This window comes from Bufo gargarizans, chromosome 5, assembly GCF_014858855.1.
Source record: "Bufo gargarizans isolate SCDJY-AF-19 chromosome 5, ASM1485885v1, whole genome shotgun sequence".
NCBI classification, from domain to species: domain Eukaryota; kingdom Metazoa; phylum Chordata; class Amphibia; order Anura; family Bufonidae; genus Bufo; species Bufo gargarizans.
This window is the reverse complement of record NC_058084.1, coordinates 235,444,975-235,733,332: the sequence shown is the minus strand read 5'-3', so window position 1 is coordinate 235,733,332 and position 288,358 is coordinate 235,444,975. Positions and strand designations below refer to the sequence as shown.

General features: G+C 45.1%; 2 long non-coding RNA genes across 2 annotated transcripts; both read left to right on the top strand.

Moving 5' to 3' along the window:
- The first annotated feature begins 63,629 nt into the window (after nt 1–63,629).
- Nucleotides 63,630–67,878, top strand: LOC122939100. The gene is made up of 3 exons (XR_006390089.1): nt 63,630–63,688; nt 64,255–64,325; nt 67,832–67,878. It is a non-coding gene; the product is annotated as an uncharacterized LOC122939100 (long non-coding RNA).
- Nucleotides 67,879–70,558: 2,680 nt separating this feature from the next.
- LOC122939642 lies at nt 70,559–199,360 on the top strand. The gene is made up of 3 exons (XR_006390131.1): nt 70,559–70,611; nt 184,073–184,165; nt 199,125–199,360. It is a non-coding gene; the product is annotated as an uncharacterized LOC122939642 (long non-coding RNA).
- The last annotated feature ends 88,998 nt before the right edge of the window (nt 199,361–288,358 follow it).

Below are 288,358 nucleotides of genomic sequence, written 5' to 3'. Positions count from 1 at the left end.
AAGGGGCTTCTCTGGGTGTTCCTGGTAAAACATAGCAATTAACCTGGAAGCATGCATCCTGGACATAGGTACCCAGGACCTCTCCTCAGGTCCAAAACCTTTCCAATGGACCAGGTATTCAAAGGAATTTCAAACCTATCTAACATCAATGATCCTAGAGATGATGAATTCCTCCTAGCCCTCAACCTCCACAGGTCGGGGAGGTTTCTTAGAAGGAACCACGGGTGACACATCTCTTGAGTAACGATTTATGAAACGCATCATGAATCTGAAGGGAGTCGGGTAGTTTCACTCTAAAAGACACCGGGTTAATAACCTCAGTAATATCATATGGCCCTATGAAACGCCGAGAGAATTTCCTGGAACAATGTTTCAAAGAAAGATTCTTGGTCGACAACCACACTTTATTGCCAACTACAAAATCTATTCCCTTGGAACGTTTCTTATTGGCCTGTTTACGCTGAATCCCCTGGGCCGCAGGAATCTGCCTACGGGTTAAGTGAGGACATGGTGGGATTAGAGCTAAAACGAGGATGAAAACCACCATTACAAAAAAAAGGAGATACCCCCATGGACGAATTAACCCGATTGTTGATGGCAAACTCTGCCAATGGGGGGTATCTCACCCATAAAAGCTTAGTCTCTGGATGGAAGGCAGATGAGAAGGACAAAAAGCTCTCCAGAACCTAGAAACAAACTGAACACCCCTATCAGAGATGATATTTTCAGGAACACCATGCAGGCATACCACATGTTCAATAAACAAGGATGCTAAGGTTTTCGCATCAAGGGGCTTACTTAAATGAACAAAACGCACCATCTTGCTAAAACGCTCGACCACTACCCAAACCACTGACCTCCCCTTGGAGGGCGGCAGGTCAGAAATAAAATCCATGAAAATGTGTGACCATGGCCTACAGGGAATGGGTAGAGGTCGCAGTTCACCAGAGGGAGGTGTCCTTGGGGTCTTAGATCTAGCACATACTTCACAAGCCAAAACGTAAGATTGCACATCCCTAGACAAAGTGGGCCACCAGAAAGACCTCAACAGCAACTCCTTAGTAGCAGCGATGCCTGGATGACCACACAGAACAGAGTCATGACACTCACCCAAAAGTCGAAAACTAAAATGCCCAGGAACGAACAACTTATCTGGAGGTGTCTGTGGAAGGAGAAAGTTGCTGAGCCCGTTGGATCTCTGAGAAAAGGTCAGAGGATATTGCTGCCACAATGATGCTTGACGGCCAGATTGGTTCGGGAGGGGTGTCAGGAGGCTGGACGGCATTAAAACTTCGAGACAAGGCATCTGCTTTCATATTTTTACTTCCTGGTCTGAAAGTAACAGAGAAGTTAAAACTTAAAACGTGTGAAGCAGAGGGCCCACCTGGCTTGCCTAGGATTGAGGCGTTTGGCTGCCTCAAGAAACACTAAATTCTTATGATCCGTGAGAACAGTAACACAGTGTTTGGCCCCTTCTAAAAACTGTGAGGTATACTTTAGGTGAGTCAGGTTATTATATGTTTAGTTAGAGCTCAGTCGGGCAGGTGTTTGTTTTGTATTATGTTTTGTTTTTGCTGAGGTGCCAAATAAAAGCAATGTTTGGACCTTAAAACTTGGTGTCCGTGAAGACGTGTGTGGATGCAACCCCCGAAAAAGAGCTAACCCCCCACAGTAGGTAGGACAAATAATTAAGATGTTGAATCTATGTTAGGGATCAGTTATTAACTGCTAATTTAGTAACTTTTTGGTGTATTAAAGCACATATATACTGTTGAGAAACACACATTTTTGTACTAGTCGTTGTCTCTCTCTTGCCTTTTTGAGAAATTTGGACTGAATTTCTAAGCTGAGCTGGATGGGCAGATGTCTTTTCTCAGCCCTATAAAACTATGTCAGAACCAATTCGCTTATCCTTAGTCACGATGAATATGAACACTCAAATCAGTAAACTGAGATATACCGAGGTTCAGTCCTAACCGGACTGTGGCCTTCTTCTGGCACATAAGGATTTAGCAGAGTTAAACCACACACTTCGTAAGTTATCACATCTAACGAAGGGTTGTACTTTCATGAGGATAGACTATACAATCTAAATGTAATAATCTCATACAATGCGGGGGAGCACAAAATTACCAGGTTTAGGGCATAAAGATATCTACCACCTCATTTATAAAGTGTAAGGGACTAAAAGATAAACAATCATAAAGAGGCTGCATCAAACTTGCTTATCCAAGGTCTGCAATAAGGAATAAGGCCCAAAAATGTCCTCAGTGCATTCATGTTTCTGGGCAAAGGGGTGTCCTCCACAGCCTTCTTGCGTTCAGGGGTGAAAGGAAGGTAACAGTAACATAGTAACCTAGTACATAAGGCCGAAAAAAGACATTTGTCCATCCAGTTCGGCCTGTTATCCTGCAAGTTGATCCAGAGGAAGGCAAAAAAAAAAACCTGTGAGGTAGAAGCCAGTTTTCCCCACTTTAGGGGAATAAAAAATTCCTTCCCGACTCCAATCAGGCAATCAGAATAACTCCCCGGATCAACGACCCCTCTCTAGTAGCTATAGCCTGTAATATTATTACGCTCCAGAAATACATCCAGGCCCCTCTTGAATTCCTTTATTGTACTCACCATCACCACCTCCTCAGGCAGAGAGTTCCATAGTCTCACTGCTCTTACCGTAAAGAATCCTTTTCTATGTTTGTGTACAAACCTTCTTTCCTCCAGACGCAGAGGATGTCCCCTCGTCACAGCCACAGTCCTGGGGATAAATAGCTGATGGGATAGATCTCTGTACTACCCCTGATATATTTATACATATTAATTAGATCTCCCCTCATAATGCAGCAAAACTGACGTATCATTTTTTTCCCACTTCTTTACCGTGCATCCATGATCAGCTAAATAGGACAGGAATGTCATGGCTGCAGTAAACATACTGGGCGAGTTCTGGGCTCCCTGCAGCAGTACAACCCAGGTATCCTGTTTACCCTCATGTGTGAAGGCAAACAACTACCAACTGTCTAAATGTAGTGGTACTGAAAAGAAAAAATGTATTAAATCAATAACAGTGGAGGGGGTAGGGGTAGTGGGAACCTGAGCCAACAAGGTGTGTGTACTGGTCACAATGGGGCTTTTACAAACTGTGGCTTCATTGACAGCATGTATGTCATGTACCATCTGGTATTGGGTGTGTTTGCCCTTCTCACTTTTCCTTTTTCACAGGGTACAAAAGAGTGTTAGAAGAGGTTATCTCCTTGATAACCTCCGCTTTTGAAAAAAGGTCTCGGACTGTTTGAGATATGGCATCTGACTGTGCCATACTCAAGAGATACTGCATCTTCCTGGGGAGTGGGGAGCCAGGTTTCATCTCCACTTCCACAGGAGGAACTGGGAGCTTGCCAACATCAGTGGGTCCCACAAGCAGTGCTTCCTTCTCTTTCTGTGGGGAGTACTGACACAAACATGGACCATGGTATTTTATCACTAACGGCCAACAAACAAAGTTCCTGGTAGTTAAGGGCACCTGTGAGCTTCACAGCGCCATCCTCTTGGTATGAGTTGCTGGCACGCACTTTTGCAAACAAGTCTGCACCCAGGAGGCAACAGGGGGAGATATCACTGACCAGCAACCGGGCAAGCACTTCTTGGATAAGGGCAAATATAATACGGATGGGTTCTGTGGGGAGTGTACTATTTTCCCATCCACTTCTACCCAAGGACTGGTGTTCTTGGAGATTAAGTCAGGGGAGGACATATTTGCTGTGCACAACTGTCTTGGCTGCTCCAGTATTAATGTCTACACCTTTCATTAGCTTTCTGATGTCCTTCACTGCCTGTCTACATTCTTTCTTCCTTACTACTTCTGCAGCCCATTTCCATCCCAAACCCCTCCTTCTGTGAGTTTAGCAGATGGGCAGGACCCCCACTTGACCTGGAGTCCTGGACATCTGCACCAACCACAACAAATTGTTAGGAATTGAGATGAAGTTGCCTCCAAGTGCTGACTTAATCCTAGTAAAGGAAACAAAAACATTTGAAGTTAAGGCATTTCATCTAATTAAACAATACTACAGTAATACCTAATTATAGGTATATGTGTATACTTCATTTACTGAGTTCAGTACTCTATGTAGTGCTACTTAGATCTATGTGTATTTTCTTGTGCTTGTAGCCGTATCAGGAAAAATACCAGTAACTAAGAAGGCTGCCGGGCAGGTAGTTCCCTCAGTTAAGATGGCAGTTAAGACTTTAGCGACAACACCACCTCCCGTCCCAGAGGCCACCCAGCTTTTGACCGGCTCCACAAAATTCGGCCCCTCATAGACCACTTCAACCAGAAATGTGCAGATTTGTATACCCCTGAGCAAAACATCTGCGTAGACGAGTCCCTAATACATTTTACCGGGTGCCTTGGCTTCAAACAATACATCCCAAGCAAGCGCGCCCAGTATGTTCTAGAAACAAATTCCTGAAGAGGGCCACACTTGTGTAGAAATTCTCCACATAAAGATGGTACCCCTTGTCAAATAAAGGTGACACCAAGTCCCAGACTGTCTTCCCACTGCTCCCCAGGTAGTCAGGACAACCGACCGGCTCCAGGGTCTGATCTTTTCCCTCATAGATCCGAAATTTGTGGGTATAGCCTGTGGCCCTTTCACAGAGCTTATACAAGTTAGCGGAAAATTATGTCTCGGCAAAAAGACAACTTTTCCCATTTTATTTTACAAAGTTGGCATTTGACCAAGATATTTATCTCACCCAGCATGGGTATATGTAAAATGACACCCCAAAACACATTCCCCAACTTCTCATGAGTACGGCGATACCACATGTGTGACACTTTTTGCAGCCTAGGTGGGCAAAGGGGCCCACATTCCAAAGAGCACCTTTCGGATTTCACAGGCCATTTTTTACAGATTTTGATTTCAAACTACTTTGCACGCATTTGGGCCCCTAAAAATCCAGGGCAGTATAACTACCCCACAAGTGACCCCATTTTGGAAAGAAGACACCCCAAGGTATTTCATGATGGGCATAGTGAGTTTGTGGAAGTTTTTATTATTTTTTGTCACAAGTTAGTGGAATATGAGACTTTGTAAGGGGAAAAAAAAATAAAAATCATCATTTTCCGCTAACTTGTGACAAAAAATAAAAAGTTCTATGAACTCACCATGCCCATCAGCAAATACCTTGGGGTGTCTACTTTCCGAAATGGGGTCATTTGTGGGGGTTTTATACTGTCTGGGCATTGTAGAACCTCAGGAAACATGACAGGTGCTCAGAAAGTCAGAGCTGCTTCAAAAAGCGGAAATTCACATTTTTGTACCATAGTTTGTAAATGTTATAACTTTTACCCAAACCATTTTTTTTTTACCCAAACATTATTTTTTTATCAAAGACATGTAGAACAATAAATTTAGCAAAAAATGTATATATGGATGTCGTTTTTTTTTTTTTTAAATGCCCTCCAGTAGAAATAATTCTCCTTATAATGTAACAGTTAAAAAAATACCCCCTTGTAATGCCCCCAGTTGAGCTAATGTCCCCATAGTGCCCCCATAATGTGCCAGTATAAAATGCCCCAGTAGATCCCCTCAGTGTCCCCCTTAATTTGCAAGTATAAAATACGCCTTCTTAGTGCCCCCCGTAGATGACCCCATAGTACTCCTCTCCCCCTTCCCCATAGTGCCCACCATAATGTGTCACAGTATACATTTCTACTGTACAGAGCCCCCATATAAAATACCTGTAATGACCGGTGTCACGCACAGGGAGGAAAACAGTGAAAGCCCTGCCTAAGGGAGATGGAAAGGTGGTGACCCCTAACTCACCTTGCGGCTGGCACCTGACTGCCCTGACGTCCCTAGACGGGTTCCTCACCCGTGCGGCGATCATATGCCTAAACCCTGGCTTTCCCTGAAATGAGCCCTAGATAGTGAACGGGCCGGTGGGATCGCTAGTCCTCACCACTGCACTAAGAGGGAAACACCAGGGAGAGGACAGACAAACACAGACAAACACAAACACCCAGGTGGACGACAACAACTGTCCACAAAGGTCCAACAGGGATCCGGAGGGTAGCGTTCTGAATCAACAGTCAGAGAACGCAGCAACACAGCTCCAGTGGGTCAGGATAGATGTCCAGGCAGGAAGCTCTATCTCTGGCAACCAGAGAAGTGTGAGAGAGGAATATAAGGAGGTTTGGGAGTGCTGGACAAGGAACAGCTGAGGAGAAGGAGCTACGGATCCCTGAGTGAGCCAAAAGGGTTTGCAAAGCAAACCCAGAAAGCTACCATAAGGAAAACAGCCCTATCTTAAATAGAGCGTGCAGCCAACCGCTGCGACTTCCTGACCCCGGGTATAACGGAGTCAGGCGTGGTTCTCGATACCCTCGTGACAGTACCCCCCTCTCTACGAGGGGCCTCCGGACACTCAGGACCAGGTCTCTCAGGATGAGAGGCATGAAAAACCCGAACTAACCTGTCGGCGTTTACCTCAGACGCAGGAACCCACATTCTTTCCTCGGGACCGTAACCTCTCCAATGCACCAGATATTGAAGAGAGCGGCGGACCCGACGAGAATTAACAATTTTGGATATCTGAAATTCCAGATTACCATCCACGACAACAGGAGGGGGTGGCAGCGGTGATGGTTCTAGAGGTGGAACATATTTTTTGAGTAACGACTTATGAAAAACATTATGAATTTTAAAAGTCTGAGGTAACTCCAGGCGAAAAGCCACGGGGTTGATGATGGCTACAATTTTGTAAGGGCCAATAAACCTAGGACCCAGTTTCCAAGAGGGAACCTTCAATTTAATATTCCTAGTAGACAACCACACAGTCATTCACTCCTAGGTCCGGACCTGGCGACCGTCTCTTATCAGCCATGCATTTGTATTTACCTCCCATATTTTTCAAGTTAGCTTGCACCTTCTGCCATACCGATGAAAGAGATGATGAAAAACGTTCCTCTTCGGGAACCCCAGAAGACCCCCCCTCTTTGAAAGTACAGAATTGGGGATGAAAACCATATGCACCAAGAAATGGTGACTTGCCAGTGGATTCCTGACGACGATTATTTATGGCAAACTCAGCTAACGGTAAATATGATGACCACAACTCTTGGTTTTCAGACACAAAACATCATAGATATGTCTCAAGGTTTTGGTTGGTTCGCTCAGTCTGTTCATTCGACTGAGGATGGAAAGCTGAGGAAAAGGACAAGTGTACCCCCAAACGGGAACAAAAAGCTTTCCAAAATTTAGAAATAAACTGGGTACCCCAATCCGAAACAACATCGGAGGGGACCCCGTGAAGCTTCACGATTTCACTGACGAATACCTGAGCAAGAGTCTTAGCATTAGGTAGTGCGGGTAACGCAATGAAGTGTACCATTTTGCTAAACCTGTCCACTACTACAAAAATCACTGTTTTACCCGCAGACAAAGGTAAGTCAGTGATAAAATCCATTGACAGATGTGTCCACGGTCTATTGGGAATGACGAGTGGTACTAGAGACCCTGCAGGACGTGTATGTGAAACTTTTGTGCGCGCACAGGTAGAACAAGAAGACACAAAATCCAATACATCCTGACGCAACCTTGGCCACCAAAAACGACGAGACAATAGCTCCAAGGTTGCTTTACTACCCGGGTGCCCAGCAAGTGCCGAATTATGATGTTCCTTTAATAATTCGAAACGTAGGTTCAACGGTACAAACAATTTCTCTGAGAGGCAAGAGATCGGGGCGTCCCCCTGGGCCTCTAACACCTTCCCCTCCAAAACAGAGTGTACCGCAGAGACAACCACTCCTCTTTGTAGAATGGGCACCGGATCACTCACATTACCCCCTCCAGGGAAACAATGAGATAGTGCATCAGCCTTGGTGTTCTTTGCCCCAGGACGATAGGTAATAACAAAGTTAAACCTGGTAAAAAATAGCGACCACCTAGCCCGTCTAGGGGTGAGACGCTTAGCTGATTCGAGGTACAGGAGATTTTTGTGGTCCGTAATCACAGTGACGGGATGGACTGCCCCCTCTAAGAAGTGGCGCCACTCCTCAAACGCAAGTTTAATAGCTAATAGTTCCCTATTGCCAATATCGTAGTTCTTTTCTGCTGCAGATAGTTTTTTAGAAAAGAAAGCACAAGGACGCCATTTGCCAGTAGACGGACCCTGAGACAGCACCGCCCCCACTCCCACCTCTGACGCATCGACTTCAACAATAAAAGGCTGAGAGACATCAGGTTGGACTAGTACAGGTGCTGAGGTAAACCTCTCTTTTAGAGAGGAAAAAGCAACTTTAGCGGCGTCAGACCATTTAGAAAAATCAGTCCCCTTCCTAGTCATGTCAGTAAGCGGTTTTACAATAAGTGAATAATTTTTAATGAATTTCCTATAGAAATCCGCGAAGCCCAAGAACCGTTGTAGTGCTTTGAGGTTCTCAGGAAGATCCCAATCTAAAATTGCCTGGACCTTCCTAGGATCCATACGGAAACCTGAAGCAGATAAAAAATAACCCAGGAATTGTATTTCCTGAACGGCGAAGACACATTTTTCAATCTTAGCATATAATTCATTCGTCCGTAGGACCTGCAGTACTTGTCTGACATGCTCCTCATGTGTTCTCAGATCAGACGAATAAATTAAAATATCATCTAGGTATATTACATGGGTATATTACAACCTGCCGATTAGATGACTAAAAATGTCATTAACGAAATGTTGAAAGACGGCAGGAGCATTGGTCAGACCGAAAGGCATAACTAGATTTTCATAATGCCCCTCAGGGGTGTTAAACGCTGTCTTCCACTCATACCCCTCCTTAATACGAATCAGATTGTAGGTCCCCCTAAGATCAAGTTTGGAGAACCACCTAGCACCCGCAATCTGATTAAACAGGTCAGGAATGAGAGGAAGAGGGTATGGGTCTCGGATGGTTATCCGATTTAATTCAGGAAAATCTAAGCAAGGACGCAGGCCCCCATCTTTCTTTTTAACGAAGAAAAACCCTGCAGCCACGGGTGAAGAAGAGGGCCTGATGTGTCCCTTAGCCAAGCTCTCGGAGATATAATCTTTCATGGCTTGTCTCTCTGGACCTGAAAGATTATATAACCTGGTCTTGGGTAATTTTGCGCCGGGAATAAGGTTAACCGGGCAATCATAAGGACGATGAGGTGGTAACTTCGGACAACCCTTTTCAGAAAAAACATCCTCAAAATCCGAAATAAATGTAGGTAGGGTAGTTATGGAGGCAACTAAGCAATTGCTATTTAAGCAATTTTCTCTGCACTGCTCACTCCACTCCAAAATCTCCCTGGCCTGCCAATCCACTACTGGATTGTGCGCTACCAACCAGGGAAGACCCAGCACCACCGGAGTGGGAAGCCCCTCCAGAACATAACCTGAAAGCATCTCATTATGGTGGTGCCCTACCCGAAGGTGTATATTATGAACAATGTGGGTGAGGTTTCTCTGAGACAGGGGAGCAGAATCAATAGCAAATATGGGAATGGGTCTCTGTAACGTACAGAGAGACAAACCCAAAGTGCGGGCAAAATGGGCATCTATCAAATTTACCCCTGCTCCACTGTCTAGAAAGAAAGAAATAGTCTCCGTCTTATCACCAAAAACAATAACCGCTGGCAACACAAATTGCGATGTACGTATGGAGGAGACGTATACCCCCCGGCTGACATCCTCCACACAGCCTGGGGTTAGTAGTTTTTCCGACGGTCTTTTGTTTCTGAGGAAAGAAGGACAGACATTAATGAAATGACCCCTCTCCCCACAAAAAAAACAAACCCCACGCCTACGGCGAGCCTCAGGAGGACGGACCTGACGAGTAGTTCCTCCTAGCTGCATAGGCTCGTCTAAGTCCGTACAGACTAACTGCTGCTTGAGAGGAGTTACCAATTTCTCCGGTTCTTTCAACCTGTCCCTAAGGCGTCTCTCTATACGGATAGAAAGGGACATAACCGCATCAAGGGAAAAGGGGGTCTCATATAATGCAAGCGCATCCTTAACCCTTTCGGATAACCCAGAGCAGAACTGACTCCTGAGAGCCGGGTCGTTCCATTGGGTATCCGTAGCCCACCTACGGAATTCAGAGCAATACTCCTCTACCGGCCGTTCTCCTTGTAAGAGTCTCCGTAATCTTGATTCAGCCAGTGCTACTCGGTCAGGGTCGTCATATATGAGACCCAAGGCCCCGAAAAACTCATCCACTTACCGAACAGCCTAGGAATCAGTAGGTAAAGAGAACGCCCAGGACTGCAGGTCCCCCTGCAGCAGGGAAATAACAACCCCCACCCGCTGATCTTCATTACCAGAGGAGTGAGGGCGCAGTTTAAAATATAACTTACAGGCCTCACGGAATGCCAAAGACTTGTCCCTTCCCCCAGAAAATCTGTCAGGGAGAGGGACCTTGGGTTCCGCAACAACCTGGTTACCAGTAGCAACCGCTGGGCTTGCGGTCAGTTGTAATTGCTGCTGTTGCTGGAGGACCGACGCCTTCAATCCTACCACCTCCAAAGACAGGCCATGAAATTGTTTGGACAGAGCAGCAATTTGATCCATACTGGATTCTAAGTAGGTAAAAAAAAATATATATATAAATATATATATATATATATATTTTTTTTTTTAAACCTACACAAAATAAGGGCCAGAGATAATGTAATGACCGGTGTCACGCACAGGGAGGAAAACAGGGAAAGCCCTGCCTAAGGGAGAGGTAAAGGTGGTGACCCCTAACTCACCTTGCGGCTGGCACCTGACTGCCCTGACGTCCCTAGACGGGTTCCTCACCCGTGCGGCGATCACGTGCCTAAAAACTGGTTTTCCCTGAAATGAGCCCTAGATAGATCGCTAGTCCTCACCACTGCACTAAGAGGGAAACACCAGGGAGAGGACAGACAAACACAGACAAACACAAACACCCAGGTGGACGACAACAACTGTCCACAAAGGTCCAACAGGGATCCGGAGGGTAGCGTTCTGAATCAACAGTCAGAGAACGCAGCAACACAGCTCCAGTGGGTCAGGATAGATGTCCAGGCAGGAAGCTCTATCTCTGGCAACCAGAGAAGTGTGAGAGAGGAATATAAGGAGGTTTGGAAGTGCTGGACAAGGAACAGCTGAGGAGAAGGAGCTACGGATCCCTGAGTGAGCCAAAAGGGTTTGCAAAGCAAACCCAGAAAGCTACCATAAGGAAAACAGCCCTATCTTAAATAGAGCGTGCAGCCAACCGCTGCGACTTCCTGACCCCGGGTATAACGGAGTCAGGCGTGGTTCTCGATACCCTCGTGACAATACCCCTTCTTTTTGTCCTCAGTAGATGCTCCTATAGTGCCCCCAATAATGTGCCAGTAACAAGAGCAACCCCCCCAATCATGTGCCAGTAATAAGAGCCCCCCATAATGTGCCAGTAATAACAGCCCCCCATCATGTGCCAGTAATAAGAGCCCCCCATAATGTGCCAGTAATAACAGCCCCCCAATCATGTGCCAGTAATAAGAACCCCCATCATGTGCCAGTAATAAGAGCCCCCCATAATGTGCCAGTAATAAGAGCCCCCCATCATGTGCCAGTAATAACAGCCCCCCAATGTGCCAGTAATAACAGCCCCCCAATGTGCCAGTAATAACAGCCCCCCAATGTGCCAGTAATAACAGCCCCCCAATGTGCCAGTAATAACAGCCCCCCGTCATGTGCCAGTAATTACAGCCCCCGTCATGTGCCAGTAATTACAGCCCCCCATCATGTGCCAGTAATTACAGCCCCTCCATCATGTACCAGTAATAACAGCCTCCCCATCATGTGCCAGTAATAACAGCCCCCCAATGTGCCAGTAAAAGTATTGCATATATTTTAAAAAAAACAAAAAACAACACATACTTACCTCAGTGTCAGCGATGCGATGCAGGCCTCTTCCGGCCTGTGTTCCTCGCTGTACGGCTTAGGCGGCGCAATGACGTCATCGCACCGCCTGCGCCGGCCTCTGTAAGGCTGCAGGCACTAGGCCAGCAGCCTATCAGAGGAAGGGAAAGGGACGGCGATACGATGACTATGTAGATGAGTGCTTCCACAATGGAAGCGTTCATCTCCCTGTGCCCCCCCACCCACCTCCGCCGCCCCCTACGGCGCCCCCTGGATCCGCCAGTGGCTGTGTCGGCCACCGGGCGCCTCTTTGCCATGGTGCCCTGTGCAGCCGCACAGCTTGCACACCCCTAAGGCTGGCCCTGAGTGCTTGGAGGGGGAGACTCATGCCAGTCTGCATTAGGGACCAGAAGAAGATGCTGAAATGGGGACGCTGAGCCACAGACCATGGGTGACTAGCCCTGTGACCAAGGAGCCACCCGGACTACTCAGCTACAGATCGTGGGCCTCCAGCATTGGACCAGGGTATCAGCCTTCTGAGAGAGAGAGGGACAGCTAGTTCAGGCCTTTCCTCTGCATTAAACCCTTCTTCTACCAGGGAGGAGACTGGAGAAGCCAGCTCTATGCTTTGCCTGTATTGTTTTGCACCTGTAAAGAAGCACCCTGATTAACTGCAAACCCTGACTCTCTGGACTTATTTCCCATTGGGGAGTACCACCCCTTACCATCCCTTCCTGAGACCAGCAACACATGGTGACAGCTTGACGGTGTCCAGGGGACTCAGTGTAGCACTGGGTCACCCAAAACTTGGCCACTGCATATACAAGGGCCAGACCCTTCACCTGAATGCCGGTACCTATGCAACGCAGTCAATACTGCACATGGTCCTGGATTCGGAAGCAAGGAGCGTGGTCATAGATTGTAACTCTAGGTGCAATAATACTTTATGGCCCATTAAAAAGAAGGACAGCCCCAATGCATGGAGACGTACCATAGACCTATGGGTTCTTAAAGAGGTTCTCCGGTCCCAAAATCGAAATTCTTTTTATGTGCTCCAAACACCCCCACCATCCATACATATGCCCCAATACCTGTTTTTCATATCTGAGCTTTCCTTCCCCTCTGGAAGGCATTAGATTATCCTGGCAGATCTGTTTAGTGTCTCACCTTCTTGTTTTGTTGAATGCATAACTTTATTGATAGACAAGCCTGGCTGCACTGCACTGCACAGTGACGAGTCACAGGCTGGACACGCCTCCCTCACTGCTCTGCCTTCAGCAGCTACTCCCTCGATAACTCCTGTGTCCATGTTACTAAAGCCAAACATGAATCTACTTCTCACTCAGTGTCTAAATCTCACCACAGCCCACAGGCTCTTCCCTCACCATCTCCAGAGTGTTATAAACAGCAAGTATCAGCAAGCACATGAAATCACATCTGTATCTAATCCTATAATGTATGTGTGCCTGGTACACACTTCAGCAGGCAATATTGCACACAACAGGATGTGCATCTAATCCCGTCTTCTATGATATAGCCTGCTGAGCTGTGTATCTAATCCCATTTTGTATGATACTGTCATGGTCTTACCTTCTTGCTGTTTTCCTTCGTTTGACATGTGCTGGCGGCCATCTTGGTTTCTGGGTTTCTTGTAGCCTCCCACCCTGCGGCTTCTCCTTCCCACTGGGAGGAGCTGGATGCCTAGCTCATATATATAGGAGGTCTGTGGCTTCAGTTCCTTGCTTGGTCCTCCTGTGTTCACATGCTTCTAAGACTGCTGCTGCTTCTGGTTCCTGATCCTGGCTTCGTCTGACTACCCTGCTGGTTCCTGATCCAGGCTTCGTCTGACTACCCTGCTGGTTCCTGATCCAGGCTTCGTCTGACTACCTTTCTGGTTCCTGACCTCTGGCTTCGCAAGACCCTGCTTCGGTTTAGCCATCCGTTTGGACTTTTGCCTTACAGCTTGATTTTCAATAAAGCCTTCTTATTTCCACTTATCTCTTGTTGTACGTCCGGTTCATGGTTCCATGACATTAGGACCAAGCCATGAATTCTGACGGTACAGGGCCATCCTCGCTACCTACGCTGGTTGCCAGACTTGATCAGCAGGATCACCTGTTGGGTCGGTTCGCTGTGGCGTTGCAAACCCTGCTTGAACGCACGGCTCATTTAGCTTCCGTTGCCGATGGGTCGGTTGTCGCTCCTGGGCCCGCTCCTACTGCCGCTCCGGTTGTTGCGCCAGAGTCTACCCCGACACCTGTTGCTGCGCCTGCGGTGTTTCGGGGTATGACCGGTTCTGCCCCCCTTCCACAGCGCTTTGGGGGAGAGCCAACTCAGTGCCGAGGTTTCCTTAACCAGGTGGGCATTTATTTCGAGTTGCTGCCACATGCCTTTCCTACTGAGAGATCAAAGGTGGGCTTCTTGATCTCGCTGCTCTCGGACAAGGCCTTGGCCTGGGCCAGCCCTTTATGGGAGAACAACAATCCGGTGGTTGCCGAGTTTTCCGGTTTTGTTGCTTCTCTTCGGAAGGTATTCGATGTGCCGGCTCGTGCTGCCTCTGCTGCGAAGCTCCTTATGTCCATCAGACAGGGTTCACGATCCGTAGCTGAATACGCCATTGAGTTTCGTACCCTGGCAGCAGAGGTGGGCTGGAATAATGAGGCTCTGGTCGCTGCTTTCTCTCATGGTCTCTCGGATGCCTTGAAGGATGAGGTTGCAGCTAAGGACCTACCAGTGGAGCTCGAGTCTCTTATTTCTTTCCTGATTTTGATTGACACCAGACTCAGGGAGAGACCTTCCTTTAAGGAGAGCCTGCGGAGGCCTTCTAACAGATTGGCGCCTACGTTTGCTGTCCCACAAGTGCCTCCCTCTCCTCCCACGCCTCCTGGGGATGACTTGTCTGGGGGTGAACCCATGCAGCTGGGGTTTGCTCGCCTGTCCGAGGGGGAGAGGGCACTCCGGAGACGCGAGGGCCGATGCATGTACTGTGGTCTCGGTGGGCATTTTCGGTTGGCATGCCCGAACCGTCCGGGAAACGCTCGCACCTGAGATCCTGTCGGGGGCAGATCTTGGGTGGAGTCTCCTCGTCCCCGGTTTCCCGTGTTGACAAACCACTGATTACTGTTGTCCTCTCCTGGGTCGGGGGCTTGGTGACGACCCAGGCGTTGGTGGACTCTGGTGCTGGTGGTTTGTTCATTGATAGTGTGTTCGCTGCCGCCAATTCCATTCCTCTGCAGCCTCGAGGTTCCCCACTGGCTCTTGAGGCGATAGACGGCAGACCCCTTCTGCCGCCACACGTGACTCATGAGACCCTTCCAGTGGGGATGGCCATTGGTGCCGTTCACAGAGAGTCGGTCTGTTTTCAGGTTATTTCGTCTCCACACTACTCGGTGGTCTTGGGGTACCCCTGGCTCCAGAAGCATAATCCGACTTTCGATTGGAGATCGGCCGAGATCCTCTCGTGGTCACCGCAGTGTGGGGCTAGTTGCATCCATGGGTCTGTCAAGTTGCTGTGTACTTCCTCGGACTCTCTGTTGCCTCCTGAATACGAGGAGTACCAGGATGTATTCGATAAGGTGCGTGCGGTTGCCCTACCTCCGCACCGCCCATACGATTGTGCCATAGAGTTACAATCTGGTGCCGTTCCTCCTCGTGGCAAAGTCTATCCACTGTCGGTAGCGGAGAATGAGGCCATGGAGGAGTACGTGAGGGAGGCGCTTTCATGCGGACACATTCGCAAATCCTCGTCCCCGGCAGGGGCTGGATTTTTCTTTGTGAAAAAGAAGGGCGGTGAGTTGAGGCCTTGCATCGATTACAGGGGTCTCAATCGCATCACGATCAAGAACGCTTACCCGATACCCTTGATTTCCGAACTGTTCGATCGCCTCAAAGGGGCCACGGTCTTTACCAAACTCGACCTGAGGGTGGCATATAACCTGGTAAGGATCAAGGCAGGCGATGAGTGGAAGACCGCGTTTAACACCAGGACCGGTCATTATGAATCCTTGGTTATGCCCTTTGGGTTGTGCAATGCGCCCGCAGTCTTCCAGGAATTCATCAACGATGTTTTCCGTGACCTGTTACAGCAGTGTGTGGTGGTCTATTTGGATGACATCTTGGTATATTCTGAATCCATGGAGGCCCACATTCTGGATGTCAGACGAGTGTTGCAACGGTTACGAGAGAACAAGCTGTTCGGTAAGCTTGAGAAATGCGAATTTCACCGATCCCAGGTAACCTTCTTAGGTTACATCATTTCCGCTGAGGGGTTCTCCATGGATCCTGAGAAGGTTTCGGCTGTCTTACAGTGGCCCCAGCCCAGTGGTCTTCGTGCCCTGCAGCGCTTTTTGGGCTTCACCAATTATAATCGGAAGTTCATCAGGGACTTTTCCATGCTAGCCAAGCCTCTCACGGATCTGACCAGGAAGGGCAGTAATCCCCAGGTCTGGCCGCTCGAGGCCATCCGAGCTTTTGAGGCTCTAAAGTCCGCCTTTGTGTCGGCTCCGATTCTGTCGCATCCCAACCCTGGGTTGCCTTTTGTCCTCGAGGTGGACGCGTCTGAGACGGGAGTAGGCGCCCTTCTGTCTCAGCGTAGAACACCAGAGGGTCCTCTGCTTCCTTGTGGGTTTTACTCCCGGAAACTGTCTTCCGCGGAGTGCAACTATCAGATTGGTGACAGGGAGTTATTGGCCATCGTGCAGGCCCTTAAAGAATGGAGGCACTTGCTCAAGGGCTCGGTGGTTCCGGTTCTCATCCTGACGGACCACAAGAATCTGACCTACCTCTCTGAGGCCAAGAGATTGACACCACGTCAGGCCAGATGGGCTCTGTTCTTGTCACGTTTTAATTACGTGGTCTCCTACCTACCCGGTTCCAAGAACATCAGAGCGGATGCCTTATCACGGCAGTACTCCGAGCTGTCCGGGGAGGAGTCGATTCCGACTTCGGTCATACCTCCGAATCAGATCCTGGCCGCCATTCGCACCAGCCTGACCTCTCCCCTGGGTGAGCAGATTTTGGCGGCTCAATCTGGTGCTCCCTCTGGGAGACCCAACGGCAGATGTTTTGTGCCTGAGGAATTGCGCACTCGGTTGTTGCGAACCTACCATAACTCCAAGGCCGCGGGGCATCCTGGAAAGAATCAGCTGTCCAGGGCAGTTTCACGTCTGTTCTGGTGGCCTTCTCTACGTTCCGACATCGCCGCATATGTAGCGGCATGCTCCGTTTGTGCCCAGAGTAAGTCCCCTCGGCACCGTCCGTTGGGCCTTTTGCAACCCATAGCCACCGGGGAGCGTCCATGGTCACACCTGGGGATGGATTTCATTGTGGACCTCCCTGCATCCCGAGGCCATACGGTCATTCTCATGATTGTGGATCGGTTTTCCAAAATGTGCCACTGTGTTCCTCTCAAGAAGTTACCCTCTGCACAAGAGTTGGCCACGATTTTTGCCAGGGAGGTCTTCCGGTTGCACGGTTTGCCCAAGGAGATTGTGTCGGATCGGGGGAGTCAGTTTGTGTCCAGGTTCTGGCGCTCCTTTTGCTCCCAGTTGGGGATTCATCTCTCTTTCTCCTCGGCCTACCACCCTCAGTCCAATGGGGCCGCAGAACGATCCAATCAGGCCTTGGAGCAATTCCTTCGTTGCTATGTCTCCGATCACCAAGACAATTGGGTTGACCTCCTGCCTTGGGCTGAGTTTGCCAGGAACACGGCGGTGAACTCTTCCTCTGGGACGTCTCCCTTCATGGCCAATTATGGGTTCCAACCTGCCGTGTTACCGGAGGTATTCTCTCCCCAGGATATTCCGGCTGTGGAGGATCACCTTTCCGTCCTACGTGCTTCTTGGGTACAGATCCAGAGGTCCCTTGAGGTCTCTGCGCAGCGCCAGAGACTCCAGGCTGATCGCAGACGAGCGCCCGCTCCTTCCTACCAGGTCGGAGACCGCGTATGGTTGTCCACCCGCAACCTCAACCTTCGAGTGCCCACTCCCAAGCTGGCGCCTCGCTTTGTTGGTCCCTTCCGAGTGCTTCGCAGGGTAAACCCGGTAGCCTATGCCCTTGCGCTTCCTCCTGGCATGCGGATCTCCAACGTGTTTCATGTCTCCCTGTTGAAGCCACTGGTGTGTAATCGTTTCACTTCCTCGGTTCCTCGGCCTCGTCCGGTCCAAGTGGGCAATCGTGAGGAGTATGAGGTGAGCAATATCCTGGACTCACGCCTGGTCTGCGGTCGGGTGCAGTTTTTGGTCCATTGGCGTGGTTATGGTCCAGAGGAGCGTTCCTGGGTTCCCTCCGCAGATGTCCATGCTCCTGCCTTGCTCCGAGCCTTCCACGCACGCTTCCCTCAGAAACCGTTCTTTACTCCGCGGAGGAGGGGCCCTTGAGGGGGAGGTACTGTCATGGTCTTACCTTCTTGCTGTTCTCCTTCGTTTGACATGTGCTGGCGGCCATCTTGGTTTCTGGGTTTCTTGTAGCCTCCCACCCTGCGGCTTCTCCTTCCCACTGGGAGGAGCTGGATGCCTAGCTCATATATATAGGAGGTCTGTGGCTTCAGTTCCTTGCTTGGTCCTCCTGTGTTCACATGCTTCTAAGACTGCTGCTGCTTCTGGTTCCTGATCCTGGCTTCGTTTGACTACCCTGCTGGTTCCTGATCCAGGCTTCGTCTGACTACCCTGCTGGTTCCTGATCCAGGCTTCGTCTGACTACCCTTCTGGTTCCTGACCTCTGGCTTCGCAAGACCCTGCTTCGGTTTAGCCATCCGTTTGGACTTTTGCCTTACAGCTTGATTTTCAATAAAGCCTTCTTTTTTTTTTTTTTTAAAACATCTCTTTATTGAAGTGGAAGGAACCATACAATACGTACATCAGCTGCTTGACAGACATGATATAAAACATTATCTGCGGATTTTACAGACAGGTAACATTACATAGTTCCCCACTCATTTTTAAATTTTTCCACCAATAAAGTCACTCCACCCTCCCCCCTCCCCACCCCAATCCTCCTCCCCCCTCTCAACTCCCCTCCCCCCTCTCAACTCCCCTCCCCCCTCTCAACCCCACCCAACCCAGAAACACTAGTCCGGTCGCTGAATACCATTCCACGTAATGCTCTTCACGTCATGAGTCAGTAGGTCCCCCAAGACACCTTATATCTCCAGCTTCCCCAATCTGTTTGCAAGTTGCCTTTAAGGTACCATTCGGTCAACTTGAATGGGGCCATCAGCTCTCCTATCTCGCCAGCAGACAAAAACTCCTCTACAAAAACCTTCCATTTCTTGATGAATTTCCCCACCAGTTGTTCTTTGTCTTGCTCCACCTCCAGCCTTTCCAAATAGAGGACACTCTTCATCACCCCTACCACTTCGTCCCATGACGGGACTTCCGCCCCCAACCAGTGCCGCAATAGCGATTTTTTCACTGACATCAACAGAAGATGTATCCCTCCCTTGTTCACCACCGCCCCCAAGTCTTCCTCCTGATTCTTTGGTATATAGTGAAAGACACATTGTTGGGGTGTCAATCCCACTTTCTCCCCCCAGACCCTTTCTATTGTTGCTATTGCTTGCTGCCACAGTGGTTGTATTTTTGGACACTCCCAGATAGCATGCAGCAGTCCCGCCTTAGGGAGATCACATTTAGGACATTTCCATAAGTAATGGGCGGGTGCATCTCGATATGATAAATTAAAGGCATATGTCGCCCTGTGCATAAGTCTTAGTTGCGTTTCTCTCCACTGCTCATTGTATGTTGCCCGCCGTACCAATTCGAGACCCTCCCTCATTTTCTTTCCCAGGTTTTGGTCTGACAGCTCCCTCTCCCACGGCTTATATGCCCCTTTAACTAGGCCTATCGTCTGGATATTGTGGAGCTTTTGGTGGAGATCAGATAGGGACATGGGAGAGCCATTCCCACCTAGCAAAGCTGCAAACCATGCCAGCCTGTCAGAGTCACCCAATGTGTTCGCCTGCGCTTTGCAATAGCTTTTGACTTGCTGATAGGGGAGATAATGTGCGTCCTGAAGGGAATACTTTTCCTTCACCTGCTCCCATGACAGCCACAGAAGACTGTCACTCTGTAGTAGGTCACCTAGCCTCATAATGTTTTTGTTTCTCCATACCTGGAACAAGCTATTCTCCCTGCCTTGGGGAAATGCCGGCAGCGACCACAGCGGTAGCCTAGGGGACACATAATAGGGGAGACCGTAGATCTTTCTGATTGCCTTCCACGCCATTATGGTGTCCTTTAATAAAACCGCCCCTTTAATTGAAGCCGGAATATCTCTTAGCTTGGAATATAGTAGGGCTTCTAAATCCTCCCCCCCAGCCAATTCCTTTTCAAATGATAGCGCAGAGTAGTGGCCTGTTCCCCACACCCAATCTCGTATATATGCCTAAACAAAGACGCCAGGTTATAATGGCGTATGTGTGGAAGCTGCAACCCCCCTTCATATTTTAACATCGTCAGTTTCGCATAGGCAATGCGTGGTCTTTTAGCTTTCCAGAGGAAGCGGTTAAAGGCTCTCTGCATCCTCGTGACGTCTGTGTGCTTTAGCAATAGTGGGATTGTTTGGAGCGGATAAAGCAACTTCGGAAAGCTTATCATTTTAATCAAATGTGCTCTACCACATAGAGACAGGGGCAGATCTTGCCATTTGTCCAATTCCCTCTCTATTTTCGAGAAGAGAGGGGGATAGTTCAGCGCATATATTGAGCTCGGGGTGCGTCCTATCTTAATACCCAAATAAGTCAGATAATCCTTTCGTATCTCCACCCCTATTTCCACCTCACTCCCCCGATGTGGTCTATGCCCCAAAAACAGAAGCTGGCTCTTGTCCACATTGATCTTATACCCCGTCACCTTCCCATAAGCAACCAGCGCTTCTAGTATCCCGCCCAGTTGTCGCTCGGGAGCTCCCAGGTATAGCATGATGTCATCTGCAAAGCAACTTATTTTTTACTCACTACTGCCTATTTTGATCCCTTCAAAGATGTCTGATCTCAGTAGCCATCTTGCCAGGGGCTCCATTGCCAAGTTAAAGAGCAGCGGAGATAAGGGGCATCCCTGGCGCGTCTGACAGCTGGCTTGACGGAACTCTTAGCCCGCCAGCTTTTACCATACCAGCTGGTGGAGTCTGAGGCCTTCAAAAAATGTGTCGCTATTGGTACACCACAGTGGAAGGTACCCGGATGAATTTTTTTTTCTAATAAGGCAATCCCAAACCTCTACTCGGTGATTGAAAAGGAAGTCATGGCATCTCTGGCATACAGTGTTGGGGCAAGGGTCCATCTGACCACTGATACCTGGTCTGCAAAGCACGGTCAGGGCAGATATATCACCTACACTGCGCATTGGGTCAACCTGCTGACGGCTGCCAAGCATGGAATGCGTGGCTCTGCAGCGGAGTTGGTGACACCGCCACGACTTGCAGGCAGGCCTATTGCCACCTCCTCTACTCCTCTTACTCCATCCTCTTCCATAACCTCCTCGGCTGAGTCCTCTTCTGCTGTGGCATCTGGCTGCACATCAACTGAACCCCCCCAGCTCCCCAAGGGCTACTCCACATCTCGGATACGACAGTGTCACGCTGTCTTGGGGTTGACTTGCCTGAAAGCAGAGAGCCATACCGCACCAGAACTCCTGTCCGCCCTAAACGCACAGGTGGATCAGTGGCTGACCCCACACCAACTGGAGATCGGCAAAGTGGTGTGTGACAATGGAAGCAATTTGTTGGCGGCATTGAATTTGGGCAAGTTGTCACATGTGCCGTGCATGGCACATGTGTTGAATCTCATTGTACAATGCTTTGCGTCTAAGTACCCATGCTTACAGGACGTCCTCAAGCAGGCCAGGAAGGTGTGTGGCCATTTCAGGCGTTCCTACACAGCTATGGCGCACTTTGCAGACATTCAGCGCCGAAACAACATGCCAGTGAGGCGCTTGATTTGCGACAGCCCGACACGTTGGAATTCAACACTCCTAATGTTTGACCGCCTGCTCCAACAAGAAAAAGCCGTCAACGAGTATTTGTATGACCGGGGTGCTAGGACAGCCTCTGCGGAGCTGGGATTTTTTTCGCCATGTTACTGGACGCTCATACGCAATACCTGTAGGCTCATGCGTCCTTTTGAGGAGGTGACAAACCTAGTCAGTCGCACCGAAGGCACCATCAGCGACCTCATCCCATTTGTTTTCTTCCTGGAGCGTGCCCTGCGAAGAGTGCTGGATCAGGCTGTAGATGAGCGTGAAGAGGAAGAGTTGTGGTCACCATCACATCCTGTATAGATGTCTTTCTCAAACAGACCACCACCGAAATTGCTAAGATCATCCCTACTAGAACTAGGTCTAATTGTAATAGTAAGGAGAGACGGGCAATGAGGGAGCTATCCGTGGACGCGACCATTGTGATCAAACCCTCCGGCAAAGGGGGTAATGTGGTTGTCCTGGATGTCTCCGCATATCGTGCTATGTGCCTCACATTACTAAATGATAAGCTAAGCTATGAGACACTTCCATCTGACCCTACACCTAGACTCCAGCAAGAACTGCTGGATATTTTGACCAAAGCCAAGGGGGATGGCCTCATCAGCAGCAACGAACTCGAGTTTCTTCTCCCAACACATCCGGTCATGGCAACTTTTTATTGTTTGCCCAAGGTCCACAAGGGGACAGTACCCCTCAAAGGGCGGCCAATCGTCTCAGGGGTGGGCAGCCTGCCACAGAATAGCGGGGTGTATGTTGACCGCATACTTGGCCCTTTTGTGCAATCTCTCCCATCTTATGTCAGAGACACGGGGGACCTTCTCTCTAAACTGGAGAACATCAATCTGGAACCCAGCTGGTTTCTAGCATCGATTGATGTCGAGGCACTGTATTCCTCAATCCTCCATGACAAAGGCCTCACTGCCACAGCATACTTCCTGAAGGCAAGGGGACTCCAGTTTGCTGCTCACAACAATCTAGTTCTCCAACTATTGAACTTTGTTCTGACCAGCAACTGTTTTCTCTTTGACGGCCGTGTATACCACCAGCTCAGGGGCACTGCGATGGGCAGTTCTTGCGCACCATCTTACGCTAATTTGCTCCTGGGCTGGTGGGAAGAGACCATAGTTTTTGGTGAAACACCGAGCTGGTATACGGACTATATCGTCCTCTGGGCCCGCTACATAGATGACATTTTTGTCCTGTGGAGCGGGCCGGAGGACGAATTCAGGAGGCTGGTGAATGAACTTAACAGCAACTCCATCAACCTCCGATTTACGTCAGAGATTGTGCATAACAACTTGCCTTTTTTAGACATCTGCATCTCGAGAGACACCATGGGGGGTCTACAGACCACCATTTTCCGCAAGGAAACATCCACCAACTCACTTCTTCGGTGGGACAGTTGCCACCCCGTACCACTGAAACGTGGGATCCCAGTTGGCCAATATCTGAGACTCAAACGCAATTGTTCTGAACCCCGGGAATTTATACGACAGGCAAACGAGCTCAGACAGCGCTTCCGGGCACGGGGTTACCCGGATAATACGCTGAGAAAGGCCTACCAAAGGGCCCGTCAGGAGACGCGTACCACCCTCCTCCATCCCACGGTGGGTTCCACAACTAGCCCACAACAAAAGAAGTTACGTATCATCGGTACATTCGATTCAGCCGCTAGAGAAATCAAGGAGATTCTGGCACGCAATTGGGACACTCTCCTGATGGATCCAGATTTGACCACTGTTGTAGGCCCTTATCCATCAGTGACCTTCAGGAGAGGGACCAATCTGAGGGACAAATTTGTACATAGCCATTACAATCCTCCTAAAAAGAAGACGTGGCTGGACCAACCGGTGAATGGCTGTTTCAAATGCGGTAGATGTAGCTTTTGCAAATATGTCACCCAGGACAAAGTGGTTACAGTTGGCCCTGCATACCCAGACCACCGTATACAGGATTTCATCAATTGCCGCACCGCAGGCGTGGTTTACCTCCTCACCTGTGAGTGAGGCATTAGGTATGTTGGTAAGACCCGTAGGGAACTACGGGTACGCATAGGAGAGCATCTAGGCGACTTCCGCAACAATAGGGACACCCCAGTAGCAAGGCATATCCAATCCGCCCACGACGGGAGTTCATCGGGGATTAGGTTTATAGGACTGGAGGTGATCAAGAAGCCACCACGTGGAGGAAACTGGGATAGGAGAATTCTCCAGAGGGAGTGTTGGTGGATCTTCAGGTTGAGGACCACCAACCCCCTTGGTCTTAATGACCAGTTGCAATTCGGTTGTTTTCTGTGATTGCTTCAATATCCCTCTCCCCTCCACCAACCTCCGTGACGGATTCTTGATATTCCTGTTGTTCCTTGCTAATTGTATTTTTTGCAATCTCGACATTTTCTGCATTTTTGCAATTTCAGCAATGTCTGCAATTTTTTGCAATATTCCAGTTGCAGTTGTGGCCTCATGACCCCTAAGTTTTACTTCAATCACCATATATTAAGGGCCATCTGGTCATGGGACCATAGTATACTTTGCGGATCTCACAACGATATCCCCTGATGCAACTGGTTGCTTATGTTTTAAAATTATGTATGGTTCGTTGGGTTATGTCTCTAAGTGGCCATTACACTCCATCTGGGCCCATCCACCTATGTGGGCATCATTCAGATGTTACCACTCGCTAATGAAATAAATTAATTAGATATTGTCTTATTGCCTAAATTGGCAATCACACCTTGCCTAGGCCTAGGGGGCGGCCTGTCATTTAATGCCCCTCTTTGAGGTCCCATGGTGTGGGTGACCCCCTTATCACCAACATAGGTGTAGTAGTAGGAGTTATCTATACCTATCGAGTGACTCCTCCCACCGCCGCTATCCTCATCCCTGCAGCCGATGCCGCGCCCCATATGCGATGACGCATTCGGACAATGACGTCCATTACAGCGTCACTGGATCTGCGCAGCAGCCGGACTGCCCACTGAACTATTGCGCATGCGCCGGGACGGAGGCGGATCGTTGCGTCACCTAGCGCTCAATGTAGTCTGACTAGCGCTCAATGTAGCGCTGACAGACGCTGATACAGAAGCGGTCAGTCCACCTGCACTACCGCTCCACATGGCATTCGCCATACGCGCTCCATGTTGAAAACTGTAAGTTAACTCTTAAACTCTTTTGCCATATCTGCAATGGTTGTTGCTAGACACAGGTTCTTAATGGATTGTATATACGTATATTTTTCCTAGGTATCTGGACTGCTTTGGACTATACCAGTCCAATTAGGTCTGCGCAACCCACAGGGCTACCCCTGTTAACACCTCCTTCCAACCTAGATATTCACTACCTTGGGCTGAGAGCGCTGTCTCTTATGCCTTATGCCTTATGAACAAAACTGTGAGTAAATCTATGATCCACGTGACATAGCTATACAGATTAATGTCAGGTTTGATACTTGAATGGATTTTTCTTTGTCATTTTTGCTGTTCACAGGTGTCTGGGCTGATTTGGACCACACCGGTCGAGTCAGGTTTTTTAACCAATAGGCCCTATAGATCTAGTTATAACATCGTAAGGTGGTAGGAGTTGGGATACCATCCTCCACTCTTTGACCCCTGTCCCCTGAAGAGTTAAGGGGTCTATTTGTAGTAAAGTGGAGGCACCCTCTATACTTTTTTTTTTTTTTTTTTAGATCATACGTTGCTGCGTCTTTATTCCAGTATTCACATGACATGTAAAACCTAGTGAACTTAACCTCCCATCAGATCGACATGTTTCGAACCTCCTGGTTCTTTTTTTTTTTACCCATGTTTTTTTTTTTTTTTATAAATATATTTTATTAGTTTATAATGCAAAAATTCATATCCATATTACAGTTATAATATTATAAAATTCTACAGTCCGTGAAATTTGTAATTTGCAACATGATTAAGAACAATTATTTCATACAAGTATCCATGCTTATGGAGACAACAAGAATACAAATGGAGATCTCTCTTGCTGGGGGAAATGCGGGATACGTCCGTCATCCACAGCCTAATAAGGCAAAACAAACACACAAAACATCCCACTTGACATATTGTTGTCTATACAGGGGAAAAAAGGTCAGGGGCCCGCAGCCCGGGCGGCCTCCGGGGAGCGAGCACGTGCCCCGCGCTCTCTCCCCCGATCATGGGCAAGAAATTGACAGGATTGACAGCCATATCACCATTCATCCGATACTCACATTAACCGTACGTAGCGGGCCTACTGCAATCTTTGATCGCAAGCATTTCATAAAGCAAGTTTGGGGGTCCAGCAGTCTTCTATCGCAGTGGAAAAGAAAACTCTTACATATTTTGCTGCCTCATCCCCATGTAGTTAGTTTAGGAGTTTAATGCCCGACTTAACCGTACCACACATATATCCACCTTAGTGTCTCACATATAAAGGGACTCAACTTGAGTATCACTCGGTGATCACCGGCATTTAGGGAAGATGTAAACATGAGCACTACCTAAAACCGGCTCTGTCCCGCTGAGAAAACACCTCTTGGTGCCCATACAACGTGTGTCATATCACTGCCTGAAATCGAGCCGCATGTCTGACAGAGAGAGCCGCGTCCCAGGGCACACCCAGTCGCTGGGCTGCCCAATATCCCGGGCTCCGGGTCCCCACCCATAACCGGCACGGTAGTGTGGTTCAATTAAAAATTTTAATCGTAGTTTAATGCCGGAAGGTACCGCCATCCCCCAGCATTCCTAGAGATACTCCAGTACCCAAATGCAGCTTCACCTCCTTAACTATTTATGATTCATATAGAAGGGGCCGGACTAATAGGATCATCCCCAGCCCATCCCACCAAACCCCCCCCCCCCCCCCCCACCTTGCAGGGAAAAAATAAATAAAATAAAAAATATAAAAATAAAAATAACCCAAATTAATTATTTAGGCTTGTCCCAGTCTGCCCACAATTTGCCCCACTTTAGATAGGATCCTCTTTGTTTATACAAAATCCTCTCATAACTTTTCACTTTCTCAACCAAGCTTAACCAGTGGTTGCAGTCTGGAGCAGAAGAGCAAAACCATAATCTGGAAATGAGAAGCCTGGCCAAAAACATTACCTTGATCAATAGTTGGCGTTTTATAGGCTGGTAATTAACCTCTGATAAATCTCCCAGGACCCATATCCTGGGGGACAAAGGGACAACAATATTGAGTTTACGAGCCAAATTAATTTGGACCGATCTCCAATAGCTGCTCACCATTGGGCAGTCCCAAAACAAATGTAAATGATCTGCCTCGGAATCGCCACAGCGTGGGCAGTCAGAGGAGGCTCTAAGTCCTCTCCTATATAACCACCTAGGTGTCACATATATTTTGTGCAAAATATTAAATTGTACAACAGTGTGATTAAAGTTGTGTGAAACGGATTTTAAGCTTTCCCCTATATTCTCCCAATCTGGGGGACCCATCTCTAAAAGTACAGAAGACCAGGATCTTTGTCCTGGAGAAAGAACACCCAAAAAAAATTCTTGCATTAAGTGTCTATAACAATGTGATATTTTAATTCTCGTGACAGTTTTTTTACAGAATAAATCATGTAAGAATTGCACCCTCTATACTTTGATATATTCCCGTAATAACGAAACGCGTAGGGACGGGACGGGACCCTATATACATATATCATACCCATTTCCCCCATCTCACTCTGGCAGCCCTTATTATCATCAGGACCTTATTGTTGTCCCCTTAGGGCTACCTAGGGCGACTTAATAGGGTTAGGTTCCGGACGTGGCCACCCCTTGCGGGGACAGGACCCCGTGTTAGGAGGATACCATAGGGACTTATAGGCCAAGTAGGGCACTAACAGGGATAGACTCTCCCCTGTAGCCCCTTGGAACCCTGGTATCACAGACAAGAGGACGTGTCTCACAACACAAGCAGCTCCTCCACCTCCCGTGCACTGGAGTATATCTGTCCTGACTGGCACTCCCGGTAAGATCTACCCTTCATTTTGCCTTATGGCATCATTTTAGGTCTACGGCACCCGCCAAAGACCTCAATTTTGTGTTTAACTGGTGGTCAGCTCTGACTGAGGGACCTACCTTGTGGGGACTCACCCACGTGAGCCCCACACTGTTGTCTGTGTTGTTTCGTCTAGTAGGGGCTTGTTTTCCCAAGTCTGGGATCTTAATTAATCCTAATAAACCTTAGTTTTTTAATACGTTACTGCCCCTCATCTCTATTCACTTATTGTGGTCACCATCACCACCAGAAACAGCCTTGTCATCATCACTTGCCGGACCTGCGGCGACGCTGCAAGAGGAGTATGAGGAAGAGGAGTCAGAGGAGGAATGTGGCTTTGAGGAGGAGGAAGACCAACCACAGCAGGCATCCCAGGGTGCTTGTTGTTGTCACCTATCTGGGACCCGTGGTCTTGTACATGGCTGGGGGGAAGAACAGAACATCAATGACATCAGTGAGGAGGAGGAACGGGAAATGAGTAGCTCAGCATCCAACCTTGTGCAAATGGGGTCTTTCATGCTGTCATGTCTGTTGAGGGACCCTCGTATAAAAAGGATGAAGGAGAACGACCTGTACTGGGTGGCCACGCTACTAGACCCCCGGTATAAGCAGAAAGTGGCGGAAATGTTACCAAATTACCGGAAGTCAGAATGGATGCAGCAGTTCAAAACCAAACTATAAAACATATGCTTTACACAGCTTATAAGGGGGATGTCACAGCACAACGGGAATCTAACTGGGGAAGAGGTCAAAGTAATCCTTCTCCTACCACGACCACGGTGGCAAGGACAGGACGCTTTACAGATGTGTTTTTGATGGAGGACATGCAGAGCTTTTTCAGTCCTACACATCGCCACAGCCCTTCGGGATCCAGCCTTAGAGAACGACTCGACCGACAGGTGGCAGACTACCTCGCCTTAACTGCAGATATCGACACTCTGAGGAGCGATGAACCCCTTGACTACTGGGTGTGCAGGCTTGACCTGTGGCCTGAGATATCCCAGTTTGTGATAGAACTTCTGGCCTGCCCCGCTTCAAGTGTCCTGTCAGAAAGGACCTTCAGTGCAGCAGGAGGCATTGTCACTGACAAAAGAAGTCGCAAAAAAGTGTTGATTACCTCACCTTCATTAAAATGAATGAGGCATGGATCCCGAAGGGACTGACAGTATGGGATACGTTTAACTAACAAAAGGCCTGACATTCCTTGGCCTCAAAATGTCCCCACGCTGCTGTATTTAATGTCTGCATACCGGATGACTTTCGTTAATTCTCCGCCACCAACTAGGGTTCAAGCCGCAATGTTTTAGTCACCTTTCTGCTTTGAAAACATCAATTTTTACGGCCGCTGCTACAACAGCGGCTGCAACAATAACATTGTTTGTCAGGCATGTGTACATGCCTAATTTTTCTGGCCTTTGGTGCTGCACTGTGGCTGCAAAAACAAAACAAAAAAAAGGCACATACAAGTGTCAATTCCCCTTTCGTGATCGTTACCTTGTTGTGGTGAAGGGGCTTGCGTATCACAAGGAAGCGATCATCACCTCTATGAGTGTGTTGGCAATGTTACCACACCCCAGATGATAAGGCCGTTGCTTCATTATGATCAGACCAAAAGCGATCGGGACGGCTGGATGTTTTTTCATAGAAAAAACTTTTAAAAATTTTTTATTTTTTTTTTAGGTTGTATGGGTGGGTTTTTAATACATAAAATAAAAAAATCATAATAAAGTTTCTTAATAGTTTATTAGAAATAATGCAGACAATTTAAAAAATCCCCAACAATTCCAATACAAATCAAGTACAAAGCTCAGAACTAAATTATTCCAGGATGTCGTAATGGTTTGTTAATTCGACAATGGTTAATCAATTCGACACACGTCCCTGGATAGGGGACGTAACAGGGATTAAACTGATAGGAATAGGACTAGTTAAGACACCACTCATATAGGGTCAGGGTGTCACAGCACATTGCTCCGTGCACGCGTAGTGCCCCAACTTGGGACTAAGAGGACTGACCAAGCTGCTTTTTTCATCTCCCGGTTCCTAAAATCAATTCAGTTGGGTGTATCAGAGTTTGGTCTGTCACTGTGAAGGCAGTCGAAGATACCCGGCCTAATTTTTTTTTTTACCAAAAGGCAATGCCACCCTGATATGGGACGTAACAGGGATTAAACTGATGAGAATAGTACTACAGAAAATACCATTCATATCGAGTGTGACAGTAAAACGCACGGCGCAGATGCTGTGACCGTGGCGTGGATTCAAACAAAGGGGAGGCAGCCAGCAATTTTTTAACAGTCTCCCCGTTCGAAAAATCTATTTAATAAATGGACCCCAGATTGGGGATGTAACAGGGATTATACTGATGAGAAGAGAGAACTACAGGAAATACCACTCATATCGGGTGGGACAGTAAATAGCACTGCGCAGACGCAGTGACCGTGGCGTGGATTCAAACAAAGGGGAGGAAGCCAGCGTTTTTTTAACCATCTCCCCATTCGAAAAGTCAATTCAATTCACCTTTCTGGGACCCTTGGTGTTGTACGTGGCTGGGTGGAGGAAGAAACCTTCAATGACATCAACGGGACATGGCTAGCTTGGTATCCAACCTTGTGCAGATGGGAAGTTTGCGGTTGGGCAAATGGACTGTTTGTGGTGGTTTGCGGTGCATTAAAAGGGGAGTTTGGTCTGTCAATGTCTGTAAAGCGGGCGTAACCCTTACACTACCTGATCGATACAACATCATACCTGATCGTATACACACACTGGATGTTTTAAACCACGTTGTTAAAAAAAAAAAAAAAATTGGATTGTTAGGTGATTTATGCCCTTTATGGATTAAAATCCAACTCTGCGTCAACTATGTAATTTTCCATGGGAGTTTTGCCATGGATCCCTCTCTGGCATGCCACAGTCCAGGTGTTAGTCCCCTTGAAACAACTTTTCCATCACTATTGTGGCCAGAAAGAGTCCCTGTGGGTTTTATAATTCACCTGCCCATTGAAGTCAATGGTGGTTCACCCGGTTCGCCCGTTCGCGAACATTTTCGAAAATCCGCGTTCACTGTTCGCGAACGGAAAATTTTATGTTCGCGACATCTCTAATCTTGGGTAGGGTATGATTTTTGCGGGATGAGATGACGGTTTTATTGGCACTATTTTGGTGTGCATATGACTTTTTGATCGCTTGCTATTACACTTTTTGTGAAGTAAGGTGACAAAAAATTGCTTTTTGACAGCGTTTTTTATTTTTATTTTTTACGGGGGGTTACGTCATGTGATATTTTTATAGAGCAGGTTATTACAGACGCGGAGATACCTAATATGTATACTTTTTTTTATTTATGTAAGTTTTACACAATTTATTTCATTTTTGAAACAAAAAAATCAAGTTTTTGTGTCTCCATATTCTGAGAGCCATAGTTTTTTTCAATTTTGGGGCGATTATCTTAGGTAGGGTCTCATGTTTTGCGGGATGAGGTGACGGTTTGATTGGTACTATTTTGGCGTACATACGACTTTTTTGATCACTTTTATTACCTTTTTTGGGAAGTAAGTTGGGCTAAATTTAAATTTCATCATAGTTTTTTTATGGCGTTCACCGTTCGGGTAAAGTAACATGACCGTTTTATAGATCAGGTCGTTATGGACGCGGTGATATATAACATGTGTAGGGAATTTAATTTTTTTCATTTTTAATCAGTGATAAATGTGTTTTTAGATTTAAACTTTTTTTTTACTTCTTTTTTTGACCCAGACCCACTTGGTTATTGAAGATCCAGTGGGTCTGATGTATATACGCTATATAGTGTACTGTACTGTATTTTACTTACACTTTGTCTGAACAGATCTATGCCTTTAGCACAGATCTGTTCAGCACCATGGACAGCAGGATGCCTGAGAAGGCGTCCTGTTGCCATGGGAACCTTCCCCGTCTGCCACAACTTTGCAGATGGGGAAGGGTAAGGAGGGGATCTGTATGGGAGCTGTCTGGGGGCTCTCTCCCTCTCCCATCGGGGACTGCAAAGGTACAGCAGCACCCGATGGGAGAGGGAGCCCCCTCTTACTGTTAACCTTTTCCATACCGCGGTCCGTACGGACCGCGGTATGGAAAGGGTTAAACGGCTGACATCGCATCACAGATGTCAGCCGTTTATACCCGGGTGTCAGCAATGTGCTGACACCCTGGTATACCCACTGGCCACCAACGATTATTCAAGGGGAGGCGCACCACCCGCACCGCCCGCAACCCTCCCACCGGGATAAAATCACTCAGAGGTGCAGGGATAAAGATATATTTTAGGAATACTAAAGTTTCTGATCCCCGATCAGAAACTGCAGAAAGCGCAGCAAACCGCCGGTCTGAATTGACCTGTGGTTTGCTGCGATCGCCGACATGGGGGGGTCACAGGACCTCCCCGCGCATTTAGCCTAGGTGCCTGCTCAATGATTTGAGCAGGCACCGGGTTCCGATCACCGCCAGCTGCACGGCAATGATCGAAAATACACAGGGCGTACATGTACGTTATTTTAAATTAATTAAATGCTCAAAAAATGTTTTGTCTCACTCTTATTTCTTCTTGTTGCATGTTGAAGCTCTACTTGGAACCTTGTTAAGATCCAACAATGTAAAATAAGAATTTTTGCCATTTTTCAAGTGGTCTTAAATTTTTTATCAGGACTGTATGAAGATGGTTGGGGAAAATGGGAACCTTGGCGAGTGCCGTTTGTAATGTTAAAATGTGGGGAAAGGATTCCATTGACCCACACCCTTGCATGAGGGGCAGAGTACAGGGACAGCACTGCCCCAACAAACCTTGGATGGAAACCAAACTTGTATAGGGTGGCCTCCATGAACCTCCAGTCTACTCTATGAAATGCATTTTCTGCATCTGTACCCAATAGAGTGAGGCTGCTATTGGTGCGTAGAGCATGTTGGATTAACATCTGTATTCTGAAAGTGCTGACCCTGCACTCTCGTCCCCTAACAAATCCTGACTACTCTGGAGAGACAAAGTCATGTAGGAAGGGAGCAATTCTGTGCGCCAATAATTTGGCCCATAATTTAGTGTCTGTGTTCAAGAGGGAGATAGGTCTGTAGTTGGAAGTAGTTGGAAGTTCAGGGTCTTTATTTGGTTTTGGAAGGACCACAATATCTTCCTCCAACGCCTGTTTAGCAGGAAGAGACCCTTCCAGTAGAGAGTTAAAATAGGACATCAGATGTGGACCTAATACTGGAAAAAAAAAATTGTAGTACATAATCGGTAGACCATCAGGACCGTGACTTTTTCCCGAAGGTGTTAAGTATTTTTTGTACTTCCTGAAGGGTGATAGGAGAGATAAGGAATTCACTATTCTCTTGTGATAACTCTGGTAAATTAAGAGTCAGCAAAAACTTTTTGGTGAGGTCAAGTCTGTCCTGTATGGTTACTGGGGGCTCATCTGCACGGATGTTATATAAAGAAGCATAATATTAGTTGAAAATCTTGGCTATGTTATGAGCGTCAGTCGCTAAATCACCTTTGTCATTCAGCATTTTTGATATGTAGGACTGTTCATTTCGCTTTTTAACAAGAGCAGACATCATCCTGTTCCCTTTATTCCCATGAGCATATTGTTTATACCTTACCTTTGCATACGCTTTAGCTGCTTTTATATTTAATAAGGCTTTCAGATCCGCTCTGAGAACTAGCTTGCTGATTTTTATAAGTGCATTGGAGATATTCAGGAGATGCACAGGAGGTAATCTGGAGGTGGATACAATCTAAACAAGGAAGATTTGTTTGTTTAAAAATGTTCCCCTCTTTAAAATGGCAGATCTGGTTCTGTGCAGGTATTGTTGTGCTTTTATTTCATTTTCCACTCTTCAGAGGTTTGGATGCTGTCTGATCGGTAGACAGCTCTCCATAATGCAGCAGGAAATTGCATTTATGAAATCTGAGTTTTGTAAATCAAATGTTAAACAAACTCAGGCTGAGAACGCTGCAATGCCATTGCCACAGAGCCCCCCTAGAAATGGAAGATGGGTTACAGCAGGTTCTGATAGTCTGATAGTTGTTGATAGAAGACATGTCCCACAGTCTGTGGCTCTCCATAATTCATTTGCAACACTTTCAGAGTGCAAGAGCAACATGGAGGAAAGCTCAAGCACAGTGGGTGAGAAACAATCATCTCACATGCCTAAAGTATGCAAGACTGCAGCCAAAGACAAAAAGGAGAAGGTGAGGACTAATAGTAAGCAGCTGTTGGTGGGCGATTCCATCATAAGAGGTGTGAAGTTTGAGGAAAATGGTGTTGTGAGATGTCTCCCTGGTGCTACCGCTAGCAGGGATAGACAACGTATCCTTAATATTGTTAGGCAAGCAAAGCAGGAAAGGGAGGTGGATGTCATTGTCCATCTTGGGACAAATTATCTGGCTTGCAATGAGGTTTCAAAGGTGAAGGAAGCTTTTCACACACTAGGAAATGATATACGAGAGGTTGCATCAACTGTTTCATTCTCTGCAGTTTTGCCTGTGCATAACCTTCAGCATTACAGGAAGATGCGCATTAAGGAATTCAATGTATGGATTGGTGAATGGTGTCTGAACCAAGGGTTTGGCTTTGTGTTTCATGTTAGCTCTCATTGGAATGGAAAAGAACTGTACAAGAAAGATGGTTTGCATCTTTCTCTCAAGGGAACGAATGTCCTCAGTGAACAGTTCAAAGTATTTGCTAAGGAGCATTTAAACTAGGAAGGGGGGCATAAGAGTGACAATCCAGCAGTCCGACTGCCCCCCAGAACAATGCCAGAAGATGCCAGTTGCACATAGGTTAAGAAATGACAAGTTCAGAGTCTTGTCTACAAATGCTCGCAGTTTAGGGAATAGGATCAATGAACTTGAGGCTATAATGGCATCTGAGAATATACATTTAGTGGCTGTTACTGAGACGTGGTTCAATGGAAGTAATGACTGGGAAATAACAATACCAGGGTTCTCTCTATATAGGAAAGACAGAGAAGGCAAGAAGGGGGGTGGGGGGTGGCCCTGTATATGAAATAAAGCATACAATCTAATTTAATACAAGTTAGCGAGACCAATTTAGAGTCAGTTTGGGTTACCTTGCAGCTTGATAATCATAAGATAACTCGTGTAGGTGTGATATATAGACCACCTAGCCAAGTCAAAGAATTAGATGATCTACTAGTTGAGGAAATAGCTAAAATGGCATTGAAGGGGGAAGTTATCATTATGGAAGACTTTAATCTTCCTGATGTAAACTGGAAAACCAAAATAGCTAGTTCTGCCAGGAGTACAGATATTCTAAATTCCCTACTGGGATTATCTCTACAGCAAGTAGTTGAGGAGCCAACCCGGAAGGAGGCCATTTTAGATTTAGTATTCACAAATGGGAATTTGGTATCTGATATTACTGTAGGGGAAAGCTTGGGATCTAGTGATCACCAGTCAGTGTGGTTTACTATAAGTACAATGACTGATTCACACCACACAAAAACAAAAGTTTTGGATTTTAGAAAAATTGACTTTTCCAAAATAAGGGTATACGAGTCCCTATAAACTTGGTACAGTTTCAATGGAGTCCAGGAGAAATGGGACTACTTAAAAGTGGCACTATTGAAGGCAACAGAAAATTGCATTAGGCTTGTCAGTAAAAGCAAAAAAAGGAAGAGACCACTGTGGTACTCAGCAGAAGTGGCTAAAATCATTAAAAACAAAAAGATAGCATTTAGTAATTATAAAAAAAAAAAATGAGGATGACAGCAAATTTATAAGATTAGGCCAAGAGAGGCCAAACAAGTTATAAGAGCTTCTAAAGCGCAGGCAGAAGAGAAATTAGCTCAGTCAGTGAAAAAAGGCGATAAGACATTTTTCAGATACTTAAATGAAAAAAGGAAACTAAAATAAGGAATTGCCAAATTAAAAACAAAAGAAGGAAGGTATATGGAAGAAGATAAAGAACTAGCTGACTACCTCAATTAATACTTCTGTTCAGTTTTTACAAAGGAAAATGAAGGAAAAGGACCTCAGTTAGGAAGGAAGACTATTGAATCTGTTTGATGCATGTGTCTTTACAGAGGAAGAGGTTCTAAGTCAGCTGTCTAAAATTAATACGAATAAGTCACAGGGGCCTGATGGGATACACCCAAAGCTATTAAAAGAGCTCAGCGGTGAACTAGCAAAACCATTAACAGATTTATTTAACCAATCATTGGTAACAGGAGTCGTCCCAGAAGATTGGAAATTAGCAAATGTTGTGCCCATTCACGAGAAAGGTAGTAGGGAGGAATCGGGCAACTATAGGCCAGTAAGCATGACATCAATATTGGGGAAATTAATGTAAACCATACTCAAGGAAAGGATTGTGGAACATCTAAAATCCCATGGATTGAAAGATGAAAAACAGCATGGGTTTACTTCATGGAGATCATGTCAAACTAATCTTATTGATTTTTTTGATTGAGTGACTAAAATAATAGATGGCGGAGGTGCAGTAGACATAGCTTATCTAGACTTTAGTAAGGCTTTTGATACTGTCCCACATAGAAGGCTTATCAATAAATTAGAGTATTTGGGCTTGGACTCCCATATTGTTGAATGGATTAGGCAGTGGCTGAGGGACAGACAACAGAGGGTTGTAGTCAATTGAGTATATTCAGACCATGGTCTTCTATGCTTAGTTTAGATTTTTTATTGTAGTGAAAGGTCCTCTTTAAAGGTAGGCAGACGATGTCATAGAGCAGCAGGAAATGCTAGCAGAATGCTTAGGTGTATAGGGAGAGGCATTACCAGTAGAAAGAGGGCGGTGCTCATGCTGCTCTACAGAGCACCAGTGAGACATCATTAGGAGTATTGTGCTCAGTACTGGAGACCATATCTCCAGAAAGATATTGATACTTTGGAGAGAGTTCAGAGAAGAGCTACTAAACTAGTACATGGATTGCAGGATAAAACTTACCAGGAAAGATTAAAGGACCTTAACATGTATAGCTTGGAAGAAAGATGAGACAGAGGGGATATGATAGAAACGTTTAAATACATAAATGGAATCAACAAGGTAAAAGAGTAGAGAATATTAAAAATAAGAAAAACTGCTACAAGAGGACATCGTTTTTAATTAGAGGGGCAAAGGTTTAAAAGTAATATCAGGAAATATAACTTTACAGAGAGAGTAGTGGATGCATGGAATAGCCTTCCTGCATAAGTGGTAGCTGCAAATACAGTGAAGGAGTTTAAGCATGCATGGGATGGGCCTAATGGTTCTTATCTGCCGACACATTCTATGTTTCTATGTTTCTATCTAATTCCTTAACTGCTAGTTTATGGGCCTGTTCTAATTTGGCTATTTAGGACAATAAAGAAGATAGGCGTGCTTCTCACGTTTTATTTAAGTGGGAACCTAAGGCTATGAATTCACTCCGTATGACTGATTTATGAGCTTCCCAAATAGAAGCCGGGGAAGCGTCAGATATGGTATTAAGTGTAAAGTAATTTATAAATTTTGTCTGTATTAGATTGAGTATCTAGGAGTGTAGAATTAAGTGTCCCAATCCATTCCCTACCAGAAACATCCAGAAGAGCTAGGGAGAGGGACACAGGGGCATGGTCTGATACTGTAATAACATGGACTTCCGCTTTTTGTACATGTATTAACAGTTTGTCAGTGTCACCGCCAGTTCTGTGAGAGAGCCTGACAGACGTTCTCTACCTCTTGTATGACCTTCTTTGTTTTAGTTTCACTTTGTCATCTCCTTTCCTTCTGCCAGGTGTCACTTATTTAGACTAATTGTCTTCCTTTATATTCCCTCCCATACTGCCTCACTTTGCGGTTTATACTACTTCCTGGATGAAGTGTTCGGAGGCTGCTGCTGCTGTTTGCTCAGATAAGTCTTTTCGTTTATTGTGCTTTCTTGCTGGCTTGATTCTAGGTGACCCTGACTCCGTCCGTATTAAGTGCAGGGAGCCGGTGGTCGTGTCCCCTCACTATTATAGGGTTTTCAGGTGTCACACAGTCTTAGGTACGTGGGCATGCAATCGTCTACCATTGAGACCCTTGCATGTGCATAGCAGTCAGGGAGAGCTCTTAGGGTTTTTTAGGGCTCACCTATATGCTCCTTAGTTTGTGATCAAGCCAGTCGGTTGTTTGTTTATAAGTTCCAGCTATCTGCAAATTCATCGGTGACATTATAAACCGCCAAAACCGTCATGGATCTGGTTTCAGCCTTGATTGACCGCATGCAAGGTCTTTCGCTGGAGGTAGCAGATCTCCCTAAAAATGTGTCTCAGTTTCAGGTGACCGGTTCTGCTGGCGTTCATGGAGTTTGTTCCGAGCCTAAGATCTCGCTTCCGGATATGTTCTCCGGGGGTAGTGAGAATTTAGAGAGGCTTGCAAACTCCATTTTCGCCTATTTCCCCATTCCTCTGGTAATGAGGAGCAGAGGGTGGGGATCATCATCTCGCTGCTCAGGGACAACGCTCAGTCTTGGGCTATTTCGCTGCCAGTGGGGGCACGGCCCCTCTGATCAGTGGATGAATTTTTTGTAGCCCTGGGGCAGATATATGATGACCCAGATCAAATTGCTCTGGCTGAATCTAAACTGTGTCTTTTATGCCAGGGTAAACAGTCCGCAGAGATATATTGTTCTAAATTTCAGAGATGGGCAGCTGATACTGGTTGGAATGAATTAATTAAGGAGAGAAAAAAAGAAATGAATCGCACATCCACTGCTAATGCTATGATCTCATCCCTGCGTTCCTGCAGGAGACAGCACTAAATAGCGCATGTGTACCACCTCCAAGCTACATGCTAAATGAGGCATTTGTGTACATTTTGATCAAAAGGCAATAAGCCCACTCACCACGCTGTCACGGAAGGTGTACAGGAAACTAGAAGACACAAAATGAATATCCGACTCTGGATCCAAAACTAAGGAACAAAAGGGAGAGCCCTGCATCAGACCTGGCTCTCTCCCTGACTGCTCAGCCTATGCGAAAATCCCAATGGTAGATGATCGCATATCCTCGCACCTCGACTGTATAACACCTGAACACCCTATAATAGTGAGGGGACATGGCCACCAGCTCCCTACACTTGATACGGAGGGAGTCAGGGTCACCTGGGATCCAGCAAACAGAAAAACACAAATGAATGAACAAAACTTATCTGTAGAAGACTCAGAAGTAGGATCAGCATGCACACACTCCAGGAATATAAACCGCAAAGTGAAGCAGTCTGGGAAGGGATTTAGAGGGATGCAATCAGTGCAACTACATGACAGCTGAGAGAGGCTAACGAGATGAGAAAATGAAAGAAAAACAAAAGGAAGCTCAAGGAGGAGGTTCTGAAAGGCATCTGTCAGAGCTTCTCAGATGTCTGGTGGTGACACACGCTAAGGTTGCCTCTGAGTGGGTCCTAACCTAAAATTGGCGCGGCGCTACACGGCGACCACCTGCGCTGTGGGGCCACCCCAGCCGGCGACGGGACCCAGTGGTCAAACAGCACCCCTGCTGCTTGACCATGCCATACCTAGCTCTGGGCCCCACCAACCAGCCAGAAAAACAGCACAGTGGCCCCCATGCAGCACCGCACCATGTGAACAGTTGTCAAAGCTCACCTGCTCTGAAGCTCACAGGAACTCCAACTGAGAGCATGATAGGCTAATTTAACCCCTACTACTAGGCTAATTAAAATCACCTGGCTAGTGGAAGGAGTGCAGATGCAGGGACAGAATTCTATGTATTAAATAAGGAGTGATGCTGCACTCCAAAGTCAATTTTGCCATGGTCTTTTGGAAAGATTGAAAGATGCATTTGCTTTTCTTGAGAGACCAACATCGTTAGAGTCTGCCATGTCTCTAGCTGTTCGTATTGACAGGCATCTTAGAGAGAGAGTGGAGACTACTCTTTACTGTCATATTTAGCCCAAGGACAGTGCGACTGTCTCATTCAGTGCGCAGGGGTCTCAGTCTGTCTCAATCCCCTCTGAGGAGGAGGCCATGCAGCTGGGTTTGCTTGCCTCTGATAGTAGAGGATTCAGCTCTCAGAGGAGGGTTTGTTTTTGTTGTGGGCGTATAAATCATTTGGCTAATGTTTGCTAATGTTTGCCCCTCTAGGAGATTCATGGAGTTTTTTGAGGGTAATAAAAAAAAAAGACTTTCCATTTGCTACTATTGGCAAGGTTGATGCGGAAATTGAAGGTTTGCCGTTGGCTTGTAGTTCCCATTTTCTCCTACCTGCCAGGGTGGCGCTAGACAGCAAGATTTTTCTAGATAGTGGAGCAGCTGTCAATCTCATTGATAATTAATTTGCAACAATGCATGGTTGCCAGGTGTGCAATTTGGAAAAGTATATTTCTAACAAGACTGTGCCATCTTTTCTCTCAGAATTTTCTGATGTGTTTTCCGAGAGTGGTGTCCAGGAGTTGCCCCCTCACCAGGAGTACAACTGCCCTATTAATCTCATCCCAGGCACCAAGCTGGAAAAATCACGATTATACAATCTCTCCCAACCTGAAAGAGTCGCTATGCGTACTTATATCTCTGAGAGAGTGAGAAAGGTACACATCTGACCCTCAAAGTCACCTGTTGCTGCTATTTATTTATTTTTGTTAAGAAAAAAGATGCTTCTTTAAGACCTTGTCTGGATTTCAGGGAGCTGAACCGTATCACGATTCGTGACCCATATCCGCTTCCTCTGATCCCGGACCTGTTTAACCAGATTGTTGGGGCTAAAGTTTTTTCTAAGTTGGATTTAAGAGGGGCATACAACCTAGACAGGGTCAGAGAAGGGGACGATTGGAAGACGGCCTTCAATACCCCTGAGGGTCATTTTGAGAATTTGGTTATGCCCTTTGGTTTAAAGAATGCTCCGGCCATCTTCCAACATTTTGTGAACAGCATTTTTTATCATTTAATGGGGAAAATTGTACTGGTGTATCTAGATGACACTAAGATTTTTTTCTCCTGATTTCAAGACTCATCGGGACCACCTATGTCAGGTCTTGCTGATTCTGCGGGAGAATAAATTGTACACTAAACTGGAGAAATGTGTGTTTGCGGTTCCGGAGATTCAATTTCTTGGTTTTCTTCTCTCCGCTTCTGGTTTTCGGATGGACCCTGAGAAGGTCCGCACTGTGCTTGATTGGGAGCTTCCTGAGAATCAGAAGGCACTGATGTGGTTTTGGGGTTTTGCCAATTATTACAGAGTTCATTTTGATTTATTCCTCTGTTGTTAAGCCACTCACTGATATGACTAAAAAAGGGTGGATTTTTCCTCGTGGTCGGTAGATGCGCTTAAAGCCTTTTCTAGTATTAAAGAGTGTTTTGCTTCCGCTCCCATTTTGGTACAATCTGATGTCTCTCTACCTTTTATTGTTGAGGTGGATGCTTCTGAGGTGGGTGTGGGTGCGGTCTTATCTCAGGGTCCCTCTCCTGCCAAATGGCAACAGTGTGCCTTTTTCTCAAGGAAACTCTCCTCTGCAGAGAGAAATTACGATGTGGGAGATAGGGAGTTGTTGGCCATCAAATTAGCTTTTGAGAAATGGCGCCATTGGTTAGAGGGAGCCAGACACCCTATTACCGTGTTTACCGACCATAAGAATCTGGTCTACCTGGAATCGGACAAGTGTCTGAACCCGAGACAGGCCAGATGGTCTTTGTTCTAGGTTTAATTTTGTTGTTTCGTTCCGCCCAGGAGTTAAAAATGTGACTTTGTTTTCTGGGAGGGGGGAACTTTGAAGACCCGGGTCCCATTTTGGCTAAAGGGGTGGTTATCTCTGCTCTTTATCCTGATTTGGAGGCAGAGGTTCGGGCAGCCCAGGCAGAGGCTCCTGAACTTTGTCCTCCTGGGAGGTTGTTTGTGCCTCTCACTTTACGACACAAGGTTTTTAAGGAGCACCACGATACTGTCGTTGTTGGGCAGTATCTGAAGCTCACAGTTGTTGGGAAGTAGAGCCACAGTGGATCTCATTGCTCTAAGAGTCTGGTGGCCGGCTCTTCGTAAGACGGTTGAGGGTTTTGTGGCAGCCTGCGAGACCTGCGCTCGTGCCAAGGTCCCTCATTCACGCCCATCGGGTTCTCTCCTCCCGTTACCCATTCCTTCCCGTCTTTGGACGCATCTGTCCATGGACTTCATTACGGACCTGCCTCGTTCTTCGGGGAAGACTGTGATTCTGGTGGTAGTGGACCTTTTTAGCAAAATGCGCATTCCATTCCCTTTCCTGGGTTACCCAATGCTAAGACGCTGGCGCAAGCGTTTGTTGATCACATTGTTAAATTGCATGGCATTCCTTCAGACAACGTTTCTGATAGGGGCACGCAATTTGTTTCCAGATTCTGGAAGGCCTTCTGTTCTCGCTTGGGGGTTCGGTTGTCGTTCTCTTCTGCATTTCACCCGCAGTCGAATGGTCAGACCGAACGCATCAATCAGAATCTGGAGACATATCTGCGCTGTTTTGTGGCAGAGAATCAGGAGTATTGGTATTATTTTTTGTCACTTGCTGAGTTTGCTTTAAATAACCGTCGCCAGGAGTCCACTGATAAGTTACCATTTTTTGGTGCATATGGGTTTCATCCACAGTTTTGGACATTCTCTGGAGAAGGGTCTTCTGGTTTACCCGATGTGGAGAGATTTTCCTCGTCTTTGTTATTTATTTGGCAAAATATTCAGGGTAATCTGAAGAGGATGAGTGAGAGATATTAGTGTGTGGCGGATAAGAGACGTGTGCCTGGTCTGGACCTGAATGTGGGTGATCTGGTGTGGTTGTCTACAAAAATATCAAACTGAAGGTTCCCTCCTGGAAGTTGGGTCCTAAAGTTTATTGGGTCTTACAAGATGTCCGTCATCAATCCCATTGCCTTCCTTCTTGATCTTCCTCAGACTTGGAAGAGCCATAATGTTTTTCACAGGTCCCTATTAAAACCTTATGTCCAACCCACTGTACCCTCCTCTTTGCCTCATCCTATGATTTTTGTTGATGGCAATCTTGAATCTCAGGTCTCTAGGATTGTGGATTCTCGCATTATCCGCGGTTCTCTTCAGGACCTCGTTCATTGGGAGGGTTATGGTCCTGAGGAAAGGATGTGGGTCCCAGTGGTGGACATTAAGGCCATTCGTCTCATCGGGGCTTTCCATAGGTCTCATCCTGAGAAGGTGGGCTCTGAGTGTCTGGAGTCCACCCGTAGAGGGAGGGGTACTGTCACCGCCAGTTCTGTGAGAAGGTCTGACAGACGTTCTTGTCTACCTCTTGTATGACATTGTTTGTTTTGGTTTCACTTTGTCATCTCCTTTCTTTCTGCCAGGTGTCACTTCTTTAGACTAATCGTCTTCCTTTATATTCCCCACCCATACTGCCTCACTTTGCAGTTTATACTACTTCCTGGATGAATAGTTCACTGTTGGAGGCTGCTGCTGCTGTTTGCTCAGATAAGTCTTTTCCTTTATTGTGTTTCCTTGCTGTCTTGATTCTAGGTGACCCTGACTCCGTCCCTATTAAGTGCAGGGAGCCGGTGGTCATGTCCCCTCACTATTATAGGGTTTTCAGGTGTCACACAGTCTTAGGTACAGTACAGACCAAAAGTTTGAACACACCTTCGCATTCAAAAGGTTTTCTTTATTTTCATGACTATGGAAATTATAGATTCACACTGAAGGCATCAGCAACTATGAATTAATACATGTGGAATTATATACATAACAAAAAAGTGTGAAACAACTGAAAATATGTCACATTCTAGGTTCTTCAAAGTAGCCATCTTTTGCTTTGATTACTGCTTTGCACACTCTTGGCATTCTCTTGATGATCTTCAAGAGGTAGTCACATGAAATGGTCTTCCAACAGTCTTGAAGGAGTTCCCAGAGATGCTTAGCACTTGTTGGCCCTTTTGCCTTCACTCTGCGGTCCAGCTCACCCCAAACCATCTCGATTGGGTTCAGGTCCGGTGACTGTGGAGGCCAGGTCATCTAGCGCAGCACCCCATCACTCTCCTTCATGGTCAAATAGCCCTTACACAGCCTGGAGGTGTGTTTGGGGTCATTGTCCTGTTGAAAAATAAATTATGGTCCAACTAAACGCAAACCGGATGGAATAGCATGCCGCTGCAAGATGCTGTGGTAGCCATGCTGGCTCAGTATGCCTTCAATTTTGAATAAATCCCCAACAGTGTCACCAGCAAAGCACCCCCACACCCTTATACCTCCTCCTTCATGCTTCACGGTGGAAACCAGGCATGTAGAGTCCATGCGTTCACCTTTTCTGCGTCACACAAAGACACAGTGGTTGGAACTAAAGATCTCAAATTTTGACTCATCAGACCAAAGCACAGATTTCCACTGGTCTAATGTCCATTCCTTGTGTTCTTTAGCCCAAACAAGTCTCTCCTGCTTGTTGCCTGTCCTAAGCAGTGGTTTCCTCGCAGATATTCTACCATGAAGGCCTGATTCACACAGTCTCCTCTTAACAGTTAGATGTGTCTGCTGCTAGAACTCTGTGTGGTATTGTCCTGGTCTCTAATTAAAGCTGCTGTTAACCTGCGATTTCTGAGGCTGGTGACTCGGATGAACTTATCCTCCGCACCAGAGGTGACTCTTGGTCTTCCTTTCCTGGGGCGGTCCGCATGTGAGCCAGTTTCTTTGTAGCGCTTGATGGTTTTTGTGACTGCACTTGGGGACACTTTCAAAGTTTTCCCAATTTTTCGTACTGCCTGACCTTCATTTCTTAACCCCTTAAGGACTCAGCCCTATTTCACCTTAACCCCTTAAGGACATAGGACGTACCGGTACGCCCTATTTCCCGAGTCCTTAAGGACCAAGGACGTACCGGTACGTCCTGACTTTAAAATCGGCATTCCGGCGCTGCAGGGGTTAATTTGAACAGGATGCCGGCTGAAATCATTCAGCCGGCATCCTGTTAAAACGCCAGGGGGGGTCATGTGACCCCCCCGTGTCGGCGATCGCAGCAAACCGCAGGTCAATTCAGACCTGCGGTTTGCTGCGCTTTTTGCAGTTTCTGATCCCCGCGGTCCCTGACCGCGGGGATCAGAAACTTTAGAGTGTCTAAAATCAATATAGTACACCCCCCCCTGCACCCCTGCATGATTTGATGGCAGCGGGTGGTGCAGGGGGGGTGTCGCAGGCGGTGGGGGCGTTGCGGGAGGCGGGCGGTGCGGCAGGCGGGATCACGATCCCCCGCCCGCCTCCCATTGAATAATCGTTGGTGTACAGTGGGTATACCAGGGTGCCAGCACATTGCTGGCACCCTGGTATAAACGGCTGACATCGTTGATGCGATGTCGGCCGTTTAACCCTTTCCATACAGCGGTCCGTACGGACCGCTGTATGGAAAAGGTTAACAGTAAAAGGGAGCTCCCTCCCTCTCCGATCGGGGGGCTGCTGTGCCTTTGCAGCCCCCCGATGGGAGAGGGAGAGAGCCCCCAGACAGCCCCCCCAGAGCCCCGTCCTTACCCTTCCCCGTCTGCGCAGTTCTGACCATAACTGAGCAGACGGGGAAGGTTCCCATGACAACAGGACGCCTGCTCAGGCGTCCTGCTGTCCATGGTGCTGAACAGATCTATGCTGAAAGCATAGATCTGTTCAGTGTAAGTAAAATACAGTTACAGATACCTATATAGGTTCTGTACTGTATTTTACAGACATCAGACCCACTGGATCTTCAAGAACCAAGTGGGTCTGGGTCAAAAAAAAAAAAAAAAAGTGAAAAAAGTTAAGATAAAAAAAAAAATCATTTATCACTGAATAAAAATTAAAAAAAATAAAATAAACTACACATATTAGGTATCGCCGCGTCCGTAACGACCTGATCTATAAAACGGTCATGTTACTTTCCCCGCACAGTGAACGCCATAAAAATAAAAAAATAAAAACTATGAGAAAATTGAAATTTTGCCCACCTTACTTCCCAAAAAAGGTAATAAAAGTGATCAAAAAAGTCGCATGTACGCCAAAATAGTACCAATCAAACCGTCATCTCATCCCGCAAAAAATTTGACCCTACTCAAGATAATCGCCCAAAAACTGAAAAAACTATGGCTCTTAGACTATGGAAACACTAAAACATCATTTTTTTTGTTTCAAAAATAAAATCATTGTGTAAAACCTACATAAATAAAAATAAAGTATACATATTAGGTATTGCCGCGTCCGTATCGACCGGCTCTATATAAATATCATATGACCTAACCCCTCAGGTGACCACCATAAAAAATAAAAATAATAAATTGTGCAAAAAAAGCAATTTTTTGCCATCTTACGTCACAAAAAGTGTAATAGCAAGCGATCAAAAAGTCATATGCACCCCAAAATAGTGCCAATCAAACTGTCATCTCATCCCGCAAAAAATTAGACCCTACTCAAGATAATCGCCCAAAAACTGAAAAAACTATGGCTCTCAGACTATGGAGACACTAAACAATTTTTTGGTTTTAAAAATGAAGTTATTGTATAAAACTTACATAAATAAAAAAAATTGTATACATATTAGGTATCGCTGCGTCCGTGACAACCTGCTCTATAAAATTACCACGTGATCTAACCTGTCAGATGAATGTTGTAAATAACAAAAAAAAAACGTGCCAAAAAAGCTATTTCTTGTTACCTTGCCGCACAAAAAGTGTAATATAGAGCAACCAAAAATCATATCTACCCTGAACTAGTACCAACAATACTGCCACCCTATTCCGTACTTTCTAAAATGGGGTCACTTTTTTGGAGTTTCTACTCTAGGGGTGCATCAGGGGGGCTTCAAATAGGACATGGTGTCAAAAAAACCAGTCCAGCAAAATCTGCCTTCCAAAAACCGTATGGCATTCCTTTCCTTCTGCTCCCTGCCGTGTGCCCGTACAGCGGTCTACAACCACATATGAGGTGTTTCTGTAAACTACAGAATCAGGGCCATAAATAATGAGTTTTGTTTGGCTGTTAACCCTTGCTTTGTAACTGGAAAAAAAATATTAAAATGGAAAATCTGCCAAAAAAGTTAAATTTTGAAATTGTATCTCTATTTTCCATTAAATCTCGTGCAACACCTAAAGGGTTAACAAAGTTTGTAAAATCAGTTTGAATACCTTGAGGGGTGTAGTTTCTTAGATGGGGTAACTTTTATGGAGTTTCTACTCTAGGGGTGCATCAGGGGGCTTCAAATGGGACATGGTGTCAAAAAACCAGTCCAGCAAAATCTGCCTTCCAAAAACCGTATGGCATTCCTTTCCTTCTGCGCCCTGCCGTGTGCCCGTACAGCGGTCTACAGCCACATATGAGGTGTTTCTGTAAACTACAGAATCAGGGCCATAAATAATGAGTTTTGTTTGGCTGTTAACCCTTGCTTTGTAACTGGAAAAAAAATATTAAAATGGAAAATCTGCCCAAAAAGTGAAATTTTGAAATTGTATCTCTATTTTCCATTAAATCTTGTGCAACACCTAAAGGGTTAACAAAGTTTGTAAAATCAGTTTGAATACCTTGAGGGGTGTAGTTTCTTAGATGGGGTAACTTTTATGGAGTTTCTACTCTAGGGGTGCATCAGGGGGCTTCAAATGGGACATGGTGTCAAAAAACCAGTCCAGCAAAATCTGCCTTCCAAAAACCGTATGGCATTCCTTTCCTTCTGCGCCCTGCCGTGTGCCCGTACAGCGGTCTACAGCCACATATGAGGTGTTTCTGTAAACTACAGAATCAGGGCCATAAATAATGAGTTTTGTTTGGCTGTTAACCCTTGCTTTGTAACTGGAAAAAAAATATTAAAATGGAAAATCTGCCCAAAAAGTGAAATTTTGAAATTGTATCTCTATTTTCCATTAAATCTTGTGCAACACCTAAAGGGTTAACAAAGTTTGTAAAATCAGTTTTGAATACCTTGAGGGGTGTAGTTTCTTAGATGGGGTCACTTTTATGGAGTTTCTACTCTAGGGGTGCATCAGGGGGCTTCAAATGGGACATGGTGTCAAAAAAACTGTCCAGCAAAATCTGGCTTCCAAAAACCATACAGCGTACCTTTCACTCTACGCCCCGCTGTGTGGCCGTACAGTAGTTTACGGCCACATATGGGGTGTTTCTGTAAACGGCAGAGTCAGGGCAATAAAGATACAGTCTTGTTTGGCTGTTAACCCTTGCTTTGTTAGTGGAAAAAATGGGTTAAAATTGAAAATTAGGCAAAAAAATGAAATTCTCAAATTTCATCCCCATTTGCCAATAACTCTTGTGCAACACCTAAAGGGTTAACGAAGTTTGTAAAATCAGTTTTGAATACCTTGAGGGGTGTAGTTTCTTAGATGGGGTCACTTTTATGGAGTTTCTACTCCAGGGGTGCTTTAGGGGGCTTCAAATGGGACATGGTGTCAAAAAAACTGTCCAGCAAAATCTGGCTTCCAAAAACCATCCGGCGCACCTTTCACTCTACGCCCCGCTGTGTGGCCGTACAGTAGTTTACGGCCACATATGGGGTGTTTCTGTAAACGGCAGAGTCAGGGCAATAAAGATACAGTCTTTTTTGGCTGTTAACCCTTGCTTTGTTAGTGGAAAAAATGGGTTAAAATTGAAAATTAGGCAAAAAAATGAAATTCTCAAATTTCATCCCCATTTGCCAATAACTCTTGTGCAACACCTAAAGGGTTAACAGAGTTTGTAAAATCAGTTTTGAATACCTTGAGGGGTGTAGTTTATAGAATGGGGTCATTTTTGGGCGGTTTCTATTATGTAAGCCTTGCAAAGTGACTTCAGAGCTGTAGTGGTCCCTAAAAATTGGGTTTTTGTAAATTTCTGAAAAATTTCAAGATTTGCTTCTAAACTTCTAAGCCTTGTAACATCCCCAAAAAATAAAATATCATTCCCAAAATAATTCAAACATGAAGTAGACATATGGGGAATGTAAAGTCATCACAATTTTTGGGGGTATTACTATGTATTACAGAAGTAGAGAAACTGAAACTTTGAAATTTGCTAATTTTTCCAAATTTTTGGTAAATTAGGTATTTTATTATGCAAAAAAATTAATTTTTTTGACTTTATTTTACCAGTGTCATGAAGTACAATATGTGACGAAAAAACAATCTCAGAATGGCCTGTATAAGTAAAAGCGTTTTAAAGTTATCAGCACTTAAAGTGACACTGGTCAGATTTGCAAAAAATGGCCTGGTCCTTAAGGTGAAAATGAGCCTGGTCCTTAAGGGGTTAAGGACTTGGCCATTTTTTGCAAATCTGACTAGTGTCACTTTAAGTGCTGATAACTTTAAAACACTTTGACTTATCCAGGCCATTCTGTTTTTTCGTCATATATTGTACTTCATGACACTGGTAAAATGAAGTAAAAATGTTTTATTTGTTTGCATAATAAAATACCTAATTTACCAAAAATTTTGAAAAATTAGCAAATTTCAAAGTTTCAGTTTCTCTACTTCTGTAATACATAGTAATACCCCCAAAAATTGTGATGACTGTTGTGCCTTTTCATAGGTAAATACATTGATATCCAATTCATTTTAGTCAAGATGAATGTTCATTGCCTTTAAGAGCCATGCTCGACTATAGTTACAATTTTGTATGTCTTGAGTAAGCCAAAGTAAGTTCGCACAAAGGTTCCACTCTTTAGTGTTATTCTTCTCATGAATGTACCAGTCTGAGAAGAATCCTCCTTGTCTACTATTAAATTTATGACGGGAGATATAGATAAGCTCTATGCAGCTGGTGAGAATTACCTATACAATTTGGTATTTATTAATGAAGCAAAATATATAATATGTATGTATTCATTTAATGAGCCTTAGTCCTTAGCATAAGACAATCCGTAGAACATATAATATATATTATACTGTTATATGTTATGAAGACAACATTTATCCAGTATATTATATATATTTCTCATTAGGAGAATCTTTGTCTCTAAAAGAGTGTCTGTGAAGATGTGTGTTTTGTAACAATTATTCACCTCTTTGGTATGACAGGAGGTACTGATATCTCTGTGAGAAAACAAGGCCATTGAAGTTATTTATGATCAATAAATCAACAGTGTAAGAAACATTCAGAGAGACACCTAGAGGTCTGTCTCTAATTGCTACAAGTGTCAGAATTATCCCCTATAGCTTTGAATTAAAGCTTTTAAGGTCAAAATGTATAGAATATGTTTTATTCAGACTTACATAAGTTAACCCTTTATACTATGATGTAAATAGCTTACACAGCAGTGCCACTTAGGTATGAGTAGGTGACATTACAACAGTAGCAAAAGTGCATTCTGGGTAAGGTTATAATGTCACATTTTTATCAATGGTCATGCCCATCCGACAATGATTGGAAAGTTCCAAACTAGGAAGGTGTGTCTAACTGATAAGTTTGTGATCATAAACCATACACAGGAGAGAGACACACACACAAGAAAGAGGAGAAAGAGGAAAGAGAAGTTAAGCTCTTTAGAGGGGTCTATCAAGGTGAAAGCCATGGTGAGATGTGCTATGATGGACCACCCAGCTTTCCTAGGAGCAGAAGTGAGATTTCTACTAGGACTTGGTAAGAGACACAGAAAATGATATTACATTTTTTAAGACTAATTTAATAGTGTGGGTTAAATTATACCATCTAGATTGGCGAATAAATAAATAATTAAATTAATTGATCATCTCCATATTAAGATGTAGTATTAGGATATTGTGAGGCTTCATTCTACCTGCAGAAGAATCAAGACTCATAATCTAGCAAAGCATTAAATAATTGCTTATGTATGTATATATATATATATATATATATATATATCGATAGAACATCGCCAAGCTAAATGATGGATTCCGACAGGAAAAACTTGTTTCAAGTTCTTCCCAATTAAGATATGATCTAGCAATGATCCTAGATCCCTATTATTTGTCTTAATGGTCTTACCAAAGTTATATGTGTGAAAATAGTCCAGGATGAGGCGGAAGGATACAGTTATCTCTTCTAAGTTATATCCTTGTTTGGATTTGCCCATGCCTGAAGTCATGTGATGTGTAGTTGGTTAGGGGGGGTGGAATGTATTTAGCATTCCATATTGATGTATAGGATTAGACATGCCCAGCTTGATATCATGAGGTTTTCTCTGAACAGAAGTGATGTATATAACTTATGTTCATACTTTGATATCCTAACCTAATAATAGCTATATATATTCATTTGCATATATAATTGTGTTTATTTACTTATATATGTTTATAACCTTGTAACCAATAAATCTGCATATTTTTATAAAACCTGTGTATTATTGTATAATGCAGAACTACATGTTTATCATTAACGTCATTTCACGTCAAAAAGAACTTATTTATCTGAGGAAATAGTCGGACCCAGATGTGAATTGTATCAATTAGGTTGTCTACAATTCACCGGGTCATGATTTTAAGAATTTATGACAAATTTTATATATTAAATTTTTTTATGATGAATTATTTTTATGACCATAATTAATAATTCTTAATTGAATTATTACCCCCCCGACATGACTTAACATTCCCCATATGTCTACTTCATGTTTGAATTATTTTGAGAATGATATTACATTTTTTGGGGATGTTACAAGGCTTAGAAGTTTAGAAGCAAATCTTGAAATTTTTGAGAAATTTACAAAAACCCAATTTTTAGGGACCACTACAGGTCTGAAGTCACTTTGCGAGGCTTACATAATAGAAACCGCCCATTCTATAAACTACACCTCTCAAGGTATTCAAAACTGATTTTTACAAACTTCGTTAACCCTTTAGGTGTTGCACAAGAGTTGTTGGCAAATGGGGATAAAATTTGAGAATTTCATTTTTTTGCCTAATTTTCCATTTTAACCCATTATTTCCACTAACAAAGCAAGGGTTAACAGCCAATCAAGACTGTATCTTTATTGCCCTGATTCTGCCGTTTACAGAAAGACCCCATATGTGGCCGTAAACTACTGTACGGGCACACAGTAGGCGTAGAGGGAAAGGTGCGCCGTATGGTTTTTGGAAGCCAGATTTTGCTGGACAGTTTTTTTGACACCATGTCCCATTTGAAGCCCCCTGATGCACCCCTAGAGTAGAAACTCCAGTGACCCCATCTAAGAAACAACACCCCTCAAGGTATTCAAAACTGATTTTACAAACTTTGTTAACCGTTTAGGTGTTGCACAAGATTTAATGGAAAATAGAGATACAATTTCAAAATTTTACTTTTTGGGCAGATTTTCCATTTCAATATTTTTTTTCCAGTTACAAAGCAAGGGTTAACAGCCAAACAAAACTCAATATTTATGGCCCTGATTCTGTAGTTTACAGAAACACCCCATATGTGGTCGTAAACTGCTGTATGGGCACACGGCAGGGCGCAGAAGGAAAGGAAATGCCATACGGTTTTTGGAAGGCAGATTTTGCTGGACTGGTTTTTTGACACCATGCCCCATTTGAAGCCCCCCTGATGCACCCCTAGAGTAGAAACTCCAAAAAAGTGACCCCATTTTAGAAACTACGGAATAGGGTGGCAGTATTGTTGGTACTAGTTTAGGGTACATATGATTTTTGGTTGCTCTATATTACACTTTTTGTGCGGCAAGGTAACAAGTAATAGCTTTTTTGGTACGTTTTTTTTTATTTACAACATTCATCTGACAGGTAAGATCATGTGGTAATTTTATAGAGCAGGTTGTCACTGACGCGGCAATACCTAATATGTATACAATTTTTTTTATTTATGTAAGTTTTATACAATGACTTCATTTTTAAAACCAAAATGATGTCTTAGTGTCTCCATAGTCTAAGAGCCATAGTTTTTTCATTTTTTGGGCGATTATCTTGAGTAGGGTCTCATTTTTTGCGGGATGAGATGACTGTTTGATTGGCACTATTTTGGGGTGCATATGACTTTTTGATCGCTTGCTATTACTTTTTTGTGACGTAAGATGACAAAAAATTGCTTTTTTTACACCGTTTTTTTTATTTTTATTTTGTTGCGGTGGTCACCTGATGGGTTAGGTCATGTGATATTTTTATAGAGCCAGTCGATACAGACGCGACAATACCTAATATGTATACTTTTTTATTTATGTAAGTTTTACACAATGATTTCATTTTTGAAAAAAAAAAATCATGTTTTAGTGTTTCCATAGTCTAAGAGCCATAGTTTTTTCAGTTTTTGGGCAATTATCTTGGGTAGGGTATGATTTTTGCGGGATGAGATGACGGTTTGATTGGTACTATTTTGGCGTACATGCAACTTTTTTGATCACTTTTATTACCTTTTTTGGGAACTAAGGTGGGCAAAATTTCAATTTTCTCATAGTTTAATTTTTTTTATTTTTATGGCGTTCACCATGCGTGGAAAGTAACATGACCGTTTTATAGATCAGGTCGTTATGGACGCGGCGATACCTAATTTTTTTTATTTTTTTATTCAGTGATAGATGTTTTTTTTTATCTTAACTTTTTTCACTTTTTTTTACATTTTTTTGACCCAGATCCACTTGGTTCTTGAAGATCCAGTGGGTTTAATACAGTACAGTACAGTATATATGGTACTGTACTGTATTTTACTTAAACTTTGTCTGAACAGATCTATGCCTTTAGCATAGATCTGTTCAGCACCATGGACAGCAGGATGCCTGAGAAGGCATCCTGTTGCCATGGGAACCTTCCCCATCTGCTCAGTAGTGGCCAGAACTGCGCAGACGGGGAAGGGTAAGGACGGGGGCTCCCTACTTCTGTCACCCCATCCTGTCTGGGGGCTGCAAAGGCACAGCAGCCCCCCGATAGGAGCGGGAGGGAGCCCCTTGACCCTGGCAGTTAACCTTTGCCATACCGTGGTCCGCACGGACCGCGGTTTTGAAAGGGTTAAACGGCTGACATCTGCACAGATGTCAGCCGTTTATACCAGAGTGTCATGTGCTGACACTCTGGTATAACCACTGTACACCAACGAATTTTCAAGGGGAGGACGGGCGGGGGACCGCCTGCCTCCCCGCCCGCCTCCCGCAACGCCCGCACCGCCTGCAAAACCCCCCCTGCACCACCCGCCGGCATAAAATCATGCAGGGGTGCAGGGGGTGCAAAATCTTTATTTTAGGCACACTAAAGTTTCTGATCCCCGCGGTAAACTGCAGAAAGCGCAGCAAAACGCTGGTCTGAATTGACCTGCGGTTTGCTGCGCTCTACATGACCCCCCCTGGCATTGTGACAGGATGCCGGCTGAATGATTTCAGCCGGTATCCTGTTCGGATTAACCCCCGGGGCGCCGCAGTCACTATTTAAACTTAGGACGTATCGGTACGCCCTGAGTCCTTAAGGACTTGGGAAATAGGGCGTACTGGTACGCCCTAAGTCCTTAAGGGGTTAAAGTAATGATGGTCACTCGTTTTTCTTTACTTAGCAGCTTTTTTCTTGCCGTAATACAAATTCTAACAGTCTATTCAGTAGGATTATCAGCTGTGTATCCACCTGACTTCTCCACAATGCAACTCCATTTATAAGGCAAGAAATCCCACTTATTAAACCTGACAGGGCACACCTGTGAAGTGAAAACCATTTCAGGTGACTACCTCTTGAAGCTCATCAAGAGAATGCCAAGAGTGTGCAAAGCGGTAATCAAAGCAAAAGGAGGCTATTTTGAAGAACCTAGAATATGACATATTTTCAGTTGTTTCACACTTTTTTGTTATGTATATAATTCCACATGTGTTAATTCATAGTTTTGATGCCTTCAGTGTGAATCTACAATTTTCATAGTCATGAAAATAAAGAAAACTCTTTGAATGAGAAGGTGTGTCCAAACTTTTGGTCTGTACTGTACGTGGGCATGCAATCGTCTAGCATTGAGACCCTTGCATTTGCATAGCAGTCAGGGATAGCTCTTAGGGTTTTTTAGGGCTCACCTATGTGCTCCTTAGTTTGGGATCAAGCCAGTCGGTCGTTTGTTTATAAGTTCCAGCTATCTGCAAATTCATCCATGACCATCAGATATGAGCAAATAATCAAGACGCTGATAGGACTTATGCGGGTGAGAGTAAAAGGAATAATCCCTTCTATCTACGTGCAAGGCTCTCCAAGCGTCACAGAGACCCATACCTTGAATTCTGCGATGTATTCCCTTTAGCGCCTTAGAAGAGATTGCACACCTGCGAGTGGATGAGGCCATCTTAGGAGCGCGCGAGGCCTGCTTCTGCGTCTATCTTCTCCATATCCTTCTGGAGCGAGGGATCGCCCAAAGATGCCGCCGTGCTTCCCAGGGAGTTTTTAGGTTGTATTGTAACCATCCCGGTAGGTTAGTGTGCTTAGATAGGGCTATATAGAGGCTTGTTAGCGGGAGTGCTACTAACGAGCTTCCACCATCCAGCGCGTTCAGGCGCACCCCTACATATTGAATATTAATATTTGAAAATGGATGTACAAACTTATTTTTCTTTTTTTTTTTTTTTTTAGATTCCTTTCTACCGGAAACTCATTTGCTTCATTGCATTTTGAGTTTCTCTTTGGGATCTCAACAATCTCTGGGATTGTCTGTCATACCTGCAAAGTGATTTGGCAGTGTCTCAGAGAAGCGGTGATGCCCACCTCCAAGGCGGGAGATTGGCTTTGTATCGCCGAGGGATTTCACCAATCTGCATTGAGGCACTGGATGGTAAGCACAACCGTGTAAAGAAGCCGCCACACTCAGGGTCCCAGTACTTTAATTACAAGCAATATTTTTCTGTAGTGCTGATGGCCTTGGCTGACAGTAACTACAAGTTTGTAATTGTTTATATCAGGGCCTATGGGGACACTTCAGACACCCGCATCTTTAGTACTTCCAGAATGGGTCAATGGCTTCAGACAAACCAGTTTGCCCTGCCAGAGCCCAGAAGACTACCTGGATCTGCAGGTCTGCTGGCTCCATTTGTGATTGTGGCAGACTAAGGATTTGCATTGTTACCCCACATGATGCGGCCCTTCCCTTGACACGATCTGATTGACCGGAAGCGCATCTTGAACTGTCGATTGACTCGCGCCCATCGGTATGTGGAGTGCACTTTCAGAATACTGTCCACTAAGTGGAGAGTATTCATGTCTTCCATACAGATGAATCCGGACAATGCCACCCTGGTGATACAGGCTTGTGTACTGCTACACAAGTTCACCAGGATTCACAATGCCTCCACAGATGCAGATTTGGGCCTAAATATGACTTCTTCTGTCAGTTTAGACCTGAGCCGGCCTGGACACCCTAAAAACGGCTGGACTAGCAGTTCGGGAACTCTATGCCGACTACTTCTGCAGCCCTGAGGGGGCATTGTCATGGCAGTTGGATGCCATCCATGGAAGTCGTGAATTTCAGCTGGAATATGGTTTAAATTTTAAAATAAAATTGTATTTCTTAGTTTAGTTAGATCCCCTGTTGTTAGTTTAGATTAGTGACTCGCAAGAGGATGAGGACCCCTGACGTGGGCTTGCGGGCTGAGGTATTTTGTAAAATCAATTTTTTTTTTAAATAAATTGGTGTAAACACCTTCAAATACCAAATTTTTTAATTACGTCTTATAATAATTATTTCATCATTTTAATATTAATGTAAATTTGTGTATTCCCTCACAGCTAAACACAAACATGTCCCATTTTTATAATTAACCCCTTCCCAACTGCAATCCATTTATATATGTGATATTTGTACATGCCCCATGCAGCTACCACGTGTATAAACGTCAAGCCAGCTCTTTAATCCAAGCGCTGCAAAGCACTTGGATTAAAGCTTCTGCCCCTGTCCTGCTGCTGTCACGGACAACATACAGTTCAGTAATGCCGGCAAGGGACCAATCAGAGTGGTCCCTTGCCAGCAATCGATCCGATTGGTTAGTCTATGCAGACTAACCAATCGGATCGCGGCAGTGAAAAAATGCCGGTTTCAGGCTCTGATCTGCTCTCTGCTCCTGAAGCAGTTTCCCCCGCTCATCTCCATAGTCATGCAGCGCCTGCCCTGATGCGATCCGCCTCCTCCCCGCCCCATACATTTATCCTGCCCCCATTTGTGCTGCCTCAGCCTCCCTCAATGTTGGCCGTACCCCCCCCTTTCCAGCGCTGCCCCCAATGCAGTTCCCCTGCTGTGTGTGAGGGCGGCGGTTCCACTCGTGAGTCGCCGCTATCAGCAGAGAGTGTCAGCTCTATGCTGACACTCTGCTGTGACCCCATAGATGCTGCGGTAGCGGCATCCATGGGGTTAATAGGGGGAGGGGGCTCCCTCTCTCCACCATCGGGGCTGCCGTGATGCAAAAGCGTCCAGTGTTGCTACCTACAGGGCATCTGATAGTATTATACTTTGCAATGCTGGTACAGCCATCAGTCCAACTGGATCTTCAAGATCCAAGAGGGACTTGATAAAAAAAGTGAAAATAATAAAAGTAAAAATAAATAAATAAAAATGTAAAATTAAAAAAATAAATTGCCTTTTCCTATAATAATGGAAAAAAAACAACACATATTAGGTATCACCGCGTCCGTAACAACCGTCTCTATAAATACCACATGATAGACCCGTCCGATAAACACCATAAAAAAATAAAAATAAAAACTGCGTAAAGAAAGCAATTTTTGTCACCTTACATCACAAAAAGTGCAACACCGAGCGATCAAAAAGGTGTATATCAACAAAATGGTACCAATAAAACCGTCACCTCATCCCACAAAAAATGAGACCTTACATAAGAAAATTAAAAAATTAAAAAACTATAGTTCTTAGAACATTGAGACACTAAAACACAATTTTTTTTATTTCAAATATGCTATTATTGTGTTAAAGTGAAATAGAAAAGTGTACATATTAGGTATCGCCACATCCGTAATAACCTGCTTGATAAAAATATCACATGACCTAACCCCTCAGGTGAACACCGTAAAAAAAAAATATGCCAAAAACAGCAATTTTTGTCACCTTACATCACAAAAAGTGCAACAGCAAGCGATTAAAAAGGCTTATGACCCCCAAAATAGTACCAATCAAACAGTCACCTCATCCCACAAAAAATGATACTCTATTTAAGACAATCGCCCAAAAAATAAAAAAAGCTGTGACTCTCAGACTATGGAGAAACTAAAACATAAATTTTTTTGTTTCAGAAATGCTATTATTGTGTAAAACTTAAATAAATAAGAAAAAGTATACATATTAGGTATTGCCACTTCCGTAATGATCTGCTCTATAAAACTGTCACATGACCTAGCCCCTCAGATAAACGCTGTAAAAATAAATAAAAACTGTTCCAAAACCTTGCCCCATAAAGTGTAATAATGAATGATCAAATCCTATGTACCCAAAAATGGTACCAATAAAAACTTCAACTCTGTCTGCAAAACCCGAGCCCCTGCACAAGACAATCGGCAGAAAAATAAAAAACATATGGCGTTCAGAAAATGGACACACAAAAACATAATTTCTTTTTCAAAAATGCTTTATTATGTAAAACTGAAACAAACAAACAAAGTAGACATATTTGATATCATTGCGTCCGTAACAACCTTCTCTATAAAAATAGTACATGATCTACCCTATCAGATGAATCTTGTAAAAAAAAAAAAAAAACTGTGCCAAAACAGCCATTTTTCAGTTACCTTGCCTCACAAAAAACTTAATATAGACCAATTAAAATCATATGTACCCAAAATAAGACCCATAAAAATGGCACCTTATCCCCTAGTTTCCAGAATAGGGTAACTTTTGGGGAGTTTCTACTGTATGGGTGCATCAGGGGGGCATTAAATGGGACATGGCATCTAAAACCAGTCCAGCAAAATCTGCATTCCAAAAACCATACTGCGTTCCTTTCCTTCTGTGCCCTGCCGTGCGCCCTTACATCAGTTTACGACCACATGTGGGGTGTTTCTGTAAACGGCAGAATCAGGGTAATAAATATTGAGTTTTGTTTGGCTGTTAACCCTCAATGTGTTAAAGAAAAAAATGTAATAAAATGGAAAATCTGCCAAAAAAGTGAAATTTAGAAATTTCATCTCCACTTTCTGTTTTAGAAGCATAGAAATTGAAATTTTGAAAATTGTGAATTTTTCTACATTTTTTTTGTAAATTTGGGATTTTTTCATAAATAAAGGTAAAATATATTGACTCAGATTTATGACTATCATGAAGTACAATATGCCACGAGAAAATAATCTCAAAATGGCTTGGATTGGATAAATAAAAGTGTTCTAAAGCAATTACCACATAAAGTGACGCATGTCAGATTTGTCAATTTTGACCTGGACACTGGGGCATCAATGACCCTTGGTCATGAATAGGTTAAATATAGGATATGTCTGTGTTAAGCTCTGAACTAGGACAACACCAGACGTATCAGGCCCGCAATTCAACAAAAATAAACTTAAACTCAGAAAAGTTAATTATATAAAATCAGTTTTTAAGCCGAATGCACGTCTGAGTAACATGGACCGTGAGATACAGGCCTTAATTTCTTCTGAGTGCAGGAGCGCACAAGTTCCTGTGCATGAGGCCTAATACAGGGAGTGCAGAATTATAAGGCAAATGAGTATTTTGACCACATCATCCTCTTTATGCATGTTGTCTTACTCCAAGCTGTATAGGCTTGAAAGCCTACTACCAATTAAGCATATTAGGTGATGTGCATCTCTGTAATGAGAAGGGGTGTGGTCTAATGACATCAACACCCTATATCAGGTGTGCATAATTATTAGGCAACTTCCTTTCCTTTGGCAAAATGGGTCAAAAGAAGGACTTGACAGGCTCAGAAAAGTCAAAAATAGTGAGATATCTTGCAGAGGGATGCAGCACTCTTAAAATTGCAAAGCTTCTGAAGCGTGATCATCGAACAATCAAGCGTTTCATTCAAAATAGTCAACAGGGTCGCAAGAAGCGTGTGGAAAAACCAAGGCGCAAAATAACTGCCCATGAACTGAGAAAAGTCAAGCGTGCAGCTGCCAAGATGCCACTTGCCACCAGTTTGGCCATATTTCAGAGCTGCAACATCACTGGAGTGCCCAAAAGCACAAGGTGTGCAATACTCAGAGACATGGCCAAGGTAAGAAAGGCTGAAAGACGACCACCACTGAACAAGACACACAAGCTGAAACGTCAAGACTGGGCCAAGAAATATCTCAAGACTGATTTTTCAAAGGTTTTATGGACTGATGAAATGAGAGTGAGTCTTGATGGGCCAGATGGATGGGCCCGTGGCTGGATTGGTAAAGGGCAGAGAGCTCCAGTCCGACTCAGACGCCAGCAAGGTGGAGGTGGAGTACTGGTTTGGGCTGGTATCATCAAAGATGAGCTTGTGGGGCCTTTTCGGGTTGAGGATGGAGTCAAGCTCAACTCCCAGTCCTACTGCCAGTTTCTGGAAGACACCTTCTTCAAGCAGTGGTACAGGAAGAAGTCTGCATCCTTCAAGAAAAACATGATTTTCATGCAGGACAATGCTCCATCACACGCGTCCAAGTACTCCACAGCGTGGCTGGCAAGAAAGGGTATAAAAGAAGAAAAACTAATGACATAGCCTCCTTGTTCACCTGATCTGAACCCCATTGAGAACCTGTGGTCCATCATCAAATGTGAGATTTACAAGGAGGGAAAACAGTACACCTCTCTGAACAGTGTCTGGGAGGCTGTGGTTGCTGCTGCACGCAATGTTGATGGTGAACAGATCAAAACACAGACAGAATCCATGGATGGCAGGCTTTTGAGTGTCCTTGCAAAGAAAGGTGGCTATATTGGTCACTGATTTGTTTTTGTTTTGTTTTTGAATGTCAGAAATGTATATTTGTGAATGTTGAGATGTTATATTGGTTTCACTGGTAAAAAAAAAAAATTGAAATGGGTATATATTTGTTTTTTGTTACGTTACCTAATAATTATACACAGTAATAGTCACCTGCACACACAGATATCCCCCTAAAATAGCTAAAACTAAAAACAAACTAAAAACTACTTCCAAAAATATTCAGCTTTGATATTAATGAGTTTTTGGGTTCATTGAGAACATGGTTGTTGTTCAATAATAAAATTAATCCTCAAAAATACAACTTGCCTAATAATTCTGCACTCCCTGTATACTCGTATAGATCATATCAACCAATGACGCCGTGCGCTCTTGCACTCAGCAGGAATCCAGGCCGGTATCTCACAGTCCGTGTTACTCAGACGTGTGCATTTGGCAGACAGTCCCCATTGATGCTCTCCCTTGCCATGCACTTGATCATGCATAGAAATGGCTCTTTATGTTAAAAAAAATCACACTGTCGGGCAGATGCTTCTGGCAAGCAGTGTGTTTGGTGACACACTGCTCTCATGGGCCGGCTTCAGTACTGCCATAGCCTTTTTAGCTAGGTCAGTGCTAAAGCCCACACATTAGTGCTGGTGATGTAAAAAAAAAAAACACTACTTGCCATAAGCAACTGCCCGTGATTTTTTAAAATAAAGAGCCATTTCCATGCGCAATCAAGCTGCCAGGGTGAAAATATGGGAGGACTGCCTGGGTGAAAATATGGTTATGTCCGGGTTCAGCTATGAACCTAAAATCTAAAAGGGCAGAGTACATGATAACTTCTACTGTTTAATCAAGCTCAATGCTGCTTAAAAAATTTGAAGTCATTATGTAACGTATCATCAGAGAGATGAATCTCTGTTGTGTGGCCGTTCCGTGTATTTTGGACCACAATTTGCTGTCCCCAATGCACGGGCAACGTCCGTGCTGTGACTGGGATGGATCCAGACCCATTCAACTTGAATGGGTCCGTGATCCGTCCAGAATGCAAATAAATATAATTTTTTCAAAATTTTTGCGGTGCAGAGGCACATGCAGAAACTCGGTAGTGCTTATGAGGGTTTCCAAACCGTGCTTCTGTTTCGCAAAGTACTGCATCTTCCAGATGTGGACCCATTCAAAAGAATGGGTCCGCATCTGTGATACAGGGTGCACACGGCCGGTGCATGCATATTGTGGACCCGCTGTTTTCGGGCCACAGTCATATGCATGTGTCCTTTATTATTATTGAAAAAAAATGTATCTTTTTCTAAATAATAATGATCTAAATAGATAATAGGTCATCAGTATTAAAAACATTTTTTTTTTTACATTTTTGAATAGATTAAAAACAGACGCAATAGTAACAATAGAACAATGTTTTATTTTAACAACAAAAAATATTGTAAATCAAATAATTCCCTTGAAAAAGGACCAGGGGTGTGAAATATTGGGGGTTCCGGTCTGGTAATACGGGAAGGAGGGATGATAAAGTTTAGTATTTTGTCCCTGTACTTCTCCAAAAAGTGAAGCACTTCTTGTGACCCTAGAGGAACGGCAAACTCATCAATAACCATGGCCAATGCAGAAAGGCACCGTGTTTGCCGTTCTTCTGGCACACGATGCAAGGAAGGGGCAAGCCCTTTTAAAGCCGCTTCTTCCTTGGAGTCAGACCGATTCTGATTTAGATATTCCATTACCATCATATCTACCTGCCCTCAAAGATCTAAACTGCAATAGGTTATAACTCTACGGCCTCGTCTGCCAGAAGAACGGCAAATGGGTGCAGCTGCTGCTTCATGGCTGTGTTCAGGATTTGGCTGGATTGCTTCAGTATTCGCCTGGACCACTTCAGGATTTTCCTGGACAACTTCAGGATTCGCCAGGACCACTTCAGGAATTACATCCCTCTCCTGCTAAGGCTGCTGAATTAAAGTTAGTGAAGATTCCGCAATGGCCTCAGGGTGTTCCCCTCTAGTATTTCTGTGGACAGTAGTGGTCTCTCATCCATACTGGAAGGTTCTTGGGAATCTGCATTTTCAGATAAATTATCCACTGTTCTGTAACATAAATGTTATTATTAAATTATTTTATATAACAATTTATTAAAAGAGCACCTTCCACCAGTTTGTACTCAATAAATGCGGCACCTCATGTAGTACAGTCAATATGGTGCACATGAAGTTTCACCAAATATCCAGTCTGCAGGTGTGCAATAGGGTCATACCAATACAAAAACAGGAGCTGCAGCAATGAGCACTTGTTAAATGTAGTTCCATATATTCATAAGCTGTTAACAGAGAGTCAGGACATGCTAAATAAACTTCTTCAAATGTGCTATTAGATAACTGAAGAAAGTTTTAACAGACAGAGTCTTTACAGTGGACTCATCCAGGAAGTCCCCTGTGTATTCTGCTACTTGGTTTAGTCTCCTCAGTGCAGACTAGTGATGGGAAGTTTGGATCTTTCAGCTGAATCGGTTCATTTGAATCAGCTCATTCAAATGAACCGATTCATGAATCGGATCTTCGGTTCACTTCCTGAGCCGGCAGAAGCAAGTGAACTGAAGATCAATGCGCAGGCTCAGCTCATCGAATCTTCGGTTCACTTGCTGAGTCGGCTCTCAAGTGAACCGAAGGTCAGGAGGGACTGGCTCCTGGCAAACACAGCTCTGCTGCAGTGGAGCAGACTGTGATGATGTCATACGCTCCAATTCACAAAATAGAATAAATCATCACTCAAAATAGAATTTAAGCAAATATCTTTATTTATTTAGTTGGGTAATTAAAGGCCGCAATGCTTATTACTTAAACCAATTAATTATAATCTGGTTAATCCAATTTATTCTCAAATATAATTAAGTAAATATTTAAACCAATAAACCATAAAAAACTCAGTCCACTCAGAGAGTGACTTAACCCCCGTCAATAAGCAAAGCGACAAAATGAATAGGGAAGGGAGGGAGGGATCTTGAAAAATACTTACGTGAATGAGCCAAAATCGTTATTTTCTGTTCTTTTATAGGTTCCCAGACTGGCAGTTAAAGTGATCTCCAATCAAATTTGAAGATATCAGCGCAAGCACCCACAGCATCTGGGTTAACCCATTCTTCACATAGGTAAGTAATATATATAATCAAACATATTAACTGTAATGTTAGGTGCCATGTCATCATGGCTCACCACACTGAATTTATCAGTATGGTTCGCTCCATGATGTCATACGCTCCAATTCACAAAATAGAATAAATCATCACTCAAAATAGAATTTAAGCAAATATCTTTATTTATTTAGTTGGGTAATTAAAGGCCGCAATGCTTATTACTTAAACCAATTAATTATAATCTGGTTAATCCAATTTATTCTCAAATATAATTAAGTAAATATTTAAACCAATAAACCATAAAAAACTCAGTCCACTCAGAGAGTGACTTAACCCCACAACGCCATATAAAAACAAGTGGCCCAATAAACATTGCAAGCCTTTAATAAAAACCATTATCAATTATGTTCTGCAAATCTGAAATGAATATATCACATCCAATATCAGAAAGCTGATCATCTTTTTCTTGGTAAAGTCCTCTAACGAATCCTTCTAATTCAACATGTCTGTAATTGCCATGACCAATTTCTTTCAAATAAATCTCCATTTTTTTTATTAATTATTTTCCTAATTGTTTCCAGAAAGGATAACTCAGAATTGAACCAAGAAAATTTTGGGATGATGTCAGAAAATACGAGTACAACACCATCAAGTAAGTAGCATATTTTACATAACAATTCTTTTAATTCATAAATTAACAAATGCGTTTTGATTTTTCCCAAATCAAACGAGCCAATATGTAAAATAAACAGGTCAGGTTTCGACATTTTTGAATATATAAGGCTGACTTTCTTGAAGATATCCGAAATTTTAAGGTCAGCAAAGGAAAACCAGTTTATGGAAAATTCTGCTGAATAACCTAAATTAACAGTAGAATGTCTAAAAGCAGATCTTCTCTCAGCCAATTGAATCAGTTCATCCCCAAAAATCCATACAACTTTTGAAGGTCCTAAAATCAATAAACAACAAGGTTAGGCCGAATATAACGTTTATAGCAATTGGACCTCCATCTACCAACACGTTTAATAACAGAACTATCTAAACCCAATTGCTCTGCAAAGGTTGCAGCACCTATACGAAATGAATGTGCTGAAAGTTTATAATTTACGTAACCTAAATCATTTAGACATTTATGAAATACAAAATTGAATTGAAATTTAGACAAATGGGAACCATCAGTGTGGTTAAATAAAGCATTGGAGTCAGGTTTCCTTACCTGAAACCATCTAGTAATATTAACAACTGGACAAATAGATTTAATCGGATAACTCCTCAAAGACAACCAAACTCCTTTACTAAATTGGTCAGTCTTGGATTTTTTGATATAAATCTTTAGAATATCACTATCCAAAATTATGTCTGTCATCAATAATGGGGGATTTGAGCAGGGCCGGCGCTACCCATAAGCAGAGTAGGCCACCGCGTAGAGCGCACTCTGCCTGGGGGCGCCGGCGCTCTGGAGTCCGAATCCCGACTAGCCGCCACCACGCCCCCTACTTGTGATCCATCTAAGTAACATCTTCCTCTGATTCCCGACTAGCCACCGCCCGCGCCACGCCCCCTACTTGTGATCCAAATCTGACATCATTCATCTGCGGCTTCTTGACTCCTCCTGTACTTGCCGGCCGGATCAAGGATGTCCTGGGATGTGCGCCTGCGCGGGCATGAGTTTTTTTTCAGTCACTTCGGCGCAAAATCACGCGAGACCGGAGGTCACGGGTCTCGTGCCGATACTCATGATCGTATCTTATCCAACGTCATATCCGGGGGACAACAGGAAGTGACGTGACGACTCAGGGTATTGAAATATTACGGGGTAGGGAAATATCACTACAGGATCATCAGCGTCAGCGAGCGACACAAGTACGTACGGGGGGTTGTTTGGCGGCAATTTCAAATTACATAATGGGCATTGTGCACTGTGGGGGCAGTATTACTTAGTGTAGGCACTGGGGGGAAAATTACATAATGGGCATTGTGCACTGTGGGGGCAGTATTACTAAGTGTGGGCACTGGGGGGTAAATTACATAATGGGCATTGTGCACTGTGGGGGCAGTATTACTTAGTGGGGGCAAATTACATAATGGGCATTGTGCACTGTGGGGGCAGTATTACTTAGTGGGGGCACTGGGGGGGCAAATACATAATGGAGGGCAGTGTGGGGGTCTGACTGGGCGGAGTCAAGGGGCGGGGTCAAGGGGGCGGCAAAATTTGCTTTCGCCTAGGGTGGCAAAAATCCTTGCACCAGCCCTGGATTTGAGATTTTATTGTCTGCAGCAATCTCGCTTAATCTTAGAGCAGCAAAGAAAGCTACAGAAAATGCTGCAGAAAATAAATTGGTTTCATATTCCGAAGAACAAACTGATACTAAATTACAAATGACCTTTTGTAACAATTCAATAGATAAAGGTCTGGTCTTAACATTGGGGACTGACTTTCTTTTGATACCTTTAATCATTTGTTTAATGATAAAATTATTCAGAATAGAGCTTTCGCCTTTTAATTTAAAGAAAAAAGAAATGCCCGATAATTTTTTAGAAATAGAATCGGCTTGTAAACCGTTGTTGTAAAGATATATAATAAATTTGATAAAATACCCTAAATTAAAATCAATATAAGAAATTTTTTGAGATATGCAGAAAAGCTTCCAATCCAACCATGCGGCAGAATATGCTGCCCATGTATTCTTGGCTAATGAACCAAAAATAAGTTCATTAGTTAATCCTCTGATATCTCCCAAAGATGAGTTGGACAAGGAATTCCCATTCGGGAAGCTCGAGGTGTCATTAAGAAGAATTCCTTGAAGCGCTGTCGGGACAAATAATCAGCAATATAATTAGTTTTCCCAGAAATAAATCTAGCTTTTATCCAAATGTTAAATTTTAGACATTGCAAAACTATCTTACGCAATAATGAAGAAACTAACGGAGACTTTGAAGTTAAACAGTTTATGGAAAAAACTACTCCCATATTGTCCGACCTTAGCAGAATTCTCTTATTCTGAAACTCTGTGGACCAAATTGTTAGAGAAACTAGAACTGGAAATAATTCTAGAAAAACCAAATTTTTTGAGTACTTGTTATTAGTAATCCAATTTAAAGGCCAACGTTCGGCAGACCAAAAGTTGTCAAAATAAGCACCATATCCAATAGCACCAGACGCATCTGTATAAAGAGACAAGGTGTCTGAGCCAACAAACTCTTCCTGCCAAATGGTGTGACCGTTAAATTCAATAAAAAATTGCAACCAAACTGAAATGTCATCCTTTAGTTGTTTGGTGATGCGAATATGGGATCGAGGTGAGGACTTACCTGATGTGGCAGCATACAATCTTTTAGAAAAGACCCTTCCCATGGGAATCACACGAGAAATAAAATTAAGAGAACCTAAAAGAGACTGAAGTTGTTTAAGAGTAATTTTTTCTTTTCCGGATATGCGAGTTAATTGTTGAACTGTATTCTGGATTTTTTCCATTGGTATGCTAAATTCCATTGTTACTGTATTTATATCTATGCCCAAAAACTTGAGATTCGTAGTAGGATAGACAGTTTTATCTACAGCTAATGGAATGCTGAAATATTTAGCTATACCAATGAATGTATTCAGAAGATTCATACAATCATCCGAATCTTCACGACCTATAAATAAAAAGTCATCGAGATAGTGTAGTAAAAATCCACTACCTGAGTGAATATCAATAACCCAGTGTAGAAAAGTTGAAAACGCCTCAAAATAAAAGCAAGATAGGGTCAATCCCATGGGAAGGGCCATATCATAAAAGAATTTATCAAGAAAATAAAAACCCAAAGAATTATAACCGATGGGGTTTATAGGTAGTAGTCTGAAAGCAGATTTAATGTCAGCTTTGGCAAGAAGAGAATTGCGGCCTGCTTTTTGTAAAAAAGACAAAGCTTGATCAAATGAGAAGTATTTCACACTGGCTTTATTTTTTTCTATCTCATCGTTTAAGGAACTGAATTTAGGATAAGATAAATTGTGAATAAGACGAAAAGAATTTGGTTCTTTTTTAGGAACTAAAGCTAAAGGAGATATACGAAAATTCAAGAAGGGGGGAGAATCAAAGGGACCAGCAATCCTACCTGCCAAAATTTCTGATTCAATTTTTTCCTTAACAATGTCAATATTATGTTTTACAGATAACGCATTTTCAACTAGAATGCAACCTGGACCCACAAATTCAGGTATGAAAAACCCATTGGTAAAACTGTCAATTAATAAATTAGCCATCTGAATGTTTGGGTAATGACCTAGCCACTGAATTATTCTTGGCAAATTCAGCGGAGTCACCTTGTTTAAATGATTGAATTTCCTTGTTAGAAGTTGGGAAGTGAATACCTTGTTTTTTAAAACATTTTGAGGCTGAATGAGAACCGGCACAGAAAGAACACTCGTGTCTATATTTGCAATTATGTTGCCATCTGCAATGTGACTCGTTAAATGCGAAACAGATACCTTTTTTGACGTTAATGAAATTGGGTTGACGAAAAAGATTGTTTTTGTTAGGGAGCATTAAATTCAACCAAAGCCCGACATCTTTACTACCCCAATTTAGATTCGGATATACTGCAAGTTTCTGACGAAAGGATTCGTCATACAGACACCAACCCATTCCGCCAAAATTTCTATATGCCTCCAAAATAGTATCTGCATGGTAAAATAAACCAGTACAAAGACTAGGAAATTTTTCACCCAAAACCGCTGCGTATATATTAAATGCTTGCAGCCAGTTAAAAAAGGATTTCTGGTGTAATTTTCTCTTTTCTTCAGAATCTGATTTTTTGTCTTTCAATAATTCACTTTTTAAATTCTCACTAGATGAAGGAAGAAGAGAAAAAATTTCAACATATTCTTTTCTCCAAATTTTTTCTTTCACGCTCAAGGGTAAATGAAACCCTAATGGAGAAATTTGACACACCAGAACTTCTTTAACAGATGTCTCCTTTATACCTGAGTTAAATTCAAGCTCAGGAATTACTGCCATTTCAGAGTTAATATTGGACATTTTAGGTACATTAGTGGACGGTTGAATGGTTGAATTAGCAGCAGTCAGACTATTAAGGGTATTAACTTGACTGACATCTGCTAATCCAGACCAAACATTTTTTGGTGATTCATCCTTTTTAGAAAGGTAAAGTAAAAATTCATCAAACAACTGAATCTTCAATTTAGAAGAATCAATGTCAGGTGAATTAATCTCTTGATTAATAGTGCCCTGCGGTTTGCAGTCACTTAAAAAGTTATAATTCAGCTCACCAGAAGCAGATGATGTAGGAGGATGATCAACTGTTGAAGCAGGTGATGGCTCCTGAGTGACAGTTGAATGCTGTTGAAAATGACGCCGTTGAATTTTCCTGCTGGCTCGGCTTGAAGATAAGTTGGTTTTCTTGGTCCTAGAAGGAGGCGCATATTGTGAAGGGGAATATGCCCTCTTGTCTCTCCGCTGACGTTTTTTAATCGGCGAGCGGGTCTCCGGTTTTTCGCGCATGCGCATAAAATTATCGCAGGGAGGATCGATCAGTTCAGCGCTCGCGCCAGGTACTGCGCAGCAGACGGGATTAGAAGATAAAAGAAGCTCTTCTTGCTGGTCCGGTCCTTGCTGTAAGCACTTCCTCAGCCATTCTTCTCCCCCTTGGCTCTCTGCTCTGAAAATAAGTTGTTTCAACAGATCTTCCATGACACAGATGAACGCAGGTCTGTATCTTGAAAAATACTTACGTGAATGAGCCAAAATCGTTATTTTCTGTTCTTTTATAGGTTCCCAGACTGGCAGTTAAAGTGATCTCCAATCAAATTTGAAGATATCAGCGCAAGCACCCACAGCATCTGGGTTAACCCATTCTTCACATAGGTAAGTAATATATATAATCAAACATATTAACTGTAATGTTAGGTGCCATGTCATCATGGCTCACCACACTGAATTTATCAGTATGGTTCGCTCCATAATTGTCTGAGAGTTTTAGTTAAAAGAATCACCGAGTCCCTACCAGACTTCCTGCTCTACTACAGCATGTAGCAGAGCTGTGTGTGTACAGGGTGCATGTAGCAGTGTAGCATGATGCTACACTGCTGCATGCACCCTGTACACACACAGCTCTGCTACATGCTAGATTAATGCCCCCCCTTCCCCCCGGACGGACGGACTTACAGGGAGCCGCAGAGCAGGGAGCCTGGCAGGGACTCGGTGACTCACGGCTCTTTTAACTCAAAAGAATCAAATGAGTCTCTGACTCATTCGATTCTTTTAACTAATAGACTCAGACGATTCCTTGCGACTCCCCCTGTGCTGTGGTAGGCAGTGCTGGCTGCCTCTGATTGGTTGGAGGGCGGGGAGGGGCGGGGCTAGCGTCCCCTGGAGGCTCCTATTTCACTGCCTGCTGCTGCTTCTATGCTGATCTGACTGAGCCGTTTCATTCGGATCGGCTCAGTCAGAGGAACCGACTCTTCCGGATCAGTGAACTGAATCGGTTCAAAAGAACGATTCGTTCATGATCCGGACATCACTAGTGCAGACATTAGCTGTGAAGGAGGTAGGATCTCTAAAGCTAAGGTTCATTTATCTGTTGTAAAAAGTTATGATATATACCCATAATAGTTCTGTAGAATATAAAGAGGTGACTGTATGTTTTTTTTTAGCAGCCTTTAAACCCTGCAGCACATGCTGGGCTGAGTAGATGATGTAGAGTTAGAGAGCCATGTGCTCTTCCTAAGATGGCTGTAAGACATGCTGTATTCCAGGTCACCCTGCTGCAATATCTTTGTAAATGATTTTCTCTTGTTTATTTTTCTGTATGCTTTGTTATATCCTGTAACACGTATGTGGGAATGTAATATAATGACTGCCTGTTATGATATAGGTGGGCTGGTGACCTGGCTATATACCAGATAGTGGCAGTGTTTCCCTGTTGTATTACAGGTATGTTGCTGTTATCTTCATATACTTGTTCAATGTAAAATCCACTATACAATCACTGTTTTATAATATATTTGGAGGGCAGACATTAGCTGTGAAGGAGGTGGGCTGGTGGCCTGGCTGTATAACAGATAGTGGCAGTGTTTCCCTGTTGTATTACAGGCCCCAGCCAAGTGCACTCCACCTCAATAAAGATTTAACCCACAGAAGACCTGAGTGTCATCCCTTAGAGTCCACATAGAGTTAATGCCTGGAGGAGCTGGTGACCGAGTGAGTGCGAAAGCTGGAGGTGTCGCAGATGGTGTAAGAAAAAGGGGGTTACACTCACACTGTAGCACATATCGCTTATATTTTTCATGGTATGCTCCTCCGTAGCACCGCTGTAACCCCCATTCTGTTTAGGCGCCTTGTATGCTAATTACTAACATCGGAACAGAGAGGAGGAGACATACGTTTTATTTACTGGGTGTTTCTTCTATCTGGCTGTGGCACAGTCCAATCACAGTGGAGCACATCACAGCCAGGGAGAAGGTGAGCTGTTTTTCTCAATGTCTGTGACGCGCTCCGCTGTTGTTGGACAGCGCCACAACCAGATAGAAGAAACACAGGCGGAGAAAAGTTGATGTCTTCTTCCCGGTGTTATGATGCTATTAATTAGCATACAGGGTACATAAACAGAATGAGGGGCACAGCGGCACAACAGAGCAGCATATAAAAAAAATTAGCGATATGACATCTAGGTTACATGGGCTACAGTGTGAGGTACCGCTTTTATTAATTATAAACTAGTGAAAACTCCACTATACTAAAAATATAAAACAAAAATGACTTACCTTCTTAAATCCATAATAGGTTTTAGAAACTGCAGGTGACAATTTTACATGTAGAGTTTTTACTTTTTGCCTCCGTCACCGCTCCTGTGTTTCAGGTTTAATTCCCTCTAGAATTGGTCCCAGCAAGTATTCTAACATTTCTTGACTTGATGTACTATAAAGAAAATAATGGAAAAATAAATTTACATTTTTTTAATTTTTTCTTTTTTGTAAAACTGGCCTTCCATGCTGCTGAGTGCAGCAGCGCACAGCGTCATAGCAACCAATTACACCGTGCACGCCTGCACTCCAGAGCACGGCAGGCTAGGAGACTGTGCTCCATGGATGTGAGTATGAAGCAATAAAAAATACCCTAATAAATATTTTTATAAAATTATGTACTCACAGATTTTTTTTTTCTTTGAAACTGAGGCGGAGGTCCATGTGGTTTTAAGCAACTCTTTTGCTATTTCCTCCCATGATCTATCCTTACTTTTCCGGTCATGATAAACTTTAGGTCTTGTGTGCCACAATGCTGGCCGCTCCTGGATGAGAATTATTAGCTTTTCCACATCATTTTGGTATCACTTTCAGATTCAGTCTCCCTTCTGGCCACTTCTCCACAGCTCTCCCTGGTGCCGCTGAAGGTCACATGGGGCAGAATCTTTTTTTTCTATTTCCTGTGGATGACATTTGGTACCTTTCTGCATTGACTTCAATGGGGCCACGGACCGCAATTTGCAGGCAAAAGTAGGACATGCTCTACTTTTTTTGCGGATCCGCATAACAGAACGGAACGGAATTGTGGATGCGGACAGCATACTGAATGCTGTCCGCATCTTTTGAGGTCCCATTGAAATTAATGGGCCCGCATGTATTCCGCAATTTTGCGGAACGGATGCTGATAAAAAATTGCGGACGTGTGAATGGACCCTCCTCTTTCTTCCACGGGTTAGATTTAGGCAGCAATTATTAGGTTATGCCCAGAGAACCCCTTTAATAAGTACACCCCCATGTCTGCCCCAGTTGTGGCCCCGATTCCTGACATAGTGGAGAGAATAAGCAACAAAAGTCGCATATTCTCAACCATTGAGTGGGGGTTTTCTCTATAGAACTGACTGAGAGATGTAGGTACAAGTTTGCTTTCACTTTGGGGAACAAGCAGTACTCCCCCAGGGGTTTCACAGGAGTCCTAAATATTTCCATCAGGCATCAGTGGCCGTACAAAGTGTCTATTCACAGCTAGAATGTCTGTTGCAATATGTAGATGATCTACTCCTTCACATAGAGACCATGGAAGCACATTTGGTTCTGTTGAGGGAATTGTTGGGACCACTAACCCAAACTAGATCAAACCCCCTCTATGAACCTTTCCTAAAGAACTGGACAGAACTCCAGGAAGAGGCTTTTTCAACTCTAGCATCCCCGCATCCTGAGGGGGAAATGGGCGTTCAAGCTCATGCAGGGACATGCAGTCTATATCACCACTCCAGCTACAAAAGATAGGATCTGAGTATAGACCTTTGGCATACTTCTCCAGGCTTCTTTCAACAGTGGAAAGGGGTTTTGATGAATGTGCCAAACAAAGCCATACACTATGCGGTCAAAGCGACTGAGCATATTTTAGGTTTCAGGCCCCTCACAGTGCAGACTCCACATTCCCCATTGGCAATCTTGCTTCGTCGATCATGGGTCTGAGCGAACTGATTCTGACAGTGAGTCATAAAGCCGAGTATGTCATATCCTAGTCGTTGAATATGATAGGGAGAGACTGAACATGACTGTGGCCAATCCACACAAAACAGTGCTCCTCAATTGTTGAAGACAACCATCCATTCAGATCACAGAATCATCTTTGTTAATTGCTCTCGGTTTTGTTTGGATGGAAACTATACGACAGGATTAGCACTGATTGATGAGACCACAGTTACCCAGACACATGTCACGTTCCCAGATCCAGTCAGCACAGCGGGCAGAGCCAGAGGCTGTCAAGAAGCTCTTCTCCTTCAGCCCCCAGGGAATCATACTATACACTACTCACAAAAAGTTACAGATATTTGGCTTGTGGGTGAAATTTCAGGGTGAACCTAAAATGCACTTTACAAGTTAACTTAATGTGACCTTCTCTAAACTTTTGAATGCACATGTCCAACTGTTCAATGTTTCAGTACTTTTTGCACAACTTGAGGTTCTCTAACAATCAGCTTAACAGCAAAACTCACAACAGGTGTTTAATCCATGAATCGTCCAACAAATGTCCTGGTTCAATTAGAATTAGGTATTTAACCTCTTACGGACACAGGGCGTACAGGTATGATACTTGATGTCCGAGTACTTAAGGACACAGGGCAAACATGCCGCGTGGTGGTGATAGGTACAGAGTGCCTCCTGAAATCATTCAGCAGGCACTCTGTGACAATGCTGAGGGGGGTCCTGTGACCCCTCCCCCGTATCGGCGATCGCAGCAAACCGCAGGTCAATTCAGACCTGCGGTTTGCTGCGTTTCCGGGTCATTCGGGTCTCAAATGACCCAAAAACCCGGAATAGAATGGTGATCGGTGGTGTGATAATACACCACTAATCCCCATCCTTAGATCTTTAAAGGTGGCGGAGACATCACCTCTCAATATCGCATCCTATTGGTGAAGCCGCTGTAACTACAGGCGATTTACCCCTATTTGCCACAAGTAAAAGTGAATCACCTGGTTAATACGTGCTGCGTCTGCAAAACCCTTGCAGTTAGTGGCAATCCGCCTGTAATTTGCGGATCAGCAGCGATGTGGACAGGCGTCCTGACTCATGATTTGGAGATGTCTTAAAAAGAAGCGTTCTGGAAATTTTTTTATCTAAATTTAAGAAAAAATAATAACAATAAGGAAAGCCTGAACACTGCAGCCGCTCTGGGGGTCCTAGGTGACCCTTCTTGATGATTCTGTAGCAGTCATGTGTCGTCCTTGTACCCTCACTTTTTCAGATCACAGAAAACCCCTTTAGTGTCCATCTATATGAGATGTTTAACGCCTCAGATGAACACAGTCAAAAAATTAAATAAAAACAGTGTAAAAAAAGCTATTTTTTTGTCATCTTACATCCCAAAAAGTGTAATAGCAAAAAGTCATAAGCACCCCAAATTAGTTTCATCCAGCAAAAAATGAACCCCTACCTAAGATAATCTGCCCAAATTTTTTTTAAAAATGACTCTCAGACTATGGAGATACTAAAATGTTTTTATTTTATCTTATTTTAGACATATTAGGTATTGCAGTGTCCTTAAGAATCTTCTCTATAAAAATAACACATGACCTCAGATTAATACAGTCAAAAAATTAAATAAAAACAGTGCCAAAACAGCAATTTTTTTTAAAAAATTCCATTTTAATCCATTTTTTCCCATTAACAAAGCAAGGGTTAACAGTCAAACAAAACTCTATATTTATTGCCCTGATTCTGTAGTTTACAGAAACACGTGGTCGTATGTGGTCGTAAAATGCTGTATGGCCAAACGGCAGGGCGCACAAGGAAAGGAGTGCCATATGGTTTTTGGAAGGCAGATTTTGCTGGACTGGTTTATTTACACCATGTCCCATTTGAAGCCCTCCTGATGCACCCCTAGAGTAGAAACTCCCAAAAAGTGACCCAATTTTGGAAACTACACCCCTCAAGGTATTCAAAACTGATTTTACAAACTTTGTTAACCCTTTAGGCCTCTTTCACACAAGCGTGTCCGGATGCGTAGCGGCAAACCCGCGCAAGTAGGTACCCAATTGCAGTCAGTTTTGACTGCGATTGCGTTCCGTTGTTCTGTTTTTATTGCAAAGGATGCAATGTGTTTTGTACGCGTGTGATAAAAAACTGAATGTTGGTACCCAGACTCGAACTTCTTCACAGAAGTTCAGGTTTGGGTTCAAGGTTGTGTAGATTGTATTATTTCCCCTTATAACATGGTTATAAGGGAAAATAATAGCATTCTGAATACAGAATGCATAGTACAATAGGGCTGGAGGGGTTAAAAAAAAACCATAATAATAATTTAACTCACCTTAATCCACTTGTTCGCGCAGCTGGCATCTCTTCTGTCTCTTTCTTTGAGGAATAGGATCTTTGATGACGTCACTGTGCTCATCACATGGCCCATCACATGATCTTTTGCCATGGTGATGGATCATGTGAAGGACCATGTGATGAGTGTAGTGACGTCATCAAAGGTCCTATTCCTCAAAGAAGAAGACAGAAGAGATGCCGGCTGCACAAACAAGTGGATTAAGGTGAGTTAATTTTTTTCATTTTTTTAACCCCTCCAGCCCTATTGTACTATACATTCTGTATTCAGAATGCTATTATTTTCCCTTATAACTCCCATCCCTATCATCTCCTAGCAGCCGTGCGTGAAAATCGCACCGCATCTGCACTTGCTTGCGGATGCTTGCGATTTTCACGCAACCCCATTCACTTCTATGGGGCCTGCATTGCGTGAAAAATGCACAATATAGAACATGCTGCGATTTTCACGTAACGCAAAAGTGATGCGTGAAAATCACCGCTCATGTGCACAGCCCCATAGAAATGAATTGGTCCAGATTCAGTGCAGGTGCAATGCGTTCGCCTCACGCATTGCACCCACGCGGAAATCTAGCCCGTGTGAAAGAGGCCTTAGGTGTTCCACAAGAGTTATTGGCAAATGGAGATGACATTTCAGAATTTAAATTTTTTGTAACCTTGCCTCACAAAAATGTAATATAGAGCAACCAAAAATAATATGTACCCTAAAAATAGTCCCAACAAAACTGCCACCTTATCCGTAGTTTCCAAAATGGGGCCACGTGTTTTGAGTTTCTACTCTAGGGGTGCCTCAGGGGGGCTTCAAATGGGACATGGTGTAAATAAACCAGTCCAGCAAAATCTGCCTTCCAGAAACCATATGGTGTGCCTTTCCTTCTGCGCCCTGCCGTGTGCCCGAACAGTAGTTTACTACCACATATGGGGTGTTTCTATAAACTACAGAATTAGGGCAATAAATATTAAGTTGTGTTTGGCTGTTAACCCTTGCTTTGTTACTGGAAAAAATGGATTAAAATGGAAATTTTGCCAAAAAATAGAAATTTTGCCAAAAAATAGAAATTTTGAAATTTCATCTCCATTTGCCAATAACTCTTGTGGAACACCTCAAGGGTTAACAAAGTTTGTAAACTCAGTTTTGAATACCTTGAGGGTTGTAGTTTCTAAAATGGGGTCATTTTTGGGTGATTTCTGTAACAGATGGACCATTTTATATTATTTTATGTTCGGCTGTCTGTACACCCGCCCCTTCCCCTTTTTCCTGTTCCATTGTTTCCCAAGATCAGGGCAGTGTCCCAGAGGGTGACACTGCCAGACCTGTTTATACTAGCTGTAGTGTCCCCCCTCAACCTCCCATCAGCCCTTGCTATTGTTTGAACCTACCTTTCCTTGTATTATCATAATCTATTCACTCCATTGTATTTAAATGACGCTGTTGAGGTTTGAAACCTTGTGTGCCATGCCTAGTAAAGTCAGTTGACTCCAAAACTGTGTGTCATCCAGTTACTGGGGAAATTGTCTCTTGGATATTGACCTGCTTCTTCAGCTACAAGTGAAGATATTGATGGTATGTATTGGAGCTCTGCAACAGTTTCTATTATGTAAGCCTCACAAAGTGACTTCAGACCTGAACTGGTCCTTAAAAAGTGGGTTTTGGAAAATTTCTGAAAAATTTCAAGATTTGCTTCTAAACTTCTAAGGCTTGTAACGTCCCCAAAAAAATAAAATGGCATTCCCAAAGTGATACAAACATGAAGTAGGCATATGGGGAATGTAAATTAATAACAATTTTTGGAGGTATTACTATGTATTATAGAAGTAGAGAAATTGAAACTTGGAAATTTGCTAATTTTGCAAAATTTTTGGTACATTTGGTCTTTCTTTTTATAAATAAAAATGTTTTTTTTTACTCCGTTTTACCAGTGTCATGAAATTACAATATGTGACGGAAAAAAATCTCAGAATGGCCTGGATAAGTAAAAGCGTTTTAAAGTTATTCACACATAAAGTGACAATGGTCAGATTTGCAAAAAATGGCCTGGTCCTTAAGGTAAAAATGAGCCTGGTCCTTAAGGGGTTAAACAGTCCTCATAATGATTTTGACATCATGAGATCAAGACGACACCTAACAATTGATCAACAAAAAGTGTAATACCAAGAGATCAAAAAGTTGCATGCACTCCAAAATTGTACCAATCAAACCGTCATCTCATCCCACAAAATATGAGACCCAACCTAAGACAATCACCGGAAAATAAAAAAAATGGCTCTCAGAACATGGCAGCACAAAAACAAGATTTTATGCTATTCAAAAATGCTTTTACTGTGTACACCTTAAAAAAATAATAGACACATTGGGTATTGCCGTGTCCATAACAACCTGCTATATAAAAATATCACATCATATACCCTCTCAGGTGAATGCTGTAATGCTGTAAAAAAATAAAAACTGTGCTAAAACAGCCTTTTTTGTCACCTTGCCTCACAAAAAGTGAAATCAAAAAAGTTATCAAAAAGTCATATGTACCTGTAATGACCGGCGTCACGCAAAGGGAGGGAAAAGGGAAGGCCCTGCCCAAGGGAGAGGGAAAGGTGGCGACCCCTGACTCACCTTGCGGCTGGCACCTGACTGCCCTGACGTCCCTAGACGGGTTCCTCACCCGTACGCCGATCACGTGCCTAAACCCTGGCTTTCCCTAAGATGAGCCCTAGGTAGTGAACGGGGAGGTGGGATCACTAGTCCGCACCACTGACACTAAGAGGAAAACACCAAGGAGAGGACAGGCAATACAGACAAACATATAATCCCAGGTGGGCGACAACAGCAGACCACAAAGGCCCAGCAGGGATCCGGAGGGTAACGTTCTGGAACAACAACCAGGGAACGCAGCAACACAGCTCCAGTGGGTCAGTATAGAAGTCCAGGCAGGAAGCTCTATATCTGGCAACCAGAGAAGTGGGAGAGGGGAATATAAGGAGGTTGGGAGTGCTGGACAAGGAACAGCTGAGGAGAAGGAGCTACGGATCCCTGAGTGAGCCAAAAAGGGTTGCAAAGCAAACCCAGAAAGCTACCATAAATAAACAGCCCTATCTTTCTACAACCGCTGCGATTTCCTGACCCCGGTTATAACGGAGTCAGGCGTGGTTCTTGACACCCTCGTGACAGTACCCCCTCTCTACGAGGGGCCTCCGGACACTCAGGACCAGGTCTCTCAGGATGAGAGGCATGAAAAGCCCGAACTAGCCTGTCGGCGTTTACAAAACGGCCACAAAAATGAGACCCTACCTAAGACAATCAACAGAAAAATATAAAAATATATGGCTCTTAGATGTCGCAGTTTCTCCCGTGATAGGGGTCAGAAGATCTAAGAGACTGGCTGCACATGATTTGATCTGACAGCCTCTTTTTTTCACTTGTTTCTTAGTTGTTGCTGGTTATGACCACACCTCTTGTCTCAGTTGTAGCTTAAGTGGTCATTCCAACTCCTCTATTTAGTCTGGTCTCACCCATCATGCTATGCGGTTGATAGCTCCTTTCTGGTTGTGGAAGTGCTGGTGTTTGGTTCTCCTCGGAGTTCTCTTCAAATACAAAATGGTGCCCAAAAACAATTCTATTAAAATCTGCCTCCAAGGGGGTGGAGCTAGCGCCGGAAGGGAATGGTCGCAAGCACCTGAGCTCCGCTACACAGACTCATTCTCTACCTAGCTTACGCCAGCAAACCCGACTGAAGATGGTGAAAATAGGAAACCCCAAACCAGGGGACACCACCCGCCATCAAAAGAACCCGACTGATGAAGGAGAAATTGTCATGGTCTTACCTTCTCACTGTTCTCCTTCGTTTGACATGTGCTGGCGGCCATCTTGGTTTCTGGGTTTCTTGTAGCCTCCCACCCTGCGGCTCCTCCTTCCCACTGGGAGGAGCTGGATGCCTAGCTCATATATATAGAAGGTCTGTGGCTTCAGTTCCTTGCTTGGTCCTCCTGTGTGCACATGCTTCAAAGACTGCTGCTGCTTCTGGTTCCTGATCCTGGCCTCGTCTGACTACCCCGTTGGTTCCCGATCCTGGCTTCGTCTGACTACCCCGTTGGTTCCTGATCCTGGCTACGTCTGACTACCCTCCTGGTTCCTGACCTCCGTCTACGCAAGACCCTGCTTCGGTTTAGCCATCCGTTTGGACTTTAGCTACGGCTTGATTTTCAATAAAGCCTTCTTATTCCACCTATCTCTGTTGTACGTCTGGTTCATGGTTCCATGACATTAGGACCAAGCAACGAATTCTGACGGTACAGGGCCATCCTCGCTACCTACGCTGGTTGCCAGACTTGATCAGCAGGATCACCTGTTGGGTCGGTTCGCTGTGGCGTTACAAACCCTGCTTGAACGCACGGCTCATTTAGCTTCCGTTGCCGATGGGTCGGTTGTCGCTCCTGGGCCCGCTCCTACTGCCGCTCCGGTTGTTGCGCCAGAGTCTACCCCGACACCTGTTGCTGCACCTGCGGTGTTTCGGGGTATGACCGGTTCTGCCCCCCTTCCACAGCGCTTTGGGGGAGAGCCAACTCAGTGCCGAGGTTTCCTTAACCAGGTGGCCATTTATTTCGAGTTGCTGCCACATGCCTTTCCTACTGAGAGATCAAAGGTGGGCTTCTTGATCTCGCTGCTCTCGGACAAGGCCTTGGCCTGGGCCAGCCCTTTATGGGAGAACAACAATCCGGTGGTTGCCGAGTTTTCCGGTTTTGTTGCTTCTCTTCGGAAGGTATTCGATGTGCCGGCTCGTGCTGCCTCTGCTGCGAAGCTCCTTATGTCCATCAGACAGGGTTCACGATCCGTAGCTGAATACGCCATTGAGTTTCGTACCCTGGCAGCAGAGGTGGGCTGGAATAATGAGGCTCTGGTCGCTGCTTTCTCTCATGGTCTCTCGGATGCCTTGAAGGATGAGATTGCAGCCAAGGACCTACCAGTGGAGCTCGAGTCCCTTATTTCTTTCCTGATTTTGATTGACACCAGACTCAGGGAGAGACCTTCCTTTAAGGAGAGCCTGCGGAGGCCTTCTAACAGATTGGCGCCTACGTTTGCTGTCCCACCCGTGCCTCCCTCTCCTCCCACGCCTCCTGGGGATGACTGGTCTGGGGGTCAACCCATGCAGCTGGGGGTTGCTCGCCTGTCCGAGGGGGAGAGGGTACTCCGGAGACGCGAGGGCCGATGCATGTACTGTGGTCTCGGTGGGCATTTTCGGTTGGCATGCCCGAACCGTCCGGGAAACGCTCGCACCTGAGATCCTGTCGGGGGCAGATCTTGGGTGGAGTCTCCTCGTCCCCGGTTTCCCGTGTTGACAAACCACTGATTACTGTTGTCCTCTCCTGGGTCGGGGGCTCGGTGACGACCCAGGCGTTGGTGGACTCTGGTGCTGGTGGCTTGTTCATTGATAGTGTGTTCGCCGCCGCCAATTCCATTCCTCTGCAGCCTCGAGGTTCCCCACTGGCTCTTGAGGCGATAGACGGCAGACCCCTTCTGCCGCCACACGTGACTCAGGAGACCCTTCCAGTGGGGATGGCCATTGGTGCCGTTCACAGAGAGTCGGTCTGTCTCCAGGTTATTTCGTCTCCACACTACTCGGTGGTCTTGGGGTACCCCTGGCTCCAGAAGCATAATCCGACTTTCGATTGGAGATCGGCCGAGATCCTCTCGTGGTCACCGCAGTGTGGGGCTAGTTGCATCCATGGGCCTGTCAAGTTGCTGTGTACTTCCTCGGACTCTCTGTTGCCTCCTGAATACGAGGAGTACCGGGATGTATTCGATAAGGTGCGCGCGGTTGCCCTACCTCTGCACCGCCCATACGATTGTGCCATAGAGTTACAATCTGGTGCCGTTCCTCCTCGTGGCAAAGTCTATCCACTGTCGGTAGCGGAGAATGAGGCCATGGAGGAGTACGTGAGGGAGGCGCTTTCACGCGGACACATTCGCAAATCCTCGTCCCCGGCAGGGGCTGGATTTTTCTTTGTGAAAAAAAAGGGCGGTGAGTTGAGGCCTTGCATCGACTACAGGGGTCTCAATCGCATCACGATCAAGAACGCTTACCCGATACCCTTGATTTCCGAGCTGTTCGATCGCCTCAAAGGGGCCACGGTCTTTACCAAACTCGACCTGAGGGCGGCATATAACCTGGTAAGGATCAAGGCGGGCGATGAGTGGAAGACCGCGTTTAACACCAGGACCGGTCATTATGAATCCTTGGTTATGCCCTTTGGGTTGTGCAATGCGCCCGCAGTCTTCCAGGAATTCATCAACGATGTTTTCCGTGACCTGTTGCAGCAGTGTGTGGTGGTCTATTTGGATGACATCTTGGTATATTCTGCATCCATGGAGGCCCACATTCTGGATGTCAGACGAGTGTTGCAACGCTTACGAGAGAACAAGCTGTTCGGTAAGCTTGAGAAATGCGAATTTCACCGATCCCAGGTAACCTTCTTAGGTTACATCATTTCCGCTGAGGGGTTCTCCATGGATCCTGAGAAGGTTTCGGCTGTCTTACAGTGGCCCCAGCCCAGTGGGCTTCGTGCCCTGCAGCGCTTTTTGGGCTTCGCCAATATTATCGGAAGTTCATCAGGGACTTTTCCATGCTAGCCAAGCCTCTCACGGATCTGACCAGGAAGGGCAGTAATCCTCAGGTCTGGTCACTCGAGGCCATCCGAGCTTTTGAGGCTCTAAAGTCCGCCTTTGTGTCGGCTCCGATTCTGTCGCATCCCAACCCTGGGTTGCCTTTTGTCCTCGAGGTGGACGCGTCTGAGACGGGAGTAGGCGCCCTCCTGTCTCAGCGTAGAACACCAGAGGGTCCTCTGCTTCCTTGTGGGTTTTACTCCCGGAAACTGTCTTCCGCGGAGTGCAACTATCAGATTGGTGACAGGGAGTTATTGGCCATCGTGCAGGCCCTTAAAGAATGGAGGCACTTGCTCGAGGGCTCGGTGGTTCCGGTTCTCATCCTGACGGACCACAAGAATCTGACCTACCTCTCTGAGGCCAAGAGATTGACACCACGTCAGGCCAGATGGGCTCTGTTCTTGTCACGTTTTAATTACGTGGTCTCCTACCTACCCGGCTCCAAGAACATCAGAGCGGATGCCTTATCACGGCAGTACTCCGAGCTGTCCGGGGAGGAGTCGATTCCGACTACGGTCATACCCCCGAATCAGATCCTGGCTGCTATTCGCACCAGCCTGACCTCTCCTCTGGGTGAGCAGATTTTGGCGGCTCAATCTGGTGCTCCCTCTGGGAGACCCAACGGCAGATGTTTTGTGCCTGAGGAGTTGCGCACTCGGTTGTTGCGAACCTACCATAACTCCAAGGCCGCGGGGCACCCTGGAAAGAATCAGCTGTCCTGGGCGGTTTCACGTCTGTTCTGGTGGCCTTCTCTACGTTCCGACATCGCTGCATATGTAGCGGCATGCTCCGTTTGTGCCCAGAGTAAGTCCCCTCGGCACCTTCCGTTGGGCCTTTTGCAACCCATAGCCACCGGGGAGCGTCCATGGTCACACCTGGGGATGGATTTCATTGTGGACCTTCCTGCATCCCGAGGCCATACGGTCATTCTCATGATTGTGGATCGGTTTTCCAAAATGTGCCACTGTGTTCCTCTCAAGAAGTTACCCTCTGCACAAGAGTTGGCCTCGATTTTTGCCAGGGAGGTCTTCCGGTTGCACGGTTTGCCCAAGGAGATTGTGTCGGATCGGGGGAGTCAGTTTGTGTCCAGGTTCTGGCGCGCCTTTTGCTCCCAGTTGGGGATTCATCTCTCTTTCTCCTCGGCCTACCACCCTCAGTCCAATGGGGCCGCAGAACGATCCAATCAGGCCTTGGAGCAATTCCTTCGTTGCTATGTCTCCGATCACCAAGACAATTGGGTTGACCTCCTGCCTTGGGCTGAGTTTGCCAGGAACACGGCGGTGAACTCTTCCTCTGGGACGTCTCCCTTCATGGCCAATTATGGGTTCCAACCTGCCGTGTTACCGAAGGTATTCTCTCCCCAGGATACTCCGGCTGTGGAGGATCACCTTTCCGTCCTACGTACTTCTTGGGTACAGATCCAGAGGTCCCTTGAGGTCTCTGCGCAACGCCAGAGACTCCAGGCTAATCGCAGACGAGCGCCCGCTCCTTCCTACCAGGTCGGAGACCGTGTATGGTTGTCCACCCGCAACCTCAACCTTCGAGTGCCTACTCCCAAGCTGGCGCCTCGCTTTGTTGGTCCCTTCCGAGTGCTTCACAGGGTAAACCCGGTAGCCTATGCCCTTGCGCTTCCTCCTGGCATGCGGATCTCCAACGTGTTTCATGTCTCCCTGTTGAAGCCATTGGTGTGTAATCGTTTCACTTCCTCGGTTCCTCGGCCCCGTCCGGTCCAAGTGGGCAATCGTGAGGAATATGAGGTGAGCAATATCCTGGACTCACGCCTGGTCCGCGGTCGGTTGCAGTTTTTGGTCCATTGGCGTGGTTATGGTCCAGAGGAGCGTTCCTGGGTTCCCTCCACAGATGTCCATGCTCCTGCGTTGCTCCGAGCCTTCCACGCACGCTTCCCTCTGAAACCGTTCCTTACTCCGCGGAGGAGGGGCCCTTGAGGGGGAGGTACTGTCATGGTCTTACCTTCTCACTGTTCTCCTTCGTTTGACATGTGCTGGCGGCCATCTTGGTTTCTGGGTTTCTTGTAGCCTCCCACCCTGCGGCTCCTCCTTCCCACTGGGAGGAGCTGGATGCCTAGCTCATATATATAGAAGGTCTGTGGCTTCAGTTCCTTGCTTGGTCCTCCTGTGTGCACATGCTTCAAAGACTGCTGCTGCTTCTGGTTCCTGATCCTGGCCTCGTCTGACTACCCCGTTGGTTCCCGATCCTGGCTTCGTCTGACTACCCCGTTGGTTCCTGATCCTGGCTACGTCTGACTACCCTCCTGGTTCCTGACCTCCGTCTACGCAAGACCCTGCTTCGGTTTAGCCATCCGTTTGGACTTTAGCTACGGCTTGATTTTCAATAAAGCCTTCTTATTCCACCTATCTCTGTTGTACGTCTGGTTCATGGTTCCATGACAGAAATGGAGAAATTCATCAGGAAATCCGCAGCAATATGCACTGCCAAAGACTCGAAGATGGTGCTCGCATCACAAATCGAGGCTTCCATGAGCGAACATGAGGCCTCAGAAGGTGAGAATGATATGGAAGAGACAAGGGAATCACAGAGCCTCCCGATCTCAAGGAAATTCCTTAAAAAGGCTTTATCCAAAGCACTAGAGCATGTGGCCCACAAATTAGCCTCCCTCCGCCAACATGTGAGACATATTGGGGGCAGAGTGGAGATGCTGGAATCCACACAAGCTGCCATGCAAGACTGGCAAGCAGCGGCATCCTTCAGCCTGCAGAAATGCCAAGATCACCTCAACGCGGTCCATACAACTTTGGAGGACCAGGAGAATCGCAGAAGGAGAAACAACTTCCAATTCTGTGGAGTTCCAGAATCCATCCTCGCCTCTGAGGTACCGACAGCGATTCAATACATTTGTGCAGCCCTTTTAGGTCCAGAATACCCGTTGCAAATTATTTTAGAAATAGCTCACCGAGCTTTGTGTCCTCAGACAAATCCATCAGACCCCCCTAGGGACATAATATGTTGCTTCCTTAATTTCCAAGCTAAATAAGCTGTTCTTTCTAAGTCCCGCAACTCCTCCGCAGTTATGTACCAAGGTGCGGCTTTATCCAAAGCACTAGAGCATGTGGCCCACAAATTAGCCTCCCTCCGCCAACATGTGAGACATATTGGGGGCAGAGTGGAGATGCTGGAATCCACACAAGCTGCCATGCAAGACTGGCAAGCAGCGGCATCCTTCAGCCTGCAGAAATGCCAAGATCACCTCAACGCGGTCCATACAACTTTGGAGGACCAGGAGAATCGCAGAAGGAGAAACAACTTCCAATTCTGTGGAGTTCCAGAATCCATCCTCGCCTCTGAGGTACCGACAGCGATTCAATACATTTGTGCAGCCCTTTTAGGTCCAGAATACCCGTTGCAAATTATTTTAGAAATAGCTCACCGAGCTTTGTGTCCTCAGACAAATCCATCAGACCCCCCTAGGGACATAATATGTTGCTTCCTTAATTTCCAAGCTAAATAAGCTGTTCTTTCTAAGTCCCGCAACTCCTCCGCAGTTATGTACCAAGGTGCAACTATCAACATCTATCAAGATCTAGCACCATCACTCTAAAGAAAGGCCTCTGACGGACTGGTTCAGAAACAAAAATTTACCTTACCGCTGGACCTTTCCATTCGGTCTCACCTTTGCCTTTAAAGGTCGCAGACACAATGTCCATTCCCATGTAGACCTAGTCCAGCTGTTCGACCACCTAGAGATACAGCTTATGAAGATCGAGAACTGGAACTTCATACAAGATCTAACTTCTCTCCCTGTAAATCTGAGAGGTGGGTTGTCCCATATACACAGCCCATTTTACCCTTGCGTCACCGAGTTCCAAGCCATATTGTTTTACCTGTTAGGGTTTCAGACCTGTCGGGTACCTGGGTGCTGGGTCAGTCAAGCTTTGCCGGTTGACCTGGCTTTCAGGTCCTAAATCTACCTGGTAGAGACACAGTTTACCAATAGTTGTATTCTAATCTACCCCTCCTACAATGTTTAGACATAATTACTGTCATTTTGATTGCCTCACTCATGTTGATTGTCTTGTCTTGTTTGTTTAAAGGTCACTAGAGCAAGTTCTGGAGAGAGGCAAGCTGTATCGATTCTGGTCCATGACGTCTTATTTTCAACTTAGGTCAGTTGTGCTTCCTACTCTGTTTTTTACACCACTCCATGATCATCCAGCTACACTAGCTTTGCGCTGTCTCCCTAAACATTTCCAATGGCTGATCATCCAGACGTTATTGTCTACACTTTTTATTCCTCAGCCGACAATTCATACCAACTATCTGTGCATTACAAAAAATCATATCCAGTTATGTGCAGAGGCAGACATGGGCTCTTTCCTTTTATCGGACCACGCCCCAATCTATCTATCCTTAACAGCACCTAAAACTAGAACATATAATAAACCCTGGCGCTTGAACAAATGTTTGTTGGGGAACGTCTTCAGCTACTACTTGACGAGTACTTCGCCCTTAATAACACGCCCAACGTTTCTCCTCAGACACTCTGGGATGCCCACAAAGCCTTCGTTAGGGGTCACTGCATCAGTTTAAGCTCCCATATTAAAGGGGAAAGAGATAAACAATTAGCTCTCCTTCACAATAAGATAAGGCACCTAAAGGGTTTACATAAACGCTCATTACAACAGACACATTTAACGGAACTTAGAGATCTTAGAACTACCCTTAAAAACATAATATATACGGCTCCGGCAAAGTTTTACCTGCATTCCCAACAAAAAAGCTTCACGCATGGTAACAAAGCATTGAAATTTATGACTCAAAGGGTCAAGAAAAGGAAACTGGACTACGTAAATAAACTCAGAGACATTTCAGGCTCCCTGACTTATGTCCTCATCCAAATCGCGACTCAATTTAGGAACTTCTACGAAGCTCTCTATAATATTGACTCCCCACGACATGTTTACCAATGACAAACAATTCAACTTGCCAATTAGTTCCTTCTTAGAAGGTCTAGCACTCCCAAACCTGTCAGATGATCACAGAACACTATTTCAATCCCCCTTTACAGGAGGAACTTTCAGAAGTTATTGGACATTCCCCCTAAGGGAAAAGTCCAGGCACTGATGGCCTCCAAACCGCCTATTATTCATAATTCCATAGCACCCTGATCCCATACTTACTCCCTGTCTATAACACATCTCTACTTAACAAACCCCTTTCGACGGACATGACAAAAGCCCACACTGATGCGGAGAATTCCTTTGATAGAGTTGGTCTTTCATGAAACAGGTCCTCTCATCCCAAAACTTCCCAAGCGCTTTTCTTTATGCTATTGACGCCATGTACCTCAATGCCTCCACCTCTATCTCAGTCAACAGCACATTATCGACCCCTTTTCATATTAGAAACGGTATTAGACAGGGGTGCCCCCTGTTTCTTTCTTTTGTTCTAACCCTGGAACCCCTTCTGCAGGCTATTAGACAAGATACAGAAATTAAAGGTATTACACTGGGTGATCAGGAACATAAAACAGCTGCTTTTGCAGACCATTCACTAGTTATGATTAGCAAACCAGAATTAGCTCTCCCCTGGATTTACCAGCACCTAGAAAATTATGGCCTCCACTCTATTTTCAAGGTTAATCACAATAATTCACTAGTCATAAGCTCCTGTCTACCTGTAACTACTAAAAACCACTTAGCTCAAATATCCCCTTTCAACTGGTCAGCCCCACACCTGATGTATTTAGGGGTAAAGACAGGGCCGGACTGGCCCACCGGGATACCGGGAAATTTCCCGGTAGGCCGCCGGCCCTGGGGCCGCTTTAAGATGTGTCTGCACCTTTTCGGAGGCCGGCAGGCCGAATCTGAAAGCTCTGTAGTGGGAGCGGCACTGCTCCCTCCGACCACCTGGTGTCACTGTGAGCAGCAGCCCGTGATCCTCCTGGCTGGCTGTCCTGTGTGTGTCTGCCCCTCTCTGACTTCCTGCAAGTGGCCTCACCTCTAGATTCAATATGCCGGGCCCAGGCCGCAGACCGGAAGCAGAGCCCGACCCCTGTGTCTGCCGCCCGCCGTCATGACCGATGCAAACAGCCCTGAGAGGACTTGAGGAGCCGCAAATACTGGGGGTAAGAAGGGGCCAGGCTGTGCCTACATGTGACTGTGCAGGCTGTCAGGGTTATGTAGTGTATATTATTTACATACAGTCCTATACATTTTAAGACTGTATGTACACTAATATACACTACATAACCCTGACAGCCTGCACAGTCACATGTGGGCACATCCCTGGCATCCAATATACCGTATTTTTCGCCGTATAAGACGCACCTTTATCCCCCCAAAAGTGGGGGGTAAATAGCAGTGCGTCTTATACGGCGAATGCAGCTTATTTTGCGATTTGCGAATTTGCGTGCGAATTTCCGCACTAATTTTTGCGCAATTTTTTTGCGCAAATTTTTTGCGGAGTACTTACAACTACAAACGCTCGCCGAGAGGAGGCAGGCTCGGAGGACTGGCGCTGGCAGTGTGTGAGTCATACGTCACGCGCCTGCGCCGCCCACTTTATGAATGAAGCAGGCGGCGTGGGTGCATGACGTATGACTCACGCTGCCAGCGCCTGTCCTCCTGGCCTGCCTCCTCCCTCCTCTCGGCGAGCGCTTGTAGTTGTAATTACTCCGCTCATTATGCGATTATGCACAAAACTATTTTCTATTAGACATACGATTATACAGTGAGCGGGGCCCGTGTAGTAGAATAGTCACTGCACGGGCCCCGCTGTCATTATAAAACCAGATGCCGGCCCCCAGCCCTGTATTGAGGGTCATTCACTGCAGGGACACTTATGGAGGGGATCTGTGGATGACACATAGCATAAGATGCTATATATGTGTCATCCACAGATCCCCCCCATAACTGTCATACACAGAGACCCCAATAAGAGCCACCCACAGATCCCCCATAAGTGTCACCCACAGATCCCCCATAAGCGTCACCCACAGACCCCCCATAAGCATCACCCACAGATCTCACTTGGAGATGTCAGGGGCAGAGCTCCTGGAGACATGACGTATCCTCATCCACACACTCTTCTGTGCGATTCCTCTTCTCTGTCACATGAAGCCACATATTCTTCTCCAAAGTACAAGCCCTCCTCAGTCAATCTGATTCCCTGCCCTCTGTGGAGGCACCATGCCCAGCAGGTCCTTTGTACAGCACAGTGACACCAGGTTACACACCAAGATGTTCTCCACTCCCAGCCCCTGACAACCTGTGTGACAACCTTTCACAAAGTGCTACCTCCAGCCAGAGCCCTGCTGTCAACTGCCCCAATCTCCTTGCTGTGATGTATAAAGAAGCATGTGAGGGCCACAGAGTGCCCATGGAGCCCACATCCTAGAAGCGGATCTGCCCAGCCGATGCCACTCCTGGAGAGTCCCTTGCTGCTCTCTGTACAGGAGGGGACAGTGATCACACAGCTCTCTGCATCCAGCAGGCAAGACAAGTGATCACAGCTCCCAGCAGTCTACTGTGCCTTCCTACATAGAAGCCTGGAGGTCACTTCCAGGCAGCTGAAACTCCATGCATGATGGACAGAGTGGCTGTGAGAAGCTTGGAGCCCACCACCTCCAGGCAGCTGCACTTCAACAACTTTTCCAGGAGAACCCAGCAACTCTGTGACATCAGGAAGGGGTTGCCAGTCACTCACTTGTCCCTGTGCAGCCTGCAGCTCCAGTCCTTCTCATGGTGCTGCTGCTGATGACATACATTCAAGGGGGACAGAAGGGGAAGGGGGTGAGGAAGAGGAGGACAGAGGGGGAAGGCCAGGTACTTACAGGAGGACTATATCTGAGTATAAATTAAAGGGGTTGTTCGGGTTCAGAGCTGAACCCGGACATCCCTCCATTTTCACCCAGGCAGGGCTTTTGACTTGAGCATCGGAGCAGTTCATGCTCCGATGCTCTCCTTTGCCCTGCGCTAAATCGCGCAGGGCAAAGGCATTTTTTGAAGATCTGGTGACGTGCCGGGGCTCTCCATGGGGCTGCCAGGAACCCCGGTGACGTCAACGGCACTGATGGCTGGGATTTAGCGCTGCCCTAGCCAGTAAAACGGTAATATGAACAATGGGGTTCTACAAAAGAGCTATTGTGGGGCAAAGTTCATATTCGTGTTTACACACGTGTTTTAAAATGAATGCTTTCCCCTTTTATAAACAAGTAAATAATGACGCAACGTTGTGGGGCTGGTGTGCAACTTTTTCCAGGGCTGGTTTTTATCCCCAGTCCGGCCCTGGGTAAAGATCAGTGCGGATCCCTCTCAGTTGTTTTCCCTGAACTACACTCCCCTATTGGTGGACATTACAAAGACACTCAATAACTTAGATTTACCCATACTCTCATGGTTTGGCAGGACATCTTAGCTTCATTAATCCTCCCCAACTTAACTTACCTACAACAAGTTCTCCCTATCCCGGTTCCCCTGCTATTTTACACCAAGGTGAGATCTGTATTCAGTTCCTATATATGGAACAATAAGAAAGCCTGCATCTCATACAAAATGTTGAACAGAGCAAAGAAATGGGGCAGTATAGGAACTATACGGCAAGGTGATTCTTATATGAAGCGTAATTGATTGAGAGCCCCGCCACACAAATCATGGGTTTCCATAGAACAAGTACACCTGGGTTCCACCTTTAGGGCCTACCTACTAGGCCACAAGTTAGTTCAACCTTTACCTCCAATCGCCTCCCCTTTAATGAAAGCAACTATTTCCGCTTGGAAATGGCTTTGAGACACTCAACGCTTAATACCATTTCCCTCTCAAACACTACAAGTCAGAGACACAATAAACGTTGCCCCTAGAGCCCTGACAGACAGTGTAAACGGCAGCCATAAAAATTCTACAATCCCACTGAGAGACCTTTTTGGCGATTCTCACCTGATTTTCATAGCAGACTTGAGGGTTAAATTGAACTACCAGCACCCTAACCCTACCCCCCTGTATTTTTTTACGTACTTACCTTCAACAAAATGTCAAACCACAAGACCTTTCCCGACCACAAGTCTGGATGGAAAGTCTAATTGGCAATGCTCAGGCCCCAACTAGAATAATCTCCCAACTATATAATAGACTACGGACTCCAGACACCCACTTCACTCCAGCGTTTGTTAGACTTTGGGAGAAAGACTTGAACCGGTTATTCTCCACACGGGAACTAGACAACATTTTGATTTCCCCTCACAAGACATATAGATGCATTAGAATACAGGAGAACAGTTATAAAGTGGTAGCCAGATTGTATAAGACAACAGATAAATACTGCCTATACTCTGCGTCTGCCTCTGACACATGCTGGAGATGTTCCAAAACTAGAGGCTCCTTCCTACATATATGGTGGGATTGCCCTCCTTTACTCGATTGGTGGAAGCAGATTTTCGGCCTATGTAACCAAATCTGCGGGGCCTCGCTGCACCCTCTACCCGAGATTGCTCTCTTGAACCTTTACCCTACATCTTGTAGGATCCCCAATCTTGGCCTATTCAGACAGTTGGTTAACGCGGCTAGATTTCTGATTCTCCATCACTGACTTTCTACATATATTCCCTCTATTGAGCAATGGATCGCTAAAGTTGATCAGATTTACAGACTTGAGGAAATTTCCTTCTGGGAAATAAGATGAATCCACAAGTTCAACGCTATCTGGTTTGCCTTCAAGAACCACAGGGGCTTTGGGAAGTGATGACATTTTGTGGTTAACATCCTCCACTTTAGCTATATTAGCTGCCTTCCCTCAAACAAACAAACTAGTCCTGACTAAGCTGACTCTCTCTGGAAAAAATCCAGAACTTTCCTCAATAGAACATAATGACTTATATGCATCTTGCGACCTACCTGGTTCATACTTTTTGTTAGCTTGTACACCTGCTTTTATATAATAAAGCTTTTGAGACTCAAAAAAATAAAATAAAAATCTGCCTCCAAATACCATATGGTGCTCCTTTCCTTCTGACCACTGCCATGTGCTCCTACAGCAGTTTACCACCATATATTTCTGTAAACTTCAGAATCAGAGTAATGTATATTGAGGTTTATTTTGCTGTTAACCCTTGCTGTGTTGCAAGAAAAAAATGATTAATATAAAAAAATCTACAAAAAAATGATAATTTCCAAATGTTCTTGAAAATGTGAAAAAATGCTTCTAAAAATCTAAGCACTCTAACGTCCTAAAAAATTAAATGACATTTACAAAATGATGCCAACATAAAGTAGACATATGGAAAATGTAAGGTACTAACTATTTTGTGAGGTATAACTCTCTGCCATAAAATAAGAGAAATTCATACTTAGAAAATAGTGAATTTTTCAAAATTTTCTAATTTTGGGATTTTTTTTATAAATAAAGGTAAAACATACTGACTCAAATTTGTCACTAACATGAAGTACAATGTGTCACGAGAAAACAATCTCAAAACGGCTTGGATAGGAAAAGGCTTTCCAAAGTTATTACCACAACAAATGACACATGTCAGATTTGCAAAAATCGGCCTGGGATTCAAGGTGAAAAGTGGCTCGGTACTAAAAGGATTTAATCATTAGTATTAGATGTCTTGTTTTGTTATTAAATTAGGATATAGATTTTCTATCTATGGATGGTCTGGGCACTACTTTTGTTCCTATTGTGAACTAAGTGTGCATTAATATGTAGGAACAGAATCTGATTCCTCTTAGGCTTTCTATTGTATACAGCATTTTAACTTTTCATTAGTGGCTTTAATAAACATTGTTATATTTCTGGACATATTTTTAGGTTTGTGACTTTTTGTTTAGTCCTTCTTTTGTACCTTATACTTTCTGACTGTTTGCATGCACTAATAGTTTTGCACTCCTTTGTATTTATCTGTTTGCCACCTCTCTTGGTTTTCATGCCCTGAAGGGCAGCCCTCGACCTACAGAAATGGCCCTTTTTAAAATGTAGTGGCTAATTTATCAAGACTGGTGTGTGTTGCACCGTTCTTCATATGGCCTGCACTTCCCTTGTCATAAATGATATGCCTCCTCCAGCAGTCAGTGTGTCAGTCTGAAATCTACGGCAGCTCGTAGCAACATGACTCTTTATACATGGCAGGTCAGAGTACAAAAGCACAATGAAACATTACTGTATATTAAAGGGGCTGTGCCATGAAAAATATTCTACATTCAATAAAATGTATCTGTATAGCACCACTTGTTGTTTATCCTTTTTCCTTATTTCTCCATCCACCTCACCGAGGTGGTTGGACGCACTCAGTTTAAATCATCAACTGTGTGGGTGGAAATTCACGGTGGGAAAGCAAATTGTAAAATACTAATAGGAGTTTTTTTTATAAGCCACCACAGAAAATCTAAGGGAAATAGATAAGGTGGTAAATGATAATGAGGTCATTATTATGGGGTACTTTAACTACCCATATATATCCTTTTCCGACTGGTACAAGACCCAACTAGAGGGATGAGCAATGGACTTAGTACTAACCAATAGACCTGACAGAACAACAGATGTGCAGGTTGGTGGACACCAGGGAAATAGTTACCATAATATAATAAACTTCCAATTCTCATTCAAAAGAGTGTTTTTTCAGTGAGGCACAAGAAGAGAGTTCGAAAAAGCTAAATTTAACGAGTTTAGAGAGATTATTAGTGTCACTAACTGGGACAATGTTAGGGGCGTGGTCTGCCGGGCATAGAGTGAGGACGTGCGCTAAATGCGCTCCCCTGCCATCCTGAGGATATCCTGCTATATTCCTGCTTAAACAACACCCTGAAAGGTTGTATCAGCTGTGTAGGGCACTGTAGAGTCACCCGGTGAGGCATTTCGGGCGCTTGGCGGTGTCCCAGAAGCTCCAGTGGCCAGATTGGAGGAAGACTGCTCCTTACCTAGTACGGCGAGCGGCCATCTTGGAAAGGGAGAAGGTGAGCTGACGAGCACAGCGCTAACACAGAGAAGACCCGACATCTTACCGGCTGAAAGCAGGAATACGGATGCAAGAACCTGGGTCACTTCGGTGGTGGCAAGTCACAAACACTTCTGCTGAGCAGCTGGAGAATCACTTGTGGGGGAAAACATTTCTCTCCCTTCATCACCTCTCAGCACGTGGCGGCATATAAGTAAGGGGAAGGAAAATTACCCCTGAAGAGGTAGGAGGGTGAGGGGGCTTTACATAGTTGCCCTTGGTGGGTGGTGAAGCAAGGGGTCTGGAGCCCAGTCAGCACATTGGGCACCCCACTGTGATATAGGCTGAGAAGCCGCAACAGAGATCCGCCTATGAAGGCAATCTGCATTAAGGGGAACCCTAGATAGACTTTAGAAAGGTCACGGCACTCTCGAACTTCAATCCAAAAATCTGTGTTTTATTACACAAAAAAATTCAGCAACGTTTCAACATACAAGTCTTTCTCAAGCTACATAAGGTTTACAAATGAATCCCAAAACATATATAGGGGTATACATCAATACAAATTAATCAGGGGGTTGTACTCCAGAAAGGTCAAGCCCTCCCCCTGTAGATTCACCCAATTGTGAAATGCAATGACTATATTCAATTAATGCAACAATAAAACAGCTGTGTATTACCATGTGTGCAAGTAGAGATCTCATCCTGCATTGGACCTGTGTTGAGCAGCGTATTCCGTTTGTCCCTGCGCATGAGCGAGTTGTCAGGACGAGAATCCCGTAGGTCACGTGTCCGGATTTGCGATCACATGATCGGGAGTTCAGGAACTAGCATGGCGCCCTCGACCACATGACGCGTCATGTGATTGGGCTTCCGGCTAGTATCCTGGCAACCACAGGTCCTGCATCCACAATACTATGCTATGCACGGACCTGTTAAACTATCAATGAGCTCCAAGCTTGAAACTTAACCAGATATACAGAGGCACAATGACGGTCTAGAATATATATATATACACAGCCATAAATGTTTACCCATGACCAGCGACGCAGGAACCTGTCCATTGCAGAAATCCACGTAGAATATAGTATTGCTTAAACCAATGGTTATGTCCCCAGCTGGATTATGGCCTGGCTAAAAGGTGTAGCACACCGCTGATGATTACAAGGACCCCTTTCTACACTGTAGAAGCTGCACCAAATACACAGATGGAGACATTTTGGAGGGATTTCAACAGTTAGAACCGAACAATGGCAATTAGGGTAGGCTGAATCCTATATCCACAGACAGTGGGCATCCCGCTGCACAATCCCCAAAGGTTTCCACCAACGGGATGTGCCGAGGGAACGCCCCTTGAAATATACTGGCACTGGGAATACTAGGGCCACAGCCATCTCCAGCCCCGGTCAAAAGGAGATGACAGATGCCAGCCCTTGCCTGGTCTGAGCCCAACTACAGTAGTAGAGGACCCCTACCCTGCTTACCCCCATCTTGTCCTATAAGTGACTGGGAAAAAGAACCAGTCATACTCTGTATGACTAACCCCCTATGTCAACACCCCTCTGTCTAGATCCGTATGGGTTGTGCAGCTCCTCAGGGAGAGAGGGTCAAAAATTGGCCAAAACTGCCCACTTTTGATATAACTCAAACCTAGAGCATATATCCAGCACAGGGAATCAAAACCCAACATACAATTAGTATGGATAAATGCTGATGTTGAATTTCACATGGTAGCCGGATCTATAAGTGATAAAGAGAAGAGAATAAGTGACTACCACGATATTACATCGGATACTACAACTTAATCTATATAAAAACACCCCAATACCCCACCCAATGCGGCGATTTAGAAAAGGGAGCCCACCTTGAACTCCCGATTGAGACCCTTTGGTTCAATAGTGTCCAGTTCAAAGATCCATCTGAGTTCTAATCGTTTCAGTAGTCGTTCCCGTTCACCCCCTCTCTGTAGTGGGGGAATACCGTCAATGACCCTGAACCTCAGCTGCGCAACATTATGCCTACACCTATAGAAGTGCGCTGGAACTGGGAGTTCACACTCCATGTCCCCCGACTGACTCTGCATCTTTGTAAACAGTTTCCGGATGGAATACCTATGCTGGTTGATCCTCAACTTGCAGGCCTGCATGTTCTCACCCACGTAGATGAGACCACACTGGCACTGCAGTGTATAGATTATGTAGTTGGAGGAACATGTGTAGAAGCCCCCAATCTCATACTTCCTTCCAGTATGGGGATGAAAAAAAGTTTCGCCCTTCAGCAGGTTGTTGCAGTTGCAACAATTGAGGTAGGGATAACAGCCCTTCTTGGAGATGCGTGACTTGTCAGGCCTCTGTAAGAAGGAGTGTACTAATTTATCCGCCAAGTTTTTGGACCTCCTATAGGACATAAGCGGTTGTGCCTGGAATTCCAAAATGTCTGGAAAAGATTGTGTTAGAATCTGCCAATTGCGTCTAAGCGTGCCTGCTATCTGTTTACTCATGACTGAGTGGGTAGAGACAAAAGGTAACCTCCTACTGTCAGACTTTGTGCTGGCCGTGGTCAGCAACTGTGCTCGTGTCTGTTGTCTGACTTTATCAAGATGTCTCTTGACCAACTTCCTTGGATATTGCCTGGCTACAAGTTTGGAACTTGTCACCTGCAGTCTATTGTCCACAACACCTGCGCATGCGCAGGGACAAGCGGAAGACGCCGCTCAACACAGGTCCAATGCAGGATGAGATCTCTAATTGCACACATGGTATGCTTTGTTTTAATGGTAATACACAGCTGTTTTATTGTTGTATTAATTGAATATAGTCATTGCATTTCACTATTGGGTAAATCTACAGGGGGAGGGCTTGACCTTTCTGGAGTACAACCCCCTGATTAATTTGTATTGATGTATACCCCTATATATGTTTTGGGATTCACTTGTAAACCTTATGTAGCTTGAGAAAGACTTGTATGTCGAAACGTTGCTGAATTTTTTGGTGTAATAAAACACAGATTTTTGGATTGAAGTTCGAGAGTGCCGTGACCTTTCTAAAGTCTATCTACGTTTTTGGGGGGTCCCTGAGGCCGGGACCTGACGCCAGGACCACCGCCGCCAGTTGTGAATTGCTTTCAAGTAAGTGGTGCTGTCCTACTCCATTTTTTTGTTAAGGGGAACCCTGCCACCTGAAACTGCTTCACAAATAAGGATAAAGGACTGTATTGTTGTCTATACCCCCTCCTATGGTGTGACCATCACTGGTGACTGCTGCAATGTTGTATTTGAAGCTTATAGTGTCACTGATTATACCCCCTCCCCAGTAATTGTGAACATCAGAAGCCACTTATCAAACTCACTTATGGGCCGCAAAACCGTGCCATCTGCAAGCTCTACACCAGCAAAAGAAGTAGTAGATAATATGGATTTGAACCAGAGTGGCGCTGTGAGTGCTGAGCTCCAAACTGACAAGATAATGACTGCTATAGCTGCATGTCAGACGGCTCTAACAACAAAAATTGATCACTTACAGAGAGACATTAATTGTCTATGACATGATATGGATAAAATAAGGGACCGCACTAAGGAGGTTGAACGCCGCCTGGGTGATGTGGAGGACTCTGCAAACACCACGTCTGAAACAACCAGAAACCTGCAACAACAGGTGAAAATCCTGCTTGCCAGAGTAGAGGATGCGGAAAACCATAATAGAAGAAATAATGTGAGAATCCTGAGATTACCCGAATGGGTGGAAGGTTCCGCCCCAGAGGCATATGCTGAGCAATTGATTCGCACAATATTGTGCCCTATTGAGTTGTCATCCAGTTTTGTGGTGGAGAGAGCCCACAGGATCCCTACAAGACCACTACCATCAGGGGCTGCTCCTAGACCCTTCATAATGAAAATATTAAACTACAGAGATCGGGACGCTATACTGGCAGCTGCCAGACAAAAGAAAGACATTTAAATTGAAAATGCGAAGTTATCCTTCTACCCTGATTTTACAGCAGAGGTTCAGAAACAACAGTGACATTTTTCAAATGTCAGGGCACTTCTTCGCAAGCTGGGAATCAAGTACGCAATGATATACCCGTCCAAATTGAGAATCCAAGATGGAGACAGAGACAGATTTTCCAAACTCCGGAGGGAGCGGCTGACTGGATTGATCAACAACGTCCGAGATGAAGAGAAGGAATATGGGATTGCAGAGAGTTGTTACAAGTGTCCTACTCTCCTAATGGGGTTCTGATTATACTAATCTGGACCTGCGGAGCACCTCAGTTGCTGCTGAACAGATATGATTCTTCACGCAGATAGCAGGATAGCCTAGTAATGCTATAAAGTATTGTTTCTGACAGGGGTTAATCTCAGTTCAGAGTTACATTTCTGGTATTGAATAGTTTCAAGGGACTTAGGTCTTATACTATGTTTTAGTATATTTGGGCAGACTGTGTCTTCCTTAGTTTACACTAAAAGGATTAGTCGATTAGGGATATAGAAGCTTAGACGAGTTGGGGATGTCTGGGCAGGGTGGGTGCAGAATGGGATGGTCTACTCTGGTTGCAAGTCGGAATGTGTGTGTGTGTGTGAATGGGGCAGTGACGCTGAAGAATCTGGAGGGGAGTGGGCTATATCTCTTGAGCAACAATGGCTATATGTAAGCTAATTTCCAGGGCTGAATGACAAAAATAAAAGAGCGCAAGTGTTTAATTACATTAAAAAGTATAACACAGATGTTTTTATTTTTCAGGAAACTCATCTTCTGGGTCAAAAAGTGTTGGCGGTTAAAAGACAGTGGGTGGGATACGTTTATCATGCGACCTACTCTAACTACGCTAGAGGGGTATCCATACTAGTCAGTAAGACTCTTCCATTTCAACTGATATCTGTGCACATTGATCCGGCAGGGAATTATGTATTGTTGCAGGCTAACATTAGAGGGTATGAAGTCTTAATAGTAGGTATCTATGTGTCCCCGCCGTTTGAGAGGGAGGTGGTTGACTGAATCATGGCTAGAGTGGTTACTCTTCCTGCGGTTCCCTTGTTTATACTGGGAGATTTTAATGCCACGCTAGATAGTTATCTTGATAGATTTAGGCAATCTCCTAGGCATAACCCTGCACTACTATATTGGGCGCGGGTGCATCATTTGATGGAGATATGGAGGGACCTGCACCCGAATTCAATAGAATACTCCTGTCACTCGGCCTCTGTCAACTCCCATATTGATTTGGCCTTTACAAATAAAGCGGTGCTAATGTGGGTGAAAGTTGCGGAATAACTACCGAGGCGTATCTCAGATCATGCTCCCCTGCAGATAATCCTCACATTACCGAGTGGTAGGCCGCGCTCTACTTAGCGGTTGAATCCGATATGGTTGGACGTTCTTCCTGTGGGGGTGGCATGTAGGGAAGCTATCTCAGCCTATTGGGAATTTAATGAGGGCTTCTCCAATCCACTGGTGGTATGGGATGCAAGTAAGGCAGTCTTAAGAGGTGTATTAATAGCGGCAATAGCAACACATAGAATGGAACTGCTCTTCTCACGGGTGAAATTATAAGAAAAGTTAGCTCTTGCAGAAAGAGCATATGTAGCTGACCCTCCCGCCAGAGCATCAATCACTTTGGCTTTTAGCTCAAAGGCAGTATACTTTATACTTAATGGAATTCACGCAGAAACGTCTCATGGTTCAGAAGCAAAACATCTTTGCTGAGGGGGATAAAAGTGGGAGAACTTCGGCGTACCTGGCTAAAACAGAAACCCCACAAACAGTAGTACCGGCAATTAGGGATAGGCAGGGTGTACTCTTTACTGCACCAGAAGAGATATGTGACCAGTTTGCCAGTTATTACTCCTCCCTATATTCCTCTAAAGCTACTAGATCTGCAGAGGAAATAGCGCTTTTTCTGGACACTATCCCTGTGGTTGAGCTAGCGCTTTCAGAGAGGCAATTATTATATGGCCTTATAGTCCCACATGAAATCAAACATGCAATATTGTCCATGGCAAAAGGGAAGACTCCTGGTCCGGATGGATTCCCTGTGGAGTGGTACAATTTTCAGATTGAGGAAGTGAGTCAGAGGCTCAGTAAACTATTCATGTTTACTCTGGAGAGTGGGGCCTTGCCGGCATCGTTCCATGAAGCTACTATAGTGGTCATACACAAAGCAGGGAAGCCTCCAGATAAGTGTGGCTCATATAGGCCCATATCTGTCACGGCTGGCGGTGGGGGAAACCCCCAGCCGTGCGGTGCCAGGAGATGGTAGGGTTACCCCTTGGCCGGGACCACAGAGTTAGGGAGCAGGTCACCTCCTATTGCGTCCCTAATGCTGACCCTGTCTCCTATCTGTATGAGCCGACCTTGGTGGTAGGAGGACTCATACGCCGGAACCTTAAAGTCCCTACGAGCCCTCAAGTCGGCCCTGTACTAGGGGACAGAGTGAGACGACCTGCTCCTCCTAGGCACGGGGGAGCAGGAGTCTCAACGGCCAAGCAACACAGGGGAATACAATAACAGACTTATGGCAGTGACAGGCAAATGGGACCAACACATCACTCACCTGCCACAGACAACAAACCCTGGATCCCATGTGCAGGTGCTGCAGTTCAGACACCAACGAACACAGCACACACCAGACATCCCACAGGAACCCAGGACCACAAGCTGCACTAACATAAAACCCCACACACACCTAGATAACACCGTGAAACATAAAAATTCCCAACAGAGATTTTATGACCAGAAGGATGGTCCCCACTGGTAGATGGTGGAAACAGGAGGCTGCTCCAGCCAGCATGGCTGAGAGCAACCTACTGAACCAAGCCAGGAACTGAGGCTTTATAGGCCAAGTGGCCCCACCCACCGGTCAGACACACCCAGTGACTCACAGACACACTGGGAAGGGAATTAACCCTTCCAACACCACAGAAGGGAAGGGAAGACAGCAACTTAAAGGAACAGTGTCCACACACAACAAACACACTGTGCCCACCAATAAAAGGCACACCTAAAGGAGAGGTTGCCAGGTGCAACCGCATGCCTACCGCAGCAAGCTGCCTAACACCACTCAGGCAGCGCTGCTGCCACATATCCAATGTTGCCAGCGGCAACCACACCTGGACCGCAGGCAACTGCATGCGGCCACAAGAAGTCACGACCATGACCAAAGGTCGTGACAATATCATTGATAAATTCAGATGCTAAGCTATTGGCTAAGGTGCTAGCTGGCAGATTGTCGTCAGTCATTTTATCTGTAGTAGGCATTGATAAATCCGGTTTCATGCCCGGGAAAACGACAGACATAAACCTCAGACGCCTCTTTACAAACTTATAAATCACGCATGATAATGCAGGCAACAGAGCGATCACCTTGTTGGATAATGAGAAGGTGTTCGATTCCGAAGAGTGGGGGTTTATGTGGGAAGTCTTAAAGAAAATGGCGGTTCCCAAAAATTTCCTCCAGTGGTTACATCTGTTATACTTACAACCGACGGCTAGGGTAAGAGTGTCACGGCTGGCGGTGGGGGAAACCCCCAGCCGTGCGGTGCCAGCTGAAGATGGTAGGGTTACCCCTTGGCCGGGACCACAGAGTTAGGGAGCAGGTCACCTCCTATTGCGTCCCTAACGCTGACCCTGTCTCCTGTCAGTATGAGCCGACCTTGGTGGTAGGAGGGCTCATACGCCGGAACCTAAAAGTCCCTACGAGCCCTCAAGTCGACCCTGTACTAGGGGACAGAGTGAGACGACCTGCTCCTCCTAGGCACGGGGGAGCAGGAGTCTCAACAGCCAAGCAACACAGGGGAATACAATAACAGACTTATGGCAGTGACAGGCAAATGGGACCAACACATCACTCACCTGCCACAGACAACAAACCCTGGATCCCATGTGCAGGTGCTGCAGTTCAGACACCAACGAACACAGCACACACCAGACATCCCACAGGAACCCAGGACCACAAGCTGCACTAACATAAAACCCCACACACACCTAAATAACACAGTGAAACATAGAAATTCCCAACAGAGGTTTTATGACCAGAAGGATGGTCCCCACTGGTAGATGGTGGAAACAGGAGGCTGCTCCAGCCAGCATGGCTGAGAGCAACCTACTGAACCAAGCCAGGAACTGAGGCTTTATAGGCCAAGTGGCCCCACCCACCGGTCAGACACACCCAGTGACTCACAGACACACTGGGAAGGAAATTAACCCTTCCAACACCACAGAAGGGAAGGGAAGACAGCAACTAAAAGGAACAGTGTCCCCACACACAACAAACACACTGTGCCCACCAATAAAAGGCACACCTAAAGGAGAGGTTGCCAGGTGCAACCGCATGCCTACCGCAGCAAGCTGCCTAACACCACTCAGGCAGCGCTGCTGCCACATATCCAATGTTGCCGGCGGCAACCACACCTAGACCGCAGGCAACTGCATGCGGTCACAAGAAGTCACGACCATGACCAAAGGTCGTGACAAAGAGTCAATGGATATTAAGTTGTTTGTGTTGGAAAGGGGCACCAGACAGGGGTGTCCTTTGTCACCCCTTCTGTCTGCTTTAGTAATGGAACCACTATATAGCAGGTAGTAATAGAATACAAGGTTGGGATGTTGCAGGTATTTCCGAAAAGATCTCACTTTATGCAGATGATATGCTGATATACTTAGGAGATGTAGGTCCTTCCTTGGAAGCTTTACTAGAGATAGTTGACCTGTATGGATCATTCTTGGGATTACGTGTCAATTGGGCCAAATTGGCATTATATTTGGTTGATGAGTTTCTCCCTCAGAACGTTTCATCCAGGTCATCACTTCAGGTGGTGAATAATTTCATGTAGCTGGGGAAAGTTATACATAAAGATGTCACCCTATTTGTTGCTTTGAATGTAAGCCCGGTAGTTAAATACATCTCCAAAAACTGAAAGCTTGGGAGGCGTTACCACTATCTCTGATAGGACGCATCAATATTTTTAAAATGATCCTTCTTCCTAAGTTACTATACATATATAGAGCGACCCCCTTAACTTTGCTGAAATCCCACTTTCAGATCCTAGATCGCATACTAACGCCCTTTTTATGGAATAAATCCGTTCAGAGATACTTTGAAAGCTACTAATAAGAGAGATGGCCTGGCACTTCCGGATATGTATCTATACTACATTGCGACACAATTAAACTATGCGGCCTGGTGGATTAAGACAGACCCAAATAACCTGGCGGTGGTATTGGAGGCGGCCCTCATGGGATCATATGAAGCTATGACAAACTTAGTGTATAGAGCAGGGAAGTACCCGGTAAAGCATCTTACTACGCTAATGGTGGGTATGATCAATGCATGGAATGCTTTTGCGGTGGTGGGAGAGGATGGCAAGGAAAGTAATATACTATCCCCAGTAATGCCCTTGTGGGGGAATCCCAAACTGCTGGAACTAAATTCTCTGCTTGACAAATTTTGTCAAATCGATCAGGCACTCCCCTTGCTTCAATTTGTACATCTGAAGATCTTTATTTATAAGGTGCACCCACTGGTCCACTGTAGGGCACTTGGGCAGTTTCCAGTTCAACAGTATGTTCTTCCTCCCATAAAACATTAACAGTCGTAGCAATGCTCTACTGTACTTGGATGGAGTTGCTTCAGAAACTAGCCCCAGTACACATACCACAGGATCACAAATCCCCGGAAGCCCCAACTTAATGTTAATGAAGTTGCACACCCCCTTCCAATATACCTGCATTACCGGACACAGCCAAACCATATGAAAAAGGAGCCCCTGGCCTCCCCACATCTGTCACACCCAGGGTTCGGTATTTGCCGCATCTGATAAAGACGCATCGGGGTCAAGTATACCCTATGCATCCATTTAACCTGAATGAGCTGATCCCGAGCACTTATAACCGACTTCCTCCATCCCAGACGCCATTCCTCCAAATGAGAGTCTTCCAACTCAGGGATATCCGCTGGCCATCTGACAAAGGTTCGCCGGATAGGGGACTCTTGCATCTTAATAATTTCAACATAAAAGGAAGAAATTGGTTTGTACGATCGCTCCCTCCTGGCTACTGATTCCAGAGGACCACACTCTAAGTTCAGGGTCAAGGATTGAAACTGCTTTTCACAAGCATGTCTCAACTGGAGGAAGCGGTAGAAGCTCGTCTGAAGCAGCAGGAAGTCCGCTCACAGACTCTCAAAGGAGCGAAAAAAACCCTCATGGAACAGCTGTGTTAAATACTTAAGACCCTTCCGAGGCCATAACTCAAAATATGAAAGGTGTAAGAGCTCGGGAAGGTGCGTATTGCGCCACAGTGGGATGTACGGGGACCAGGTTTCTCCTATTTGATTATCCATATGTGTATCCACAAACCTTACCCAAGCCTCAATGATTGTCACCATAGCCTCCGTATACCTCCTAGGACCTAGAGCACCACCTTCCCTATACACCAGATATGTCAGAGCTTCATAGGACCCAACCAGCGCCGCCTCCAACACCACCGCTGGATTATTGGCATCCGCCCTAATCCACCAAGATGCGTACATCAAGCGAGTTGCTATATAGTAAACATACATATCTGGAAGTTACATATCTGGAAGTATGAAGCCTTCAGTGTCTTCCTTGCTAATCTTGGGGTCTGGTGACGCCACAGGAATCGGGACATGGCTCTGTCTAAGGCATCGAAATGGGATTTAGGGATCCTCACTGGTGCCGCTCTATACACATATAATAGTTTGGGTAACAGCACCATTTTAATGATGTTAATTCTGCCAACTAGGGTCAAGGGAAGGTTTTCCCAGGCCTCCAACTTACGTGTGACATATTCCATAGTGGGCCTCAGGTTTAATTGGCACAATTGCCGAGGGTCTCTATGAATATAAATCCCCAAGTAAAGGAAGCTGTCTACCACTCTCAGGGGAGACACAGGGGATATATCTATACCCTCCTCCACGTCTACTATACAGAGACTGGATTTAGCCCAGTTCACCCGCAATCCTGAGTACCTGCCATACCCATTCACTACATCTAGCAGGGCTTCTAAGGAAGGGCCAGGATCAGCTAAGTACACCAACAGATCATCCGTGTACAGCGACACCTTCTCCTGCACCCCGGCTATCGTCCATCCCTCTATCAAAGAGCTATTATTAATTAGCTGTGTGAGGGGTTCCATTATCAGGGCAAACAGCAATGGTGAAAGGGGACATCCCTGTCTGGTGCCCCTATACAACCTAAAGGGGCGGGAAGTGAAGCCATTCACTCTAATGCGTGCCGTTGGCGCCTGATATAGCAGTTGGACCCATTTGATAAAAGAGGGAGGGAATTGAAGGAGGGACATTGTTTCCCAAATGAAGTGCCACTCTAACGAGTCAAAGGCCTTCTCATTATCAAGAGACGCCAAGACCCTTGTACCCGCGTTATCATGTCTAACCTGCAAGTTTGTAAATAATCTCCTGAGGTTTATATCAGTTGTCTTCCCGGGCATAAAGCCTAATTGGTCTGGGTCAATGATGTATAGGACTACCCCGCTAAGCCGCTTGGCCAGGACTTTGGCTAAAATTTTTGCGTCCGTATTCAGTAGGGAAATTGGCCTGTATGACGCACACTGACCTGGAGGCTTACCGGCCTTGTGTATCACCACAATGGTAGCTTCTCCAAAAGATGGAGGCAACTCACCGGATTCATAGGCACAGTTAAAAAGTTTAAGCAGGCGTGCAGATTGCAGCTCAACATCCAATCTGTACCATTCGACCGGGAAGCCGTCCAGACCAGGTGACTTCCCAGCCGCCGTGTCCTCGATCGCAGCTTTGATCGCCCCTTCATCAATAGATCCCTCTAGATACGTGCTATCTGCCCTAGCTAATGGTGTAAGGGGGATGGCTTGAAGGAACAAACGGATCTCATCCGGGGTCGAACTAGTTTTAGAACTGTACAGGCCAGTATAGAATTGAGCAAACTGTTCACAGATATCTCCCGGCCGATATACCTTCAAGCCATCTCCGCAGGTAATGTGTGGGACTACCGTCTGCGGCACCTCAGTTCTAGCCAGGAACGCTAGGGAACTCCCGTTTTTGTCTCCGTCTGCAAACACTAGGCGTCTTTGAAACAATAGTTTCTTCTGGGTATACTCTGTTAGGTGTAAACTAAGCTTCCTCTGTGCCTCATCCCATAGTCTACGATTCTCTACATTCGGGTCTGTGGTATAAGCATACTCTTTCCCTACCACCTCCTCTTCCTGCTTGGCCCTAGTGGCACCCAACTCTTTCCTATGCGAAGCAATCGCCTGAATCAGGGTACCACGCAGTACAACTTTAAAGGCCTCCCACTCCACTAACAGGTTAGCTGAGCCCTCATTGAGTTCCCAGTAATCCTTCATACCGTGTTGCGCAGCCCAAACCACTGGTAGGACCTCCAGCCATTTGCTATTGAGCCTCCATATTCTTTCGGCCGGTGCAAGGGGTTGTCTCAGAATTACCATTAAGGGAGCATGGTCAGAAATGCCTCTCGGTAAGTATTCAGCTACCGCCAGAGAGGATAACAAGTCCCTACTAAGGAACACCAAATCAATCCGGGAGAGCGCCGCATAAGAGGCAGAGTAACAGGAGTATTGACGAACCCCAGGATGCAGATACATCCAGCCCTCCATTAGAGCAAACCTCTCTGCCCAGGAACTCAACGCATCATTATGGGTACCACTAGGGCGAAGCCGATCCAACGACCGGTCTAGAACCGCATTGTAGTCCCCAAGCACAATCAGAGGCACCGGGGGCATTGACGCTACACGTTTCATAACCTCATCCAATATCTCCCTCTGAAACGGGGGGGCACATAAACCTCTACCACAAGGTAGTCAATGCGTCTGATTGCGGCGTGAAGAATCACAAAACGTCCCATCGGATCAGTTTGCACTGAATGAGATCGGAAGGGAAGGGACTTCGCCACCAAAATTGATACGCCTCTTGCCCTGGAGTTATACACAGCGTGATAACCTGCCCCCACCCAGGGCCTCCTCAGCGCCAGAAGTTTCTGCCCTTGCAGATGTGTCTCCTGCAATATCAGTACATCAGGGTTATGGTTCTTTAGGAAAGTAAAGACAAGGGACCGTTTAAGTTTGTCATTGAGGCCCCTGACATTCCAGGAGACAAACCGACAGACCGTCATCATGGCGGCATGGCAGAACTATATCTCAAAAGGAAACCGCACCACCCAAGCCATACACTCACACATTCATACCAGCCACTCACACATTCATACCAACTCTTCAAAAATAAAGCAAAAACATCACAGTATGCCCATAACAGCGGGCAAAACCCCCCTCCCTGCCCAGATGGCCCCAACATATCCGAGCCTAGATACCCACCCCTCATTCGTCACACTAGTAGATAGAAGGACGGGGAGACCCGTTCTAAACCCACCACTCTAGGTAAACCACTGAACTGAACCTAGGTAGCAGGGCACCCTAACCATAGCCCACTCAGCTCCACACTATATCCCGATCATCTTAAACATAGGCTGAGACCCCCAGCCCACAAGTCTCACTATACTCAGCCCCTGTGGTCGAGCCAGTCAGAGGCCTCTTCAGGGGTAGAGAAAAATTTCACCAGCTCTCCATCTTGCACTCTGAGCCGTGCTGGATACATCATGGCATAGATAAGTCCTTTCTCCCGCAGTCGGGCCCTCACCGCCGTGAATTGCCTGCGCTGTTTCTGGACCTCTGTAGAAAAGTCCAGGTAGAAGGAGATCCGGGCGTTGTCAAAATGAATGTCCTTCAGGCGACGGGCCGCCGCCAGCACAGCATCGCCGTCCCTGTAGTTTAGGACTTTGAAAATGAAGGGACATGGCGGGGCCCCAGGAGGCAGAGGACGGGTGGGGATCCTGTGGGCCCGCTCCACTGCAAAGGTCACTGAGAGACTGATAGGGTCGAGGACTTGCTTAATAAGGTGTTCCGCGAACTCTTCAGGAGACGGGCCCTCCGCCTTCTCAGGTAGTCCCATAATGCGGATATTGTTCCATCTATTACGATTCTCGGTGTCCTCCACTTTCGCCATCAGTTCTTTTTTTAAATAAATTTCTTTATTCATTTTTCTTAGTATAAAGGACAACATAACATTGGGCTATATGCCCCACATATTACAAACATGTAACATAGTAGATATATTCATATTCGTAATCAGTTAGCGGGGTACGCAGACCCCAAGATCAAGTATTTTAAGACAACAATGGGATCCAATCACAGGAAATTATCAGCATCTTATCAATGAAATGTGATTTGTAAAGTGGTACAGATAGTATAATGTGCATAGTAGAGATCATGACATTTAAATTGAGATCAGTAGCTATAACCAAGAGTTAGGTTGATTCTCCTCGGGTCGTCGTGACCTGCAACCTGCCTAAGCTCCCCTTCAGCTGCTCCGTCAAATACCATTCTGTTAGTGTAAACGGTTCCATAATTGAGTGTAATTCCGCAATGGACATGTACTTTACCAAGTACCTTCTCCATTTCTGAAACAACTTCTGCGTATGTTTTTCTTTTGTTTGAAAAATCATTGATCTTTCCATATAGAACAGAGCTTTTAGCTGATGGAGTATTTCTGCAATAGTGGGTAATTCCGGTTGCAGCCACCTTTGTAGTGTCATTCGTTTAGTAATACTACAAAGTGAATAGAACAGCTGGGGGGGATGCTTTCCTCTTTCCTCCTCTGCATTGTAGTGAAATAGGTACAATAAAGGATTCAGTGTAAATCTTTGTCCCCATATCTCAAATGCCACATCAGTAACAGCAGACCATAGCTGAGTACATTGTGTACAAACCATAATCCATGGAAAAGGTCTGTATATCCCAGTCCACATTTGGGGCAATGTGTTACGCGATCAGGCCTAAGTGGATGAGGTGGGATGTTAAAACCATAGATCGCTTTGTGCATGATGCGTAGCTGGGTGTCTCTCCACACCTCATTAACCACCTCAGGACCGCCTTACGCAGGATTGCGTCCTGCCGGCGGTCCTGCTCTTCTGGGTGGACGCATATACGCGTCCTCCCGCGAGAGCCGAGATTTCCTGTGAACGCGCGCGCGCAGGCTGGAGATCCGAATTTTTTAACCCCTAACAGGTATATTAGACGCTGTTTTCATAACAGCGTCTAATATACCTCCTACCTGGTCCTCTGGTGGTCCCTTTTGTTAGGATCGACCACCAGAGGACTCAGGTAGGTCAGTACAGTAGCACCAAACACCACACTACACTACACCCCCCCCCCGTCACTTATTAACCCCTTATAAACCCCTGATCACCCATGATCACCCCATATAAACTCCCTGATCACCCCCCTGTCATTGATCACCGCCCTGTCATTGATCACCCCCCTGTCAGGCTCCGTTCAGGCGTCCGTATGATTTTTACGGATCCACGGATACATGGATCGGATCCGCAAAAAGCATACGGACGTCTGAATGGAGCCTTACAGGGGGGTGATCAATGACAGGCGGGTGATCACCCATATACACTCCCTGATCACCCCCTGTCATTGATCACCCCCCTGTCATTGATCACCCCCCTGTAAAGCTCCATTCAGACGTCCGCATGATTTTTACGGATACATGGATCGGATCCGCAAAACACATGCGGACGTCTGAATGGAGCCTTACAGGGGGTGATCAATGACAGGCGGGTGATCACCCATATACACTCCCTGATCACCCCCCTGTCATTGATAACCCCCCTGTAAGGCTCCATTCAGACGTCCGCATGTGTTTTGTGGATCCGATCCATGTATCCATGGATCCGTAAAAATCATGCGGACGTCTGAATGGAGCCTTACAGGGGGGTGATCAATGACAGGGGGGCGATCACCCATATACACTCCCTGATCACCCCCTGTCATTGATCACCCCCCTGTCATTGATCACCCCCCTGTAAGGCTACATTCAGACGTCCGCATGATTTTTACGGATCCATAGATACATGGATCGGATCCACAAAACACATGCGGACGTCTGAATGGAGCCTTACAGGGGGGGTGATCAGTGACAGGGGGGTGATCACCCATATACACTCCCTGATCACCCCCCTGTCATTGATAACCCCCCTGTAAGGCTCCATTCAGATGTCTGCATGCGTTTTGTGGATCCGATCCATGTATCCATGGATCCGTAAAAAATCATGCGGATGTCTGAATGGAGCCTTACAGGAGGGGTGATCATTGACAGGGGGGTGATCACCCCCTGTCATTGATAACCCCCCTGTAAGGCTCCATTCAGACGTCCGCATGCGTTTTGTGGATCCGATCCATGTATCCATGGATCCGTAAAAAATCATGCGGATGTCTGAATGGAGCCTTACAGGAGGGGTGATCATTGACAGGGGGGTGATCACCCTGATCACCCCCTGTCATTGATAACCCCCCTGTAAGGCTCCATTCAGACGTCCGCATGCGTTTTGTGGATCCGATCCATGTATCCATGGATCCGTAAAAAATCATGCGGATGTCTGAATGGAGCCTTACAGGAGGGGTGATCATTGACAGGGGGGTGATCACCCTGATCACCCCCTGTCATTGATAACCCCCCTGTAAGGCTCCATTCAGACGTCCGCATGCGTTTTGTGGATCCGATCCATGTATCCATGGATCCGTAAAAAATCATGCGGATGTCTGAATGGAGCCTTACAGGGGGGGTGATCAGTGACAGGGGGGTGATCACCCTGATCACCCCCTGTCATTGATAACCCCCTTGTAAGGCTCCATTCAGACGTCCGCATGTGTTTTGTGGATCCGATCCATGTATCCATGGATCCGTAAAAATCATGCGGATGTCTGAATGGAGCCTTACAGGGGGGGTGATCAGTGACAGGGGGGTGATCAGGGAGTCTATATGGGTGATCACCCCCCTGTCATTGATCACCCCCCCCCCCCCCCCCCCCCCCGGTAAGGCTCCATTCAGACATTTTTTTGGCACAAGTTAGCGGAAATTTTTTGTTTTTTCTTACAAAGTCTCATATTCTACTAACTTGTGTCAAAAAATAAAATCTCACATGGACGCACCATACCCCTCACGGAATCCAAATGCGTAAACATTTTTAGACATTTATATTCCAGACTTCTTCTCACGCTTTAGGGCCCCTAAAAAGCCAGGGCAGTATAAATACCCCACATGTGACCCCATTTCGGAAAGAAGACACCCCAAGGTATTCCGTGAGGGGCATATTGAGTCCATGAAAGATTGAAATTTTTGTCCTAAGTTAGCGGAAAGTGAGACTTTGTGAGAAAAAAACAAAAAAAAATCAATATCCGCTAACTTATGCAAAAAATAATAATTCTAGGAACTCGCCATGCCCCTCATTGAATACCTTGGGGTGTCTTCTTTCCAAAGTGGGGTCACATGTGGGGTATTTATACTGCCCTGGCTTTTTAGGGGCCCGAAAGTGTGAGAAGAAATCTGGGATCCAAATGTCTAAAAATGCCCTCCTAAAAGGAATTTGGGCCCCTTTGCGCATCTAGGCTGCAAAAAAGTGTCACACATGTGGTATCGCCGTACTCAGGAGAAGCTGGGCAATGTGTTTTTGGGTGTCATTTTACATATACCCATGCTGGCTGAGAAAAATATCTTGGTCAAATGCCAACTTTGTATAAAAAAATGGGAAAAGTTGTCTTTTGCCAAGATATTTCTCTCACCCAGCATGGGTATATGTAAAATGACACCCCAAAACACATTCCCCAACTTCTCCTGAGTACGGCGATACCAGATGTGTGACACTTTTTTTATGCCAAGGTGGGCAAAGGGGCACATATTCCAAAGTGCACCTTTCGGATTTCACCGGTCATTTTTTACAGATTTTGATTGCAAAGTACTTCTCACACATTTGGGCCCCTAAATTGCCAGGGCAGTATAAATACGCCACAAGTGACCCCATTTTGGAAAGAAGACACCCCAAGGTATTCCGTGAGGGGCATGGCGAGTTCCTAGAATTTTTTATTTTTTGTCGCAAGTTAGTGGAATATGAGACTTTGTAAGGAAAAAAGAGAAAAAAAAATCATCATTTTCCGCTAACTTGTGACAAAAAATAAAAAATTCTAGGAACTCGCCATGCCCCTCACGGAATACCTTGGGGTGTCTTCTTTCCAAAATGGGGTCACTTGTGGCATAGTTATACTGCCCTGGCAATTTAGGGGCCCAAATGTGTGAGAAGTACCTTGCAATCAAAATGTGTAAAAAATGGCCTGCAAAATCTGAAAGGTGAACTTTGGAATATGTGCCCCTTTGCCCACCTTGGCAGCAAAAAAGTGTGACACATCTGGTATCGCCGTACTCAGGAGAAGTTGGGGAATGTGTTTTGGGGTGTCATTTTACATATAACCATGCTGGGTGAGAGAAATATCTTGGCAAAAGACAACTTTTCCCATTTTTTTATACAAAGTTGGCATTTGACCAAGATATTTTTCTCACCCAGCATGGGTATATGTAAAATGACACCCCAAAACACATTCCCCAACTTCTCCTGAGTACGGCGATACCAGATGTGTCACACTTTTTTGCAGCCTAGGTGGGCAAAGGGACCCACATTCCAAAGTGCACCTTTTGGATTTCACCGGTCATTTTTTACACATTTTGATTGCAAAGTTCTTCTCACACATTTGGGCCCCTAAATTGCCAGGGCAGTATAACTACCCCACAAGTGACCCCATTTTGGAAAGAAGACACCCCAAGGTATTCTGTGAGGGGCATGGTGAGTTCCTAGAATTTTTTTTTTTTTGTCGCAAGTTAGTGGAATATGAGACTTTGTAAGAAAAAATAAAAAAAATAAAATCATCATCATTTTCCGCTAACTTGTGACAAAAAATAAAAAGTTCTATGAACTCACTATGCCCATCAGCGAATACCTTAGGGTGTCTACTTTCCGAAATGGGGTCATTTGTGGGGGTTTTCTACTGTTTGGGCATTGTAGAACCTCAGGAATCATGACAGGTGCTCAGAAAGTCAGAGCTGTTTCAAAAAGCGGAAATTCACATTTTTGTACCATAGTTTGTAAATGCTATAACTTTTACCCAAACCATTTTTTTTTGCCCAAACATTTTTTTTTTATCAAAGATATGTAGAACTATAAATTTAGCAAAAAATTTATATATGGATGTCGTTTTTTTTGCAAAATTTTACAGCTGAAAGTGAAAAATGACATTTTTTTGCAAAAAAATCGTTACATTTTGATTAATAACAAAAAAAGTAAAAATGTCAGCAGCAATAAAATACCACCAAATGAAAGCTCCATTAGTGAGAAGAAAAGGAGGTAAAATTCATTTGGGTGGTAAGTTGCATGACCGAGCGATAAACGGTGAAAGGAGTGTAGTGCCGAAGTGTAAAAAGTGCTCTGGTCATGAAGGGGGTTTCACCTAGCGGGGCTGAAGTGGTTAATTATTAACTTACGCACCTTTAGCCATCCTTTTAATATACATTGAGATACATTTTCAGTGTCCAATTGCTCCTCCCACTGGCTAAAGTCGCCCATTTTATTGTACCAGTTAAGGAGTATGTTTCTATTAATTCCTCACGGTTCAACCAACGGAGTTCTGAGGCGTGTAGCAGGTGTTTGACCGACCAGATCCCTTTATCCCTCCACTCCTTAAACAAGCTATTAGTACGACCCGACAGAAACTTTGCGTCCCCCATAGCGGAAGGTGCTTTGAAATCCTAAACGGCAGCCAGTATGCCCTACGTAGTATGCGCCATGTTGCTATTGTGTCCTTAAATAGGATTGAAGACTTGATATAGGTTGGTAAACTGGATAGCCTAGCATGTAGCAGGGCACTCAACGACCAAGGAGCGCAATATGCCCTTTCTAGTGATAACGCAGAGTAATAACTAGTGCTATTAACCCAGTCCGCTATATGCCTAGCCATACAGGCAAGGTTATATCACCTAACATCAGGAAAGGCAATGCCACCTAATTCCTTGGGAGCTATTAACTTTTGTATATTAATCCTGGGGTGTTTGCCGTGCCATAAGAATCTAACAAAAGCAGAGCGAATCTTATTAATGTCATTATGCTTTAATAGTAGGGGGTTGTCTGTAAAGGGTAGAGAAGTTTTGACATTGACATAATTTTTAACAGGTGATTTCTGCCCATCAGTGAAAGGGGAAGATCGTGCCACTGTTTTAATTCCCTGAGAATCTTTTCTATTAAGGGAGTAAAGTTCAACCTGTATATAGATTCCATATTTCTTCCTATTTTGATACCAAGGTATGTGATAAAGGTTTGCGCTATAGGTACTCCTTCTATTGCCATCATCCTGTTCCCATCAGTCCTATCATTCAGAAATAGTATTTCACTTTTGTCATTATTGACTTTCAATCCCGAAAATGATCCAAAGCTGGACATTGTTTGAAGCACCTTAGGAAGATGTCTGACCGGGTCTTCCATAAGTAGCACTATGTCATCCGCGAATAGGGCTACCTTCATGCTATTGGAACCAAACTCTAGCCCTTTATAGAGTTCTGGGGAGTCAAGATATCTGGCCAATGGTTCGATTGCTAAATCAAATAGGAGGGGGGACAGGGGACACCCCTGCTGCGTTCCTCGTCCTAACGCAAACTTCGGGGACAGAAACCCAGTCATAGAAATCTTGGCTGTGGGGTTGGAATAAATCGCCGTCAGATAGGAACGAAAACTACCCAAAAACCCAACACGTCTAATACTTGGTTGAGCCACGACCAGCTTATGCTGTCGAAGGCTTTTTCGGTATCCAGTGTGACCACTGCTGGGGTTAGGTCTTTGTATCTAGGGGATTTTTCCACCGAAAGAGCCAGCAATACTTTTCTTATATTTGTTACCGCAGATCTCCCCTTAACAAATCCCACCTGCAATGGTGACACTAGGGAAGGGAGAATTTCCGCCATTCTATTTGCCAGAATTTTAGAGAGTATTTTCATGTCTTGGTTGATAAGGGAGATTGGCCTATAAGATGCTGGCTCTTCAGTAGGGCTGAAACGATTATTCGAATACTTCGATTAAATCGAGTCAAAATAATCCTCGATGCAGTTTCCCTGTATCGAGTAATCGTGTACAGGCACATGATCACGGAGCGGGAGTGAAATTAAGAGTCTCACTCACCGCTTCCTCAGTCCGGAGTCAAGAGAGATAGCACCGCCCTGCAGGCGGGACTCTGCATAATGCGCCGTTGCGCACATACATCATCAGCACGCTGGCTAACGATGTGTTTGTTACGTCACCTAAGGTCCCAGTGCATGCTGGGATGAAGACTGCCTCGGTCCAGAGTCGGACTCCATGTGACTCTATGTACCTGCGGCTGCGCCATTCTCACTAGTGCCAGTGCCATTAGGTACCGTGATTTAAGTTAACAGCACCAGAGGTACTCCAGGGGAGGGGGGAAACGGGGGGCACTCACTGTAAATAGATTTATTGAAAAGAGTGGAGAGTGGTTAATGGTGGCACCACCTTGGCATGTATAAAGTTATTGGTTTAGAGAGGGGTTAATGAAGGCACCTCCAAGGTGCTTTCATTAACCTCTACAAACCAATAACTGTGTATACATGCCCATTGCCAAGGTGCTTCCATTAACTCCTCCAAACCAATGGGCATCAGGGCATGTATAAAGTTATTGGTTTGGAGGGGTTAATGGAAACACCTTGGCAATGGGCATGTATAAAGTTATTGGTTTGGAGGGGTTAATGGAAGCACCTTGGCATTAGACATGTATAAAGTTTTTGGTTTAGAGAGGGGTTAATGAAGGCACCTCCAAGGGGCTTTCATTAACCCCTCCAAACCAATTACTGTATACATGCCCAATTGCCCATTGCCAAGGTGCTTCCATTAACCCCTCCAAACCAATTACTGTATACATGCCCAATTGCCCATTGCCAAGGTGCTTCCATTAACCCCTCCAAACCAATTACTTTATACATGCATGGAAACACCTTGGCATTAGGCATGTATAAAGTTATTGGTTTGGAGAGGGGTTAATGGAAGCACCTTGGCAATGGGCATGTATAAAGTTTTTGGTTTGGAGGGGTTAATGGAAGCACCTAAGGTGCTTTCATTAACCCCTCCAAACCAATAACTTTATTCATGCCCATTGCCAAGGAGCTTCCATTAACCCCTCCAAACCAATAACTTTATACATGCCTAATGCCAAGGTGTTTCCATTAACCCCTCCAAATCAATAACTTTGTACATGCCCATTGCCAAGGTGCTTCTGTAACCCCTCCAAAGTAAACCAATAACTTTATACAGCCAAGCCATCTTCGTGGCATATATAAAGTTATTGGTTTATTAGACTCTGGAGAGGGTTTAATGGAGGCACATTGGCGCTGGCAAATTGCAATGGCACCTTGTAACGTTATTGGTTTGGATGGAGAGATCTGTGTGAAGTTGAAAGGTGATATTCTGATTGGGGAAGGGGGTAGTTTGATCCGATGATGTTTCTGAAATCTGAAATTCTTCTTTAACCCCCCGTAAGGTGTGACTGTGTCACTTAAGTTTTACTAATTGTTGCACAAAGCAAGAGGCAAGGCCTAAAGAAGTATTAATTTACTTTCAACTGCGAAATGGAGAAAGAGAGAGAAAATATAAGTGAGGCCGCCGAGGGGCGATCAGAAGAGACAGGACAGAGAAAACGGCACTGAGTGTCCAAAGTTTGGGATCATTTCAAGCTGAGAAAGAAAGAAAAATCCGTACAGTGTGTCTATTGTAGAAGCGAACTAGCCTACCATAATAGAACGACATCAATGCTTCAACATTTGACCAGAAAACACCCAGTTCACGCATGTACTACTAGTTCACCAAGCGGACCGGACCCAAGGTAAGTAAATCAAACATTTTACATAATCACACACCACACATGCTTCGTATTGTAATAATAATAGTTTATTTAACATCTTTTTCAGTACATCACAATCACAGCGACGTATGGACAGATATGTGTGGACAGCTGCATCACGTTCAACTGAAGCAGCTGAGCTTACAGACAGCATCCTGTCTATCTATCTATGGTGGAGGATGAAGGTTTTCAGAGGATGATTTCCACTTTCAATCCAAGATACACTCTTCCTTCCAGAACCTACTTCATGAAAATTATGGAGAAAAAGTATGAAGACATCAAAGGCAAGTTGACGAACACTCTTAAGGAGACTGACAGCATTGCACTTACAGCTGACATTTGGACGAGCGTCGCTACAGAAGCTTATCTGGGGGTGACGTGTCATTTTCTTGGGAAGGATTGGGAAATTGAGTCCTACAGCCTAACTACGATACCACTTGAAGAAAGGCACACAGCAGCAAATATTGCAGAGTGGCTTGAGGATGTTATTGTCATATTTGGCATTCCAGCAAAGAAAGTCAAAGCTGTTGTCCATGACAATGGTACTAATGTTGTAGCAGCAATGAAGATTTTACAAGAAAAACATGGATGGGCATCGGTGCGATGTGCAGGTCACACCCTGAACTTAGTTGTGCAAAGCGCTCTGAAGAACCACCAAGCCATTTCTAAGTGTGTGGCTTGTGTAAGATGCCTTGTTGAGCATTTTAAGAAGAGTGAGTTGGCATGTACAAAACTAAAGGAGAAGCAACAGCAGATGGGCACGCCAAAACATATGCTGGTGCATGATGTAAGTACACGCTGGAATAGCACTTATCACATGATAGCAAGATTGCTGGAACAAAGCCTGAACAGTGGAGCCTGATTGAGGAGCTTAGCCAGGCACTTGAGCCATTTGAAGGAGCTACGGTATTTCTGAGTGGGCAGAACTATGCTACCCTCTCTGCACTTCCACAGCTAGTGCAGAACTTAAAGAAGTCCATACAGACTTTAGCTTTTGAGACTGCACCATTAATGTCATACCAGGCTCATGCAGTACAACAGATCACAACAAGATGGCAAGAACTATCTACATTTCAACCTGACTCGTCTTCAAACACTGCCCTAATTGCCGCTGCTCTGGATCCCAGATTTAAGAAACTGAAATTCTTGTCTGCAGATGAGTCATTCAAGGTCCAAAGCACAGCACAGACCATGGCAATTGTTGCCAAAAACGAAATGACACGGTCCAGTGAACATGGTGAAGCTTCTTCTAGAAGAGGACAAGAAGATAACCCTGCTGCAGCAAAGCCCAAGGATCATTCGGCGGTATCTTTCCTTCAGAACATACTGGGATCATCAGAGTCCAGCTCCAGTGATGAAGAGGATAAAGAGCAGCAGTTAAGCCAATCTGTGCAGAAGGAGGTCTTGATGTACTTTGGAGAACATCCCGTATCCAAGAAAGAGAATCCGTTGTCATGGTGGAAAACAAATGAAGCACGCTATCCAGTACTAGCAAATCTGGCAAAGTTCTTTCTGTGTATTTCAGCAACATCCACGCCATCAGAACGACTGTTTTCTGCAGCAGGAAACATAGCATCAAAGCACAGGGCCAGCCTCAGTTCTGAGCATGTGGATATGCTCACTTTTCTCCATAGTAACCGCCAAATGATCCTTTAGGCCACGAATCAGCAACCTTCGGCACTCTACCTGCTGTGAAACTACTACTCCCTGCATGCAACAAACATGCTGTTTCTTCTAGTTCTAACGCCTATAGAAGTGATTGAAGGAAGCATTCTGGGAGTTGTAGTTCCCAGACAGCTGGAGTGCCGGAGGTTGCTGATCACCGCTTTAGTGTAAGCCAGGGCAAGCTACATGCACTTTACCATATGATATTGATATGTACCTCAGGAGGAGATAGCCTTTATCCAAACTGGTGTAAAGGTCAACTGGTTTAGCAACCATCAGATCATTACACCTTTCATTATTCAGAGCTCCTTTGGAAAATGAGGTGGAATCGGATGATTGGTTGCTATTGGTAAACTAAGCCAGTTTTCCTTTACACCACTTTTGATAAATCTATTCTCACCCACCAGTTCTTCTTTTTGCCTTCTAAAAATGCCAGAAAGCCTTTGAAGAAAATATGTTCAGAGTCGAAGGCAATGTTTGTCTTACTTACTACTACTAAACACTATTCCGCTGTTGCAGTGGTGAAAGTAAATTCACAAAAACACTACTAACACCTTTCTATATAATTATATATATATATTATATATATATATATATATATATATATTTATAAAATTATTGAAAAGACAAAAAACTTCATCATGATGTGTAGCCCAACGTATATATAGGCCCAAAACCCTCCGAGAGAGCAACATATAATAAAGAGGATACATAAACCAGGGTTCACTTCTTACTCACATTTCTGTAGATAATATCAATACTGAATTTCTCACCATTGCATAGAGGTAGATGTGATATACACTCAATCCTTGTAGGTTCCAACACCAGGGATTGTCTGTGAATATGCTGGTCTTGGAAGGAACCTACAAGGATTGACTTGACTGTATCACATCTACGTAATGATGAGCTATTCTGATATCTACAGAAACGTGAGTAATCCAGAACCCTGGTTTAAATGTATCCTCTTATATGTTGCTCTATAGGAGGGTTTGGTAACTTTGGTTTGGGGCTGGACCTATATACTTCGGCTACAGATGAGTCTGTAGTTTTTCCTCTTTTAAATAATTGTAGATGTTTTATATAGAAAGGTGTAGTGTTTTTGTGAATTTACTTGATTACTTTTTTTTAGTAATTTAGCATTTTTATTTGAAATCTGCTTTTACAAGTTAAAGTATTTTGATCATCTTATTAACAGCTTAGCTTAGGCCAAGTTAACTTCACATTGCATTGCAGTGTCAACACTGGGAGTCAGTCAACTCTGATCAGCTGGCGACTGGCTGGAGTCTGGCAAAAAAATGCTATGTGACTCTGACTCACTTCACTACACACTCTGTGCAGCATTTTTTGTCCTGATCCCCATTACAGTCAATGGGGATGATGCCCAGGGCATCTATCTAGCTTGACAGATGGAGCCGGGTGTACTCCAGCAGTCCGATCCTCCACCGGAATAGACTGACGGAGACACAGAGTTCACAAATCACAACATAACCCAAGCCTGCTGGAGCATACCGTAATGGGTATAGCCGGATACAACCAGCTATATGCTCTGCAGTGCTCTCATAATCTTATTGACTATAATGTGTATGTGTTCCATATCTAAGGCCATCTGGCCATGTTCTGGCATTCCTGCTGGATATCGTCCAAACTTAGCTTGAATGCTGTAACAAGGCAAGACCCTTTACACCATTACAGTCAAATGCTGCAGCAGCCGGCAGTATCCAGTTATACCCGATATGGTACATTCTGGCTGGCTGTTCTTCTGACAGAACCAGAATGTATATTGCAGGCTGCAGCTGTGAAAGAAACCTTATGTCATGTGTGTGCAATTATTTGCTATACCATACCACCACTGTAAGAAATAAAAATATTGTTTTTATAAAGAAAAACGTCATTGCGTACGTTATTTTAAGAAGGCTTTTCTTATTAGATTACTCGATGAATCGAGAAATATAATCGATAGAATACTCGATTACTAAAATATTTGTTTACTGCAGCCCTACTCTTCAGCATCTTTACCTTTTTTATAGATAAGGGATATCAACGCTGTATTCATCTGATCAGGGATACCCTGTCCTTCCAGAACAGAGGAGTATAGAGTAGTTAAGGTAGGAGTTATTTGCTGATTTAATGCTTTGTAAAAATCAGATGTATAGCTGTCTGGGCCTGGAGCTTTCCCCGTGGGGAACGATTTTATGGTAGCTTGTATTTCCGCCGCTGTGATTGGGGCATTTAGTACTAACAATTGATCTTCTGAAAGTGTAGGCAATGACAGGGTTTCCAAAAACTGCCGTCCCAAATCCCTATTATCTTCCTTTTTTTTATAAAACCTGGCAAAGTATTCCCCCATAACCTTGGTTATTTGTTGGGGATTATGTATCCTAGTATTTTCGCACGTACGAATGCTGTGAATATGTGTCTTCCGTCTCCTCCCCTTCGCCAGTGACGCCAATAGCTTGCCAGACTTATGTCCAAATTTATGTAAATCTATATCTAGTTTAGTTTTTTTACACTGTTCTACTTTTTCTACCCAGTCCTCAAATTTTCTCTGGGCTGTGGACCATTGCTCTTTATGTGTCGAAGTTTTATCTGATATATAAGTACTGTACGCGTTCCTCAGTTTTTCACTAGCAGCTTGATAGCATGCTCTCGCTAATTTTTTAATGGAGGACACATAGGCTATTAGGCGTCCCCGCAGGACAGCCTTCCCTGCTTCCCAAAACAGTGTAGGCGTATGCACGTGTTCTTGATTGTCCCCAAAATACTCCATCCACCAACCCTGCAACAACTGTTGAAAGTTGTCATCTGGCAGGAGAAAGCTAGGGAATCTCCAGATATAGTCCTGTCCCCTGGGGAAAAGATCTGTAAGTTCGAGTAAAAGCGTGGCGTGATCTGATATAATCAGATCGCCTATGGTAATTTTGTTCACCTTACCTAAAGTGTTTGGGGACAAAAACAGATAATCTATCTGTGACCAGCTATCATGGACATGTGAGTAGTGTGTATACTCTCTGCCCTGTGGGTGTCGCAGTCTCCAGCAGTCCTTCAAACCTGTGAATGCTGCAAAGTCTTGTAGTGTGCGCACCTGTTTTTTATTTCCGTCATTTCTCCTGTCTTCAAGGGTATGCATCACTAGATTAAAATCTCCACCTACTATCTTATGCGGATGAGTATCCCTCGCTAATTTGCTGCTTACTTTTTCTAGAAAGCTTTTTTGATCTCGGTTAGGTACGTATACATTATAAATGCTATAATCTCCAAATGGACCTGAGATATGAGTGTGCAATAATCTGCCTTCAGAGTCTGAGTCAGTGGCATTCAGTGTATGTGGAATATGGCGTCCTATCAAAGTCAGTACTCCTCCCTTCCTTGCCACTGCCGCTGATCCGTAAACCATACCCACCCAACGCTTTTCCATTCTGGCAAAATCGTCCCCAGCCAGATGTGTTTCTTGCAGTAACGCTATATCGGCTTTCAACCTTTTAAGTTGCCTGAGAACTTTCATACGCTTATTTGGAGACCTCAACCCCTTTACATTCCATGAAATGACTTTCATGTAATTCCCCTACAAGTTGTATTGTGACTTCGATTATTCTGTATATTATACAGGGAGAAGAGCAGTGCCCATCTCCAGCGGAGAGACCGCCTACCAGCAGAGGAATCCCTCCCTCGCTGCATGATATCTTTGCACATTTCCAAATTACCTGTAACAGGTATCCCTGTAACCTGGAGAAACAACATAAACTGTAAAAATATAACATACATAGATAGCAGCAACATATAGACTCTATCTGGATCACCACTCTAGTAGTATAGACCTTCCTTTTTTCTGGTATACACGGTTTACTAGTGTGCAACTTTATCTCACCGTCAGTTTAACATTCTTGTTAGAGTCCCCTTTTCTGTTTCACCGTCCATGAGAGAAGAGGTCAGTCCACCCGATGAGTGACGTGCTGTCTGGCATAGGACCGCTGTTCCTTTCGCGATCCACGGTTCGAGGATTTAGAAGAAGCAGGTACTCGACTCCAGCTGTTGTTCATGTTGGGATCCTCAGGTGTCTTCTGCCGCTGTCTTTTCATCGGACCTTCTTCGTCTTCATCTTGATTCAAGAAGTTTTCTGCTTCTTGGGTTTCAGTGAAATGACAGAATGTGCCGTCTCCTTTATTAATTTTTAGCACTGCCGGGTACAACAATTGGAACTTGATTCCTTTTCTGTGAAGTCCAGTGCAGATAGTGCTGAAAGCCCTGCGCTTTTTCGTAGTTTCTACTGAGTAATCAGCAAATAACAATGCTTTGTGGCAACGGATAATCAAAGACTCCCTTCTCATCCTGTAGGCCTTCAGAATGTCCTCCTTGTCCGAGTAATCCAGGTATTTGCAGATGACTTGGTGTGGTCTTTGTCTTTCAGACGGAGAGGAGGGTGACTCTCTTAGGGGTCCCACACGATGCGCCCTGTCTACTTTTCGCCTCCCTTGTAGGCCTAATGCTTGCGGCAGGTCCAATTCAAATAAACAACGTAGGTCTTGTGGCGGTATTAATTCCGGGATCCCTACTAGCCGTAAATTACTTCTTCTGGACCTGTTCTCAAGGTCTTCTACTTTTTCCTGTAACTTGACTACTAATTGTGCCATGTCCTTGTGCTGCCTTGCCGTCTCTGCAGCATCCTCCTCAATGCATTCCACCCGCTGTTCCAGTTCTTGAAATCTGTGGTCATGTAGTGCCACTTCCTCTTGCAGCTTATTTAATGCTGACTGTATGGTAGTGGACAGCGAGGCAATGAGGTCCGGGGCTCCGCTTAGCATGCGGGCCTCGCTCAGAGAAACAGACAGGCAGCAACTGCAGGGTAGACAGTCAGGCAGCCGTCGGTCAAGCCGGTTACTAGGTGTCCCGGAGGGTCTCTAGCTAGAAAAAACAGGATCCAAAGATGCAGATGATCAGGATAAATCCAGGATACTGCCGGAGCTGAAGCAGCCTGCGAGGCTGATATCCCTGTATTGGAAGACTATCATGAGAAAGAGCTGTCGGCCCTTCTGGAGGAAGACGATGATTTGTGCACGAGATCAGCTGATTCAGGCAAAATGGTTGCACAGATTCTACTTTACCCCAGTGAGATTGGTACGCATGCATAAACTTGCTTCAGATACATGTTCAAGATGTAATAATGACAAGGGGACTCTATTGCACATGGTATTGGAATGTCCGGTTATTGCTGAATTCTGGATACAGGTGCATAAGTATCTTAATGCTCATCTGGGGCTCCCAGCAGTTGTAACACCTGAAGTTAGTCTACTGGGTCTTGTTAACGATATTATTCCAACTAAACATACCAAAATCCTTTATAGGCTACTGATGTTTTATGCGAGAGAGTCAATTTTGCTGAATTGGAAACCCCCCAAAAAAACAACGCTGTCTCATTGGATTCAGCTTATTAATGCTACATTATCAGTATATAAGCTAACATATGAAGCCAGGGGAAGATCTGGGATATTTGGCTGAGGGAAAACTCAGTAACAGTGTAATTGGGCTGGAGAAGTTAAGAGATGTCTAGGCCACTACCAGTATGAATGTGTGTGTGAATGGGGATAGGTTCTAATGAAATAATTCTGCTTTGTGACTGATGTGAATTGTAGTAACAATCTTTACACTTGAAAATACATTATCTATATGTAATCCTATTATCTTGCCTGTCAATTTGAATGTGATGGTTGAGGTTTACACCTTGTTGTGGGGGTTGTTCTCCCCTATTTAATGTGTTTTTCTTTCTCTGTGAAAATGGAAAAATAAAGCTTTTAAAAAGAAAACTGGGACAATGTTCTCAAAAATAAAACTACAGCCACAAAATAGGATATTTGCAAAAGCATCCTAAACTCTCATTGTGAGAGGTTAATACCTCATGGGAATAGAAGGGTCAGGAACAAGAAAAAAAAACAATCTTCAGGGGCGTTGCTAGGGTCTGAAAACATCCGTGTTACGGGGCGCCGAAGGCGCACTCAGTCTCCCATCAGCCGCAGACCTGCTGCTTAGCTTCGGGAGCGAGGATCTGTGTTTGGCCTCGTTCCCAGGGCAGCTTTGCTGCTGGGAGGCTCCCTGCTCCTAGGTCTGCCTTGAGCGCCGAGCTGATCACTTGGTGCTCGACTTGTGGCCAGCGTCACATGACCGACAGACAGAAGTCACATGACCCTCACTCCCCACTATAAATACAGGCGGCCTGCTGGCTACAGGTTGCCTGTGATTTTCGTCCTATAGGCTGTGCACTTTATTGTTATTTAGCTACCTCTGGAATTGAACCTCGATCCGCCTCTTGACACCTCTCCTGCCTGCTCCCTGTACCTTGACGCTACCTCTTGGATTTTGACCTCAGCTTGTTTACGGATTTGTCTTTGCCCCTTGTTCTGACGTGACCTCCTGGACTGACCTCGGCTAGTTGAACTGCCTTGCCTTACGGTTTTGTTCTACCTCTTGTCCGCTTATTGTAACTTCTCAGTGGCTGTCCTCTTCCCTGCTGTCTCTTTCTCTCTGCTTGCACTTAGTAGGTTAGGGACTATAGCCTAGTTGCGCTCCGTCACCTAGGGCGGGTGGTGCAAGTAGGCAGGGACAGGGGACCGGGTGGCAGCTCAGGGGGTGCACCTTCGCTCTATCTTGATTCCCATGACTCTACCCGTGACAGAATCACAGGCCCAAATTCAGCATGGACCCTATGCAGAGCCTCACCGAATATGTGCAGGGTCTTGCTCAAATAGTACAGAAACTTGGGGAGAGACTACAAGTCCCCCTATTGCTCCCGCCATCATTCAGGTGGAACCTCACAATAAATTTTGCACTAGTTGTCCTGCTAGGCGGTTGTGTGGAAGCTTGGCTGTGAGCTGGATTACATCACCTTCAGACCTTGTTCACACCATAGGTAGCGTAGTGGTAGGACCCCTTGCCATGCTGAGAACCGTGACGTGGTGCATGTGGGCTCCGATATCTTCCTGACAGGAATATATTGGCAAAAGTCTCAGCTTTTAATATCTGCATTTATGACTAGCCAATATAGTCAGTGGCATATCCGTGTGGTGCATTTCTTCTGTGATTTCAAACCTGAACTGGTCCATAAAAAGTGGGATTTTAAAGATTTCTGAGTATGGAGTATGACGTGATGACGTAGACAGAGTACGTCATGCTCTCCGCCCTCCCCGCGGCTCGACTATCCCGCTATCCTGATTCTCCTGGCGTCTCCGCGGTGGTTTTCAGCCCTATCCTCTCTATGGTCGTGGGGCATGTGCTGCTGCCCTGATTGCTGAATGTGTGTGGAGTTTGTCTTCAGCTTCTGCCGATCCTCCCTCCTCCTCTCTGTACCACTGTGACTAACCCTGCTGTGTTTGTCTCGACCGACGGGCCGCTGGACGGGTTGCTGGACTTCACCTGGGAGTTCTGTTGACCTCCCCCCTATACCTGACCTCATCCTTGTGTCTCCAGTTTCTGCCGATCCGCTTCCCCTCCTTCCCGCTACCGTTGTGACTAACCTCGCTGTGATTGTGACTAACCTCGCTGCGACTGACGGGCTGCCGGACGGATTTCGCCTGGGGGCTTTGCATGAATCCCTTGTCATATCTGACCTCCTCCTCGTGCCTCCAGATTTTGTTGACCCTTCTCCCCTCCTCCTTTGCACTGCTGGGATCAACCTTACTAACCTTATTGTGATCGCTTAGGCTGACGGGCTGTTGGAGATTGCGATCTCTCCTTTCTGGTTGCCGGTGTGTTTCCTGGCTCTCCAGCCCTGGTTGGCGACGGCGTTTTCCATGTGGACGGTCGGGGAAAGTTGAAACCGGTGAGACTGTTCCTTTTTTTTTTTTTTTTTTTTTTACCTCTTTTGTCTCCCCTATGTCCTCTCCCTTTGATGCTAGTCATTAATCAAAACTGCTTCACCATCCTAAAACATATTTAAGGGCTTATTGTTACCCATCCTCACTGTTGAGGAAAAAAGCGAGGTGGCTATAAAGGCAAAACAAAAGAAATTTTTTGATACAAATATAAAAGGAATAAACTACAAAGTATAAAGTGAAAAAAGAGAAAAAAAAGGGGAGAAAGAGCAGAAAGAAAAAAAAGGGGGGGGAGAGGAACATAAAATAAAGGGGAAGGGGGGGGGGGAAAGAGGGAAAAAGAGAAAAAAGAAGAAAAAAGCAAAGGAAAGAAGACGAAGAAAGAAGAAAGGGGAGGAAGGAAAAAGAAAAGAGGAGAGGAGAGAAAGCAAGGAAGGGGAAAAAAAAAAAAAAGAGAGAGAGAGAAAAAAAAAATAAAAGGAGAGAAAAAGGGGAAAAGAAAAGAGGAAAGCACAAAACAAAGGAGGAAAAAAGAAAGAGAGGAAAAAAAAAAAAAGATAAAAGGATATACAGGAACAGGGCATGGCTCCAAAAGCTAGTAGGCGCTCGGTCGACCTCTCCGGTCAGAAACCGGGGTCAAAAAATTTTGAAACAACAAAATTAGACCAGTTCCTGAGGTCTCCGAGGGTTAATACGAGGGGCGGACAAAAGGAACTTGTCGCTAAAAAAAATGACGACTCTGAGGTGACTGAGATAGAACCACAAAAAGCCTCCAGACACCCTGAAGAGGAAGACGGTATAATGGGGGAAGTTATCCCTAATGACAACTCCTCTCCGCTAGAAGAAATATTGTTAGCGGTCAAACAAAATGGGGATTTAATACAGGCTGCTACAACCCAACTTGGGTTCATCCAAGTTGATGTGGGACTAATAAAAGATGATTTGTCAAAAATGCGAGACAGAGTTAACAATCTTGAGAGCTCCGTTGCCCTGATACAGAATGAATCCCCAAAAATAAACTCTGAAGTCTCCACATTTAAATTAGAGTGTAACCTTCTGAAGAAAAAGGTGGTGGACCTTGAGGATAGATCACGAAGATATAACGTGAGAATAATAGGGATCCCAGAGGGTGCTGAAGAGAAGAATTCAACCCAATTCATACAGAAGCTAATCTTTGAGAATTTTGGGAAGGACTCGTTCTCCCCACTGTTTATGATAGAAAGAGCTCATCGGGTCCCAGGGGGTAAACCAATCCCAGGGAGACAACCTCGGACATTACTTGTTAAGTTACTGGCCATAGAGGATAAAGATATGCTTTTGAGAAGGGCGAGGGAATGCTCACCGGTTGTATATAATGGTAACAGATTGGCCTTTTTTCCAGATTTCTCAAAAGACATACAAGAAAAGAGACGCACATTTATGACGGTTAAAAAGAGGCTAAGAGAAAGGGATATTAAATACTCTCTTATGTTCCCAGCAAAATTGCGGATTATTTTCAATGTCAAAATCCTATTTTTTGACACCTCGGATGAAGCCGTGGACTGGCTTGAACGAAACGATCTATGATTTAATCGGATTTGGTGGGAACAATAATTGTTATAAGGGGCTTATACCGCCAATTCTCCTTTTCTCCGCTTCCTAATAGGGATGGCCGAGTGGGGGGAGTGTGGGAGGGATGGTTATAGGAGAGAAATCTACTACAATATGTGGTGGATTACCTGTACGGGGGGGGTGGGGTTGGGCTGTGGTGCGTCTAAATTATTATTATTTTTTTTATTTATTTTCCCCCCCCCCCTCTTGTCCCACCTAACCGCTGTTGATAATGTCGACTAGAATTATTGCCTGGAATATACGCGGTTTGGGGGACAGAGGAAAAAGACAAGCGGTTTTTGATTTGACTCAGGTCCACTTACCAGCAATAGTATGCTTGTTAGAAACCCATCTCACTGAAGAGACCTCTAGGGTGGTCGGCAGGGGATGGGCTGCGCATACGTATTATTCTACTTTCTCCAGTTACTCCAGAGGTGTTACTGTCTTGATACATAGACTGATTGATTTTGTTTGTGAGGCATCCTCTGTCGACCATCAGGGGAGATTTATCTTGCTATATTGTAGGTTAAGGGGGAAGATATGTATTTTGGCTTTTGTCTATATTCCACCGCCATTTTCCTTTTCGGTTCTTAATTCTTTGGTATTATTTATGGATAAATGGCCAGAGTGTCCAACATTGATTATTGGTGATTTCAACTGTGTCATTGATCCTCTACGTGATAGGGTCTCTACGAGTGTCAGGGGAGATAGTCCGGCTTATACCCCCAATTCTCCTTTTCTCCGCTTCCTAATAGGGATGGCCGAGTGGGGGGGAGTGTGGGAGGGATGGTTATAGGAGAGAAATCTACTACAATATGTGGTGGATTACCTGTACGGGGGGGTGGGGTTGGGCTGTGGTGCGTCTAAATTTTTTATTTATTTATTTATTTATTTTCCCCCTCTTGTCCCACCTAACCGCTGTTGATAATGTCGACTAGAATTATTGCCTGGAATATACGCGGTTTGGGGGACAGAGGAAAAAGACAAGTGGTTTTTGATTTGACTCAGGTCCACTTACCAGCAATAGTATGCTTGTTAGAAACCCATCTCACTGAAGAGACCTCTAGGGTGGTCGGCAGGGGATGGGCTGCGCATACGTATTATTCTACTTTCTCCAGTTACTCCAGAGGTGTTACTGTCTTGATACATAGACTGATTGATTTCGTTTGTGAGGCATCCTCTGTCGACCATCAGGGGAGATTTATCTTGCTATATTGTAGGTTAAGGGGGAAGATATGTATTTTGGCTTTTGTCTATATTCCACCGCCATTTTCCTTTTCGGTTCTTAATTCTTTGGTATTATTTATGGATAAATGTCCAGAGTGTCCAACATTGATTATTGGTGATTTCAACTGTGTCATTGATCCTCTACGTGATAGGGTCTCTACGAGTGTCAGGGGAGATAGTCCGGTTCAGGGGTCTCCCTTGGCACGGTTTTGCTTGGAGGCTGGTTTTGAAGATGTCTGGGGATATTTAGGACAGGGGAAAAGGGCTTGTTCATGTTTTAGTAAAGCAGGTAAATCTATGTCTAGAATAGATCTTGCACTGATAAGTAGTAAATATGTGAAACTGGTAAAGCGAATGAAATACGAAACGATGTCAATATCGGACCATTCACCGTTACTACTCGAACTCTGCTTAACCCAGGAAAGACACACACAAAAAAACCCTTTTAGACTAAACCCTTACTGGTTATCAGTTATAAAGACACATGAAATAATCCAGAATTAAATTGGCCGATTTTGGGATAATAACTATGGCTCAGCAAAAATTCAAGTGGTATGGGACACCTTTAAGGCGTATATGAGGGGATTGATGGTCAGTAATATCGCGAACCTCAGAAAGGAGTACGGGAAAAAACAGAAAAACCTAGAAGAACTTTCATCACTGGTGACAGAATCCTTCTATATGAATAAGACGGAGGAGAATAGGGAAAGTATGCAAGAGCCACACAAGTATATTCTAACTTCTTATTGGACAAGGTCCAACAGAGCCTTTTTTTTAAAGGGCAAAAATACTTTACGGAGTCAGGGCGACCTGGTAAACTTTTGTCCAGGGTGATCTCAAGCCAACAATCTAAAAAATATGTAGATAATGTTCGACTGATTGATGGTAGGATGGTCACTGGACAGGGTCCGGTAGAGAAGGCCTTTGTGGATTACTTCCTGGATTTGTATAAAGCTGAATCTAAGATCACAGATGATAAGATGGATTCTTATCTTGATGGGATCGATTTCCCAACTATTACTGAGGCACAAAAGAAAGCACTGGAACTAGAGGTCTCAATTCAGGAACTTGAGGGAGCTATTAAATTATGCTCAGCCAACTCCACCCCTGGTTCAGATGGACTCCCATATGAATTCTATAGTAAATATGGGGACTGTATTCTCCCCAGACTGCTGGAAGTCTTTTTTGAATCAATGGAGGATGGGAAGTTGCCAGATTCAATGATGGAAGCCGTAATAACATTAATTCCCAAAAAAGGCAAGGATCCTGTAGATCTAGAATCTTATAGACCAATCTCACTGCTTAATGCAGATGTAAAGCTTTTTGCGAGGGTTCTGGCTACAAGGCTTTCTAGGGTCATTTCCTCTATTGTCCATCCGGATCAGATTGGCTTTATTCAAAACAAGGGCACTCATAATAATCTGCATCGGCTCTTTTCCAATATACAGGCCCCTGGGGGGACCGCTCGCTCCATCCTGCCTCTAAGGCCTTCGACAGGGTGGAGTGGCGCTTCCTCTGGAAGGTTCTGGCAAGGATGGGCTTTGGGGAAAAATTTATAGGTATTCTCAAACTATTGTATAGATCTCCAAGGGCTAAATTAAGTCTCAATGGAATCCTGAGTAGTAGTATTGATCTAAATAGAGGCACGCGTCAGGGCTGCCCACTATCCCCATTGTTATTTGATATTTATATTGAACCCCTTGCGATGGCCATTAGGCAGGACGATCAGGTCAAAGGATTTGGTACGCTAGGAGTGCAAGACCGTATCTCCTTATATGCGGATGATGTTCTTTTTTTCATAGACCATACGGAAATAACTCTTCCTAGGATTATTCAAATGGTTAAAGCATTTGGTGAGGTGTCCGGTCTTCTTATAAACTGGTCTAAGACCAGTTTGATGCCAATAGACCCCCTGCCACAGAAAGAGGTTCTTGTGACACAGTTGGACATCGTTGACACTTTTCAATACTTGGGTTTGATTATATCACCCCGGGTTGAAAATTTTGTACAACTTAATTTGATCCCCATAATGGCAAGGATTAGAGCTAAAATAGGGATCTGGCTGAGACTTCCCCTATCCAGAGCTGACCACATTTCACTGGTTAAAATGGTGATACTACCACAACTTCTTTATGTGCTTAGGAATACACCTATTTGGATACAAGATAAGTATTTTAAACTCATGGAAAGAATAATTAATGATTTAATATGGGGATGAAAACGAGTTTGAATAAAGTTGGAATATTTGTATAAATCAGTGGAGTGCGGGGGTTTAAATCTCCCTTACTTTAAAGGGTATTTTATTGCAGCCCAGCTATTGATGTCAGAGAACAGCGCACTGTTGGGGAAGTTGGTAGGTAGTCACGCTCACAATAATATATTTACCCTGTTGGAATCGGGGCTACTGAAGAGCTATGAGCGGGGCTACAGAGAGACTATAAAACTACTCCTGAAAGTGTGGGCTACAACTAGGACATGGTTGAAGGTATTCTTGGCATAATGTGTATTTACAAAGGCTAGATGATATTGCAGCCGACACATTTTGGCAAAAGAATAAAATTTAGTATATTTCACAGGTAGTTAAGGATAGAGACATTAAGCCATTTATAGAGATGACACATAATATAGAAAACTTTTCATGGTTTAGGTACGTTCAATTGCGTTCAGTACTATCTAGTCTGGACGATAAACTGGTGTTGGATATAGATCATCTTTTTTGATTGATTGGGTAGGGGTTACACTGACTAGAATAAAGATTTCAAATATATATAAGCTACTACTCAAGGCACGGTTTAGTGATACACAGTCACCAGGACAAAGAGCGTGGGAGGTGGATTGTCCGAATTTACAATCAGAAGGGTGGGAGAATATTTTTGGGAACTTAGGTTCACTATCCCAGAACCATGTTTTAGTACAATTTTATATTTGCCACAGATTATATATCACTCCTTTATGGATGAATAAATGTGGACTAAGAGACACGTCTAACTGCCCTAAATGCGACACTTCAGGAGCGGACTATCTTCATATGATCTGGACCTGCCCAGAACTTATAAACTATTGGAATACCATAAATAATTTTATCATGTATAAACTAAAAATACGAATCCCTTTTGAACCACAAGTATTCTTGCTTAATGATCTTTCCAAAATAAATAATCATAAGTATCAAAAGTTCCTCCTGGGTAGGATACTGATGTTGGCCAGAGTGTTGGTCAGTCGGACCTGGTTTGCTCGATATACTCCAGATATAAATATATGGATAAACCTAATTGATAAGGTCAAAAATTATGAGAAAATCATGTATAAACAGAGGGAAGCTGAGGAGAAGTGGACTAAGATATGGGGTGGTTGGAGGATTTGATTAGTTGTGATAAATTTTTTCCTTTTTTTTCCTTTTTTTTTTGACGCACCACAGGTAGGGGGAGAGGGGAGGGTGTAGGGAATTGGGGATGGGGGGAAAAAAGAAAAAAAGGGAAGGGAAAAAAAAACGTTTTCTTTTCTGCATTCTTCCTTGTATTGTAATTTTTCTTGATATACCAACTAATAAAGACAATTAATATAAAAAAAACAGATTTCTGAAAAATTTCAAAATTTGCTTCTAAACTTCTAAGCCTTGTAACATCCCCAAAAAATAAAATATCATTCCCAAAATGCTACAAACATGAAGTAGACATATGGGGAATGTAAAGTCATCACCATTTTTGGGGGTATTACTACGTATTACAAAAGTAGAGAAACTGAAACTTTGAAATTTGCTAATTTTTCTAAATTTTTGGTAAATATGGTATTTTTTTATGCAAAAAAATTTACTTTTTTGACCCAATTTTAGCAGTGTCATGAAGTACAATATGTGAGGAAAAAACATTTAAAGTTATCAGCACTTAAAGTGACACTGGTCAGATTTGCAAAAAATGGCCAAGTCCTTAAGGTGAAATAGGGTTGAGTCCTTAAAGGGTTAAACTATGAATGTGGGTGCACTAGAACGTAATGCACATGGCGATACATCTCCCTGCAATTTCCCTGCAGTCTAAGTTCCAAGCCACACTAAGTTCACACTAAGATTGGGCCACCAAATGTGATGAATATAATATAAATATATAATTAGGCAGAGTGTCCTTGGTATACCTGATTTATCATGATTCATGACAAATGAATTTGAATATTTGAAAACGTTGCTAATCTCTATCAATAATGACTAGAGCAGGCACCTGACCCAATGAGTTGTCTAACAGTGTTCTATATAAAGCTAACAAAACCATCCTAACATTAATAACTGCGGACCTACCTTTTTAAAACCCACCCGGGAAACATCAATCAGGGAAGGCAAGATTGCAAAAATATCTGCCATTAGTTTGGAAAGCAACTTGATGTCTTGATTAATTAAGGAAATTGGTAGATGTGAGGCCGCCTGCTCCTCTTTAGGCAGCAGCTTTATATAGACAGTATTAAGATGTGGGGGTATAAGTTCACTGTGCAAAAAAAATCACTGAAAAAGATTTTAAAAAATCATGCACGATGTGATAAATAAATATGCAAATGTACATGGTGTGGGGTTTTGCTCTGGTAGAAAGGTTAGCGGACACAGTATAGAGGCAAGGAACCAGGATGTAAATCAAACGTCAGTGTTTTATTCACACTCAACAAAAACATGACAGTCTTGGTGCTTGTTCACCTGGAATCCTAGGTGTCAGTTCACAAACAGCAAAATAACACAGGGTTCATCTGGAATCCTAGGTGTCAGTTCACACCTGGCTGAATGCTCAACCACAGAAAAGTTCACTGGCCTCTTTCAGGCGGCCTGCACGCCTGTTTGCAGTCTTCAGCCTTCAGCACATAGGCTCCACAGCTTCACTGTCAGATGGAGGTAAAATCCACACAGCTGAGACTGCTGGCTGGGTTTTTATATCCCAGCCAAAACCTGGCCTGGAGCGTGGGGAGAAGCAACCCACCCTGCACTTTGGCTGCTCCCAGTAAGAGCCGGCCCGGATCGGCTTTACAGCCATACTAAATAACAAATAGTGTCAGTCAGCACTAACTGACGCTGACAATTAAAATTGCCAGCTCTTACCTCACCGAGGCCAGGAATCTCTGTGACACGTACCTTCCATCAATGACGGACCCTTGCACCTTCCTGCAATGGCTACATTTATAAAAGAAAAATCACTGAAAATAATGCACTAACACAATAGATGCAAATATTACTTAAAAACTAAACCTTCATTCTGATATGATAAAATCTGAGATTCTTAGCCAATATATTTTGATCAAAACACACTTGTGCCTGCCTACCAGCGACAAGGTGATCTCAGTCAGGCAGGACCTACTCTAAACCCATCTCTGTTTAGGAGAGCAGACCCTGCAAATATTGTGCAGCTACATGTTACTTATGTGTGCAGTCAAGCATCCAATGAGAGGAATAGCGCATACAGCTATATGTACCACCTAATCAAGGTCGTCTGTGGGATAGGCGGTGCAAAAGTGCACAAAAACTGCTACTCTCAAGGTGGAATAGGACCTTCAAGTCTGAATGTGCTCCTACCATAGGAATAGCATTTTTTGTGGACTTTATACGTGCGTATATGGTACATATAAAGTAGATGTGTGTGCTCTTCCTCTCACTGAATGCTTGACTGCACACAGAGGTAACAAGTAGCAGCACACTGTATATGGAGGGTCTGTTCTCCAGAATGTAGATGTACAATGGCATAGAGATAGGCTTAGAGTGTGTCCTGCCTGACTGAGATCACCTTGTTGCTGGTAGGCAGGCACAGATGTGTTTTGATCAAAATATATTGGCTAAGAATCTCAGATTTTATCATATTAGCCTGAGCATGAGGGCTTAGTTAATATATGATATTTGCATCTTTTGTGTAACTGTATTATTTTCACTGAGGTATAGGCTCACCTTTCAGAAACAAGTTGAAAAGGGCAGTCAGTACTGGGGCAATTTGGGTACAAAGTTCCTTATAAAAATCCCAATTAAAGCCATCAGGCCAAGTGCCTTGCCCAAGGGTAGTGATCTTATCATCCTCCCAAGCTCTTCACATGCAATCGGAGAATTTAATGCCTCAAGTTGCACTAGAGAGAGACTTGCGAGGCAAATAAATGCGCTCCAGAAAATCTCTACCTTTCTCAATATGAGGAGGCCTTCCCTCATACAGTGACCTATAAAAATCACCTAGTAGTAGTAGTACCCGTTTTCTATTGTGCCAGATTGTGTCAGAGAAAACAGCTCCATCCCCATTGACTTACATTGTGTGCGAGGACGGATCCGTTTTGGATCAGTTTCGTCAAGCAGGCAGCGTTTTGGTGTCCGCTTCCAGAATGGAATGGAGACTAATCGGAGGTAAACCGATGCATTCTGAGTGGATCCTTTTCCATTCAGCATGCATTAGGGCAAAATTGATCTGTTTTGGACCGCTTGTGAGAGCCCTAGATGGATCTCACAAACGGAAAGCCAAAACGCAAGTGTGAAAGTAGCCTAAGTCTACTTTCACACTAGCGTTTTTTGCGGATACGTCGTGGATCTGCAAAAAAGATTCCGTTACAATAACACAACCTTATGTATCCATCAACGGATCCGGTTGTATTATGTCTTATATAACACCACTGAAAGTCAATGGGGGACAGATCAGTTTTCTATTGTGTCAGAGAAAGCGGATCCGATCCTACTGACTTACATTGTGTGTCAGGACAGATTCGTCTTGCTCCACACCACGTTGCAAACAAAAAAAGGCTGCATAGTTCTCCCACTTTACAAAAACTAGTCAGACCACACATGGAGTACTGTGTACAGTTCTGGGCTCCTGTGAACAAGGCAGAAATAGCAGAGCTGGAGAGAGTTCAGAGTAGGGCAACTAAAGTAATAACTGGAATGGGTGGACTACAGTACCCAAAAAGATTATCAAAATTAGGGTTATTCACTTTAGAAAAAAAAAAAAGAATAAGGGGCGATCTGATAACTACCATATTTTTTGCTTTATAAGATGCACCTGATAAGACACACCTAGGTTTTAGAGAAGGAAAAATATATATATATATATTTGGAAACAAAAGGTATGCTAAAATATGTGCAGTACATGGGTTTATTCCTATGGATGAAGGGGGTTATGGTCATATATAATATAAACACTAACGCCAATTACAGTACAATCCCTAAACAGTGTTTATATTAAATGTGACTATAACCTCCCTCATCCATAGGAATGCACCAATGTACTGCAGTAAATGGATGTATTCCTATGGATGAGGCGGGTTATAGTCACATTTAATATAAACACTCTGATAGTAGAGGATTCAGCTCTCAGAGGAGGGTTTGTTTCTGTTGTGGGGGTAGGAGATTCTAGGAGATTCATGGAGTTTTCTGAGGGTAATAAAAGAAAAAGAAAAAACCCTCTACAAACCTCTACTATTGGCAAGGTTGATGCGGAAATTGAAGGTTTGCCGTTTACTTGTAGTTCCCGTTTTCTCCTACTTGCCAGGGTGGCGCTAGAAAGCAAGAACATTGTTTGTAAAATTTTTGTAGATAGTGGAGCAGCTGTCAATCTCATTGATAATCAATTTGCAATAACACATGGTTTCCAGGTATGCACTTTGGAAAAGGATATGCCTGTTTTTGCTATCGATTCCGCTCCACTTTCTCAAAGATCATTAAATGGCATAGTTCACAATATCCGTTTGACTGTGGGTGACGCTCATGTTGAGGATATGTCATGCTTCGTCTTAAGCGGATTACCTACTCCTCTAGTGGGGGCTACCCTGGCCCACTAAACATAACCCCACCATTGATTGGCAAGCAAAGCAAATAAATAGTTGGAGTGAGTTTTACAGAGAGAAATGTCTCACGGCGTCTCTTTCAGAGGTTTCTACCAAGACTGTGCCATCTGTTCTCTCTGAATTTTCAGATGTGTTTTCCGAGAGTGGTGTCCAGGAGTTGCCCCCTCACCGGGAGTGCGACTGCCCTATTAATCTCACCACAGGCGCCAAGCTGCCAAAATCACGTTTATACAATCTCTCCTAACCTGAAAGAGTCGCTATGCGTACTTATATCTCTGAGAGCCTGAGAAAGGGACACATCCCATCCTCGAAGTCACCTGTTGCCGCAGTTTTTTTTTGTTAAGAAAAAATATAGTTCTTTAAGACCTTGTCTGGATTTCAGGGAGCTGAACCGTATCACGATTCGTGACCCATATCCGCTTCATCTGATCCCGGACATGTTTAACCAGATTGTTGGGGCTAAGGTTTTTTCTAAGTTGGATTTAAGAGGGGCATACAACCTAGTCAGGGTCAGGGAAGGGGACGAATGGAAGACGGCCTTCAATACCCCTGAGGGTAATTTAGAGAATTTGGTTATGCCCTTTGGTTTGATGAATGCTCCGGCCGTCTTCCAACATTTTGTGAACTGCATTTTTTATCATTTAATGGGGAAATTTGTACTGGTGTATCTAGATGAATTTCTTATTTTTTCTCCTGATTTCAACACTCATTGAGACCACCTACGTCAGGTCTTGCTGATTCTGAAAGGGAGAATAAATTGTACGCTAAACTGGAAAAATGTGTGTTTGCGGTTCCGGAGATTCAATTTCTTGGTTTTCTTCTCTCCGCTTCTGGTTTTCGCATGGACCCTGAGAAGGTCAGCGCTGTGCTTGATTGGGAGCTTCCTGAGAATCAGAAGGCGCTGATGCGGTTTTTGGGTTTTGCCAATTATTACAGAAAGTTCATTTTGAATTATTCCTCTATTGTTAAGCCACTCACTGATATGGCTAAAAAGGGGGTAGATTTTTCTTCGTGGTCGGTAGATGTGCTTAAAGCCTTTTCTAGTATCAAAGAGAGTTTTGCTTCCGCTCCCATTTTGGTACAACCTGATGTCTCTCTACCTTTTATTGTTGAGGTGGACGCTTCTGAGGTGGGTGTGGGTGTGGTCTTATCTCAGGGTCCCTCTCCTGCCAAATGGCTACCGTGTGCCTTTTTCTCAAGGAAACTCTCCTCTGCAGAGAGAAATTACGATGTGGGAGATAGAATCTGGCCTACTTGGAATCGGCCAAGCGTCTGAACCCGAGACAGGCCAGATGGTCTTTGTTCTTTTCTAGGTTTAATTTTGTTGTTACGTTCCGCCCTGGGGTTAAAAATTTGAAGGCGGATGCCCTGTCACGTTGTTTTCCGGGAGGGGGGAACTTTGAAGACCCAGGTCCCATTTTGGCTGAAGGGCTGGTCGTCTCTGCTCTTTATCCTGATTTGGAGGCAGAGGTTCAGGCAGCCCAGGCAGAAGCTCCTGATCTTTGTCCTCTTGGGAGGTTGTTTGTGTCTCTCGCTTTACGACACAAGGTTTTTAAGGAGCACCACGATACTGTCCTTGCTGGGCACCCGGGGAGTAGAGCCACAGTGGATCTCATTGATCGGAGATTCTGGTGGCTGGCTCTTCGTAAGACGGTTGAGGGTTTTGTGGCAGCCTGTGAGACCTGCGCTTGTGCCAAGGTCCCTCATTCACAGCCATCGGGTACTCTCCTCCCATTACCCATTCCTTCCCGTCCTTGGATGCATCTGTCCATGGACTTCATTACGGACCTGCCTCATTCCTCGGGGAAGACTGTGATTCTGGTAGTAGTGGACACTTTTAGCAGAATGGCGCATTTCATTCCCTTTCCTGGGTTACCCAATGCTAAGACGCTGGCACAAGCGTTTGTTGATCACTTTGTTAAATTGCATGGCATTCCTTCAGACATCGTTTCTGATAGGGGCACGCAATTTGTTTCCAGATTCTGGAAGGCCTTCTGTTCTCGCTTGGGGGGTTCGGTTGTCGTTCTCTTCTGCTTTTTACACGGTCAGACCGAACGCATCAATCAGAATCTGGAGACATATCTGCGCTGTTTTGTGGCGGAGAATCAGGAGGATTGGTGGTTTTTTTGGTCCCTTGCTGAGTTTGCTTTAAATAACCGTCGCCAGGAGTCCTCTGATAAGTCGCAATTTTTTTGGTGCATATGGGTTTCATCCGCAGTTTGGGACATTCTCTGGAGAGGGGTCTTTTGGTTTACCTGATGAGGAGAGATTTTCCTCGTCTTTGTCATTTATTTGGCAAAAGATTCAGGGTAATCTGAAGAGGATGAGTGAGAGATATAAGAGTGTGGCGGATAAGAGACGTGTGCCTGGTCCGGACCTGAATGTGGGAGATCTGGTGTGGATATCTACAAAGAATAACAAACTGAAGGTTCCCTCCTGGAAGTTGGGTCCTAAGTTTATTGGGCCTTACAAGATCTTGTCAGTCATCAATCCCGCTGCCTTCCGTCTTGATCTTCCTCAGACTTGGAAGATTCATAATGTTTTTCACAGGTCCCTATTAAAACCTTATGTCCAACCCACTGTACCCTCCTCTTTGCCTCCTCCTCCGATTGTTGTTGATGGTAATCTTGAATTTCAGGTCTCTAGGATTGTGGATTCTCGCACTAGCCGCGGTTCTCTCCAGTACCTCGTTCATTGGGAGGGTTATGGTCCTGTGGAGAGGATGTGGGTCCCAGTGGTGGACATTAAGGCCACTCGTCTCATCAGGGCTTTCCATAGGTCTCATCCTGAGAAGGTGGGCTCTGAGTGTCCGGAGTCCACCCGTGGAGGGAGGGGTACTGTCAATGCCAGTTCTATGAGAAGGTCTGGCAGACGTTCTTCTCTACCTCTTGCATGACGTTCTTTGTTTTGGTTTCACTTTGTCATCTCCTTTCCTTCTCCCAGCTGTAACCTATTTACACTAATTGTCTCCCTTTATATTCCCTCCCATACTGCCTCACTTTGCGGTTTATACTACTTCCTGGGTGACGTGTTCTCTGCTGGAGGCTGCGGCCGCTGATTCCTCAGATAAATCTTTTTCCTTTATTTGTGTTTGCTTGCTGGCTTGATTCTAGGTGACCTTGACTCCGTCTGTATTAGGTGCAGGGAGCCGGTGGTTGTGTCCCCTCACTACTATAGGTTTTTCAGGTGTTACACAGTATTAGGTACATGGGCATGCAATCGTCTACCATAAACACCTTTGCATGGGCATAGCAGTCAGGGAGAGCTCTAGGGGTTTTATAGGGCTCACCCATATGCTCCTTAGTTTGGGATGTTGGATGTTTATTTATAAGTTCCAGCTTTCTGCAACACCATCCGTGACACCATCCATTCCAAAAGGTGTCTGCCAAGCATTTTACTTGCTTCCATTGTTTAGCATGAACTTGTGTTGCTGGGTTAAGGACCATAGGTGTATCTGGGTCTGAGGAGACAGGAACTATAGGTCTGGCATTCATAATAGCTGTAACCTCTGCCATAAAGGTGCTTAAACTCTCATGGGTCAAGTGAGCAGTTTTGGTTTGTAGCAACATAGCGTCCAAGAATTGCCTGGCAATACCTATAAGTCTCTCCCAGACACCACCCATGTGTGAGGAGTGTGCAGGATTAAAGACCCATGTACATCCTCTGTCTTGGAGAAAGTCTTGCAATTGTGATTCGTTGGCACAAATGTTAAGTTCCTTGCAGGCTCCTACAAAGTTTGTTCCTCTGTCAGAATGGAGCAGTTTTGCTGGACCACGAATTGAGAAGAATCTCCCCAAGGCATTAATAAAGCTTGATGTTGACATGGTTTCAAGTAGCTCTATGTGTACAGCTCGGGTGGACAAACAAGTGAAAAGGACTGCCCATCGTTTACTGTCTGCGCTGCCTCCTCTAGTGCGACGGGTTAAAACAGACCACGGACCAAATACATCTAAGCCCACATTGGTGAAAGGTGGTTGAGCAATTACTCTGTCCTCTGGTAGCTATGCCATCTTTTGACTTTGTAATCTTCCTCGCAGCTTGCGACAGATGACACATTTGTGTATAACAGCTGATACCAAGCGTTTGCCACCAAGAATCCAGAAACCTGCGGATCTAATTGCACCCTCTGTGATGTGTCGCCCTTGGTGAACTACTTGTTCATGATAGTACCTAACAAGCAGTGTCGCAATGTGGTGATCATAAGGTATAATGACATGCTGTTTCTCTTCCTCTGAAAGTTGTGCAAGAGACAAACGTCCACCTACTCTCAACAACCCATTTTTGTCTATGTCTTTTGTTTTTTTAATGCAGTCAATTTCCTTCTGGAAATATTTGTTTTGAACAGAAGAGATTATAACAGACTTTGCCTGAGCAAGTTCTTCTAGATTGACTTGTTCATGGAAACTTTCCCACCTTCTGACCTGATTGCTGCTGGTTTCCCTCTGGAAGGTTTTAGCGACATGGATGAGTCTGGCTAGGGTCCTAACTAATATCTTCCAGCAAGAAAATCTATCAAAGCAATGTGAGTAAAGTGTGGCTTCAGAAGCTCTGGTGCTGAAGCCTATAATTTCAAATCTGATTTCAGGGTCAGCTTCAGACTCTATGAGTGGATAAACATTAGCAGTGTCTATATCCTCACAGTGTGGTTGGTACAGAAAGGATGGGCCTGAGAACCATATAGAGTTCTGAAGGCATGCTGCTTGAGTAGGTCTAGTGGCATAATCTGCAGGGTTTTGCTCTGTAGATACATAGAACCACTGATCTGGGTGTGTAGACTGCCTGATTCTATTCACTCTGTTGGAGACATACAGATAGAATCTCCTAGTGGTGTTGCAAATTTACCCTAGGACAGTCTTGCTATCAGTTAAGAATGTCACACCACACGCTTTTGCCTGGAGGCTGGATTTGAGGATGCTTGGGAACATCTGGGACAGGGGAAAAGGGTTTTTTCATGCTTTAGTAAAGCAGGTAAATCGTTGTCCAGAATAGATCTTGTATTGATAAATAGTAAACATGTGAAACTGATAAAGCGAATGAAATATGAAACAAGGTCAATATCTGATCACTCTCCGCTATTACTTGAATTATGCTTATCTCAGGAAAGATATACACCAAAACCTCCCTTTAGACTAAATCCTTATTGGCTATCAGTTATAAAGACACATGAAATAATTCGAAATGAAATAGGCCGATTCTGGGATATTAACTATGGCTCAGCAAAAATTCAAGTGGTATGGGATACCTTTAAGGCGTATATGAGGGGATTGATGGTTAGTAATATCACGAACCTTAGAAGGGAATATGGAAAAAAACAGAAAAATCTAGAAAAACATGTAGTGTTGGCGACAGAATCCTTTCACATGAACAAGACGGAGAAGAACAGGGAAAATATGCAAAGAGCCACACAAATATATGCTAAGTTTTTATTGGATAAGGCCCAACAGAACCTTTTCTTTAAAGGGCAAAAATATTTTACAGAGTCAGGGCGACCTGGTAAACTCCTCTCCAGAGTAATCTCCAATCAACAACCCAAAAAACATATAGATAAGGTTCGATTGAGTGATGGTAGGATAGTCACCAGACAGGGCCCGGTGGAGAAGGCCTTTCTTGATTACTTCCTTGATCTGTATAAAGCTGACTCCAACATTACAGATGATAAGATAGATTTCTATCTAGGCAGGATCAATTTTCCAACTATTACTGAGACGCAAAAGAAAGCACTAGAATTGGAGGTCTCAATTCAGGAACTTGAGGGAGCTATTAAACTATGTTCAGCTAACTCCACTCCTGGTTCAGACGGGCTTCCATATGAATTTTATAGTAAATATGGGGACTGTATTCTTCCCAGACTGTTGGAGGTCTTTGCTGAATCAATGGAGGATGGGATGCTACCAGATTCAATGATGGAGGCTACAATAATATTAATTCCAAAAAAAGGCAAGGACCCTTTAGATTTAGAATCTTATAGACCAATTTCACTGCTCAATGCATATGTAAAGCTTCTTGCGAGGGTCCTGGCTACAAGGCTTTCTAGGGTCATTTCCTCCATTGTCCATCCGGATCAGAGCGGTTTCATCCAAAATAAGGGTATACATCATAATTTACATTGGCTCTTTTCTAATATCCAGGCCCCTGGGGGGACCGCCCGCTCCATCCTGTCATTGGATGCCTCTAAGGCCTTTGACAGGGTGGAGTGGCGTTTCCTCTGGAAGGTTCTTGCCAGGATGGGCTTTGGAGAAAGGTTTATACGTACTCTTAAGCTACTGTATAGATCTCCAAGGGCAAAATTGAGTCTTAATGGAATTCTGAGTAGTAGTATTGATTTAAACAGAGGCACCCGCCAGGGCTGCCCATTATCTCCCTTGTTATTCGATATTTATATCGAACCCCTTGCGATGGCCATCAGGCAGGATGATCAGGTTAAAGGATTCGGTACGCTAGGAACACAAGACCGTATCTCATTATATGCAGATGATGTTCTGTTTTTTATAGACCATACGGAAATTACTCTTCCTAGGATTATTCAAATGGTTAAAGTATTTGGTGAGGTGTCTGGTCTTCTTATAAACTGGGCCAAGACCAGTCTGCTCCCAATAGACCCCCTGCCACAGAAAGAGGTTCCTGTCACACAGTTAGATATTGTTGATACTTTTCAATACTTGGGTTTGACTATATCGCCTCGGGTCGAAAATTTTCTACAACTTAATTTGATCCCCATAATGGTAAAGATTAGAGCTAAAATAGGAATCTGGCTGAAACTTCCCCTATCTAGAGCTGATCGAGTTTCACTAGTTAAAATGGTGATATTACCACAATTTCTTTATGTGCTCAGGAATACACCTATTTGGATACAAGACAAACATTTTAAACTTATGGAAAGAATAATTAATGATTTAATATGGGGAAGAAAGCGAGTTCGAATTAAGCTGGAATATTTGTATAAATCAGTGGAGTGTGGGGGTTTAAATCTCCCCTACTTTAAAGGGTACTTTATTGCAGCCCAGTTATTGATGTGCTATGAATCAGAGAACAGCACACTCCTGGGTAAGTTGGTAACTAGCCATGCCCACAATAATATTTTTACCTTGTTGGAATCTGGCCTATTGAAGAGTTATGAGCAAGGCTACAGAGAGACTATAAAACTACTCCTGAAAGTGTGGGCTACAACTAGGACATGGTTGAAGGTTAAGGGTTCACTTACATTTACGCCCCTCTGGCATAATTTGTATTTACAAAGGCTAGATGAAATTGCAGCTGACACATTTTGGCAGAAGAATAAAATTTTATATATTTCACAGGTAGTTAAAGATAGAGAAATTAAATCTTTTATAGAAATGACACATAATATAAGAAACCTTTCATGGTTTAGGTATTTTCAATTGCGATCTGTACTATCCAGTTTGGATGATAAGCGGCTGTTGGATATAGATAATTTATCTTTTTTGAATGATTGGGTAGGGGGTACACCTTCTAGAACAAAAATTTCAAATATATATAAGTTATTACTTAAGGCACGGTTTAGTGATACACACTCACCAGGACAAAAAGCGTGGGAGGCGGATTGTCCGAATTTACAAATAGAAGGGTGGGAGAATATTTTTGGGAATTTGGTTTCACTATCCCAGAACTTCAACCATGTTCTAATACAATTCTATATTTGCCACAGATTATATATTACTCCCCTATGGATGAATAAATGCGGGTTAAGAGACACGTCCAACTGCCCCAAATGTGACACTGCAGGAGCGGACTTTCTCCATATGATATGGACCTGTCCAGAACTTATAAATTACTGGAATAGTATTAATAATTGTATTATGTATAAACTAAAAATTCAAATTCCTTTTGAACCACAAGTATTTGTGCTTAATGATCTTTCCAAACTAAAAAATCACAAGTATCAAAAGATCTTCCTGAGCAGAATACTGATGTTGGCTAGAGTTTTGATCAGTCGGACCTGGTTTGCCCGATCCACTCCAGACATAAATACATGGATATATTTAACTGATAAGGTAAAAAACTATGAGAAAATTATATATAAACGGAGGGAAATTGAGGACCAGTGGAATAGGATATGGGGTGGTTGGAGGATTGACTAGCTGAGGTCAAGTTGTTTCATTTATGGGGGTCCTACTTTGACGCACCACAGACTAGGGGGGAGGGAGGGGAGGGTTTTCTAAATGTAACGAAAAGATGAGTTGAATATATTTATATCTATCTATATATAATTAGTCGGGTCACTAAGAATCGAGAGATTGTAAAAATTTCTACTGTAAATGTTTTGTAGTTTTCCCAATAAATTTTTGAGAAAAAAAAAAAAAAAAAAAGAATGTCACACCATCAAACATTTCGACTGCAAGTACAGCAGCACACAACTCTTAACAAGGAATAGTTTGGGCTGGTTTAGGGCCTAATTTGGACTTTCCCAGGACAAATCCAACATGACACACATTTTCTCCATCAATTACTTTTAAGTAAGCTACTGCACCTATAGCTGTGGTGGATGTGTCTGAGAAGATGCATAGTTCTTTCCTGCAAGCTGATGATAGAGATATGGGCACATAGCATCTGTCTATCTTTAGGTGCTCTAACGCTTGCAAGGATTCTATCCATTGAACCCACTCACTTATTCTCTCTTGTGGAAGCAATGCATCCCATTCACTTTTCCCAGATGACAGTTCACGAACTAAGGCCTTACCTCTTATAGTCACAGGTGATACAAACCCTAGGGGGATCATAGAGGCTATTTACCGTGGATAGAATACCTCTACGTGTAAAAGGCTTTTCCTCTGAGGAAACTCTGAAAACAAAACTATCATTTTCTAGATCCCAACTTAGGCCTAGGCTTTTCTGCATGGGAAGGGTGTCCGTACCTAGGCAAAGATCTTTAAGGTCCTTATCTCTGTCTGCTACAGGGAAGGCTTCCATTACTTTTTGGCTGTTGGAAGCGATTTTATGAAGACGCAGATTGGAATCTGCCAGCGTTTGTTTTGCTTTACTAAGGATGGATTTTGCATCTTCAGGTGTGCTAGCAGAAGCGAGTCCATCATCTACATAGACATTTCTCAATACAAAGTGTTTGGCTTCTTGTCCATAGCACTCTGCATTTTTCTGGACAGCCTTTTGCATGCAGTATATAGCGACGGCAGGAGAGGGGCTATTGCCAAATACGTGCACTTTCATTCTGTACTCGACAATTTCTTTGTCTATGTCATTGTCTTTGTACCAGAGAAAACGTAGAAAGTCTTTATGGTCTTCTCTGACAAGAAAGCAATAAAACATTTGTTGCACATCTGCTGTGAAAGCAACGGGCTCTTTTCTGAAGTGCATAAGGACACCTAGCAAAGTATTCTTTCGGTCAGGGCCACTCAACAGTACGTCATTTAAGGAGACTCCATTATACTCTGCGCTGGAATAAAAAACTATTCTGATTTGGTTAGGTTTGTGTGGATGGTTAACACCAAACATTGGTAGATACCAGTGTTCCCTGTCTGTCTCAAGTGGTCCTGCAACTTCAGCGTGATCATTGTCTAGCATCCCCTTAATGAATTCAGTGAATTCTCTTTTCACTTCTGGCTTTCTCTGCAGTGTTTTGCTGAGTGAATGCAAACGCTTCATGGCTTGCTCCGTGTTACTAGGCAAAACACATCTGGGTGTGCGAAAGGGGAGAGGAGCCACCCAACTGTGATTGTCATCTTGGTAAGCCTCTTTATCCATAATCTGCAAGAAGATCTGATCCTCTATAGAGAGGGCCTGTTTATCATCATCTTTAGTTGTTTTTTTTTTTTGCAGTCTTTGGCAATGTGATTAGATCCACAGCACTTGAAACAGATGCGGTTTTGTTTAAGGAAGGACATCCGCTCTGCAATGGGTTTGCTTCTAAAGCCTTTGCATTTCTTTAGTGGATGTGTTTTTCTGTGTTTTGGGCAATGTCTATCAGGGTTTTCTCTGGTGTGTACCTTGTGGGTCCTTTGGTAGTCTGTGACTTCTGAAGGTATATGTCACCACCAGACATCTGAGAAGCTCTGACAGACGTCCTTCAGAACCTCCTCCTTGAGGTTCCTTTTGTTTTGCTTTCATTTTCTCATCTCGTTAGCCTCTCTCAGCTCTCATGTAGTTGCACTGATTGCATCCCTTTAAATCCCTTCCCATACTGCACCACTTTGTGGTTTATACAACTTCCTGGAGTGTATGCATGCTGGATGCTACTACTGAGTCTTCTACAGATAAGTTTTGTTCATTAATTTGTATTTTCCTGTTTGCTGGATCCCAGGTGACCCTGACTCCCTCCGTATCAAGTGTAGGGAGCCGGTGGTCGTGTCCCCTCACTATTATAGGGTGTTCAGGTGTTATACAGTCGAGGTACGAGGATATGCGATCATCTACCATTGAGATTTTTGCATAGGCTGATCAGTTAGGGAGAGAGCCAGGTCTGTTGCAGGGCTCTCCCTTTTGTTCCTTAGTTTTGGATCCAGTCAGTCGGATCTTCATTTTGTGTCTTCTAGTTTTTTTATACACCTTACGTGACAGTATAGCTGTTTTGTGTGTGGATACATAGGTCCTACCGTGAGGTCTGTGAGGTCTCTCAGGTCTGTGTGTTTGATTGTCGCTGGTAGTGAAGGCGAAACTCGGATCACTTCGGATTTTCGCTTGCTGTCGGAAAAACCTAGAAAACACAGAGAAAAGGGGAAAAGCGATTCCATAATCTTCTTAGAATTTACCTCATACAGACATCCACTTGTCTTGCAGATTTGATGGGATTAGTACCTCTAGCTGTATCTAGATACAAAAGTCCTTGCAAGTAGCCATCCTCTTTGGGATATTCTATCTCTAGTAGAAGATCACTTAGTTCTTGTAGCCGCACGTTGTCTCTGTAGCCCACCATGGGAAAGACTTCAAATTTTTCAACAGTGCTCATTCCATTACCTCTGGGGATCCATACGTTTCTTCTAGTCTTCTCTAGTTCATATTGAGTACTGCTGCAGGGTTGAAAAGGTTTGCTCTTCTCATCCTCTTAGCATGCTCTGCTGACTCAGTACCAAGCCATTTTATCATTAAATTAAGCATTTCTGCTGGTGATAAGTTCAGACCTTCAGTGGCATTCAGAAAGGACGATTTCCATGCCCAATAGTTTTCAGGACAGGCATCAAATTGGAGAAAGCCTGAGCTAACCATTTCTTTGCGGATGAGATATTTGGTGACATCCACTGCACATTGTTGTTTGCGCATATAATCTATAGGTTGAGGTGATGGGAATACTTGTTTTTTGTTTCTTAGGGGTTTCTGGTGCTTCATTCTTGGTTTGCTGGCAGCCACTGACCTCATGTGGTTGATTGGGCCTACTCAGGGGGTATGTTGATCTTGGCCTGAATTCCTTTGCTTCAGGTTTAAGAGACTGTTCTTTTGTATGCGCATCAGTAAGGTTCTGGACGTACTCACTTGTACGATCTGCAGAGAATAGAGGTTTTTCTGGAACCTCTGAGTCTTTATATGATTTTTCACTTCCTGACCGACTTGTTCCTATGTAGGCAGCGGCCTCTGCTTCAGCAACTGCAGCTGCAGTCTGTCGCTGCAGGATGAGCAATTTTAATTCTAAAACCACTTCTTCTTGTGCTATGGCAGCTTCCCTAGCTGCTTTCTCTTGTGCTATGGCAGCATTCTTTGCTGCTAACTCCTGCATCATCATGGTTTCTTTTTCTGCGTACTGTAGCTGGACGCGGGCAGCTTCTGCCTTGGCACGAGCTCTAACTACTGAGGAACTTGCTGAGGACATCTTGGTAGCCCATTAAGTTCTGGACATATGCAACTTTGCATCGTCTTGCTGGGCACTAGCAATGTTCTCCCTGCCTTGTTGTGTTGGCGGTAGCGTGGCATCAGCCTGGTACTTTGTTCCTGATCTTAGACTCATGCTGCAGTAATGGTGTCTCAGTTTATTCCAGACCGCCACGTGGGTTGTCTTTTTACTGTTCTGCTTCGCGTTATTGACTGTTGTATAACAATAGTCAGATAGCTTAACAATAATTCAGAAGTCAAGAAACGTGAGATATCAGATCTGTATGTATTCTTTTTTCTGAATAACTTTGTAAAATTACAATATAAACATAAACAAAACATATGTGTCAATACATTAAACATAATACAGCAGCCTCACTCCATCAGTGAGAGTACTCACAGACAATTCCATCATAAGTCCAGGAATAGATCAATAGCTCCTCTGTATGCAGCCTGCTAGATCCAGGAGCAGTCATGAAATGGAGAAAATACAGTTCCAGGTTAAAGGTTACTGCCTCTGACTCTGAGAAAAATACACTTCCTGCAAAGTTCTGGCAAAGTAGAAACTAACTTTGACCACTAGATGGCAGCAATGTCAAACATAAAATTTCAGTATAATCATTAAAGCACATTACATACATTTATTATGCACAAAATGGGCAGAACAATAGTCTTATTTCATGCATATTTAGCCAGGCGGGAAACTGACTGAGCCGATTGGTTGAAGCAGCAAAACAGCAGTTCGTTGGCGCTCACCAACATCAGCCCAACATGCAGGGTGGCAGTAGAGAGGAGAGGGGGAATCACTCCTCCTCTGCATTGGAGCGGGATCCCAGCTGCAGAGGCCAAGACATGCAGGTGGGTGGCATTCAGCTTTAATGGCTGCCGTCTGCCCCACACTTCTCCTAGAGGGGTGCCGTCTCACTTGCTGGTAGTGCGCTCCTGGTTATTAGTCAGCAATGTGCCACCAGCCTGCCAGCTGCTGAAGAGCAGAGCCACTCACAACATGTAGCAAGTGGCGTAGTGGCGAGATGATCTGTCATGAATGATCATCTCACCACTTAACTTGCCCTCAGAAAAGTCAGCACTGGTTGTGAGCGGAGAGAGAATTATAGCCTTCCTGGGTAAGTAAATCGGTTGTCTAATCTGGATCATTATATACCACAAAACAACCATTGGTTCGCAGGATAGGCAATTTGGAAACGTTTCTCCCACTTGTTCAAAACTGTGCAGATCCCTCTGAATGCACACCTCTTTGATGTTACTGCAGCAAAATAGTCACTAAACAATAATATCTTGTTATTCTTTAAATGCAAGGGCTAATTTCTGGAACAGTAAGTTGTAATATCTCTTCTATATCATTAAAATTAAGGTATTTCACAATGACTTGATTTTGATTAGAGGCCCCTCCATTATAATGCAGTGGACCCAACTCAGTGGCCTTGCTCCACTCTTCTTCCTGGCTCCAGAGGGCATTTAGGGCCTGCAGTTTAACATTGTCAGGCTCACCAAGTGTAGATTATTACGATGCATCCATTTTTGACTTCTTCAATGCAATCTCATAACTGAGCATTAAGTTTAAACAGCTCACCAATCTTAGGTTGTAGAGCAGTGTCACTATCGTCTAGCTGTGAAATCCTTCGCTTGGCCTTAGTAATTCTAGAACAGGGGTATTTAAGTACTTTTTGTAAAGGTCCTCATCCCTGAGTCTGCTATAAGATGAAGGTCCAAGCTGCAAAACAAAAAAATATATAAGGAGGGACAACACCATTGGCGTGTAGCACTGCATTATTATTATTTTTTTTTTACAATAAGCCACACCTCTAAGCCCACCTAATCTCTTTTCTGCCGACCAAACAGTAAGAATGTCCTTTCAGTGCCCCCTAACAATAATGATGCCCCTTTAATGCCTCTCAGACAGTATAATATCCCTTTAGTGCTCCACAGAGTATGATACCCCTAAGTGCCCACTCACAGTCGGATGGTCCCTTCGGTGCTCCTCACACAGAATTAGCCCCTCTTAAAAGCCCCCAGAACAAAGTGATGTTCTCTTTGTGCCCCGCTCACACAGTATTATGTACCCTTAAATACTCCCCTCACAAAGTGATGGTCCTTAAATGTCCCCCACACAGTATGATGCACCCTTAAGTAGACTCCACACAGTATGATGTCCTGTTAAGTGGCCCCCATGCACTGCTGCCCCCTTAAGTTCTCCCCACACAATATGATGCCCCTTTAAGTAGTCCCACACACAATGATGCCCCCCTCATAGATTATGCCCCCATAGATGGCCCTAACATTGATGCCCCCCCCTAATAGTTATACATCCTTCTTGCCCTCTCACAGTTTTGCCACTTAGATGTCCTACTTCAAAGGGTTATGCCACCTTAGAGGCCCCCCACAGTTATGCCCCCTTTACTTGCTCTCCACAGGGTTATGTAGTTGCCCAGTCACAGAATAGTGCCTCCGGTGTAAAAACTCACCTATCACACATTCCCTTGATGAACAGAGCCGCTCCGCTCTGTGCTCTGCTGTCTGTGGCTGAATGCAGCAGGCGTGATGATGTCAGTACATCGTGCCTGCATGGGAATGGTGAAGCAGGTTGCTGACAGCTCTCTGCTTCACCATTCTATTCAACTGGATCTGCATCTTAAGGGCACAGATAGAGTTGAACTTGAGATATGCAGGGCTGCGTACAGCTGGCAACCGCGGTCTACCAGTTGAGTACCCCTGTTCTAGAAGCATGCTGCACAACTTCTGAAAACCGGAAAGAGCTGCCTGTACCGTAGTTATGTCTGGAGCGAGCTGGAAAGAGACCTTCACTGCTAACTCAATAATGTCAATCAGGCCATGTCCTTGTTGAGTGTGTACCTCTAGGAGCCGAGGGTTATTGTCACCATCAAGGTCAGCTTCATTTTGTACAAGCGGTGTGATAGTGGATTGTTGCACCTGCTGTTCAGTGTCTAGAGGTATTGCTCCATCAAATGGAAACCCTCAGATCTTCAGTAAGCTCCACTGAGCTGAATAGGTAAGATATGATGCTCGATATATGGTAGGGATCAGGTTAAAGGCCAGAGGGGATGGAGAGCACCTCACCACACGCCTTTACATGCCAGAGCTGGAATCCGAAGACATGTTCTCTAATTAGCAGAATGGCCACATGCATCAGCAAAAATATAGATTTGACCCTATGGCCCTATACAACGAGTCTGCCGAAGCGGTCTTTGGAGCCCCTGCCTACCACCTAGGGACCGATCGGATCTTTGTGGACCAGCTACCGGACAAAAACATACTCCCCTGGGCCAAGTGCTGGAGTGTGGGCTCGCTGCCGACCGAAGCCACGTGGAGGATCGCGTCTCGTCACGGCCTACCTACGGATAATCCGAGGTCTTTCTTCCATTAAGAGGCGTTCTGACTATACGCCCGAACGGGTCTGCAGGTTGCTGTGCACCTTCCCATCACTGACCCTGGCCTCGCTGACGGACCTCTCCTCCTGCCCTTACTGCACTCCAGGAGAAGCTATAAGGTGAGGGGAGTTTCTCATTCAACTCCAGAGCCACCTGCAGCGCTAATAGCTTGCTGAGTCTCTACTTCAGAAGGGATAGGCTGTACCCCTCTTCACTTCCCTGTAGCACCATAAGCCAGAGACTTAATTGTATAAGTACTGTGGGCCCAGAAACATTATAAATTCCTCAGGAGGAATTAATAACCTCACTACCCCATCTCATAGACCAAGCCCAAATTTTTACTGCTGCCCCCCCCCCCCTCCTTTTGTGCTAAGTGGGGTCTGAAGGTTTCAACTGTTGCACATTAAACAGCTTAAAGGGCCTCCAGCTCAATGTTTCCAGATCCCTAACCTGGATCTCCTTTGGGTTCTTCTCCATGTATTGTTGCTGCTATCTAATACATATACACTCACCTAAAGAATTTAGGAACACCTGTTCTATTTCTCATTAATGCGATAATCTAGTCAACCAATCACATGGCAGTTGCTTCAATGCAGGTAGGGTTGTGGTCCTGGTCAAGACAATCTCCTGAACTCCAAACTGAATGTCAGAATGGGAAAGAAAGGTGGGCTACAACAGCAGAAGACCCCACCGGGTACCACTCATCTCCACTACAAATAGGAAAAAGAGGCTACAATTTGCATGAGCTCACCAAAATTGGACTGTTGAAGACTGGAAAAATGTTGCCTGGTCTGATGAGTCTCAATTTCTGTTGAGACATTCAAATGGTAGAGTCCGAATTTGGCGTAAACAGAATGAGAACATGTATCCATCATGCCTTGTTACCACTGTGCAGGCTGGTGGTGGTGGTGTAATGGTGGGGGATGTTTTCTGGGCACACTTTAGGCCCCTTAGTGCCAATTGGCCATCGTTTAAATGCCACGGGCTACCTGAGCATTGTTTCTGACCAAGTCCATCCCTTCATGACCACCATGCACCCATCTTCTGATGGCTACTTCCAGCAGGATAATGCACCATGTCACAAAGCTCAAATCATTTCAAATTGGTTTCTTGAACATGATAATGAATTCACTGTACTAAAATGGCCCCCACAGTCACCAGATCTCAACCCAATAGAGCATCTTTGGGATGTGGTGGAACGGGAGCTTCGTGCCCTGGATGTGCATCCCTCAAATCTCCATCAACTGCAAGATGCTATCCTATCAATATGGGCCAACATTTCTAAAGAATGCTATCAGCACCTTGTTGAATCAATGCCACGTAGAATTAAGGCAGTTCTAAAGGCAAAAGGGGGTCCAACACTGTATTAGTATGGTGCTCCTAATAATTCTTTAGGTGAGTGTATGTGACACAGCAGTATAGTATAGTTGCTCCTTCACTCAGTGTATGCACATTACCTTCTGAAATTGTGAAATACGGGCAACCTACAACCTCTGTCCAGGGCTTTCTTTCAACAAACCCTCACTAAAGCATTATCTCCTCTGGCGCAAGACCTCCAGGAGATTAAACAATACCTATGACAAAGATACCATCATGTAGACACCCTAGAAGATACAGTGGCTGACCTTTGCCACCATACAAAAAAAGTGGCTACTCATTTCCGATCCTGCCAAGACCAACTAAATTTGCTCTACACTCATGTTGAAGATCAAGATAACCGTAATTGCCATAGTAATCTAAGAATCTGTGGTCTCCTTGAAACTTATACCTCAGAATCATTGCTGAATACCGTTAAACAACTCGCTATTAATCTTCTAGTGGATCAATACCCCCTTTCCATTGAGCTAGAGAGAGCACACAGGGCTTTACGTCCACGTCCAATACCCTCAAATCCTCCAAGAGACATTATCTGCTGATTCCTTGATTTCAGAGCCAAAGAAGACATCTTGAAGAAAGCCAAGGATACACCACAGTGGGACTTTGAAGGTCATCAACTAGCTCTCTTCCAGGATTTAGCTTCTATAACCTTCTACAAAAGAAGACAGCTAAAACATCTGACTAATCTTCTCCACTCAAAGAAAATCCTCTACCAGTGGCTATTTCCTTTTGGACTTGCTACTACGGTAGATGGAAAAAGGTTTTTAATCCGTCAACATGAAGACCTAACAGAACTTTTGACAGCACTTGGGGACCCTATGATTTCAATTGAGGATTGGGCAGGGCCGTAGATAATTTTCTTTCTCAAATTATAAGACTTTATCTAGCAGACACACCAGTGTTTGAAAAAAATATACCAGCTATATCATTCCTAAAGACCTAAACCAATCCTTTACCTTGAGCAATACCAATTTAGTTGTTTGACACCATATGGAAAAAACATGTTTTAAAAAGACTCGGAATTGGTACCTACCCACTGCACATTTTCATTGACTATTTTCAAAAAATACTTAGTAAAAATATGCAGCAGACACCAACCAAAAGTCTATTTAAAATAAACGAAAGTGGGCCCAAATCACCTGGACTGGAGCAAGAAAAACTGTAATTGTTGCACATATCAACCACTTAGATCTTCGCTTCTGTATTCTTAGGTTATCTTAAAAATTGACACATGGAATCTCATTGGTTGCCATGGGCAATTCTTTTTATTTCTTCAGTCTTGTGAATTTTTCCCAATACAGTTCAGAATATATAATGCAGGAGATATAACAAGCATCACTTACCAAAGTTATGACATATCTAGTTTATTTTTTCTCTTAGCGAGCTCATCCAAAACATCCAGTGGTGTCACTGGTTCCAAACGGTGAATTGATAGCAGTGCTAACCCGTTCAGCCTTGTCTGAAAATATACAAAATACTGCAATGAAACCAACAGTATTTTTCAATTTTTATTTATAATTTTCATTATTTTACTTACCTGTCCTGTTGTATTCTGCAAGTATGTCTTGATCCTTTTCAGAGTAGAAAATGACCTCTCTGCAGTGGAACTTGAAGAAGAGTATTTATGTTTGGATACATGTCTTTGTCACATATAGTTAGTCCACTCAAAGCACATGATGGCCTTGGATTTTGTTTGATACACTTCCTTCTCCATAACTGCAGTTCAGCTACAACATCTTCAACACCACCCTCCATATCCCTTATATAAAATATAACTAAAGTCTTAAACTTCTCCAGTTCTTCCCCTTTCACAAAGACATCATCGGTTGAAGCGGGAAAAAGGGATGAAAATCCAGAGAGCACCTTCTTATGCTCTGCAAACTTACAATTCAGCTGTGCTATAAAACAGTCCAAAAATGGGATATAGACTGCCAGCCTGAAGTACTCTAAAGGACAACGGGTCATATAGTTTGGTCTATTTCTCTGAGTCGCTACCTGTCTTGAGACCAAGATTGTAATGTCCAGCTTCAGACAAATATCTGTTGCTTTTTGAAAAAGAGATTGAAAAGTTTCTGTAGCATCAGCTCTCAGAACCTCCAATTCTTGTCTTGTGTCCTCAGCTACTTTCATTGCCTCTCTTAAACACAGAGATGTTCTTTGAAGGATTTTACTTAATGTGACCTTTGCGGTCACCAAAAGAGATATGATAAATTCACACTGTAGAATAGAACACAATAAAGAGTTTGCCTCTTTGGATGTGCCTGATAAATCTTTTGGCCATCTGGATATAGTGGTCAATGATTCTACCAATGGTTCAAGGAGTTCTAGGAAGTCAGAAACTGCATCAAATCTTTCAATCCATCGAGTTGCACAAATACTTTTTAAAGATTTTGCAGCAGGTAGCACATTGCATCTTTCAATACACTGTAGAAACACTGCTTTTCTTTTGGGATATTTACAAAAGTTGTGAGCAGCCCCTATGATCCCTAAGTAGTTCCTGATGGCTTGCACGTCACAAGATTTAGACACTGCTAAATTCAGAGAGTGAGCTGAACAGTGAACATAGAGTGCCGTGGAATGTTTTTCTCTAACTATGGCCTGTGCACCTTGTAGTTTTCCTGACAGATGAAGCTCCATCATAACCTTGCCCCCTTAAATATTGATAGTCGATTCCAAATGTGTTTAAACTACATAATAGTAAAGAAGCTAATCCTCTTCCTGTCAAATCAGTAACTGGAAGAAATTGCAGAAAGTCCTCTCTAAGAATGCTGGAATCAAAGTCAACATACCCAACACAAAGAGAGGCCTGCTCGACCCCGTTGATATCTGCGGTCTCATCAAGTAGTACAGAAAAGCACTGTGCGGTGCGCTCCTTGGTAAGGTGCAATCTAGTCTACGGCTGTCGCTGTTAGCCGGGTTCCAGCGGAGCACTGCGCATGCGTGAGACTTATGCGATCCCGGCCGCGCTGTAGGCTGAGTGTCAATCCAACAAGAGAGGGGACGGTTAGGGGGCGTGCTTACCTTGACTTGAAGCAAGGAAGCCGCTGCCCCCTTGACTTCAAGCTGACCGGCAAGATAGCGCTCATGGCGCTTAAAACATATTTTTTTGAACCTACGGAGCATCAGACTAACCGATAAAGAATATGATTATTAACATACTGACCCTGGGGGCTACTATGAGGTACTGCTGGCGGTTTTATATGCGTTTTTTAGGTGACAGGTTCCCTTTAAGTTAGTTAGTGATAGATGATTATTAGATATAGTAGTAGTACTGTACACAGGACTCCAGACCAGATAGTATTTACTATTTTCACCTCACAATTAAATCAGTTTTTTTCTTTTTTACAGTCAGACAGTAGTACTTAGTGTGCAATGAAAATTTGACATCACATCATCATCAGATCACCTCCTCTCACTGCCTGGGCATCAGGGGCAGGGCATGGGCAGTGCAGTAACTGGCTCTGGCTGCTGTTGGAACAACTTGGGCACTGTGACTGGGCGAGTGGGCGGGCAGGCAGGTGGCTGGCATGGGCAGTGAAGGAACTTCTTGGGCTGCGTGCGGCACTACTAGGCGTCTGGGCGGGCTGCGGGCAGGCTGCAGGTGGCTGGCGCTCTTCCAAACTCCAAAACTAGGCGGCCGGCGGCAGGGTAACGCGATGTCGCTACGTCACGCCGCAGGCGCATGCTCCTGAGACGTCACGCGCCTGCTCCGCCTTCATTAAAGTGGGAGGAGCTGCTCCTCACACTTTAATGAAGGCGGAGCAGGCGCGTGACGTCAGAGTGAGTGACGTTACGTGGCCGGCCGCCGGGACTGGGAGACGGAGTCACTGAGGGAGGGCGGAGCACAGGTCGGAGCACTGCAGTGGGGGTGGACTCGACTGAATACAGTCACTGACTGTCAGTCTATTATGTGAAGTGGCACTGTCGTCGTCTCTTTGTGTCATATAGTTCTGAGTTATTAGTGCGGGGCTGGCAGGGGCTCTGGGGGAGGTTTGAACCCCCCTTTCCCCCCCTTATCTACGCCCCTGGGATTGGGTGATGGTTCAGGATCTAGCTGCTCTGCCAGTCTTACCGCCCTCATGGTCCATAGTGCAGATGGGTAAAAGCGTAAGAACCAAGAGAAGGGCCGGACAAGGCTCTTTCAAGAATGTGAATGTTGATGGTATCCTTAAAGGGGTATTCCCATCTTGGTACTTCAGCCTCAATTACTGCCAGCTAGCTGTTCACTTCCTGGTTTTCTGCTGCTAAGGCTGGGCGGGCTTAGGCAGTTTGAGTGAAGGCCGGCCACACCTCCTTATGACATCACACTGAGAACTCAGTCCTTGCGTGCTAGTTCATGTGAAGAGTATGACTCATCAGTCTGGCAGCCTGCAGTGTCTGTGAGGCTATTCCCCCCTGCTGGGGGAATCAGAGAGCCATGTGAAGTGAGCTCAGTGTACAGTAACACCTGGCTGTTCTGCACAGTTTTACACATAAAATCTCAGTCTGATCTTTTACAAACCCATTCTGTGCATCAAAAACTATAATTCCATATTATACATTAGCTCAAAAGCTTGACCAACCCCCACCCACAGCACTGATGCAATGTGTTTCCATTACAGCTGTACTCCAGTTGTGTATAAACCTTACACTATGTATCTTTATAGATGCATATACAGCTTAACTACATGTGTCTTCTCCAGTCCCCTAACATCACTTTGGCTGAATGGCTTCCTATACAGCACTGCTACATCTTTATTCTACTCCCCCATTAGCACTTTGTCTAAAAAGCTTCATATACAGCTCTGCTACATCTGTCTGTTTATCTCTTCAACCAGCACTGTGTCAGAACAGCCACATATTCAGCTCTGCTACATCAGTTTCTCTCTTCCACCAGCATTGAATTGATGCTGACTCGCCACATATACAGCACTGCTACATCTGTCTATTCCCTTCCCCATTAGAACTGTGTCTGAACAGCCGCATATTCAGCTCTGCTACATCAGTTTCTCTCTTCCACCAGCATTGAATTGATGCTGACTCGCCACATATACAGCACTGCTACATCTGTCTATTCCCTTCCCCATTAGAACTGTGTCTGAACAGCCGCATATTCAGCTCTGCTACATCAGTTTCTCTCTTCTACCAGCATTGATGCTGACCCGCCACATATACAGCACTGCTACATCTGTCTATTCCCTTCCCCATTAGAACTCTGTCTGAACAGCAGCGCATTCAGCTTTACTACATCAGTTTCTCTCTTCTACCAGCATTGATACTGACCCGCCACATATACAGCTTTGCTACATCTGTCTATTCCCTTCCCCACTAGAACTATGGCTGAACAGCAGCATATCCAGCTCTGCTACATCCATCAGCCCCCTCCATATGCCTCCATCAGCCCCCCATATGCCTCAAACAGCCCCCATAGTGCCTCCATCAGCCCCATAGTGCCTCTATCAGCCCCATTGTGCCTCCATCAGCCCCATTGTGCCTACATCAGCCCCCATTGTGCCTACATCAGCCCCCATTGTGCCTACACTAGCCCCCATTGTGCCTTCATCAGCCCAATTGTGCCTCCATCAGTCCCCCATATGCCTCCATCAGCCCCCCAAGTGCCTCCATCAGCCCCCCAAGTGCCTCCATATACTTACATGTGCTGTGGCCCGACGCTCCTTCTTCCTGTAACTCACCGGTCTGTGCGGCGCATTGCTTATGCTTATAGCAATGTGACTCCATCTGCCCCCATTGGGCCTCCATCAGCCCCCATCAGCCCAAGTGCCTCCATCAGCCCCATTGTGCCTCCATCTGCCCCATTGTGCCTCCAACAGCCCCATTGTGCCTCCATCAGCCCCATTGTGCATCCATCAGCCCAGGTGCCTCCATCAGCCCCATTGTGCCTCCATCAGCCCCTATTGTGCCTACCTACATCTGCCCCCATTGTGCCTCCATCTGCCCCATTGTGCCTCCATCAGCCCAAGTGCCTCCATCAGCCCCATTGTGCCTCCGTCAGCCCCCATTGTGCCTTCATCATCCTCCATTGTGCCTTCATCAGCCCCCATTGTGCCTCCATCTGCCCCCATTGTGCCTCCATCTGCCCCCATTGTGCATCCATCATCCCCATCAGCCCAAGTGCCTCCATCAGCCTCCATTGTGCCTCCATTAGCCCCATTGTGCCTCCATCAGCCCCATTGTGCCTCCATCAGCCCCCATTGTCCCTCCATCAGCCCCATTGTGCCTCCATCAGCCCCCATTGTGCCTCCATCAGCCCCCATTGTGCCTCCATCAGCCCCTATTGTGCCTCCATCAGCCCCATTGTGCCTCCATCATTCCCCATATGTCTCCATCAGCCCCCAGGTGCATCCATCATCCCCCATCAGCCCAAGTGCCTCCATTGTGCCTCCATCAGCCTCTATTGTGCCTCCATCAGCCCCATTCTGCCTCCATCAGCCCCATTGTGCCTCCATCAGCCCCCATTGTGCCTCCATCAGCCCCTATTGTGCCTCCATCAGCCCCATTGTGCCTCCATCAGTCCCCCATATGTCTCCATCAGCCCCCAGGTGCCTCCATCAGCCCCCCAAGTGCCTCCACCAGCCCCCCAAGTGCCTCCATCAGCCCCCCAAGTGCCTCCATATACTTAAATGCGCTGTGGCCCGACACTCCTTCTTCTTGTAACTTACTGGTCTGTGTGGCGCATTGCTTATGCTTATAGCAATGTGCCGCACAGACCTAAGGCAAGAAGAAGGAGCGCTGTGTCCTGGCTGCCATGGTAACCGATCGGAGCCCCAGCATTGCACTGCTGGGACTCCGATCAGAACTGATGCTGCCACCAATGATTTTGGGGGGTTGGGGCACTGACACTTAGCCTGGTCAGGCTCTTGCCTTTAGGTACCGTTACAATCCTGTATAGGTGTACTACAGAGCCATGTGAGCACTATATATGGCCATATGGAGGTGACAGACTCCCTTTAATCTCTCCCCACAGTTCTCTTTAGAGAGTTATAAATGCTATGTGTATTCTTGTGCCTTTTTTGCTGCTAGGTGCCTGATGTGTCGTGACCCTATATATACCCGATAAGCTTACATCTTACTTTATAACTACTTAGGTTCTCAATTAATTTCACACTTACTGGAGATGACTCATATTCAGTGGCGTAGCTAGAAATGACTGGGCCACACAGCAAATTTTTGAATGGGGCCCCTCTCCCCCAGTAATTTTTTTACAACCCCTTCCTTTCATGCCGCCCCAATTTCTGTGGCTACTAAAGATTGTTCTCTCAGACCAGGCCCAGCAGCAGTTCCATCCGTTTTCTACACTGTCTATACTGCCACTGTATATAATTTCATTGTGTAATACTGTTGAGGGGGCCCTAACAAAGTATTTTAGTCCTCCTCCTCCTTGATGGGCCCCTTCTGGGTCAGGGCCCCAAAGCAGCCGCTTCCCCTGCTTCCCCTGTAGCTACACCTGCCCATATTGTATGTCATTCCCCCCCTGCCCCCATGACATTATTAGCATCTAGGGTTGAGCGAACCCGAACTGTAAAGGATTTTTGTACCCTGGACCCGAACCAGAACTTTTCAGTAAAAGTTTGTGTTTGAGTTCGGTGTTCGGTGAGTTAATGGCGCTTTTTGAAAAGCTGCAAAGCAGCCAATCAACAAGCATTTAACTTGTGTGCCCTTAGAAGCCATCAAAGCCATGCCTACTAATGGCATGGCTGTGAAAGGCCAGTGCATCATGTGACCCAGCCTTTGTATAAGCTGGAGTCACATAGCGCTGCACATCACTCTGCTGTTACTAGTGTAGGGAGAGGATGCTGCTGCTGTGAGGGAGAGAATACGAAAGAATCTGTTATCACAAGTGCTTGTTAACTCTGCGATCTACAGCGATTTTGTTTTGTGGGTGCAATGCACCACTTTTTTACCCTGCCCTGAGCCCAGTGACACAGAAAAATAACTTTTATCCGACTGTTAGGTGGGCGTCGGCGGCCAGTTTATGCACGTTCAGTGCACCAGCACAGCATATGTGCATTTGTGATAGTCAAATACAAGGTTTAAATACTGCAGTTATATTCAGGGTTTAAAAAAACACAAATGTTTTGCAAGATAATATATTTTGGGTCTTTTGTTGAATTTCTGACAGTCAAATGCAAACTTTAAATACTGCAGTTATATTCTGGGTTTAAAAAAACACCAATTTTTTTGCAAGACCCTATATCTGGGGCCTTTGATGCTTTTTTGTCACAGTGAAATACAAGCTTTAAATACTGCAAGTATATTCTGGGTTTAAAAAACACCCATTTTTTTTGCAAGATAATACATTTTGGGTTCTTTGCTGAATTTGTGACAGTCAAATACAAACTTTAAATACTGCAGTTATATTCTGGGTTTAAAAAAACAATTTTTTTTTTGCATGACCCTACATCTGGGGCCTTTGCTGCATTTACATCTGGGGCCTTTGCTGCATTTGTCACAGGGGAATACACATGTTAGATACTGCTGTTATATCCTGGTTTAAAAAAACACCCATTTTGGGCAAGACCCTACATCTGGGGCCTTTGCTGCATTTGTCACAGTCCAATACAAGCGTTAGATACTGCTGTTATATTCTTGTTTTAAAAAAAAAAAACACCTATTTTGGGCAAGATAATAAATTTGCAGCCTTTGTTGCATTTGTGACAATCAAATGCAAACTTTCAATGCTGCTGTTATATTCTGGTTTTAAAAAAAACAAACATTTTGGGCAAGACCCTACATTTGGGGCCTTTGCTGCATTTGTCACAGTCAAATACAACCAGTCAATACTGCAGTTACATTGTTGGTTGACAAATTAAAAAATTTTGGGACCGTGAAGTAATTGTATAAAATTCACCTGTCACAATGTTGTGTGACCTCAAGAAATTTTTCCTCTTTATGACACCGGCACTGCCTTACTCTCAATGAAATTAATTGTTGACTATTGGCGGTTACATTGTTGCCTGACATAAACCATCTGCTAGTTTGGTGGGTGAACGCAAAGAATAAGGAGCGCATCAAATAAAGGACGTGGCCCTGGTCGTGGTGCTCCTGTTGTAGAGAGAGGACGTCAATTTGTGCCAGCTACACGCACAAGTGAAACACCTTCCTCAGGTGCGAGTAGGTGACAGAACCTTAAGCGTTATTTGGTAGGGCCGAATGCGGCTCTACAAATAGTGAGGCCAGAACAAGTACAGGCGATAGTAGATTGGGTGGCTGACAGTGCCTCCAGTTCCTTCACAATGTCTCCCACCCAGTCTCCTGATGAAATATCAGAGTTGGCACCTGCAGCCCATGGCCATCAATCCTTCACCTCACCCCCTTGCTAATCAGCCAAGCAGTCTGAGCCCCAAGTCATGGAGCAGTCTCTTCTGCTTTTTAATGACTCTGCTAGCAGGGTTTCCCAGGGCCATTCACATAGCCCAGACCCAGCAGTGGAAGAGATTGAGTGCATTGATGCCCAAAGAACTTATGTTTCAGGATGAGTACATGGAAGGACCACTGCGTCACGTCTCGCATGATGACAAAACACAGGTGCCAACTGCTGGGCTTTCGAAAGTGTGCAGACCAACAAGGAAGGCAGGGGTGAAGACTGGGTGGAAGATGATGTGGAGGACGATGAAGTCCTTGTCCCCATATGGAATCAAGGTCATGCAAGTAACCTGTGTAGTTTGGAGGAAGAGGCGTGGTCGCACAGAGCCACCAGCACAGTAGAAGAGGGAGCAGGGTGCAAAAGCGGAGTGGTCATCCCCTAGACAGTACGTCTGCTACTGCCCACCGCAGAAAGGGACCGAGCACACCAAAGCAAGCTCCAAGGAGTTCTATGGCGTGGCAGTTCTTCCGACAATATGCTGACGACAAGACACGAGTGGTTTGCACGCTGTGCAATCAGAGCCTGAAGCGAGGAATAAACTTTCTCAACCTGAGCACAACCCGCATGACCAGGCATCTAAGTGCAAAGCACGAGCTGCAGTGGAGTAGACAACTCAGAAACAAAGAAAGGTCTCTGGCTCCTTCTGCTTCCTCTTCTGCTGCAGCCTCGGCCTCTTCATCCACCTCTGGAGTGACAGTGGCACCTGCCACCCCACAAGCAGAGGATCTGCCAGCAACGCCACCACCTGGGTCACCAAGCATCTCCACAATGTCCCATGGAAGCGTTCAACTCTCTATCTCCAAACACTGGAGCGAAAGTGGAAGTACCACCTACCCACCCGCGATCCCTGGCCCTGAGTGCCAACATTTAAAAATTACTGGCCTTTGAAATACTGTCATTCCATCTGGTGGATGGAGAGTTTTAAAAGCCTTATGGCTGTGGCTGTTCCACAATATGTCGTGCCCAGCCGCCACTGCTTTTCCAGGCAAGCCACCCCTTCCCTGCACAACCAAGTGGGGGACAAATTCAGGTGTGCACTGCGCAATGCCATCTGTGGCAAGGTCCACCTAACTACAGATACGTGCACCAGTAAGCATGGTCAGAGACGTTATATCTCCCTAACAGCACACTGGGTAAATGCAGTGGTGGCTGGGCCTGAGGCGGATAGCAGTTTGGTGCATGTACTTCCACCACCGAGGATTGCAGGGCGCTTCTCTTTGCCTCCTGGTGCTTCCTCCTCCTACTCCGCTTCCTCATCCTCTACCGCCTCTTCATCCCATTAGCGTAACACCTTCACTATCAACTTCAGCACAGCCAGGCGTAAACGACAGCAGGCAGTTTTAAAACGTATCTGTTTGGGGGACAAACCCCACACCGCGCAGGAGATGTGGACAGGCATGGAACAATAGACCGATGAGTGGTTGGTGCCAGTGAGCCTCAAGCCCGGCCTGGTGGTGTGCGATAATGGGCAAAATCTCATAGCGGCTCTGGGCCTAGCTGGTTTGATGCACATCCCTTGCCTGGTGCATGTGCTGAATTTGGTGATGCAGAGGTTCCTTAAAAATTACCCCGATATGTCAGAGCTACTGCAGAAAGTGCGGGCAGTCTGTGCGCGCTTTCAGCATTCTCATTCTCCTGCTGCTAACCTGTCAAAGCTGCAGCGTAACTTCGGCCTTCCCGCTCACCGCCTCATATGCGATGTGCCCACAAGGTGGAACTCCACCTTGCACATGCTGGCCAGACTGTGCGAGCAGCAGCAGGCGATAGTGGAGTTTCAGCTGCAACACTCACGGGTGAGTCACTCTGCGGAACAGCATCACTTCACCACCAATGAGTGGGCCTCAAGGCGAGACCTGTGTGTGTGCTGTTTCGAGTACTCCACCAATATGGCCCGTGCCGATGATGCCGTTCTCAGCGTCACTATCCTACTTCTATGCCTCCTTGAAAAAACGCTTCGGGCGATGATGGTAGAGGATGTGGCACAAGAGGAGGAGAAGGAAGCAGGATCATTTCATAGGGTTTCATGACAGTCATTCACAAGTGGCTCCAAGGGTGGGTTCCTGCACCCACAAACACCAGGTACACAATTGTCTAGCCAAGGCACAGTTCTGGAGGATGAGGAGGAGGAGATGGAGGAGGAAGAACCGTATTAACAGCAGTGTGGCACCCAAACTAGCTCATGGCCATTACTGGTGCGTGGCTGGTGGGATACAAAGGACACAGACGATACACCTCCCACAGAGGACAGCTTGTCGTTGCCTCTGGGTAGCCAGGCACACATGAGCGATTACATGCTGCAGTGCATCCGCAATGACCGCCGAGTTGGCCACATTCTAACTTTTGCTGATTACTGGGTGACCACGCTGCTGGATTCCCATTACAAGGACAACGTACTGTCCTTAATTCTATCACTGGAGTGTGATCGGAAGATGTGCGAGTACAAGCGCACGCTGGTAGACGTGCTGCTGGTGGCATTCCCACCTGACAGCGGGGGCACAGTGGAACCACAAGGTGAAGGCAGAGGAGGAGGAAGAGGTCGCCAACACAGCTGGGGCACCGCCAGCACCTCAGAATGCAGGGTTAGCATGGCCGAAATGTGGAAAAGCTTTGTCAGCACGCCACTATAACCAACACCACCAGCTGATATGGAACGCAGGAGGCAGCATTTCATCAACATGGTGGAGCAGTATGTGTGCACACGCCTACACATACTGAATAATGGGTCTGCCCCCTTAACTTCTGGGTCTCCAAATTGGGCACATGGCCTGAGCTTGCCCTTTACGCCTTGGAGGTGCTGGCCTGCCCTGCAGCCAGTGTATTATCTGAACATGTGTTTAGCACAGCAAGGGGGCGTTATCACAGACAAGCTCAGCCCCCTGCCCACAGCCAATTTGAACAAGCTCCCGATCATTAAAATGAACCAGGCATGGATCCCACAGGACTTGCCCGTACAATGTGAAGAATAGACATGTATACTGGCCTTACCCAGCCATTGTTATACTACAGCTCATTGTTGTATTTTTTATATGTCCCACTCTTTTGGAGTGTACCCTAATTTAAACAAATAAGTAAATAAAATTAAAACCAAAATCCAGTGTTGGCTACCTCGTCCTCTTCCACCGCTGCTTCCACTTACACCGCTACGTCCACCGCCTCCTCAACCTCCTACTCCATATGGACCTCCACCTCATAGATCAAGATAATTATTTTTATTTTTACATCTTTTATTATTTTTTTCTCATTCAAGATTTTATTGACTTTTTCAAGGCAAATAAGACAAAAGCACTGAAGCAAAGCTGAACATACAGCATATGGATATCAATCAAAAGTAACGAATATCAGTTTCCAAAGTAGATAATATCAGGGAATCCGCCCCTGAATCAAAGACGTATGCAGTAAAGAAAAGTAATTGGAGAAAGGGACATACAATGGAGACAACAGGGGAGATACACAAGGAAGAAAGGGAAAAGGGGAGGGGCAAGGAACAGACACGAGCGCTGGTTACAAGTGTGCATCCCGATACTCACTGGAGGTGCGAAACGTCTCCCATGGGCTCCACGCCTTCACAAAACGGGCATAGTCCAGTGGTGAAACGCAGATTAGGTCCTCCATCCTTTGGTGGAGAGCAATTTCCTCAAACCACTCCATTAACAGGGGGGGGAGGGTGACTTCCAGTGGCGGGGAATGACCGTTTTGGCAGCTTGAAGCATATATTTCAAGAGGGAGGCCTTATAGGCTGGGATGGTGAGGTCAAAGGCGAAGAGCAAGAGGGATTTGGGGGTATTGGGAATGGGAATCCCTGTCACTTTGCGCACAATAGAATGCACCGAGTCCCAGAAAGGGCGCAGGACAGAGCAATGCCACCAGATATGAATCATGGTGTCCTCCTCTGATGAGCATCTCCAGCATCTGTCCGGCACAGACGGAAACCACTTGTAGAGAAGAGCGGGCACTCTATACCACCTGGAGAGGACCTTGTAGTTGGTTTCCTGCGCTTTCGTGGGGATCAGCGCCTTGTGAGTCAGAAGGAAGGCTCTCTGCCATTGGGAGGGGGTGAGTTGGACACCTAAGTCACGTTCCCACGCCGAGCAAAAGGGAGGAGAACTGGAGGAGTGTTGCTGAATGAGCAAATTGTATATAGTGGAGATGTCCCTGAAGACTGCTGATGGAGCCAGGCACATTTGCTCAAACTTAGTGAGGGCTCTGGATAGGTCATGAGTTCTGCGCAAGGTCGAATAAAAATGTTGAAGTTGAAGGTGCTCAAAGGTATGCCTGGGACGAATAGCAGAGGGCTCTAACAACTGATCGACGGGTTTCAGCGAGGACCCGTGTAAAACATGGCAAAATCGAAGCGGGCGCGCGCTAGTGCCTGACAAGAAGGTACGCGAGGGGCGCCCCGGTGAAAAGTCAGGATGGCCTGTAATTGGGGTCAGAGGACCTTTAGTATCGATGAGCGAGTGGGGATTACGTGCGGAGCCGAGTATTGCAAGGGTGTGGTTAACTGTGAAAGATAGGGTTGGTGCGGGGACGCTGAACGATCCTAACAACCAAGGGAGCGTCGCGGGCGGGATAGGTAAGGAGTCCCTAGCCATATGGACCCACGCCTTGGCGGAGTCTACTCTCAACAGGTCCAGTAACATATGCTGCGGAAAAGTAATACAGTTTACAGTCCGGCAGACCCACCCCACCCATCTCCTTAGATCTGGTCAGTAGTTCATACCTTATCCGCGGTCTACCCGGAGCCCATACAAACCGAGTGAAGGAGCGTTTCAGTTGCAACCAATAGGCCGCTGGTATATGGATTGCGACGGTCTGCAGGAGGTAGAGCAATTTCGGTAACAGGTTCATCTTGAGGATATTGACCCTGCCAAACCAGGAAAAGTCGCAGCGATGCCAAGACTCCAGATCCGCCTGGAACCGCCAGAGGAGCGGGGAGAAATTCAGCTAGAAGAGTTGAGAGAGATCCGCCGAAACTTTCATGCCTAGATATTTTATACCCGAGGGTGGCCAGGCGAACGGGAACGAAGTATGGAGGGTGGGGAGGAGCTCTCGGGGCAAAGAGACGTTTAGTGCTTCTGACTTTGACATATTTAATTTGAAGTTCGTCCAACTGCTGAAACGTGCGAGCTCGCGGAGTAGGGACGGGAGTGCAATACGTGGATTAGTTATGTATAATAGAAGGTCATCCGCAAAAGCGGCGCACTTGTGCTCCGTCTTACCTATCTTGACTCCGGAAATATCCGGGTTCCCACGAATAGAAGTGAGAAGGTGTTCCATCACTATAACATATAGGAGAGGGGACAGCAGGCAGCCTTGGCGCGTGCCATTGCGGATGAGGAAGGGGTGGGAAAGCGTACCGTTTATCTTAACGCGGGCGGATGGGTGCTGATATAAACTAAAGATTTTCCCCAGAAAATCCGGGCCACACCCCAGTCCCGAGAGGGCGGATCGGATCGCCTGCCAGGAGACACGGTCGAAAGCCTTTTCCGAGTCGAGAGATAAGATCATGAGAGGGGTATTGGCCCTTTTTACATGGTGGATTATATCCAGAGTCCTAAGGGTATTGTCGCGGGCTTCCCTCCCAGGGATAAAACCCACCTGGTCGGGGTGTATTAAGTGAGGTAGGAACGCGTTTAGACGGTTAGCGAGAAGCTTGGCAAATAACTTTAGGTCCACGTTCAACAGGGAGATGGGCCGATAGCTGGGGCAGAGATGCAGATCTTTATCAGGCTTGGGAATGACCGTGATATGGGCCATGGTAGTTTGCGAAACCACAGGTCCGGCTTCAGGAAACAGAGTCCGCAGCAACTTGGGATCTGCCAGCCCGGATTGAGGAGCGGCGTTGTCCCCGTCCAGAGGGGGTCAGTGGAGCCGTCGTCGGCAATCTGGCAGCAGCTGACAGGAACGAGCTGGTCGGACTTTGCCGGGTCAGTGTAGGTTGAAGTACAGAGGGCCATGGGCCCAACTCGACCATTGGGAGATCCAGGAGGCGCAGGAACTCAGGAAGATCTGCGGGTTTGCGGAGCGTCACGGCTTGGCCCTTGAGACCCGCATGAAGAGCGACGTGATAGCCCAACCGGTAGGGGATGCCTCGTTCCCTGAGAAGGTCCAGGAGGGGTCGCAGGGCAGCTCTCTGGGCCAGGGTGTGACGGGAGAGATCTTGAAGAAGCTGGAGGGGAGCTCCATCAAATGACAGAGGTGAGGACCTTCTGGCCCTGTTCAGGATCTGCTCCTTGATCACGTAGAAGTGGATTCTGCAAATGACATCCCTCGGGTTGGAGCCATCCGGGCCAGGGGGTCTAAGGGCCCTATGCGCCCGATCAATCTCAACGTGGGAGCCTGGCGGTCGACCAAGGAGTCTGTTAAACAGTCCAGTGATGGTACTTAAAAGGTCAGGTGCCTTTACAGATTCCGGCAGGCCACGTATTTGTATGTTATTACGGCGGTTACGGTTTTCAATGTCGTCCAAGTGCTGATGTAGGGTATATAGCTGGGTCCCGTGGGACTGGATCGTGTCCCGCAGAGCTGAGACCGTAGTCACCAGAGATGTGTGGTCTTGGGCCACAGAGTCAATTCTGGAGTCCAGGGCGGCCATTTCAGTACGGACTTGTGAGAATTCGCGTTTGCACTCCTGCAATATGTTAGTGGCAAAACTGGACAAGTCCGCCTTAGTAGGAAGAGAACAAATGAGAGTGCGCAGATCTGCCATCATTGGCGGCCTGGTGTCATCATTAAACAGGTCATCTGAGGCAGAAGGGGGCCTTGGACCGGTAGAAAGATGTGTAGGGCCCGGCTTTTCAGGAGATACCCCTGACGAGGGCTGATGGTGCCCATCCCAGGAAGATCCAGTGGACCAGTGTGGAGAGGCAGCCAGAGAGGGCCCAGGGGAGCGTGATGGCGGCCGGAAGGGGTCCTGAGCCGCATGTGGATCCTCATCGAGGTGGGGCTCCGCAGGAGGGGGCTGCACATCAACCAGAGAGGTTAAGGGGTCCCCCAGGGGATTAGGGGAGGTCAGCCGGTTAGATGGCCAGAAGGGGGAGGCAAGGGGTCTCAAAGAGCCTGTCAGCTGGGAGGGAGAATCCCCAGCGTCACATCCCCCGCTGAGGGAGACCAGAGAGGGGCCCCTGTGACTGACCTGTTGAACGGGTGTCATCGGTGCTGCGCCGGCGGCAGGAACTGGTCCCGGCTTAATAGTGAAGCGCGGGGAGCGAGGCGGCATGGATGGCGGCGGGGAGTGAGGCGGCATGGATGGCGGCGGGGAGCGAGGCGGCATGGATGCTGAAGAGGCCCGTCAGCCGTGCCAGGTGAGGAGGAGAGAAGAGCGATGCCGAGAGAGCTGTACGGCCTGGGTGACTTGGGCTGCCGGGCTGTGTGCAGGTGAACGCGTGGCCTGAACGCCGGCGCCATGTTGAGATCCGGCATGTAGGCTAGGTAGGCCAGAGCCCTGGGGAGAGACGTGCCGGGCAAAGAGATGGGGCAGATCTCCCTGAGATGCAGCCAGGGGAGCCGATGTACGGGCTCTACCCTTTTTAAGTGTTTTCCCCATCTTGATAGGCTTGATTGAAGCGGATTCTGCCAGGGGTGCTCACAAAGAGTGCGTCCTCACTCGATCATGGCTGGCCACGCCCCCTTACATCTTTTATTTTAAGTAATTTTACTAATTTATCTGATAAATTGTTGGGTTACATATCCCACATTTTTGGCTGTGATATACCCCTGCTCTACCTAGTAGACAGGTAAATACATTTCGGTAATTTGTCTGTTACATTGTCGGGGGAAATTCACAAATATTTGGATGTGATATACCCCTGCTCTACATAGTAGACAATTAAATACATTTCACTAATTTGTCTGTTACATTGTTGGGTGAAATTCACCAATTTTTGGCTGTGATATACCCCTGCTCTACCTAGTAGCCAGGTAAATAAATTTCACTAATTTGTCTGTTACATTGTCGGGTGAAATTCACCAATTTCTAGCTGTGATATACCCCTGCTCTACCTAGTAGATAGGTAAATAAATTTCAATAATTTGTTACTTTTTCAGGTGAAATTCACCCATTTTTGGCTGTGATATACCCCTGCTCTACCTAGATGATAGGGAGATACATTTCACTAATTTGTCTGTTACATTGTCTGGTGAAATGCCCACATTTTTGACTGTGATATACTACTGCTCTATACAGTGGAAAGGGAAATACATTTCACTAATTTGTCTTTTACATTGTTGGGTGACATTCACCAATTTGTGGCTGGGATATACCCCTGCTCTACCTAGTGGACAAGGAAATACATTTCACTAATTTGTCTGTTACATTGTTGGGTGATATTCACCAATTTTTGGCTGTGATATACCCCTGCTCTACCTAGTGGACAAGGAAATACAGTTCACTAAGTAATCTGTTACATTGTTGGGTGACAAATGCTCATCTCTTGCTCTAGAAAGTACATTTTTGGCCTACACTGCATTTAGGACAGTACGAATCAGGTGAGGCCAGAACAAGTACAGACTATAGTAGATTGGGGCCTGACAGTACCTACAGTTCCTTCGCATTGTCTCCCACCCAGTCCCCTGCTGAAAGATCAGAGTTGGCCATCCTTCGCTTTGTCTCCTACCCAGTCCCCTGCTGAAAGTTCAGAGTTTGCACCTACAGCCCATGGCCATCTGTCTTTCAACTCACCCCCTTTCAAATCAGGCAAGCAGTCTGAGCCCCAAGTCATGCAGCAGTCTGTTATGCGTTTTGATGACTCTGCTGGCAGGGTTTCCGTGGGCCATCCACATAGCCCTGCACCAGAAGTGGAAGAGATTCAGTGCACTGATGCCCAACCATTTGTTTCAGGATAAGGACATTGGAAGACCACCGCAGCACGTCTCTGATGATGACAAAACACAGGTGCCAACTGCTGTGGCTTTCTGCAGTATGCAGACCGACAAGGAGGGTAGAGGTAAAGAGTGGGTGGAAGATGATGTGGAGGATGATGAGATACTAGACCCCACTAGACCCCACGATTATACCATAGCCAATGTATATGTTCCTAACTCTCATCAACTCTCTTTTAGTAACCGTTTCTTTAAGAAGCTATTGTAGGTATCAAAGGAACCCATTGTTCTGGGTGGAGATTTCAACATCCCTATTGATGCATCAATCGACTGTTTCCGGGTGGCGGTGGGATATCGTCTCGAGTTGGGTAAGCTCCTTAAAAACACACCTCTACATGATATTTGGAGATACCAACATGCAACAGAAAGGGATTTCTCTTTCTCGTCTCAGGGTCATATCTCGGAATCTTGGATTTATTATTTTCTTATATCAAGGGACCTTCCACATCAGGCATCATACTCCGCAACTGGCAACATCACATGGTCTGACCATGCCCCCATTTTTCTACATATACAAAACACATATCCTAACCCCAATCCACCACTTTGGCGTCTTAACTCCTATTTACTGAGGCATGACAACCGTTTTTGCTCCTTCTCTAACTCACTTAAGGAGTTTTTCTCGTTTAATGACATCCCCGATATCAACATCTCCACTTTATGGTGCTCCCATAAAAGCTACATTATACAGTCTGAAGAAAGAGACAAAGAGAAAAACATTTACAGGACCTACTCTCTCGTTTAGCTCTTGTTGAAACACAATATAAAACCTCCCCCTCGGATGCTCTTATGAAACAACTCACTGAACTGCGGTTCCAACTACGTTCTTTCCTCTTACAAAAATATAAACAGGCTATTTGCCTCTCCAAGATTAAGCAGTACCACAAGGACTCATGGGCGTCCGCAGAAATTTTTCCAGGAGGGGGCATAATTTTATTGACATCCATGCTCTGCTTGTTTCTGAGAATGTAATGAAGGGGAGGGGCATATTCATTATCACAAAGTATAATAACGCATGAGCTGTGCAGTGGCGGATCCAGAGCCTGGTCTCGGGAGGGGCACTTCCAGATTATTTTCTGTCCGCCGCCACTAAACAATGGTGCTTATAGAACAGACTACACAGTGTAGCGGTATACTGTATATTGTGTGACACAGTGTAGGCTATATGTGTATAACATAAACATATTTCTCATGAAAACTTATAATTACTTGGCTTGGCCCTTGGGGATCTCGGACACCACTTCAACACTTGGCTGGGGGGCTCGGCGGAGCTGATGTTGTGTTTTATCCTAATGAGAAAGATTTCACAATAAGGATTTGGAGAAGGGGCAGAGGAATAGCAGAGCAGGGAGAGGATGGTGCTGCTACTAGGGGGTCATACCATGTGGGAGTAATAAAGCCCACCATAATGCTCCCCAATAGAAATCATTCTCCTTATAATGTGACAGTGCAAAAAATACCCCCTTGTAATGCCCCCAGTTGAGCTAATGTCCCCATAGTGCCCCCATAATGTGCCAGTATAAAATACCCCTATATAGAAGTAAATGCCTCCATAGTGCTTCTCTCCCCCCTTTCTCCTAGTGCCACCCATAATGTACCAGTATAAAATGCCCCAGTAGATGCCCTCAGTGTCCCCCATAATTTGCAAGTATAAAATACCCCTTCTTAGTGCCCCCCGTAGATGACCCCATAGTACTCCTCTCCCCCTTCCTCATAGTACCCACCATAATGTGTCCCAATTTAAAATTCTACTGTACAGAGCCCCCTATATAAAATATTCTTCTTTGTGGCCTCAGTAGATGCCCGTATAGTGCCCCCAATAATGTGCCAGTAATAACTGCATTATGTGCCAGTAGCCACCAGTATTGTACATACAAAAAAATAAACACTTATACTTACCTCTTTGGCAGCGATGCGATGTAGGCCTCTTCCGGCCTGTGTCCCGCACTGTACGGCTCAGGCGGCGCGATGATGTCCTCGCGCCGCCTGCACCGGCCTCTGATAGGCTGCAGGGACTAGGCCGGCAGCCTATCGGTGGAGGGGAAAGGGACACGCCTCTCCCTCCCCTGCCTCAGCACAGTCCTCTCTATCGCTGTCCTGAGGATGGCGATACAGATGACTATGGTGATGAACGCTTCCACAATGGTGCTTACCTGTGCTTACCTGGCTATTGCAGACACGGTTGCGGATTATTATAGCTCCTTATATAATCTGAAAGAAGACCCGGCTACACCACAACCCACACCACAGCTAATTTCTGCCTTTTTAGACTCCATTTCACTACCGGCGCTATCTTCTCAAGACCTCCCCTCTATTAATACTCTTTTACAGAAAAGGAGATAGAAGCAACAATTAAAACCCTTAAAGCACAAAAAGCTCCGGGTCTGGACGGTTTCTCTGGGGATTATTATAAAACCTTTAGAGTGGAGCTGACACCTTTACTCGTCCATCTTTTTAACACCTTTCTCCTCCCCAATAAAATCCCCCCAAAAATGTTGAGTGCCATCATTACTAGTGATGAGCAGCATAGGCAATATTCGAATTCGCTATATTTTGTGAATTTTTGGCAGAATTTTCGCCATAAATTTGCAAATTTGAGAATTCGTGATCTCCAGTCATTATTTTCTTGATTGCGAAAATCGGCAATGTTATATATTTGCAAACAAAATTTGAGATTAGAATATTCGCAATCATCACTAAGGGGTAGGCAACTTTCCTATTGGTTGCTAGGGAAGTTGCTAAGTGGCGATATTCGCGATAGATTAGAATATTCACAATCAACTAATATATAGCACTATATTATAAATATTCGCAAATTCTCGAAGTGGCGATATTCGCGATTAAAATTCACGATTCGAATATTCGCGCTCAACACTAATCATTGCTACTATTCCTAAACCGGGGAAAACCCAAGATGTTTCCTCTAACTTCCGCCCCATCTCATTGCTAAACAATGACATTACATTATTTTCTAAACTAATAGCTTTGAGGATCACACCCCTATTTCCACAATTGATATCCCCAGATCAGGTAGGTTGTATTCCGGGACGTCAGTGCAGAGATGGGACTAGGAGGATGATAGACTAAATTCAGAAATCAGAGACTGCAGGTGCACCGACGATATCTATCTCACTTGATGCTGAAAAGACATGTGATAGAATGCATTGGGGATTCTATACTAACAGCCATAATGGAACCCCTTGCAGCAAAAATATCTGCAGACCCAGCGGTTGTCGGCATCTCATTTGGAAAAATAACTTATAAGTTAGGTCTCTACGCAGATGATGTTATATTATTCCTCACAAAACCAGAAACGTCCATTCTTGCTGTTACTAGGGTATTGGATGAATATGCTAAAGCTTCAATGTACAAATAAAACATTGCTAAGTCACATATACTTCCCCTCTCTATTCCAGAACCCCTAAAAAAAATCTGCTTGATAAATTCCCGTTTCAGTGGGCACCAGAAAATATATGTTATTTAGGTATTCATTTACCATCCCACCTCAAAGATTTCAACTTTACCTCTTTACGAGAGGAACTCTTAGTGGACTATACTAAATATTCTCAGACTTTTATGTCTTGGATAGCGAGAATAAATACTGTCAAAATGCTTATATTGCCTAAAATACTCTATAAATTTATATGTATCCCACTTATTATCCCTGCCAAGACACTTCACTTCCTACAGGCAGATCTCCTCAAATTTATTTGGGGAGATAAATCTCCTAGGGTGGAACGTTGCACACTCTACCCATGTCTTCATGATGGAGGCCTGGGTGTCTCAGATATTACTATTATACTATAAAGATTACTATTATACTATAAAGATAATCTCATAGATCAAACTAGGGAATGGTGGTCCCCCTCTTTGAATCATAAGTGGCTAGAGGTGGAGTCTACTTTTGCAACTAAAAACTCACTTAAAGGAATACTAGCTGCTCACTCCCTGGCGACGGTTCCTGAGCCCCCCCCCCCCCCCCCCCATACCCTCTTGACCATGCGGGCGGCAATATGGACCTGACGCCATCATATTAGGAGTATAGATCTATTCTCTCCTGCTATCTCAGAAATCCCTATGACGGCCATTACTTATCTCATTCTGGATCTTGACATCAATGTTTGGGAAGAGGTGGGTTTATTATACCTAAACCAGATACTGGAGAACTCCAACATTAAAACATTTGAGGCCTTACACCATCCTCATCAGCTACCTAATTTGTGTTTCTACCAATACTTGCAGATCAGGCACCTGTTACATAACATCAGGCTCCCTCCTGTCCAATCACCTGAGGCCTCCCCAATTAACAGGCTTTTCAACACTCCAAGACCTGCAGGAAAAGCCCTCTCCATTGCGTACCAAGCCCTAGGTCCACACCTAGATGGCAAGTCAGGCTTTATGATGAAATGGAAGAAGGAACTGGGATGTGAATGGACCATTTATGAATGGCGAGATGCACATCCTCTTATGCTTCCCATGCTCCACATATAGTCTTGTGAAACATACATCACACAGCTACTTATATCCAAAAAAACTAATGAAAAGTGTTTGGAGAGAGTTAGATGGGTGGTTCTGGCATATCGCGATTACTGGTGCTGTTTTTTAATTGTACTACAAAGCACTTTACTATGTATACTATTTTCTCATGGATCACATTGTCCTATTGACTGGTAACACTATTGATTGTTTATTATCGCTTTATTATAGATTGTACAAACTACAAGAATGCTGAATTCTTTCATTTGTATTCCATGTAATGTTTGCAGAGCATCTCATTGATTGTTGTACTGATTTGTACCAAAAAAAAAGAAGAAAAATGTGAAAGTTGAAAAAAAAACCTTCAAAGTCATCCTGGAACAGTAAATCGGTGGCGAGGTTTGTTCCTCAGACAGAGGCACTCAGCATCGGCCTGAGAAAATTATAAATGGGAAATCCAGTGCCAGAATAAATAAAGCATAATTTTTAATGGTGAATTAAAACCTTCATAGTGCTCCAGCTGACGTGTTTTGCATGTACTGAGCTTATGCATGGCTTGGTGAAAAAGTGAAAGTAAAAAGTTTAAAAACATGAGGCATCCAATGAAACAAGTGACTGCTGACATGTGACTTGACACACATCTTTCACCTGTAAGGTAGGAGTATATCTGCACAAAGCACATTTTTTCAGTTGGTCTTTATAAAAAATATGGAATCCTTTTTTGGGTACATAGCTGAGATGCTGTAGTAGCAGCCTCTGGATTTTCTGTCTTTCCTGTCATCTGGGGAGCTGACATGCTCCTTATCTCTGCTCTTTGACCTTATAGACACTCATTACAGCTCTATTATTCTTACTGATAAGAATGTGGTTTAAATAAGTGTTTATGACCTCAGTAGTTTAGAGATAAGGGTTATTAGATGACTGACACAAAGTGAAAGTGAAAGTACCAGTCAGACAGTTAGAAAAACAGTTAACCCTTTGTGACAGAACAGCTCAATATTTTTAATAAAGGCCAATTGAAAATAAGATTTTTCGTTAAAAATGAGTAAAATGCAATCATAATCAAAAATTGCCTCCAATGGTGTACATAGCATTTAATATATGTAAACGAGCCTCTAGGTGTAATTGGGGCATTGCTGTTACACCTAGAGGTTCCACTTTCTCTGCAACTCCTGCTCCCTCTCCACTGTGATTGACATGGCCAGGCAAGATGATGTTTACATTGCCTGGCCCAAGCAATCAAAGTGTGAGCAGCAGTTGCAGAGAGACCTGAATCTCTAGGTGTAATGGCGATGCCCCCATTGCTCCTAGAGGCTTATTTGCACTTTTGTAATGTAAGCATATAGAAAGGAGATTGGAGGGCACTCAGAATATCAGTAAATCAAGAAAAGTTTTACTACGTTATATAACTATATTTATTTTCTTAAAAATCTATATGAAAAATCACCCTATTATAGTTGCTAGAAACTGATGAGTAAATGTATATAAATAAACCAAAAACAAAAGTTGATATAATACAAACTATGGTGTAATACAGTAGACTACGGTTTCAGTATGGTTGTTCCTTATTAGAGAGACTCACATGTAGGTCCCTGTGTCAATAATCCATGTGGATATCAGTGCTCTGTCTCCTATATATAGGATATAATTCTGTGTACAAATGGTGCTGAGCACTGTCTCCACCTAGGACATCGACAGACACTGATAAAACTGAAGAAATGAATATAATAAAAGGAACAATAATATTAAAGGATAATAAATAATAAAAATATATGAACCGTGGCAAAAAGAGATATCAGTTCAGTATCCCTTCAAAAGTCCAATAGATTCAGGATCCTTTTTAAAACACAATGCAATGGTCCGCTTTGCTGGAAAAGTCAGTGATCCTTTATTTTCCACAGATCGGTAAACAAGCCCCTTATCTGTTTTGTCAATACAGTCTTTGTTACTGCATTGTTAAGGGCTTAAATGTGGTATCCGGACTTCACTTGCGGTTACCTTGTATGTTCCCGCAGTCAGCTTATAGAAAATGCTGTTTTGTTATAATGGTCAGTTTACAAGCAATGTCGTAATAAGACAGTATATCTCTGTATCTAATTGATTGCCACAAGGGCTATAATACTCTGCGCTGGACTTGGAGAGATGATGCCGGCTCATAGATGTCTCACAGCTGTCCCGAGAAGTTGCACTCCCACGTATGTGAGACTCACAGCCCCCTCCTTTTCTGCGTTATCTGTGAATCAGGGATGATCATTCACTATCATGATAGAGTTGTTATCTTGGTGTATATTAAGATCCGATGACACAGTTTGCGGTATGTCCACAAGTTCGTATACTGTCTTTGATTATACCAAACGCGTTTCGGGACTTACGGTCCCTTCCTCAGTGGTAGACAGTATACCAATAATGATTCCTTTTTATAGTGAGGCTCATATTGCGGGGAGGTAAAACCGCAGAGGAACATAACATATGGAGTGGATTCCAGGGCTATCTTCCTAAACATAATTAGAGTCGGTCATCAAATGGTGGCACACTCCAGCAAGATTATAGAGACACTAAGAGTCTCTCATGCTATAGTAATTCAAGATGTGTGACATTTTAATATTCATAATAAATAAATAAATAATCAACTTACTCCATATATTACATCCAAAACAGTAAAGAGATATATTTATATATACAGTACAGACCAAAAGTTTGGACACTCCTTCTCATTCAAAGAGTTTTCTTTATTTTCATGATTATGAAAATTGTAGATTCACACTGAAGGCATCAAACCTATGAATTGACACATGTGGAATTATAATATTATTCTAGGTTCTTGAAAGTAGCCACCTTTTGCTTTGATTACTGCTTTGCACACTCTAGGCATTCTCTTGATGAGCTTTAAGAGGTAGTCACCTGAAATGGTCTTCCAACAGTCTTGAAGGAGTTTCCAGAGATGCTTAGCACTTGTTGGCTCTTTTGCCTTCACTCGGCGGTCCAGGTCACCTCAAACCATCTCGATTGGGTTCAGGTCCGGTGACTGTGGAGGCCAGGTCATCTGGCGCAGCACCCCATCACTCTCCTTCATGGTCAAATAGCCCTTACACAGTCTGGAGGTGTGTTTGGGGTCATTGTCCTGTTGAAAAATAAATGATGGTCCAACTAAACGCAAACCGGATGGAATAGCATGCCGCTGCAAGATGCTGTGGTAGCCATGCTGGTTCAGTATGCCTTCAATTTTGAATAAATCCCCAACAGTGTCACCAGCAAAGCACCCCCACACCATCACATCTCCTCATCCATGCTTCACGGTGGGAACCAGGCATGTAGAGTCCATCCGTTTACCTTTTCTGCGTCGCACAAAGACACGGTGGTTGGAACCAAAGATCTCAAATTGGACTCATCAGACCAAAGCACATATTTCCACTGGTCTAATGTCCATTCCTTGTGTTCTTTAGCCCAAACAAGTCTCTTCTGCTTGTTGCCTGTCCTTAGCAGTGGTTTCCTAGCAGATATTCTACCATGAAGGCCTGATTCACACAGTCTCCTCTTAACAGTTGTTCTAGAGATGTGTCTGCTGCTACAACTCTGTGTGGCATTGACCTGGTCTCTAATCTGAGCTGTTGTTAACCTGCAATTTCTGCAGCAGAGGTGACTCTTGGTCTTCCTTTCCTGGGGCGGTCCGCATGTGAACCAGTTTCTTTGTAGCGCTTGATGGTTTTTGTGACTGCACTTGGGGACACTTTCAAAGTTTTCCCAATTTTTCAGACTGACTGACCTTCATTTCTTAAAGTAATGATGGCCACTCGTTTTTCTTTACTTAGCTGCTTTTTTCTTGCCATAATACAAATTCTAACAGTCTATTCAGTAGGACTATCAGCTGTGTATCCACCTGACTTCTCCACAACGCAACTGATGGTCCCAAACCCATTTATTAGGCAAGAAATCCCACTTATTAAATCTGACAGGGCACACCTGTGAAGTGAAAACCATTTCAGGTGACTACCTCTTGAAGCTCATCAAGAGAATGCCAGGAGTGTGCAAAGCAGTAATCAAAGCAAAAGGTGGCTACTTTGAAGAACCTAGAATATGACATATTTTCAGTTGTTTCACACTTTTTTTATGTACAGTCGTGGCCAAAAGTTTTGAGAATTACATAAATATTGAAAATTGGAAAAGTTGCTGCTTAAGTTTTTATAATAGCAATTTGCATATACTCCAGAATGTTATGAAGAGTGATCAGATGAATTGCATAGTCCTTCTTTGCCATGAAAATTAACTTAATCCCCAAAAAAACTTTCCACTGCATTTCATTGCTGTCATTAAAGGACTTACTGAGATCATTTCAGTAATCGTCTTGTTAACTCAGGTGAGAATGTTGACGAGCACAAGGCTGGAGATCATTATGTCAGGCTGATTGGGTTACAGTGGCAGACATGACCTGTTAAAAGGAGGGTGATGTTTGAAATCATTGTTCTTCCATTGTTAACCATGGTGACCTGCAAAGAAACGCGTGCAGCCATCATTGCGTTGCATAAAAATGGCTTCACAGGAAAGGATATTGTGGCTACTAAGATTGCACCTCAATCAACAATTTATAGGATCATCAAGAACTTCAAGGAAAGAGGTTCAATTCTTGCTAAGAAGGCTTCAGGGCGTCCAAGAAAGTCCAGCAAGCGCCAGGATTGTCTCCTAAAGAGGATTCAGCTGCGGGATTGGAGTGCCACCAGTGCAGAGCTTGCTCAGGAATGGCAGCAAGCAGGTGTGAGCGCATCTGCACACACAGTGAGGCGAAGACTTTTGGAAGATGGCCTGGTGTCAAGAAGGGTAGCAAAGAAGCCACTTCTCTCCAAAAAACCCATCAGGGACAGATTGATCTTCTGCAGAAAATATGGTGAATGGACTGCTGAGGACTGGGGCAAAGTCATATTCTCCGATGAAGCCTCTTTCCGATTGTTTGGGACATCAGGAAAAAGGCTTGTCCGGAGAAGAAAAGGTGAGCGCTACCATCAGTCCTGTGTCATGCCAACAGTAAAGCATCCTGAGACAATTCATGTGGGGGGTTGCTTCTCATCCAAGGGAGTGGGCTCACTCACAATTTTGCCCATAAAAACAGCCATGAATAAAGAATGGTACCAAAACACCCTCCAACAGCAACTTCATCCAACAATCCAACAACAGTTTGGTGAAGAACAATGCATTTTCCAGCACGATGGAGCACCGTGCCATAAGGCAAAAATGATAACTAAGTGGCTCGGGGACTAAAACGTTGACATTTTGGGTCCATGGCCTGGAAACTCCCCAGATCTTAATCCCATTGAGAACTTGTGGTTAATCCTCAAGAGGCGGGTGGACAAACAAAAACCCACTAATTCTGACAAACTCCAAGAAGTGATTATGAAGGAATGGGTTGCTATCAGTCAGTAATTGGCCCAGAAGTTGATTGAGAGCATGCCCAGTCGAATTGCAGAGGTCCTGAAAAAGAAAGGCCAACACTGCAAATACTGACTCTTTGCATAAATGTCATGTAATTGTCGATAAAAGCCTTTGAAACGTGTGAAGTGCGTGTAATTATATTTCACTACATCACAGAAACAACCAAAACAAAGATCTAAAAGCAGTTTAGCAGCAAACATTGTGAAAACTAATATTTGTGTCATTCTCAAAACTTGTCACGGCTGAGGATGGGGGAAATCCTCAGCCGTGCGATGATGTAAGATGTCCGGTCGCTACTAGGCCAGGACCACAGAATTAGGGAGCTGGTCACCTCCTAATGCGTCCCTAACGCTGACCCTGTCTCCTGTCTGCATGAGCCGACCTTGATGGTAGGAGGGCTCATACGCTGGAACCTTATAGTCCCTACAAGCCCTCAAGTCGGCCCTGAACTAGAGACAGAGTAAGACAACCCACTCCTCCTAGACACGGAGGAGCAGGAGTCTCACTGGCCAAGCAGCATGAAGAAAGGGAACATAAACAGGTCTATGGATAAGACAGGTGAACCCACACAGTTCCACACCTACCTGTCTCAGCCTCGCTGACTGGATCTCTGTGCTGGCATGCTGAAGATCACCACGCATCCACACACAGGGACCCAGATCCATAGCTGCACTAAAACACAAGGAAAAATGGGACATCAACAACACATCAAAGGAAATAAACTTATGACCGGAAGGGTGGCCCTTACAAGAAGGATGGAATCCACAGGAGGCTGCCTCAGCCAAGCATGACTGAAAGCAACCTACTGAGCTGTGCTCCAGACACAGGCTTTATAGGGCAAAGTGGCCACACCCACCGGTCAACCACACCCAGTGACACAACACACACACTGGGAAGGAAGTTAACCCTTCCAGCACACAGAAGGGAAAATACACATACAGGGGAAGTGACCAACCTGATCACCCTGTGGCTGTTGCCGCTGGCAACGACATGGGTGGCAGCCGTCCTGGGAGACAGCCCGAAGATCAAGACACTGCCACCACATGTACATAATACCAAACGTTGCCACGGGCAGCCACAGTGAAAGGACGATGACCGTGCGCACCAAACAACAACAAGTGCACACCAGACATACAAACAAAGTGCATCCACACACGCACACAACTCCCCGGGAACCGCACACATAGCTGTTGTCCGCGGCAACCGCACTGAGGCCAACTACAATATGCCTCAGCTGCGGTAGAAACAACAACCACAACCGCGGGCAACTGTATGCGGCTCCCAAGGAGTCACGACCATAACCGTGGCCGTGACAAAACTTTTGGCCACGACTGTATATAATTCCACATGTGTTAATTCATAGTTTTGATGCCTTCAGTGTGAATCTACAATTTTCATAGTCATGAAAATAAAGAAAACTCTTTGAATAAGAAGGTGTGTCCAAACCTTTGGTCTGTACTGTATATGAGGAATATTAAATATTAAATAGTATATGGACTACATCACAATAAACAGGTGAATTTGAAACTGGATACTGCTATGGGACTTAATTATGTCCCTGATTTCCTTATTTGTATATTACAAAATGATTTATACTAGATAAAAGAGGAGGTTTATCATACTGTAAAGAATTAATTATACGATGACCATACAATTGATTAGTATAAAAATTACACTCCCCTATGTCCTAAAAAAAAATAGAATTAATAATAATAATCACAGTAGATTGAGAGATGGGGGCCGATGTGAAAGAAGTCGGGACGCTGGTAAAAAGCCTGGCCCCAACCTCCCATCCCCCACCGGCGCCCACCCCATTGAGTAAAATATACATTACAAAAAACTAAATAATTCCACATTGAGGCCAGTGGGGGCTAATGTATCCCTCCTCGCCATGGTCTTCTATTTTTCTCTAGCGCCGCAAACTTTAGTGTACTAGGGTCTTGATTATGGAATAGTTTGTAATGTTGTGAGTGATTTTCAAACCCTTTTTTGATATTGTTTGGCTATACGTTTTTTCAATGTTCTTTTCGTACGTCCAAAGTACTGCTTTCTACATGGGCATTCCAAAATATAAGTCACTTCAGTTGTATTGCATTACAAACTATCACACCTGTGAAATTTGAATTGGCCCCTAATGTTGTTCTCTTCCTTATAGATGGTGCAACCGATAGGCCCAGATTCGGTGCCCTAGTGTATGTTATAAGGGGTTTAGGGGTCAGTAGAGGACCTGCAACCTTGTCCTTCAATAGGTGATGCTAATGTTTATTTATAATCCTTTCTATTATTTTATATTGTGCATGAAATGGAAGTATAATTCTTAAATCACTATCTTGTGTGATAACCTTTTCTTTAGTTTTGAAGAACTTGTTGAGTGACGTCTCCACTAGCTTTTCTGGGTATTCTTTAGTTGCAAACTGTTCTTTTAACTGTATGGCCTCCTTCTCAAATTGCTCATTTAATGTACAATTTTTCTTTAGTCTTCTGAACTGACTGGTTGGGATGTTGATCAACCATCTTGGGAGGTGACAACTAGAATACAAGATGTAGCTGTTCTTCATCACCCGCTTATGGTAAGTATTCCAAACTAATTTCTGATCTGTAATCGTAATATTTAAGTCCAGAAACTCAATATGGGACTTACTAATGTTTGTGGAGAAACAGAGATTTCTATGATTATTGCGAATTGGTTGTAGAAATTTATTAAAGTTTTCCTCTGTATTTTTCCAGATAAAGATGATATAGTCGAAATATCTCCGCCATAGTACCAGGTCGGCCCCCAGGTGCGGGTGAATAGTTTCCGCTTCCCATTGGGCCATAAACATGTTGGCATAACTGGGGGCGACCCTGGTACCAATGGTAAAAATTACAACAAACCCCCAGGATGCCCAATAATATCAGGAATAGGGTCTATTACTTCAAATCTATCACAATACATCGATAGGTTATTACAACTGGTAGTGAAACAGACTCCATCTTCAAAACTAAAGAAAAGGTTATCACACAAGATAGTGACCTAAGAATTATACTTCCATTTCATGCACAATATAAAATAATAGAAAGGATTATACACTCACCTAAAGAATTATTAGGAACACCATACTAATACAGTGTTGGACCCCCTTTTGCCTTCAGAACTGACTTAATTCTACGTGCCATTGATTCAACAAGGTGCTGATAGCATTCTTTAGAAATGTTGGCCCATATTGATAGGATAGCATCTTGCAGTTGATGGAGATTTGAGGGATGCACATCCAGGGAACGAAGCTCCCGTTCCACCACATCCCAAAGATGCTCTATTGGGTAGAGATCTGGTGACTGTGGGGGCCATTTTAGTACAGTGAACTCATTGTCATGTTCAAGAAACCAATTTGAAATGATTCGAGCTTTGTGACATGGTGCATTATCCTGCTGGAAGTAGCCATCAGAGGATGGGTACATTGTGGTCATGAAGGGATGGACATTGTCAGAAACAATGCTCAGGTAGCCCGTGGCATTTAAACAATGGCCAATTGGCACTGAGGGGCCTAAAGTGTGCCCAGAAAACATCCCCCACACCATTACACCACCACCACCAGCCTGCACAGTGGTAACAAGGCATGATGGATACATGTTCTCATTCTGTTTATGCCAAATTCGGACTCTACTATTTGGTGAGCTCATGCAAATTGTAGCCTCTTTTTCCTATTTGTAGTGGAGATGAGTGGTACCCGGAGGGGTCTTCTGCTGTTGTAGCCCACCTTTCTTTCCCATTCTGACATTCAGTTTGGAGTTCAGGAGATTGTCTTGACCAGGACCACAACCCTACATGCAATGAAGCAACTGCCATCTGATTGGTTGACTAGATAATCGCATTAATGAGAAATAGAACAGGTGTTCCTAATAATTCTTTAGGTGAGTGTAAATAAACATTGACATCACCTATTGAAGGACAAGGTTGCAGGTCCTCTACTGGCCCCTAAACCCCTTATAACATACACTAGGGCACCGAATCTGGGTCTATTGGTTGCACCATCTATAAGGAAAAGAACAACATTAGAAGAGCAATTCAAATTGGCTTTTGTCAAAAGGTTTTCACAGGTGTGGAATCTGCAACAATTGTACAATCACCAATTTCCCGAAAAATTTATAAAATTAAGGATAGTTTGTCATGCAATACGACCGAAGTGATTTATATTTTGGAATGCCCATGTAGAAAGCAGTACATTGGACGTACGTACGAAAAGAACATTGAAAAAGCGTATAGCCAAACATATTAACAATATCAAAAAAGGGTTTGAAAATCACTCGGTCTCACAACATTACAAACTATTCCATAATCAAGACCGTTTGCGGCCCTAGAGAAAATTAGAACACCGTAGTGAGGGGGGAATTCTGTTGCAAAAATGTCCAGAGCAGAGGCAAGAAAGATTTGTGAATTCGATACATTAGGCCCCACTGGCCTTAATGTGGAGATAGAATTATTTGTTTTTTTGTAATGTATGTTTTACTCAATGGGGTGGGTGATGGTCAAGGCCAGGCTGTTTACCAGTGTCCCAACCTCCTCTTCCACATCGGCCCCCATCTCTCAATCTACTGTAATTATTATTATTAATTATATTTAGTTTAGGATATAGGGGAGTATAATTTTTATACTCATCAATTGTATGGTCATCTAATAATTAATTATATACAGTATAATAAACCTCCTCTTTTATCTAGTATAAATCAGTTTGTAATATACAAATAAGGAAATCAGGGACATAAATAAGTCCCATAGCAGTATCCAGTTTCGAATTTACCTCATGTTTATTGTAATGTGGTCCATATACTATTTAATATTTATTATTCATCATTTATCTCTCTATTTTTATTTTGTATCTTATTATTTGTTATTTCTCATTACTTTTAAATATATCTCTTTACTGTTATGGATGTAATATACGGAGTAAGCTGATTATTTATTTATTTATTTGTTTGTTTATTTATTATGAAAAGAATGGTGTGGTATTAAACAGGCAGGACATGCTTAAAGCCATATTCAGTTGTGCATATAGAAACAGGGGAGCAAATCCTGCACTTGTGGCCCGTTGCTAATGGCGATCCCCAGCAAAAATGCATACAGTGGAGGATGCCTGCAGCAGACCACAAGTACTACAATAGACATCCTACACAAGATAGCAATTATGTGTATGTGATAATCTATATAATAATAAAATAATAGCAAAGACAGGTGCACTCTGCGGACTTACTAAACCCTTAAACTGATGATAAAATTGATAGATTATCCGATACATCCTACTAGGAGGACATGTCTGAACCCGAGCACCGCGCCAAGGTTTCTCAAGTAGCTTGGGTCCTAACACTCATCTACCTGAGCCATATGAGCAATACAAGGGGCCAGTGGGCGAATTGCAGGAGCGTGAGGTCCAACTCACAGACAACTCACCAGTTACCTCCAGCATGTAACCATGCTAGCAATGGGAGGATAGAGGAGTCTGCGAGTCCCACTCAAGACTGGCTGATATGGCCTAGGCCTTGCAGTTGCACCTAAATGTAGCCTGTGGATGGAAAACAGGCTCATTTAAATTGGAGTTTATACACCTCCAGGTATCTCTATATGCAAAAAAACTGAAAAAAATGGTGTGGTATTAAACAGACAGGAAGTGCTCAAACCCACATGCAGTTGTGCATATATAAACAGGAGAGCAAATCCTGCACTTGTGGCCCGTTTCTAATGGCAATCCCCAGCAAAAATGCATACAGTGGAGGATGCCCGCAGTGGACCAAAACTACCACAATAGACCCCCTACAGAAGATAGCAATTATGTGGATGTGATAATCAATATAACAATAAAATAATAGGAAAGACAGGTGCACTCTGCGGTCTTACTAAACCCTCAAACTGATGATAAAATTTAGAGATTAGCCAACAAATCCTACTAGGAGGACATGTCTGAGCCCGAGCACCGCTCCAAGGTTTCTCAAGTAGCTCGGGTCCTAACACTCACCTACCTGAGCAGTGTGGGCAATACCAGGGGCCAGTGGGGTCCGACTCACAGACAACTCACCAGTTACCTCCAGCATAGAACCATGCTAGCAATGGGAGGAGGGAGGAGTCTGCAAGTCACATGACAATGACATAAATAATATTTATTTCTAATTTATAGCAATAATGTGGAAATAAATACCCTCATGGTCAACTTTCGGCATGAACAGGAGTCACGTTTGCCACTGCAGCAAATAACTGCCGATGGTGACGTGTCCCCCAAGCTTTAAGTGACCCAGTTTAAAAGGTGGAAATCTCCTTCAACGCTAAGTGCCTAGGGCAATATAAAAAAGCTGTATATATGGCCCTGGCTGGCCTTAGCAGATCACAAGCCAGCCACAAGAGATTGTGACAAAAAGGCATAGACACTAAAGAGCAGTAGAAAGGACACTGAACACGGCAGTGCTTCACTTGCTATAACCATGCCACTGCATTGCATTTCTAAATAGAATAGCCTTTATAGAAAAGGGACATTTCATATCAGTTTGGTGTTTATTCTACTGCAAAGAAATATATTTCATCTCCATCATTTTGTATAGTGCTGCACAATAGCACATGAACTGTGTATCTATAGCATCTGTGCAGCTGCATTTATAAACAGACTGACCCCACTAGAAACTGGTGCAAGTGCTGACTGAGCTCTACGCAATGGAAAATGGCAGAAAACAGGTTCATTTCTAACCTCTGAAGAAAGAAGTTAGATCATGTACCAGTTCTATAGAGTCTAGAACCAGTGATGGGGAACCTTTTGGTGACCAAGTGTCCAAACTACAACCCACTTATTAATCGCAAAGTGGCAACATGGCAATTTACCTGAATGCCAATACAGTGTATCATCCATGTTCTTTATCATTTACCTATAATAGCCTGCCTGCATTCAATGCGTTACCTGTGCTATTCATAGTGCCCCCTGCGCTGATGAATGGCAGGAAAGCTCTAAGGCTTATTGGAACACCTGAGTAGGGTTGAGCGAACTGTAAAGTTCGGGTTCGTACCGAACTTTAGGATTTTTGGACCCCGGACCCGAACCCGAACATTTCAGTAAAAGTTTGGGTTAGGTGTTCGGCGTTTTCTTGGTGCTTTTTGAAAGGCTGCAGAGCAGCCAATCAACAAGCGGTTAATTGTCTGACCTTAGAAGCCATCACAGCCATGCTTACTAATGGCATGGCTGTGATTGGCCAGTGCAGCATGTGACCCAGCCTCTATTTAAGCTGGAGTCAAGTAGCGCTGCACATCACTCTGCTGTGCTTAGTGTAGGGAGAGGATGCTGCTGGTGATTTCAGGGAAAGAATAGGAGAGACTCTTTGCTCAAAATCAGAATCTAACTCAGCGATCTACATACATTGTGTTTTGTGGGTGCAGGGCACAATTTTTTTATCCTGCCCCGAGCCCAGTGACCAAAAAATAATTACTTTAATAAGTCAGTTAGGTGGGCGGCGGCCATTTTATGCAAGCTCAGTGACCCAGCATTGCATCTGAGCTTTTGGGACATTAAGAATCACAATTTTTTTGGGCAATATACAACATCTGGATTAGTCAGTGTGCAATTTAAGCTAGAAATACACCCATCATTTTCTGGGGATTTAAAAACACACTTTTTTGCCAAAAAACTGTATTTTCCTGATCAGCAAGTGTTAAATTCAAGTTTAATATATACGGCTTTCATATACTGTTACAAAAAACAACAACACTTTTTTGGCAATATACAACATCTGGATTAGTCAGTGTGCAATTTAAGCTAGAAATACACCCATCATTTTCTGGGGTTTTAAAAACACACTTTTTTTGCCAAAACACACTATTTTCAGGTCTTGCAGCATGAGCACATGTAAAATTACAGGCTTATATACTGCTGTCTGTCAAACTGAGTTGTTAAACAAACACTCGTTTGGGCAAAAAAAAATTGTTGGCAGCCTTTGTCATTGTGAGATAAACCCTTAATACATTTGGGTTACATTCAGAGATTTGAAATACTGCCATTTGGTGCACCAATATTTAATTCAGGCCTACACTGGTTCAAGTCGTGTGAGATACACTCTTTACATACAGGGGTTTGATTCAGGCATTTGAAATACAGCCATTTTGGGCAAAGAAATCTATAATTCAGGCCTACAGTGGGTCAGGCCGTGTGAGATACACGCTGTATATACAGGGCTTACATTCTTTCATTAATAAAACACCCTTTTTGGGGCAAAATACACAATATTTCAGGCCTTGCAGCATAAGCACGTTTGAAATTCCTGGGTTAGATACTGCTGCCATATTGAGTTATTAAACAAACACCTGTTTGGGAAAAAAAAAGTTTATTTGGCAGCCTTACTGCATATGTCATTATGAGATAAACCCTTAATACATTTGGGTTAGATTCAGAGATTTGAAATACCGCCATTTGGTGCACCAATATTTAATTCAGGCCTACAGTGGTTCAGGCCGTGTGAGATACACCCTATACATACAGGGGTTACATTCAGGCATTTGAAATGCAGCCATTTTGGGCAAATAAATCTTTAATTCAGGCCTACAGTGGTTCAGGCCGTGTGAGATTCAACCTTTACATACAGGGGTTTGATGCATGCACTTGAAATACAGCCATTTTGGGCAAAGAAAGCTTTAATTCAGGCCCACAGTGGTGCAGGCCATGTGAGATACACCCTATACATACAGGGGTTTTATTCAGGCATTTGAAATACAGCGATTTTGGGCAAAGAAATCTTTAATACAGGCCTACAGTGGTTCAGGCCGTGTGAGATACACCCTTTACATATAGGGGTTTGATTCAGGCATTTGAAATACAGCCATTTTGGGCAAAGAAATCTTTAATTCAGGCCTACAGCGGGTCAGGCCGTGTGAGATACACCCTTTACATACAGGGGTTTGATTCAGGCATTGGAAATACGCCATTTTGGGCAAATAAATCTTTAATTCAGGCCTACAGTGGGTCAGGCCGTGTGAGATACACCCTTTACATACAGGGGTTTAAGTCAGGCATTTGAAATACAGCCATTTTGGGAAAAGAAATCTTTAACCCCTTAAGGACTCAGCCCTATTTCACCTTAGGGACCAGGCCATTTTTTTGCAAATCTGACCAGTGTCACTTTAAGTGCTGATAACTTTAAAACGCTTTGACTTATCCAGACCATTCTGAGATTGTTTTTTCGTCACATATTGTACTTCATGACACTGGTAAAATGAAGTTAAAAAAAATCATTTATATTTGTAAAAGAATACCAAATTTACCAAAAACGTATAAAAAATGGCAAATTTCTAAGTTTCAATTTCTCTACTTCTATAATACATAGTAGTACCTCCAAAAATAGTTATTACTTTACATTCCCTATATATATACTTCATGTTTGAATCATTTGGGGAATGATATTTAATTTTTGGGGGATGTTACAAGGCTTAGAAGTTTAGAAGCAAATCTTGAAATTTCTCAGAAATTTTCAAAAACCCAATTTTTAGGGACCAGTACAGGTCTGAAGTCACTTTGCAAGGCTTACATAATAGAAACTGAAGAGAAATCTGACTCCATCTTGTCTTCTCTTACATGTACAGAATTGTTATAATATCTCACCCACGCACTTCACATCCCCCCCGGGCTCGTCCGGGATAGAGAAGGCCATCCTCTTGTCCGGTAAGAGAGACATCCCTTTTGTCCACTGCCGGGTCCGAGGGCACTGGCCACATTTCTACTTGTGAGGTTTTTTTTATATATCCGGGATACATTGTTAGGCCTTAAAAATAGACTCCGGGAGTTTATAATAAGTACTTGGAGTACTTTCATGAATAACGCCGGCACTTGGAGTGCCACGCACGGCATAGAGTCTCAGGGAGATCTATCCGTAAGTTGGTTTGTGTCAGGGACACACCATAGGATCTCCGGGAGATCTATTTACTTTATCTAACTGTCGACAGAGAGATTTTTTTAGTACCAGGGGTACATATAAGAGAACAGTCACAGGGAGACTGACCTACATTGGTTTGACGCATACCTATATTTAGAGTATAAGATACATAGAGTGTTAAGATTCATTTGTTTGTGTGAGAGCTATTGTTCTGGTGGTAAGTGTAAGAACATATCTCACTGTGTCATGGTCTTACCTCCTTGCTGTTCCCTTCGTTTGACATGTGCTGGCGGCCATCTTGGTTTCTGGGTTTTCTTGTAGCCTCCCACCCTGCGGCTCCTCCTTCCCACTGGGAGGAGCTGGATGCCTAGCTCATATATATAGGTCTGTGGCTTCAGTTCCTTGCTTGGTCCTCCTGTGTTCACATGCTTCCAAGACTGCTGCTGCTTCTGGTTCCTGATCCTGGCCTCGTCTGACTACCCCGTTGGTTTCTGATTCCGGCTTCGTCTGACTACCCCGTTGGTTCCTGATTCCGGCTTCGTCTGACTACCCCGTTGGTTCCTGATTCCGGCTTCGTCTGACTACCCCGTTGGTTCCTGTTCCTGGCTTCGTCTGACTACCCTTCTGGTTCCTGACCTCTGTCTCCGCAAGACCCTGCTTCGGTTTAGCCATCCGTTCGGACTTTGCTACGGCTTGCTCTTCAATAAAACCTTCTTATTTTCCACTTATCTCTTGTTGTACGTCTAGTTCATGGTTCCATGACATTAGGACCAAGCCATGAATTCTGACGGTACAGGGCCACCCTCGCTACCTACGCTGGTTGCCAGACTTGATCAGCAGGATCACCTGTTGGGTCGGTTCGCTGTGGCGTTGCAAACCCTGCTTGAACGCACGGCTCATTTAGCTTCCGTTGCCGATGGGTCGGTTGTCGCTCCTGGGCCCGCTCCTACTGCCGCTCCGGTTGTTGCGCCAGAGTCTACCCTGACACCTGTTGCTGCGCCTGTGGTGTTTCAGGGTATGACCGGTTCTGCCCCCCTTCCACAGCGCTTTGGGGGAGAGCCAACTCAGTGCCGAGGTTTCCTTAACCAGGTGGGCATTTACTTCGAGTTGCTGCCACATGCCTTTCCTACTGAGAGATCAAGGGTGGGCTTCTTGATCTCGCTGCTCTCGGACAAGGCCTTGGCCTGGGCCAGCCCTTTATGGGAGAACAACAATCCGGTGGTTGCCGAGTTTTCCGGTTTTGTTGCTTCTCTTCGGAAGGTATTCGATGTGCCGGCTCGTGCTGCCTCTGCTGCGAAGCTCCTTATGTCCATCAGACAGGGTTCACGATCCGTAGCTGAATACGCCATCGAGTTTCGTACCCTGGCAGCAGAGGTGGGCTGGAATAATGAGGCTCTGGTCGCTGCTTTCTCTCATGGTCTCTCGGATGCCTTGAAGGATGAGGTTGCAGCTAAGGACCTACCAGTGGAGCTCGAGTCTCTTATTTCTTTCCTGATTTTGATTGACACCAGACTCAGGGAGAGACCTTCCTTTAAGGAGAGCCTGCGGAGGTCTCCTAACAGATTGGCGCCTACGTTTGCTGTCCCACCCGTGCCTCCCTCTCCTCCCACGCCTCCTGGGGATGACTTGTCTGGGGGTGAACCCATGCAGCGGGGGTTTGCTCGCCTGTCTGAGGGGGAGAGGGTACTCCGGAGACGCGAGGGCCGATGCATGTACTGTGGTCTCGGTGGGCATTTTCGGTTGGCATGTCCGAACCGTCCGGGAGAACGCTCGCACCTGAGGTCCTGTCGGGGGCAGATCTTGGGTGGAGTCTCCTCGTCCCCGGTTTCCCGTGTTGACAAACCACTGATCACGGTTGTCCTCTCCTGGGTCGGGGGCTCGGTGACGACCCAGGCGTTGGTGGACTCTGGTGCTGGTGGTTTGTTCATTGATAGAGTGTTCGTTGCCGCCAATTCCATTCCTCTGCAGCCTCGAGGTTCCCCACTGGCTCTTGAGGCGATAGACGGCAGACCCCTTCTGCCGCCACACGTGACTCATGAGACCCTTCCAGTGGGGATGGCCATTGGTGCCGTTCACAGAGAGTCGGTCTGTCTCCAGGTTATTTCGTCTCCACACTACTCGGTGGTCTTGGGGTACCCCTGGCTCCAGAAGCATAATCCGACTTTCGATTGGAGATCGGTCGAGATCCTCTCGTGGTCACCGCAGTGTGGGGCTAGTTGCATCCATGGGCCTGTCAAGTTGCTGTGTACTTCCTCGGACTCTCTGTTGCCTCCTGAATACGAAGAGTACCGGGATGTATTCGATAAGGTGCGCGCGGTTGCCCTACCTCCGCACCGCCCATACGATTGTGCCATAGAGTTACAATCCGGTGCCGTTCCTCCTCGTGGCAAAGTCTATCCACTGTCGGTAGCGGAGAATGAGGCCATGGAGGAGTACGTGAGGGAGGCGCTTTCACGCGGACACATTCGCAAATCCTCGTCCCCGGCAGGGGCTGGATTTTTCTTTGTGAAAAAGAAGGGCGGCGAGTTGAGGCCTTGCATCGATTACAGGGGTCTCAATCGCATCACGATCAAGAACGCTTACCCTATACCCTTGATTTCCGAGCTGTTCGATCGCCTCAAAGGGGCCACGGTCTTTACCAAACTCGACCTGAGGGCGGCATATAACCTGGTAAGGATCAAGGCGGGCGATGAGTGGAAGACCGCGTTTAACACCAGGACCGGTCATTATGAATCCTTGGTTATGCCCTTTGGGTTGTGCAATGCGCCCGCAGTCTTCCAGGAATTCATCAACGATGTTTTCCGTGACCTGTTGCAGCAGTGTGTGGTGGTCTATTTGGATGACATCTTGGTATATTCTGCATCCATGGAGGCCCACATTCTGGATGTCAGACGAGTGTTGCAACGCTTACGAGAGAACAAGCTGTTCGGTAAGCTTGAGAAATGCGAATTTCACCGATCCCAGGTAACCTTCTTAGGTTACATCATTTCCGCTGAGGGGTTCTCCATGGATCCTGAGAAGGTTTCGGCTGTCTTACAGTGGCCCCAGCCCAGTGGGCTTCGTGCCCTGCAGCGCTTTTTGGGCTTCGCCAATTATTATCGGAAGTTCATCAGGGACTTTTCCATGCTAGCCAAGCCTCTCACGGATCTGACCAGGAAGGGCAGTAATCCTCAGGTCTGGCCGCTCGAGGCCATCCGAGCTTTTGAGGCTCTAAAGTCCGCCTTTGTGTCGGCTCCGATTCTGTCGCATCCCAACCCTGGGTTGCCTTTTGTCCTCGAGGTGGACGCGTCTGAGACGGGAGTAGGCGCCCTCCTGTCTCAGCGTCGAACACCAGAGGGTCCTCTGCTTCCTTGTGGGTTTTACTCCCGGAAACTGTCTTCCGCGGAGTGCAACTATCAGATTGGTGACAGGGAGTTATTGGCCATCGTGCAGGCCCTTAAAGAATGGAGGCACTTGCTCGAGGGCTCGGTGGTTCCGGTTCTCATCCTGACGGACCACAAGAATCTGACCTACCTCTCTGAGGCCAAGAGATTGACACCACGTCAGGCCAGATGGGCTCTGTTCTTGTCACGTTTTAATTACGTGGTCTCCTACCTACCCGGCTCCAAGAACATCAGAGCGGATGCCTTATCACGGCAGTACTCCGAGCTGTCCGGGGAGGAGTCGATTCCGACTACGGTCATACCCCCGAATCAGATCCTGGCCGCTATTCGCACCAGCCTGACTTCTCCTCTGGGTGAGCAGATTTTGGCGGCTCAATCTGGTGCTCCCTCTGGGAGACCCAACGGCAGATGTTTGGTGCCTGAGGAGTTGCGCACTCGGTTGTTGCGAACCTACCATAACTCCAAGGCCGCGGGGCACCCTGGAAAGAATCAGCTGTCCTGGGCGGTTTCACGTCTGTTCTGGTGGCCTTCTCTACGTTCCGACATCGCCGCATATGTAGCGGCATGCTCCGTTTGTGCCCAGAGTAAGTCCCCTCGGCACCTTCCGTTGGGCCTTTTGCAACCCATAGCCACCGGGGAGCGTCCATGGTCACACCTGGGGATGGATTTCATTGTGGACCTCCCTGCATCCCGAGGCCATACGGTCATTCTCATGATTGTGGATCGGTTTTCCAAAATGTGCCACTGTGTTCCTCTCAAGAAGTTACCCTCTGCACAAGAGTTGGCCTCGATTTTTGCCAGGGAGGTCTTCCGGTTGCACGGTTTGCCCAAGGAGATTGTGTCGGATCGGGGGAGTCAGTTTGTGTCCAGGTTCTGGCGCGCCTTTTGCTCCCAGTTGGGGATTCATCTCTCTTTCTCCTCGGCCTACCACCCTCAGTCCAATGGGGCCGCAGAACGATCCAATCAGGCCTTGGAGCAATTCCTTCGTTGCTATGTCTCCGATCACCAAGACAATTGGGTTGACCTCCTGCCTTGGGCTGAGTTTGCCAGGAACACGGCGGTGAACTCTTCCTCTGGGACGTCTCCCTTCATGGCCAATTATGGGTTCCAACCTGCCGTGTTACCGGAGGTATTCTCTCCCCAGGATATTCCGGCTGTGGAGGATCACCTTTCCGTCCTACGTGCTTCTTGGGTACAGATCCAGAGGTCCCTTGAGGTCTCTGCGCAGCGCCAGAAACTCCAGGCTGATCGCAGACGAGCGCCCGCTCCTTCCTACCAGGTCGGAGACCGCGTATGGTTGTCCACCCGCAACCTCAACCTTCGAGTGCCCACTCCCAAGCTGGCGCCTCGCTTTGTTGGTCCCTTCCGAGTGCTTCGCAGGGTAAACCCGGTAGCCTATGCCCTTGCGCTTCCTCCTGGCATGCGGATCTCCAACGTGTTTCATGTCTCCCTGTTGAAGCCACTGGTGTGTAATCGTTTCACTTCCTCGATTCCTCGGCCTCGTCCGGTCCAAGTGGGCAATCGTGAGGAGTATGAGGTGAGCAATATCCTGGACTCACGCCTGGTCCGCGGCCGGGTGCAGTTTTTGGTCCATTGGCGTGGTTATGGTCCAGAGGAGCGTTCCTGGGTTCCCTCCGCAGATGTCCATGCTCCTGTCTTGCTCCGAGCCTTCCACGCACGCTTCCCTCAGAAACCGTTCCGTACTCCGCGGAGGAGGGGCCCTTGAGGGGGAGGTACTGTCATGGTCTTACCTCCTTGCTGTTCCCTTCGTTTGACATGTGCTGGCGGCCATCTTGGTTTCTGGGTTTTCTTGTAGCCTCCCACCCTGCGGCTCCTCCTTCCCACTGGGAGGAGCTGGATGCCTAGCTCATATATATAGGTCTGTGGCTTCAGTTCCTTGCTTGGTCCTCCTGTGTTCACATGCTTCCAAGACTGCTGCTGCTTCTGGTTCCTGATCCTGGCCTCGTCTGACTACCCCGTTGGTTTCTGATTCCGGCTTCGTCTGACTACCCAGTTGGTTCCTGATTCTGGCTTCGTCTGACTACCCCGTTGGTTCCTGATTCCGGCTTCGTCTGACTACCCCGTTGGTTCCTGTTCCTGGCTTCGTCTGACTACCCTTCTGGTTCCTGACCTCTGTCTCCGCAAGACCCTGCTTCGGTTTAGCCATCCGTTCGGACTTTGCTACGGCTTGCTCTTCAATAAAACCTTCTTATTTTCCACTTATCTCTTGTTGTACGTCTAGTTCATGGTTCCATGACACACTGTAATATCATCACTCTCATTTGATGAATTTTCTTACTGTGGGTGGAGGAAAATCTAAGTGTGAGTTTCCCCCTCCCAACCAGGGACTGCAGGCTGCAAATAGTGACAGCCTAGTTCTCCTTCCCAATCTCATGTTGATTGTAAAGCAGAATGTTTTCTCATGGACCTCAGATAAAATACAAGTCTTTGAGAAACATTTATATGAGAAGGAGGCAGCAGGATGCTTTGAGATCAGGAAGATACAGACCCCCACACATGGTTAGAACAGTTCAGGAGACAACACGTGAGTAAACAGAGACAGCCGAGACATTTCTCAGTTGCTGTCAGCCATTTACTGCAGATGCTGCCTGTTTCAGCGTGATAGACTTGAAAAATGCTTTCTTCTCTATCCCGGTTGACATTGAGGAGGCCAATGTAACAGATGGTTTATCTTTGTTGAAATGTTGTCTGAATGTGGAAGCAAGGTGTCACGCAAGAAAATGCAATAGTGTAAAAAGCATGTTGAATACTTGGGCTTTGTTCTCACAAAGGGAGAAAGGAGAATCAGCACAGAAAGAGTCCAGTCTGTTGTGGGCCTGGTCACCCCGGACACCAAGAAAGAAATGTTATCTTTCCTTGGTATGATAAACTACTGCAGACAATAGATTCCTGATTGCTCCTACTATGACAATGTATTGAGACAAGCCACTCTGGCAGACATGCCAGATCTCATCAGGTGGTCTGAGGAAATGTTTAATGCATTTGATTATTTGAAATGTTCTTTAATGACAAGTCCAGGTTTGGGCCTCCCTGACTACAAACTCACATTCCACGTATATACTCGACAAAATTGTAAAACCATGGCAGGTGTGCTGACACAGTATCACGGAGGCAAGTTACGTCCTTGTGCCTTTTTCTCAAAGGTGGTTCTGGCATCCGTCCAAGGAATGCCGGCCTGTCTGAGATCTCTTGCAGCCTCTGCTATGATGGTTGAGCTTGCAACGCCACTCACAATGGGACATGAGACTATCCTGTACACCACACATGATGTAGTAGGCCTTCTCAAAGGCATACACACACAGCACATGTCCGCACAAAGACTATCTGTATATGAGATTCTACTCCTCAGCAATCCCTCCCTCCAAATCAAATACGCAACACACACCTCAGGTCCAGCACCTATCTTGAATACCCTATTAGGACTTAAAGGACCTGAGGATCACTTGACAGAGGCACATGATTGTATACATGCCATACAACATGACACACATTATGTCCTGGAAGCCAGACCCATCACATACCAATCTGCACAAGCAGCAGAATTAATTGCACTCACGAGAGCATGCATACTACATGAAGGCAAGCCAGCCACTATTTACATTGACAGCAGGTACGCACATGAAGTGGTCTGGGACCACAAGGTCATTTGGCAAAGGAGACTATTCATTGCAGCTGTTGGTAAGCACATCTCACATTCACAACTTGTCATACAACTTTTAGAAGCCATAAGATTGCCCTCGCAGACTGCAACTGTCCACTGCAGGGCGCATACTGGTGGTAAAGATCATGTGTCCCAAGGCAATGCCCTGGCAGACGTGGAGGCCAAGAAGGCTGCACTGATGGCCCCGACCACATTGCAAATAGTGAACGTAGTACCTCCTTCACTTGAGTTAACTCAGATGTTTGTGGATCTCCAGTCCTCAGCTACTGACGATGAAATGGCCGATTGGTGTTATCCAATCTTGCAGAAGAATCCTAGGACAGGATTAATCTGCAAAGAGGGGGAACCATGCATACCACAGCACAGCTCCCCTCTGTTCATTGCACATTTTCATGGAGTAGGACACAACAGCATTCAAACATGCTGCTAGCACAGAATTTCTATATTACAGGCATTAAACAGTTAGTGTCAGATTATGTGGGTAGGTGTATCACATGTTTGAGGAACAATCCAAACACCAATGTAACCAGATTGATTAAAGTCCTAAGTGAAATTGAGGAAAAAGTTGCTTGTAAGTCTCCTTGTCTTCCACAGAAACCAACTCACCCATTCCAAGTGGGAGATATCGTGCTAATAAAGAAATTAAAGAAAGGAAAATTCACAGGAGACTTCACCTACGGACCACCGACTACAGTGGTAGCCGCGACCCGCACAGCAGTACTTACAGAAGAAGCACCTACTTGGATCCACGCCACCAGAGTGAAAATGGTAAAGGAGACACCCCAAAAGGAGGTAATAACGGGGACAGACAGTCCTGACCTTGAAAAAGGACAAAGTCAGGTACTAACTGGAGCAGACAGCTCTGACCTCCACCAGGATGCACACCCTCAATTCTGGAAGATGGCACAGATGGTCCACTTGGACTGTGGGATTACTGACGATACTAATGACTCTGCCGGGGGATAAAAAAGCTGAAGTTGCTATAACTCTGAAAGGTGGAATCACTACCTTCTGGTACAATTCCTCTAGTACTCACGTTGCAACTTACTCCTTCTGTTTATGCAGCATAATGAAGTGCAGTCCTTCCACGAGATGCGGCAACCACTATAAGAATGGACATACCCTCAGAAACAAACAAACCCCCTCAAACCCTGTATCTTAACTTTTAACAATATGAGAGCAATATCTGACCCAACATATGAGGAGGCTCTTGCAGCAGAAACTGGGTTCTCTGATGCCAACCTATGGTTAGAATGGATGAAGTACAATGCAGCTTCAGTAAATAAAAGCAATTGCTATATATGTGGGACCGCTAAGCCTCACCTAGGTACTGTGCCCTTAATATTGCCCTCTAGGAATGTATTTTGCAATTATTCTCAAATTCATCTAGTAACCAGTCTGCATGTGAAGAATGGAAGCAAAAATACCCACTCCTCATAAAAACTCCCTGCCCTGGTGCAGGTATACATATCTATCCTGGTAACTATACCTGCCACAGAGGGGGAGATCAAGGAAGATTCCTGGGTAATTTCACTGAATGATACTGTGCAGCTTACAGTGAAACAGATACCTCCCTCACACAGAATCAAGTATACTCGATTGGAGATGTATATTGGATCTGTGGGGATGGAAAGATAAGATCTAGACTAGAGGGTTCCTGGAAAGGTGAATGTGCCCTTGCTAAAGCCATCATGAACATACACATCTTCACTGAAAATAAAAAAGACACCAACACACATATACACAATATACACAACCGTCGCGCCCTCCCAAAAGGTAGCTTCGACCCACACGTGTATATTGATGCAATCGGGGTCCCAAGAGGGGTCCCTGATGAATTCAAGGGCAGAGGTCAGGTGACAGCAGGATTTGAATCCATAATTCCCCACATAACCATCAACAAAAATGTAGACTGGATCAACTATATTTACTATAATCAACAAAGGTTTGCAAACTACACCAGGCATGCGTTACAGGGTGTAGCAGAACAGTTACAGGCGGATTCCATTATGACATTTCAAAACCGCATGGTACTCGATATGATACTTGCAGAAAGAGGTGGTGTCTGTAAGGTATTGACAGACCCCTCATCATGCTGCACGTTCATACCCAACAACACCAGCCCTAATGGTAAGGTCACACTGGCAATAAAGGAACTCAAGGATTTATCAATTGAGCTTAAAAGAAACTCAGGTATCGATAACCCTTGGGATCAGTATTTTGTCTGGTTCACTACCTGGAAACAGGCACTTGTACAGTTGGGAATCATTACCCTGATAATTATTATAGTAATAGCATTAGTTGCAACATGTATCATACCATGTGTACGGAAACTGATAATGAAAGGAGTATCAAATATGTCATTTTATGAGACTCTGCTGCCTAATCCTGAAGACAACTCACATGAAGGATATAGAAAATATCTGGTGGTATACAGGGAAAAGGGCAAGGGTAAGAACCATATTATCTAAGAAATTTGGTTCTAAGAGGGGATTGAAGAGAAATGTGACTCCATCTTGTCTTCTCTTACATGTACAGAATTGTTATAATATCTCACCCACGCACTCTTTCACATCCCTCCCTCTGTGAGTTAGGAAATGTTTTTGTCTCATTCAGGGTCATTTGGCACAACTGCGTACATTCTTATATGTGATGTATTTCATACCATAAAAGGATGTTCCAGTAGTATCTGTATGAGCACCAATGTTTATCTTTATGATTGGCTTAACGCTGTTGTTGTGCAAACTTTTCTACTGCCTATATAAGGCCAAGCTATAGCATAATAAAGTTAGAGTGTTTCTCAGTAATACTTGTGTGTGTCTGTTCTTAGCAACTGAGAAACATCTCTCCTGACGTCAGTGTCTCAAATCAAGGTTGTCGTAGAGGTCCAGAAAGGTCCAAATCCTCATTCTATAAACTACACCCCTCAAGGTATTCAAAACTGATTTTACAAACTTTGTTAACCCTTTAGGTGTCCCACAAGAATTAATGGAAAATAGGGATACAATTAAAAAATTTCTTTTTTGGCAGATTTTCCATTTTAATAATTTTTTTCCGGTTACAAAGCAAGAGTTAACAGCCAAACTAAACTCAATATTTATGGCCCTGATTCTGTAGTTTACAGAAACACCCCATATGTGGTTGTAAACCGCTGTACGGGCACACGGCAGGGCGCAGAAGGAAAGGAATGCTATACGGTTTTTGGAAGGCAAGTTTTGCTGGACTGGTTTTTTTGACACCATGTCCCATTTGAAGCCCCCCTGATGCACCCCTAGAGTAGAAACTCCATAAAAGTGACCCCATCTAAAAAACTACACCCCTGAAGGTATTCAAAACAGAATTTACAAATGTCGTTAACCCTTTAGGTGTTCCACAAGAGTTATTGGCAAATGTAGATGAATTTTCAGAATTTAAATTTTTGGGCAAATTTTCCATTTTAATCAATTTTTCCCAGTAACAAAGCAAGGGTTAACAGCCAAACAAAACTCAATATTTATGGCCCTGATTCTGTAGTTTACAGAAACATCCCATATGTGGTCGTAAACAGCTGTACGAGCACACGGCAGGGCGCAGAAGGAAAGGAATGCCATACGGTTTTTGGAAGGCAGATTTTGCTGTACTAGTCATGTTTTAGTGTTTCCATAGTCTGAGAGACATAATTTTTTAAGTTTTTGGGTAATTACCTTGCGTAGGGTATGATTTTTGCGGGTTGAGATGACGGTTTTATTTGCATTATTTTGGGGTGCGTGTGACTTTTTGCTCTCTTGCTATTACACTTTTTGTGATGTAAGGTGACAAAAAATGGTTTATTTAGCACAGTTTTAATTTTAAATTTTTTTCGGTGTCCATCTGAGGGTTTAGGTCATGTGATATTTTTATAGAGCTGGTCAATACGGATGCGGCGATACCTAATGTATACCTTTTTTTATTTATGTAAGTTTTACACAATAATATAATTTTTGAAAAAAAAAAATGTTTTAGTGTCTCCATAGTTTTTTAAGTTTTTGGGCGATTATCTTAGGTAGGGTCTCATTTTTTGCGGGATGAGATGACGGTTTGATTGGCACTATTTTGAGGTGCATATGACTTTTTACGGTGTTCATCTGAGAGGTTAGGTCATGTGATTTTTTATAGAGCCGGTCGATACGAACGCGGCGATACCAAATATGATCGGTACTATTTTGGTGGGCAAACACCTTTTTGATCGCTTGCTGTTGTACTTTTTGTGATGTAAGGTGACAATTTTTTTTTTATTTAGCACAGTTTTTATTTTTTATTTTGTATGGTGTTCATCTGAGGGTTTAGGTCATGTGATATGTTTATAGAGGCGGTCGATACGGACGCGGCGATACCTAATATGCATACTTCTTCCCCCCCCCTATTTTTTACCAATCTTTTTTTACTTTATTTGGGGAAAATGACGTTTTTGTTTATTTTTACTTGAAACTTTACATTTTTTGGGGGAAAACTTTTTTTTCACTTTATATTTTGTCACACTTTGGGACTTGAACTTTTGGGGGTATAGTCCTTTACAATGCATTCCAATACTTCTGTATTTGAATGCATTGTCTGTATGAGTAATACTGTGTGCATTACTCATACAGCTTCCGGGGCCTGTGAGATCCAGGGGGCTGGATCTCACAGGCTCTTCACCGGAAAGCAGCGCAGATGCCTCAGGAAGGCATCGCGCTGCCTTCCATGCCATCGGGCCCCACCACAGCCCCATAAGGGCCCGATGGCACTGCTGCCGCCGCCCGCGCCACGAAAAGCCGCAGGTCTGAATTGACCTGCGGTTTGCGGCGATCATTGACACGGGGGGGTCACGGGATCCCCCGCGCATTTAGCCGAGGTGCCTGCTCAATGATTTGAGCAGGCACCTTGTTCCGATCACCGCCCACCGGGCGGCGGTGATTGGAACAACACATGATGTACTGATATGTCATGTGTCCTTAAGGACTCGGGAAACATGCCGTACCGGTACGTCATGTGTCCGTAAGGGGTTAATTCAGGCCTACACTGGTTCAGTCCATGTGAGATACACCCTTTAAATATAGGGGTTTGATTCAGGCATTTGAAATTGAGGCCTAGTCTGGTTCAGATACACCCTTTACATACTGTCTTTGTATTCTATTAATTAAACACCCATTTAGGGCAAGATCCTAAATTCAAGAAATATGAGATCGTCAAATAAGGGACATGGCCCAGGTCAGGGTGCTGCTGGTGGAGCTCCTGTTGCAGGGAGAGGACGTGGTCAATCTGTGCCAGCTACACGCACAAGTGAAACCCCTTCCTCAGGTGCGAGTAGGCGACAGAACCTGCAGCGGTATTTGGTCGGGCCTAACGCGGCTCTACGAATGGTGAGGCCTGAACAAGTACAGGCGATAGTAGATTGGGTTGCTGACAGTGGATCCGGTTCCTTCACATTGTCTCCCACCTAGTCTCCTGCTGAAAGACCACAGTTGGCACCTGCAGCCGATGTCCATCAGTCTTTCACCTCACCCCCTTGCAAATCAGCCAAGCAGTCTGAGCCCCAAGTCATGCAGCAGTCTCTTCTGCTTTTTGACGACTCTGTTAGCAGGGTTTCCCAGGGCCATCCATCTAGCTCTGCACCAGAAGTGTAAAACATTGAGTGCACCGATGCCCAACCACTTATCTTTCAAGATGAGTACATGGGAGGACCATCGCAGCACGTCTCAAGTGATGATGAAACACAGGTGCCAACTGCTGGGGCTTTCGAAAGTGTGCAGATCGACCAGAAAGGCAGGGGTGAAGACTGGGTGAAAGATGATGTGGAGGACGATGAGGTCCTCGACCCCACATGGAATCAAGGTCATGCGAGTGACCTATGTATTTCGGAGGAAGAGGCGGTGGTCGCACAGAGCTACCAGCACAGCAGAATCGGGAGCAGGGTGCAAAAGCGGTGCTGCCATCCTCTAGACAGTACGCCTGCTACTGCCCACCGCAGCAAGGGACCAAGCACACCACGGCCAGCTCCAAGAAGTCCCCTGGCGTGGCAGTTCTTTACGAGGCAGTTCTGACGACAAGACACGAGTGGTTTGCACTCTGTGCAATCAAAGCCTGAAGCGAGGCATAAACGTTCTCAACCTGAATGACCGGGCATTTAAGTGCAAAGCACGAGCTGCAGTGGAGTAGACACCTCAAAAACCATCAAAGGTGTCTGGCTACTCCTGCTTCCTCATCTGCTGCAGTCTCGGCCTCTTCATCCGCCTCTGGAGTGACAGTGCCACCTGCCACCCCGCAAACAGAGGATCTGCCAGCAACACCAACACCTGGGTCACCAAGCATCTCCACAATATCCCATGGAAGCTTTCAGCTCTCCATCTCCCAAACACTGTAGAGGAAGTACCCCCCTACCCACCCGCGATCCCTAGCCCTGAATGCCAGCATTTATAAATTACTGGCCTTTGAAATGCTGTCATTCCGTCTGGTGGAGATGTATAGTCTTATGGCGGTGGCTGTCCCACAGTACGTCGTGCCCAGCCGCCACTACTTTTCAAGGCGAGCCATCCCTTCCCTGCACAACCAAGTAGGGGACAAAATCAGGTGTGCACTGCCTGATGCACTTGACTACGGATACGTGGACCAGTAAGCACGGTCAGGGACGTTATATCTCCATAACAGCACACTGGGTAAATGCAGTGGCGGCTGGGCCTGAGGCGGATAGCAGTTTGGCGCATGTCCTTCCACCACTGAGGATTGCAGGGAGTTTCAGTTTGCCTCCTGTTGGTTCCTCCTCCTACTATGCTTCCTCATCCTCTACCAGCTCCTCATCTGGTCAGCATAACACCTTCACCCCCAACTTCAGCACAGCCAAGGGTAAACTACAGCAGGCAGTTTTAAAACTTATCTGTTTGGGGGACAAACCGCACACCGCGCAGGAGATATGGACGGGCCTTGAACAACAGACCGATGAGTGGTTTGTGCCAGTCAGCCTCAAGCCCGGCCTGGTGGTGTGCGATAATGGGCGAAATCTCGTAGCAGCTCTGGGACTAGCCGGTTTGACGCACATCCCTTGCCCGGTGCATGTGCTGAATTTGGTGGTGCAGAGATTCCGCCTGTCAGCACTGCAGCGTAACTTCGGGCCTTCCCACTCACCGCCTCATATGCGACGTGCCCACAAGGTGGAATACCACTTTGCACATGCTGGCCATACTGCGAGCAGCAGCAGGCTATAGTGGAGCACCACTTCACCACCAATGACTGGGCCTCCATGTGAGACCTGTGTTCATTGTTGCGCTGTTTCAAGTACTCCACCAATATGGCCAGTGCCGATAACGCCGTTCTCAGCGTTACTATCCCACTTCTATGCCTCCTTGAAAAAAACGCTCCTGGCGATGATGGAAGAGTATGTGGCACATGAAGAGAAGGAGGAAGAGGGATCATTTCGTAGTCATTCCCAAGTGGCTCCGAGGGTGGGTTCCTGCACCCACAAACCCAAGGTACACAATTGTCCAGCCAGGGCACAGTTCTGGAGGATGAGGAGGTGGAGGATGAGGAACCATGTTCACAGCAGGGTGGCACCCAGACTAGCTCATGGCCATCACTGGTGCGTGGCTGGGGGGATTCAGAGGACACAGATGATACACCTCCCACAGAGGACAGCTTGTTGTTGCCTCTATGCAGCCAGGCACACATGAGCGATTACATGCTGCAGTGTCTCCGCAACGACCGCCAAGTTGCCCACATTCTAACTTGTGCTGATTACTGGGTGGCCACGCTGCTGGATCCCCATTACAAGGACAACATACTGTCCTTAATTCCATCACTGGAGCGTGAACGTAAGATGCGTGAGTACAAGTGCACGCTGGTAGATGCGCTGCTGGTGGAATTCTCACCTGACAGCGGGGGCACAGTGGAAGCACAAGAGAAGGCAGAGGACGAGGTCGCCAACGCAGCTGGGGCACCGCCAGCACCTCAGAAGGCATGGATGATATGGAACGTCTTAGCAGGAGGCAGCATTTCACCAACATGGTGGAGCAGTATGTGTGCACACTCCTACATGTACTGAATGACGGGTCTGCCCCCTTCAACTTCTGGGTCTCCAAATTGGGCACATGCCGAGCTTGCCCTTTACGCCTTGGAGGTGCTGGCCTGCCCTTCAGCCAGTGTATTATCTGAACGTGTGTTTAGCACTGCAAGGGGCTTCATTACAGACAACCGCAGCCGCCTGTCCACAGCCAATGTGGACAAGCTCACGTTCATTAAAATGAACCAGGCATGGATCCCTCACTTGTCCGTACCTTGTGCAGAATAGACATGTATACCGGCACTAACCAGCCATTGTTATACTGCAGTGCAACTGCTCATTCTTGTTTTTTGGATATTTCACACTCTTTTAGAGTGTACCATAATTTAAAAAAAATATATTAAAACCAAAAACCTGTGTTGGCTACCTCGTCCTCCTCCACCGCCGCTTCCACCTACAGGTCCTTCTAAAAAAATTAGCATATTGTGATAAAGTTCATTATTTTCTGTAATGTACTGATAAACATTAGACTTTCATATATTTTAGATTCATTACACACCAACTGAAGTAGTTCAAGCCTTTTATTGTTTTAATATTGATGATTTTGGCATACAGCTCATGAAAACCCAAATTTCCTATCTCAAAAAATTAGCATATTTCATCCGACCAATAAAAGAAAAGTGTTTTTAATACAAAAAAAAGTCAACCTTCAAATAATTATGTTCAGTTCTGCCCTCAATACTTGGTCGGGAATCCTTTTGCAGAAATGACTGCTTCAATGTGGCATGGCATGGAGGCAATCAGCCTGTGGCACTGCTGAGGTGTTATGGAGGCCCAGGATGCTTCGATAGCGGCCTTAAGCTCATCCAGAGTGTTGGGTCTTGCGTCTCTCAACTTTCTCTTCCCAATATCCCACAGATTCTCTATGGGGTTCAGGTCAGGAGAGTTGGCAGGCCAATTGAGCACAGTAATACCATGGTCAGTAAACCATTTACCAGTGGTTTTGGCACTGTGAGCAGGTGCCAGGTCGTGCTGGAAAATGAAATTTTCATCTCCATAAAGCTTTTCAGCAGATGGAAGCATGAAGTGCTCCAAAATCTCCTGATAGCTAGCTGCATTGACCCTGCCCTTGATAAAACACAGTGGACCAACACCAGCAGCTGACATGGCACCCCAGACCATCACTGACTGTGGGTACTTGACACTGGACTTCAGGCATTTTGGCATTTCCCTCTCCCCAGTCTTCCACCAGACTCTGGCACCTTGATTTCCGAATGACATGCAACAGTCCAGTGCTGCTTCTCTGTAGCCCAGGTCAGGCGCTTTTGCCGCTGTTTCTGGTTCAAAAGTGGCTTGACCTGGGGAATGCGGCACCTGTAGCCCATTTCCTGCACACGCCTGTACACAGTGGCTCTGGATGTTTCTACTCCAGACTCAGTCCACTGCTTCCGCAGGTCCCCCAAGGTCTGGAATCAGTCCTTCTCCACAATCTTCCTCAGGGTCCGGTCACCTCTTCTCGTTGTGCAGCGTTTTCTGCCACACTTTTTCCTTCCCACCGACTTCCCACTGAGGTGCCTTGATACACCACTCTGGGAACAGCCTATTCGTTCAGAAATTTCTTTCTGTGTCTTACCCTCTTGCTTGAGGGTGTCAATGATGGCCTTCTGGACAGCAGTCAGGTCGGCAGTCTTACCCATGATTGCGGTTTTGAGTAATGAACCAGGCTGGGAGTTTTTAAAAGCCTCAGGAATCTTTTGCAGGTGTTTAGAGTTAATTAGTTGATTCAGATGATTAGGTTTATAGCTCGTTTGGAGAACCTTTTAATGATATGCTAATTTTTTTAGATAGGAATTTTGGGTTTTCATGAGCTGTATGCCAAAATCATCAATATTAAAACAATAAAAGGCTTGAACTACTTCAGTTGGTGTGTAATGAATCTAAAATATATGAAAGTCTAATGTTTATCAGTACATTACAGAAAATAATGAACTTTATCACAATATGCTAATTTTTTTAGAAGGACCTGTACACCGCTACGTCCACCGCCTCCCCAAACTCCTACTCCATATGGAACTCCACCTCATAAATCATGTACGTATTTTATATCATTTCACTACTTTGTCATTTACATTTTTGGGTGAAATTCACCAATTTTTGGATGTATAGTACCACTGCTATACCTAGTAGGCCGGTTAAAAAAATAAAATAATTGTCATTTACATTTTTGGGTGAAATTAACCAATTTTCGGGTGTATAGTACCACTGCTATACCTAGTAGGCCGGTTAAAAAAAAAAAATAATTGTCATTCATATTTTAGGGTGAAATTCACCAATTTTGGTGTGTATAGTACCACTGCTATACCTAGTAGACCGTTAAAAAAATTGTCAGTTATATATTCTGGTGAAATTCACCAATTTTTGGGTGTAATATACCCCTCCTCTACCTAGTTGACAGCTTAATAAATTTTTATAATTTTTTGGGTTGCAAGTTACATTCTTGGGTTGACATTATACAATTTTAGACGTGAATAAACCCCAGCTCTGCATAGGTGACAGGGAATAAAATTTTATAAATCATTCAGTAATTAATGCGCGTCTCATCCTTTCATTCAATGCTTAAACTTTGAAAAGTTGTCACACTTTTATGCTTTAATAATTTCTCCCATATTTCAACTCTATAATACAAACCGGATTCCAAAAAAGTTGGGACACTAAAAATATTGTGAATAAAAACTGAATACAATGATGTGGAGATGGCAAATGTCAATATTTTATTTGTAATAGAACGTAGATGACAGATCAAACGTTTAATCCGAATAAATGTATCATTTTAAAGGAAAAATACGTTGATTCAAATTTTCACGGTGTCAACAAATCCCCAAAAAGTTGGGACAAGTAGCAATAAGAGGCTGGAAAAAGTAAATTTGAGCATAACGAAGAGCTGGAAGACCAATTAACACTAATTAGGTCAACTGGCAACATGATTGGGTATAAAAAGAGCTTCTCAGAGTGGCAGTGTCTCTCAGAAGCCAAGATGGGTAGAGGATCATCAATTCCCACAATGTTGCGCAGAATGATAGTAGAGCAATATCAGAAAGGTGTTACCCAGCGAAAAATTGCAAAGACTTTGCATCTATCATCATCAACTGTGCATAACATCATCCGAAGATTCAGAGAATCTGGAACAATCTCTGTGCGTAAGGGTCAAGGCCGTAAAACCATACTGGATGCCCATGATCTCCGGGCCCTTAAACGACACTGCACCACAAAACAGGAATGCTACTGTAAAGGAAATCACAGAATGGGCTCAGGAATACTTCCAGAAACCATGGTCAGTGAACACAATCCACCGTACCATCCACCGTTGCCAGCTGAAACTCTACAGTGCAAAGAAGAAGCCATTTCTAAGCAAGATCCACAAGCTCAGGCGTTTTCACTGGGCCAGGGATCATTTAAAATGGAGTGTGGCAAAATGGAAGACTGTTCTGTGGTCAGACGAGTCACGATTCGAAGTTCTTTTTGGAAATCTGGGACGCCATGTCATCCGGACCAAAGAGGACAAGGACAACCCAAGTTGTTATCAGTGCTCAGTTCAGAAGCCTGCATCTCTGATGGTATGGGGTTGCATGAGTTGCGTGTGGCATGGGCAGCTTGCATGTCTGGAAAGGCACCATCAATCCCATCCAGACGTCATCTCTTTCAGGGAAGACCCTGCATTTTTCAACAAGATAATGCCAGACCACATTCTGCATCAATCACAACATCATGGCTGCGTAGGAGAAGGATCCGGGTACTGAAATGGCCAGTCTGCAGTCCAGATCTTTCACCTATAGAGAACATTTGGCGCATCATAAAGAGGAAGGTGCAACAAAGAAGGCCCAAGACGATTGAACAGTTAGAGGCCTGTAGTAGACAAGAATGGGCGAGCATTCCTATTTCTAAACTTGAGAAACTGGTCTCCTCGGTCCCCAGACGTCTGTTGAGTGTTGTAAAAAGAAGGGGAGATGCCACACAGTGGTGAAAATGGCCTTGTCCCAACGTTTTGGGGATTTGTTGACACCATGAAATTCTGATTCAACATATTTTTCCCTTAAAATGATACATTTTCTCAGTTTAAACTTTTATTCCGTGATTTATGTTCTATTTTGAATAAAATATTAGAAGTTGGCACCTCCACATCATTGCATTCATTTTTTTATTAACGATTTGTATAGTGTCCCAACTTTTTGGGAATCCGGTATGTATTAAATTTGAAAAAATGAATCCTCCCTTGGATGTAGTCTCTCTTTCTCATGCTCCCTCTCTGGCCTGGAACCCTGATTCCCCACCACCTGTGATCACCATGATAGGCGCATAAAAGAACATCGAAAGTTTATAGAGCAGATATCAAATTGGATTGTGAACATCACGGGGACGTGCGACATGGTGGGGCAGTAAGTGTGCACACACGTACACAAACTGACTGACAGGGGTCAGCCCCTGCAACTTCTGGGTCTCCAAATTGGGCACATGGCCTGAGCTTGCCCTTTACCCCTTGGAGATGCTGGTCTGCCCTGCAGCCAGTGTATTGTCTGAACGTGTGTTTAGCACGATTGGAGGGGGGTTATCACAGGTTATATTTCCCAATGTTTTGGGGTGTACCCTAATTTTAAAAATAAAATTTAAAACCAAAGACCAGTGTAGGCTACCTCCTCCTCCACTGCTGCTTCCACGTACACCGCCTCATCAACCTCCTACTCCATATGGACCTATTTTATGTTATTTAAAGTCATTTCCCTATGCCATTTGCAGCCCTCTAGCCCTTTCAATTACATTTTCACAGCCATTTTAGTGCTCATAAGTTTGGGTCCCCATTGACTTCAATGGGGTTCAGGGTCAAGTTCGGGTTCCGAACACGATCTTTTTTTCTCAAGTTCGGCCGAACCCGAACCTCCAGGTGTCCGCTCAACTCTACACCTGAGACTTTTTTCCAGGGTGCGGGTGCCCTCAGAGGGCTCTTGTGCTATAGGTTCGCCACCACTGAACTAGCCTGTTATAGCAATGCAGGTGCTGTCCACTAGTGATGAGCAGCAGGGGCAATATTCGAATTTGCAATAGTTTGTGAATATTTAATAGAATATTTGTCGAATATTCGCGAATTTGAATATTCATTATATTCAACTTTTTTTTTTTTTTTTTTACTCGAAAATTGGCAAGGTTATGATTGCATAATATGTGTATCTCAATATAGGTGTGGGTCAAAAACTAATATATAGCGCTATATATTTGTTTTTCAAATATTCGTCATTATTTCCATCTGAACACATGATTCCTCCCTACTTATTGCTTGTGGGCCAAAGAGTCATTGGCCCAAAAGCAATTTAGAGGGCTTCTGTCAGCCCACTAAACCTTTTTTTTGTTTTGTTTAATAATAATCCCTACACTGCGAGCTCTGCATACATAAGCTAAATAATCATTTTGGTTCAGTAGAATTTGATAAAAAGCTATTTTTATAATATGTAAATTACCTTGCTACCAGCAAGTAGGGCGGCTACTTGCTGGTAGCAGCCGCATCCTCCGATCCTAATGACGCCCCCTCCGCATTGTGATTGACAGGGCCAGGGAACGGAATCGTTCTCTGCTGGCCCTGTTTGAATTCCAAATCTCGCGCCTGCGCCGTACCTGTCTTTAATCGGCGGATCTACACCCGGCGCAGGCGCATTGAGGATGGAGCGGCCGAGAGAGCGCCTCTCAGTGCGCCTGCGCCGATTAAAGACAGGTACGGCGCAGGCGCGAGATTTGGAATTCAAACAGGGCCAGCAGAGAACGATTCCGTTCCCTGGCCCTGTCAATCACAATGCGGAGGGGGCGTCATTAGGATCGGAGGATGCGGCTGCTACCAGCAAGTAGCCGCCCTACTTGCTGGTAGCAAGGTAATTTACATATTATAAAAATAGCTTTTTATCAAATTCTACTGAACCAAATGATTATTTAGCTTATGTATGCAGAGCTCGCAGTAAAGGGATTATTATTATTAAACAAAAACAAAAAACGGTTTAGTGGGCTGACAGAAGCCCTTTAAGCAGGGAGGAATCATGACTTGAGATGGAAAAAAATGACAAATATTCAAAAAAAGAAAATATAGCACCATATTCGAAATATTTGCGAATTCTCGAAGTTGCGATATTAGAGATAAATATTTGCGCTCAACACTATTGTCCACCATTTTGCCTTGCATGGCACTCAGTAGACGTACCAATGTAATGTAAAGTGATGAACTTACAGGATATGAATTAATTTCTATAGAGACTAGAAAGTACAGAAATGCACAAGTAGGGGTGGCGGGGATCCTAATGAATTCATCACCATAATTTTGTATATTGTGTGGTTCTAGTTAAAGGGAGTCTGTCGCCAGATTTTTACCTTATAGACCGCTTACATAGCGCTCTAGAATAGCAGTCTATGATTCCAATGGTACCTTTGATGTTTTCTTGTGAAGTTCCCCCAAGGCAAAAACTGACTTTTATTCATATGTAAATTAGGGCTCGCAAGTGCCCAGGGGCGGCGTTCACCTTGTTAGTGCCCGGGCTGTTCTGCCTCTTTTCGTCATATCCCCGGCCAGCCTCTTCCTCTGCCTGCTCGGCTCTTCCTTTGCGTCCTCCTTCTGAGCATGCGCAGACTGCAGAAACTGATTAGTTTTTCCGGAACACTCGGGGCCGGATCCGGCACTAATGCCTTTCAATGGGAAAAAAATGCCGGATGCAGCATTCAGGCAACTGTTTCTGGAATTTTGGATGGAGATAAAACTGCAGCATGCTGCGGAATTATCTCTGTCCTGAAAAGGCAAAAAGACTGAACTGAAGACATCCTGAACGGAATGCTCTCCATTCAGAATGCATGGGGTTGAAACTGATCAGTTATTTTCCGGTATTGAGCCCCTAAGACGGAACTCAGTGCTGGAAAAGAATAACGCTAGTGTGAAAGTACCCTACGTCAGTGGGCGCAGGATCTGGATTTTTCGTGTCCCAAAAAAACGGATCTGTCACCATTGACTAGTTTTTGGTGCCGGAGCTGGCTTCTTCAGTTTCCCATGCCGCACAGAGATTTTCTGTCCGGCATGGAAACGCAACAAACCAGAACGGAATGCATTCTGGTGCACTGGGTTCCAGTTTGTTCAGTTTTGTCCCTACTGGCAAGCTTCTGGTTTTGTGCGGTAGCCTTATCTCTTTTGAGGATCCATTCCTTGTTTTAGCTCACCATCACTGATGGAAACCACTGAGGTGTGAAAGAAACTGGTCAATTGAATGGCGCCTTGCATCCCTGGGGGCTCATTTCCACAAAGCTATTCCCCCGTGGAAGTTACACAATCGATGATGTCATACGTGGGCCATGTGTTTTCAGAACCGCATCGTGTGGATTAGGTGTTCTTTGAACACGGAGAGCTTTACATGACACATTGACATGTAGCTGGAGCATTGTCATCCTGCATGTCCGTGTAGGTGGCTTCCTCAGCCTAGCCCCGTGGAAGCCGCGGCATTCATCTTCCCTGTCTCGCCCATAGCTAGCTTGTAGTTGCTTGGCTCCTCCTTTAGCCTTGCTCACCATTTAGCGAAAAGGGGCGGTGGTACGGCGTATCTTCTCCAATGGAGAGAAGCGGCTTCTCCTCCTCAGCAGCAGCAGTACCAGGACACAAGAAGCATCTTATCACGTCTTCATCTCACGACACCGACGGCAGTAGCAGAAAGACAAAAACCCTACGCCCTGGAAGTAAGCCCATAGTCGTTTCTCGCCTATTCCGTCTGGAGGATAAAACCAGAAGATCATCCGGGAGAGACAAACCAGAAGGCGGGATGGAAAGGTGTGGATTGCTGTAAGGAGCGCAGCAAGAGGGGGGATGCTGCTTCTGCATCTCTGCAAGGTCAGGATCGCCCTGTGAGACGGAGCAGCCACCATCAGCCTTGGCATTAGCGGCAGCTGTGGAGGTCCTCTCATCTCGCCTTCTGCTTGCTCAACACCTAGGAGAAGCTTCTGAATCTGCGGCCTTCGGTAAGGGAAATAGTCGGTGATGGCTCCTTTCATCTTTGTTATCGGCTGTTGGGGGCGGGCAGTCGTGTAAAATAACCTGCTAATATTGCCTTGCAGTGCGCCCAGCGTGTACACGGTTCAGTATGGTTAACAGTGATGGGTATGGTGGTGGTTTTATGTGTCATGGACGTGCCAACAAGCAGGGGTTACTAGGCTGGGGTGAGGCAGGAGCATCCTGTGAGGGCGGCGATGGCTTATCTTTCTTTTTTTTTTTTATCGATTTGTGGAAAACGCCCCTCCCCCCCTTCAAAATGAAAATATTGAAGGTGCAGAAGAGGAGGGGATGGAGCCAATTGTTCCGAAAAACGGGCAAACATGTACAGAGATGAGAAAATCAGAAAGGAGGTCTGTTTTATTGCTATAAAATGACAGCAAAACCAAACCTGCTGTCAAAATATAGGTCACCAGAGCACAATAATGTATAAGGTCGTGAGAGAAATGTGCCTTCCTTCTGCCATATTGGCAATTAAAAAACCCAACCCTATCAGCAGATTTTCTGATCTGAGTGGTCACTTGTGGTGGTTCATTGTACTGAAGACCAGTTCTCTGCAAACAGTAATTTGGTGTTTGTTCAGTGGCCTCTGGTGCTTCACCACTTCCTCAAAATGATGGCTGCTGCATTGCTGCCCCTGCCTAGCCATGGCATGCAGCCCTTCATCTCCTGTAGATTGTGGTGTTTCCTACCCTAGGACATGTAGAACTTGCAGAGCGGAAATCCACCGGCTGAAGGGGCTTTATGTCAGATGGCCTAGAAAAGTGTAAGTATACATAGGGATACTTGTTTAATGCGTTTGCTGTATGCACAGGGAAAGCTTCTGGCACATTCATGTCACATCTCCACAGGCTTCAATTCGCCGGCCTAAACAGTGCCCTTTTAGCCTATGTTGGGTTGGTATGCCAGATTTTTGAGTATGGAATAATGACAGCCAGTCATTAAAATACAGTATATACCATTTGGTATGTTTTTACAATGGAAGCCGCAGGGCATGAAAATTGAAATCTGTCTTCTAGTATGTGAAGATGCCATAGGTGGTGAGGAGCTGCTCCTTGGAAGAAGCCAGTTTGCCAGTATCCTGGATTAATTGCCATCCTGCAGCCTGGGTACATCATCACAAAACACCTCCAGCGGCACCTGGCACAGGTGTAGTGAAACAAGGTGCAGGTGTATCTTCTGCGCATGCGTGGATACCACTTGAAGTGGCTTGTGAAAATGTACCTGTCTATCAAGGCAGGAGGCAGACCAGCAAGCATGACTCTTTCAAGGTGCGGCTCCTCCCCATTACTTCTTGCATGGATCTGGAATGCAGCATTCAAACTACTTTTCATGACATCCCAAATTACTCACAATACACAAGTCCATCGTTGTGAAGCTGTCACTGTCCTGGATAACAGGTTGGGGGCCTAAATCCTAATGATAGGGTCTCTTTTATCCAGCATCAATTGGACTTTATTGGTGTCATGTTAAAGGGATGGTTTCTGTATGTTTACCTCTCCACATGTGCATGTGAACAGTACATAGAAACACTCAAAGGGGTTGTTTCATCTCAACATTGATGACATTTCACTAGGATATTACCAACTTGTATTGCTAGGATATGCATTACCTTTTGAATAGTGGGGGCCTGACCTCCTGATTACGCACCGATCCTGAGAATTAACGGACTCTGTTTCTAGCTTAGTATAGCTCTGTGGGCCCTTCACTGTCTTTCATTGCATATCAGTGCCCCTGCGGAAGGGCCCTATTGGGGTTTTATGTGCTGAATGATCTTTTTGTATTTTTCTTCATATGCTTAGAAAGAAGAATAGGGTGACACCATTTCATACTTAGAGGTTTTCGAGCTTCTGGATATATTTGTGGCCTATCCAGTAGTTAGGCCATCAATATCAGATTGGTGTGGGTCCGACTCTCAGCATCCACTGATCAGCTGTTTAAGGAGAGATGACATTAGTCTGCCCCACTTATCTCAGTGTGCTTAAAGAAGATATTTAAAATAAAGAATGTTTTTTGCTGATTGAGTCGAGAGGTAGGTTTTAAGCTTGGTTCTTAAGGTCACTAATTCTTCTTGAAGGGGGAAGGATTTAGATCTCTTTTGAATTCTTTCAACTGCTGCAATCTGTTGCAGAATGCTGTCCACTTCCTTCTGTTTATCTTTTTTGTATTTAGAACCCAGAGCTATGAAGATCCCTCTAATAAAGGTTTTGAGGGCCTCCCAGACTATCAGAGCCTCTACTTCTTTCCCTGCATTTACCTAAAAAAAACTCTTTTAGATGCTTCCTTACTTTCTGGCGAACAGATTCATTGCTGAGGAGGGACTCATTTAACCTCCTTGACCAGTCTTCCTTGGGTAGTTGATTCATGGAACTTGTGATGTAACAGGGCGCATTATCTGAGATGGCGACGTTCCCTATAGTCGCTGTGCAAACTTCCATTAGGGCTGCCTTTAAAATCTATATATGGTCTAATCTTTGAAATGAGCCATGCATAGCGGACCTAAATGTGTAGTCCCTAGCTTGAGGGTGCATCTGTCTCCATACATCTACCAACCCCATTTCCTGTAATTTAGTGTGAAGCTTCCCTGAGGGCTTTCTGTGTTTGGTGAGATTGTTGTGAGGAGAAATCCAAAAATGGGTTCAATACCAAATTTAGATCCCCACCCAGAATAATCTGGCCCTCAGCGAACAGTTTCAGGGTTTCTAATACTTGCAATAGCCAGGGTATTTGATTTGTGTTTGGGACATATATATTTGCTAGACAGTGTATTTACTTGAAGCTATAGAGCCTTTAAGAAAGAGAACCCTACCTATAGCATCGGAGTACTGCTCAGTAACCTGGAATGGGATAGATTTATGGACCGCTGTTGTCACTCCTTTTGAATGTGATGTTTCCTGACAGCTGGGGAACCACTGATTAAAGTAGCAGTTGGGGAGTTTCGGCACAAGTTATGTCCCTCCTGAAATGGATTTCCTGCAAGAAGTTATATTCAATCAAAGCACTTCCCTGTGTGCAGATAATAGGCTGAGGAATGAGGAAAAAGTTACTCACTCTTCAGAAGCATCTTCAATATATTTGTAGCTTTATTCTTCTTGATAAAAGACATATATGGCTCACAGGCACTTTTTGTTCAGAGGACGCTGAGCTGTACCACACTAATTCATGCGCGACGTCCCCTTACCTACGCATGAGCCCCGAAACATCGCGCATGAACTAGTGTGGTACAGCTCAGTGTCCTTTGAACAAAAAGTGCCTGTGAGCCATATATGTCTTTTATCAAGAACAATAAAGCTACAAATATATTGAAGATACTTCTGAAGCGTGAGTAACTTTTTCCTGCAAGAAAGCAATGCTGGTCTTAAGTTTACATAGTAGGAAATTATGTCTCTTGTTGGGTGAGTTTAGACCCTTTAAATCGAAAGTGGTGACCACTATATCCGCTGTATCTCCCCGTGCCAGTCCGACTCTAAAGAGTGGTAATGGAGTCGAGTGGGGGGGGGGGGGGGGGAAATCGAGTATACCCAGACATGTAGTGCGCCCCAGTCCACCAATGAGAACAGTACCAAGTTGTGGGCATATATAGGAAACCACTTAAGTATGAATAAGAGAAAAATAAAATGGAGTATAGAAGTAAAAACAAAGGTACAACCTGCTAAGCTGAATATACAGCCGGTTCTATGTATGGGGATCATATGAAACCTCCCAGTATATATTAAGTCAGGCTCATCAACTACTCTCGCTGGTGGGGATGAGGATGAGGGTGGGGTAATATTTAGAGATAAAAGACAGTTTATAACATACCCCTCTGCAAAGAAAAAAATGAAACGAAATCCGCTAACATTTGTTAACTAAACCAACAATATATTAATATGTGTCTATTGCGCCTTATGCAAAACCAGAGCTGATGGACCTTAAGCTGCTCTGTTTACTGAAGTCCCATAACGACCTATTAGAGACGAGAGAAGACTGATCTTGGTGGATTCCTGCCCATCAGGTGATTGGGTTCACCGACCTGGAAGATATCTTCTTAAGTCTCGATGATGGGTGCTTGCGTGCTACATTCCATGGCTCAACTTTAGGGAGTTGGGGAAGGTCTTCTCATCCAACATCGGTAGCCATGATTGTATAGTCACCGATGGTATCTCCAGCACACTCCAAACTTTCTCAAAATTTTCTGGTGTGTGTACTGTATGTCTCCGACCGTTAATCCAAATAGCCAGCCCGAATGGAAAGAGACATGTGTACTGTAGATTTTTTGATCTGAGGACCTCCAATAATGGCCGAAGTATTCAGAGTTTTGCCAGAGTTGCCAGAGCAATGTCCTGATAGAAATGCAAGGTGGAGTCAGCATAATGTATAGGCTGTTTTTCTCTGGCTGCCGTCAGTATTTGTGAAGTGTCTACAAAGGATAGTAGATCACAGATAATATCTCGCAGCGGCTCCCCCTGCTTGAGCCTGGGGCGTAGCGCCCTATGTATGCGTTCAATAACTATTCCCGCTGCTCTGTCTTGGCCGAGCAGGTCACCAAAAATCTCCTGTGCTACTTTCAGAAGAGACTCCGGAGCAAATTGTTCAGGTAGGCCTTTGATTCTAATATTTTTCCTCCAACTTCGATTTTCTTGATCTTCCATCAGCAATAGGGCTTTGTTAACGAATTCAGTGTGTTGCGAAGAGCGCGTTGCCACTGTGTCATGCCCTGCCCTGTGAGTGATCTGAGAAGATCTGTCAGACTTGCTTCACGTGAATCTGACAGATTGCTTTGTTGTGGCTTTGGGCAGGATCCCACCCCCTCACAGGTTCAGTTACTTAGTGATGCTATTTATACCTGCCTTTAACTATAGCCCTTGCAGTTTATAGTTTCTCCTGGAGCCCTCTGCTAGTGTTTGGTGGATCTCCTGCTCCCAGTCCGTCTTCAGTTAAGTCCTCCTTCCTTCCCTTCTGTTGTTTGTACTGGCTAGGCCTTAGGTAGACACTGGTTCCTTCTTCTCGTGCAAGGAACCGGTTGTCTTTTTGCCTGCTCCATAGCTGAGGGTTTTTGTCAGTTGCAGCAGGGCTTAGGTTCAAGTGCATGAACACTTCTACCATCGAGATTTTTTTATATTGGTAGCAGTCAGGGAAGGGCTCAGGGATTTTAAGGAGGTGACCTTTCCCTGTTCCATAGCTGTGGGGCCTAGCCTGCTGTTTTGTTTAATTTTAATTTTATTTATGGGTTACACATATGGTCAATAAATCATACATGGCATTTTGTTACAGAGTATCATTATACAATCAAAGACCAGTGGATATCATTACCGTATTCTCAAATCACAATTTTTTTTTTCGCCCCAATACCTTGCCCTAATCCCCGTGCCCTACCTCCCAAACATCCCTCCCTATTATACCCCAACCCATGAACACTCTTCTGGGACTATGTCGGTGCATTCACTTAGATAGTACAAATCGTATTGTACCCTCAACGTGACTCTCATCAATATCTGCCTAAGTTTCTAACTTCCCTAATCTATTAGCTAGTTGCGCTTCCAAATACCATTTAGTCATTTTGAAAGGGGCAATAAGTTCCTGAATTTCACAGTCAGATAATCGCTTCTCTATGAAGTCTCTCCATTTCTTGATGAATTTTTCAATTAATCGTTCCTTATCCTGTTCTACCTCTAACCTTTCAAGATATAGAACATTCTTCATAGTCCCTAACACCTCTACCCATGACGGCACTCCCTCTTCCAGCCAATGTCTTAAAAGAGCTTTCTTCACTGACATCAATAATATATGCACTCCCCCCTTTAACTACCACTGCCCCTAAATCCTCTTCTTGATTCTTTGGTATGTAATGAAAAACGCATTGTTGTGGTGTTAGTCCCACTATCTCTCCCCAGATCTCCTTTATTGTTTCTACTGCACGTTGCCACAACGGTTGTATCTTTGGGCATTCCCACAAAGCATGGAGAAGTCCAGCTTTCAGGAGGACACATTTGGGGCAATGTCGTAGGTAATGGGCAGGAGCATCTTGATAAGACAAATTAAAGGTGTACGTCGCCCTATGCATAAGCCTCAATTGTGTTTCTCTCCACTGTTCGTTGTAAACTGCTCGCCTTACTAACTCCAGACCCTCCCTCATTTTCTTTGCTATGTTCTGATCTTCTAGTTCTTTTTCCCAGGGCTTAAAAGCTTCCTTTACCACTCATATCGTCTGTATGCTGTGCAACTTTTGGTATAATTCAGAGAGGGACATGTTCGATCCATCCTTGCCCAGTATAGCCACGAACCATGCAAGCTTTTCCGGGTCACCCAATGAGATTGCCTGTGACTTGCAATAGCTCTGAATTTGCAAAAAGGGGAGATAAGTTAGCGTCTGTTAGAAAATACCGCCCCTTAACCTGTTCTCATGAGAGCAATTGGCGGCCATTGGTGTCCAACAAGTCACTAAGTCTCGTAATGCCTTTAGCCTTCCAGCCCTGGAACAAAATATTATCTCTGCCCTGTGGAAACGCAGGCAGCGACCACAATGGCATTCTGGGTGATATATAGTAGGGAAGTCCATAGATCTTTCTAATCGACTTCCATGCCATTATGGTATCCTTTAGCAAAATAGATTGTCTGATCGGTATGGGAATATCTTTTAGTTTTTAATGCAATAGAGCATCTAAGCTCCATAAACCAGCTAGGTCCTGCTCTATCTTGGTTGCAAAATAATACCCAGTCCCCCACACCCAGTCCCTTACATGCCGGAATAAGGCCGCTAAATTATAATGACGAATATTTGGCATTTGCAGCCCTCCCTCCCACTTCCACATTGTCAATTTGCCATAAGCAATGCGTGGCCTTTTAGTTTTCCACAAGAAGCGATTAAACGCTCTCTGTATCCTCGTGGTGTCTATGTGCTTTAGAAGTAACGGGATTGTTTGGAGTGGGTAGAGTAACTTCGGGAAACTTACCATCTTAATTAAGTGCGCTCTACCGCACAAGGACAGGGGTAACTCTTTCCATTTTTCCAATTTGTTCTCTATCTTCAGGAAGAGACGGGGGTAATTTAATGAATATATTGACTCCGGGGTGCGCCCTATTTTGATACCCAAGTAGGTTAGATAATCTTTCCGGATTTCAACTCTAGTTCGCAGTTTGCTTTCTTGGTAAGTCCTCCGCCCCAGGAATAACAGTTGACTCTTGTCTATGTTGATCTTATAACCTGTCACTCTCCCATATGCCCGATCTAACTGACCCTCCGGTGCTCCTAGATATATCAGGATGTCGTCCGCAAAGCAACTCACTTTCAGCTCCTGATTACCTACTTGAATTCCTTCAAAGGTTTCAGATTGCACCAACAATCTAGCTAGGGGTTCCATTGCCAGGTTAAAGAGCAAGGGGGACAAGGTGAGGGCCTATCAAATCGATCACACAAATGGCCAATCTGTTAGCTAAGATTTTAGATAAAATCTTTACATCTTGGTTGATTAGAGATATCGGCCTATATGAGCCCGGCTGAGTTTGATCTCTACCCGGTTTTGGAAGTATTTTTATATAGGCCAGTTTGCCTGTGTCTGGTAGACTTCCCCCATCCAAGATGTTATTGAATAAACTAGTCAAAGTCGGGGACAATTCCTGGCTCATTGCTTTATAAAATTCAGCTGGGTACCCATCAGGGCCCGGGGCCTTGCAGTTCGCAAGAGTTTTTATAGTTGCCATTACCTCCTCCTCACTTATGGCACGATTCAGTGATTCCAGCACTTCCCCAGAAAGCTGTGGCAGTTCCACCTTAGCCAGGAGTTCATTTGCTCCCTGGGCATCAAAGGGATCATTAGTATACAGTGTTTGAAAAAAAATCACCCAGTGTTTCCATTATATCCTTCGGTTGGGTGCATAGTCTACCCGATTTATCTCTTAAAGGATGTAATGGTGACTGTTTGACAAATGGGCGAGTTAACTTAGCCAATAACCTCCCTGCCTTATTACCATGGCGAAAAAACTTCGCCTTTTGACAGCCCCCAAACCATTTTTCTTGTCTCTCCAGGCAGTAGTCAAAGTTATGTTTAGCAGTAACCCATAGTAATTTGTTGGCCTCTGTGGGAGTTTGCAGAAAACTTGTATATGCCTCTCGGACCTGAATGGTAGCCTCCTCGTATTTAGTCCTTGCCTCCCTTTTTTCCCCTATCGTATGCGACATTATACGACCTCTTAGTACTGCTTTAGCCGCATCCCAAAAAAGAGCCTGAATGGTCAGATGCTCTGCATTGTCTTGTGAATATTCCCACCACCACCCTCTTACTTTATCTATAAATTCCTTGTCATTGGACAAGTGCTGAGGCATTCTCCATATATATTCCTGTCCCCTGGGAACAGTATCCATGATCTCCATAATCACTGGGGTATGATCAGAGATTAACAAATCAGAGATCTCAACCATCTTAACTTTCGTCAACAGTCGCGACGATGTTAAAAAATAGTCAATCCTTGACCATGACCCCTGAGCATGCGAGAAATGGGTGAACTTGCGGTCTACTGGATGATGATACCGCCATACATCAAATAGTCCGGTGTTCTGCAGTAGAGGGAGTAAGGTCTGAGCGCTACCCCGGTTATTGACACCCCCCCCCGAAACACCTCGTCTCCTATCCTCTTGTTCATTATGTACCCTATTAAAATCTCCTGCCACCATTATCATTTGCGAATCTTCCTCTAGAATATCCACCTCTAGACCCTTATAAAAATCTATTTGAGATGTGTTGGGGGCATAAACATTGTATATGACCATCTGGCCTACAGAAGAATCTAAACATATGCGCATCAACCTCCCCCGATCGTCTGTTGATGTGGACTTGATAGCATATTGTAACCGTTTATGCAATAAAACAATGACACTCGCCTTTTTACCCACAGAGGATGACCCTATCACTTGTCCCACCCACAATCTCTGCATCCTCCAATAATCAGCCTCCTCTAGATGGGTCTCCTGCAGAAACGCAACATCGATCTTAAGTTTTTTAAGATGGCGTAGTACCGCCATGCGTTTAGAAGGGGAACGGAGGCCTTTAACATTCCATGTGGCCACTCTCATAATGTTTTAATACTATAGATTGCTGCAGGAGAGTCAACCCAGAACAGACAGTAACAGTATCTCACATAATATCGCTGAAGCATCATATCCCAGACTGGTCCCAGCTTAGTGTTCACTTCCCCCCTTTCCTCCCCCCCCCCAACCTCAAAACCCCCAACATTAACATCCTTTCTGCCAACTTCACTTTTTTCGCACATCTTATCGTGTAGCTGTCGTAACTACAAAACACTAACTGTCCCAAAGACAATCTCATACTTCGCCTAGCTCTCCAGCCCGTACTGATCGACATAACAATTAACGGGATATCAGTACACAATTGAACCATAAGTCCTTTGCCATCTCACATGTTCCCTCAGGGGTTTCTTGTACGCCTACGCCACCACTTTATGATCTCAGCTTTCCTCCGGACTCTACCGCCTGCTCCTCCGACCCCATGGGCCTAGACGCCAAACGTCCTTGTTTCTGCCTGGATCCTCTTCCTTTGATCGATGCTGTGGATCTCTGGGACGGTGGATGGACCATATACGAATATAGCGGATCAGACTCCATTGCCTCTCCTGGAGAGTGAAAGGTGTCGATCGTTCCATCCTGACGGAAAAGTCTCAGCGTTGCTGGGTAAACTAAAGCGAATTTGACCAGCGAGGAACAAATCTGAGTGAACTCCCTCCTTCGTTTCGCTACCTTAGTGGAGTAGTCGCTGAACAATAGAATTTTGCTGCCCCGAACCAGTAGGGGTTGAGTGTTGCGTCTGAATTTCGCCAATATGGCCTCTTTGGCAGCATAGTTTAGGTACTTCACTATCGCCGCTCTAGGACGTATGTTATTTGAGCGCCCTCCCGCTGACATCAGTGGTCCCAAGCGATGCGCCCTCTCCACTACGAATCTACCTCTTAGCCCCAGTGCTTGCGGAATCTCCACTTCGCAAATAGCTGCCATCTGGCTCGGGGGGGGAATCGATTCTGGCAATCCAATTATTCTTAAGTTGCTCCTTCGGGAGTGATTCTCCAAATCATCGACCTTCTCCTTTAAATACTGGTTGCTGCGTAGGAGATCGATGATGTTGCTTTGAACTTTTTCCAGCTCTTCCTCGACCAGCATCACCATCGTTTGTACTTCGGCGATCTGGGAGGTATGGTGTGTCACCTCAGTCTGTAACTGCTGTAAGGCCGTCGATACCGTAGCCTCCAGTGAAGCCTTGATATCCGGTGCCAGGAGTTTAGCCACTTCTATGGCCATCATTTTACATGAGGAAGTGAACTCCACATTCGGCTCTGGACCGCAATCCACCTCCTCCGAACCAGAAGCCTCAGCGCTTCTCCTTGTAGACTGTGAAGTCGACCGGGTAAGTCTTTGGCGTTTATCATTTGTCGGCGCCATCTTGCCCTTGGTTCTCGGCTCCTCTCCTGTCGGGAATGATGGTTGGAACTCGTTCTGGGAGCCGCCTCTGACGAAGAATTTCTCCATGAGATGTCCCCAACACTTCAAGGGGTATGTGTGGGCAGTCCCGATATGCGGCGGCTCAATGAATTACGGGCCGGTGAAGCGGAGCTCCTGTAACTAGCGGCTATCCATGTGCGCGCCGGAACCGGAAGTCTCCTTGTTTAATTTTGTTGTGTTTGGTTTGCTTCCCTTCCCTCACCTTCCGTGACACTCTGCTTCTGAGAATGCTACTATGTAGGACTTAGCCATTTCAAGATTCGCCACTCCCTGGCCGATGTGTCTCAGATCTGCCTTTATGTCCGCTATCTCCTCCATTACCGGTCTCAAGGCTTGGAGGATTGTTATTTTGAAAAATACTTTAGTAATGGGAGCATAGGCGGACTCACCCCCATCACTTTCAGAAATGCTGTCTCTATCCGATTCAGCCTCTGGTACTCCCGCGCACGCATTTCCGGGCGCCATCTAGGATCAGTTTCCAGCAGCGAGTGAAGTTTGCTTTTTCCAACACTCCTGTATCCAACTGGTTTGCACACAGCTTGGGGTTGCTTTTTGGTTCCCCAGAACGTTCCTTGGTAGTTTTGACCATGGTGGGAGCTTGTCGGCTTGCTATAATGGTGGGTCTGGGGAGCAAACGTGAGGGAGCTGCAGGCTCACACGTCCATCACTTCCAGCGGCCAGCCACTGATCAGCTGTTTATAGGGACTGTGGCGTTTGTATGAGGCGCTGTCTATATATTTGTGGTCGAGGCTATGGAGAAGGAGGAACCTGGACTGTAACGAGTGGCGGGGACTAGCCTGTCTTGACTATCGATTTACTGACCTGAACTGGATGGCTGGTGGAGTGCCCTTAGCCATGAACGAGGGTAGGCCTATAAGGGGGCAGAAAGAAAGCCATGTAGGGTAGAAAAATAATTGTAATAACAAATTCAACTCATAAAACCAAACTATAAACGCTTCGGATATTTCCGTGTGAGGATTCAGAATGTACCGAGCATAACACAAAGAATGCCAGCGACCCATTTTCCGAATGATGTGGCGGATGCAGCCCCGATGCGGAAAGAATGCCCTGAAATGGTTTTGGGGTCGTGACCTAAACTGGCCGCAAGCATGCGGATGTGCGAGATGAACTGGGATGAGGTGATGGATCTGACCTTGAACGGAAGCAATAGGCTGTCCAGGGCAGAGCCACCCAAATCCGTCAACTTCTGGAAAACTAGGATGGGGCACCATTTGTTGAAAGTCTGGAAGTACTTAATTTTTACCAGCGGCCCGAGGGGATATTTTTGGAAGAAAAAAGATATAGTATAAAATGATCGTTACACCAGACTAGCTGACCCCTGGTTAAACCTTTGGCTTTGGCAGAAGTGCTGGTGAATTCCCCTGGCCTCAAAAACCTGTAAAAAAACTGAGATACAGGGCCGCTTTAACGACTGTGCTGGAAAAGAGCCCAAAAGGATTGCCATCTAGGGAGGTGGATAATTTCCTGAAAAGCTCTCCTGATACTGGCTGTCTATTGTGACTGTCCCCTCACTACTCTTCTGTATGCCCCTGTGGCTCTTATAGCCTGGGACATGAAAACCAACCTGTTGTCTGGATCTTCTATCACGAGAAAATGCTGGACCCCGGCTAGATACAATTTAATAGTGTTGTAGGAAAGTTTGAGGTAGGTGTGGCAGTAAGCCATAAAAGCCATGATGTACGTGATCTTGTCGGTATTACCTCTTGGGTGAAGGAGTGCGAATCGGTTAAAAACTTTCCAGACGGTTTTATAATTTCTAGCTGTGTCGACAGACTTTTGCACAAGGAACTTGGCTGAATAAATGTAAGATTTTAATCCATTATCAAGGTTTGGAAAGCTGGAGGGGATAATCCCACTGGTTCCGCCTTCGGCATTGCCTGGAAAAAGTTATAAAAATAAAACGCGATAAAGCATCTGCAGCAATATTTTGTGTGCCCTGAATGTGCCTGCATGATACATGGAAATTATGGCACAGGGAAAGCCAGACCAGTCTGCGGACAAAAGCCCTTGGTGATGATGTCCACTACCCCCTGGTTGTCAGTGACGAAAACTACAGAAGAATTGGCCCATTGCCTGCCCCATACTTGTGCAGCCGCAACAATTGGGTAGACTTCTAGTCATGGAGAAGACTTCAAACAATCCTTAACTAAATAGACTTCTGGGGGCTAAGAACCTGCAAACTACTGATTCCTGCAAATTGCCTCAAACACCCCGAAAGAGGCAGCATCCAAAAAAAAACATAGCCGATGTGGGACCCCAATGAGGAACAAACAGGGAGACTCCATTCCAACTGGCGAGGAACGTGTTCCACATGGCCAAATCGGCTATCGCTTGGGCGTCTAAACATATAGGGCTGTCTTGCTTGGGGGCTGAGGGAAGTAACTGCAATAGCCTGGATGTGAAAACCCTACCTTGGGGCATGACTCTGGTAGTGAAGTTTAACTTACCTAGCAAAGATTTTAATTCTACTTTTGTGAAAACTCTGGATTGTGGAAACCTACTGATTTGGAGATGGCTTCAATAATTTTTGAGAGCTTCTCCTTCGGTAGCCTGGTTTCCATTTTAATCTAAAACTATACCCAGGAAGTTAATTACCGTCGATGGGCCTTCAATTTTTGAAGGTGCGACCGGGACATTAAGTTCTGAGAAGACTTGGAGAAGGGATTTAAGTTTGCTAGGCCTGCAGTCTGGTTTTTCTATCAACAGGAAAACGGTTTACCAAGATCCAACGCACAGCCTACGCAAATTGGTCGAAAAGCCAGGGGCTGCTCTTGGACCCGAAGGTCAAGCGGTTTGCAAAATAGTAAAGATCTTGCCACTTGATGCCATAAAACTTCCAAAGCTGCGGTCGGACAGGCAGCAGCTTGAAAGCGTCCGCGATGTCTGCTTTGGCTAACTAGGCCCCTCTACCGACCTGGAGGATGAGCTGGATAGCCTCATTGACTGAAGAATATTGCATGGAGAATTCTTCGGAGGGAACTAGGGAATTGAGACTAGGAATGCTGAAACCATGAGGCGCGGAGAGGTCGTAAATCAAACTTTTTTTATTGGATAATTTTTTCGTTATGACACCAATGGGGTTGATCCTCCAATAATCGAAGGGGACGGAGGAAAATGGCCCGATGAGAAACCCCTTATCTACTTCTGACTGAATTAGGGCCCCTACTGAGTCGGAATCCCCGGCAGCTAAACCCGTGTGGAACCCTCCAGTGAACCCGGATATCAGGAATTGGACAAACTGCGGATTATGGTAGTATTGCAGAAGTGCTGCTAAAAGGTTCACGTTAACCCCGACTAGTCATGTGGTTCTGGATGATCTTTGAGGGCAAGCTGTTAGGGAGTGAGTTCTAAAACAAATGGAACATACGTGAAGGACTCTACATTTGTTGTAGTTGCAAACTGAGAGGTTGTAGTTGTTGCACACTTGGCTGTTACCCAGAAAGACTATAGCTCGGCCCAGTTTATCTGTGGATGGGGCAGGTCTTTGCTGAAAACTGGAAATGCTAGTGATAAATCTGCCCTGAGAGACAAGAGGAACTGAGTTAGGGCACCAATCTGAGGAGTGGAGGATGGACTGGCATGAGGCACATGCTGGGGCCTTGAGGCCCGTGAAATGCAGACAAAACAGCTCCATGTCCATGGAAGCCCAGTTGGTGACATACTGGAATTGAGCAAAAGTGGCAGCAGCCTTAGCAGAGAATGAGCGGAGATAGTCATAAAAAGCGTGCCTACCGTGACCCTGTACAGATAGTTGTCCAATTCCTTTCGTCTCTTAGGTTGGGCTGAACAGATTATCTCCCGGTATAAGCTAAAGGCCAGCATGTATTCTGGAATGGACAGTGTTTTGTTAAGATGGGAGTCCCTGCCTTTGAGCACGATAGAAACGTTGCCGCAAGCGATGGTCTTGTTATCTACTGTGTCCTGCGTGGCTATTAGATTGGAAGCTAGGTTAACGTCCTTACCCCCCAGGATATCTTTTTTGATGTTGTCAGGAACAAAATGTAACAAAGCTACCTCAGGCGTGTTTGGGACCCTACCTGGGAAACGTGAAATAGAGGCAATTCGGACGGGAGGGGCAGAGGAACTGGATGCTCCCTAGTTCCCTAGATTCTTCTGCAATCAGCCTAGCCTGCATGTCTGAAACTGAGGTGAAAATGTTGTTGATACTGGATAGCAGCTGTGCTAATGACACTTGAATAGTAAACATGGAGACTTGCTCCACTGGTGGAGCTGTTGGCTCAGACATCAAAAGTCTATATAACTCTGCCTTCCGGGCGGAAGCTGGATAATGAATCCCTCTAAGTTCAGTAATCAGCTTGGGTATTGTCCAACTTCTTAGAGACATGATGCTGGCATGCCCGGAGGCGGAAGTTTCAGCGACCGACGAGGCTTCAATATTTGATATAGACTTTTGACATACTGCGGCTGTAGGACAATAATGATGAGAATTAACAGCCGGACTGAAATGCCCTGGAGAGAGACCTGAGACCGTGAAGTGAGAAAGAAGGAAAATGAAACTAGAGATGGTGCCGGTGGCTATTGAAAACTAACGCATGATGCTTACCTGTGTGGAACCTGGGGAAAGAAAGGACAACAATGGGGAGGAAAGTGAACTGAACGGAGGGGGTGAACTATGACAAAACGTGTACACCCATGTGAAGAAGTCTGTCTGGATGGTACCTGAAGAAACGGACTAGGAAAAAAGAAGATGAGAAAACACCTGGGACCGGGGAATGAAGGTTAATTTGCATGAGCCTGGAGTGACAGGCCGGCAGCCCGAATGAACCTGGACTGAGTAACGTACCAGACAACGGATGACGTGACCGGTATAGATTAAACAATAACATAAACCTGAAAAGCATAACAAGCAGCAAACGTTACATGATTTATGAACATTATTTAAGAACGTAAGTCTGGATAACGTGACAGACAACATAAATGAAATAAAACGTAAGCATGAATAACATAACAGGCAACAAAAATTAATGGCAACGTGAATGTGAGCCTGAAAACATAAATGGGCAACAGATAGTAGCAATTTTTAATAAACGTCAATATTGAGATAGAGCCATGACTGGCTGTTGGCTGCTTTACTATTAAATACACAGGTATGGAAACAGGACTGATGGTATGAGTGAGGAGCTGGAGAACCTTGTGAGGGACCGCACTGGGGTGCCGTAAGATATGCTGTATATTGATATTGGGGCAGAGGGACTGAGGGAGCATATTTAGCAGGGCGGAAACTGGGGCATACACCATGTGACAACACGAGGAGTGGCCGGATAAGACCAGACTTGAGAACCAACAGGCAGGAGAGACATTTGCCCGTTTGCGATCGGGAGGGAAGTGCACGTGCAGGGAAGCTGAAGGTGCGGCCAGGAGTGTGGGTAAGAAAGTGAAGGCGGAGAGGGAGAAAGAAAAGGGAATGGTGTGCAAAGCTGAGGGAGCGTGCCTGACAGCGAGCCCAGACGGCGAATAAAGACAGAGGGGCGATAGTCGTAAGAGCCGGACGTTCATGGTAGAAACTTTGTGCAAACATACGATCTTTCAAGCGTCCTCCAGCACGGATGCCGCTAATGAACGCTACTTGGACCAGGGATGAACACGCCTTCCTGCACTGCGAGACGTGCTTGCGGCTGGGGAGAGTGTGCAGACGTATTTGAAGGCCCTTCGCCCCCTCCCACAAGTACAGGCTGAGAAGTCAGCCTTAGCTATATATATATATATATTAGGGGTGCACCGAAATGAAAATTCTGGTCCGAAACTGAAACCGAAAATTCAGGATGCCCTTGACCGAAAACCGAAACTGCCTTTTTGCCCAAATACTTTTAAAATACTTTTTTTTTAATGATATTTATAACAGTGCCATCCACAGACCCCCCACCCCATAACAGTGCCATCCACAGACCCCCCCACCTCATAACAGTGCCATCCACAGACCCCCACCCACCCCATAACAGTGCCATCCACAGACCCCCCACCCCATAACAGTGCCATCCACAGACCCCCCCACCTCATAACAGTGCCATCCACAGACCCCCACCCACCCCATAACAGTGCCATCCACAGACCCCCACCCACCTCATAACAGTGCCATCCACAGACCCCCCACCCCATAACAGTGCCATCCACAGACCCCCCCACCTCATAACAGTGCCATCCACAGACCCCCACCCACCCCATAACAGTGCCATCCACAGACCCCCACCCACCCCATAACAGTGCCATCCACAGACCCCCACCCACCCCATAACAGTGCCATCCACAGACCCCCCCCCCCCCATTGCCGCTCCAGTACAGTCTACTTATAAAATGTGTACAATTAATAAGGATTCTATTCATGAGGCCCCCTTTGCAGTAGAACATTCAATATAGCCACATCCTACTCACAGGGCTGTTATCTTAATGCTGGCTGGCCGGGCAGACGAGCGGCAGCGTCACAACTGACGTCATTTTATAACTACTGGAGCTGGGGGCCGGAGCACAGTGAACGCATCGGCCCCCAGCTCCTCCTCCCAGTCCCTCCCCGCTGATACATCGCAGCCTGCGATGCTGGAGCATGGCAGGCTGCGATGTCAAAAGGTGGCGGAACGCCGTTCCGGTGCGTTCCACCAGAAAAAAAGCCCTGTATATAACCAACCATATTTTCTGCCGATATGTACCAATATTGGCCGAAATGGATTAGGCCCATTTTCGGCCGCCGAAATTTCGGTGCACCCCTAATAAATATATATATATATATATATATATATATATATATATATATATATATATATATATATATATATATATATATATATATAATGAAGAAAATCCGCAGCACTCCTTGAAGTGTAGAAAAAATGTGTAGTTTTATTCACACATGTCAAATAAGACTATATCTTATTTGACATGTGTGAATAAAACTACACATTTTTTCTACACTTCAAGGAGTGCTGCGGATTTTCTTCATTGTTTTACGTCTCGAATCGAGGGACCACCGCCGGCACCACACAGCTACGGCTGAGTAAAACGACAGGAGTGCTGCCTGAAACTTCTTTTATGGATATATATATATATATATATATATATATATATATATATATATATATATATATATATATATATATATATATATACACACACACACATATACACACACAGCACAGACCAAAATTTTGGACACACCTCATTCAAAGAGTTTTCTTTATTTTCATGACTATGAAAATTGTAGATTCACACTGAAGGCATCAAAACTATGAATGAACACGTGGAATTATATACATAACAAAAAAGTGTGAAACAACTGAAAATATGTAATATTCTAGGTTCTTCAAAGTAGCCACCTTTTGCTTTGATTACTGCTCTGCACACTCTTGGCATTCACTTGATGAGCTTCAAGATGTAGTCACCTGAAATAGTTTTCACTTCACAGGTGTGCCCTGTCAGGTTTAATAAGTGGGATTTCTTGCCTTATAAATGGAGTTGGGACTATCAGTTGCGTTGTGGAGAAGTCAGGTGGATACACAGCTGATAGTCCTACTGAATAGACTGTTAGAATTTGTATTATGGCAAGAAAAAAGCAGCTAAGTAAGAAAGGAAAGGAAGACCAAGAGTCACCTTTGCTGTGGAGGATAAGTTCGTCTGAGTCACCAGCCTCAGAAATCGCAGGTTAACAGCAGCTCAGATTAGAGACCAGGTCAATGCCACACAGAGTTCTAGCAGCAGACACATCTCTAGAACAACTGTTAAGAGTAGACTGTGTGAATCAGGCCTTCATGGTAAAATATCTGCTAGGAAACCACTGCTAAGGACAGGCAACAAGCAGAAGAGACTTGTTTGGGCTAAAGAACACAAGGAATGGACATTAGACCAGTGGAAATCTGTGCTTTAGTCTGATGAGTCCAAATTTGAGATCTTTGGTTCCAACCACCGTGTCTTTGTGCGACGCAGAAAAGGTGAATGGATGGACTCTACATGCCTGGTTCCCTCCGTGAAGCATGGAGGAGGAGGTGTGATGGTGTGGGGGTGCTTTGCTGGTGACACTGTTGGGGCATACTGAACCAGCATGGCTACCACAGCATCTTGCAGCGGCATGCTATTAAATCCGGTTTGCGTTTAGTTGGACCATCATTTATTTTTCAACAGGACAATGACCCCAAACACACCACCAGGCTGTGTAAGGGCTATTTGACCATGAAGGAGAGTGATGGGGTGCTGCGCCAGATGACCTGGCCTCCACAGTCACCGGACCTGAACCCAATGGAGATGGTTTGGGGTGAACTGGACCGCAGAGGAACTGTTGGAAGACCATTTCTGGTGACTACCTCTTGAAGCTCATCACGAGAATGCCAAGAGTGTGCAAAGCAGTAATCAAAGCAAAAGGTGGCTACTTTGAAGAACCTAGAATATGACATATTTTCAGTTGTTTCACACTTCTTTGTTATGTATATAATTCCACATGCGTTAATTTATAGTTTTGATGCCTTCAGTGTGAATCTACAATTTTCATAATCATGAAATTAAAGAAAACTCTTTGAATGAGAAGGTGTGTCCAAACTTTTGGTCTGTATATATATATATTTTGTGAGGATTCGCTCTGGTAGGCAGGGTAAGCGGACGCAGAACAGAGGCAAAAGAAACAGTTTGTAAAACAAAAGTTCAGTGTTTATTCACACAGGAGAAAAAACCTAAGCAATATTGTCAGTCTTAGGCTACTTTCACACTAGCGTTCGAGTGTCCGCTTGTGAGCTCCGTTTGAAGGGGCTCACAAGCGGCCCCGAACGCATCCGTTCAGCACTAATGCATTCTGAGTGGACGCGGATCCGCTCAGAATGCATCAGTCTGGCAGCGTTCAGCCTCCGCTCAGCAGGCGGACACCTGAACGCTGCTTGCAGCGTTCGGGTGTCCGCCTGGCCGTGCGGAGGCGTGCGGATCCGTCCAGACTTACAATGTAAGTCAATGGGGACGGATCCGTTTGAAGTTGACACACTATGGCTCAATCTTCAAACGGATCCGTCCCCCATTGACTTTCAATGTAAAAGTCTGGACGGATCCGTTCAGGCTACTTTCACACTTAGAATTTTTTTTACACTATAATGCAGACGGATCCGTTCTGAACGGAGCCACCGTCTGCATTATATGAGCGGATCCGTCTCAGACGGATCCGCTCTGAACGCTAGTGTAAAAGTAGCCTAAGGGTTTGTTCACACAAAGGAAAGTCCAAAGCACAAAAACAGTCCCCTTGTTAGCAGGTTCTTTCAGCGTCCACAACAGGCTTTAGTGGGCCTGTTTCCACATTTGCGGCTCTCAGCCCTTTAGTACGGCACCATGCCTCAGATCCCAAGACAGAGACTCTGATTCTGAGCCCAGCTGCCTATTTAAAGGACAGCCAGGTGCTGACAAAAAACCCGGACCAGCACTTAAACTCCCGTCCGTTATTTGATCTTACCTGGCTGGAAATCAGCCCAGCTGCCCATGTTGGGAGGAAAATACCTGCCTTCCCAAACAAAACCCCTTGCTATGTCACAATATAGATATATATGTATATACATTGCTGCATTGCTGCCCATAATTATTCATACCCCTGAGAAATTTTGACTTAAAGTTACTTTTATTCAACCAGCAAGTAATTTTTTGACGGGAAATGACATAGGTGTCTCCCAAAAGATAATAAGACGATGTACAAGAGGCATTTATTGTGGGGGAAAAAAAACATTTCTCAGCTTTTATTTGCATTGGAGCAAAAAGTGTCCAGTCCAAAATTATTCATACCCTTTGCAATAATCAATAGAAAAGCCTTTATTGGCTATTTAATCAATCAAACGCTTCCTATAATTGCAGACCAGCTTTTTGCATGTCTCCACAGGTATTTTTGCCCATTCATCTTTAGCAATGAGCTCCAAATCTTTCAGGTTGGAGGGTCTTCTTGCCATCACCCTGATCTTTAGCTCCCTCCACAGTTGAAGGCTTCTCCTTTTTTACGCCAAATTAAGGAAACATTGTGACCAAACAATTCAATTTTTTTTTTCATCTGACCATAACACAGAAGACCAGAAGTCTTCTTCTTTGTCCAGATGAGCTTTTGCAAAGGCCAAGTGAGCTTTTGTGTGCCTTATCTGGAGAAGTGGAACCCAGCAGTGTGCAGTGTCCGTTGGATTGTCTGCCTTGAGACATTGCCACCAGTAAAGCCCAGATTCACCAGGATGGGCTTGGTGGTGATCCTTGGAATCTTTTTCACCTCTCTAACTATCCTCCTGGCCAGCACAGGTATCACTTTTGGCTTCCGACCATGTCCTCTTGAGATTTTCCACAATGCGGAACATATATTTGCCCAAATGTAAATAAAAGCTGAGAAATGTTTTTTTTTCCACAATAATGCCTCTTGTACATCGTCTTATTATCTTTTGGGATACACCTATGTCATTTCCCGTCAAAAAAATGACTTGCTGGTTGAATAAAAGTAACTTTAAGTCAAAATTTGCCAGGGGTATGAATAATTTTGGGAAGCACTGTGTATATATATATATATATATATATATATATATATATATATATATATGTAGTTAAGGCTGACACGTCAGCCTGCATTTGTGGGAGGGGCAGAGGTGCCTTTAAATAGCCAGGGCACGCGTCCCTCCTTGCTCGTGAGCTATCTGTGCAAGGAGGAGTTATTGCTGTTTTCCCGCCGTGCTCACATTGCCAACACACAAGTTCATTCAGCCACCCGTAAGTATGCAGGGGCCGCTGCTCCCTTCAACTGACAAGCTGCTCCGGTGCGCTGCAGCCTAACGCACAGGTAACATGGCTGCCCCCCCCCCCCTTTTTCCCAGGTTCTGTCATTCCGGTCCTCTGCTTGCTGCCCCCTGTACCTTGGCCACCGTCGGCTTCCTTCAGCGCTGCCCGCCGGGGTTTATGCGGCTGAGCCGGGCGTCGGATCCCATAGCAAACTGTCTCCCCCATCGATGCGTCCCTCGGTCTCGCTCAGGTGCTGCAAGTCCCGCGATAGCTCGGCACCTTCTCTCTGTTTCAGCCTGGTCATCATTCGCCCTACTTCATTCCTCTTGCTCCTGCTGCCTCTCAGAGTCCTTCACAGGCTGGCAGCATGGAGACACGAGGGGGACAATAAAGTTAAAAAAAAAAAAAAAAAAAAAAAAAGAAACAACCAGGACAACCATAAGTTACCCGAGGTTGTCAGTTAAAGTTATAAAAAATAGGGGCCAAGCACATCTGGACAACCATAGGAAATATGAGGAAGGAAAATAAAGTTTAAACCATTATTACAGAAACAATTGACAATAAATAAATAACTATTCATAAATACTTAACCCACCAAACAAAAAAAAACAAAAAAAAACACTGCCAGTCTTCATCAGTCGTTTTCGTTGCCCCTAGCAACGCGGCTGTCCACTGTCCCCGTAGGTCACCGTCTTGGCACACGGGGCGGGTGCGTCGTTCGGGTTTTCCCGCTCATATAAATAACTCTAAATTTAACAGATTATTGCATGTTTGGAGCCTGTCACTCTTTTCCCGGCCATACGTTTTTTAACTAAGCATTTCATGTGGATACCTGTGACATCGTCCAGGTTACGTCTCTAATACATTCATCTATGATTAATTCTGTTGCCTGCCACATCTTCGGGCTTACGTTTTAACTCCAATATGCTGCCTGTAACGTCATCCAGGTTCACGTTTTACTCTGATTATAAGTGTGTTGCCTGTTACGCTATGCAGGTTTATGTTTTTTAATTCAATAATTTCTGTTGCCTGCTACGTTGTCGGCCTTACGTTTTAAACTTTAACATGATGCCTGTCACGTCAACCAGGTTTGTGTTTTAACTCTGAGTAAAATTTTGTTGCCTGTTACGTTCTGCAGGTTTACGTTTTTTAATTCAATAAATTCTGTTGCCTGCTACGTTGTCGGGCTTACGTTTTTAACTTCATTATGTTGCCTGTCACGTCATCCAGGTTTACGTTTTTAACTCTGATTATAATTTCGTTGCCTGTTACGTTATGCTGGCTTACGCTTTTAAATTAATAATTCTGTTGCCTGGTTCGTTTTTAGGCTTACGTTTTTAAAAATCACCATTATCTAGCCGTTCATGTGGGCCCATGTTTTCTCTGTTTGTCACGTACCCATGGCCTGTTGTAGTGGTCATGTTTTCTGCCTTTAAAAAAAAAAATTGCAATGTTCTCGATTCTTCTCTCCCAGCCTCATGTGTACTAACATCATCGTCCTGTACACTTCAGGTCCGGGGCCAGTTGTTGTGCTTCTTTGTTTTTCCAGGGTCATTCTTCAGGTACCGTCTAGTCATTATCACTTCGGTGCGCACCTTTTTCATAGTACACTCCCTCCACGGTTAAGTCACGTCATAATCGCCAGCTGTCACTTTCTTTTCAGGTCAGCACAGGTAAGCGCTCACGCTCCGGTCTGCACCAGCACAAAAAAAAAAAAAAAAGATTTTTTCACGGGGCACTGTTTACTCCGGGGTCTTCTGACCTTTAACTCTGTCATCATTTCTCACTCCCACAGTATGTCCCGCCTATCAGACCACGAGGATTCCTTATCTATCCCTGACTCTTCCGCTTCCACCCACGGCAGCACCATGTCGCTCAGGAGTTGGACAATTCCAAAATTAATCAAAGAGCTCAACAGCCGAGGAATTTGTTACCCTGCGTCGGCTCGGAAGGCGGAACTATACCGACTCCTGGTGTCCGAGCCCACGGCCCCTCCAGCGGATCAAGTGCCCATGTCAACTATTCAGCTATCATTGGCACAGTTGCATGCCACAATCAACAACATTGCCACTTCTGTCTCGGATATGCAGGCCAGACTTGTGGCGGTAGAATCCAGAGGGCTGTCACCTAGTCCCTCCGGTTCCATTGGTCACTGCTTCGTGTTCCCATTCCCCAGGTAGGGCTTCATTTACACCTGAGGTAGCTCCGGCACACTTTGTCCCAGATAACATTAGAAGGGATATTCTAGATGGCAGGGACGTCAATTTAGCTAGCATTCTCATTGCTACCCATGACACCATCGACAATAGGACCATTGCGTGCGGCGACGTTTCCATCACTCTAAAAGCCAGGGAGGTCCGCCTCAACAAAAAAATTGTCTATCCCCGAATTTGTCCTGGCCTTCAGCTTATATAGGGACATCATCTGCTCCGCCTGCCCTGGAAGACGGGAGGAACTGGACACCTACCTGTACAGGGTCACGGATCTGGGCCACAAGTATGGCGGACACGCCTTCTATGATTACCATTGCTCGTTTTCGACCAAGGCGGCCGCCACTCTGGCCTAGTTCCACCACACCACCAATTGGGCATCCATGGATAGGGAGCTCTTTTATCGCCATTTTGCTGGTCTCAAGGCTCCAGCTTGTCATCGTGTAATTCCATCCTCCACTCGTCAGATTGGTGCCCCAACGTGGTCCCTCCCGTCTCCCAGGGCAGGTTCCTTCCCAGCACCTCTGGTTTAGCGCAAAGACCCACTCCATCCACCGACAAATTAGGCCACCCCATAGTTTTCCTGGGTAATAGTCAATTGTGCAACAATTACAACATGGCCATATGTAATTATAATAAATGTCGAGCCCTGCACATTTGCTCTGCTTGCTTTAGAGCCCACCCCATTACAACATGCCCACAGCGTTCCTCCAGGACCTCCTGACTAGCGTTGACCTTTTGTTCAGTTTCTTACAGTCGGGTTTTCCGAGGGTTTCCATACGGGTCTGGTCACACTTCCCCAGTCCACTTGGGGGGGTCCCAATCCCCTCTCAGCAGCCAAGGATCCCGACTCGGTAGGAGTCCTCATATAATCGGAGCTGGAGAAGGGATTCCTCATAGGGCCATTTTCCATTGTCCCCTTTGATTCTTGGAGGGTCAGCCCTATCGGCATTGTGGCAAAAAAAAGTAAAAAAAAAAAGTCTCATTTATGATCTTTCTGCGCCTCATGGTTCCGACATCCAGAGTTTTAATTATCTGATTCCCTCCGAAGAGTTCTCCATGAGGTACTCCTCAGTGGATGAAGCCATACATCTCATTCTCCAGGTAGGCAGAGAGGCTTGGCTATCCAAGGCGGATATCGCAGCTCTGGAGGTTGTATGGCATCAAATGGCAAAATCTTTATTATTTTGCTAGCCATCTGACCTTCGGATCCAAGAGCAGCCCCTGGCTGTTTGACCAATTTGCGCAGGCTCTGCATTGGATTCTAGTCAACTGCTGCGATTGCCCACTGGTCATCCATTAACTGGATGATTTCCTGTTGGTTAAATCCCCAGGCAACAGACCCAGCAAGCTCAGGTCCCTTCTCCGGGTCTTCTCTGAGCTCAATGTTCCCATCGCCTCTTCAAAGGTAGAAGGCCCTTCGACGGTAATTACTTTTCTGGGGATAGTGTTGGACTAAAATGCAAGCCAGGCTTCCTGGAGGAGAAGCTTGCCAAAATCAGGGAAGAGATCTCCAAGGCAGTAGGCTCCAGGCGTTTCACTAAAGTTGAGTTACAATCTTTGCTGGGTATGTTGAACTTTGCTACTAGGATCCTGCCGCAGGGCAGAGCTTTCACCTCCCGGTTGCTACAGCTGCTTCCATCAGCCCCCGAGCAGGATAGTCTCATCTGCCTAGACAGCCAAGCAATCACGGATTTAGCAATGTGAACACGTTCCTCGCCAGCTGGAACGGTGTCTCCATGTTTGTGCCGTTATGGGGTCCCACATCAGCCACGATCTTCACGGACGCCGTGGCCTCTGCAGGTTACGCAGCAATCAGCGGGATTCAGTGGTTCGCTGGTCCCTGGCCCACAGAGGTGTCTTCTGCGCAGCAAGCTTTAACATCTTCCTCTTTACTAGAAGTGTACCCTATTGTAGCGGCGGCTCAAGTTTGGGGCAGTCAATGGGTCAATTCATCTGTAGTTTTTGTCACGGATAATCAGGCGGTGGTAGACATAATCGCCAAAGGCAGGTCAAAATCTCTGTTCATCATGTCATTTGTCCGTAGGTTGGTCTGGCTTTCCCTCCGTTACAATTTTCATGTCACTTGCAGGCATATACAGGGTAAACAAAATATTGCCGCAGATGCCTTGTCACGATTTCATTCTCATGATTTTTTCCAGGCAATGCCGGAGGCGGACCAAGTAGGTCTAACCACTCCTGCGTTCCAAACTCTGATTTTGGATTAAAATCGTTCATTGATTCAGCAAAAAGTCTGGTGAGAAATTCTTTATCGGTCAACATGTCCAGAAACTATAGAACAGGCTGGAATGTGTTCCACAAGTTCACGCTCCTTCACCCAAGACATGATGCTGGCAAGACTGCATACATCATGGCTTTCTTGGCATACTGCCATTTGGAGCTCAAACTGTTCTACAACTCCATAAAGCTATACCTGGCTGGCGTACAGCATTTCCTCTCATTAGAAGATCCGGACTGCAGGTCGATTTTCCTGTCACAGCCAATAAAAGCCACCCTTAGGGGCATTCAAAAAAGTAGCGGGGGCCCAAGCTCTCTTAGACAGCCGGTGTCAGGAGAACTCTTCAGGAAGTTATCCACCTCCCTAGATGGTAATCCTTTTGGGCTCCTTGCTAGTACCGTGGTCAAAGTGGCCATGTACCGCAGCTTTTACGTTTTTTTTAAGGCCAGGGGAGTTCACCAGCTCCTCTGCTAAAACCAAAGGCTTAACTAGGGGCCAGCTGGTCCAGCAGGGCGACCAGTTCATCCTGTACCTAGCTTCATCCAAGACATCCCAAGTCGGTCCACCAGTGGGGATTAGGTACTTCCCCACTTTCAACGAATGGTGCCCGGTTCAGGTCCTCCAGCAGTTCTGGCGGTGTTGGGCGATTCGGCCCAAGACAGCCCGTTGCTTCCCTTCAAAGTCAGATCCATCACGTCATCCCAATTCATTGCACACATCCGTTCCCTAGTGGCGGGTTTAGGTCATGATCCAAAATCCATTTCGGGGCATTCTTTCCGCATTGGGGCTGCATCCGCAGCATCAAAGCATAATGTCCCAGCTCATATCATCCAAAAAATGGGTCTCTGGCACTCTGCATGCTACGGGCGGTACATTCCGAACCCACACAAGAGATATCCAAGGCCTTCTGTAGTCTGGTTTTATGACGTTCTGCATGTACAATAAACTCCCTTTTCTACGCTACCTGGCTTATTCTTTGCCCCCTTATAGGCCTACCCTCGTTCATGGCTAAGGGCACACCACCAGCCATTAAGTCCAGGTATGAGGTAAGTAAACAGGGCAGGCCTGTCCCCCTCTTCTTACACAAGGTCTTCACATCTGCAGCCATGACCACAAATATATATATATATACAGGTCCTTTTCAAAAAATTAGCATATTGTGATAAAGTTCATTATTTTCTGTAATGTACTGATAAACATTAGACTTTCATATATTTTAGATTCATTACACACCAACTAAAGTAGTTCAAGCCTTTTATTGTTTTAATATTGATGATTTTGGCATACAGCTCATGAAAACCCCAAATTCCTATCTCAAAAAATTAGCATATCATGAAAACGTTCTCTAAACGAGCTTTTAACCTAATCATCTGAATCAACTAATTAACTCTAAACACCTGCAAAAGATTCCTGAGGCTTTTAAAAACTCCCAGCCTGGTTCATTACTCAAAACCGCAATCATGGGTAAGACTGCCGACCTGACTGCTGTCCAGAAGGCCATCATTGACACCCTCAAGCAAGAGGGTAAGACACAGAAAGACATTTCTGAACGAATAGGCTGTTCCCAGAGTGGTGTATCAAGGCACCTCAGTGGAAAGTCTGTGGGAAGGAAAAAGTGTGCAGAAAACGCTGCACAACGAGAAGAGGTGACCGGACCCTGAGGAAGATTGTGGAGAAAGACCGATTCCAGACCTTGGGGGACCTGCAGAAGCAGTGGACTGAGTCTGGAGTAGAAACATCCAGAGCCACCGTGTACAGGCGTGTGCAGGAAATGGGCTACAGGTGCCGCATTCCCCAGGTCAAGCCACTTTTGAACCAGAAACAGCGGCAGAAGCGCCTGACCTGGGCTACAGAGAAGCAGCACTGGACTGTTGCATGTCATTCGGAAATCAAGGTGCCAGAGTCTGGAGGAAGACTGGGGAGAGGGAAATGCCAAAATGCCTGAAGTCCAGTGTCAAGTACCCACAGTCAGTGATGGTCTGGGGAGCCATGTCAGCTGCTGGTGTTGGTCCACTGTGTTTTATCAAGGGCAGGGTCAATGCAGCTAGCTATCAGGAGATTTTGGAGAACTTCATGCTTCCATCTGCTGAAAAGCTTTATGGAGATGAAGATGTCATTTTTCAGCACGACCTGGCACCTGCTCACAGTGCCAAAACCACTGGTAAATGGTTTACTGACCATGGTATTACTGTGCTCAATTGGCCTGCCAACTCTCCTGACCTGAACCCCATAGAGAATCTGTGGGATATTGGGAAGAGAAAGTTGAGAGACGCAAGACCCAACACTCTGGATGAGCTTAAGGCCGCTATCGAAGCATCCTGGGCCTCCATAACACCTCAGCAGTGCCACAGGCTGATTGCCTCCATGCCACGCCGCATTGAAGCAGTCATTTCTGCAAAAGGATTCCCGACCAAGTATTGAGTGCATAACTGAACATAATTATTTGAAGGTTGACTTTTTTTGTATTAAAAACACTTTTCTTTTATTGGTCGGATGAAATATGCTAATTTTTTGAGATAGGAAATTTGGGTTTTCATGAGCTGTATGCCAAAATCATCAATATTAAAACAATAAAAGGCTTGAACTACTTCAGTTGGTGTGTAATGAATCTAAAATATATGAAAGTCTAATGTTTATCAGTACATTACAGAAAATAATGAACTTTATCACAATATGCAAATTTTTTTAAAAGGACCTGTGTATATATATATATATATGGTATATATATTTTTTATTTTTTTAACTAACCCTTTCAGGACACAGCCTATTTTTATTTTTTGTTTTATCCTCCCTGCCATACAATAGCCATGTTTTAGTTTTTTTTTGTTCACATATCTATGAGGGCTTGTTTTTTTGGGAAGAAGTTTTTTTTTTTTATATTAATTTTTGCAATCTTTGCTATTTTATTGAAAAGGAAAAACAAATGTTGCATTGACATAAGTATTCAGACCCTTTACTCAGTACTTAGTGGAAGGACCTCCAGCAATTACAGTCTCCAGTCTTCTTGGGTATGAATCCACAAGGTACATATGCACAACTGGATTAAGGGTCCATTCACACGTCCGCAAATGGGTCCACATCTGTTCCGCAATTTTGCGGAACGGGTACGGACCCATTCATTTTCTATGGGGATGGAATGGATGTAGACTGCACACAAAGGGGCCGATGCAAGGATTTTTGCCTCCCTAGGCAAGATAAAAATTGCCGCCACACCCCCACCCCTTATTAGATGATTTGCCCATATAATGTTCCACCCCTTTCTCAGCATTTAAATTAAAAGATCTGCTATGTTTCCCTTAGGGTTAATCAAGCTTCTTGTAGCTGTCTCCCTGACTCCTAACAACTATATAGTGCCCCACTCCTAACAACTATATAGTTCCAGGAAAATGAGTTTGTTTTACCTGGCACTATAGCGCTCCTTTACCACCAGTACTGCACAGTGTCTTTTCTCTGCAGGCTATAGACACCAGTACCACTACATTAAACTGTAGTGGTTCTGGGACCATAGTGTCCTTTTAGGCTCCATTCACATTTCCGCAATTCACATGTCCGGGCAGCATGATGTGCTGCCCGGACACGGAATTGCGGATCCGCACTTCCGGGTCCACACTTCCGTTCCACAAAAAAATAGAACATGTCCTATTCTTGTCCGCAATTGCGGACAAGAACAGGCATATTCTATTAGTGCCGGCAATGTGCGGTCCGCAAAATGCGGAACGCACATTGCCGCTTTCTGTGTCTTGCGGCTCCGTGTATCCGCAAAACACGTTGCGGACGTGTGAATGGAGCCTTAATGTGAGGTAAATTAGTTTCCAATGTAGTATTAATAACTAAACAATTAAATAATAAACATACTGCATTGTCTACTTACCACCAGGACAATAAGATGATCTGATCTCTGGCTCTTGGTCTGGCTCTGGGGACTCCCTTGTCACTCTCTTCTCCCCCCTCCCTTGTCACTCTCTTCAACCCCCCCTCCCTTGTCACTCTCTTCTCCCCCTCTCCGTCCCTTATCACTCTCCCCCCCTTGTCACTCTCTCACCCCCTCACTTGTCACTCTCATTCCCACCCTCTCTCCCTTGTCACTCTCATTCCCCCCTCCCTTGTCACTCTTATTTACTCCCCCCTCCCTTGTTACTCTCATTCTCCCCCTCCCTTGTTACTCTCATTCCCCCCCCCTTGTTACTCTCATTCCCCCCCCCTTGTTACTCTCATTCCCCCCTCCCTTGTTACTCTCATTTCCCCCCTCCCTTGTTACTCTCATTTCCCCCCTCCCTTGTTACTCTCATTCCCCTCTCCCTTGTTACTCTCATTCCCCTCTCCCTTGTTACTCTCATTCCCCTCTCCCTTGTTACTCTCACTCCCCTCTCCCTTGTCACTCTCATCACCCCCTTGTCACTCTCATTCTTCCCCCAACTCCCTTGTCACTCTCATCATTCCCCCCCACTCCCATGTCGCTCTCATTTCCCCCCCCCCTCCCTTGTCGCTCTCATTTCCCCCCCTCCCTTGTCGCTCTCATTCCCCCCCTCCCTTGTCGCTCTCATTCCCCCCCCCCCCTTGTCGCTCTCATTCCCCCCCTCCCTTGTCACTCTCATCCTCCCCTTGTCACTCTCATTCTTCCACCCACTCCCTTGTCACTCTCATCATCCCCCCCCCCACTCCCTTGTCATTCTCATTCTGTCACCGCCACTTCTGTGAGAAGGTCTGTTAGATGTTCTTCTCTACCTGCATGACGGTCTTTGTTTTGGTTTCACTTTGTTATCTCCCTTCCTTCTCCCAGCTGTCACCTATTTACACTAATTGTCTCCCTTTATATTCCCTCCCATACTGCCTCACTTTGCGGTTTATACTTCTTCCTGGATTGTGTTCACTGCTGGAGGCTGCTTCTACTGATTCCTCAGATAAGTCAGAAAAAAAGAGAGGAATGACCCCGGATAACCCCTAACGCACACAAAGAGGACAGTGCCTACATATATATCATATAAATGCTTTGGGATATCCGGAAGAAGATAACTCGGTACAAGCTCCGAGTGTAATACCAGAAAAAAAAGAGGAAGGAAGCTCAAAGTACCAAACTAATGATTAGAATTTTTTTTTAATTAAATACATGATTAAAAAACACACATATAATAGATGCCAAGGACAAGGTAAGGGGAACAGGGAGGAGAAAACAAGCGCCACCCTGGACGAACACACTGGTCACAAAGTGCATGTAGTAGAGATAATACTGAGATCATGAGAGGAAAAACACATCTATGTAAGGTACAATGACCAACTCATGAGTCCAGTATACAAAAGAATTATATATATAGAATAATAAGGGGTGAGTAAAGACCAATAAGAGAACCCACCATGGCTGTGGTGCATAATATGCTAGAATACTGGCAGTACAGAAATATACAGGCAGTATAACAATAAATAAATAAAGGCCAAGTGAGAGGTCTCAACATCGGCAGCACAAAGCCATGGCAGGGAGACTGTGATCTGAAACTCACCAAGGAGGGACCAAGTGTGAAAGAAGACCAGGATGGCGCTACCCAACGCGCGTTTCGGCGTGCCTTCGTCAGGTGCCTTCGTCATAGTTTGGGATCAAGCCAGTCAAATGTTTATTTATAAGTTCCAGCTTTCTGCAACACCATCCGTGACACATTCCCCCCCCCCCCTCCTTTGTCACTCTCATTCCCCCCCACTCCCTTGTCACTCTCATTCCCCCCCACTCCCTTGTCACTCATCATTTTCTCCCCCCCACTCCCTTGTCACTCTCATTCCATTACCTCCCACATCTAGTGTAGCTTGGCCGAGCTCTGTTCGGTCTGCGGTACAGGAGCATTTGTTTCTTGTACCCGGCCGGACTGAAAGGAAGTGCACGCTAAGTGAGCACTTCCTGTCAGTCCAGCCGGGTCCAGAAAACAAATGCTTCTGCACCGCGGACCGAACAGAGCTCGGCCACGCTACATTAAAGACGCTTCCCTCCTGTCAGTCCTTCCCGCCGCCACCCCCGTACTTAAAAAAAAAAAAAAAAACCTTGCGGCAACGCTTTTTTTTTTTTAAAACCGCACGGCGTCGGCACCCCCGGGTAAATTGCGCCCTAGGCTCCTGCCTAGGTCGCCTTACAGGAGGCGCCGGCCCTGGGGGGGTAACCAATAGCAGGCCGCAATGGGAACTAGCCTCCTGTAATGCTCTTTGGTAACCCCTTTAAAATTGAGGCCAGAAAGTTAAAGGGAACCTGTCATCAACTTTATGCTGACCTCACTGAGGGCAGCATTAAATAGTGACAAAAATGCTGATTTCAGCGGTGTCACTCATGAACTAAAAGTAGTTTCTGCGAACCAGCATCATAACCTTTGCAGCCCGCCCATCTGCTGATTACTGTCAGTTTTCTCCTAGAGGGAAAGGGAGACAACTAGGTAAAAGACGGCCAGTTATCAGCTGATGGGCAGGGAGAGCAAGAATTAATGAATAACCATTACTCTTCTCAGGTGGCCGTGACTCTTTTCCAGGCCCAGTCTGCAATGGTTGTGAAGTTGGTTCTCGGCAACCACTTACATTTAACTTTTAAATGACAGACCGCTGAAATTAACTCACCTGTCTCTACTTCATGCTGCCGTTAGTATGGACAGCATCAAGTTGATGACAGGTTCCCTTTAAGTCTTGGTTTCATCAGAATCTTGTTTCTCACTGTTTGAGAGTACTTTAGGTGTTTTTTTTTTTTTTGCAGACTTTCATGTGTCTTCTACTGAAAGTCTTCTTTCTGGCCACTGTGCCATAAAGCCCACATTGGTGGAGTGCTGCAGTGCTGGTTGACATTCTGGAAGTTTCTCACATATTCACACAGGTTCTTTGGAGCTTAGCCAGAGTGACTATTGTGTTTTTGGTCATCTTTGTTGCCAAGTCCTTCCCCCCCAATTACTTAAAGCTGGCTCCCCCACCAAAACTAAGCAGAGTCCTATTCGTTCCAAGTTTCTTACATTTAAGAATTATGGAGGCCACTGTGCTGTAGGGAACTTTCAGTGCAGCAGAAATGTGTGTGTTAGGATCTGGACTTGAACCTGGGACCTCTGCTGTGTCTGGCAGTGCCTCTACTTGCTGAGCCACCTGAAGTGCTGGACAGTTCCTTGGACAGTTCCTTGGTAAGGCTGATGCCCTGTCACAGATGTTGTCTGGGCCTCTCCAGGAAAGCAACTCTGAATGTACGATCCTGCCTCAAAAGAACTTTCTAGGGGCCATGAGTTCTAAGACCTTTCTTAATCTTCTCAAGAAGGGGTATGAGAATGACCCACTTCTTAATCATCCTCCTAAAGACTTTAACCTCAAGTACAGCAACGGTTTTTGGACTCAAGCGCCTTACCTCTATGTACCTGAATCAGTTCGAGTAGAAGCCATCAGGTTGGTTCACAACTTTAAACTTGCTGGTCTTTTTGGGGTTTCTAAGACAGCGGAACTCTTATCACGTTCCTTTTGGTGGCCTGGGTACAAGAAAGATGTCAAGAGTTATGTGGCTTTGTGTCGAACCTGTGCTCGCAATAAGACACCCCGATCTTCGCCTCTGGGGTTACTTCAACCACTGCCTGTTCCATTAAGACCATAGGGGTCAATTTCGATGGACTTTGTGGTCGACCTTCCCCTTTCTAAAGGGTTGACCACCATCCTGGTAGTTGTGGACCGTCTCACTAAAATGGCTCATTTTATTCCAGTTAAGGGGGTACCCTCTGCCGAACATACTGCAGAAGTAATGGTCCGGGAAGTTTTTAAACTATATGGAATTCCTGATGATGTGGTGTCTGACAGAGGAGTACAGTTTACCTCTAAATTTTGGAGAAGTTTTTGCTCAGCGTTGGGTGTAACAATTAATCTGGTCCTCTCGGTCTGACCATTAGACTGTGGATGAAAAGCTGAGGACAAAAGCTGAAAAGCTGATGTTTTGTGAGTTATCTTCAGGATGATTGGGTGGACTACCTTCCTACGGCAGAGTTTGCTTATAATAACTCTAAACATAGCTCCACTTCCCAAAGCCCCTTTTTCCTGAACACTGGGTATCATCCAGTTTTTATTCCAGGTCTACTTATTTTAACTCCAATTCCTGCTGTTACCGACAGATTAACTTGATTACAGGAGATCCAGGAGAAATTGACGGATACATTGAAGGAGGCTCAGGAATATTACAAGAAGGCTGCTGACAGACATCGGAGATCAATCCCCACCTTTCAAGTAGGTGACAAAGTTTGGTTATCTACCAAAAATTTTAAGGTTCAGGTTCCATGTGCTAAGTTGGGTCAAAAGTTTGTGGGACCTTTTGAGATTTCTGCTCAAATCAACCCGGTCACTTTTCGCATAAAACTTCCCGACAATATGAGGATTCACCCTGTTTTTCATGTATCGCTACTTAAAACGTTTCATGAAAATACTTTTTCTGGAAGAATTCATCCTCCACCTGTTGAAGTACAGGGTGAAGAAGAATTTGTGTTGGAAAAAATTCTTGACTCCAGGATCAGGAAAAAATTACAATATCTGGTTCAATGGGAAGGATATGGGCCAGAAGAAAATTCTTGGGAGCCGGATGAGAATGTTCATGCCCCTAGATTAACAAAGGAATTCCACCAGAGGTTTCCTCACAAACCTGGCCCTAAGACATCCAGGGGATGTCCTGGGAGGACAGGAGTACTGTTAGGATCTGGACTTGAACCTGGGACCTCTGCTGTGTCTGGCAGTGCCTCTACTTGCTGAGCCACCTGAAGTGCTGGACAATTCCTTGAATGATCTTGTCTTGAATCTTGTTTGCCTTGAACCTTGAACTCTTTGCTCCTCCCATGAACTTCCTGATTTAAGCCATGTCTCTGCACTTCCTGGTTGCCAGAATATTGTGCCTTTACCAGCTAATATCTCGCTCCTGTCTATCCTGCTGCTGACCGTATCTCTGCTACCATCCGTTACTGACATTTGGCTTGTTCCTCGACTACGCTCCTGCTTAATCCCAACCTGCACAATTTGTTACCGACTTTGGCTTGTTATTCAACCACGCTTCTGCTTGATCTCTGTCTGCTATATCTGCTACTGGACCTCGGCTTGCTCACCTCCTGCTGGGGCTATCCTGAGGACCACGACCTGGTACTAACACGCAGCAAAGTCCATCTCCACCATCAGGAGCTCTGGCGAATACCGGTTAGTACTTAGACCCCGCACCTCAGGTGAACCCGTGTCATCAGCCAGGGTGACCAGTGTGAATATCTGCTCCGCTGCTATAGCTACTGGCCTCCGAGCCTGACTCCAGACTGTGACAGTGTGCTTCCACATAACCCTGTCTCTGAGGTCTACAGGCAGTTCTTTCCTCCTCCTGGCTTAGTTTTTGCTCTGATATGCATTTTCAGCTGTGAGACCTTACATGGCCGTATCTTTCCAGATCAACTAATGTCCAGTCAACTGAATTTACCACAATGGACTCCAGTCAAGGTATACAAACATCTTAAAAATGATTAAGAGAAATGGGAGGACCTCATATAAGGCTGAAGCTATCGACAATTTTTGTAATCGAGTATTCTATCGATTAATCCAACGATTAATCGAGTACTCTAATAAGAAAAAACTAATTAAATGAATGTTTTTCTTTATAAAAACTCATCAGCTTCCTCCCTCAGTGCCATCAGCTTCCTCCCTCAGTGCCATCAGCTTCCTCCCCAGTGCCATCAGCTTCCTCCCCAGTGCCATTAGCTGTCCCCCATTGCCAACAGCTGACCACCCCCCCTCCCCCCCCGACGTCACACAGCTTCAGGTCATAGTCCACACTTACGTGCGCTATGACCTGACGATGTGTCCGGATACAGTACAGTGCAGTGCAGCGTGGTGCAGGCCGGAGGGCGACCACGGAGCTGTGAGTAATGGCAAGCGCTTCACTAACGCTTTGTGGTCACATGAAAATTTGCATTGAGGATCTTTTTGTGTCGAATTACTCGATTCAATCAAGTAACAGTTTCAGCCATAACTCCAGAGCTAAATTTCAAATGTCATAGCAAAAGTCTACACATCCCTGTTAAAATGTATGGGCATTTCCTGTGCACAGCCCTTTAGATCACCCCACAGATTTTCAATCGGATTCAGGTCTGGAGTCTGGCTGGACCATTCCAAAACTTTAATCTTCTTCTGGTGAAGCCATTCCTCTGTTGATTTGGATGTATGCTTTGGGTCGTTGTCATGCTGAAAGATGAAGTTCCTTTTCATGTTCAGCTTTCTAGCAGAAGCCTGAAGGTTTTGTGCCAATATTGACTGGTATTTGGAACTGTTTATAATTCCCTCTAGCTTAACTAAGGCCCCAGTTCCAGCTGAAGGAAAAACAAGCTGCCATCATCATGCTTCACTGTGGGTATAGGGTTCTTTTGGATGTGCAGTGTTTTTGCGCCAAACATATCTTTTGGAATTATGGCCCAATAGTTCAACCTTGGTTTCATCAGACCATAACACCTTTACCCACATGCTTTTGGGAGACTTCAGATTTTTTTTTTTGCAAAATGTAGCCTGGCTTGGATGTTTTTCTTCGTAAGAAAAGGCTTTCGTCTTGCCATTCTACCCCATAGCCCAGACATATGAAGAATACGGGAGATTGTTGTCACATGTACCACACAGCCAGTACTTGCCAGATATTCCTGCAGCTCCTTTAATTTTGCTGTAGGCCTCTTGGTAGCCTCCTAGACCAGAATTCTTCTCGTCTTTTCATCAATTTTGGAGGGACATCCAGTTCTTGGTAACATCACTGTTGTGCCATATTTTCTCCATTTGATGATAACTGTCTTCACTGTGTTCCATGGAATATCTAATGCCTTGGAAAAAATGTTGTATCCTTCTCCTGACTGATAACTTTTAAGGCTACATGCACACGACCGTATGTGTTTTGCCGTCGGCCGTCGATTACGTTCTGTATGGCATCCGTTTTTTTTTTTTTGGGGGCGGATCCATTGTAATAATGCCTATCCTTGTCCGCAAACTAGAAAAAAATTGGACATGCACTATTTTATTTGTGGAACAACGGAACGGACATACTGATGCGGACAGCACACTGATCGGACACGGAAACAAAATACGGTCGTGTGCATGAGGCCTAACAATGAGATCCTGATGCTTTGGAAGCTCTCTGTGTACCATGGCTTTTGCTGTGGGATGCGACTAAGAAAATTTCAGGAAAGACCAACTAGAGCAGCTGAACTTTATTTGGGGTTAATCAGAGGCACTTTAAACAATGGCAGGTGTATGCTGACTTCTATTTAACATGATTTTGAATGTGATTGCTTAATTCTGAACACAGCTACATCCCCAGTTATAATGCCCTATATATGCCCCAATCAAAGAATCCTGTACTAATTAAAGTAGTTACCAGTATAAGCCTATGGCACACACCATAACAAAAACCTGCAAATAATTGCCAGACTGCTTATAAACAAACTGTACAACTTAATTGAAAAAAAAACTGAAATCTTTTAGGTAGAGGGAAGAAAACCCAAAAAACTAAAATAATATGGTTGCATAAGTGTGCACACCCTCTTATAACTGTCGGACAAAGGTCCGTCAAAACACGTGTCGGGGTTGGCGCCATCCTGGAGGAGACACAGCATGGGTGAACGTTCTATGTACTTTTGATTGTAAATAAATTTGGTTTTGCACTTTAATAGAAACATGTTTATATTGATGGGCAATTTGTGAACATGTTATCCGCTGTGTTTGTCCTCCAGTTGATGCCGCCTTCTTTTCCCTGCATCTATGCATTTTAATCATGTTTGTAAGTCATATGTAATCATGTAATAAAGCGATATTTATAGGTCGCATTAAAGGTGGAAGAAGTTCTGAAATGATTTATCTTTGTCTTTTGTTTTTACAGCACAGAAACCTGACATTTTAACAGGGGTGTGTAGACTTTTTATATCCACTGTATGGGTATTTCTGTAAACTGCACAATCAGAGTAATGCATATTGAGGCTTATTTTGCTGTTAACGCTTGCTGTGTTGCAAGAATTTTTTTTATTAATATAAAAAAAATCTACCCAAAAAAATTACACTTACACACCACTCAATCCAGTTTTCAAATGTGGGCATAAAAGTGGGTCTGGTTAGCTATTTTAATGAATTTCACACCAGATTTATCATTGAGACTTTTTTTTAAATGTTGCACAAAAATTAATAGTCTCGCTCCAGTAGGAGGGTGGAGTAGGAAAACTGGAGTTACTTTCCCGACAAAAGTGTTAGGTTTTGGTCACGTGTGTGTTTTTTTTTTTTTTTTTTTTTACACGGCCATATGTGGAACTTAATTGCGCAAAACTTAATTCCCCCATGATGTGCAGTATATTTGTCATACGAACATACCGTGCATGAAGTTGAAAATGGCTTAGCTAACAGAAAGATATTATTTAGTGACAGATGTGTAATTCTAAATGTATGCTTTGGTCAGAGAGTGAGCAAAGGGGCTAAGGGAACGACAGCTGTACGACAACATAACAAGGTTTAAATATTCAAACCAATAAAAACGAATGTAGGAAAAGCATGAGGGTCTTCTCATCGCTAACAATTTTAAAGGGGTTTTCCCATCTGAAACAATAGGATATGCCCCCATTGTCTAATTGGTATGGGTCCCACCTCTAGGACCCGCACCTACACCAAGAACGGAGTCCCAAAAGTTGTGGAGGGCGCACTGTGCATACGCAGCCGCCGTCCATTCATTTCTATTGGACTGCTGAAAATAGCCGAGCGCTGACTCAGCTTTTTCTGTCGACCCCATAGAAGTGAATGGGAGAGGCACCAACTTACCTGCTATGTTCTCGGTGTAGGTGCGGGTCCCAGAGATGGGACACGCACCTATTGGACATTGGGGGCATATCCTAGCGATATGCCTCCATTTTCTCAGATGGAAATACCCCTTTAATACGAGAACTGTCACAGCGGACAGCTGATTGCGGTGTCTGATTTTGCTAGGGAAGCTGTTGGTGGTTCTTAGTTCTCATGCTGGGCGTACACTAAAGGCTTGTGCACATGATAAAATGAAATACTATATGGCACGCCATATGAATGCTCTTGTGAAGACCTGTATGGTAATATATTTTTGACTATATCTTTCTGTATGGTGTTTTTTACAAGTAGGCCTTGAATTCCAGTGTTTTTCTTGTGCTTCAGAACCAGACATCTCTTGTCTGTAAAGAGGTCCTTACACAGCTGTGTAGACAAAACGCGATTTTTCTGTATCCTTTCTTTTCTGTGGGGAAATTGGCACTCGTGCAGCATAATATTTATCAGCATACACATATGTTGGAACCATAAACCTCTATACAAATGGTAGCAATGTAGGAAGTTTTGTCAATTTCTCACATAGTTGCTTGGATATATATTTTTTTTTTATTGGAAATAATTGTTAGTGGCAACCATTTTCGCCCAATGTTTAGGAGCAGTTTGCCTCATCTTGAATATCGACACAATTTCAATAGCAAATTGAAGTTAAAGGGGTTGTCCGGGTTCAGAGCTGAACCCGGACAGCCCTCCATTTTCACCCCGGCAGCCCCCCTGACATGAGCATCGGAGCAGTTCATTCTCCGATGCTCTCCTTTGCCCTGCGCTAAATTGAGCAAGGCAAAGGCATTTTTAGAAAATCCAGTGACGTACCGGGGCTCTCCATGGGGCTGACAGGAACCTCTGTGGCTTCACCGGCACTGATGGGCAGGATTTAGCTCTGCCCTAGCCAGTAAAATGGCTAGGGCAGAGCTAAAGCCCGCCCCTCAGAGCCTGTGACATCACCGAACACACTGTCGGGTGGAAGTTACCGCCCCCGGCAGTGTTTTATTGAAAACAAAAAAGCCCGTGCCCTGCGTGATTTAGCGCAGGGCACGGGAGCGCATCGGAGCATGAGTTGTTCCGATGCTAGCCTCAGGGGACTCTGAACCCGGACAACCCCTTTAAAGGGTCATTGAGTTTTCATATGTCTTAGAAACATATCAAAAGTTTAAATCTGTAGGGGGTCTAAGTTCTGAGACTCCCACTGATCGCAAGAACAAGTGAGTGAGTAGCGCTCGCATTCTCTCTCCTTACTGCAGGGGGCGGATTCGATAGACTTTCTATTGGGTCCATCTCTTTTCCTCTCCTGCAGCGAGGAGAGAGATCGATATGCAAGCACTTCTCTGTCCTCATACTAGCGATCAGTAGGCGTCTCAGCACTCAGACCTCCACCGATCACAACCTTTGATGTGTCTGCATGACATATAGTCATAGAGTTTTATGAAAACTCATTTACGTTTTAAAGGAGGAATCCTTTGTGCACAGCACTACATAATATGTTGGTGCATACAGTATTGTGTTAATAAATCTGTAAGTAAAAGTAGTGAACATTTACTTGTGCTGTTACTTGTCCTGGAGAGTTGAGCTAGTTTCACACTAGAGCTAGATATCTCTGGCAAATATGCAGAGAATCCCACAGCGCAGCCGTTTTTGTCCGGTTGATTCTCTACATATTTGCCATGTTGCATCCGACTATCCTCTGGTCCTTTATTATATTTAATGGGGCTGCACGGCAAGGTGGTAGCTTCCGACAATCCCTTCTGGAACAGCCTGCCGGATCTAAAAGCGTTAAGGCTACTTTCACATCTGCGTTCATCTGTCATGGATCAGCAAAAACACTTCGGTTAGGATAATACATCCGGCTGCATACGTTATTGAACAGATCCGGTTGTATTATCTCTAAAATATCCATGCCGGCTCAGTCACTTAAACCATTGTAAGTCAATGGGTGACGGATCTGGCACCATTGACTTAAGCCTAATTCACACGTCAGTGTTTCGCAGATGTGTGATGTACATGTTCTCCACAGACAGCACACGTCCCCATTAGGGATGAGCGAACTCGAACTGTATAGTTCGGGTTCGTACCGAATTTTGGGGTGTCCGTGACACGGACCCGAACCCGGACATTTTCGTAAAAGTCCGGGTTCGGTGTTCGTCGCTTTCTTGGCGCTTTTGTGACGCTTTCTTGGCGCTTTTTGAAAGGCTGCAAAGCAGCCAATCAACAAGCGTCATACTACTTGCCCCAAGAGGCCGTCACAGCCATGCCTACTATTGGCATGGCTGTGATTGGCCAGAGCACCATGTGACCCAGCCTCTATTTAAGCTGGAGTCACATAGCGCCACCCGTCACTCTGCTCTGATTAGCGTAGGGAGAGGTTGCGGATGCGACAGTAGGGCGAGATTAGGCAGATTAACTCCTCCAAAGGACTTCACTTGATTAATCGATCGATCTGCAGCTGTGCATCATTGAGCTGCTGAAATTCAAATGCTCACTCACTGTTTTTAGGCTGCCCAGACCGTTTGTCAGTCACTTTTTTCTGGGGTGATCGGCGGCCATTTTGTGTCTTGTGCGGTGCTGCGACCAAGTGCATCCAAGCTGCGACCAAGTGCATTTAACCCTCAATGGTGTGGTTGTTTTTTGGCTAAAGCCTACATCAGGGTGAAGCTGTCACACCAAGTGCATTTAACCAGCAATAGTCTGTTCATTTTTTTGGCCATATACTAAATCAGGGGCAAGCTGCGCCTGTCACCAAGTGCATTTAACCCTCAATGGTGTGGTTGTTTTTTGGCTAAAGCCTACATCAGGGTGAAGCTGTCACACCAAGTGCATTTAACCAGCAATAGTCTGTTCATTTTTTGGCCATATACTACATCAGGGGCAAGCTGCGCCCGTCACCAAGTGCATTTAACCCTCAGTAGTGTGGTGCGTCAAGCTGTGACACCAAGTGCATTTAACCAGCAATAGTCTGTTCATTTTTTGGCCATATACTAAATCAGGGGCAAGCTGCGCCCGTCACCAAGTGCATTTAACCAGCAATAGTGTGGTTATTTTTTGGCCATATCCCAGTCTAATTCTGTCACTAAATCCATACCGGTCACCCAGCGCCTAAATACTAGGCCTCAAATTTATATCCTGCTAAATCTCTCGTTAACGCTGTCCTGTTGTGGCTGGGAAAGTTATTTAGTGTCCGTCAAAGCACATTTTTTGTTCTGGGTTTAAATACAATTCCCAATTTAACAATTTCATAATTTAGTGGTTTCTGCTATATCAGAGCTATTTGAAATCTATCCCTAAAAGGGTATATAATATTCAAGGTGCACATTGGGTCATTCAGAATAACTTCACACACACCCGCTACTGTGTATTTCCAAGTCTAATTCTGTCACTAAACCCATACCTGTCACCCAGCGCCTAAATACTAGGCCTCAAATTTATATCCTGCTAAATCTCTCGTTAACGCTGTCCTGTTGTGGCTGGGAAAGTTATTTAGTGTCCGTCAAAGCACATTTTTTGTTCTGGGTTGAAATACAATTCCCAATTTAGCAATTTCATAATTTAGTGGTTTCTGCTATATCAGAGCTATTTGAAATCTATCCCTAAAAGGGTATATAATATTCAAGGTGCACATTGGGTCATTCAGAATAACTTCACACACACCCGCTACTGTGTATTTCTAAGTCTAATTCTGTCACTAAACCCATACCTGTCACCCAGCGCCTAAATACTAGGCCTCAAATTTATATCCTGCTAAATCTCTCGTTAACGCTGTCCTGTTGTGGCTGGGAAAGTTATTTAGTGTCCGTCAAAGCACATTTTTTGTTCTGGGTTTAAATACAATTCCCAATTTAACAATTTCATAATTTAGTGGTTTCTGCTATATCAGAGCTATTTGAAATCTATCCCTAAAAGGGTATATAATATTCAAGGTGCACATTGGGTCATTCAGAATAACTTCACACACACCCGCTACTGTGTATTTCTAAGTCTAATTCTGTCACTAAACCCATACCTGTCACCCATCGCCTAAATACTAGGCCTCAAATTTATATCCTGCTAAATCTCTCGTTAACGCTGTCCTGTTGTGGCTGGGAAAGTTATTTAGTGTCCGTCAAAGCACATTTTTTGTTCTGGGTTGAAATACAATTCCCAATTTAGCAATTTCATAATTTAGTGGTTTCTGCTATATCAGAGCTATTTGAAATCTATCCCTAAAAGGGTATATAATATTCAAGGTGCACATTGGGTCATTCAGAATAACTTCACACACACCCGCTACTGTGTATTTCTAAGTCTAATTCTGTCACTAAACCCATACCTGTCACCCAGCGCCTAAATACTAGGCCTCAAATTTATATCCTGCTAAATCTCTCGTTAACGCTGTCCTGTTGTGGCTGGGAAAGTTATTTAGTGTCCGTCAAAGCACATTTTTTGTTCTGGGTTTAAATACAATTCCCAATTTAACAATTTCATAATTTAGTGGTTTCTGCTATATCAGAGCTATTTGAAATCTATCCCTAAAAGGGTATATAATATTCAAGGTGCACATTGGGTCATTCAGAATAACTTCACACACACCCGCTACTGTGTATTTCTAAGTCTAATTCTGTCACTAAACCCATACCTGTCACCCAGCGCCTAAATACTAGGCCTCAAATTTATATCCTGCTAAATCTCTCGTTAACGCTGTCCTGTTGTGGCTGGGAAAGTTATTTAGTGTCCGTCAAAGCACATTTTTTGTTCTGGGTTTAAATACAATTCCCAATTTAACAATTTCATAATTTAGTGGTTTCTGCTATATCAGAGCTATTTGAAATCTATCCCTAAAAGGGTATATAATATTCAAGGTGCACATTGGGTCATTCAGAATAACTTCACACACACCCGCTACTGTGTATTTCTAAGTCTAATTCTGTCACTAAACCCATACCTGTCACCCATCGCCTAAATACTAGGCCTCAAATTTATATCCTGCTAAATCTCTCGTTAACGCTGTCCTGTTGTGGCTGAGAAAGTTATTTAGTGTCCGTCAAAGCACATTTTTTGTTCTGGGTTTAAATACAATTCCCAATTTAACAATTTCATAATTTAGTGGTTTCTGCTATATCAGAGCTATTTGAAATCTATCCCTAAAAGGGTATATAATATTCAAGGTGCACATTGGGTCATTCAGAATAACTTCACACACACCCGCTACTGTGTATTTCTAAGTCTAATTCTGTCACTAAACCCATACCTGTCACCCAGCGCCTAAATACTAGGCCTCAAATTTATATCCTGCTAAATCTCTCGTTAACGCTGTCCTGTTGTGGCTGGGAAAGTTATTTAGTGTCCGTCAAAGCACATTTTTTGTTCTGGGTTTAAATACAATTCCCAATTTAACAATTTCATAATTTAGTGGTTTCTGCTATATCAGAGCTATTTGAAATCTATCCCTAAAAGGGTATATAATATTCAAGGTGCACATTGGGTCATTCAGAATAACTTCACACACACACGCTTCTGTGCATTTCCAAGTCTAATTCTGTCACTAAATCCATACCGGTCACCCAGCGCCTAAATACTAGGCCTCAAATTTATATCCCGCTGAATTTGAATACAATACATTGGGCCAAATAATATATTTGTTGTTGTGGTGAACCATAACAATGAGAAAAACATCTAGTAAGGGACGCGGACGTGGACATGGTCGTGGTGGTGTTAGTGGACCCTCTGGTGCTGGGAGAGGACGTGGCCGTTCTGCCACATCCACACGTCCTAGTGTACCAACTACCTCAGGTCCCAGTAGCCGCCAGAATTTACAGCGATATATGGTGGGGCCCAATGCCGTTCTAAGGATGGTAAGGCCTGAGCAGGTACAGGCATTAGTCAATTGGGTGGCCGACAGTGGATCCAGCACGTTCACATTATCTCCCACCCAGTCTTCTGCAGAAAGCGCACAGATGGCGCCTGAAAACCAACCCCATCAGTCTGTCACATCACCCCCATGCATACCAGGGAAACTGTCTCAGCCTCAAGTTATGCAGCAGTCTCTTATGCTGTTTGAAGACTCCGCTGGCAGGGTTTCCCAAGGGCATCCACCTAGCCCTTCCCCAGCGGTGAAAGACATAGAATGCACTGACGCACAACCACTTATGTTTCCTGATGATGAGGACATGGGAATACCACCTCAGCATGTCTCTGATGATGACGAAACACAGGTGCCAACTGCTGCGTCTTTCTGCAGTGTGCAGACTGAACAGGAGGTCAGGGATCAAGACTGGGTGGAAGACGATGCAGGGGACGATGAGGTCCTAGACCCCACATGGAATGAAGGTCGTGCCACTGACTTTCACAGTTCGGAGGAAGAGGCAGTGGTGAGACCGAGCCAACAGCGTAGCAAAAGAGGGAGCAGTGGGCAAAAGCAGAACACCCGCCGCCAAGAGACTCCGCCTGCTACTGACCGCCGCCATCTGGGACCGAGCACCCCAAAGGCAGCTTCAAGGAGTTCCCTGGCATGGCACTTCTTCAAACAATGTGCTGACGACAAGACCCGAGTGGTTTGCACGCTGTGCCATCAGAGCCTGAAGCGAGGCATTAACGTTCTGAACCTGAGCACAACCTGCATGACCAGGCACCTGCATGCAAAGCATGAACTGCAGTGGAGTAAACACCTTAAAACCAAGGAAGTCACTCAGGCTCCCCCTGCTACCTCTTCTGCTGCTGCCGCCTCGGCCTATTCTGCTGCTGCCGCCTCGGCCTCTTCCTCCGCCTCTGGAGGAACGTTGGCACCTGCCGCCCAGCAAACAGGGGATGTACCACCAACACCACCACCACCACCTCCGTCACCAAGCGTCTCAACCATGTCACACGCCAGCGTTCAGCTCTCCATCTCACAAACATTTGATAGAAAGCGTAAATTCCCACCTAGCCACCCTCGATCCCTGGCCCTGAATGCCAGCATTTCTAAACTACTGGCCTATGAAATGCTGTCATTTAGGCTGGTGGACACAGACAGCTTCAAACAGCTCATGTCGCTTGCTGTCCCACAGTATGTTGTTCCCAGCCGGCACTACTTCTCCAAGAGAGCCGTGCCTTCCCTGCACAACCAAGTATCCGATAAAATCAAGTGTGCACTGCGCAACGCCATCTGTAGCAAGGTCCACCTAACCACAGATACGTGGACCAGTAAGCACGGCCAGGGACGCTATATCTCCCTAACTGCACACTGGGTAAATGTAGTGGCAGCTGGGCCCCAGGCGGAGAGCTGTTTGGCGCACGTCCTTCCGCCGCCAAGGATCGCAGGGCAACATTCTTTGCCTCCTGTTGCCACCTCCTCCTTCTCGGCTTCCTCCTCCTCTTCTTCCACCTGCTCATCCAGTCAGCCACACACCTTCACCACCAACTTCAGCACAGCCCGGGGTAAACGTCAGCAGGCCATTCTGAAACTCATATGTTTGGGGGACAGGCCCCACACCGCACAGGAGTTGTGGCGGGGTATTGAACAACAGACCGACGAGTGGTTGCTGCCGGTGAGCCTCAAGCCCGGCCTGGTGGTGTGTGATAATGGGCGAAATCTCGTTGCAGCTCTGGGACTAGCCAATTTGACGCACATCCCTTGCTTGGCGCATGTGCTGAATTTGGTGGTGCAGAAGTTCATTCACAACTACCCCGACATGTCAGAGCTGCTGCATAAAGTGCGGGCCGTCTGTTCGCGCTTCCGGCGTTCACATCCTGCTGCTGCTCGCCTGTCTGCGCTACAGCGTAACTTCGGCCTTCCCGCTCACCGCCTCATATGCGACGTGCCCACCAGGTGGAACTCCACCTTGCACATGCTGGACAGACTGTGCGAGCAGCAGCAGGCCATAGTGGAGTTTCAGCTGCAGCACGCACGGGTCAGTCGCACTACAGAACAGCACCACTTCACCACCAATGACTGGGCCTCCATGCGAGACCTGTGTGCCCTGTTGCGCTGTTTCGAGTACTCCACCAACATGGCCAGTGGCGATGACACCGTTATCAGCGTTACAATACCACTTCTATGTCTCCTTGAGAAAACACTTAGGGCGATGATGGAAGAGGAGGTGGCCCAGGAGGAGGAGGAGGAGGAGGAGGAAGAGGGGTCATTTTTAGCACTTTCAGGCCAGTCTCTTCGAAGTGACTCAGAGGGAGGTTTTTGGCAACAGCAGAGGCCAGGTACAAATGTGGCCAGCCAGGGCCCACTACTGGAGGACGAGGAGGATGAGGAGGAGGTGGAGGAGGATGAGGATGAAGCATGGTCACAGCGGGGTGGCACCCAACGCAGCTCGGGTCCATCACTGGTGCGTGGCTGGGGGGAAAGGCAGGACGATGACGATACGCCTCCCACAGAGGACAGCTTGTCCTTACCCCTGGGCAGCCTGGCACACATGAGCGACTACATGCTGCAGTGCCTGCGCAACGACAGCAGAGTTGCCCACATTTTAACCTGTGCGGACTACTGGGTTGCCACTCTGCTGGATCCACGCTACAAAGACAATGTGCCCACCTTACTTCCTGCACTGGAGCGTGATAGGAAGATGCGCGAGTACAAGCGCACGTTGGTAGACGCGCTACTGAGAGCATTCCCAAATGTCACAGGGGAACAAGTGGAAGCCCAAGGCAGAGGAGGAGCAAGAGGTCGCCAAGGCAGCTGTGTCACGGCCAGCTCCTCTGAGGGCAGGGTTAGCATGGCAGAGATGTGGAAAACTTTTGTCAACACGCCACAGCTAACTGCACCACCACCTGATACGCAACGTGTTAGCAGGAGGCAACATTTCACTAACATGGTGGAACAGTACGTGTGCACACCCCTCCACGTACTGACTGATGGTTCGGCCCCATTCAACTTCTGGGTCTCTAAATTGTCCACGTGGCCAGAGCTAGCCTTTTATGCCTTGGAGGTGCTGGCCTGCCCGGCAGCCAGCGTTTTGTCTGAACGTGTATTCAGCACGGCAGGGGGCGTCATTACAGACAAACGCAGCCGCCTGTCTACAGCCAATGTGGACAAGCTGACGTTCATAAAAATGAACCAGGCATGGATCCCACAGGACCTGTCCGTCCCTTGTCCAGATTAGACATTAACTACCTCCCCATAACCATATATTATTGGACTCCAGGGCACTTCCTCATTCAATCCTATTTTTATTTTCATTTTACCATTATATTGCGAGGCTACCCAAAGTTGAATGAACCTCTCCTCTGCCTGTGTGCTAGGCCTAAATATATGCCAATGGACTGTTGCAGTGGTGGCTGACATGAAGCCTGATTCTCTGCTATGACATGCAGACTAATTCTCTGCTGACATGAAGCCAGATTGTCTGTTACGGGACCTCTCTGCTCTGCCTGTGTGCTAGGCCTAAATATATGCCAATGGACTGTTGCAGTGGTGGGTGACGTGAAGCCTCATTCTCTGCTATGACATGCAGACTGATTCTCTGCTGACATGAAGCCAGATCGTCTGTTACGGGACCTCTCTGCTCTGCCTGTGTGCTAGGCCTAAATATATGCCAATGGACTGTTGCAGTGGTGGGTGACGTGAAGCCTCATTCTCTGCTATGACATGCAGACTGATTCTCTGCTGACATGAAGCCAGATTGTCTGTTACGGGACCTCTCTGCTCTGCCTGTGTGCTAGGCCTAAATATATGCCAATGGACTGTTGCAGTGGTGGGTGACGTGAAGCCTCATTCTCTGCTATGACATGCAGACTGATTCTCTGCTGACATGAAGCCAGATCGTCTGTTACGGGACCTCTCTGCTCTGCCTGTGTGCTAGGCCTAAATATATGCCAATGGACTGTTGCAGTGGTGGGTGACGTGAAGCCTCATTCTCTGCTATGACATGCAGACTGATTCTCTGCTGACATGAAGCCAGATTGTCTGTTACGGGACCTCTCTGCTCTGCCTGTGTGCTAGGCCTAAATATATGCCAATGGACTGTTGCAGTGGTGGGTGACGTGAAGCCTCATTCTCTGCTATGACATGCAGACTGATTCTCTGCTGTCATGAAGCCAGATTGTCTGTTACGGGACCTCTCTGCTCTGCCTGTGTGCTAGGCCTAAATATATGCCAATGGACTGTTGCAGTGGTGGGTGACGTGAAGCCTCATTCTCTGCTATGACATGCAGACTGATTCTCTGCTGACATGAAGCCAGATTGTCTGTTACGGGACCTCTCTGCTCTGCCTGTGTGCTAGGCCTAAATATATGCCAATGGACTGTTGCAGTGGTGGGTGACGTGAAGCCTCATTCTCTGCTATGACATGCAGACTGATTCTCTGCTGTCATGAAGCCAGATTGTCTGTTACGGGACCTCTCTGCTCTGCCTGTGTGCTAGGCCTAAATATATGCCAATGGACTGTTGCAGTGGTGGGTGACGTGAAGCCTCATTCTCTGCTATGACATGCAGACTGATTCTCTGCTGACATGAAGCCAGATCGTCTGTTACGGGACCTCTCTGCTCTGCCTGTGTGCTAGGCCTAAATATATGCCAATGGACTGTTGCAGTGGTGGGTGACGTGAAGCCTCATTCTCTGCTATGACATGCAGACTGATTCTCTGCTGACATGAAGCCAGATTGTCTGTTACGGGACCTCTCTGCTCTGCCTGTGTGCTAGGCCTAAATATATGCCAATGGACTGTTGCAGTGGTGGGTGACGTGAAGCCTCATTCTCTGCTATGACATGCAGACTGATTCTCTGCTGACATGAAGCCAGATCCTCTGTTACGGGACCTCTCTCCTCTGCCTGGGTGCTGGGCCTAAATTTATGACAATGGACTGTTGCAGTGGTGGCTGACGTGAAGCCTGATTCTCTGCTATGACATGCAGACTGATTCTCTGCTGACATGAAGCCAGATCCTCTGTTACGGGACCTCTCTCCTCTGCCTGGGTGCTGGGCCTAAATTTATGAAAATGGACTCTTACAGTGGTGGGTGACGTGAAGCCTGATTCTCTGCTATGACATGAAGACTGATTCTCTGCTGACATGAAGCCAGATTGTCTGTTACGGGACCTCTCTCCTCTGCCTGGGTGCCGGGGCCTAAATATCTGAGAATGGACTGTTCCAGTGGTGGGTGACGGGAAGCCAGATTCTCTGCTATGGAACCTCTCTCCAATTGATTTTGGTTAATTTTTATTTATTTAATTTTTATTTTAATTAATTTCCCTATCCACATTTGTTTGCAGGGGATTTACCTACATGTTGCTGCCTTTTGCAGCCCTCTAGCCCTTTCCTGGGCTGTTTTACAGCCGTTTTAGTGCCGAAAAGTTCGGGTCCCCATTGACTTCAATGGGGTTCGGGTTCGGGACGAAGTTCGGATCGGGTTCGGATCCCGAACCCGAACATTTCCGGGATGTTCGGCCAAACTTCTCGAACCCGAACATCCAGGTGTTCGCTCAACTCTAGTCCCCATTCATTTTAGGCCCCATGCACACGGCCGTTGTTCACGGCCGTGTGCGGGCCGTGGAACCGCGGCCTGGATCCCTCCTGAGAGCAGGAGCGCACGGTGTCACTGGTTGCTATGACGCCGTGCGCTCCCTGCTGCCGCCGCAATACAGTAATGCACTGGTATGATCTATACCAGTGTATTACTGTACTGTGCCGGCAGCAGGGAGCACACGGCGTCATAGCAACCAGTGACGCCGTGCGCTCCTGCTCTCAGGAGGGATCCAGGCCGCGGTTCCACGGCCCGCACACGGCTGTGAACAACGGCCGTGTGCAAGGGGCCTTAATGTGTGTATTCAGACATCAGTGTTTTAGCATGGTCCGTGGGTCAGTGTTTTCAGCACGGATGCATGCTCTATTTTGTCCGTGTTCACGGATCGATCACATCCATTATAGTCTGTGTCCGTGAAAACTACGGATGCAATTCGTGTTGCATTTTGAAAATAATTTTTCAGCTGTTTAGTGTCAGTGCAACACGGACAGCAAAAAACAGACCCACGGACCCAACACAGATCCTTCACGGACAGCTTCACGGATACATCACTGACCACGGATTTGAGCACGGACATGTGAACGAGGCTTTATATTGTATTTCATGCTGAATCTGCCTTTCTCTGCTTCCCATGACGCACTAAAAATCGCTGCTTGCAGAGTTTTTCTGTCTGGCATGGGAACGAAACCAAACGGAACGGAATGCATTCTGGTGCACTCCGTTCAGTTTTGTCCCCATTGACATTGAATAGGGGCAAAACTGAAACGTTTTCCTGCGGTATTGAGATCCTATGACAAATCTCAATGCAGGAAACGAAAAGCGCAGATGTGAAAGTAGCCAAAGTGTGAAACGAGCCTTCTCTATGTAAAAAAAAAACTAAATAAAACAAAAAAAAAAATGCAGGAACAGAGTATGCTCTAAAATAACAAAAGAAGTCATACATTTCTTCTTTGCTGCTTCATTGTCACTTTCTAGTGACTAGCAGTGGTGATGTAATCTTCCTGGCTGCTGCGGTGACATCCTGTGCACATCATTGTCACTGGCATTAGCAGTATACAGGACATAACTGCTGAGGGGAGTGATTGACTGTAGTGGTGATGTGGTGTGCCAGGATATCACTTCTGCACCCAGAAAAGCAAACCCTGACATGGAGCCAGGGGCGTACATAAAAATCATTGGGGCCCATAGCAGGAATCTTAATTGGGCCCTCTAACTCCGCCTACTACCGACTTCTAGCCAATCCCATTACTTGCCATGGCTCCTCCCCTTCCACAACACAATTTGCCAATGAATAAAGAAATACAATGTATAAATAACCTATTGAAACCATTAGGAATAAATCATTTTTGTTGCAATAACTAAAAAAATATATACATATTTTCCAATAATCATTGAAAAGTAAAGATCACCCCGCAAAAAATGAGCCCTCACATTGCTCAATACATCTAACTACAAAAAAGGTAGAGGGGTCAGAATTTTGCTCTGAAATGAAAAAAATTTTAATTTTTTTTTTTTCGGTATTAAAATGCAATAAAAATCACCATAATCATACTGACCTGGAGAATAAAAGTAACAAGTCAGTTTTTCCGCATAGGAAATGGTGTAGAAAACAACAAAAACTTAAAACTGTGGCCGAATAGTTTTTTTTTTATTCCACCTGATTTTGAATTTTTTCCCAACAGTATATGGTACCATTAGAAATTGCATCTCGTCCTGAAAAAAAAAAATTAAAAATAAATAACAATGTTATGGCTTTGGGAGGGCTGGGAGTAAAAAAACTAAAAGGAAAAAAATTGAAATTTCATGGTCATTAACCACTTCAACCCTGCTAGCTAAAACCCCCTTAATGACCAGGCCACTTTTTACACTTCTGCACTACACTACTTTCACCGTTTATTGCTCGGTCATGCAACTTACCACCCAAATGAATTTTACCTCCTTTTCTTCTCACTAATAGAGCTTTCATTTGGTGGTATTTCATTGCTGCTGACATTTTTACTTTTTTTGTTATTAATCGAAATTTAACTATTTTCTTTTGCAAAAAAATGAAATTTTTCACTTGAAGTTGTAAAATTTTGCAAAAAAAAAAAAGACATCCATATATACATTTTTCGCTAAATTTATTGTTCTACATGTCTTTGATAAAAAAAAAAATGGAAAAAAAATGGTTTGGGTAAAAGTTATAGCGTTTACAAACTATGGTTCAAAAAGCGGAAATTCACATTTTTGTAACAGCTCTTACTTTCTGAGCACCTGTCATGTTTCCTGAGGTTCTACAATGCCCAGACAGTACAAACACCCCACAAATGACCCAATTTCGGAAAGTAGACACCCTAAGGTATTCACTGATGGGCATAGTGAGTTCCTAGAACTTTTTATTTTTTGTCACAAGTTAGCGGAAAATGATGATTTATTTTTTATTATATTTTTTTCTTACAAAGTCTCATATTCCACTAACTTGTGACAAAAAATAAAAAATTCTAGGAACTCGCCATGCCATGACCATGTCCCTCACGGAATACCCTGAGGTGTCTTCTTTCCAAAATGGGGTCACTTGTGGGGTAGTTATACTACCCTGGCAATTTAGGGGCCCATATGCGTGAGAAGTAGTTTGCAATCAAAATCTGTAAAAAAATGACCGGTGAATCCGAAAGGTGCTCTTTGGCATGTGTGCCCCTTTGCCCACCTAGGCTGCAAAAAAGTGTCACACATCTGGTATCTCCGTACTCAGGAGAAGTTGGGTAATGTGTTTTGGGGTGTCATTTTACATATACCCATGCTGGGTGAGATAAATATCTTGGTCAAATGCCAACTTTGTATAAAAAAAATGGAAAATGTTGTCTTTTGCCAAGATATTTCTCTCACCCAGCATGGGTATATGTAAAATTACACCCCAAAACACATTCCCCAACTTCTCCTGAGTACGGCGATACCAGATGTGTTACACTTTTTTGCAGCCTAGGTGGGCAAAGGGGCACACATTCCAAAGAGCACCTTTCGGATTTCACCAGCCATTTTTTACAGATTTTGATTTCAAACTACTTCTCACACATATAGGCCCCTAAATTGCCAGGGCAGTATAACTACCCCACAAGTGACACCATTTTGGAAAGAAGACACCCCAAGGTATTCCGTGAGGGGCATGGCGAGTTCCTAGAATTTTTTTATTTATTTTTGTCACAAGTTAGTGGAATATGAGACTTTGTAAGAAAAATAAATAAAAAATAAAAATCATAATTTTCCGCTAACTTGTGACAAAAAATAAAAAATTCTAGGAACTCGCCATGCCCCTCACGGAATACCTTGGGGTGTCTTCTTTCCAAAATGGGGTCACTTGTGGGGTAGTTATACTGCCCTGGCATTCTAGGGGCCCTAATATGTGGTAAGTAGTTTGAAATCAAAATGTGTAAAAAAATGACCTGTGAAATCCTAAAGGTGCTCTTTGGAATGTGTGCCCCTTTGCCCACCTAGGCTGCAAAAAAGTGTCACACATGTGGTATCGCCATACTCAGGAGAAGTTGGGGAATGTGTTTTGGGGTGTCATTTTCCATATACCCATGCTGGCTGAGAGAAATATCTTGGCAAAACACAACTTTTCCCCCTTTTTTTTTTTTTTTTTTTTTTTTTTTTATACAAAGTTGGCACTTGACCACGATATTTATCTCACCCAGCATGGGTATATGTAAAATGACACCCTAAAACACATTGCCCAACTTCTCCTGAGTACGGCGATACCAGATGTGTGACACTTTTTTGCAGCCTAGATGCGCAAAGCGGCCCAAATTCCTTTTAGGAGGGCATTTTTAGACATTTGGATCCCAGACTTCTTCTCACGCTTTCGGGCCCCTAAAATGCCAGGGCAGTATAAATACCCCACATGTGACCCCATTTTGGAAATAAGACACCCCAAGGTATTCAATGAGGGGCATGGTGAGTTCATAGAAATTTTTATTTTTTTGGCACAAGTTAGCGGAAATTTTTTTATTTTTATTTTTTTTGTATTTTCTCACAAAGTCTCCCTTTCCACTAACTTGGGACAAAAATTTCAATCTTTCATGGACTCAATATGCCCCTCACGGAATACCTTGGGGTGTCTTCTTTCCGAAATGGGGTCACATGTGGGGTATTTATACTGCCCTGGTATTTTAGGGGCCCGAAAGCGTGAGAAGAAGTCTGGAATATAAATGTCTAAAAATTTTTATGCATTTGGATTCCGTGAGGGGTATGGTGAGTTCATGTGAGATTTTATTTTTTGACACAAGTTAGTGGAATATGAGACTTTGTTAGAAAAATAAAAATAAATATCTATTTCCGCTAACTTGTGCCCAAAAAAATGTCTAAATGGAGCCTTACAGGGGGGTGATCAGGGAGTCTGTATGGGGTGATCACCCCCTTGTCATTGATCACCCCCCTGTAAGGCTCCATTCAGACGTCTGTATGTGTTTTGCGGATCTGATCCATGTATCCGTGGATCCGTAAAAATCATACGGACGTCTGAATGGAGCCTGACAGGGGGGTGATCAATGACAGGGGGGTGATCAGGGAGTGTATATGAGGTGATCACCCCCTGTCATTGATCACCCCCCTGTAAGGCTCCATTCAGACGTCGTATGTGTTTTGCGGATCCGATCCATGGATCCGTAAAAATCATACGGATGTCTGAATGGAGCCTTACAGGGGGGTGATCAATGACAGGGGGGTGATCAATGACAGGTGGTGATCAGGGGTTCATAAGTGACAGGGGGGGGGGTGTAGTGTAGTGGTGTTTTGTGGTACTTTACACAGCTACCTGTGTCCTCTGGTGGTCGATCCAAACAAAAGGGACCACCAGGGATATTAGATGCTGTTATCAAAACAGCGTCTAATATACCTGTTAGGGGTAAAAAATAAATAAATCGCATCTCCAGCCTGCCAGCGAACGATCGCCGCTGGCAGGCTGGAGATCCTGTCTCTTACCTTCCGTTCCTGTGAACGCGGGCGCCTGTGTGCGCGCGTTCACAGGAAGTCCCGGCTTTCGCGAGATGACGCGTATATGCGGCACTCTGCGCAGAGCTGCCGCCTCTGGACCGCAGATCTGCGTTAGGCGGTCCGGAGGCGGTTAAAAGGGTAAAGAAGTTAGAGTGTACCTAAACTTTTACATAAAGTTTATTAACTCCCTTTTGTAAGTGCTTTAAAAATGACATTTTCAAAGTCATAAGACTTTTTTCCTCTGGATGGATGCTGAACTCAGGTGCCTATATCGCTTTATAGTCCGTACTCTCATACACTGCTGATATGACAGTGCTGTATGGGAGTAAGGATCTCAGTGGGGCTGCAGTGAGCAATGTACTGCACACATCACTGCTCCTGCCTGTCTGCTTTGGTAGAGCCGGGCATAGATGGGCTATGTCAGGTTTTAGCAGAGTGGGCACAGGGCACCATATGTATGCGAGCACACCTGAGCGGGTGCTGGGCAGGAACTGGCATATGCACCTCTCCTCCTGCCTGTGCCCACTGTGCTAAAGTCTGACATAGCCCATCCCCCCACATCTGAACTCTTTTTGCTGCTGCTTCTTAGTGTGCCCCAGCCCCGCCCCAACCCCACAGTTCATGTGCACACTATTCTCTGTATGATCATCAGCAGCAAGTTGATAAGCCTTATAAGTTACATACAGAACACAGTGTGCCCCCAGGACCCCCTGTTCCCCTCACTAACTATCCCCCCAACATAAACCTTTTTTTTAATACATAGAGGCACAGCACTGAACTTTCATTGTGTTGGCAGTGGCACATAGGGGTAGGCAATGCTGGGGGCTACTGGAGGTGACAGGCTGAAAACTGAAGCAGGCAGCGCATGAGTGAGTCACTGATACGTCCCGTCTGCTCAGTTCTGTCTTATGGCGCGAGCGATACACTAGCCAATTAGCAGCAGGAGCTTAACCTGCTAAATGCTGATTGGCCAGTGCAGCGCCTAGCAGATAGAAGAGAGATAGCGCTCTAACCTGGCTGCAGTGCTGGCAGGGTCAGGAACATCAGCATTGGTCCGTGTACTGCATTTGCACACAGTAGGGGAGGGAGGGCCTAAGAAGGAGAGAATCGGGGCCCGCCGGAGCCCTAGAAAGGACTCAAGATGGAAGACATAATACATAACTAACTGAAAACATTGTAGGGGTGGGGCCATCCATGCACTCTGGGGCACCCCCCTGACACGAGCAGTTGCATGGTCTGCCGCTATTGGCGGTATGCCACTACAGGTAGCACTGGAGTGCAGGTGAGAAAATTGCCAAAGTATGACTTCTTTTGTTATTTAAAAAAGAAATTACTGCTGGGTTCAAAGGAGTACTCCGCTTTACTATTGATGACCTATACTCAGGAGAGGTCATCAATATCAGATCGGCAAGTGGACAACACCCGGCTCCCCCACCAATCAGCTGTTTAAAGAGAAGGCAGCGCTCGTACCCCTTTAACCTTTTAGTGACGGATGGTGTTGCAGAAAGCTGGAACTTATAAATAAACATCCGACTGGCTTGATCCCAAACTAAGGAGCAAATGGGTGAGCCCTATAAAACCCCTAGAGCTCTCCCTGACTGCTATGCCCATGCAAAGGTCTTTATGGTAGACGATTGCGTGCCCACGTACCTAATACTATGTGACACCTGAAAACCCTATAATAGTGAGGGGACACGACCACCGGCTCCCTGCACTTAATGCGGACGGAGTCAGGGTCACCTAGAATCAAGCCAGCAAGGAAACGCAAATAAAGGAAACAGACTTATCTGAGGAATAAGCAGAAGCAGCCTCCAGCAGTGAACACAATCCAGGAAGAAGTATAAACCATAAAGGGAGACAATTAGTGTAAATAGGTGACAGCTGGGAGAAGGAAAGGAGATTACAAAGTGAAACCAAAACAAAGAACTTCATGCAGGTAGAGAAGAACATCTAATAGACCTTCTCACAGAAGTGGCGGTGACAGTACCCCTCCCTGTACGGGTGGACTCCGGACACTCAGAGCCCACCTTCTCAGGATGAGACCTATGGAAAGCCCTGATAAGATGAGTGGCCTTAATGTCCGCCACTGGGACCCACATCCTCTCCTCAGGACCATAACCCTCCCAATGAACGATGTACTGGAGAGAACCGCGGATAATGCGAGAATCCACAATCCTAGAGACCTGAAATTCAAGATTACCATCAACAACAATCGGAGGAGGAGGCAAAGAGGAGGGCACAGTGGGTTGGACATCAGGTTTTAATAGGGACCTGTGAAAAATATTATGGATCTTCCAAGTCTGAGGAAGATCAAGACGGAAGGCAACGGGATTGATGACGGACAAGATCTTGTAAGGCCCAATAAACTTAGGACCCAACTTCAAGGAGGGAACCTTCAGTTTGATATTCTTAGTAGACAACCACGCCAGATCACCCACATTCAGGTCCGGACCAGACTCACGTCTCGCCAAAAGCTTATATCTCTCACTCATCCTCTTCAGATTACCCTGAATCTTTTGCCAAATAAATGACAAAGACGAGGAAAATTTCTCCTCCTCAGGTAAACCAGAAGACCCCTCTCCAGAGAATGTCCCAAACTGTGGATGAAACCCATATGCACCAAAAAATGGTGACTTATCAGAGGACTCCTTAAAGCAAACTCAGCAAGGGACAAAAAAGAACACCAATCCTCCTGATTCTCCACTACAAAACAGCGCAGATATGTCTCCAGATTCTGATTGAAGCGTTCGGTATGACCATTCGACTGCGGGTGAAAAGCAGAAAAGAACGACAACCGAACCCCCTAGCGAGAACAGAAGGCCTTCCAGAATCTGGAAACAAATTGCGTGCCCCTATCAGAAACGATGTCTGAAGGAATGCCATGCAATTTAACAATGTGATCAACAAAACGCTTGCACCAGTGTCTTAGCATTTGGTAACACTGGAAAGGGAATGAAATGCACCATTTTGCTAAAACAGTCCACTACTACCAGAATCACAGTCTTCCCCGAGGAACGAGGCAGTGTTACCACCAGATCTTTGAGAAGTTCGGTTAGACGTTCTTCAGTACCTTCTGCATGATCTACTTTTGTTTTGCTTTCGTTTTGACATCTCTCCTCCCTCTCCCAGCTGTCATCTATTAGCAGTGATTGCCTCCCTATATATCTCCTCCCCATACTGCCTTAACTTGCGGTTTATTCAACTTCCTGGAGTGTGCTGATGCTAGAGGCTGTTACTGCTGCATCCACAAGATAAGTCTGTTTCTTTATTTCTGTTTTCCTGTGGGCTTGATCCTAGGTGACCCTGACTCCCTCCGTATTAAGTGTAGGGAGCCGGTGGTCGTGTCCCCTCACTATTATAGGGTGTTCAGGTGTCATACAGTCGAGGAACGAGGGTATGCAATTTTCTGCCATTGAGATTTTTGCATAGGCTGAGCAGTAAGGGAGAGAGCTAGGGCTGTTACAGGGCTTACCCTTTTGTTCCTTAGTTTTGGATCAAGTCAGTCGGATCTTCATTTGTGTCTTCTAGTTTTCTGTAACACCATCCGTGACATTATAAACCGCCAAAACCGTCTCAAGCATGGATCCGGATTCACTTTTGACTAAACGCGTGCAGGGTCTTTCATTGGAGGTAGCAGATCTCCGTAAAACTGTATATCAGTTTCAGGTGACCGGTTCAGCTTGCGTTCATGGAGTTTGTTCTGAGCCTAAGATCTCGTTCCTGGATACGTTCTCCGGGGGTAGTGACAAATTTGGTTCGTTTTAGAGAGGCTTGCAAACTCCATTTTCATCTACTTCCCCATTCCTCTGGTGATGAGGAGCAAAGGGTGGGGATCATCCTCTCGCTGCTCAGGGATAACGCTCAGTCTTGGGCATTTTCGCTGCCGGTGTTGGCACGGCCCCTCCGTTCAGTGGATACATTTTTTTTTTTTTTAGCCCTGGGTCAGATATATGATGATCCGGATCGTATTGCTCTGGCTGAGTCTAGACTACGTCTTTTATAAACAGTCCGCAGAGATATACTGTTCAGAATTTCGGAGATGGGCAGCTGATACTGGTTGGAATGATGCTGCACTCCAAAGTCAATTTTGCCATGGTCTTTCAGAGGGATTGAAAGATGCAGTTGCCTTTCATGAGAGACCTATCTCTTTGGAGTCTGCCATGTCTCGGGCCGTTCGTATTGACGGGCGTCTTAGAGAGGAGAGATCACTCCTTCCTGTCATACTCAGTCAAAGGACAGTGCGGCGGTCTCATTCACTGCGCAGGGGTCTCAGTCTCTCTCAATCCCTTCTGAGCAGGAGCCCATGCAGCTGGGTTTGCTTGTCTCTGACAATAGAAGATTCAGATACTTGAGAAAGAAGATATCCAGCACCTCGATTTTTCGTGCCTAAATGATGTTTATTCCATAAACCAAGTGTACAGCGGTAAAATCCTCAGAGTACAAGCCCCAATAGAAGATTCAGCTCTCAGAGGAGGGTTTGTTTCTGTTGTCGAGGTATAAATCATTTGGAAAATGTTTGTCCCTCTAGGAGATTCAGGAAGTTTTTGGAGAGTAATAAAGAAATGTAAAGAAAAAAATCCTCTAAAAACGTTCCATCTGTTACTATTGGCAAGGTTGATGCGGAAATTGAAGGTTTTCCGTTTGCTTGTAGTTCCCGTTCTGTCCTACCTGCCAGGGTGGCGCTTGAGAGCAAGAACATTTTTTGTGAGATTTTTGTAGATAGTGGAGCAGCTGTCAATCTTATTGATAATCAATTTGCTATAACACATGGTTTCTATGTAGGCACTTTGGGAAAGGATATACCTGTTTTTGCTATTGATTCCGCTCCACTTTCTCAGAAATCGTTAAAGGGCATAGTTCACAATATCCGTTTGATTGTGAGTGATACTCATGTTGAGGATGTGTCATGTTTCGTCCTAAGCGGGTTGCCTACTCCTCTAGTGTTGGGGCTACCCTGACTCGCTAAACATAACCCCACCATTGATTGGCAAGTGAGGCAAATAAATGGTTGGAGTGACTTTTGCAGAGAGAACATTTGTTTCAGAGGTTTCAACTAAGACTGTACCATCTTTTCTCTCTGAATTTTCGGATGTGTTTTCTGAGAGTGGTGTTCAGGAGCTGCCCCCTCACAGGGAGTACGATTGCCCTATTAATCTCATCCCAGGCGCCAAGCTGCCTAAATCTCGTTCATACAATCTCTCCCAACCTGAAAGGGTCGCTATGTGTGCTTATATCTCTGAGAGCCTGAGAAAGGGACATATACGACCCTCGAAGTCACCTGTTGCCACTGGTTTTTTCTTTGTTATGAAAAAAGATGGTTCTTTAAGACCATGTCTGATTTTCAGGAAGGTGAACAGTATCACAATTCGTGACCCTTATCCGCTTCCTCTGATCCTGGACCTGTTTAACCAGATTGTTGGAGCTAAAGATTTTTCCAAGTTGGGTTTAAGAGGGGCATACAACCTGGTCAGGGTCAGAGAAGGAGACGAATGGAAGACGGCCTTCAATACCCCTGAGGGCCATGAATGCTCCAGCCGTCTTTCAGCATTTTGTGAACAGCATTTTTTGTCATTTGATGGGGACATTTTTACTAGTGTATCTAGATGGCATTTTGATTTTTTTCTCCTGATTTCAAAACTCATAAGGACCACCTACATCAGGTCTTTCTCATCCTACGGGAGAATAAATTGTACGCTAAACTATAAAAAATGTGTGTTTGCGGTTCCAGAAATTCTATTTCTGGGGGTTCTTCTCTCCGCTTCTGGTTTTCGCATGGACCCCGAGAAGGTCCGCGCTGTGCTTGAGTGGGAGCTTCCTGAGAACCAGAAGGTGCTGATGCGTTTTTGGGGTTTTGCCAATTATTACAGGAAGTTTATTTTGAATCATTCCTCTGTTGTTAAACCACTCACTGATATGACTAGAAAGGGGGGTAGATTTTTCCTCCTGGTCGGTAGAGGCGCGTAAGGCCTTTTCTAGTATCAAGGAGAGTTTTGCTTCCGCTCCCATTTTGGTACAACCTGATATCTGTCTGCCCTTCATAGTTGAGGTGGATACTTCTGAGGTGGGTGTGGGTGCGGTCTTATCTCAGGGTCCCTCCCCTGCCAATTGGCGACCGTGTGCCTTTTTCTCGAAGAAACTCTCCTCTGCAGAGAGAAATTACGATGTGGGAGATAGGGAGTTGTTGGCCATCAAGTTAGCTTTTGAGGAATGGCGCCATTGGCTAGAGGGAGCCAGGCACCCTATTACCGTGTTTACCGACCATAAGAATCTGGCCTACTTGGAGTCAGCCAAGCGTCTGGACCCAAGACAGGCCAGATGGTCTTTGTTCTTTTCAAGGTTTAATTTTGTTGTCACGTTCCCTGGGGTTAAGAATGTGAAGGCGGATGCCCTGTCACGTTGTTTTCCAGGAGGGGGGAACTTTGAAGACCCGGGTCCCATTTTGGCTGAAGGGGTGGTCGTGTCTGCTCTTTATCCTGAATTGGAGGCAGAGGTTCAGGCAGCCCAGGCAGAGGCTCCTGATCTTTGTCCTCCTGGGAGGTTGTTTGTGCCTCACTTTACGACAAAAGGTTTTTAAGGAGCACCATGATACTGTCCTTGCTGTGCACCCGGGGGGTAGAGCCACAGTGGATCTCATTGCTCAGAGATTCTGGTGGCCGGCTCTTCGTAAGTCGGTTGAGGGTTTTGTGGCAGCCTGCGAGACCTGTGCTCGTGCAAAAGTCCCTCATTCACGGCCATCGGGTCCTCTCCTTCCGTTACCCGTTCCTTCATGTCCTTGGAGACATCTGTCCATGGATTTCATTAGAGAACTGCCTCGTTCCTCGGGGAAGACTGTGATTCTGGTGGTGGTGGACTGTTTAAGCAAAATGGCACATTTTGTTCTTTTCCTGGTTTGCCCAATGCTAAAACGCTGGCGCAGGCATTTATTGATCATATTGTCAAACTTCATGGTATCCCTTCAGACATAGTCTCTGATAGAGGCACGCAGTTTGTTTCCAGATTCTGGAAGGCCTTCTGTTCTCGCTTGGGGGTTCGGTTGGAATTCTTTTCTGCTTTCCACCTGCAGTCGAATGGCCAGACAGAGCGCGTCAATCAGAATCTGGAGACATATCTGCGTTGTTTTGTGGCGGAGAATCAGGAGGATTGGTGTTCTTTTCTCTCCCTTGCTGAGTTTTCTTTAAATAACCGTTGTCAGGAGTCCTCTGATAGGTCACCATTTTTTGGTGCATATGGGTTTCATCCGCAGTTTGGGACATTCTCTGGAGAGGGGGCTTCTGGTTTACCTGATGAGGAGAGATTCTCCTCATCTTTGTCATCTACAGTTGCTAGAAAAAGTATGTGAACCCTTTGGAATGATATGGATTTCTGCACAAATTGGTCATAAAATGTGATCTGATCTTCATCTAAATCACAACAATAGACAATCACAGTCTCCTTAAACTAATAACAAACAAATAATTAAATGTTACCATGTTTTTATTGAACACACCATGTAAACATTCACAGTGCGGGTGGAAAAAGTATGTGAACCCTTGGATTTAATAACTGGTTGAACCTCCTTTGGCCGGAATAACTTCAACCAAACGTTTCCTGTAGTTGCAGATCAGATGTGCACAACGGTCAGGAGTAATTCTTGACCATTCCTCTTTACAGAACTGTTTCAGTTCAGCAATATTCTTGGGATGTCTGGTGTGAACCGCTTTCTTAAGGTCATGCCACAGCATCTCAATCTGGTTGAGGTCAGGACTCTGACTGGGCCACTCCAGAAGGCGTATTTTCTTCCGTTTAAGCTATTCTGTTGTTGATTTACTTCTATACTTTGGGTTGTTGTCCTGTTACAACACCCATCTTCTGTTGAGCCTCAGCTGGTGGATAGATGGCCTTAAGTTCTCCTGCAAAATGTCTTGATAAACTTGGGAATTTATTTTTCCTTTTGGTTGTAGCAATCAGTCCAGGCCCTGACGCAGCAAAGTAGCCCCAAACCATGATGGCCCCACCACAATACTTCACAGTTGAGATAAGGTTTTGATGTTGGTGTGCTGTGTCTCTTTTTCTCCACACATAGTGTGTGTTGCTTCCAAACAACTCAACTTTGGTTTCATCTGTCCACAAAATATTTTGCCAGTACTGCTGTGGAACATCCAGGTGCTCTTGTGCAAACTGTAAACGTGCAGCAATGTTTTTTTTGGACAGCAGTGGCTTCCTCTGTGGTATCCTCCTATGAAATTTATTCTTGTTTAGTGTTTTACGTATCGTAGATTCACTAACAGGGATGTTAGCATATGCCAGAGATTTTTGTAAGTCTTTAGCTAACACTTTAGGATTCTTATTCACCTCATTGAGCAGTCTGTGCTGTGCTCTTGCAGTCATCTTTACAGGATGACCACTCCTAGGGAGAGTAGCAGCAGTGCGGAACTTTCTCCATTTATGGACAATTTGTCTTACTGTGGACTGATGAACAGCAAGGCTTTTGGAGATACTTTTATAACCCTTTACAACTTTATGCAAGTCAACAATTCTTAATTGTAGGTCTTCTAAGAGCTCTTTTGTGCGAGGCATCATTCACATCCGGCAATGCTTCTTGTGAAAAGCAAACCCAGAACTAGTGTGTGTTTTTTATAGGGCAGGGCAGCTGTAACCTACTCCTTCAATCTCATCTCATTGATTGGACTCCAGTTGGCTGATACCTCACTCCAATTAGCTCTTAGAGATGTCATTAGTCTAGGGGTTCACATACTTTTTCCACCTGCACTGTGAATGTTTACATGGTGTGTTCAATAAAAACATGGTAACATTAAATTCTTTGTGCGTTATTAAGCAGACTGTGATTGTCTATTATTGTGACTTAGGGCTCTTTCACACCTGCGTTCTTGTCTTCCGGCATAGAGTTCCGTCGTCGGGGCTCTATGCCGGAAGAATCCTGATCAGTTTTATCCTAATGCATTCTGAATGGAGTGAAATCCGTTCAGGATGCATCAGGATGTCTTCAGTTCCGGAACGGAACGTTTTTTGGCCAGAGAAAATACCGCAGCATGCTGCGCTTTTTGCTCCGGCCAAAAATCCTGAAGACTTGCCGCAAGGCCGGATCCGGAATTTAATGCCCATTGAAAGGCATTGATCCGGATCCGGCCTTAAGCTAAACGTCGTTTCGGCACATTGCCGGATCCGACGTTTAGCTTTTTTAAAGTAGTTACCATGGCTGCCGGGACGCTAAAGTCCTGGCAGCCATGGTAAAGTGGAGCGGGGAGCGGGGGAACAGCATACTTACCATCCGTGCGGCTCCTGGGGCACTCCAGAGTGACCTCAGGGCGCCCCAGGCGCATGGATGACGTGATCGCATGGCACGTCATCCATGCGCATGGGGCACTCTGACGTCACTCTGGAGCGCCCCAGGAGCCGCGCGGACTATACCGCTCCCCGCTCCTACTATGGCAACCAGGACTTTAATAGCGTCCTGGCTGCCATAGTAACACTGAAAGCATTTTGAAGACGGATCCGTCTTCAAATGCTTTCAGTACACTTGCGTTTTTCCGGATCTGGCGTGTAATTCCGGCAAGTGGAGTACACTCCGGATCCGGACAACGCAAGTGTGAAAGAGGCCTTAGATGAAGATCAGATCGCATTTTATGACCAATTTGTGCAGAAATCCATATTATTCCAAAGGGTTCACATACTTTTTCTTGCAACTTTATTTGGCAAAAGATTCAGGATAATCTAAAGAGCATGAGTGAGAGATATAAGCTTGTGGCGGATAAGAGACGTGTGTCTGGTCCGGACCTGAATGTTGGTGATCTGGTGTGGTTGTCTACTAAGAATATCAAATTGAAGGTTCCCTCCTGGAAGTTGGGTCCTAAGTTTATTGAGTCTTACAAAATCTTTTCCGTCATCAATCCCGTTGCCTACCATCTTGATCTTCCTCAGACTTGGAAGATCCATAATGTTTTTCACAAGTCCCTATTAAAAAATGTCCAACCCACTGTACCCTCCTCTTTGCCTCCTCCTCCGATTGTTGTTGTTGGTAATCTTGAATTTCAGGTCTCTAGGATTGTGGATTCTCACATTATCCGCGGTTCTCTCCAGTACCTCGTTCATTGGGAGGGTTATGATCCTGAGGAGAGGATGTGTGGTCCAGTGGCAGACATTAAGGCCACTCGTCTTCTCAGGGCATTCCATAGGTCCCATCCTGAGAAGGTGGGCTCTGAGTGTCCAGAGTCCACTCGTAGAGGGAGGGGTACTGTCACCACCAGATCTTTGAGAAGTTCTGTTAGACGTTCTTCAGTACCTTCTGCATGATTTACTTTTGTTTTGCTTTTGTTTTGACATCTCTCCTCCCTCTCCCAGCTGTCATCTATTAGCAGTGATTGCCTCCCTATATATCTCCTCCCCATACTGCCTTAACTTGCGGTTTATACAAAGAGTGTGCTGATGCTAGAAGCTGTTACTGCTGCATCCACAAGATAAGTCTGTTTCTTTATTTCTGTTTTCCTGTGGGCTTGATCCTAGGTGACCCTGACTCCCTCCGTATTAAGTGTAGGGAGCCGGTGGTCGTGTCCCCTCACTATTATAGGGTGTTCAGGTGTCATACAGTCGAGGAACGAGGGTATGCAATTTTCTACCATTGAGATTTTTGCATAGGCTGAGCAGTAAGGGAGAGAGCTAGGGCTGTTAGAGGGCTTACCCTTTTGTTCCTTAGTTTTGGATCAAGTCAGTCGGATCTTCATTTGTGTCTTCTAGTTTTTTGTAACACCTTCCGTGACACATGCAGGTAGAGAAGAACATCTAATAGACCTTCTCACAGAAGTGGCGGTGACACCATTAATACTCCTTTTTACGGAGGTCACTAAGGGGCCTTACGCTAGGCCACCGCCCTTGCATGGTGGATTGGTCTAAGCCCTGCATTGTTCTCTCGTGCAACAGAGAGCAGGGGCTGAGCTCCCACATGAGAGCCATGCTCCTGCTCTAACAGCCGAATTGTCAGGAGCGCTGATCTGGGCTGTTTAACCCATTACATGCATGTAAGCAGTGACAGAGTGAGCGGACTCCTTCAGTGTCCCATAAGAACCCTGCAAATGAAATGTGTATAGACAGGCTGGGACCTGGAATAGGCCCCAAGCCTGCCTTGAGTGTTCTCTCTATTGTGTAGCCTGCTGGTCATTGTCAGTATAGCACTGATAGGAATAGTGCATTGTATTTTATAAGCAATCAAACAATTGCCTGTTATAGCCCCCTTGTGAGACTATTACGTGGTAAAAAAAACCCCATTTATTTATTAAATAAAAAAGTATGCTTTTTTTCTTATTGAAAAAAGCATTTTAATGGCAAAAATAAAATCTCATTGAGATGTTTGATATTGCCGGTTCCTTAGCAACCTGCTCTACACAGATGTTATGTAAATTATCCCCTACTGTGAATGCTGTAAAAATAAATAAATAAACAAGAAAAAAAAAAGTCAGCTAGTTTTTTCTTAGTCACCACCTAAAAAACTAACAAGTGATAAAAAAAGTGTGATTTACCAGGAGGTGGTGCTTTGGAATGGCCACACTTTATAAGAGTTCCTTCATCAACTAAATTTTGAGCCTTCTACTGGCCTGCCTCAGAGTGGGTGAGAGACGGTGGTGACAGTATAAGGGGTGGACAGAGGTCTGTGACACCGAGACCGGCTTTCTATTGACATTGGAGGTCCTAGTAGTCCTGCAGCATGCTCTTTCCTTCACCGACAGACACCACGATTATAGAGTGGCGTGAACTTTTGGTGCTGTGGCTGCAAGTTTTCAGCGCTTTTGTCAGTAGCTCATACGACCCTACAGACACCACCCAGGCTTTCATCCCGACGTGGTGGACATCATATTCTTTCTAGCCACTAAGGTACCGGAGCCATCAGTGACTTAAATTATATTATTATTCTACAGCGAGTTGCCACCAATAAAAGTGCACCAGGCAGTACATAGGCTTTTTACTGAGTTACTGATGCCGACTGTTGACACTCACTTAGCGACCTTTCAATCTTCATTAGATGTCATTGTCTCACAAATGAACACTCATGGATCTAGATTAATAGAGGTTGATCTGGAGGATGCTTTGCATGCATGTCAGGATCAATTAGAGGAGAAGAATCTTGTCCTAGTTGCATTGCAGAATAAAGTGGAGGACCTAGAAAACAAATCTGCAATAATTTTCACTTAATGGGAGTTTCTGAATCAGTCCGGCTGACAGAGTTACTTCTGAATGGCTCCCGAAAACACTGAAGCTTGGAGATAAGATTCCTGTGGATAGAGCTCACCGAATTGGACCTAGTCAAGGAGAGCAAAGAGACCTAGACCTGTCATCTTCAAGGTTCTTTACCACTTCACGACCGCCCATTGACTATAAACGTCCTTGGGCTGGTCGTTTATCTCTGAATGGACGTTCTGGAACGTCCATTCAGAGATTGCAGCTGCACGCTACTCGTGCAGCGGCAGAGCGGGGGGCCCAGAAAGAAGGCAGGGATCTTTCCTGTATGTGTCTCTGCCTTCTAGATCACTGTATACACAGCGCTCAACGAGCGTCGTATGTATACCAAAATGGTAGCAATAAAAACGTCACCTCATCCCGCAAAAAATTTGCCCCCACACCAGACCATAGCCAGAAAAATGAAAAAAATATGGCTCTATGAAAATTGCAACACAAAAAGTCAGTTCCTTTCACTGCCAGGCAGTTTGTTTCCATAGTGAAACAGGGAGTCATCTGCTTACTCGTTCACTGTTCTGCTGATATCCTATGCTCCCCCCTCAGGCTGCACATTATAGTATTGGCTGTGTGAGAGAAGCACTGAAAGCCAGAGGAGCATTGAAAGCAAGGGAATCATCCTCCTGCACAGCCAGCAGCACTGATGTGTGTGGAAATCGTCAGGTCAGGGAAGCAGGTAAGTATTTCTGTTTTTCTTTTTTTCATGGAGCTGGAGAGGACACTGGGGGCCACAAGGCAGACATAACTACTGTGAGGAGGCACAAAACTGGCCCTTACTTCAGTGCAGTGGCACAAAAGCACCGAATCCACTTAACTGTGACTTCCACTGTACAGCTCCCCACTTAACAATGACCTCCACAGCATCTTGCCTCCTTAAGGCCTCTTTCACATGGGTGAGATTTCCGCGCGGGTGCAATTCGTGAGGTGAACGCATTGCACCCGCATTGAATCCGGACCCATTCATTTCTATGGGGCTGTGCACATGAGCGGTGATTTTCACACATCACTTGTGCGTTGCGTGAAAATCGCAGCATGCTCTATATTGTGTGTTTTTCACGCAACTCAGGCCCCGTAGAAGTGAATGGGGATGCGTGAAAATCGCAAGCATCCGCAAGCAAGTGTGGATGCGGTGCGATTTTCACGCATGGTTGCTAGGAGATGGTTATAAGGGAAAATAATAGCATTCTTGATGCAGAATGGTTAGTAAAATAGGGATGGAGGGGTTAAAAAAATTAACTCGCCTCGCGCAGCCCGGCATCTCTTCTGTCTTCTTCTTTGATGTTCAGGAGGAAAAGGACCTTTGGTGACTTTACTGCGCTCATCACATGGTCCGTCACATGATCCATCACCAAGCAAGTGCAGGTGCAATGCGTTTTTTACTGATGGTTGCTAAGGAATTTTGTTTGTAAATCTTCCGTTTTTTATCACACACGTAAAAAACACCTCAAACTGCATTGCACCTGCATGGAAAAAACGACTGAACACAATCGCAGACAAAACTGACTGAACTTGCTTGCAAAATGGTGCGAGTTTCACTGAACGCATCCGGACCTAATCCGCCATGCTCGTGTAAAATGTAAAAAAAGTTTTTTTTGTTACCTCACCTCGCAAAAAACATAATATCAATCACTCAAAAAGTTGTATGTACCCCAAAATGGTAGCAATAAAAATGTCACCTCGTCCCACAAAAACTAAGCCTTCACACAAGGCCAGAAAAATACAAAATTTGGCTCAAAGAAAATGGCAACACAAAAACTTTTATTGAGTAAAACGTAAAAATAAAAAAAAAATTTAGGTATCGTTGCGTCCGTAATGACCGGATCTATAAAAATATCACATGATCTACCCCATCAAGGGAACGGTGTAAAAAAATAAAAATAAATAGAAAAATGACACCAAACTGCTTTTTTTGTGACTTCATCTCCCAAAAATGAGAAAAAAAAGCAACTAAAAAGCCAAATGTACCCCAAAATGGTGCCAATAAAAAGTACAGCTTGCCTCGCACAAAATAAGCCCTCACGCAGCTTATTCAACAAAAAATTAAATAAGTTATTGCTCTTAAAGACCATGACAGAAAATTCAATTTTATAAAATCCAAATGCCGCTCCTTCCCTTCTGAGCCCTGGCATATCCCCAAATAGCAGTTTACGACCACAATTGGGGTGTTACTGTTTTCAGGATAAAGTAGGTAGCCAATTGGGGTGATATTCTCCCATTATAAAATGGAAATATGGAGGGGCACTAACTAAATGGGAATTATGGTAACAATAAATATTTAATATCACTCCAGATAATATTATGTCATAATAAAATAGAAGGAACATGGTAAAACATATCATAAAATACACATATTATAATAAAAAGATGTGCAAATCTCAAAGGTAGAAATGCACATGCACCAGAACCTGAGACTGCTGAAACACTGCACCAAACCCTCAGCTTAGGGAACAGGGAAAGAGGCAACAGCTCCTTTCAAACTGAAGAAGGTAGTGTCTCCCTGAGGCCTAGACAGAATAGACACAACAGGAAAGCGAAAAGTACTTAGCTTGAGAAGCAACTGGAACAGGAGAACCACCACACAAGCAGAGCACTCACAGAAGAGCTGTTAGCCGCAGGGAAAAGTAAGAGGTGGAATATATAAAGAGCCACCTGACTGATAATGAGCAGCATCGGCGAAGGGGTGGAAACCTGTCAGCAACAATGAAAACAAGAGAGATCTGTCAGATTCCTGAGTATTCTGTCTATCTGAACTTCTAAGATCTCTCCCAGGGCCGGCAGTGACATCTTTAAAAAAAACACAAGGCTCATATCTAGCTCCTACTCCACCCGAGGTATGAATGGTTAAAGCAGCCCTCCCCCTTCAGCTGGCTGTGATCTCAGCCAGTCAACAGGAGGGTAGGTGAAGTATTGGGGGAGCTAAAATGTTGCAGGGAGGAGCTAAAACATCTCATTAACCCAGGGGGAAGGTAACATGGACCTCTCTGCATGTTACCTATCTCCCTTCACCCATCAATCAGAGAGCATACTTTCTCTCTGATTGTCACATATGGGAGTCGTTTTTTTTCCAGGAAACGAGTGAGAAGATGAGCACTTGCCCTGCTAATCACCCTTTTGCGCCAAATAAGGCCATTTATTGACACCATGACAACTTGTACTGCACACACAAACATTATTAACGTTTCCATCTTACACTATTGCTTCTCTAGTGATACTGTCACAGTCCCTCCCATGACAGAGGTGAGAAGATTGGAGAAACTGCTGGCATGTGAGGGTATCTGACAGTCTCTCTGTTTTTTCCTTTCAGTGTTGTGTTTGATAAGGACCACACCTCTTGTCAGGTGCAGCTTGTAGTCATTACTGAGGCCCTATTTAGTTCTGACTTACACGGTTAATATTTAACTCCTGCTGGAGTTGGTTGAGCAGGTGTGTTGTTCCTTTGGATCTCCTGCTCCTCCATTCTGCTTTAAGTGCATTTTGTCTTGCATTTTGTTGTTCACTTGTGTGTGTTGTTGTCTAGGCCTCAGGGAGACACTGGCTCCTTCATCTGGGAAGGAAACAGTAGTCTCATTCCCTACCACATTTCCTAGGGCCTTCCAGGGTCTACAGGGCCTAGGTTACGTTGTACGAGTATTTCCACCTTCAGGGTCTACTCATACTGGCAGGAGTCAGGGAGAGGTCTAGGGATTTCTAGGACGTCACCATCCCTCTCCCTTAGCTTTGAGGCCTAGACTCCAGTCTATTCCTTTTGTGTGTCATTTGGTGTTATCCCCTCCCCATTACTTGTGACATTATCAACAGGCCAAAAAAAAACTTAGTTTTGTTTGTGTCAGTGCAGCAATGGATACTGTTTCTGCACTGATCGATCGTATGCAGGGATTGTCTTTGGAGGTGGCTGACCTCCGCACGGCCGTCTCGAAGTTTCAGAGACCACAGGCGGCGGCTTCCAGCAGCGGGAACCAGGCAGGCTAGGAACCTTAGGTCGCTCTCCTGGATAGGTTTTCTGGGGGAAGTAACAACTTTGTTTGGTTCAGGGAGTCGTGCAAACTATATTTTAGACTACGCCCTAACTCTTCTCGGGACGAGAGTCAAAGAGTGGTGAAAGGTGATGCTCAGTCTTCGGCTTTTTTGTTGCCGACCGGATCACAATCCCTCCGGTCGGTAGATTAATTTTTCAGAGCTCTGGGGCTTACCTACGATGACCCAGATCGAGACTAAGTTGCGTGACTTACGGCAGGGAAAGCGTTCTGCGGAGTCCTATTGCTCAGAATTTCGGAGATGGGCAACTGATAGTGAGTGGAATGACCCTGCCCTCCGTAGTCAATTCTGTCAAGGGTTATCCGAGAATCTAAAGGATGCATTGGCATTTCACAAATATCCAGAGTCATTGGAGGCAGGCATGTCTCTGGCTGTACGCATTGATAGCCTGAGGGACAGATTAAAAATACCACATGATCTAACCTGTCAGATGAATGTTGTAAATAAAATTAAAAAAAACGGTGCCAAAAAAGCTTTTTCTTGTTCTTGCCTCACAAAAAGTGTAATATAGAGCAACCAAAAATCATATGTACCCTAAACTAGTACCAACAAAACTTCCACCCTATCCCATAGTTTTTAAAATGGGGTCACTTTTTTGAGTTTCTACTCTATGGGTGCATCAGGGGGGCTTCAAATGGGACATGGTGTCCAAAAAAACTGTCTAGCAAAATCTGCCTTCCAGAAACCGTATGGCATTCCTTTCCTTCTGTGCCCTGCCATGTGCCGTACAGCAGTTTACGACCACATATGGGGTGTTTCTGTAAACTACAGAATCAGGGCCATAAATAATTAGTTTTTTTTTGGCTGTTAACCCTTGCTTTGTAACTGGGAAAAAAAAATAGTAAAATGGAAAATTTGCCCAAAAATTAAAATTCAGAAATTTCCTCTCTATTTGCCAATAACTCTTGTGGAACACCTAAAGGGTTAACAACATTTGCAAAATCAGTTTTGAATACCTTGAGGGGTGTAGTTTCTTAGATGGGGTCATTTTTGGATGGTTTCTATTATATAAGCCTCACAAAGTGACTTCAGACCTGAACTGGTCCCTAAAAATAGTTTTTTTGAAAATTTCTGAAAAATATCAAGATTTGCTTCCAAACTTCTAAGCTTTGTAACATCCCCAAAATATAAAATGCCATTCCCAAAATGATGCAAACATGAAGTAGACATATGGGGAATGTAAAGTAATAACTATGTTTGGAGGTATTGCTATGTGATTGGAATGACCCTGCCCTCCGTAGTCAATTCTGTCAAGGGTTATCCGAGAATCTAAAGGATGCATTGGCATTTCACAAATATCCAGAGTCATTGGAGGCGGCCATGTCTCTGGCTGTACGTATTGATAGCCTGAGGGAGAGATTAAAATTCCTCTTGCTCGGGACGCACTATCATATGGGGAAGCGGCACTTTGGGTAGGAAGGCACTTGAGCTTATGTCTGATGATGATCTAATGCAGTTAGGTGAAGTCACTCCTGGACCTGGTGATAAAAATGTTAGGGTTAAGAAAAGACTCTTTCTGTGGTAAAGGGGGACATTTTGTTAAAGTATGTCCTTATGTTGAACGTCAACGTGAAAAAGAGAAAACTAATGTGTTTAGTTCTCTTCTCAATCTTGGTAGTGTGGGTGGGGAATCTGAGAATGTACTTTTGTCATGTACCGGTAGTACCCGAATTCTCCTGCCTGCCAAGGTGGCACTAGACTCCAAAACTGTGGGAATTGAAGTATTTATTGACAGTGGGGCAGGGGTTAACCTAGTGGATGGCCAATTCGTCCGTATGCATGGTTTGACAACAAAGGCATTAGACAAAACTTCTTTGGTATTTGCAATTGGAGTCAGGGAGAGTTCTAGGGATTTCTAGGAGGTCACCATCCCTCTCCCTTAGCTTTGAGGCCTAGATTCCAGTCTATTCCTTCTGTGTGTCATTTGGTGTTATCCTCTCCCCATTACTCATGACAGATACTTGTTACACGCTACAGTAATAGCACGCTACAGTAATAGCAATGAGTTTCACTAGATAGGAATGACACATTTAGAAGTATTCATCAGAAGTATAAAAATTTTCTTGGTCTTGGAATGTAGCAACACAAAAACGGATCATACAGTATCTCACAAAAATGCGTAAACCCCTCACATTTTTTAAAATATTTTTATTATATCTGTGACGGACTGAACCTGTCACTGGGGCTGCTGGAGAGGCCTGAGGGCTAGCCTCCTTCCTACGGACTATGGACCCAGAACTATGAAGATCTTTCCCCCTTAGGCTCTTGGGGTTACAATTATTAACCCTGATTTTTGTGTGGAGTATTATAGGCCGTCTTATGTTTTATTAGTTCGGTAGCCCCCTGTCTGCAATTCAAATCCCGCGCCTGCACCTCATTCGGCGCAGGCGCTCTGAGAGAAGGACGCTCGCTTCCTCAGCACTCCCTCAGTGTGCCTGCGCTGATGACCTCACCTTTAAACCCGAAAAAGAAGACGTCATCGGCGCAGGCGCACTGAGGATTTTAATTAGCCTAGAAAAAAAAAAAAAAAGACTTTTGGGGGGTGACAGAAGCCCTTTAATACCTATTTACCCTCTTAGGGGCTAGAACCTGGGATCTTTCATCCCTTGTCCTATTCACCCTGATAAAGCTCTATCAGGGTGAATAGGACATCTCCT